General features: G+C 41.0%; 2 protein-coding genes across 29 annotated transcripts; one reads left to right on the top strand and one right to left on the bottom strand.

Annotated features, from left to right (window-relative positions):
* The first annotated feature begins 113,011 nt into the window (after window positions 1-113,011).
* Snap91 (synaptosome associated protein 91) lies at window positions 113,012-219,453 on the top strand. Of its 28 annotated transcripts, none has more exons than XM_035443844.1 (28): window positions 113,012-113,141; window positions 149,313-149,455; window positions 150,105-150,180; window positions 151,314-151,416; window positions 152,902-152,995; window positions 154,471-154,582; window positions 164,794-164,900; window positions 167,322-167,363; window positions 172,635-172,705; window positions 174,625-174,630; window positions 177,142-177,169; window positions 180,785-180,894; window positions 182,778-182,893; window positions 188,929-188,943; window positions 189,147-189,308; window positions 195,276-195,383; window positions 196,025-196,294; window positions 196,522-196,599; window positions 196,763-196,834; window positions 197,224-197,307; window positions 198,580-198,663; window positions 205,260-205,394; window positions 206,997-207,131; window positions 211,818-211,848; window positions 213,128-213,227; window positions 214,586-214,669; window positions 215,268-215,372; window positions 219,361-219,453. In XM_035443844.1, exons 1-28 carry the CDS (start codon window positions 113,012-113,014, stop codon window positions 219,451-219,453), a joined length of 2,694 nt encoding a protein of 897 aa, XP_035299735.1. The 28 variants fall into 28 exon arrangements, with proteins under 28 accessions (XP_035299735.1, XP_035299730.1, XP_035299731.1 ...); XM_035443839.1 differs by having other exon boundaries at window positions 206,982-207,131; XM_035443840.1 differs by lacking the exon at window positions 174,625-174,630 and having other exon boundaries at window positions 196,046-196,294; window positions 206,982-207,131.
* Window positions 219,454-229,883: 10,430 nt separating this feature from the next.
* Window positions 229,884-234,857, bottom strand: Prss35 (serine protease 35). Its single transcript, XM_035443835.1, has 2 exons — window positions 234,733-234,857; window positions 229,884-233,050 (listed from the first exon to the last, which is right to left on the bottom strand). Exons 1-2 carry the CDS (start codon window positions 234,736-234,738, stop codon window positions 231,791-231,793), a joined length of 1,266 nt encoding a protein of 421 aa, XP_035299726.1. The 5' UTR covers window positions 234,739-234,857; the 3' UTR covers window positions 229,884-231,790.
* Window positions 234,858-242,654: the final 7,797 nt, after the last annotated feature.

Raw genomic sequence — 242,654 nt, 5'->3', positions numbered from 1 at the left:
ACACACACACACACACACACACACACACACACACACACACACACACCAAGTGTCTCTGTGTGGAAATATGGATCAATAATAATTGTACTTAAAAAAAAAAACTGTATTAGTAAGTTCTGACCAAAATCGGCCTGTTATTTGAAGGGGACGGAAACTCTTCAGCTACAAGAGATGAATTGTGAAAACCTGATTGTTACAGCCAAGAGGGGCAGTCAGTTGTCATGTAGTCTCAGTGCCTTCCCACATCCTCATGACTTTCTCCAAACTCCTGTCATCTGTCCTTCTCCAGCAAGCCTTGAGTGTATCATCTCTACACCTCTGCCATCACTGGGTACTTTGTCAGTAGATAGTTAGACAATCCTTTTGTAGTTCGGGGAAGATGTAGATGATAACGGATAGTGTAAGGTTAGGATATGAGACAAATTACTTACTCTTCCTGTGCTAGTTCTTGGGAGTTACCCCTCCTTTATCTGTAGAAATTCATTAATCCTAACTAAAAAAAATGTTCTGTTTCAAAGTAAATACGATGTGCAAATGTTACTACTTCTTTTCAAAGCATTTTAAATAATGGAATCAAATTTCCTCAAGCACTGCTAATTAAAAACCTCGATGTGAGCTATAGTACCACTTCCATTGACTTGGTTACTTCCTAAGAAAAGAATCAGTTAAATTATTACTTAGAGGCTGCAATGATGTAACTGCCAGGAGGATGAGATATGGTTTTCTTCAGGTAATGAGATCTATCTATCAGTGAAGATAGATGTCTACTCCTTGACTCAATGGCTTGGAGCAACAATGCTTATTAAATGCTTGCTGTGTCTGGCACACAGTAAGGCCTCCCTTGACAGAGGATAAGAACAATTAAAAAATATTATGGCCTGCTGGCAAGATAACTCATCAGGTTAAGATGCTTGCTGCCAGGTCTGATAACCAGAGTTAGACCCCCAGACCCTCCATAGTAGAAGGAAAAAACTGATTCCCACAAATTATCCTCTGACCCCACACAGAAATGGCATGAGAATCCACTACTTCCACAGCCAAACACACACACACACACACACACACACACAGAGAGAGAGAGAGATACATATATACATATATATGTATGTACACACACATAAACACATAGACATACATACTACATAAATGAGTATAATACAAATATAATAGCTTTACATATGTGACCTATTTGATAAAGGGCCCTATTCCAGTTGAATAAATATCTTTGATTCATCTGAGATGTGTTAAATATGGTATTTTGTTTTTTACATGACTTAAATGTTCTCTCCTTACTCAGGAAGATTGTAATCTATGGTCATTACAGTGGCTGCAAAAACAGTGCTTTAAAAAAAGAAACATAGTTAATTGCTAAAGAACATTTTACATTTAGAAATGAAGGTGAAGGGAACTTAGTGTTGTATCTTTTAGGTACAATTAGGAAAGCCTGCTTAGAGCAAATGAAACCTAAGTGGGGATTTCTAGAAGGATCAGTTTAAGCATATTGTTGTCTGTGTGTGGAGTAACTGGGTAATAGGAGAAGGGATGAGGTATTACTGACCCAGAGGTGTGGCTTAAGAGACAGGGCAGTCTTGGGCTGTTGAGAATCTTACAGGCTGTGCTCAGACATTCTGACTTTGATCTGTAAGTCCTGGTGGAGGACTATAAGCAGGAGAGTGTAATGGTGGTGGTGCTGGTTCAGGCAAAGATCACTGCAGACTCAGAGCAGAAGAGATACTTCTATGTTTCCATTTTTTAAAATGGCCCAGAGAGGGGGGAAAAGATAACAAATTTGATACTGGTTCTTCAATCTTCAATCAGTCAGGATAGACTGGTCATATGGTAGTGAGAAATAATTCCAAAATTTCACAAGCTTCATGTAGCAGGGGTGAATTTCTCAGTCATCCTGTATTCGCCCTGTTTTGTCTAGTGGAAGACTGGCTTTTAAACTTCTTGGCTCTTGGAGGCAAGCTGAGGAAGCTTAATATCTCTGGACTGTTGCCAGTTATTTTAACAAGAAAAATTGCGTGCCTAAAGTGACACATATCCCCCCCCCCCCCCCCCGCACCAACACTTCAGTCTCTTAAACTAGTGAGATGACACACTGATTTCAAAGGAGAAGGGAAATACATTTCCACCATGCTCCCTCAAAGAAGAGAAACAAACAAACAAACAAACAAACAAACAAAACAGCATATAGAGAACATCTCTCCCTGCTGCTGCTGAATGGACAGTTCACTGTCCTTCCTGTGTACAAAACACAGTCACACTAGGGACAAGAATGAAGACAGATCTGGTGGCTTCTGAGAAGTCCTGATTAGTATAGATGAAGAGAGCAACCAGAGATATGAGTGCTGGGGTGCAACAGAGAACTTAAGGCTAAAGACTTAAATGTGGGGACATCAACAAAAGGTGATCAACAATAGAAACTGATTGGTTTCCTAAGGAAATGTTGTAGCTTGTGAGAGCAAACCAAGGCCGGAGCTCTGGAGGGTGACATTCCTTAGACGAGCCAGCATTAACAAAATCACTGAAGAGGAATAGTGGCAATAAAAAGTGAGTCAAGGTTCAGGTGACATTGGAAGAGAGGTAAAGAATTCCCAACAAGGAAGAAGAAAGCCAAACAAAATAATGGCGGATATTCATTAGATTTGGCGACCAAAGGATTCTATATGACTTTAGAAAACATTGCTTGAATGCATAGGGACAGAAGCTTTTCCCTGCACGTTGGTTTATAGATTCAGGCTAAAGAAATGAAGAATGTTGAGGGCACCCTCTTGAGAAAAAAATAAAGAAAGGGAACGCAGATTAGGAGAGGAGGGTTCTCAAGACAGGAGAGACTGAGTGATGGGTGTGGTCCCCAGAGGAAGGAAGAAATGAGGGCAGTAACTCTGGAAGAAGACCCTCATGAGGTTGGAAATTAGTGTTGGTAGCAATCAAATAGCTGAGAAGTAGACAGTCAAGGTGAATAGACCTAGCATGGAGAAGCAGGGAGAGTGTGGTAATGAGATACATAAACCCGAGAACACTGCATCCCCGGAGGGAAAAGAGAGAGCCAGTTAAAAAGAATATAGCAAAAATAGTTCTTGGCCAAGTCAATGTTCAACCAAGAAGTAAAAATATAGATTAATAGAACTACAAAAGTCCCAAACCGCCAACTTCTACACTGATTTCATTGAATCATCTGTATGTATGGCACCAGGGACAAAATACTATTTTCCTTTTTATTTCTTTTTTTCTTTTTTTCTGCACAGCTTACTGTTTTCATCAAAGATAGGCTAGCATAGATAAATCATGAAGGGAACGTTAATTTTAAGCTGTTCCAGAAGGCAAGAGTACTTGTATACTTTTCTGGAACATCATATTTACTATCTTAGAATGGATGCACGTACTTCCTGAGCTTGATTCAGCATGGGAATATAAAATCTTATAAAATACCTAGACAGAGGGCTGCTGAGATACACAGGGAAAGGCTGAATTCAGAGACTTCAATCCCTGAGACCCACATGGTGGAAGTAGAGAATCCACTTCTGCGAGCCAGTTTTCCTCTGGCTTCCGCAATGTGTACGTACATGCACGCATGTACAAGCGCACACGCATACGCGATTAGTTCAAATGTAATAAATTTTCAAATGTATGATAAAATGCAGGTTGATAATATAGTCTGTAGTCTAACGTATACATGTTATAGGTTAGATTTTAGAATTTCCTGTTGAGCACCACTAGCGTATTTGCAGTACATGCATTCCATAATTTTATGTTAAACATGCTCTTCTAAACACACCCATGAGCTAGAGATCGGCCTCCATAATCTATTAGGACTGAGCATTAAAAACTTGATTTAGTCAAGCATTTATTGAACACACACTATGTGGGTATTACTTAACTTCCTTACCTGTACAGTCCTCACAAAACCATGAAGAAGAGATGAGCAGAGACTGCCCTCTGATTACTAGCGAAGCCAGCATTTTCTGGGGGCACACGGTGACAACAGCCACAGTGAGTCATGGCAATGCTCCATTCCTTCACACATCTGTTGCAGCTCCATCTCTTTCATTTTGTTTTTATTCTTTGTGTCTTTCCCATGATGCCTCCTGATCCCATGGGTCTCCCTCACCCCAAATAAAACAAATATGAGAATAAAAGAAGGGAAAAACAGGAAGAAGGGGGATATCTCATCATAGAAACTGCGGTGTGCACAGTGAGTCATACAGCAAACCCCTTTATCCCTGGTCTCTGCTGTACCTTTGATGCTGGGCCCTAAGTAGGACTCTTCCTTACCATCCCATTGGTGCCCTATGTCGTGGAGATCCTGCAGCACTGGGTTGGCAGGACCCCTCCCTCCCCAGCACCCTCACCATGCTCCAGCAGATCACAGATGGGGTGGATGTTGGGGTGGGCCAACACACAACCCTGGTTCTGGCCTGGGTAGTTGCAGGGTTGGTGAGCCCACCAGATCTCCTGTGCCTTTGCCACCAGGGTGAGTTCTCCAGCATTGCTCTGGTTAGTTCAGCAAGGGGCAGCGGTTCTTGGGCTTTCATATCCTCAAGGCTGGTTCTTTTATACCACACATCCACCTACAGGATCAGCTTTACTGTGCTGCCCAGCCTAGGTGCAGGGCCTATACTCCAGAGTGTTACAGCTGGTGGGGGACAGGGACAGCTCTACGGTTCTTAGGAACTCAGGGCAAGCTCTCCAACCTGCCTCAGGATATTGATAGGGCGTGGGGGGGGCATCTCTCCTCTGCCTATGCCATCACCAGAAAGATGAGTGTGTAAGGGACAACTCTTACACACTCACAACCTCTGGTTGCAGCCTCATTTGTAATTGGGGAATAAGTCATACCCTATGAGGTCCTCTTGTCCCTCAGGAAGTGTGCCATAGCAGTCCATATTCAAAGCGGCTGGTTAGTTCAAATTCCTGCAATTTAGGGCCCAGTCATCAACAAAAAAGTCAGGACTGCCATACTTCAGGAAGCTACATTTTCACAAACATCCAAGCCACTAAGCTTTATGTTCTGCTAGAGAAAAATTACACATTTACTTTACATATGTGTGCTTAACATGTTGTCTTGTTTGTTTATTCATTATTGCGAGGCTAATTTGAGAAAAAAGGGAGTTTATCCCAGAGGCAAAGAGCTAGGTGATGGTCCCCAAGAAGGAAGCCAGGAAGAAAGCAAAACCACATTTTAATTAAACTGAGCAGCAAAATAGTGTCTGGAAAACACAAACAAAAAGATGAAGTCAGAATTTGAACTATGTGGCCTGCTGTGGCACACTTCCCAAAGGACAGGATGACCTCGCAGGGTATGACTTATTCCCCACTTACGAATGGAGCTGCAAGCAGATGTGTGAAGGAATGGGGTATCGCCATGCCTCACTGCTGCTGTTGCCACCGTGTGCCCCCAGATAACGCTGGCTTCACTAGCAATGAGAGTGCAGTTCGTATCCATCTCTTCTTCATGGTTTTATGAAGATTGTACAGGGAAGGAAGACTGTACACCTGTGCAAGAAAGTAGATTTTTTGTTTAAACGTTGCACTTATACAATGTGTGCCCTGCCAGAAAACTTATCCATTCCTATCTCAATACCAATTGAGTAAAATGTATTAATATTTTTGGTATTTTGGTTAATTATATAATTATATTTTCCTAGAAAACTTATGAAAAATTTAATACAAAGCCTGAAACCAATGTGTATGGAGGGTCTTTGGGGGATAATTGAGATGCTGTAAAATTTAACTGTGGTGAGGGGTGCACAGTTCTGTGAATTAATTCAATGTCGTTAACTTATATGGCTATATAATTTAGTTGTATGCAAAACAATGAATGGACATTAAAAAATGGACTCTTCCTTGGCTACTCTCAGCTTAGTCCTGATAAGCTAAACAATCAAGCCTGTTTTAAATGTTGCAGATTTGAAAGTTGTTTTTTTTTTTTTTTAAACATGTGTCTGGGGAGCTGGAAAGATGGTTCAGTGGTCAGAGCACTTGCTATTCTTCCAGAGAACTGGAGTTCCAGTTCCCAACACTCACAATCACTTAGAACTCCAACTCCAGGGAACCTGATGCCCTATCCAAACATCTGAGTGTACACACAAATATATACATTTTAAAAATAACCCATTTTTAAAAGATCAGGATATGCACATATATTATTGATAGAGAACATGGCTGTGATACCTATGATGATATTAAGTACCTGTTTTAAAGTATAGCCTATGCTTGTGCTGGTCTCCAGGCAGGCCTAGGTGCCTTTACTGCACATGAATTGCCTGATTCATTATGGTAATCAGAGCAAGTCCTTCAGGTCTGAGAGTATTGGGTCTGCAGTAAAGACCTTGATGTCTGACCCGAGCAGCTCATTATTCCCTGCCAAGTCTTTTCATTCAGGTCTCCATTAGTGCTGACTTGCCCTCTCAGGACCTCACACCAAGGCTACCCTCATGAAAGAAGCATTTATATCAATCTGGATGTTTCATCAAAGAGCAAGCAATAAGCCTAAGTGATGTGAATTTCTTATTAGATTGCAAGAGAGTTGAACACATGAACATGTTTGAAACTCACTTGTCCAACCAACTCCCTTTTTTCCACCTTTTGCAAATGAGATGAAACGTCTGTGATCAGCATTTTATAGCAGCAACATTCATTTGAGATAATTAATTTGATGAAGATTTTTTTTTTCATTTGGAGGACTATATTCTTTATCTAAGGTGGCATTTACAAGCTTGGGGCACTGGAGAATGTCCCTAAGTCTCAAATGAAGATAACAGCTGTGACAAAAACTGACTTAGAACTGAGCAGAGCTGGTGTGTGTTGTTTTAAAGCAAGAAGGTGTTCACAGATGGCTCAGAGAGAGACTTAGCAAGTCTGTGCTAATCACACTCACGCATGGGAATGCCTCCACTGAAAACAGCCATGTTTCCCTGGGCCCTTCCTGTGTGTGTGTGGGGGGGTGCCATACTCAGTTAATAACTACAAGAATAAGTAATATTTGAAGGCATAGAATAGCTAATGCTTCATACTATAGTTACAGCTGAGTGTATATTATTCAAACCATGAAGACAAAGAGACTGTTCATAAGTGGTTCCAGAAGCTCAGTTTTGAACAGATAACTCTGGGTTCTCGAAGGCTCTACTTCTAAATATTTTCAACCTCTCTGTTGTCTCAAACAGGTTAATCTTTCATACATGATAAATTACTTAGAATAAAATACAGTGCAAGAAAGAATCTACCCACAGACCTAAAAAGAAACTAGCCTTTCTCACTATAAAACTATATTTTATTTTTGCAAATCTGACATTTTCCATTAAATTTCTACTAATGAACCAAATTTAAAACCCAATACCACTTAGTATCATTAGCCAAAATAGCATAGATAGCAGGAAATCTTTATTTTAAAGTTTGCTTTCGGTATACAACATAACATGTTTCAATGAGAGATCATTCAGAAAAGTAGATTCAACTACCAAATACTCACTGATCAGGCATGGTTGAGTGGTAAGTGTGGAATTTAGAGCACAGAAAAAATCTATATGCCTTCCAGTACTTACACCCCTCTAGTGAGAAGCTGGAAAGAACACAAATGCACCCAGGCAATAACAGACTGGCAAGAATTCTATAGACAGAATTAGACTGATTTGGTGGGAACTAACCAGAAGAGGCCTCTTCCATATAGGGTAGTCAGGGAAGGTCCCCTAAAGGATTTTAAGTTGAGACCTGAAGGAAACTGACCAAGGACCATTTTCCTAAATGGTCTATACATTATTGCAACTATAGCAAAAGCCATTATAGAAAATACATTTCTTTTCTGATTGGCTCATATTAGCAGATGAGACAGATGGAATGTGGGTTGTTTCAGAAAAAAAACCCAAGGCTGTATTGGATAATATATTTCTGTATTTGTTTCTGGCTCTTATTAATGACCTAATCTAGAGACTATTTTGGGTTCTAGAATAAAATTATATTCTAGAATAAAATATATATATATATATATATATATATATATATCCCTCAAATGAATAAATGACTCCTGGTTTTTAAGTGAAAGCATTAGTTTTAAAGATGGAATGTGTTTATTTTTATTATTTTTTCATTTGTTTATTTATCTTACTTTTATTATTTCTTTTTTAGTTTACTTGCTGGGGACACTACAGGGGTAAGGGGTGGGTATGGAGGGCCTGGGAAATAAGTGGCATTGGGTGCATGATGTGAAATTCCCAGAGAGTCAATAAAAAGTTATGTTAATAAAAAAGATGGTTAAAAAAAGATGGGATGTGTCAGCAGTGACAAGTACATGATGATCGAAGAAAGTAAACAGAAGTGTGGTAGCATGAGGCTGAATGGAACCATGTTTCATTGTTGAATAATATATGTCAGGAGTGAATGGTCTATGAGCATTTAAGAAAACATGACTGCCAACTGTAACGCTCTGAGGCAATGCTTTGACATCTCAGTGTCTACTGAGCCACAGGCAGCTTCGATCTTGGTAACACTTAGGATTTTACCCAATGTTTTATGGTAGTGCTAGCCACTGCAATGAGGCATCTCATTTGTGGCAACAGTAGAATAAGATCTTATTGGTCAGCTATCCAATCACCATTCCCCCCACCCTCATTCTTGTTAAATGAATCCCAATTTTGTTCAGATGTCAAGGAATCAAATACCTTTGGGAAGGCTGCTTCTTCAGCTAAAGATAAGGAAATACAATTGGGCTATTTTTGACACTAGAAGTGGGGCTCAGGAGAGGCCAGCTTTCCTGAGCCAGCACGCTGAAACAAATAGATGGGGAGGATGAAAAAGTCTTGAGACTGGGTTTACACTGTTGAGTCTATGGAATTGCCGTCTGTAAATATCTGGCCCCGTGCTCCCCAGTAGACGAGAATATGAATTTGTTTATTTTAATGTTGTGTCTTAATGAACTTTCTATTTGCTGCTTTGTATATCCAAATCAGTAACTAGTTTTTACCAAATGTTATTCAGAAGAATATCTGAACATACTTTTTTATAAGTGAGAAATGCAATTGATTTGGTGTTTCAAAGGATAGTTAAACCATCTTCCTGCCAAGGGGATATGTCCTCACAATGATCCTGTATTAATAATACAATTTTTATTTTTTTTCTTACTGATCTTTATAATCTCCACAAACAATGTTATTTAATACATTTTATAAATTACATATTATATTATACACATTATATAATATATATTTGTTACGTATTACAAAAATATTTTTCAAAGCTAATTTTGCTTGCAAATCTCTTTAATTTTAGGCCTAAGAAGATACCTGGTTTCCCATGTCTTCTTTGTATTCAGGGTCTTATACTATGTTTTCTTGCTTGGCAGACAGGAGAAAAATCTGTTCTCAAATGAGCTTGTCTGAGAAAGAAAGTTTTTTGTGGCCTCCTTGTGTTCTGGAGAATCCTCAAGAGTACTGCCTTCTTCTTCCACAGATCTAAGATAACACATCAGACTACTCAGACTATGTCAATGAGACTTTGAAAGGTCAAGGTGACTTGATCCATCATCAGATACTCACAATCAAATGTCTGCTGTCACCCCAAGAAAAATTCCTTTCCTTGGAATACAGCTGGCTAATTCTATTAATCAATAAATCTGTTAGCTTTAAAAGTAAGGGAGAGCAAGTTCAGGAGAAGACTAAAGGGAAATCATGAGGTCAATGTCATTACAAAGTACTGCATCTGGAGGACAGAGGAGCTCTCCATGTTCTGGCGTCTTCACCCTGTGTATGAAGCCGAGTTTTACTTCCTGGCCTCTTGGGTTAAGCATGTAGCTGTCTAATTTCATCTAATAAAATATAAGCATATGATATGTCTCACTACTGGTTGGAAGTGCTCAGAACCAATGGGCATGGAGAGAGAGAGAGAGAGAGAGAGAGAGAGAGAGAGAGAGAGAGAAAGAGAGAGAGAGAGAGACAGAGACACACACAGAGAGAGAGAGAGAGAGAGAGAGAGAGAGAGAGAGAGAGAGACAGAGACAGAGAGAGAGAGAGAGAGACTGGGTGAGAGTGCTTGCTGGACTGGCATGAGGAGCATTTTTCTTGAGGTGATAAAGGATTGGACCTAATGTTTCAGTGAGCACTGAGAAACCTGTCTCAAAAATATAAGGTGGAGAGTGTTTGAGGAAGACACCTGACCTGAATCATCAGCACCTATGTAAAACGTGCAAGCATGGCTATTCGTGCCTGTAACACCAGGATTAGGAAGTGAAGGCAGCTGGATCCCAGGAACTCACTGTTCAGTCAGCCTAGCCAAGATACTGAGTTTTTGATTCAATTAAAGATCCCAAGTGTGCATGTGGGCATGTGTACAATTAGACTCCAATTAATGCAGTACTCGCGCGCGCGCGCGCGCGCACACACACACACACACACACACACACACACACACACACACGAGAGACACACAGAGAGAGAGAGATAGAGACAGAGACAGAGACAGAGACAGACACACAGAGACAGAGAGAACAATGAGAACAACAGTGGGCAATATGCCATGCTCCCTTCCCTGTCTGGATGAAGGAGATGGCATCAGCTTCAATAAAGATGATGTAAACCAGATGCCCCTACTAAATTGAAATAAACCTTAGGGGTGGGGTGTGCTATATGCTGTGTGCGCTCTCTCTCTCTCTCCCCCTCACTCCTTCCCTCCCCTCCCTCCCCGCCGTGTGTGTGTCAATGCCAGGTCAGGTGTCTTCTTTAGTCAATATTCACTTTATTTTCTGAGACAGGATCTTTCAGTGAATCTGGAGTTTACCAGTTTATCTAGGTGTCTATCCAGAGAGCTCCAGAGATTGTCCTAACTCTACCCTTCAGTGCCGGGTAGGCATGAGTCACCACATACCCACCTTTTCACGTGGTGCTGGGAAGTGAACTCAGGTCATCGTGCTTATACAGCAAGCCATATCCCTTGCCACAAATCTTTGTTTCTACAAGCCGGTAGGACTTGGGGATTTTACATCTGGGCCTAACTCAGCCTGTCCTGTTGAGTCATGTTACTTCATTATATTTTAATTAAGAATACTATCAAAATAAAAGTATAATAGGAAAGTTTATAATTTAATCAAACTGAAGACCAGGATAATACTGTAATTATTTTAAATCAAATATCTATTTTTATGTCAAATATTACATTTACTGTTATATTTTTAGCAAAGGATAATGAACACAACTTTAGGATGAATTTTCATAGCTATTAGAGGTAACAATCTGAAGTTGTTTTTACAAAAAGAATCCTCATTAGTTCCAAATATGTTCCTCAACTGGAATTCTGTGAACACAATGAGCCTCAGGAGGACACACTGATGGCAGACACCATTGAGGAGTGGGCTGGCTCCTGAGTGTCATAGAGATTATAAGGCTTAGGTCAGGCCTGGTTTCTTTAAATATTATTTGTTTGGTGATAAATTGTGTAACGGAAACTTACAATGACTTAAGAAAAATAGTTTCTTTTTCTTTCATATAAATTAATCATCATACAGTTGCTAGAAACTGGACTCAGGAAGACAAAAATGTAGAACCTAGATTTAAATTACATAAATGTATACATAAATCTATGCACATGTGTGTGCAAGTGTGTGTGTGTGTGTGTGTGTGTGTGTGTGATAAAATCAGAAAGGGGCACTGGGTGTTGGTGGCGTCAGCTTTTAATCCCAGCACTCGGGAGGCAGAGGCAGGTGGATCTCTGTTAGTTTGAGGCCAGCCTGGTCTCCAGAGTGAGTGCCAGGATAGGCTCCAAAGCTAAACAGAGAAACCCTGTCTCAAAAAACCAAAAAAAAAAAAAAAAAAAAAAAAAAAAAAAAATCAGAAAGGGGCTCAAGAGAGGGAAGGAAGAGATGTTAAGTAATGAGGAGAGAAGAGCATGAGGGGACAATATCGGGGAAGGACAGGGGCCAGATAGAGCAGGGAGGGGGCATAAGAGGGGCAGGGAGATGAATTAGAACAAAATATGACATATGTGCATGAAAATGCCACAATGAAGTATATATTTAACTGGGTTCATTCATTCTTAAGCATTCCTGATACCTAGATGGATCCTATCTTACTGTTCATTTACCCCCTCAGCTACTTGAGAGTAAGTTACCGAGTCTATATTCCTTTCCTCCTAAATACTCCATTGTCTATGTGACAGCTAATCTTGGTTGCCAACTTGTCTGCATCTGGAAACAACTGAAACTCGAGCTGCTGGCACTTCTGTGAGGGATTTTCTTGGTCACATTACTCAAATGGGAAGTCCCACCCCGAATGTGGATGGCACCTCTGGCGGCAGCCCAGGTGAAAGGATGTGAAAGAAGGAAGTGATGTTTGCCTGCTTGCCCTCGCTCTCACTGCCAAGTCTATGTATCCTGTTGCTGTGACATTCCGTCACTGACACGGAAGCTAACTTCTTGGGTATTCCATGCACACTGAAGACCAGCAGCTCTCCAGGCCCTCAATGCCAGATTGGGACTGCTGAGACATCCAGCCTTGCACACTGAGCAACAACTGGATTCTCAGCTTCTCCAGTGTGAGACAGACATAGTTGGACTACAAAAACCACATCCTGTAAACCAATTCACTGTCTGTCTGTCTGTCTGTCTCTGTCTGTCTGTCTGTCTGTCTGTCTGTCTCTCTCTCTCTCTCTCTCTCTCTCTCTCTCTCTCTCTCTCTCTCTCTCTCTCTCTCTCTCTCTCTCTCTCTCTCTCACACACACACACACACACACACACACACACACACACACATTCATTGATTCCCTGAGTTCTGTTCCTTTAGAGAATTCTGACTAATAAAGTCTGTATTCTAAAATCAAGGACAATCTGTTTCATACAAAATAATAACTTATCTAATTCCCAGCCAATATTCAAATATTTGCCAGTGGTCCCCATGCTGTCCTTCACATCTCTTCTCCTCCTGCTCTGGGTTCAGTGTGAGACCATGAATTGGATTTAGTTTGCATATAATCTTATTCCTTTTTGATCTTGGACAATTCTTCAGTCTTTCTTTGTCTTTCATGACCCCAACATCTTTGAGCATACCAATGAATTATTTTGGAGGTTTTAAATATTTAAATTCATGACACGTAGCCTGATGATTAATCCAGGTTATGCAAATTTGGAGGAGCTCAGCAGTGGCATTTACCCTGGAGGTCTCCTGATGAGGATTTGTCTCTTTCTTGTTATATTAAGTTCAGTCACTTCCTTTGTCTGGTGCCTGTCCAGTTGTTTTCCATTAGTGGTCAATAGGGCATTATGTTGAGATGCCCTGAAACTATGTAAATATCCTGTTTCCCCAAAAGTTATTACCTCTGGTTTTGACATGTCCACATTTACTTCTATGAATATGGTTTCAGAATGAGTCTTTCTAGATCCGTTGCTCCTCCTAAGACATTAGTAGACACTGTGGGCCTCTGGTTTTTAATTTCAAAAACAATCTAGTGAACCTACACTGAATCATGGTTTTCTGAGTCATAGAATTCTGTTTGAAATGGGAAATTCCCCCTGCAGACTCACGTGCTTGAACACCTAGTGCCCTTGATGGTGTTATTTGGAAGTCTAGGACCATGGCCTGCCTAGCAGAAGTAAGTTGTTGGGACTGGGCCTTGAAGGTGGTTAAACTCTGGTTCCAGCTGAGCTCTCTGGTTTCTGTCTGCCATGATGTGATGGGCCATGCCACACTCCTCTTGCCCCGATGGAACCTCTCCAGCACACCTCCCCTTCCATAAGGGACTGTTTTCCTGAGACCATGAGCCAAGATAAATCTTTTCTCCTGTAAGATTCTTTTTTGGCAGATACTTTGCTCATGACAATGAGAGAAGTAACTAACTTGGTGGGTGTGAATCAAAATAAAGCTACCTTTGATATTTGAGAACAAATCCCTTGAAATTCTACCTGAGAGTCTGTCAATAGAGTTCCCTAGAGGAACAGGATTTATGTGTATGTGTTCAATTATAATATATATGTGTAAAATACACATATATAATATATAGCTCTTGTTTTATAAAGTCAATTGAATAAACCCTGTTTATCATATATATTATATAACATGTTGTATAAATATATTTAATATATAACACATATAATATTATATATAATTTATACATAAAGGCAATCTAATAAATCCCCCTTTATAACATATATGCTATATAAACATGTTATAATGTCTGATATATAACATAATATATATAATATGTGCTATATATTATATACAATAAAGGGGGATTTACTAGATAAATATTATAATGTTATATATAATATAAAGGGAGACTTAATAGATTCCTTTATGTAACAATGGCTAGGTCCTCTAACAATGGCCATCTGCATGCTGCAGAGTCAGTAACCTCTGTGACTGCTCAGCCCATGAAGCTAGATGCCTCAGCAGTCTGCATGCTATGCAAAAATCCTTATTCCTTCGAGTCAATGATATTCATTCCATTTAGGTACTAAAGATTCTGAAATATATACGGCAACTCACTGTCCACAGTGCTGCTGAATGTGAGTGCATGATGCTTGCTTGTGATGAGTTAATTAGTGACCCTATCATTTCAGGACAGTACCTCAGCTGTGACTGCTGTGCTCTGATCCAGAGAGCTGTCAGACCTGCCCTTCCCAGTCTGCTGCTGTGGCGGAAAGTGGGGGATTTTCCTGGTTTGTGGGGAAAGGGCTCTAACTGTGGCAAATACACTTTCATCTCCCTCTGTTTTAATGTCTACCCCAAATTCTCATTCTGCCAGGAACCCCACAGCTCACTTCTTGAGTCTTGCCAGAGCTCTGCAGTGTGAGTCGTGAGTCAGCTTGTTTCTGTCTCCCATGCTGGCTCAGGTGTCAGCTTTCCTCACACTGATGAGTCAGTCATGGCCGCCTTCTCCTCCTCTCCCCTTTGTCTCTGTGCACACGGCCTATTTTGGTTTCCTTACCACCCTTTGAGCAGCACTTATTAGGGAACTGAGAAAAGCATGTCTGCTCAATCCACATTTCTAGATGCTCTTTTATTATATCATTAAACTTAAGTCATAGTAAAGCAGAACCAAGGAAATCTCTAGATCAGTACAATATCAGAAGTGGATATTCTTTCTAATCCGATTATACTGACAGATTGTCAAAGAAGAAATTACAGGAATTTTTTTTCTCATTGATAATGTTAATTCTAGCAAGATGGCACAAGAGCTAGTTCCTATATACAAGTCTACTTACAAACACGTCACAACAAACTTACTGTATGCAGGCACACGTCATACACAGTGCCTACTGGGGTTGAGTACAGTGGGCTCTTACACAGATTGGTAAGGATCATGTGTTGGGCTGAAACTGATTTCTTTCAAGAGGGTGAGGACCTCACTCTCCCAGCCCTACTTCTAACCCTCTTTCTATATTGTCACCAATTGTCCCAACAAAGTGCAGATATGGCTTACCAGAAGGGGAATTTCCTAAAGGGGTAAACTACAGGTGGCTGAAAAGAATTAAAGGCCGAGAATGAAAAGACTAAGAAGACTTGAAAAGCTGATGCAAGGGTAACAATACACTCAGAAAGGTCAGAGCTCTGCTGCTGAGGGTATTGCTATGCTAGCCCGGTTGTCAGACAGCTTCTTGCTATAGTCTCAAGACTCAAGACCTGCTGTTGGCCTACACCTGAATTCAGCCTCTCCAAGGGGATATTACCAAGTTGTACTCTAGGGTAGTATGATAGCTAGTGCTTACTATCATCTTGGCAAGATCTGGAATTCCTTGGGAGATGGGTGTCTGGACATGTTGAAGGGACCAGCCCCCCATTTCGGCAGCCATGACAGTAACATGTGCTTGCTATGACCTTACCTTGGCCACTAGAGGTTAGCTGCCTGCCTCGTGGCAAGGAACCAATCAGAAGTTAGCTGGTGGCGCTATGCTTTATGGCTCTGGGTGTGCTTTACGGACAAGTGCACAGCAATGACTCGCAGAGCATAGCAACCACCCTGGGAGGGCCTATGGGCCATAACAACCAATTGGCCAATCAACACAGGGCAAGCCCTCCAAGCCTGGAGGCACACCAATCCTGAGCCTGTGCGTACCCCTAGACACTCCCCTTATGCTGCCCTACAAGATCGCTCAGCAGCCGGTTTGAGGGGTCTTTGCTAGCCATCCGCCATGGCGGGTGGGTGAAAGACCCAAGCTAACATGGGGTTAGCTCGTTAAACAACAATAAAGCCTCATGCAGTTTGCATCAAGCTCTCGAATCTGCCTGGTGATTGGGGTGACTGCGTTCGTGGCCTGGGACCCCAGATACCTGAGTTTTTCCGGGGGGGGGGTGTCTAACAATGTCTGCTGGAATTATCTTAATTAATTGTGTTGGAAGACAGCTATGGGCAGGACCACCCCTAAACTGTATAAAATGGAGGAAGCTCCTTTAGCATTATTCTTCATGATTCTTGCTTCCTAGCTATGGATGTAGCCAGGCTCCCCTTCTGCTATTGTGACTTCACTGTGATGTACCGCTGTTAGGAATACAGCACAAGATGAGCATTGCATGAGGTGGGACCATGGCGGCCCGTGGCAGGTGAGGGACAGAGACCTGTAGACATGACTTACACAGAAAGTTTACTGGTGAAAGGTTTATCGGAGAAAGTGGGAGAGACAGATATACAGAGACAGAGAGTGACAGAGAGAGAGAGAGGGAGAGACAAAAGAGAGAGAGCTGCCTCCTCAAAGGGAACAGGCAGAAAAACAGAGAGGACAGTGGGTGGAGTTTTCCTCTTAAAGGACCAGGGTATGTAGCCTGCCATGAGCAGAGGGGTGGCATGCTATGCCAAATTCCCAAGGGGTGGGACCAGGTTTGCCTGGATTTCAACACTGCAAACTGTGAGACAAAATACACCTTTCCTTCCTTAGGTTGCTTTCTTCAGAGCATTTTATCACAGCAACTGAAAAGACAAGTAATACACATGGAAACTGGATTTAATCCGGTCATGTTTATACCTTTTGAGGTGTATGCACCTTGCCTCTGAGACTTATCCACTTGCCGGTAAAGTGAGATGACGTCAGACAAGGGGCATGCCTGCTTCTGGGAAACGGGAGAGCAGAAGCTAGGAATTCTGACCCCCAAGAATTCTCCATGAAGAACTCAGGTTGCTGTCGGGAAGGAGGCTGTGTATTTATTCACCACCTGCAGGGCCCTGACTCACAAGCACCCAGCCTCAGCTCTGCCTTCAGCTTTGGCTTTGGCATCTGGATATTAGTCATGACAAGTTAAGCTATGCTACTTTCACAGATAAATCCCCAAGCTTGGTAACTTGATATGATCTGAGTTGGTTTGATTTGGGCAAAGTCAAATGCAGAGCCAGAGCAAAATCAGGCACAAACAACATTTCACGTTCCAGGCCTGGAAGTGGCTGTCAGTACTTCAATCTGTGGCCTTTTGGTAATGTCAGTCACAGTGTCCCACAGAGATCTCTGGGGCTGGAAGCTCCTGTATCTACAGAAGGGACACAGATAGCTTGGCAAGCCCAAGGGTATGTATGTTGTGTGGAGGGAGGATTTTGTTTGGTAGTCATGGAGCCATCACAGAATAGGACTCCACTTCCCAGACCACTCTGCTGGAACCTAGATCAGTTTCCCGGCCTCTGGGGTCCTCTCTGGTATTGCCCTTGTTTAGCTCCTTCTTTCCATAGTTTTCCTTCACTCCACAACCTCTTTATCCCTCTGCATGCACCCTCCCAACAGACTTCAGCGGCTCATTAAGTCTGGAGCACAGATCAAAGCTGCAGGAATGGTCAGGTCCCTCTCTTCAAGGGCACAGAGAACTCAGTCTTTGAAAACTCCCAGACAGTAAGGAAATAATTCCACTTCAACCCTCTCAACCAGCAAAGAAAGAGGAAAGGAAGAATAAAACATATTTCATAGTCAAAATTACCAAACATCTACATTCTGCTGGGAATCTAACGTCATTCTTCTTAATCCCCATTATCTTTCACCAGACAAAGACCTCTGCCATCTCTCATTCGGACAGTCCCAAATCTATTCTTTCACTCTTCAGGGGTAATCTGCTAAAATCTAAGTATCAATCATTTAGAAACAAATAATCCAGGAGTCCTAACCAGCATGGTACCCATGGTTACCAAGAATGGTATCCAAATCAAAATCCTCCAAAGCCCATGACTGTGTTTACACACATGGTCCAATGGGCTGTGCAGATGTGGTGAAAAGTGTTCAGCTGGAAGATTACCCGGGTTAGTGGGAAGATTAATAATTATAGATTCTTGGAAGAGGTAAACAGGAAGTTCAAAGTCAGCAATAGCAGATGTATTAATATAAATAAGTGGTGCGGTAAGTGAGGAGGGGATTGTTAGCTAAAGGAAAAGAGCCTCCTTTAAAAATACCTTACATTTGGACAATGTAATGCAGATATATATTAATTTTGTTCTTCTTGTTTTTCTAGGAATATCTATTACTAAAATCAGAAGGGGAAATTTTTTTGTCATACAGATGTAAAATCTAATCAAAGTCTACACAAAGTTAATCATAATCTTATTCTTGTGTTAGAGATTCCTAAAATTTTCTGTAGTTGGTGCTATAGTTTGGCTCTTAAATGTCACTTTGCTATGTGACACTACTGGGGATATTTGAACAAATGTCTACTGATCCCAGACAGGCAAGTGACAACGGACCAAAGCATAGATACGACCAAAGTCCAACGTGAACCAATGATTTTTAATGAGCTTATTTACAGGAATAGGTGTGAGGGGTTGGTTACAGGATCAGAAATGACTCAAAAGGCACCTGCCGCTCCAAAGCCCACTTTGGAAAGGTGTGGGTGATAGATCATGAATGCTGGAAACCCCAAGCTTACTGCAGACTCTACAGGACAGCTTAATGGGTAAGGGAGTGTGTCCTTTCAAGGTGGCTCAGTTGGCCTGAGCCTCTTCTAGGGAGCTCAGCTGGTCTCTGCTTTCTCTAATCAGTTTGGCTGATCTGTTTGTTCCAGGCAGCATAGGTGATGAGAACTGCTTCTACACAGCTTGACTCCTTACTGCTTATGTAGGGAGAGACCTAGTGAATCTGGTCAGTTTCAGGAATTTCCTGAAGCCTTTGAGTTGTTCACTTCCTGCCTTAATGAGCTTCCCTGCAGGATGGGATATTTCACCTCCTCTCAGAACATTCTGTTGTTCTACCTCCCTCTTAACATCCTGTATCTTAATAAGCTTCCCTCCAAGATGGAAGGTTTTACCTTTGAGGAAACTGTTATACAACCCTCCTATCCAAAGTCCTGTAAATTAAAGGCTTTTTCCTAGAGTGATGATATCAGGAAACAGTGGAAATTTTAAGACTTCTAAGAGTGTAGCCTAGATGGAGGCTTGTTCTTCAAAGGTTTGGATGGCAACCTTTTCCCAGTCCCAACACACCCTGCTTCTCAGCCATCACAAAGTTACCCTGCCATGCATTCCTAGCAGCCCAATGTAAGCTTTCATCTTCACCAATCAGATATTTGTGACAGTGACAGAAAGGTAGCTGACAGGGATATGAATGGTCCTGTGTGTGTGTGTGTGTGTGTGTGTGTGTGTGTGTGTGTGTGTGTGTGTGTGTGTGTGTGTGTGTGCGTACATGTATATGCATGATCATGTGTATGTAGATATACAGGTGTGTAGGTTGCCCATACACCTGAGTGCACATGTGTGGAGGTCAGTGGTTAACTTTAGATGTTGTTCCTTATGTGCAGTCCAGTTTTTGTTTTAAAATAGGGATACTCACCAGCCTGGGTTCACTGGTTAAGTTATGCTGGCTATCTAGTAAGCTCCTGAGATACCTTTGTCTCCACTTTTATAGCACAGGGATTACAAGCATGCATCATTATGCCCAGCTTCTTAAATGTGATGCAGGGGATCAAACTCAGGTCCTAATGCCAACATGGCAAGCAATTTACTGACTGCACTATCTCTGCTCTGCATCCCTGTCCCTTTCTTTTAAATGCTCAAAACACTTCTATGACCATTATTTAATGTTTGTGACCTTTGCATAGGTGTAAAGGGGGTAAATTTTAATGCTAAGATAATGTTTCCTAGCCTTACATTCATCTCCTTGGTAACATGGGAAGTTTGACCATTTCAGAATCAAAATCTGCTGGTGCTTTGCTGTGACCCTCTGGCCTCCTCTAGCTCAGGAATTGTTAACTTGTCAGGGATTTCCACAACTGCCGTTGCTAACTTCAAATTCAACATAGGGGGAATGTTTATACTATGAAAATTGTGAGTTCTAAAAATTGGGGAACGGAGAGATAGTTCAGTGATTAAGAGAAGTTGCTGCTTACTGAATTCAAGTCTCAGCTCCCACGTGGTAGCTCATAGTCCTCTGTAACTCCAGTACCAGGGAATTTGATGCCCTCCTCTGACTTCTTACACACAGCCTATATGTGGTGCACATACACACATGCAGACAAAACATTCATACGAATAAAAATAAAACAGAGAAATCTTTTTTTAAACAACTAAAAATCATCTCCCACTCGGCTCCCTCCTTGTCTCCTTCTCCCACTACCCCTCCCTCTCTTGAACGAAGTTCAAAATTCCACATTGTAGAATTCCACATTAAGGCAGGAAGTACTCTACTCCACTGTACCCCTAGTCCCAGCATCAGACCTCCAGGCTTATTTACATGGAGGAGGCATGCCATAGAATTGAGTCTGAAGTTTGCTGTTTCTTTTATTCTTCCAGTTTTTCAACTTAAATTTTTTATTTTAAATGTTTTTCACATAAAATGTTTCAATCATGTTATTTCTTTCCCCCAGTTCTTCCCAGAATGTCTGCACCAACATGTTTGTTCTCTCTCTTGCTCTCTTCCCTCCAGGTTACTGCTTAGAGAGAGATTTTAGACTATTTTAAGTTACTTGAGACTTGATAGAAAAGCATGATGTCTATTCACAGGAATATAGTAATTACACACACATCTGTGCACTGTCTTATGATTGGATATATGATGTATATTGGCAAATGCATATTTCAAATTAGAATTTTTGTGGGTTTTCTTCAAACTGTCATTTGTTTTTAAAGTACCAGTATGCAGAACTGACCACCAAAATGTCTAGGGGCTTTGGTTTTACCTGAAAGCCTTCCGCCTTCACCATCAGCTTCATACCTGGAGGTGCCTGTCCCCCCCGGTGAGTAAATGTTATAGTGTAGTGCTCATTCCCATAAGGAACTAGTGAATGAAGGGATATATGCATACATCTTTCTCCCCTGAGGCAGGGCAGACTGGTGTATTCAGAATAGGAGAGGCACAGGGCTAGCTTGGCATCTTCTGTCTCCTCTAGTCTCTCCAGGATTTTTGGCACGGAGCTATTTCCTGGAAGCAGAAGCCAAGAGCCTACTTGCTATGATGAATTTTAGAGTTCTTATACTAGAAACAGTGGCAGCCTTGCCCTATGTGTGACCAGCAGTCTGTTTAATAACTCCACAAACTCAGCAGAGGACAGGTTGCAGGATGGAGCCTCAGCTCTCTCTTCCTCTGGCTCTACAACAACACTGCTTATGTTTCTTGGCTCAAGAGTGTGAAGGGATGAAAGACATCACTTCTCTGTCTCTCTCTCTCTCTGTCTCTCTGTTTCTCTCTCTCTTGTCCTCTCCTCTCCTCTCTTTTCCTCTCCTTTACTCTCCTCTCCTTAGTCCCACTAACACATACCTTTGTGCACACACAGCTTTTCCAGGATCTGTGGCATCATGGCAGTCTCGAGGGTGGGACGTATTACAGTAGCCCTTACCCTTGGCTCTTATTATTATTAGTAACTACCCTTGGCTAGTTTTTCTTACTAGCCTATGCACTCAGGGTGAAATTCAGAAGCTCTTCCCTTCAGAAAAAGAGCAAATTGAAAATTTATATCTGCATTTTACATTGAGTTAGATTCACAGAAATAGATCAAAGTCATATGCATGACAAGCATAAGGTCTATGGATAAGAATGGGCACAATAAATAGTTAAACCACATCCCACAGAAGTTTCAGAACAGAGCACTTTTTAAATAAGTGAGGATTACCAGTGAGATGACAAATGAATAAAGAACGTACTCTTTTAGTTTGTTCCTTTGTTTGTGACTGTCTCATGAAACCCAAGTTGCCGTTTAAAGTTTTTACATAAGCCAACTTAAACATCTCCCTGCCTCCACTCTCCAAGCTCTGGAATTACAGGCATGCACCACTACAGCCAGTGAGTCTATGATATACTTACAAATGAAGAAACAACTCTATGGTGTACTTACTTAGAAGTGAAAAGAGCAAACTAAAGGAACATTGGAGTTTCCCTTTTTTTTCTTTTTGCATGTATCATTGGAAACTGTTTTTAATGGCAAAAGTCAGACTGAACAGGTACAGGATGCAATAGAATGTGACATGAGAGTCTACACAGGTGTCAATGGCGTGCTCATTCAGAACAGTCAGGGCAGAATTCACTGTGAACCTTTGAGAGTTAAACTTTTATATCTTATTCGCCCTTTCTCATTCCAGTACCATATGAAGGCGGTAATCAAAGACATATGCCAAAATTTATGCATTAAAATAGTCATTATTCATAAAAACAAGAAAACTGTACTCATCTAATGATCCTGAGTTATTTAAAGCCTGTGTTTCTTTACTGAGACGGTTCAGTAAAGAAAGTGTCTGCAGTGAAAGCATTGAAAATCTGAGTTCAGATCCCAAACATGCCTGTAAAAGTCAGGCTTGACAGTGCTCACCTGTAACCCCGCACTGGGGAGGCAGGGATGTGATGATCCCTGGAGCTTATTGGCTACCTGATCCAGCGAAATTGGTTTAAGCAAGTGATCCTATCTCAAAAAATAAGATGAAATGTGATACAGGAAGATACCCAGAGTTGGCCTCTAGTCTCCCACATGGATACACTCAGTAAACATAACTCTATCCAAGCACACACATATTCATATTATACAAACACAACCAAAATAGGATGCACCAAACAGAAAATACACAAAATATAAGGTCATATGTTCAAAGAATATTGCATGAAAGACTAAAATTTCATTTTATAATATATAATAAAAATAGAAAGAAGAAATATATATGTTATGAATTCAGTCCTGGAAGTAAATCAGTATCTAGGTATTATACATATGCATTTATACAATCATAGACAGGTGACTAGAAAAAAAGGCTAAAATATTTTTTTAATGTAGCTAGGGTTGCAATTGCCAATGTTTCTTTTTATTTTTTAAAAATTTCTATTTTAACAATGTTCATGTTTTCTCTCAAGAGCAAAAACAGTAATGGAGTTAAAATAAAATATAAAATGCTGGAGAAGATCCTGAGGATGCAGGTCTGTGGAAAGTCCTGCATTGGTGAGTAAGAACCTGGAGTTAATCTCCATCACCAAAAACATGAAAAGTAAAATGTTCACCATCTAATGTCAGACAGGTAAGCTCTTGGCACATTTGGACAATGTGCTTCTCTTAGTAAACTATGCTGTAGGGGAAAAAAGATGCAAAAAAAATCCAGTCATATTCACTTCTAACTTCATCCATGCAATTGTGTGGGATACCCTGCCTGTCCTTTTGAACTTGGATTTATATGGATTTACATAGACACACACACACAAAACAAACAAACAAATAAAACCTCCAATATCCACCAGTTAAGGTGGGTCACCTGAGGGCACCTTCCACATCCTAGAAAGTCTTAAGTAAAAAAAAAATCTTGTTCTGAAATGTTGTGCCCTGTGAGTCAGATCCATGTCAGACAAAGCCCTGCTCAGGATTTAGTGGTAACTCTGCAGATCTCATCTTATCTCACCCTGCTCTCCAGGAAACAAATGCTAAGGATACAGTCAGGACATCAGCAAATGCTCCCCAGTTGTCTCCACTAGTGCCTGTCCTTGTACAAATGTGACTTTTGCTGTGGGACTTTTTTTTTTAAATAAGAGGAAAGGAGATTCTTGAAGCAAATGTTTTTTAAAAATACAGTCTCCAGAAAAAAAAAAAGAAAATGACAACAACAAGAGCAAACCATTTTCTTTGAAATATATTTCTTAAAAATCACTCTATACTAAAGTCAGGTCACCTCATAGTCACCATGTCTATAGAAAATTCTCACCATTTTTTCTTTCTTTGGGACTTCAAGATCACCAGAGAAAAGTAATGGAACTGAGCCTGAGGGGTTTCTGCTCCTGATTGCTCTATACATAGCAAAACACATTTAAGAGCATAACAGAAAGCAGAGACAAGCTAGGTTTGGTAAACATCTGTACTTTGCACTTCCATTAAAGTAAACAGAAAGTCCTGGTGTGACTGGGGTTTTGCCTCTATGTGCTAATGAAAATATCCACAAGGTCCTGGGCAATGTGACAGACCAGTGTTACTCACACAGTCCCCAAGAAAATACAGAGTTGCTGTGGAGAACAGGCAGCAAGCAATGAGCCAGTAAACTGGTTTCTCTTCAAAGTTTGCTTTAAAGTTATCTGAATCTTATCCTTTGGTTTTCCTGTCTAATTCCAGTGAGCATTGATTCTCTTTACCCTCTTTACCCTCTTTACGATGTTCTCCTATCCATCACTTTAATTCTAGCTCATAAAACATAAAAGAGTGTTCAGTGTTGGGGATAAAAGAGACTTGAAACTGAAAACATCCTCACACTTTAGCCAGTCCCCATGTAACTTCAGGCATCTTTTTATGGAAAATTCTCCAGAATTTTCAAAGGCACATTGTGAGAACCCTTCTGTGCCTTGCTGAATTCCCCAGCCATGATCAATGGGAGAATAATCTCAAGTATGTGTGAAGTCTTAGCAGTTACTGATGACTGTGATATGACCATGGTGTGCCACTGCATACTATCTACATACATAATGCAGGTGACATGCGTGTGTGCTCAGGTATCCTTCTCATGGGATACTGGACCAGCCTATGGATAGAAAAGCCCTGGTTCTCGGGCATGTGTTCTCTGCTCCCCTGTTTTATCTAAATGGTCTTTGAACCTAACTAGAAGCTCTTTGAAACTACTTGAATTCTGTTCTTGTTGAGTTATTTATGACTAACTTCATCTTTTATATTCTGATCACTGCATGCTAGCTAATCAAATACAAAGGCAGTTTTCTGAAAGATATTAGATCTTGGTACAATTAGGACAAGCCACTTCTTTTCAAACATAAAGACAGAAGTTTCTGGTAACCCACAGAGCCTCCCACGGAAGCTGAATGTTTCAGGCCACCTATTTAAGCACGATGCAGACAGTGGCCAGTGCATGGCTTCTGAGGCAAGCCCCTGCCTGATGGGTAAAACACTTCCCACAGCCATTCACCAGTATAGTTACATTACTGCCCCTTGAGGTTTGTCTTTATCCGAGACGTTCAAATACTTCAGTCCCCCACTCTCTCGATTCCCAGGTTAAGCTCCTCTATCTCCTGAGTGTGAACCTAATTCTCGGAGGGCCCCTAACACTTGACTTGGTCTTACTTACAAAGCCTCTGCTCAGTTATCTGTAAGATTCTCACCAAGTCTATGTAAGAATTAAATGAAAAAGATCTTTAAAATCATATCTCAAGACTATACAATTGACTAGCAAACATGAAAAGATGTTTGATGCCCCATGTCATCAAAGAAATGAAAATTAAAATGATAATTAGACATCATTTCACATCACCTACAATGGCTAGCATTTCCATGAAAAATGTAAAACAGCAAGTTTGGGGAGGATGTGGGTATATTAAAGCCTTCATACATTAGTGGTGATAAAGTAAATGGGAACTGTAAGCTTGGTGGTTCAGTTAAGTTAAATAATTATATCCGGCCCAGCAATTTTAGTTGTGAGTGTATAGCTCAAAACACTGAAAACAGGTACTCATGTGAAAAGTGCTGCATGAATGTTCAGAGAATTCACAAGATCGAAGTAACAGAACCCATCCTAATGCCCACAAATGATGACCAGATAAACAAATGGGAATGAATCAATATTATTTATCCATTTATCAATATTATCACAATAAGGTGAAATATTATTCATCTGTAAAAATAAACGAAGTACTGATAAATGCTACAATCTTTTTTTTTTTTTTTTTTTGGTTTTCTGAGACAGGGTTTCTCTGTGTAGCTTTGGAGCCTATCCTGGCACTCGCTCTGGAGACCAGGCTGGCCTCCAACTCACAGAGATCTGCCCGCCTCTGCCTCCTGAGTGCTGGGACTAAAGGTGTACGCCACCAACGCCCGGCTAAATGCTACAATGCTTCAAATACTATTCCAAGCAAAAGAAGTGAAGGCTAGAAAAATGCATCATGTGATTCAGCTTCTATATAGACAGAAAGTAGCTCTCTGGTACTAAAGTGAAGGGAAGAATGGGGACTGTAATGGGGTTTTCTATGGATTTGATGAAAAGATTCTGCAATAGTGATAATTGTTACATGACAAATATGCTCAATGATGCTAATGGCCTGTTGTATAGGATCTGTATTTTACCACAATGAGACACTCTTGTCACATCATAAGTGTTCAGCAAGTATCAGGTATTATTAATAAATGACTTGTGGCCTTTTTATGTGCTCTCAGGACATCATTAAGCATTGCTTTGTATTGTCATTATCTGATTGGTGTATCTGTTTCCCACCTAAACCACTCACACCATCAGATCCTTACACAGGACCTTACCTCTTGCCAGGCCACCCCTCTCCATGGGAAGTGACTTAACAGGTGCCAGATACCTGGTCTGTCTCTGGTCTTTCTTTACTCAATGAGCCTACTTTTTGCCTGACATTATTTAAAAGATTCCTTTGTACCAGGCACAGAGTCTCCACAGGAACTCTTTTTGAACCGCAGGCTTGTGCTGTTAATACAGTGTGCCTGACAGAGCCATTTGATTTAATTTAGTAACATGATACACACACTCTCTTTGTGTCTCTGTCCCTTCTTTCTGTCTCTCTGTCTCTCATTCTTTCTCGGGGGATAGGGCTTTGCACAGCAGATTTTTGATGAGAGATAGTTGAAGTAACAGCTTAGGGTATATCTGTGGACTTGAATGAGTGGACCTAATCCACAAGAGAGGTGGGAGGAAAATAAACTGGACAAGACAGCTGAAAGGGAAGTGAGGAAACCTCCGAGGTTAGTTTCCCCTGCTGGAGAATTCTACAATTGTTCAAAGCAGTTGTGTCCATCTAAGGTAACAGGCACTTGGTGTGACAATCAGTGAAGAAATGGATGGGGTGATGATGCCCTAAGTAGGTTCAGCAAACCTACCCCCCATCCCCCTATTTGCTGCCACAACAAGAACCAAAATAATGTAAATACCTCCACAGGCTCAGTATTTCCTATTATTATTGTGTTCAATGTGCCTGTGCCCACCAGCCTATCAGATGCTTTCTGTTATTACCCACAATTTCAGAAGAAGAAGAAGAAGAAGAAGAAGAAGAAGAAGAAGGAGGAGGAGGAGGAGGAGGAGGAGGAGGAGGAGAAGAAGAAGAAGAAGAAGAAGAAGAAGAAGAAGAAGAAGAAGAAGAAGAAGAAGAAGAAGAAGAAGAAGAAGAGAAAATGGAAGGATGAGACAATGATGAAATCAAAGATGAAACAATGTGGCAGCTGCCGGCTTAGTGAAGCAGATTCCAGCCATGCAAAGCTACCGCATCACCATTGCAGCCTGTTTTTTCCAATGCCCTCCCTCCTTCTCAGTGAGCAGAAGTCTAGTCAGATGGGACCAAGTGAGTCAGAGCCAAGAGCAGCACAGTGCAAGCTGAGCTCCATGTTGTGTTAGGACCGTTGGCCAGTCTCCTTTCTGCCTCTCTGCCACTGGACTTCCGGCCCCAGCTCAGTGTCACACAAGACCACTGGAGTCTCTGTGAGGAACTATACCAAATGCTCACTTTAGTGTGGGTTCATATTTTTCCTAATGGAAAATAACCAAAGTGGTACATTGAAACAAGAACAAGCAAAATGTGCAGCTGGTCCGGCTCTTGCAGGGGTTGACTGGTTCTCATGGAAAGTGTTATAATTAATTAGCATTGTAGACCGGCTATCATCTTTCTTCCCTTTTCTTCCTTTTAATACATAATAAAGGCTGTTCACAAGCCACAGGAACTGTCTGGTCTGTTATCTGTATCCTCCAGTGATTTCTATGGACAGCTTGATAAATAGTAACTAGATAATCAAGACTCTAGGTTTACTATTTCCTAGATACAGCATCAAATAGTGTATAAAGTGAACCCTTTCTCCTAACAGCTTTATTTCTTAATCATATTTATGCTCTTGCCTCACAATTTAAAGGAAGATAAAAAGTTGGTTGAAAATACCTGTATGTAGAATGTCTTCGAACCAAATCATTTGAGAAGTCTGGATAAAGTTTAACCTTTGACCTAAGTCGTTGAGAAGTACGAACAAGGTAACCTGCATATGGTAATTTTAGAATACATACATAGATTGAGACTATCTCACGTTCCTTTTTTTACATATGTTTTTCTTCAATGGCTCAAAAACTTGGGTCTTTCATTCAAAATCACCATTATTTCTTTGACCTGTAGAGTTTACTTTCACAGCTGACAAATCGTCAGTCTCTAACTTTCCATATAATTCATTACAAACATCTATTGCTTCCACACTGTGATACCCTCCAGAGACACTGAGCAGGGCATGGATCCGAGTTTAAATCCCAGAGCACTAGCTGGCTGTCCTGTGCTGCTTCATCAGAAGGACAGAGAGAATGGCTACAAGTTAAAACCTGACCGTGCACATGTGGTAACGTGTTACCCCAGACACCCAGCAGCCTCTGTCGCCCCTCACCCCTCACGCACACACACCCACACCCACATGCTGGCAAATGGCAGAAATAATGAAACCAGATGGGTGAGTGGCCTGAGAGTAGCTTGGACCATATGATGCAACTGGAGATTTTACTTGATGGAGATGTTAATTATTTTGTGTTGAGAAAAGTACTATGTGTGGGGAGGAGAACTGTGATTTGCAGTTAACTCGTGTTTAGAAGAAGCATGGGCTGTCAGGAGGCTGCTCTGGTTGGCAACTTTAGAAACTACACATTCATCAAGGATTCCTGAATAGATAATTAAAGGGCTCTCCCTTTAGCTGAGTATAGAATGTTTGTATCAGGCAGATCATCATAAAAAACAAATACACTTCTCAAAATTTGTATCCAACCTTCTGTGGGAATCTAATCAAAACATCTTAAATTTGCATCTTTCCACGTCACAGTGTACTGGTGAGCTTTCTTACCTACAAAACTGTAGCTTGTTTTGACTCTGAAATGGACCTGCGATAATGATTCAGATGAAGTTAAATAGCAAATGCCCAGCCAGGTGCTAAGGATACAAACATTAACTGAGTCCTCACTGAGTGGCCCCTGCCCTTTAGACTACCATGTGCTTTGATATATTCAGATGTAGTTTTTTCCTTTCAAGGAAGTCATAGTTGAGAGAAAAGTGTAGGAGGGCAGACACTACGTGAGATGCCTACTTAAGTCTTTCCTTGTCATTGAAGAGATGGCCCAGTGTGCAAAAGCACTTTCTGTGTGAGCATGAGGGCCTGAGTTTGGAACCCCAGAACCCAAGTAAATGCCAGATGCCAAGAAACCTGAAAGAAGAGAACATTTCAGAAGTTCATGGAAGAGACAAAGGGGTTAGAGAATGTTTATTTTCCTAAAAACAGAAGCTCCAAAGAAACATATTGCCCAACAATAAAATCTCTGAACTTCTGACGTTAGATCCTGATTTAAAATTTAATATATATTCCAAACTATACTCACTGCTTTTCAAATCTCTGATTTTATATCCCCTCTGCTACTCCATTGTAACTTTCCTTTGGAGGAGGAAAGTGAATTTGTTTCCACCCCAGGACTATAGTGTTCAATATGGTAGCCATGGTAACTGCATGTGGATGTTTTAAGTTTCCTAGGATGAGTCAAAGTTTAAAGACCTGTTTCTCTCTTCCACTGCCTACATTCCAATGACTATATGAGGCCAGAGCCTACTGTTTGTGATGGTCAAAGCAGATGGAAAGCTCATGGGTAGTTTTGGACTCTGCAGATTTTAGGGTATTTCACAGAATAAGAACAGTGGCTACAGTCTTCTGCATATTATAGTGACTCTTTGTAACACCTGAATAATTTCACACCTTTATTCTTTTGCTCCTGTTCAAATTTTCACCTCAGTGAGTTATTGCTAGAAATAGCTATGGTAATTCACCACTATTCCCAGATGTTTCTGACAATTATAAATGTCTATAAATTTCCTATTATCTTTTCATAATATTTTATTCATATTTAAGGATCTAGATCCCTCAAATCCCAAGCTCCTGCTTATGACATGAAAAGAAGCTGTGACTATTTCTTTGGAAACCAAGGATTTTGCTTTGTTTGTCTGACTTGAGCATTTAGGTCTATTATGCAGACAGCATGTCGCATAGATATGAACAAAGTCTCCAGCCTAAATACATGCCTACAAGGCAGTGTTTGCACTAGACAATAATCAGAGACATGTGCTAGAGAACAAATTTCAAAGAACATTAAATAAATAAATGGAATCCTTTTCAACCAAGCAAAAGTAAATAAGCCCAACACTTGTGGGATGCTCTGGCAATCCTAAGTCAGTGATCACTGACATCAGCACTCCATTCATGTAAAACACAGTAGTATACATGTGCTGTGTTCCAGGAAAGTTTGTATGGGAAAGCATGTTATCTAGGAATGGATGGTTTAGCAAACCACCCTGTTCCCCATACCGTTTCTGTTCATATACTTCATACCTCTGTGTTTTTTCTCTCCAGAGATATAAAAGAGAAATAAGCCAGCGTCTAGTTACAACTCTCTGCACGCTGGCTTGGCAGTCCTTTCCTCTCACACACATGTACACACACCCACACAGATGCACACACCTGAAGGTGAGGCCCAATGAGAGCATAGCAGCATCCTTGCAACTTCTTGGCACATAGTCAGCATGTCTGCCCTCCTAAAGGCTTCTTGAGGACCATGGGGAAGACATTTTCCATTCTCCCCTTAGGATCCTGTCTTTCAAGATGCTTAGAAGATAGGCACCATTCTTAGTGTTTATTTTTAAAAATACCCAGTGTTTCCTGTGAGTAATGTGATCTTTTCTTCTGGCTGCGTGAACCCAGAGATCTAGTTTTGGGCTAAGAACAAATTTCAAAGTGCATAAATATAAATCAACCCCTTCTTTCAAGAAATCTCACCAGCATCCAATAAGAGGATTTAAAAAAATCACACTGATTTGAGCAAATGATTTCCTAACTTTAGTCTTTTTTTTTCTTCTTTTTTGGAGGAGGACAATAGTAGAATTTATGGCATTACTTTCTTGAATGCTTTTGTCCCAACATGGGGAGAATATTCACTGTTAGAAACTGAAAGTTAACAATGAGTTGAGGATATTTCAGGACAAAGAATAGGTATGTTCTTTATGTGGATGGTGTGGCATAAGTATGTGTTTGTGCATATGTATATGGAGAGGGTCTCATGTTTACATGCATACATAGATGCATATGGAGCCCAAGGATTGACAATGGGTATCTTCCTTTATTGTTCCCAACTTTCTTTTTGACTTTTAATTGTTAATTTATTATTACTGCATGTACATGGTGCGTGGGAGGGTTCACATGTTCCGATGTCATAGGACAACGTTTGGCAGTCTGTTCTCTCTTTTCACCATGGGTTCTTGAATCAAACTTAGGTAGTATATTAGTTACTTTTCTATCACTGTGATAAAACACCATGACCAAGACACTTATAAAAGCAAGTGTTTCATTTGGCTTACAATTTGAGAGGGTTAGAGTCCACATGGCAGAGGGAAGACCTGACAGCAGTTTACTGAGGGGTTCTAATCACCACATACCTTGCTATTCCACTTTCTTTGTTTCCGAGAGTGTGTCTGGATGGGACATTTATGGAAATACTGATGATGTTGCTTAGCTTGAAAGGCAGCATGGAGGAAGCCCTGCCCCCCTGGCTTGCTATCCAATGTGCTTGGACTTCTGGTAATAGTGCCTGTTCCTTCCCTTGCTGTTGAGCTCTTCTGCCTGCAGGATGACAGGCATGGCAAGTGGCGGACTTGTTATATCTCACAGAGCAGCCACTGAAGGGCTAACCTTAGAGGAGTGAACGATAAATGTACCAGTGGCCCCTCCCTTCTAGCCTGTCTGGTTTGGGGATAGTGGCTCCACAGCAACCCTCTCAGATGTCCTTCTCTCCTGTCTCTTTCTCCCTTTCTTCTCCTCGTGATCTTCTCCAAATGTATCTGCCCTTGAATAATCATCATCTCAGGGTTGTCTCCTGTGGGTGGTCCCATAATTTAGGACTTTATTAGAAATTTGCCTTAAATATATATGTTTCATTTGAGAGGCAATTTTTTTAAATGTGGTTCATGCCAGATACTCTCAATCACTTCAAACATGGAAATCTTAAAAATCCTTTCCAAATGCTCTGAGGTGAGGGGGCTAATTAAAATTTGTCTGTTTTAGTTCTCTTCAGGAGCAGAAAATCAGCACTTCTAGTATTTTCTTTTATCTTCAACAGTTCATTAAAATTAACAAACAAAAATAACTTCGAATACATACTAAGATTTTCAAGTTACCTGTAAAACTCTATGAAGTCTGAGATAACTTGGGAGATCAAGTGATGAATATTTGAGTCTGTTAATATTTTACACAGACCTTCAGCTATAGTTGTGTTGTAACCCCTTAACTATATCCAAAGTGGGGGTGGGGAAGTGGCTCAGTGGTAAAATGCTTGCTATGGAAGTATGAGGACTTGAGTTAAGATCCCTAGCACCCACATAATATCTGGGGGACACAGAGAAGTGGATTCTGGGGGCTCATTGGCCAGCCAGCCAGTTTAATCAAAGCAGCCAGTTCTAGATTCAGTGAACCAGTTCTAGATCCTGTAAAAAAAAAAAATAGGGTTGAGGAGCTGAAAAAGACCTCCAAACCACTGGCCTCCACAAGACCAGCAGGGGTGAGCACAGTCAAACATCACACACACACACACACACACACACACACACACACACACACACACACACACACACTGAAGCAATTATGTGACAGCTGCACCCACTTCCTCTGAACCTTCAGTTTAATGGACATTTAACAGTAAATGAGTTCACAGTACACTGCTTAGATAACTAAACAAACTAAAATGTGCAACAATACACTACAAATATATTATGCAACAAGGATGAACATTTCTGCATCAAGGCAGGAAATCTGAAAGCAGACCGCCTGGCTTCAGACCCTGGTTTTTACCTTTTCAGGTTGTTTAAACCTTGGACAAATTATTAACTTCCATGTGCCTTGGTTCCTTCATGTGCAAAGCTGGTGATCCTCATAGCTGTTGCTCATTCGTGGGGCTTGGAGTGTGAAGAAACTCTATGATCTGGACACCAATTACACTGGTGTCCAGAGCTGGATCAGTCATGGATCAGGAGGCTCTGTTACGGCTGAGCTAATTTCCTATGAGGTTTCAGGACTTCTCAACTCTTCATCCCGTTGTCCTACCCCTCTCCACCATGGATCATAAACTTTACCAACCACACTGAAGCACACTGAAACAAGAGCACTCCTTGAAGGGTAAATACCCGACCCCCTTCCCAGCGCTAGGTTGCTAATGATGAGGCCTAATTTAGTCATCCTTCCCTTCATCTTCTTGGCTGGTAGCTCTGTGGGGACATGGCAACTGGGTAATTATCTGCTGTCCTCCCTTCTCCTCCTCCCCTCCTCCTCTTGCTTTTTCAATTTTCCTCCCCCTCCCCCACTTCTTCTCTTTCTCCTTCCTTCTTTCTCTACCTTCATCCCCTTCTCCTTTTATCCTCCTCTTCCCTCTCTTCCTCCCTGCCTTTTCTTCCTCCTCCCCCCTTCCTCTTCCCTCTGCTCCCCTCCATCTCCCCTCCCCTCCTCCTCCTCTATCCCCAGCTATGCTGTGGTTTCAGATTGCATTACTCTTTATATAATGTGTTGTTTCCTTGTTCTGAGTCATCAACTGAACCGAATTAATCATGTTTTTAGTTTTACAATTCTTTGGAAGGCAGAGGGTAGCATTTGACAGATTTTTCTCATCTCATGAAGGACCACCCCATTGTGTACTGAGCCAATGCCATTAAGATTCTTAGTGGTTACTTCTCCATGTGTTAAGATTTCATGAAAGTTTAGTAAATATTAAGCTTGCAAAGTCAAATTAGGCAAACAAATACAAAACAAATCTATAGAGAACAGACTATAGAACCACACTAATATTTTAAAAAATATTATTGAATTATTATTTTTTTCTCTTTTTCTTTTTTGCTTTGAATAAAACTACTTATAAGGCACCGATTTACAGGTCATTCATTATGTGACTATCTCTGCTTGGGAATTTATAGGAAAATGAAGAGGAAGGGGCAGAGGAAGAGATATAAGCTTACAGTCTTCTGAGAAAAAACATAATTCCATGCCAGTAGATAACTAGGTTTTACATGTAGTTTGACTCAAATGGAGGTGCATTTAAGAAGAGCAACTGTGAGGTGTGTATTGATTGACTTGGAGGTTGCAGAGGAGGGGGCCTAAGGTTGCCTATGCAGAGGACTCAGCTAGGACCGGTGCTGAGAGAGACCCTGACACTCACAGGGCAGAATGGGTAGAAGGTAAATAGGACTACAGGGATGACAGAAGAGTGAGCATGTGAGCCTGAACTGGGATAAAGGATCAAATCTGGTTGGGATGTAGTTCAAGTTGCTGGACTCACATTGAAACAACAAGGTCCTTATTGCAATAGAGTGAAAAGTCAGAATAGAAGGAGCAGACATAGTAACAAAATCCAAAGAGGCAATCAGAGTATGAGGAAGGAAGGAAGGAAGGAAGGAAGGAAGGAAAGAAGGAAGGAAGGAAGAGTGACTAGAAATCAGAAGCAAAGGTGAATTTTAGGTGACACTCATGGATTAAGCTGTAGGGACCCTGGCATCTATGGATCTGTGCAAATCCCTGGGAGGAACTCTAGCCCTGTGCTCAATGTTTAATTAACCATGCCTTAGGAAAACATCCTAACTGTAGCTGGCTAGAGGACCATTCTCTTTCCACTTTAACATCACCCTGGTAGTGTGAGATGCAATTACTGGGAAGATGAATTGGAGACATCTGTCCTGGAAATTATGCAGTACAAACTATGGATATAATGCCTGCTGACTAAATTCTAAAATAACATCTAGCAGTAATATCCCATACTCACTCTGCCAAACATCATGGCATGAGAATAGCAAGTAAAAATTGGTCAACTGTTGCCAATTTAATGGGTGTTTAGGATATTTTAAGTTTCTCACTTAAAGTAAAATGTCCCTAAAATTTGTAATTATTAAGGAAACACAATTTTAAATTTTTCTAAAATTGGAAAACTGTTATCAAATTCAACAGTACCAAGAATGGAATTATAACCCTAGAAATAAAAGTTTTTCTCAGATATAATATAACCAATGTTTCATGAACTATGCTAGGAGAAATTATAAATTATTTTTCTTTTCTTGGTATGAAAACATGCTATTAAATTGTTGACAGATTGTGTGATCCAAAAGTCTAATATTTCTTCTATATTTTTAATTAGTTAAAAATCTTTAACACAATTTATGTTTTCCCTCTAAATAAACAGTTCTTTTTTGTATGACTCCATTTATTCTTCCTACAACAGAATGCCACAAGTCTTTTTCCACCATTTTTTATTTAAATTAGAAACAAGATTGTTTGATATGTCAATCCCAGTTCCCTCTCCCTTCCCTCCTCCCCTGCCCCCCCCCCCCCCAACAAACACCCTACCTATCCCATACCCTTTCTGCTCCCCAGGGAGTGTGAGGCCTTCCATAGGGGGTCTTAACCTTTGGGATAGGGCCTAGGCCCTTCCTCATGTATCTAGACTGAGGGAGTATCCCTCTATGTGAAATGGGCTCCCAAAGTCCATTCTTATGCTAGGGATAAGTACTGATCTACTACAAGAGGCCCCATAGATTTCCGAGGCCTCCACATTCATGGAGTCTGGATCAGTTCCATGCTGGTTTCGCAGTGATCAGTCTGGGGGCCAAGAGCTCCCCCTTGTTCAGGTCAGATGTTTCTGCGGGTTTCACCATCCTGGTCTTGACCCCTTTGCTCATCACTCCCCCTTCTCTACAGCTGGGTTCCAGTTCAGTTCATTGTTTAGCTGTACCACAAGTTTTTAAATATTTTTTATATTTATATACAATAAAGGTTTGTTTGGCTGACAGTTTGGAAGATGGGATCCCAACAGCATGATATTTGTATCTAGTAAGGAACTTCCTCCTACCTTGTGACATGGTGGAGGGCATGGGGTGTTAAACATGAGCATTAAGAAAACTCTTGTGTAGAACAAAGCCACTTTCTTGATACTTGCTAATCCATGAACCGATTAACCCATGAATAAGGGAAGAGCCTCAGGGCTATCACACCCTGAAGGTCTCTCCTCTCAATCTACTGCATTAGGGTCCATGTTTCTAACAAACAAGATTTATGGATGCAATTAAACCTTAACATTCTAAAAGCTGGCAGCATTCTTAAGCAGTACATGGTCCCCCAAAGTAGGACACACTCTCACAAGTCCAGGTTTTCTTGTTACGGTTCATGAAGGTGGAAGAGGAATTTGAAAGGAAATGGTGGCTATTAAACGCCCCTTAAATGTGACGAGTTTATCTTGATTTTTATCCTCATTATACTAATTATATTATAATAATGGAATTGATGGTTGCTTCCCAAGTTCACCCAGATGGTAAAAAGAAGAAGTGGGTCCGAAGAAACTTGTCAGATTTCAGAGCCTGGATCCTTTCTGTCACCCCACATGTGCAGCTGCAAATGGGTTTCTGATAAGAACAAGATGGGAGCTGTAGGTACCGACTCCTTCAATTAAATGTCACTCTGGGAGGGAGGGATTATTTGCAGAAAAATACGTTTTCTTCTCTTGCTAATTTTGTTTACCTATTATTCTCATGCAAATGCATAGGTTTCTCAATATATATCAAAGAGTGACAGAATATACCTATAATCCTAAAATAATGAGTATTTCTATTCACAAGCCATATTGCAGTTTATTTTATATAACAAATACAGCACTGTACTTATGAAAGCAAGTGTATGAATTACCAATAAGAAATCTCAAAGATGTGGGCAATTAAATGTGTTCATAAAGTCTTAAGACCTATGACAAAATTGGAAACTTGGTTGGATATTTTTCATTAAGGCAAATGTTCCATCATTAGTCACTATGAAGTGTGCCAGTTTTGACTTCTGGCTTGTTTCCAGTTTTACTCTGCAGACATCTGTCAATTCTCTGTGTCAAGATATCCATTGGCTGATGCCCATGTCCTTATGTAACAGGAAGAAAACAACTCAAGCAAATGCACGCTCCTTTGCGATGGGAACTTCTGCCATGAATAAGAACATTCTCCCCCAAGGTCTTCCTTATTGTAAATGCTTCCACTGCCATAGAAACACCTCATATACTTGACAGCAAAGTACTTCATGAATGTGGATGCAATTTTATCCTTCTTGAGCTGTTTAGAAAAGACAAGTTAAATGTCTGTGATTATATTTCATTGTTTGAACAAGGTCCAGTGTCAGTGAGGATATTTCACTGTAATATAGCATGATTTTATTTATAGCATCTGAATATATTGCAATGACAGGGAATAACCTGTAGTAGACAAGAACCCTATCAGACACAATACTATTGGACTTAGAACAACTCTTTCCTGAAACAGACTGCATAAGAATTTCTGAGTACCTGAATTCTCTTATAGTATTTTATATTTCCTTTATGAGTCTACATATTATCCATTTTTAGAAGGAGTGTGCCAAGTTAGGCTATTTTTGAAAGATTATCAAGATTATTCATTTCCACCAATATTTTTAGAAGACAGATAATAACTGAAGAACTCTGAGGAATGATAACTAAATATAGTGTCTCTTTGAAGTTAATTAAATACAGAAACTTGTTCTGAGTGTCTGTAAGGGAAATTCTTCAATTATGCTTGGCTTATTCCTTCATAGAGTACCACAGCTTAGCTTATTAAAGCTTCTGGAGTGGGTTGACATTGTATATTACTATGGCTTGAACATTCTCTCCAAACTCATGTTAAGATTTAACTACTATCATAATAATATTAAGAGAAAAAAAAAGTTTGAACCAAGGTATCTGCATTCATTACTTTTCCATTGCTGTGATAAAACACCATGGCCAAGGCAACTTACAGAAAGGAGCACTTACTTGGGACTACGGTCCCTAAAGGACAAGAGCCCTTTGTCATCCATCAGGGAAGTGTGGCAGTAAGCAAGCATGGTGGCAGGAGCTGCTGAAAAATTACATCTGGAACCACAAGTACTAAGAAGACAGCAAACTGGGAATGGTGTGGGTCTTTGAATTTCTCAATGCACACCCCCAGTGACATACTTCTTCCACCAAGGCCATGCTTCCCCAAACAACACCAACAGGGGACCAACTATTCCAATGCCAGAGACTGTAGGTAGCGGCATTCATCATTCAAGCCACCACAGCATCCTATGCTCCTCTCAGAAGCTATGGTTTCTAAAATGAAAATCACAGTATCAGGTGTGGGATACTTCCCTAGAGTATGTTAGCCATAGAGTTAGCCATAGAAGATGTCAGAGGCCCCCAAAACAAAACAGGGTATTGCTATTGCCCTTGGTTTCCCCCAGAACTAGATGGCAAGACCTTGTTGCTGATGACGTTACTCACCTTGAATACAAGACACAGAAAAGTTAAGCTGGAACTAAGGTAGAAGTGCTCCCAGCTGATTCACTGTAGCAAAGCACTAAGAATGATGCTAGGGGAGAGAAACCATCAACAGTAATCCCCAACTGTGGACCTCCCTTGTTAGATATGCCCACTAGTGCAACAGTCACATGGCTCTTTTGGAGCTAGCCAACCACATTTCTATTGAATTCCAGGCCTGCTCCATGAGAGAAAATGCACACATGAAACTGCTAACCTACTCAAAAACTTATGGATGGGAGGGCACAGGCTCTAAGGGGGAAGCCACTGTTAGGGTTTTGCTAGATGAGCATGTAGTCAAACTACTCTGTTAGTATTGACGTTTGTTTGGATAGACTAATATTACCCTCAGCCTTACTTAGAGAAGCTTGCTGGGTTGAGCAATGGTTAATGCAGAGACCCATAATTGGTCAAAGTGATGATAAGAAGGGACTATTGGGCAACCTGCTGTCGCATGAATAATAAAAACCCAGAGACAGATATTGGGGCTAAAGCTGAAGATCAGAGAAGCAAAGCAGCCAGCCACTAGAGAGTTCTCACCTCTACCAATGCTCAGACCTAAGGGGTGATCCACTGAACCTCAGACTGCTCCTGACTGCATTGCTCCTCAGACTGCACTAAGCTGTCTCCTCCCATCTTATATTCCTGTCTGGTGCTGGGATTAAAGGCATGGGATCCCAAGTGCCGAGATCACCTTTGGGTGAGCTCTGCTTGTCTTTTGGAGGGGATCAGTTTCGTGTATCTCAGGGTGGCCTTGAACTAACAGAGATCTGTCTGCTTCTGTCTCCCTAGTGCTGAAATGAAAGGTGTGTACCACCACTGCCTGGCCTCTATGGCTAACTTTTCACTCTTATTTTCGGGCAAGCTTTATTTGTTATATCATAAACAAAATATCACTATACTCTTGTCCTAGACAGAACAGATTTTATCCTTCTGAGGCTGGGAGAACAACTTAGAACCAAGACTGGAAAGATTCCAAGAGCTGGAGAATGGGGAAGAATATCATGCTGTTCTATCTCTTGGATGTGATGTGACAATTGCAATCATAAGCAGACAAAGCAGGCGTGATGTCTGCATAAGATCTGTCTGGATAAAAGGACATGATAGGAAGTGGAGAGTTAACTGTGAAAAAGAGTCATCAGAGGGGGGAGGGGATAAGAAAACAAATATGATTGAAATACATTGTATACCTATCTGAAATTATCAAAAATTGTAAAGGGGGATAGAAACTAGACTTTTAGTAGGTGATTGGTTATTGAGGGATCTATCCTAATGAGTGGATGAATGCCACTGTCAAAGGAGTTGGGTTTGTACTGGGGAGAGCAGGTTGCTATAAGAGCGAGTACGGCTGCTCATGTTTTCTCTGCTTGTGTGTCACACCATCTGCCATGGTATGACGGCGAGAGAGCCCTCGTCAAATGCAGCCCTTGATCTTCACCTTGGCTTCCAGTATGATGAGACAAATAAGCCTTTACTGTTTTATTCCATTTGTGGTTTCCCATTACAACAGCAGCGAATTGTCTAAGTCACATTCTCTTTAATTTTTAAATTAATTTGTGCATTGATTCAGGCTGTGACACATGCCACGGCATGCATGTGGAGGTCAAAAGACAATTCAATTTGCAAGAGACATTACTCTCTTTCCACCATGTGGGTCCCTGGGCTCAAACCCAGGCCATCAGGATTGACAGCAGGCACCTTCACACTCTGAGCCATCTCACCAGCCCTGAGATGTATCTCTTGACTTTAATCAATTTCAACAGCATCAGAGATAAGTACTTTTTATCAATTGAGGTGAATAATAATTGAATACTAGAGTGACTTAATAGTTCACTTTCTTCATATATCTGAGAAAACAATACAAATTACAATGTACTCTAACAATATATATGGTTTGGTGTGAGTCTAAATACAGTTTTAATAGTGTTTTATACATCATTCCTTAACCGGTTTTGTTCTCAAATTGAATTTTACTTAAATTTGATCTCATGCTTTCAGACACTATATTAACTTAATCAGCTGTTTAATTTAATATCAAGCCACTAACCAGAATTCATTTTGTAAAATTAAGACATTAATTTAAAAAATAGGTAAGTTTAGGTCTTATGTTGGAAGTATTTCTGGTATTGTACAAAGAAGCATATGACGAAAGTGAATGTTACCCGGCAAGGCAATCTTTTTACAAAGAGGGAGCTCCACACAGAATTAGCCAGAAGTAGCATACCTGGCCAAGATGGTCCCTTTCTTTTATCCCGAAGGCAAGGGGAAGCTTGGATGCTCCTCAATTGGCTAAGGTTCATCCTCACCATCTATTCCCAACTATGTGGCAAGAAAAGGAGATAAGGAAGACTTCAGAATTAGCTACTTCTAGATGTTTAAGCATTTCAGGAATTCCAGGTAGCTGATTACACCCGGTCAAACAAGCTCATCTGACAAAAGACTAATAGGGACAACTTGCAATGGGGTAGGGAGAGCATGAGGAGAAGCAGGTACACAGCCACTTAAACCTGTTTGTAGCAAATGACTAAATCTTTCACTTTTAAAATACTTTAAATAATCACCAAATTTGAGCCCTGGCATTTGCACACTACCCAGTGCCCACCAGATGCTAATAACTATAATTAAACCAAGCTCTTGAAGCTACACCCACTTGATGACCATGGGCAGCTAGAAGGGAAATAGAGAACTAATGGAGACACATTCGTGGGATGGGAGTTTCCTTATAGCATAAATTATGTACCATATGTCATTTAATTTTTCATCCTTCAATAATGCCTTTGAACATTGTACCCTAGAGAGGAGAGTGGAGTCTGCAGACTCAGTTAGACACAGGGATGCAGGACTGAGGAACCTACAAGGATGGACACCTTCAAGGTAGATAAGCATTCTCCTACTGACCCAGATGTAGTCCAGAAGCTTAGTGGTGAGCAGAGAATGGGCTTAATCTTTCCTCAAGGAAACTTCCATGTGATTAACTCTTACCTTGACTTTGCCTCATGTAGCAAAAAATATTTCTTGTATGAGTTTTAAGAATGGAATGGAAATGATTGCTCAGAGTCTGTATATGGATCTATACAAAAACCTTGGTCACTTATAAAATGCTTGTTATACTATATATATTTAATACTAATAATGAAGAAAAGGCCATGAGCAGTGATTTCTCATGCTCATTTCAAGAACATAGTAAGAACTCTATCAGCTTCCCACGGCCACTACATTCCCATGATTCAAGACAGTGGAAATACAGAAATGTTCAAAGAATATTATTCAGTCATCCTTATTTGCTTGAGTTACGTTAATAAATATCTAGTGTTAATAGGATTAAAATGACAAGATACAGATGAGACTTTAATGCATTAGGATATGCTAAATTTTTGTGGAATTTCCGGGATTTTGATGAATAGTTTTTGTACTTATGAACAATGCAGACTCACAGATAGCATCAAGTAAGGGAACAAATAATGAAGAAATGTTTGGCTGCCCTCTAATTTTATAAGCGAAAGGGAGGAGGATGAGACAGTTTGTTGGCTTGCTCTCCCAGTTTCTCAACAACATAAGCTAGAAACTCAGACCCCTTAAATTATCTTCCTGACCAGATGTGCAGCACTCTACACCCCATGGTGGATGACTCTGGTCCCGGAGAATTAACAAAAGAGTATGACTGTTTCTTACAATGCTGTGGTATTGTCCCATATCTAAGAGCTCTAGATCGATGTAAAAAAAAAAAATACAGTGACAGGGCTGAGGAGATGGCTCAGTGGGATGGGTTGGTAGAGGAAGTACTTGTTTTGCAAGCATGAGGCCCTGAGTTCAGAGCTATAGAATACACATAAAGCCAAACATGGCAGTGAATTACTGTATTCCCAGTGGTGCTAGGAATGGAGACAGGCCCATTCCTGAAGCCCACTGGCCAGACAGTCTAGTGAAACAGTAAACCTCTTCCCTCCACACATGTGTATATACACACAAAGGGTTATATGAAATAGTAACTATAACATATGTACTAACCCAGGAAAATGATAACATCAAGTACAATTAAAAATGCATAAGCCACACTTGATAAATATTTGATGATAATGATGTCTGAAATCTATTTGAAATCCAAGCAAACACGAACATGGTTGTGCTACAGAATTCTTTCTTTCCTCCCTAAAGTATTTATTAAAGGCAACAAAAGGAGCCAACTGTCTCCTCTATAAATGTGTGCTGTTTTACTCAACAAAGATTCTCCAGTTTTTATGGTATAGTATATTTTACCCAATTCCTGTTTCTGTAAGCTGTGCCCCATCCTCCTAAAAATGGTAGGAAAGAGTTGGGACCAAGACTATTTGTAATTCAAGTAGACCCCACTAGAGTGCACCATGTAACCCCCAAAGCCAATATAACAGGTTAAAAAAAAAAAAAAAAACTTGAGAGGAAACCATTAGTCATAACCCTGGTGGTTAGGGAGCAATTTCTGAACATTAAGTAAACTTGTGCATGGCAAATAGTGACATGGAATCTTCTTAAGAACAAGGTTACATGATTTATATTTGCTAAATATATAACATTCTGCACCAGTAACTTGGCTCTAAGGAACACTATTCCTTAGAAAGGAAAAAATTATTCAAACAAGTCTGTCACATAATAAAGAAGTATGGACTGCTTGGTGGACAGGGACATACTGCAGATTTATACCTAAGGCTTGTGGGACATCAAATGACATAATGCTGAGGAAAAGAAAGGGTGTGTATGGAATCAGAGAGAAAATGAAACCCAGTACCAGAAACTCTGAGCCAACATTGAGACAGAAGTCAAGGTCAGCTGAAGGAATATGGAGCTCAAGCTTGGTTCATTCTAGTTACATATTACCTTAAACTAGAGAATGCTCCTAGACCCCATGGGAAAAGGTGAGGAAAACGAGAAGCCTGACTGATCCAATAAGACAGAGCTGGAAAATATGCCAGGACTAAGGAAGATCATAGGCAACCCAGACACACAGTGTCACCCTCTGAACTCTTGGAAAGCTGGAGTTCTAAATACTAGCAAGGTGAAGGAGGGGAGAAAAAGACAAGGAAGCAGGGAGGAAGGGGGGAGAAGGAGAAGGAGGGAGGGCTAGAAGAAGAAGACGAGGAGGAAAAGGAAAGTTGATATTGAAGAGCATAACAGAGCAGGGAGGAGATGGTTAAGCTTTTAAAAGAAGAAAACAAAGAGAAGTGGTTCTGATAAACCCCTGTCAGAGAGGTTTTGGTCCTACTTGTCCCTGCTCCCAGTGACCCAAACCCTTGCCAGGAGACCCTTCATGTTCCTGAGCACTGCTGGTCAGGAGGAGAGAGAGTGTGGCTGAGGCTCAGCAGAAGACTGAGAGATGTCAGTACAGATGGTTTGTTGGTCACAGAACTCTGTAAAGAATCATCAATGATCATAAAAAATAAAACGCTTCGGCAGCCGCATGGCTCCAACAGCTGAGCGCACCATATGTGTGAAAAAACACCGAAGATTTGCAAAGAGAACCAAACAGCATAAAAACACAGACTATTCAAGAAGACAGACGTGGCCGCACACCTGTACATCCTCCAGCGAGTTTAAAATTAGCTCTTATCCTTGAGTGGCTGAGTCATGGTACTCACATGCCCAGAAGTAGTAGCAAATTATTAAATGTTTGTGTTTATTTTTATTATACGGGACCTAGACTTAGCCATGTATACTACAGAAAATGAATGACCTTGCTTAAGTTGTTGAACAGGATGAATCAGACCGAAGGTTCTGAAGCTATTGACACCAAGTTTGTATTTTGTAAGGAAAATGTTTATTATCTGATAGTTCAAGTCTGTCTCTCTAGATGATAATAGAGACAGGTACTGTTACGATAAATCTTTCTGCCAAAAGCCGCCGAGCCCTACCGCTACATGGGTGGTCTCCGCCAGCTGCCCAAGTTCTGCCTGCTGCGTGGATGGACAAAATAATACAGAGACATATTAGGTACAAAGCTTGGACAATGACTAGGATTCCTCATCTGTTAGCTCAGTCTTAATTATCATAAATCTATATATTTTATAAGACTTATTGGACGCCTTATTGGCGACCCTCCTTGTTGGTGGATCACATTGTGCCACTGGAGGAGCAAGAGGGCCCTTCCTGTTTCTCCTTTGCTTAAATATGAGTCTCCTTGCTATGTCACTTCCTGTCTGGATCACCACTTCTCTACTACATTTCCCAGAATCCTCTTTGACTCCTAGTCCCATCTAACTTGCTGTCTCATTGGCCAAACAGTATTTTATTTAACAATCAATAAGATTAACATACACAGTACATTCCCCATCAAGGTACTTACAGTTCTGGAAAAGTCTGGAGGTTGTCAATAAATTTGTCTGAGCTTTGTGGTCTACCGGGAAAAACAGTATTTCCTAGGGAAGGTCTGAGGTCCCATGGTGGGATCAATGGTTTAGGGCACAGATAAGAAACAACTGAGGAGCTATTTTTGTGTGTGTGTGTGTGGGGGGTGGGACTGATATGAGATGCCCTTCTGTATGCTGCAAATATGTATTGCTTTTATTGGTTGATGAATAAAGCTGTTTTGACCAATGGCCAGGCAAAATATAGCTATACTGGAAATTCAAACAGTTATGGAGAGAAAGAAGGTGGAGTCAGAGAGTTGTCATATAGCCACCAAAGGAGTAACACATCAGAGCATCGCTGGTAAGCCACAGTGTCCTGGTAATACATAGATTAATAGAAATGGGTTAATTTATAAGAGAGAGCTAACCAGTAAAAAGCCTGAGCCATTGGCCAACAATTATATTTAACATTAAGTCTCAGTGTGTTATTTCATAAGCAGCGTTGTGGACATGAAGCAGGAAAGAAACTGGTCCAGTAGGACCAGACAAAACAGAGGAAAACATCCAACTCTAGGGGACACATGCAAGAACCCTCACAGAATGGGACAGATTACATTCTATAGGACTTGCTGCCATAAGAAGCCCACGGCATGTGGAATTGCAGACTCATTTCAGAAATCACACTGAATTCTGTTACTTGGACCAATGCTATACACCCTAGGAAAACAATTACAATAGCAGTCTACTTTGATTTGTGTGCACATTCACATATGTGGGGGCACATGTGTGTATGTGCACATATGTTCTCTCAGAAGCCAAAGACTGACAGGAGTCTCCGCACTGACTCTGGGATGGGTGATGGGTGATCTATCATGCTCACCCAGATTCTATGTGTGTGTTGGGGATTCAAACTCCAGTCCTCATGTTTGCATAGCAGGTGTTTTATCTACTGAGCTGTCTCATCAGACAAAACAATGCCAATTCATAATAATTTAAGTGGATGGCACAAAAGCTCTAAGACAAATTAGGAATGGTTGGTTGTATTCAAGAAACAGGGCAGGAGTTATAGAGATGACCCAGTGGTTGAGAGTACTTTTTATCCTTTCAGAAGACCCAGGTTTGGTTTGTAGCACCCACATAGTGGCTCACAACCAACTGTAACCATAGTTCTGGAGGATCTGAAGCCCTTTTTATGATCTCCATGGATACCAGGTATGTACATGATGCATATACATGTCTACAGGCAAAACACCCACACACATAAAATAGAAAAATGGCTCTAAAAGTTAAGGGAAAGCTTCAAAATATATCATCTCTTTTAAGTCAGCACTTGCTCAATTTCTTTTGCTGTCCTGCTAGTTTTTCCAGCGACTTCATTGACTATTGCATTCAGTTTGAAATCTATAGCAGTGTGTGTGTGTGTGTGTGTGTGTGTGTGTGTTAACTTAGTCTCAGAGGGCTTGACTTTCTTGCAAGGCCCTGGTTTGTTCTACAGCGAAACTCTGTTGCATGAATCAAAATGGGAAAAAGTACAAAATTAAAGAGATGTCAGATAAATCTATGAAGAGAAAACAGAAAAAGAAAAGACCTCCTTGAAAGTGAATGCATCTTTATCTATGATATAATACAACAGGAAAAGAGGCCACCAACTGACAGCACATGCAATAGGTCTATATATTTTAATAGATATGGGTAAATAAGTAGATAGCTGTGGCGCTCATGCCATGACTAAGAGTGAGTATCAGGCGAAAGCCTGGAGATTTATTTAAAAGCAGAGACGTCCGGCCGCTTGTGCTATGGGCATCTTTCCATCTTTATTTGTCTCCTGTTTTCCAAGGAGAGAACAGCCTTATATATACTTGCAACACAGGTGGAAGAGCTCGTGGAAGAAGAGCTCAGTTTTCCCAGGTGTAGTGGGGCGAGGCCAGGGCTGTGAGCCAGGAGTAGAACACAGGATATACCTGTGGTTATTGGCTGACAAGCAACTCACAGAGACCCCGTTGGGGCTGGGACCCAACAGATAGCTATAGATAGGTAGGTATGTTGATCTTGTGAATAGTGCATACAATAAACAGACACACCAAAATTAGTTCAGGTTAACTATACTTATAAGGAAGTGGCAAATACACAAATTACCTTATTTCTTCCTTTTACTTATTTCCAGCTTCCTAACTTTCTACAATTATTTTGTATTAAATTAAATAAGAATGTCCATGCCCCCAGTATAGTTTAGGATGTCAGAATGAATGATTAAAAAGGATTCGCCTGCTGCCCTTTTGGAATTGGTGGTTTTTGTTTTGAGTTTTGTTTTGTGTGCGCCTTCGTGCATGCATACATGCATGTATGTGAGTCATGGCTGTTTTACTCGGTGTGAAATGGAGCAGAAGGCAAAATGCAGGCATTTTGCAGCCAAGTGCATCACTTGAGGCTCCTTCCTCACACTGCTCAGTCCTACAAGGACTCTCAACCTGTTCCCAGGAGCCTGTGGGTAGGAGTGTCCCCCCAGCATGAGTGGTTCGGTACACCCAGGGCTCACTCTATCACTACTCCATTTGTCTTGACTCCTGTTTTGTCTAATTTTTTTCCTTTGTTCATTCTTCCCTTTAACCTTGAGACATCCACAGTTCCTAAAGGTCAAAGCTTGTATGCTTCTGATGAATTGCTTGTGTTCCAGCTGTATGCTACACCCACAGTCTGAAGATTTCTTGAGGGGTCTTACATGAGGGTTGGAGACAAGGATTACAGCTTTGTGCCTGGCATCCTGTTTGAAAAGCTGCGTTCATGGCTCAAGCATAGTGAGCCTTGAGTGGAGACACTCCAGCTTTTAGGAATTCCCCCAGCAGGCTGATAGAGGTGATACAGATGGAAAGTGAAAGTGAATGTAATACAGAAAGCTAGGCAGGGTAAGAGTGACCTGGGCAGTGGTAGCAGGAGGTGGGATGTCTGTCTATGAGACCAAGTCGCTAGCTTAGTGCCAGACACCCAGTGTCTTCCTCTGGCCTCTGTGTGAACAGGCACAGATGCACACACACACACACACACACACACACACACACACACACACACACACACACACATGCACATCCACACATAATATATCTGCCTCACACACATTTGAAAAAATACTGCTTTGAAGCAAGATGTCTTAGTGCTCACGACACAGAACCAGTAAATGAAACAGATTCAACAAATGGGACCCGAGACTGGCAGGAGCTCTTTATCAAAAATTAAGACTACAAAAAAAAAACCCAGCTAAGAACCTCAGGTCTCTGCCTCCCGAGTGCTGGGACTAAAGGCGTGCACCACCACCGCCCCGAGGATTCTTGATTTTAATATTTAGCCTCTTAATAAAAAGTACATTGTACGAGTAAATAACATTGCAGAATTTTCCATTATAAATTTTAATATTAACATCATACATGACAGTTCATCACTAAAAGATTTCTCTGTGTGTAATTTAGAGAGATTTAAGTTTTCCTTGTTGATTTCTTAGTTCCCATGAAGAAGACATCGTTTATCATAGCTAAATGCAGTAAATATTAATAGCCACAGGGCCAGTGAAGAGTTTTGAATGCAGAATATTATGAGATGTAGAAAGGACATTCAACTCTAAGAAGCACTGAGGACAGTTATAGATGTGCTGATCATGACTATTCAAGACTAGCTCAGAACTTGGTGAAGAAAAGAGGTCTCCCTGTTGTCCTTATTTTGAAATGTAAGTATAGGAATTACAAATTTGATATTTCCCACATGTTCAAATCATCCAAGTTTTATAAGCACAAACGTGAACATTGGCTAATCACTCAACAGTAGACACCCTTATGCCTCAAGTCTCCCTTCTAGATACCAGTCTTGTTCTCCAAGTTTTGTACAAATCATATTTGTGTTCTTCTGTTTAATATATACCACATTCCTCTAACCAGAGTCCATGGATCTCTTTAAAATGAAATATAACTAGGAGCATCACAGACCCTTAGAAAGTCATTGAGATTAAAAATGAGGAAAAACCTAATACAAACCCTTGAACATATTGTAGGGCTATGTGGGTGGGGTTTCACCTGTGGCAGTTTTCAACTGCTACTGACTCTAAACCGCCTTGAAGGTCAGTTATTCAGATTGAGCTCATCTGGGGCACTATGCTGATTTGTTTAGGCCTGACTCATCTCCTGGGACTCCAGATGTCATGTGAGTCACCTGGAGGCTGGGTGACTCTTAGATATGGCACCTGGGTCCCTCTCTCTATACTTCTTATCATTCTCCATGAGGCTAGCCTAGTCTCTCAGCTTATACACTGGTAACTTGTACCACTTTCAGTTGACGAAAGCAAGTCACAAGTCAGTTCACATTTAACCACCCGAAGGGAGGAGGCTTGGGGGAGTTTGGGGTGTTTTTAAGTTCACTGTAGTCTTCAACCCATTTCCATTACTGCTTACATTTTACCAAGGTATCTTCACTGTTAAAACGTACTTTGAAATGTTTTCCCCTTTATTCACTTTGAAATCACACATAACACTCCAGGATCCACTCTTGTTTTCTTTCCCTCCATATCTCCTTTCTTCCGGAGGTTACATTTACACAGTACTTTGTCAATTATGGGGTACTTTTATCAAATAGACTGCTTAATTTAATTCTCATAATCACACACAATGCAAGACTTTTTGTTTCCATTGCATGCTAAGGCAGGTGACTCAAAATTGTTTAACTGGGCACCCTTGTCCATACAAACTGCTTTGAGAACCAGCTGTTCCATTTTTAGACATTGCTTGAGCTAGCTGTTAAATACAACCTTAAGAATTGCAAGTTTTATACATCTCTTAGTAAGTAAACTAGAATAATAGCAAAAGTGGTACTTAAAACTCGCCACATCCTCCTCATTTTACATTTTGCTGTGATTGAGGCTATTTCCATTTATCTTACCTCTGTGAGATGCCATATAATGGTGCGCTCCCCACTGTCAATTGAAGACTGGTGTCTGATTGCTTTCTTTCCTTCCTTCACATCTCATCTTAGAGGTTCACTTTATTCTAAGATGCTCAAGCACTGGGGCAGGCCAAGTGCGTTAACAAGAAAGGATTCTCTATCACCGATTTTACGAGAAAAGCATGTCCCAGCTGATTCTTCACAGTGCATTCCACAACTAGGCAGACAAATCAATAGTCAGGCTGTGCTTCCTACCACTTAGCTGCAATTATGCCACTCAAGCCTTTCTTAACCTTTAAGACAAGAAGAGTAAAGACTAATGCCCAGAATGTTGTTTAGTTTAAATATAGTTTTGTATGTATGTATATATGTATGCATGTATATAAACATGTTTGACATACTCTAAGCATGTCAAGAATCATTAACACACCTTTGCTACATTTTAGGGAGCCTTAGAAGGAATAGAAACATGTGGCAGATACCTTACTTATTTTTCCCAGTCACATCCGTGACAGTCTCCTGGCATTGTTATGGAAATTCTGTTATTGTCATGGTCCGTTATCCAACTGAATAGAACATTTGGTTCAAGAGATGAAATTCATTTTCAGCTGGTGGGAATGGAACAAGGAAAGGATGGAGGACCTAGGATAAGAGAGAGACCCTGAGGAGAATAAGAGCCAAAGGTGGTGTGGCTGGTGGGTGCATCTCAGCCATTGTAACTGTCTCGGGTACTAATTAATATTAGTCCTCGAGTGTTATAATTAATAAACAGCAAAAGAAACCTCATCCTGGCATCTTCCAGCGATTGGTGTGGAGATGGTAGTGTAACCCAGTGGAGGTCCATGAAGTAGAAACAGGTGACTTTTGCCATTCTCACTCTTGGTGTAAGAGGTGGAGCAGCTGCTCGACAGTGATCCTGAAGCTGAAAGCTGGCACACCAAAGATGGCATCATGGGGAGGAAGGAAGCAGCTCATATCCTTGAAGACATAATCAAGTTGCCAACTGTCCTGTACTGCGAATTTCTGGACTTATACATGTGCAAGACCTGTTTGCTACCTATGCGTCCGTCGGTGCATATGTTCTATGGTTTTCACAAAAAGTATTCTTGTAAAATATCCCAGACTTAGAGATGAGCGGGATGCTCAGGGAGGAGGAATGTAAAGAGGATGGAAGGTGGCTGAGACTGAGTTAGTAAAATCTGTGAAGGTGTTTAACTCAACAATAAGTAACTTCTTTGTGTGTGCACATCTAGAAGCCGGAGGTCAATGTAAGCAAGCCCCGGGAATCCTTCTGCCTCTGTCCTCCCAGGTCTGGGGTTATAGCCACACTTGACTTCGATTCACACGCTAGATGTCTGAATTCTGGTCATCAAGCTTGCATGGCACATTTCTGATCACAGAGCCACATCCGCAGTCCCAACAATAAATACAACATATAAATATTTCCTTACCAATTGTTGATTACAAGCCTGATATGCTTATAAATGATGGCAGCACCAAATAAAAGGTTCTATAAATGGAGACATTTCCTGTGGAGAAAAAAATCAATTTTATGCCTAGCCATGAACATGCTCAAAGATGACAGACAATACAACAGGAAATTTAATCTGAAGAACAGTGACCTAAGAATAGAATGATCCACATAACTGTCAGAAGAAAAATTTTTTAAAAAAAAATATAATACATGCTGCACATGCAAAGGGATCTATACATCTTAGCAGAATTTTGCTGGCATTCTAATGGGGTTCTTCTATTGGACCATTGCCTGCAGACAGGAAATGTGGGCTAATTCCTTGCTAACATACTTTATACAAAGCAAATGGGCAGTTATGACTTCCCCTAGAACACTCATCTTCTGCCTACTGTAACAATTTTTTCCCTTGTGGGACTTCATGTTTGGAGACTATGAAAGGCTTGGTCCTTCCCTGAGACAGCACTGTCTGGGGTGTTCGCACTACCATGATAGCAAACCAAAGACTTATTTTTTTTTTGCAGATTTTTTTATTTGAATTAGAAACAAGATTGTTTTACAGGACAATCCCAGTTCCCTTGTCCCTCGTGTCCTCCCCTATCACCCTCCCAACTAAAACCCTACCTATCACATATCCTTTCTGCTTCCCCTGGATGGTGAGGCCTTCCATAGGGTGTCATCAAAGTCTATCATATCCTTTGGGATAGGGCCTAGGCCCACCCCTGTGTGTCTTGGCTCAGGGAGTATTCCTCTATGCAGAATGGGCTCCCAAAGTCCACACCTGTGCTATGGATAAGTACTGAACAACTACCGGAGGTCCTGTAGATCTCCTCACTGAAACTCATGTTCCTGGGGTCTGGATCAGTCCCATGCTAGTATCCCAGCTATCAGTCTGGGGAGCAAGAGTTCCCCGATGTTCAGGTCAGCTGTTTCTGTGGGTTTCACCAGCCTGGTCTGGACCCCTTTGCTCTTCACTCGTCCTTCTCTGCATCTGGATTCCAGTTCAGTTCAGTGATTAGTTGTGGGTGTCTGCTTCTACTTCCACCAGCTGCTGGATGAAGGCTATAAGATAGCATATAGGCCAGTCATCAATCTCATTATCAGGGGAGGGCATTTAAGGTAGCCTCTCTTCTGTTTCTTAGATTGTTAGCTGGTGTCATCTTTGTAGATCTCTAGACATTTCCCTAGTGCCTGATTTCTCTGTAAACCTAAAATGTCTCCCTCTATTATGGTATCTCCATTCTTGTTATCTTCTATTCGTCCCCTGACTCAACCTTTCTGCTCCCTCATGTCCTCTGCATCCCTCCTCTTCCCCCTTCTCATTCTCCTAGCTCCTTCCCACCTCTTCCCATGCTCCCAATTTGCTCAGGGGATCTTGTCCCTTTCCCCTTCTCCAGGGGACCATGTATGTCTCTCTTGGGGTCCCCGTTGTTTCCTAGCTTCTCTGGCAGTGTGGACTGTAGGCTGGTAATCCTTTATGTCTACAGTCCGAATATGAGTGAGTACATATCATCAAACCGCAGACTTATAAACAATGGAAATTTACTTCTCCTACTTCTGGACACTGGGAAGTCTACTACCATCAAGGCATCTAAGGAGAGCCCACGTTCTTGTTGATGGACAACATCTCATGGCTGTGTCCTCAGATGGTGGAAGTGCATAGGGGTCTGTGTGGAGCCTCTCTTAAAGGTCCTAACCATGCCCATAAGGGCTCTCCATTTCCTACAGTCATCACCTTCTCACTACACAGAATTGACAAAATACGACATTTGGAACTATTATAATAAGCATCTTAACTCACAGAACTTTAAATTAAATTCTGTATTTTTTCAAAACATCTCTCATTTTCCCACAGAATGAAGTTAAAGCATTTGGAAGGTATGCCAAATGGGAAAGGGTTTGGAGAGTGCAGTTCAGATGTCTGGTGTGCTTTCAAAGGTACATGGTCCTCAGCAGCCCAGAAACCTGGAAATGCTCAAAATATGAGGAGACACCTTAGCTCTGTAAATTCTGCTTTGATTTGCAGCCCAACTTACCTTGTCTTCAGTGGCCTGGGCCTGGCTCACAAATCCTTTAACTCTACATCTGCCCTCTCTGTTCTCTCTTTTATTGGATGTCTGTCTGAATTTCCATTCTTGTTCTTTTCTGTAGCGCCTGCACTACAACACTTCCACAGTATAGGGCGAGGGGGCTTGAGGAGTTAAATAAAGACAAGACAGCAGGTCTTTCTTGCAGGGAGAGAATGCCCTTTATTCCAACAAGAGTGGGGGCTTATATACCAGTCAGCAGGGATGGTGGGAAACTACCCAGATAACAAGTTCAGGTTCCCAGGCCCATCAGGCAATCCTGAATGAGTGAACAACAGGATAACAGGAACTTGCGCTCAGGCCTTCAAGGAAGGAAGAAAACAGGATGTACCTGCTAGTTAAGCTCCTAGTCACAAGCTGGTCAGCAGACCCCTATGGGGGAAGGGCCCAACACTTTTCCAGGAGTGTAAGTGGGTCATTCTTTCATTTATTTATTTATTTATTTATTTATTTATTTATTTATTTATTTCTGTTTTCTTTCTTTCATCTTGACAATCAGAAAAGCTCCTACCTCTTCCAGCCAATATTCTGCCTGGCTGCAGCTTAGGCGGTGAAATTTCCATAATGCTCACTATCACCTACTTAATCATTTATGTGAGCATTAGCTGGACCTCAGCTCATTGATTTGCACAGCCAAGATCCACTCTTCAAATTTTGGCTGTTTCAGAATCATAGTTTTTTTTTTTTTCTTCTGCCATCTGAGCTCTTTCCCATGAGCTTAAATGTTAACAAACACCGGCCCTGTAACCAAGAACCCTGGACAAAATTTCTAAGAACCTGGAATCCTCAAAACATTGAAGAAGCTGCTTGTTTTCAATGATTGCCTCACACACATTGTGTATGTATGCAGGTGGGACAGTGCCCTTTATACAGCATTTTCTTTATGAGTCCCAGGTTAAATAGTGTGTGTGTGTGTGTGTGTGTGTGTGTGTGTGTGTGTGTGTGTGTGTAACCGAAGAAATACAAAAGGCAGTTGAGTTCTCTGCCATCTGTTAATACTGAACCATCTGCCCTAGGCCTCGCCATATCACTTTTGTGCTGTTCTTGCTTTGAACTTAGCTTGAGAAAAAGATCACTCAAAATCTCTGGGAAATGTTCAGCATTTCAACAGGAGTTAGCATGTCTGACACTCGAGTCTTCCTGATGCTATTCCTTTCGACGTGTGGCTCTTATATGTATTGATTCTTGACATTTTAGATTCCTTTTTATGTATGTGTGTCCCCGTAAAGATCTGTCAGTCAAAAGGAGCAGTGGATGATCTGAAACTGGGGAGCCTCCTGCTTCCTTCTCCCAAGGGCTGAGATTAGAGGTGAGCACTACTATGCCTGCAATTACAGCACCTCCATTCTTCCTTATCCTTCCTCTTTCCTTCTTCCTCTTCCTTTCCTGTATCAAATGTTTATTGAGTGCTTAATGCATGCTAAACATATAAGGCATAACCATAAATAAGAGTTTATATTCTCTGGGGTTTGTAGATTTGCATATTGAATGGAACTTCAGTGGTACTTAATGTCTGTTTACACAACTTAACATGATTGGTTGAATTCCTGGCAAACCCATAGAATCAGGTCTGGTGGTAAAATAATCAGAGTGAAATGTACAGCGAAGTATTGGGGTAAAAAAAGAAAATGGGTTGTGAGACAGGTGGAGGATGTAAATCCCTGGGCCAGTAGTACCTCAATGCTAGTCTTAGGTGAGTTACCTGCCATCCTCTCTTTATAAAATGGTGATTGTCACCTTGTAGAATGATCATGGAACCAGTGTGTGTGTGTGTGTGTGTGTGTGTGTGTGTGTGTGTGTGAGAGAGAGAGAGAGAGAGAGAGAGAGAGAGAGAGAGAGAGAGAGAGAGAGAAAATCTGGAAAAGGATTTTGGATACAGTATCCATAGAATAAGACTAAAACATATTCTCTATTTTATATAAAAACTCACTAGTTTCCCCAAATTAAAAAAAATCTGTCTTAAGTCAGTATTCTGCTCAAAATGATATGCTTGATTTATTTCTAACAAATGGATCCATGTTTCTCAATCCAATACTCCATAGGAGACACCAGCTTTACAGTTTAACTTTATACTATTGACTATTGGCATATTATTTTTTTCTAAGATGAATGTACATAAAGATTTGGTTTTGGGGAGGAGCATGTATTTAATAATGTTTTACTCTTATCTGATTTTACTTCATGGGCAAGAGTCCTGTAGGTAAAAATGCAGTCACTTGATATCCAGTTCTTAAGTTTGTTCCCACAAAGAAAGACTCAGCCTTGTCTGGGACACCTGCATGCCAGTCACTCCTAGGCTCCCACTTGCTATCCAGTCATACTAGTTTTTGGGCCAATGGAGCACGAAGAACAGACTGACATTGTTGGCTTTTCTCCAGCACTTGACATACTTGAAATGAGCCCACTGCCCTCCAGCCTTCTCTCCCTACTCCATGGCCCATTCCACACCAATGGTCAATGCCTACTTTGTGCAACAGCTACCCCAATCAGCCTCAAGCCTACAATGTGCCTTTGGGAGCTCTGGCTTACCCACATCCTTTTGGATGGCCCTACTGCTACAAACAGCAGTCCACTCTTCTCTGCACAATCACCTCTGTGGACTTCCATCCAAAGCCAATCTGAATCATGTGGCTAGTTTTGAGCATCAGTTATTGTTGGTCCAATCAACTGGATCAGCCCTAATATTACACCATTTAGAACCCAAACATACAACCTGAGGTATTTCTTGAAACCCCTCTCCTCTTTTCCTTCCCACCCTGAGAGATTTCCTCTTCACCCCACTTTAGCTTACTACTCAGTCACAGAGTATAACAAGCCAAACTTGTGTGTTATGACACATGCTGATACTAAGATAATCATTTCATCCATCATCTAAACCAGGAAGATTTTAAAGTAAAATGTGGTTCTATTAGTAACTCTACCAGAGCAACAGCTACTAACATGAACAAGTAAGGTAACTCTAGCCATATCACAAATGAGAAATACTCCACATTTGACAAGTATAGAGCACTAACTTTTTTTTTAGAAACAATCTTATTTTACATATCAATCCTCCGTTTTCTCTCCATCCCATCTTCCCATGCCCCCCCGCAGCAGGCCCTCACCCCACCCGCACCCGCCCCCAGGATAGTGAGGCCTTCCATGGGGGGGATCATCAAAGTCTGTCACATCGTTTGGGGGAGGGTCTAGGCCCTCCTCAGTGTATCTGGGCTGAAATAGAATCCCTCCATAGGCAATGGACTCCCAAAGTGCATTTGTGCACTTGGGATAAATACTGGTTCCACTGTCAGGGGTCCCATAGACTGCCCAGGCCTCTTAACTGGCACCCACATTCAGTGGGCTTTGGTTCAGTCCAATGCTGGTTCCCCAGCTTTACAACTAAGGTCCCTGTGCTCTTACTAGGTAGGTCATCTGTTTATGTGGGTTTCTTCAGCACAGTATTGACCTCTTTGCTCATCCCTCCTCCCTCTCTACAACTGGATTCCAGGAGTATGACTCAGTGCTTAGCTGTGGGTGCCTGCTTCTGCTTCCATCAGCTACTGGATGAAGGCTATAGGATGGCAATTAAGGTAGTCATCAATCTCATTATTAGGGAAGGGCATCAAAGGCGGCCTCTCCACTACTGCCTAGATTCTTAGTTGGAGTCATCTTTGTGGATCTCTGAACATTTCCCTAGTGCCAGATTTCTCTTTAAACCTATACTGAATCCCTCTATTAAGGTATCTTTTTCTTGATCCCCTCTATTCCTCCCCGACTAAATCTTCCTGATCCCTCTTGTTCTTCTCCCCTTCTCTTTTTCCTACCTCTCAGGAGTTCTTGTCCCTTTCCCCTTCTTTGGGGGACCATGTATTCCTCTTTTAGGGTCCTCCTTGTTTGCTAGTTTCTCTGGTGGTGTGGATTGGAGGCTGATAGTCCATTGCTCTATGTCTAATATCCATATATGAGTGAGTACATACCATGCTTGCCTTTCTGTGACTGGGTTACCTAACTCAGGATGGTTTCTTCCAGTTCCATCCATTTGCCTTCAAATTTCAAAATTTCAGTGTTTTTTTCTGCTGAATAATACTTCATTGTGTAAATGTACCACATTTTCTCCATCCATTCTTCAGTTGAAGGGCATCTAGGTTACTTCCAGGTTCTGGCTATTACAAACAATGATGCTAGGAACATAGTTGAACATATGTCCTTATTGTATGAGTGTGCATCCTTTGGGTATATACCCAAGAGTGGAATTGCTGGATCTTGAGGTAGACTGAGTCCCATTTTCCTGAGAAACCACCATACTGAGTTCCCAAAGTGGCTGCACAATTTTGCACTCCCACCAGCAATGGAGGAGTGTTCCCCTTTCTCCACATCCTCTCCAGCATAGATTGTCATTGGTGTTTTTTATTTTAGCCATTCTGGCTGGTGTAAGATGGTATCTCAGAGTTGTTTTGAGTTGCATTTCCCTGGCAGCCAAGGATGTTGAGCACCTTCTTAAGTGTCTTTCAGCCATTTTATATTCCTCTATTGAGAATTCTCTATTTAGTTCTGTACCCCACTTTTTAATTGGATTGTTTGGTGTTTTGGTGACTAGTTTCTTGAGTTCTTTGGATATTTTGGAAATCAGCCCTCTGTCAGACGTGGGGTTGGTAAATATCTTTTCCCAGTCTGTGGCCTGCCGTTTTGTATGGTTGACTGTGTCCTTTGCCTTACAGAAGCTTCTCAGTTTCAGGAGGTCCCATTTATTAATTGTCTATCTCAGTATCTGTGCTATTGGAGTTATGTTCACGAAGTGATCTTCTGTGCCAATTTGTTCAAGGGTATCTCCCACTTTCTCTTCTAAGAGGTTCAGTGTGGCTGGATTTATGTTGAGGTCTTTGATCCATTTGGATTTAAGTTTTGCAGTACTAACTTTTACAAAAATGTACATTTAATTATCTTCCTCAAATTTCAATAGCAAGAGGTCTTGAACCAGTAAAATGGGCCGGTGGGTAGTGTTTGGTGTGTAAGCCTGATGAACTGAGTTCAATCCTCAGAATTCATGTAAAGGCAGCAGAAGGAGGGAACCAGCCCCACAAAGTTGTCCACTGACCTCCACATGTACCATGGCATGTAGGTACCCCACCCCAATAAATAAATAAACCAAACCAGATCTTCAAGCCCTCAAAAATCTGTCTATACCAGGCCTTTTCTTTTGGACCACCACCCAGCTCCTAAATCATGACACAGAGACTTACTACAAATGCTCAGCCTAGCTTAAGCTCATTTCTGGCTAGCTCTTTTAACTTAAATTAACCTGTTTCTCATCTACCTTTTGCCTCAGGGTTTTTACTTTTCTTTCTTTCTGTACGGCTTACTTTCACTGCTTCTGGCTGGCTTGTGGCTGCCTGGCCTCTTGCTCCAGGCATGTCCCCTTCTTCCTCCTCATTCTCTTCTCCTTCTTTCTCATTCTTTTAAGCCTAGAGCCCTCCTCCTATTTATTCTCTCTGCCTGCCAGCCCTGCCTATCATTTTTATTAGACCAATCAGGTGCCTTACGCAGGGAAGGTGAAGCAGATGTAACACATCTTTACATAATTAAACACACATCCTTACATCATTAAACAAATGTAGCATAAACAAATGCAACACACCTTTACACAGTTAAAGTAATAGTCCACAGCATAAGCAAGTGTATCACATCTTTACATAGTTAAATAGCCCACAATACCTGTTAGCTAATTAACTGGATTACACTTCTTCAGTGTCCTATGGGCTGTGTTCTTTGGAGCAAATTTAAAGAGAGACCATTCTCCCCAGATGGTTTAGAAACAGACGTGTGCCATTTGCAATCAAGCAGCATTGCCCACAACTTTGTGTCATTATTTCTTAAGTAGCTATTTCATTTGAAAACTCCTCCATTTTACCCTGTGATAATACCCTGGTCTTTTCCAGATGTGACTAAATGAAATCCATTCATATGCTATGTGCTATATTCTTATATACATGACTGAAGTTCTACTCTCCTCTCAAAGAGATGTAGGGTTCACCTTTCTGAACCTTTTACCATTATTATTGCCTTAGTGCAGAAAAGAAACTGATGGAATCTAGGCTGAGATTTTCACTCATCTATCTTAAGTGGTTGACAACTGTCACCCCACTTTATTGTCAAAACAAACTATGGAGTAGATATAATTAGCCTCTCTGTTATAGGGAAAAAATGGAGACAGAAAACAGAAAGTATTTCTGCTCAAGATTCTCCAGCTACTAAGTGATAGATCTGGGCAATTTACCTGACTCCCAAGTCTATATTCCCATTCATTAGACTGAATGGACATGTGCTATAAAAATAAGTGGCATTAAATATCTTGCTAAAGAGCTCACAGTCTAAAAGGTACACAGGCTACATGAAGGCCAAGTGGACAAGTCACTGTAATACAATCTCACAACTGCTGCATCACAACTATGCAATGCTTGCTAGGGTAACACAGGTAAGGCCAGTGGGATATTCACTCTTCTTAGCAAAGCCTACCATCTGTGAGCTATTGAAGGTAACATCTGGACTGTTCATAACAACGAATGACTCTGTCTAGTCGAGAAAAGAGGAAAGGCAGCCAATACTGTCCCTTCAGTGAGCTGTCATGGGCTGGAGAGAAGGTGGAGTAGAGTTGAGATTGGGAGGCCTCCTGCACATCTTGGATTTTATTCTCTGGATGATGAGATGTTCTTGAAGATCTGAAGTTAAAAAGTGATAGGAGAAGATCTCTTTGTTTGACAGATAATTGTGGCAGCATAAAGCACTTATTAGAAGAGAATGGGAGAAACTAGAAGGCCAATTTGAATAGCCTTTATTAATTTAAGCCACATAAGACCATCACAATGGGACTAAGAACCAGGGGAGAAGGAGGAAGATGGGAAAAGACTTGCCAATCCATAGCTACAAAGAAAAAGGCAAAAGCCCAAGGAGAGTGAATCAAGCAAAGAGACCTAAGGACTAAGCACAGGGTCTTAGGACATACTGGTCTGTAAACAAATTTGATGGAAGGCATAGAACTGGTTAATTCCAAATTGACTATCAGAGGATGGGCAAGGAAATACCATGTGTTTTATTGAAATAACTTTACTCGGGTGTTTAGCATGCTTCTAAGATCTGTGAAAAAATAGTTTAGTATTCCAGGCTTTGAAAAGTATTCTCCCTGCTAGAGTCAAGTGTAAGAGTATTATTTTCCAAGGAAACAAGTAAGTGTGTAAAAGCTGCAGCACAGCTGTCAAGCAAGTGCTCTGCTCTAATGTTCCGGCACTCATCTCATAAGAAGCTGGACTGAGGGTGTGGTCTGCCTTTTCCAGGATGTGTGGAAGATATGCCTCATCCTGGCTCTGTATTGTATTTTACTGGGGATATAAACCTCTCTTTTTCTCTTTTGCTTTTTTTTTTTTTTTTTTTTTTTTTTTTTTTTTGGTTTTTCGAGACAGGGTTTCTCTGTGTAGCTTTGGAGCCTATCATGGCAATTGCTCTGGAGACCAGGTACTCCAGGCACTTTTTTTTTTAATTTTTGGGACAATATTCTCAATATTCTGTCCTGTTGTTGACATGCTATGTCAAGTCCATGCATAAGCTGACCTGGGAATTCTTGGGATGTCCTGACATGCTGTGAAGTTAATGAGATGTGTGGGTATACCACACCATGAGTTGTGGTAAAGAAGCTAAAAATACATTGAAAGCCAAAACATTCATTATATATTACCATAGATAGGGATGGTGTGGGATGTCCTGTATGCTGTGGATATGTGTTGCTTTAATTGGTTGATAAATAAAGCTGATTTGGCCAATGGCCAAGCAGAACATAGCTAGGCAGGAAATCCAAACAGAGAAAGAGAAAGAAAGAAGGCAGAGTCAGGGAGATGCCATGTAACCACAGAAGGGGTAAGATGCCAGAACATTACCAGTAAGCCACAGCCACATGGTGATATGCAAATTATTAAAAATAGGTTAATTTATAAGAGAAAGCTAGCTAGTAATAAGCCTGAACCATTGGCCAAACAATTATATTTAATGTTAGCCTCTGAGTGATTATTTCATAAGTGGCTTCGGAGACCCATGAGCAGGACAGAAACCTGTCCAGGGGGACCAGCAGGACAGAGAAAAACATTCAACTACATAGGAACTTTGTTGGAGACCTCAGTTAAGCACGCAACCTCTTAAAAGTTCCAAACTTAAACCTTAACAGGATATGAATTCAAGGCCAGCCTGGTTACACTGAAAGTTACAGGCCAGCCAGAGTTACATAGTTAGGCGGTTTCCAAAGACAGCATGTCAAGGACATGCCTGTCTTAAGTCTACTCACAGAAAGCAGGCATATTCCTCCTGCTCATAAAATTAATCTGTCAATTTTTAGATAAGGCCAAGATACACAGCAGAGGACTGAGAACCTCCATAGCTTCATGAAAATTCTGTCATTTTCAGAAGGAAATAAGATGCTTGGTGGTGAACTCATCAGGGATTACATACAAAGCCATGTATACTGGGCCTGGAAAAAGACTGCCTGTAGTTAGATCATGACTGGGCCACTGAGCAGACACATGGTCATGAACAAGTAAGTTACTGAACACTGTTGGCATCAGAGGATTCCAGTCTGTAAAAGAATGATGTATCCCCCATTCCACCCCGACAAGATTATCAAGTGAAATAGCATCTGCAAAGTGCTTTATAGGAGTGTCTGGACCACTGCTTAATGAATATTAGACATTATTGCTATCAAACAGAACCAAGAAAGTGGCATGTGTACTGACATCTCATCCCAAGAGCACGCTCTTCTACCGACTTTAGAGACAGTCCCTAAGGAATCCTAAACCTAGTGCCAAACCAGCTAACGCCGTTGACTCTGGTGACACAGTGTGAGAAACGGACATAGCAAGAGGGCAACCTTGAAAGCATTCTCTAACAATGCCTTAAAGAAACAGCTTCTGCAGGCGTTTCTGGTGGTTTCTGTGTGGGAGGTGAGTCGCCTGACAGAAACAAGCTCTGTTTTGGAAGACTGTGACATGTGAAACTCCCCTTTCACTGGGAGCTTCCCGCATATGTGTTTAAACTTTGACAGACATCTTGTGAAACACCTCCTTTGAACAGGGCTGCTGTTGACACTCCACAGAGCTTTGTCTGTCAAAGGGTCCCTTGCACCTTAACCCACACATCTCACTCTCTTATCCAGAACCTATTTTAAGTCAGATGTGGAAAGAGACACTCAGAGGGATTTGTGCATAGGGTCTTAAACAAGACGGGCCTCGTGGGAATTAAAGGCAGCGAGCCTCACATAACATTTTGGATTCACCCATTGGTTCAATGTCTTCTTCATTGGCCGAAATGCCTTAGGGTCTGTAGCAGGCTGGGCCTGGGTGATAGAGGAGAGTGTGGCTTTTGTTTTTTAGGAACAGCATAGGTTTTTGTTGTTGTTGTTTGGTCTTTATTTGTTTGTTTTGTTTTGTTTTTCAAAACAGGGTTTCTTTGTGTAGCTTTGGAGCCTATCTTGGCACTGGCTCTGTAGACCAGGCTGGCCTTGAACTCACAGAGATCTGCCTGCCTCTACCTCCCGAGTGCTGGGATTAAGGGTGTGCACCACCAAAGCCCAGCCATAGGAACAGCATAGTTTTAATTGGTGTGAAAGAGCTGTAGGCAAATAATTATAATGTAACATGGTAGGCTTGGTGATGGTCCTGTTTTCAAAGGGGTTCAGAGAAGAGAATAGCAATAAGCTGTGCCAGTCCACTGTGCTTGCCTCTGAAGAGTAATTTAATGCCTTGAGTTTGCTCCCTTAGCTTCGTATTGTGCAAGGACAAATTCCTCTCATTGAAATTACCTCACTTTCCATAGCACAACCATGCCTTTCTGGTTAGCTTTGCTGGGTTGTGAGATTCTACCCCTGACTGAGGTGTAACTGCCCAGCTGAGGATATCCATCCCCACAGCCATCATTAATGACAGGAAACTGCTACACATGCAGGAGCCTGTGGAAGAAACAGTCCTGTTAGGAATGGCCAATCAATATATACAATTTCTGCCATTTAATAGTTTTGCAAAGTTATTTGCATGCCTCATATAAACCCTTTACATTTATGTAAAGAATATTTTACATAAGATGTAAAAGTAACAAGAAAACATACTGCCAAAAGGGAAGTGTACCTCAGTACTGAATTTTTAAGATGTAATGTTTCACTATGAAAATGCCAATATTAACTTTAATAGAAGCAAGGGATGCATAGAGTGGGGGAAAAAAATCAATGCAGTTCTTTCTTAAGCTAGCTGTTAGCAAAAATGTCCTGTCTTTGAGGAGTTGGGGGGAGTAAAATCAGGATGGCTTTTGGGGTAGTCGAAAGAAGTGTCACTCAGGAAGTTCAGAATGCTTTAATGAAATTCAAAGTAGGGGACCTTCAGCCTTGTTGTGAATAGAAATCACAAAAGGTCATAACAAAGTCAGGCGGTGGTGGTGCACGCCTTTAATTCCAGCAGAGACAGGCAGATCTCGAGGTCAGCCTGGTCTACAGAGTGAGTTCCAGGACAGGCTCCAAAAACTTACAGAGAAACCCTGTCTTGAAAAGCCAAGAAGAAGAAGAAGAAGAAGGAGGAGGAGGAGGAGGAGGAGGAGGAGGAGGAGAGGAGGAGGAGGAAGAGGAAGAGAAGAAGAAAGAAGAAGAAGAAGAAGAAGAAGAAGAAGAAGAAGAAGAAGAAGAAGAAGAAGAAGAAGAAGAAGAAGAAGAAAGTTCTTCAGTCCTGAATAAGGACACAAAGCAGTGCCGGGGCTGTGCATGCCTGTAATCCCAGCATGGCGCCATTGGGCCAAGGCCATCTTGAACTACAGGGCAAAACAAAACTGAAACACCAATAACAAAAAGGGTTAAATCAACAGACTGAGTGAAGTGGAAGAAATAAGATACCATCTCACTTTGACTTGAATGAGCAGTTTTCTCAGGGAAGGGACACCTTGGCTGGTTCACACAAGGATAGTCATTTATTGCCGGTCTGACTCTGATAAAGACATATTCTATCCCTGAAAACTGATTCATGCACTAATAAAAATGAATGGTGCAGGCCTGTAATCCCAGATACTTGGGAGGCTGAGGCAGGAAGATCATAAGTTTGAATCCTACATGAGCCATTTAGTGAAATCTGCCTCAAAAAGGAAAGCAAAAACAGGGCTGGAGATGCTGCTCAATGCAGGTGTGAGGCCCTAGGATCAGTCTTCAGTACACAAACCAAATATGCTTCTTACAGCTTTGCTTTCCTCCTCTTCTCTCTGCATTGAGAATACTGGTGTGGTGTAGATTGCCCACAAAATGGAACGTGATGCTTCAAGAATGGCTGTCACTCAAGACAGATACTGCCTTCTGTTGAGGCTTGGGAGGAACCACAAACCAACACTGTGAAATATTAAGCACATTTACTCTCTCATCTCATCAGGAATAGAGTATTGGAATGTACTTGGAGGGTAAAGTTGATGTGTTTTCTTCAGTAACACCCCTGCTCTCTAAATAGCACTGGTTTCTATTTAAAGGAGAGACCAAACTGAAGTCATATCCTGCAATAAATTCCTTGTCTCTTTGCGTTCTGTTACTGTGCATTGCTCTTGCAAGCAGGCTGTAGCAGATCCAAGCTGTGCTGAGATGCCAGGGAGGGGAAATGTTAACTCTTCCTGGACAAGTTAAGACTTTATATTGCTCAGAAATTGAAGAGCATAAGTCTTCAAATGTTCTCATGTCCCCCTTTGAGACCAATGCATTATATTTAGTGAACTCAGAACTCTTAATTTATGGAGTCGTCAGTTCTGTTTGGCTATGACGTCTTGATTGGGTTACTCAATGAGCTGTCACTCAGTTTTCTAATCTATAAACTATGTTTTATGAAATGTTTTCTAATTTTTTCATATTTCTAAAAGTTTCACCCAATAATCAACTTCTTGAACACACTTTCTCTTCTGTGACCATGTAAGCAATAATCAAATATTGGTAAATTAGTGATATTTATATTTCTGTATGATGTATAAACTACTTAAGTAAATCATGATTTAAAACCAGGTCTGCCAAATGATGTGACAGACTTTGATCTCCCATGGGAGGTCTCACCTTCTCTGAGGAGTGGATGAGGGGTGGGATGGGGAGGTGGGGGGGGGTGGGAGAACTGGAGGGAGAGAGAATTGGGATTGGTATGCAAAATAATATTGCTAATAATTTAAATTAAAAATTAATTTTAAAAAGGACCAGGTCTGGATTAAGACTCTTTACAGGGGCTGGAGAGATGGCTCAGCAGTTAAGAGTATTTGTTGCTGTTACAGAGGACCTAGGTTCGATACCCAGAATTCACATGATGGTACACAACTGTCTATAACTCCAGTTCCAGGGATCCAATGCCATCTTCTGGCCTCCATGGGCACCAGGCACAAATGTAGTACACAGACATACATGCAGGCCAAATACCCATATAAATGAAATAAAATAATTTAACAAAAATTTAAAGACTACTTAGAGGTCTGTAAGTGCCAGGAGAAATTAATTTTGACTAGATTCAAACCCTTCCATGATGCTAAACATGACGCCATGATTCTGTTTGTTGAATAATTGAATTCTACCTGACCCACAGAGGCTTGCTAGCCAAGTCTCCAAAGTACAGCAGTTTCTTGTTTATTTAAATCATCAGGGTTGGCATGCATATTGTACAATTGCCTCTTGGTGCTTTTTCTCTTAGTTTGTATTATTATTGTTGCTGCTTTTGACCCAAAGAAGGAGTACAGAGCAGCATAAAGGGTTAGAAATCAGAACCTTGATAATGAAGCAAAAAATAGCAAGCTGGTGCAGCTTCCTCCTGAATCTGTTCTAATGTAATTTATTGGAGCAATGTAGCACTTCCCATGGTCCTTGAATACAAATCTCTAATCAGCCTTGAAGTCAGTAAACTTTTAGAGCCATTTTTTGGCTTGTAGGAAAACTTAGTGACAAAATACAAGAACGTTGCCACCTACTTCCTCACAGGAGGAAAGCATACACATCTTCCATTGGTGACAGTACCACCAGAGTGTACATGTGATACCACGAGTCTACCAGGACACATTATACCCAGAGCCCATAGTTTACATAGGGGTTCACTCTTTGTATTAGAGTTTGTGTGAATGTATGTAATGAATACATGTAATGAATATGAAAAGTATCCATGTAGAAAATCTGGAAGAATAGCCAAAAATACTCACAAATCAAAATAATGGAATTAATTAAACAAGCATTCAAAATATAAAGTTAATACATAGCAGTCAATTGTGGGGGCTGAGGAGATGGCTTGACAGTTAAGAGAACTGACTGCACTTCCAAAGGACCCAGGCTCAATTCCCAACATCCGTATGGTGACTTACAACTGCCTGTAATTCCAGTTCCAGGGCATCTGATGCCTCCTTCTGGCCCCCATGGGGAGTAGACACACAGATGTACAGAAATACATGCAGGTAAAAACACTTATATACATAAAATAATAATTGTGATATTTTCAAACTCAATCCTTGCACTGTATGCACAGACAGGGCCCTGCGCTCAATCCTCACTACCCAAACCAAAACCAAAACAAAGCAAAGGCCAAGTGGTCTTCTAGATGCCAGCAATAAACAAGCAGGGTGTAAAACCCAGAACCTACTACCACTTAGTGTAGCTCCTTCCTTCCCCCAAATAAAATCTAACACACATTAGGATGAAGAAATGTGTCAAAGAATAGCTAAGCAAATGAGAGTCCTTGCAACTCCACGGAAAACAAGACAGTATTGTCAAAATGTCTGTTCTTTCTGCATTGGTTGATAGCTTCAGTGGAATCTCAATAACATTGCCAGTGAAGCTATTTCATGGGTGTCTGACAAACTGATACTAAAATTTTCCTGGAGAGACAAGAGGCAAAGAATGGCCAACTTAAGAGAGAACATTGAAGTAAGAGGTCTGGTACTAGCAACCCTGTTTAAGACTTAGGTTAAAATGATACCAATGAAGACAGTGTGTTATTTATGAAAGAATGGGTATTTGGAACAGGATGGGATCCCAGAAGAATACTCATGTTTGTGTAGCCAGCTGATCTTCATATAGGAGCAAAGGCACTTTAGTGAAGCAAATAAATGGTCTCTGCTTGTTTTCCTTCTCACATATATAATTTGGATAACACATTAAATATTATGTATATTAAAATTATTAATTTTTTACAATCATTAGCTGTGCTGTCAACTTTGGAAAAAGCTAACCCTGTTTGCTGTATGGAGTTGGCATTGTACGGAAATCAACAGCCATCTTGGACTAGAAACTTTAATCCTATTTTTTCAATTTATATGAGGGCAACACGCTGTGTTAAATATAGAAGGTCTTATCTTCATAGATTTGATTATAGATTATTAGTATAAAATATTTCCTAAATAATGAAAAAATGAAATTGTCTCAAAAAACTGGATATCCATATGTAAAACAGTGAAGCCAGATGCAAACCTTATGCCCCTCACAGAATTTGGAGAAAAAAAATGAATCATAGATCAATATGTAAAAATACAAAACTATACAGTTCCTAGGAAGCAGTGTGTGAGAGATCTTACATGCTCTTGGGTGTGGCTATAACTGAAGCTAGGTTTCATTAAAGTTGAAAATTTCTGCATTGTAAAAAAACAATATTAAAAGAAAGATGAGATCTGCTACTAACTGAGGGAAAATATTTGTAAAAACAATTTAGTAAACATCTTTTATTCAGAATATACAAAGATCTCTTAGACCTCAAAAATAACAAAATATATAACTCAATTAAAGGAAAGACTCGAATAGATTCAACAAAGAAGGCACAGAGACACATATGAAAAGCAGGTGGATAATGTCCTTGGGGAATTTCCAATTAAAGTGAGGTAGCCTGACCTGACAATCCAAAAGGTCAGATCCATAGCACTGACAAGTCATGGTAGGGGTGTGGAACCCTGGGAATGTTCATATATTGCTGATAGAAATGCAAGACAACAACCTGGCAGTTTCTTACAAGACGAAATATGCCCTTATTATAAGATTTAGTGAAAGTCCTTGGTATTTGCCTAAATGAATTGAAAACATAAAAAAGTGTGTGTGTGAAAAAAAAAATGGCACACGCCTTTAATCCCAGCACTTGGGAGACAGAGGCATGAGGATCTCTGTGAGTTCAAGGCCAGCCTGGTCTACAGAGCTACACAGAGAAACCCTGTCTCAAAAAACCAAAAAAAAAAAAAAAAAAAAAAAAAAAAAGGGTGTGTGTGGTGTGTGTGTGTGTTGTGTGTGTGTGTGTGTGTGTGTGTGAATGTGTATGGACAGAGCTACTTTTAAACACACACACTCACACACACACACACACACACACACACACACACACACACACACACGACGAATGAAATTTGGAAGCAATAAAGATGTATGTTAATAGAAGAATAGGTGTGAGTAAATGTGCAACACCCAGACTTACAATAATGGGTGATTGTTTCCACACTATAAAGAAATGAGCTATCGAGTGTGAAAAGGCATGGAGGGGCCTGTGGGGTGGCTCATCAGGTAAGCGTTTGCTGTACAAACCTGACCACATGCATTTGATTCCTTCACCCATGGTGGGAGGAGAGAACCAACTCCCAGGGATTCCCTTTGATTTCCACATAGATGCTATAGCACATGCATGATGGCATTTGCATGTACAGCAACTCTCCTCTGCCCCGCACACGCACATCTTTTAAAAACTGCTTTAAAAAGAAAGGGCATAGACGACGACGACTCAGTGTATATCATTTAGTGCAAAACACCATCTGAAAATACTACACATTCTGTGATTCCAACAATAGCGCATCTTGAGAAAAGCAAGATTAAGGAGAAAATCAAAAGATCAGTGGTTTCCAGGCTTTATGTTGGGGAGAGAGATGAAATGTTTGGGTACAGAGATTGTTACATGGTAAGACTTTTATCTTTCCATGCAAAGAAAGATTTTTCTCTTTCCCAATATGTATACCTTTCATTCCATGACTGATTGATCGCTTTGCTAGGACTTGCAATATAAAACTGCAAAGCAATGTTAAAAGGGGGTATTTTGTCCTTTTCCTAATCTTAGCAAGAAAAAAATAGCTCAAGTTTCTATTCATTACCTACATTGTTAGCTATAGGATGTTGGTAGCTATTCTTTACTGAAACAATATTTTCCCATCTATTATGAATATTGTGAGTGCTAGATTGTGTTAAGTCTTTTTAAATATCTTTGAATGTTTTGACATTTTCCTTCTTTAGCCTGTTAATATGCTGGGTTGCCATAATTAATTTTCAGATATTTAATTAACTTTTTAATGTTTGGATAAAACATGTTTTAGCTTTCATCTTTTCTTAGATGTTTTTGCTTGTGTTTTTGTTTGTTTGGGCAGTATGGATTGAACTTGAGGCTTTGCACATGTCAAATACATGCTCTGACCCACTTGGGGCTCTGCACATATCCGATACATGCTCTGCCATACCTCCATTCCTACGACTGGCTTGGTAGCAAGAGCTTTATGTTCTCTCGCTTTCTCTCTTTCTCTCTCTTTCCCTCTCTCTCTCTCTCTCTCTCTCTCTCTCTCTCTCTCTCATGCACACACACACACACACACACACACACACACACAAACACACACCTGCCTGTGTACACACAGAGTTATAAGATATATTGGTATGCAGTTTTCCGTTCTTAAAGCATAATTTCCCATTTTGTTCCTGGGGCAGTGTTGAGTTCATGCTCCCATGTAAAGGAAACTACCACTTTCCCAGTAAAAGAAACTTCTAAAAGTATGTGGAATTCCCCGAAATAATGCAACAGATTTTCTACTATATACCCATCATTTTAGATACCAGCTTTTAAACTTCTGCTTTTTATAATGAATGAATCCAAGAACTGAATAGGAATCTTCCTTTTATTTAACAAAAGAATAACATGTGCTGGAAATTTTGGTCATTTCCAAAATGTTTTTAAGGACCTTGTTTCTTCTTTTCAGAAAAGTATTCCCATGACTTATCTAGCCAGTGGGAGTGGCATCTAACACCTTGCCATAGACTTCCAAGTATTTATTATAAGTGTATTCAAGTATTATCATGCTTCTAACTATAAGCCAGTGTTCCCTTTTGTCAGTACTTTTGAGTCTCACCTAAGTATATTAAGTCATGGTTACCAAGGACTATCTGAAAATACTGAGAATCCTTACAAAATGTCTTTTTCAAGAAATTGCTTTTTGTTAGATCTAGAAAATAGTAAGGAGACTTCTATCTCTTGGCATTATAGATGCTAAGCAAGCGTTCTACAATTAGGCCCAGTCAAGCCTATAATTAGCAAGTTTCTAAAGCCAAAAATGTTTTTGCATTTATTTTCTTGTTCTTGAAATTTGGCTTTTATGATCTCTATCTGGAGTTCAGTGATATACTTATCACTTCCTTAATTATATTTTCCATGTTGGTACCAGGTATTTACAATGTTTCCTCTGACTTCTGTTCTGTCTGCAAAGTTTGCAATGACAAAGCAATGGAGTGGTGGCCAGAATGAGACCTTAGGAGGACAAGGGACTTTCTCAAAGGCCAGCGTTAGTAGGGAGGAGAGAGGTTTTCTTCATCCTTTCCAGAATAAAGAACAAACTAAAGCAAACAGAAGTCCCGTGGAGAGTGGTGGTTCAAGGGACGTCTTAACTATTCTTTTCCTTTCTTTCCCTATATTACTCTCCCCACCTTTAGTGTTTCAATGCAGAGTCTTTCCCTTAGAAGGAAGAGAAATTTATCTAGATTCATTGACATAAAGTAAGTAATTTCTCAAAAGACCAAAAATGGTCAACATTGCTAATGTAGGAAATGTACATTAAAACCAGCATAAAATTACCTTATACCTGATAGAGTGGTTATTATTATTATTTAGGTTATAAACAATAAAAATTTATTTCTCACCATCCTGGAGCCTAGATGTCTAAGGTCAGGATACTAACAATGCCAGTGTCTAATGAGGGCTCACACATGAGTCTATTATTTTTAAATGCCACAAAGACAATAGGGGTTGGTAAAGATGTGAAGAAGCAAACCCTTGCACACTATTGGTGGGGGTGTAAATGAATACAACCTCCACTGTGGAGCACAATACCAATGTCCATCAAAAATTAAGAATGGAGCTGTCACAGGACCCAGCAGTTCCACTACTGGCCTGTATCCAGAGGAAATTAAGTTTATTGCCATGGTATCTGTGCTCCCATAGTCATACGACACAATTCACAATTGCTCAGACACAGACCCAATGTAAGTGTCCATCAGTGGACAAGTGCCTAAAAAAAATGTGGTCCCTATATACAATGAAATACCAGTTATCCATAAAAGAAATAAGTACTGTCATTTGCCAAGACATGAAGAATCTGGACAATATGATATCATATGGATTAAGCTAGGCACGGGCAGTACAAAATGGCAAAGCTACAAATCCTGCTTGCCAGGTCAAAACACTGATGTGAGGTTCCACGTGGAATCCTTACAGCCAGCCAAACTGGTCTCCCTCAGAAGCTTTGTTGATAGCCTCCATCTTGGCTGCTATGTCAAGTCAACATCTAGTACCAAGAACAACTACTAAGAGCACCTGAAGGTTCACTTAGCTTCTGCCTCTGGCACCCAGAAGACTGGAAAGCTCCCCTGAAGACACGATGCCCACAGAGGCTTTCCCATGGCCCTCCTTCCAATGCTGTTCAGCCAGCTCCAACAGAATTCATAAACTTTACACTCCACCTAATGCAGGTATGTCATAGCTACATGAATTTGGGACAGTACCTTCTTTTCAGCATAGGTTGACAAGTGCAAAAGCATTTCATGGCAATCTCACGGGCCTTCCCCTTCCTAATTTGCTGGTACTTTCAGATTCTGGTAAACCAGAGCCATTTCCCTCATCTCCCTAGTTAAGGAGCAGGTGGAATCCCTTCCTTTTAAGCCACAAACTTATCCTCATCTCCAACATCCATTTAGTTATTTCAATCCACATGAACTGTTAATTTGCTTATAAAAGTATCCCAAATATATATCCCAACGCAGCCAGGTTGAAAATACTTCTTCCTGATCAAAATCTTTCCCTAAAAGTCCCTAAATTTGCCTCTGATTTCTCTGATGACTTTCCCCCCCGCTATGTTCTGAGTCTTTTTAGTCCCCAGAGAGTCCATACTTCAATGCTTTCTTTGGGGCTACATTCTCTACACCACAGGAAACATAGTCACAGCCCCTCCTCAGAACTTCAGTTGTCAAAGTGGCTACTCATTTTCTTTTGTCAAGAGGTATAAGGTTATTTTGCACTCTTGTGTTGAGAGGACAGATGAAAGTCAGGGAGGTCCCAGGAACTAAAGAAAGGATAGAAAGTTAAAGTCCATCCCCATTGTGTGTGCTTATGTGTTTGTGTGTGTGTGTGTGTGTGTGTGTGTGTGTGTGTGTGTGTGTGTGTGTGTGCATGTGTGTGTGAGAGAGAGCAACAGAGACAGAGAGAGTCTCTGTAAAAAAAAAAAATCCAACCTGCTACAGTAGTTGAGCTCTTTCAGTCTCTGCATTGGTGAGTTTGTGGAGGGAGTCACTTTTCTCTTCCTTCTGTAGAAGCTGGTGTTGATCTTTGTTACAAACATACACAGCCAACCTGATTATTCTGTTTCCTTGAAAAAGGAATTCATCTGTCTGAAACAAAACCCTCACAGGTCAGCAGAGCCACACTGTTTTCATTTGTTTAATTACAATGCTTATTTTTACCAACACCCAGGGGCCTATCAGGGAAAATGAATTTGTAGAAATCTAACAAATAAGCAAATCTGTCCTTGGCTCACAGGCATAGAACTCCTATTTTGTTTGTATAAAAAGAACAGGGTATTTATCACACCTGCACACATTTCCATTTCATCCATTTAAATGCTTTTTGTGGATAAATAACCTGATTCCTGTCATGTGATATTATAACTAGAATTTTATGTGGCGGAATTAATGTATGTATAAGGGGCAAGTCCTTCTGTGTATGTTTATCTTATTGATTGCTAAATAAAGCACTGTTGGCCCATAAGGGAGCAAGATAGGTGGGACTAGAAATGGAGGAGGATTCTGGGAAATGTAGTAAAGAGAAGTCTTGTGATCCAGGCAGGAAATAACATAGCAGGCAGACTTAGAATATAAGCAGGGACAAGCAGGAAATCGCTCTCTTCCTCTTCCTCCTCCTCTCTTCTCTGGGAGCCACTATGTGAGCCCAACAAGAGAGGACACATGCCGCCAATCGAGATACATGTCTCGATCAGATAAGTCTTTATAAAATATATAGATTAATAATTATGGTTGATACTTAAGAAGGAGATAGCAGATAAGAAATCCTAGTCATTGGCCAGCAGCATTGTACCTAATATTAATCTCTCTGTGTTATTTCGGGCACCCACATGGTGGCAGAGCTCGGGCAGATGGCATAAAGATTTATCATTACATATGTACACTCCAAAAGTCTTCCATAATGATATTTAATTTCATATTGATTCTTGAAAATGGCTTTAAAATAGAAAAAAAGTTTTTTGAAAAGAGAGAGGTAGGCAGGAGAGCCTCAACACCCACCAGGTTACAAAATGACTAGAAAGCAAGTGTGGTAACCCAGTAGGATTCTGATGCAGGAAACCACTCAGATGGCTTTACTAGTAAAGTCTTCCAAATGTCTGATGGAAGAGTAGATATCAATTTTACCTCATTCCTTCCTTCCTTCTTCCCTCTCTCCTTCCTTTATATCTCTCTTCCCATAAAAACTTTCTTAGATTATTTGTACCATGTTTAATGACAGGAGAGTATTCACAAAATGTGGGAAATCAAACACATTTCTCTCAGCTTATTTACACATCCACACTTTACATTTGTTAAACCAATATTCTGATATATATATTATATATATATATATAATATATATATATATTTCATGTTCCAAATTATGATGATTTTGACTTTCTGTTCATTAAAAGAAAAATAAAAGAAGTACTCTAAAATTCCTGGAGGAGAATTCCTTCTTTCTCAGGTGAGAAGCACAGGACCGGTTCATTAAATAATACTTGCTATGCTCATTCAGTGTCTTAATCCTACATGTGCTAATATTTTCAGTTTGGAATTCCGCACATGGAATTAGTTAAGAATAACAAAATTCAAATAATTGCCAAGGTAAACAGGGACAGTACTATTGAGTAGTTTCTACAGCTCAATGAAGAGAAGTGGGTAGATTTGAATAGGGTTGTTATGGGAAGGATTGGAATATTTACAGCTGAAGTTCACATGTGTGGGCACTGATAACTTTAAGCACAAGGGAAGAAAGAAGGATTAATGGTAAGAACCACTGGAAATGATCAGTTAGATTTCAGCAAGATACATTGGAGAGAACCCTCTGAATTTTTTAATCCTTTCTAATTTTCAAACTCTTTGTGTTTCTGAATTTTCTCTTCTACTCCCCATCTCCCTCTCCTCACCGTATCTCTCTTGCCTCACTGCCAGTTACCTACCACCTCCTTCTTTCCATGACTCTCCCCTTCTTCCCCTTTCCAGTTTCCTTCTGTCTCTTCCCTCTCCCTCTCCCCATTCATGCCCCACCCTTTCCATGGAATCACTGCCTATAGAGAATATTCTGTGGCTTGGAGATGTATTTCCATTGTTTGTCTACATCCTGGTCTGTTTTCTGTTGCCAATAGGAGGGCTGGCTCTTAGCATTTAGCTTTAATCTTATGTTTTAATGCTATCCAGTGACATTTTGGTTTTACTCACTATTTTCTCATGCTCCCCACAGTGGCTGGTAAATTGGAGCTGACAGTAAACCTTCTTCTGCCCGAATCTCATCCTAATGCACAGTCCTGTCTGCCTCCGTGCTCTGTCAATCATTGGAGCTAAAGTCCTCCCAGCCTGCTGGGAACTGAATGGCCAGCTGCAAATCTCTGTTCTGTCACCGGTGATCTCCTGTATCTCTGGCTGTTGAAATCAGTCTGTGTAAGGGCAGGCAGACACAAGATGGGCACACATGCATCACACCACCACAGGGCTGGGAGGCAAACCCAGAAGTGCTGACAGCAGGCTATGAAGGCTCTTCTGAGAGGCGGAGGAAAGAACATCAATGAGTCCCTGAGGCCAATGGATAGACAGCCACGAATGAGCCCTTATCCTCCAAACAGAATTCCAGACATTACTGGAAATCGCAAAGATGCTGTTCAGATGTTATCTGAATTTGTGGTCCAGAACGTGGGCCAAACCTTTGCCATTTGCTTTGAAAAACATCCCAAATCTCACTAACCTAAATACTTAGTATTCGGTGCCATAACTAAAGCAGTTTTTTAAAATGTAATTTTGAAAGAAATTAGTTTGGTTGGCAAGAAATGTTACATATGAGAAAAAGCTTTGAGAGAAAATGATGCACCTTCAATACAAATCTAAAAATTATTAAGTATTATTAGGGACACAATGATTAAGAAAGCCATCAGCATCACCTAGAAAGGTGTGTGTGTGTGTGTGTGTGTGTGTGTGTGTGTGTGTGTGTGTAGTGCTTCTAAGGCCAGGAGAGGGTGTCAGACCCATGGGACTAGTTACAAATGGTTGTGAGCTATCATTGGTCCCAGGAATTGAACCCAGGTCCTCTGGAAGAGCATTCAGTATTCTTAACCACTAAGCCATCTCTCCAGTCCCCATTGTTTTGTTTTGTGTGTATGTGGTGTTGTGGCTATTTGCATGTCTGTGTGTGGATATACTCGCCCATGTGTGTGCATGTGGAGGCCAAAGGTCAGTGTCCAGTGTCTTCCTCTATCATTCTCCCCTGTTTCGGCTAGTTTAGCTGATCAGGAAAGCCCTAGGATTGGTCTGTCTCCATCCTGCCCCAGAGCTGAGTTACTGATGCTTCTTACCACACTCAGAGTTTTAGTGTATGATGGAAACCTGAACCCTAGTTCTTGGCAGCCAGCACTGTACTTACTGAGATAACTATACAGCCCAGATTTATTTCTTGAAATAAAAACGAGAAATTGTCTAGTATTATAAGATGTTCTTCATCCAAATATATTCCCCGAGCTTGTTGAAAATAGAAAAAAAAAGAAATATCAACTGTGTTAGTTTTTATTACCATGTCAAAATTCTTAAGACAGTCAACATAAAAGGGGGAAAGGTATATGTTTAACTCACAGTCTTTACCTGTTGCCTGGGCTTGCTGCATGGAGCCTGTGGTGAGGCAGTGCATCATAGGAAGTGCTTGTGAAAGACCCCCGAAGAGGCACTTTCGTAGAGGGAAACCCCACACCCAGGAATCAGCGAGGCCACGAACTGGATGCAAAAAACAAGAGGCTTTATTGGAGACGCGGGTACCCGGGGCGACTTAGCCTTTGTGTGGCTAAGCGCCCCGAGCCAAGGGAAAGGGGTCCTTATATAGGGAAAAAGGCGCAAGCTAGGAGCAGGGATTCTATTGGATAATTCTAATGAGGCATTGTACAGAGCTATTCCCATTGGTCAATGTATATGAGGCGCTATACAGGGTTATTCAAATGAGGCAAAGTACAGAGTTATTCAAATGAGGTGAAACACAGAGTCTTTCAAATGAGGCGAAATACAGAATCATTTCTATTGGATGGTTCAAATGAGACACAGAGCCATTCCAGATCAGCATATTCTCAAGGTCTGGTGTCTGGTACAACAGACTCAATTCCCCCTCCCTCCGCGTCCAGATGGCTGACCTTGGGGGCGGAGACCTTGGGACGGAGTGTTTCTCATTGGGCGGGGCTCAGGGGCAGGGCTCCAGGCCGGCTCCCTTGGTGTTCGTTCTCATGCCGGCCCACCTGGTGCTCGCCCTCGTGCCGGCCCACCTGGTGCTCGTTGCTCGGCCCCAGCCTACCTGGTGCTCGTTCTCGGGCCTGCCCATCTGGTGCTCGTTGCTCGGCCCCAGCCCCGAGGCGCGGTGCCAGGCGGGGTGGGCCGGGGGCGCGAGCCCTGCCGGGGTGAAGGCTTGGGAGGCCCCGGCAGCTTCGGGGCAGGGGGCTCAGGGGCATTTCGAGCGGGTCTTTCATTCCCCCATTTCTCTTGTAACTGAATGGAATCTTCCATTCAGAGGTCTCTGGTTAGGTCTTTCTCTAAGCTTGGCCATGCTGCCTCTAACTATTCCTGTATGGTCTGTATAGGACTACCTCAGAGAGTGATGTTAAGGATTTCTCGAGTGCATTGACTGACTCTTTTAGGACCTGGATATCTGTGTGCATGGCTTGCTGTAGAAGTTTGAAATGATTAATTCCCTATGCCGGCTGCTATGCCCCCCACTGTTATCCCTCCTAATAATAGGGCCACGGTAAAGGATATTGGCTCCCTCTTATATCGGGTTGATTTCCCTAATACGATGTAAAGGAAATAAGGAGAGGCATAGAGGTGATACCGGTGGAGCCCTTTTGCCATCCTCTGGTTACCTGAATCTTGTCCCATGAGGATGAAGGCTTCTAGTGAGCATCCCCTCTCGTTTCGCATCCCCATGCAAGGGAGTTCCTTTTGACTTAGCATTCCAACCAGGGAAAATGGACGGCGAAATTTCTTTCCAAACTGCTTCCTGCTGACTTTGGGACGAAGTTAGGGACCCCAGAAGGTTGAAATGCTAGTCAAAAGCAAAAAGGAATTTTAGGCAATGGGGAATCCATCAGGGGCTTCTGGTTAGCAGACACTGTTGTAGAGATAGGGGGTGTCCACATCAGCAGACTGGTTCACATCCATAGCAAGTCCAGGGCTCGCCGTCTACTTGGAACAGCTAGTAGTCCGCAACTGATATTCAGATGTCTGTCAGAAGCAGAAACCTGTTTAAGACATATTTAAACTAGGAACAGAGGTTAAAACTTATTTATAGAAGCCCACAGTGCAGAAAAAGCAGATATCTGGATATCTGTTCAAACAGCAAGAACATATTTATAACTTTGAGTCCTAGCAAAAACTACAGATTTGGGCTATAAGCATGTACATTTTTCTTCTGTCCAGAGAGCTAGGTATGGATTGGACAGAGGTGCCTTTGGCCTGATGAAAAGCCCTTTAAGTTTGTACTTAGATGACAACCAAAATAAACTTAAAAACCTTGAGCTTGTGCCTGAACAGTAGATAGTCATTATTTTATCAGCTAACATACTGACTAGTCTATAGTGGATCTGACTGTCTGATGCTGTCAAGCTGACAACCAGTAATATTTCAGAGATCTGAGAAGGGTATATTTTATCCGAATCTACTAAAAAAATGACAGAAGCCAGTTAGAAGCAAGTCCATATACAGTTAGCCAAACCCAAGTTTCTCCATTATCATTGGAGGCAGGTGTCTCAAAGAACAGCAATCTTCGCCAGGCCTATATTGTGAGAGGTTTTATTTTCTTTCTGTGGAAGAGGGACATGGAAAAGACTGACCTTGTTTTGTCTAGGCAAAGGGGTACAATCAATTTTCCAGTGTCCAGCAGCTTTGTCCACAGTCTCGCAGTCTCGGCCAGGTTCTGGCAGGCAGCAGGTTTCATATCTGAGCATCTCGCTCACTGGTCCAGGTGCGGGAACCGAGGTGCCTCGTAATCTTTTGGAGATTTTGGGTCATTGTCAGGATCTGGCAGTCTGTCTGACATTAAAAACTTTAAAGATAACAATTTAAATGCCATATTCTGAAGATCTCTGAAGCATTAGAGGTCTGTTTGTCTGTTTTAATTACTTGCCTTAAGCATACATTAAGTATCTACAGGTGGCTAGATAAGGTCTTATTTCTGTAAATAATTAGCACCTGCTCTAGAGAGGTACAGGTGATGCAAGGCCAGGGCAGGCACATCTAAGTGCCAGGATTCCTTAAACAGTAGCTTAACTTCTTTCTTAGGCAGGGTTTTTCTGTGACTTGTAACAACCTTTTCTCTGACCTTTGACAACTTTCCTCTGACCTTCTATAACTTTTCTCTGACCTTTTACAACTTTCCTCTGACCTTCTATAACTTGCTTTAACCCTCTGTAACTTTTATCGCTTGCTTTAACTCTTTATCCTACCTTTTAGTTTATTTCTCTGACTCTTAGACATTCTTAGACAAGTTTCCTTTTTCCTTTCCCTCTTTATTATTTAAGTCTCCTACATTTTTTTTTTCATTTCTCAGTTAACATCAAAATTTTATCAAAGTCCTTTTTACAGTTCTTAATAACTTTAAGGCCGTTTAGATGTCCGGATCAGGCCAGATAAGTTTATACGCTCGAGCTGAGGAACAAAGAGTAATTCATTTGCGTTTATGCACATCAATTACAAAACAAAGGCCAAACAACACAGAACACAGAACAGGTTTTCGCAGCGCGGTTTCGACAGAGAGTCGAAAGGAAGAATTGAGAGGGGGTCGGTCGAAGAAGGGGGCCCTCCTTCTTTGTCCCCAGTAAAGATTGCAAATCCCTCAAGCCGAGGGCCTTCTCCAAAGAGACTGGGAAAATGTCCAGTCATAGATCTAAGTTCAAAGTACAAATCCCTCACCCCGAGGGCTTCCCAAGTTCAAAATACAAATCCCTCACCCCGAGGGCTTCAAACGCTACCAGGACGTCTCCTGGAGCCGCGGTCGGGAGTCCGAGCTCGTCAGCTCCTCTCGGATCCGCCAAATACAAATGTACACAGCTGTATACTACAAACGCAAGCGCAGTTCACAAGACGGACTCAGACAGACAGACGAGACGAGACGAGACAAGACAAGACAAGACAGCAGATCCGCACAACGCTTACCTCCCAAACGTGGGTCGGTGGTCCCTGGGAGGGGGTCTCTATCCCGGACGAGCCCCCAAATGAAAGACCCCCGAAGAGGCACTTTCGTAGAGGGAAACCCCACACCCAGGAATCAGCGAGGCCACGAACTGGATGCAAAAAACAAGAGGCTTTATTGGAGACGCGGGTACCCGGGGCGACTTAGCCTTTGTGTGGCTAAGCGCCCCGAGCCAAGGGAAAAGGGTCCTTATATAGGGAAAAAGGCGCAAGCTAGGAGCAGGGATTCTATTGGATAATTCTAATGAGGCATTGTACAGAGCTATTCCCATTGGTCAATGTATATGAGGCGCTATACAGGGTTATTCAAATGAGGCAAAGTACAGAGTTATTCAAATGAGGTGAAACACAGAGTCTTTCAAATGAGGCGAAATACAGAATCATTTCTATTGGATGGTTCAAATGAGACACAGAGCCATTCCAGATCAGCATATTCTCAAGGTCTGGTGTCTGGTACAACAGACTCAATTCCCCCTCCCTCCGCGTCCAGATGGCTGACCTTGGGGGCGGAGACCTTGGGACGGAGTGTTTCTCATCGGGCGGGGCTCAGGGGCAGGGCTCCAGGCCGCTCCCTTGGTGTTCGTTCTCGTGCCGGCCCACCTGGTGCTCGCCCTCGTGCCGGCCCACCTGGTGCTCGTTGCTCGGCCCCAGCCTACCTGGTGCTCGTTCTCGGGCCTGCCCATCTGGTGCTCGTTGCTCGGCCCCAGCCCCGAGGCGCGGTGCCAGGCGGGGTGGGCCGGGGGACCGAGCCCTGCCGGGATGAAGGCTTGGGAGGCCCCGGCAGCTTCGGGGCAGGGGGCTCAGGGGCATTTCGAGCGGGTCTTTCACTTGCAGGGTATGCAGGCCCTTTATAACCATAACTAGTCACTTCATATAGTAGTTGGGAAGTACAGTGAAGGAGAGGAGTACCTGGTGTTCCATATCCTCAATGACGCAGCCAAAGGTTCCACCATGCAATAGTGCCAGAGGCTGAGGACCAACCCTTTGACACCTGGACCTCTGGAGGACCTTTAGGATCCAGACTGTAGTATTTACCCTATTGTTAATTGTCACATTTCATTCCAGACAGGAAGGGAGGACTCTAGGTGTCTACGTGTTGCTCTGAAAATTAATGCTGTTACTTAGCATTAAACATATTGTTAGGACTCTTCCTATTATCCAATTAACTTGATTAGAATAAGTCAGATAATATATTTCTTTTTATTAAATTCATATTACTGGGCAAAATATCTTCAATGGTAACATTTTGTCCTTGGTCAGTAAGAATCACATCACCCAAATTTTCTTCAGTCTTTTTCATATTTCTCTCTCTCTCTCTCTCTCTCTCTCTCTCTCTCTCTCACACACACACACACACACACACACACACACACACACCTATTCAACCAAGTACAAGCTGCTTGAGGTTACAAAGAATATATTTATCACCTTGTTTTTAGTAACTTTAGTGCCTGGCACAGGTCCATTGCATAAAATAGTCCCTAGGAGCTGGACAGTTCAACAGAATTCTTCAGTCTGGAGGAATTGAAGCTGTGCCACATATTAGCCTTAGGGCCTATTTAATTAGTTCCAGTTAGGTGGTTAGAAAGGATGTGGTGTCAATAAAATAGAATGCACGAGCTGACCTGGGAAAGTCAGCCTGTGGTTCCCTTTCCTCCTCCCTCCACAGTCATTGTCCCAAGTCTCTTCCATATTGATGGTCACAGTGGCAGACAGCATGCCTCACTGCTGCTTTCCAACCAAAGGATTCAAGGTGATAAAAAAAAATGTTGGTGGAGAGACAATGAAGTGACCTTTTGAAAATAGCTAGCCCTTAGTGGAAACCATCAAGGCAGGGAATCATGAATGTTTGAAGATGTGGGAGGCCTTGGAATTCTCTAGAATCTGGGTACCAAAAATAAATGTATTCTTGGGTCCCAGTTGGTGCTGAATGACCCAGAGCCTGCAGATAAACAAGATGCCCAAATCACCTTACACACAGTGAACTTTGTAATCACTGCCACACAGACAGTGATACCCAAACAGAACCTGTCAGTGGCTCAATTTCACTATCAAAAAATGGTAACATCTAAGTTCACAGTGACATTACTAAAAGCAATATTCTTGGCATTAGTACGATATTGACCAGTAACCAATGAGAAATCCGGTTATTTTACAATATGTGGAAGTATAACTAGCCCCATAAGTTTGTGGATTCTTCTAAGCAACACCATAGATACTGCTCAGTAAATACCTTCATGAAACAGAATGAAAATACTACTTTTGTTCATGTGTTTGGTACTTTGTGTTAATTTTTGCCTGAGTCAAGTCATGTAACCTCTCAAGACATTCAAAGATGGTTATCACTTGGCAAGTTTTCTAAAATCATCCTTTCCTTCATCCTTAGTTTCTGGTTGATTAGAATAGATCTTTTGGCCACATTTTTATTCTAATTTTTCATTAATGAAAGACAGAACAGGTGCTATATAGAGAAAACAAGAAATATTTCAAAGAATAAAAATTAGACCTCTACCCCCAATGAAATCATACCTGGCATGTTTACTTCCTTCTAATGTCTATGTAATTGAAATGATCCTGTGTCTATAGTTCATCATGCTCTTTTGTTTTAAACCATGACAAAACATTGTGTCATGTTATTTCCTGGAATATAATCATAATTTCATGCAATCACACTTGATAATCATTATGTAATTAGGCCCTTTACAGCCATAGCATTGGTGATGGTCCAATATTTCACTGGAGACTATGAAACACTTAACCACCCCTGCATCATTAGACAACTAGTAAATCTAACTATGCAAGTAAAGTGAAGAAATGTTCATATTTTGTTTAAAAGAAAAGCATTATGGGGCTGGAGAGATGGCTCAGCTGTTAAAGGTTAGGCTCACAACCAAAAATGTAAGAAAAACATTATGGATACTAGATAGAGCCTGAGTCTCAGCTTGGTAGGACCAATGGTGTTAACACAGACGCACAGATCCATAGTATACTTACTAATTTGAGCAAAGAAAACAAAATCACATGGCCTGCACAGGAAATTCAAAATAATCAACTTTTAAAAGTGCTCACATAATTCCTGGTATTCATGAACTTTACAAATGGATTCAGGCTATAGATATTGTCTGTGTTTGAATCTATGTTAAAGCATTTTTTAAGCTGGAGGGTAATTTTTAAATTATTATCCTCTCCAATTTTTTCTTTACTTTTTTCCAAGTTGACAAAATTATGTGCCTTGTGGACAGGAGAAAGTTTGGGAGAGTTGCCACTCATCATGGGATCCACACTTGGTGAGTAGTGATAGATCCTTGGTGACACTACCAATCACCAAAAAGAGAGGCACATTTAAAATATAAATATTTACTCTGAAATTTATCAAAAGCATTTATAAAATATAATCATTTTTAACTATTTCTTGAAGTAACAAATAATACAGACTTACAGGCAATATATTCATTTTTAGGTACCCATATATACCTACAAATGTTTATGTTTTCATAAAATTTAAGATAAATCAAAGTTTCAAGTGTAACAAAATTCTTGATGCTAATAAAAACCCATACCAAAAACAAACATCAGAAAATCCCACGAGGCAGAAAAGTCATAGCCAGACTGTCTTGAAATTGGATGTGTAATTATCTCCTTGGAAGCCACAAAAATCAATTTGCCACAAGATGAAACCTCTTCAATGAAGCATTTTTAATTAAACTAGATATTATAGCACCCCATTACCCTATGCAAAGAACTAGACACAGTATTTATAGATACTTAAGAACTTGAAAAATAGATGCCAGTAGTCATTAAGTTCCACACTCAAACAAAACTCCTGAGATACAATACATTAGAGGAAGTTATTGTAAGAAGGGACTTCTGACATGTTAGTCATTTTTCAGTGGTTATACTGAGTGACCATTCAAGCATCATGAGAAGACAAACCAAAGACATTTGTAGGATTCTTTGCCAGAATTAGGTTTCCATTGTCTGCCATAAATCATTCAATTAAAACCAGAACTTCAGAGTGATTACAACAGTCATCTGAGGCTTTGGCTCTGTTTATACTGTTACTCAAAGCACATTTCATGGCTCTGTGACAGCCACCAGATCAGGAAGCAATAGAGATACGTCATTATCTTGAAATTTTGGAAGGATAGGTCTTTCATGGTCACAGAAAATGCCTAGTTCAGAAATTACCTTTCTACAAATAAAAAGATTCTACTTTAAAATATATATCAAGTGCATCTCTCCATCCCCAAAGGCTGTGAACTTCATGAGCCCATTGCTGTTTCTCCAGGTTTTACAATGTGCCTTCAAGGATCCTTTCTGAGGATTCAAGTGTGGTTAACTTTTACTGGAATTAACTTTATTAAATAAAATATCCCTCATTACAAAGTTTCGACAACTGGAGTAGTTGCTACAATGTAAGTTGTTAGTCAACCATCTGTTTGTTACTAAAGAATCTCTGATGTTATCAACTTCTATCTACATTGTCCTTCCATTCTTACAATTATGTATCAGCTTTTTATTTTCAGCTGCCATTCTGCTGTTTTACCCTACCTACCCTATGTCACTGTTAATCCTAACAAAAGAGAAGTAACACATAGCATTGAGCTGTCTTGGGGAGGCATACCAAATAGGGATTTTGGGGGAGAATAACCTGTCGTTGACTTTCAGATTGGTGTAGATGTCTAGCTACAGTATTCCAAACTTTTAACCCCTCTGCAGTATCCCCAATGGGTTGTCAATCTCATCTAGATAAACAGGTCCAACTCTAAAGACTTCATGATCTTCCATGACAGAACATAATATTAAAGTATATTATATATGACCTCAGCTCTATAATCCTATCCCTTCCCTTTGTATAACATCCAGAGAGTAGGACAGCTGGATTTATACAACTATATTAGGTCTTCTACAAGACCATTAAAAGTCTTTGAAGATAATTATGACATTTCTGTCTGAGGTTGTCTTTCTCTTTCCCAGCTAAAATCAGTCTTTAACTTGATTCCATCACCCTTTTCTGAATGCATTCCAATTTGCCTATATCTCTTTTAAAATGTGGCTCCTCGAACAAAATGTTTGGGGGTCTGGTCACTTATAACTGAGATAGGTCTCCCATCTCTCTGCTGTAAGGCTTATTCTTGTGCTATTGTTATTCAGTATGGACTTTTCTCTTTTGGTAGCGATGTCAAATTGTTTCATCCTAAAGTTCACAGCTGACCAAACCTTAGCTTTTTAAGCTAATATTGTTGTCAAGCTAGTTTCTTCAATCTTAGTCTTTTGGGACCTATATCAAAGTTTTTCTTTGCTCTTTTGGTACTATTATTGAAAATAGAATCATAAAAAATGTTAAATTCCTCAAACTGAAGCATGTCAAGACAACTGTCCAAATTTTTGCCTCAAGTCTTTTCTCCATGTTTGTGATCAGAATATAGACACCAGATTGAGGAACTTAACTTCACATTTTTGTCTTCGATGTCTTTCCATATTTCCACATGGATTCTAAAATTTTAACCCATTGAAAATCTGCAAAACTTCATATAAAGTTGATGTACTAGATATACTAATACTTAGTACATTTTGGCTTTTACAATGAATACTTATTTTTTAAATAAATTCTCAGGAATATAGGCATAAATGCTTTCATTTAGAAATCTATAGTACTATTGTCAATGTGCCTTCAGAATGATAGGAAACTGAGTAGCAGCTAAATTTTGCCTAACTCTTCAAGAACAATGGTGAGCCAACAGGCTATACTCTCAGCATTTAAGGACATTCACCTTCCTCAGATCAAGGAATTGGCATTACAAGTGTAGGACACAATTCTTTTTTTTTTTTTTGTTTTTTGGTTTTTTTTTTTTGTTTTTTTGTTTTTTGTTTTTTGTGGTTTTTTGAGACAGGGTTTCTATGTGGCTTTGGAGGCTGTCCTGGAACTAGCTCTTGCAGACCACACTGGTCTCGAACTCACAGAGATCTGCCTGCCTCTGCCTCTGCCTCCCCAGTGCTGGGATTAAAGGCATGCACCACCACCACCCAGCTAGGACTTAATTCTTAATGCTAAAAGGTGAAGAGCAGCTATGTTCTTTCTCTGTTTTGTGCCACATATCTGTTACTGTCATGCACACATCTGATATAATTTGCCTTAAATTACCATTCCTGGGTAATTTCCTCAAATTCCTTCTTCCAGACAGAGTAAATAACTTCTGTGTTCTAATTGTCTTGTACATGAGCATGTGCAGGAAAGCACAAAGAAGATGACCCACTTATCACTTTGCTTCATGATCTTTGTCTTCATGTTTTTCTCTCACCTAGACTACGAGGTTTTCAGTGAAGTATGGGGGAATCTTCGTTTTCCTATCTTTGGTACCTACAAGTGTGCCTAACATAAAGAGATGAGGAGGTTGGAAGACATTGATTCATGTCTATAATGGTACTGCAATTGCAACGGCACCTTGTTCCTATTTGAGTTTTATTCCATCAATTTGATTTTACAGCCAACTTCACAGTGAGATTATAACCCCTTGTTATTTGCAGACAACTGGTTTTAGGGTTCCTCACAAATTCCTTTGCCTAACTACATAGTACAGGAAAAGGCATAAGATAAAAAACACTTATGGAAACAGTGGTGGAGAAGGATTGGGAGGGTCTATGCTATGAAAGGAATTCTAATACATTTTTTGTATTACGAAAGAAAAAGATATCCCTGGGGATTTCTGTCATATGACATACTTTTTATCTATTTAGACATTCCAAAGATGACTTGGCTATCCCATAGACATTGATCTTTATTCCACCCAAGTAGTTCTGTAGTATTCAGTGGTAAGGCTACCCCACTCTCAAGTTCAATAGTTTCTCAACATTGCTCAGAGTTGGCAAATTTTCTCAGGAGAACTATAAATAGTTCAGAAAGTAGAATTGACTGTTACTTTACTTGATTCATTGGATGTTGCCAGTCACTGTATTCTGAATGAAAATAGCTTTCTGGTAAGTGTTGTCAGGAGATAGAATTTTTATAGTCATGAAGGTATATTTGAAATTATCTTGAGAATACAGTAGGATTTTTTCATAATAAATAGTAAAGCTGTCTATTTCAGTTGTTTATATGGATTTCTTTCCATTTATCCTAGAGTATGCCTGCCTTCATAAAACTTCTGCTAATTCTCTCCACCTCAGTAATCCTTATAATCTTCATCGACCTGTTTAAAATCAATTTCAGGTAAAGCTGGAAATGCAACATCTCAGGTACATTCAACTAAGAACCCAACAAATCCCATCAACTCACAGAAGTCAACTTCTGCCTCAGACATTATTGTGCGGTAACAGAATAAAATTGCCAGTGCTTCAGATTCAAAAGAGTTTCATGATCTTAAAACTTAGAATTAAAAATGTGAAATGACTACATGTGAAAAATAATCCCATCCTATCCAGGGTGAACCCTAGCCACAGGGAAGCGAGGAGAACAAAAACCCTTTCGCCTCCCTTTTGGAATTCCTGATATTTTCCTAGTGTTGTGGGCATTTCTTAGCTGTGTCCACATGACTTGAAATCAGCAAGCTGTCAGGGTATTTTCCTCTAGTGTTCCATAGCCAGTTAGTCTAACTCCCCCAACAGTCAGAAAAATATCTAATGTATAGTTCCATTTTTCAGTTCTGTGCTTTTAGAGCAAAGCTTGCCTTACTGATCCAGTAATCTCTTGCTTCTGGAATCAAAACAAAAACAAAAACAAAAACAAAAAAAAGAAAAGCATTTTGTAACTAGAAAATTGAATGACACTCTAACCCTAATTACACGAAACCATGAGAAAGCTAGTGTTGTGTCTGGTTCCTTAACACAGTACCTTTTTTCCACAATTCATTGGCAGCACAAAGTTGACAACTCCCCCACACACAACCCACCCCCATCCCAGTGTGAATGCTATACTTCCACTTTAATGTGTCAGCAAATAACATGTGCAAAGCTTATGTTCTGGGTTAATTATCAACTTCTATTTTGTTCATACCATGTATGGAATTTGGGTTACTTTTGTTTGAAGTCTAATCATAAAAATAAGCTTGCAAAATATATAGCTAGTTCTGCAATCGAACAGTAATGCTCAAAAATGAGGAATTAACACCTGCATTCATTTAGTGAAAGAGCCAGCTTCATTGTGATACTAACCACCTACATTACATGGTAATTCATTTCAATATAAGCATCAAACAAAACACTGAATCAACAGAATGAATAATGTATATGGGGACATTTTAGAAATGACTTATGAGAGAGAGAGAGAGAGAGAGAGAGAGAGAGAGAGAGAGAGAGAGAGAAGAGAGAGAGAGAGAATATGACACTGTGAAAGAGTGTTTGTCTAGCAAGCACAAATTCCTGGATTTTATTTTCAGCACTGAATAAAATTAAACATATAACCAAGAAGTGAAAATAATGGAAAATGTTGTAAGCCCTATATTATAGCAATGAGGAAATTTTGCTCTATGACAATGCCCTTGGCTGCACACTGACAGAAGTCTCACATGCTTTTTATACTGTAGTCAGTGACATTTCACAGTCTTCAGGATCCTACAGGCTAGAAAGAATGACACAAAGCAGCATTATCTAATGTGCCAGCAATGTTAATGCACTTGTGATAAAATGACTGCTTTTAGCACAGCACGCATGGAATGAGGTCGACCACTGCTCAGCAGCAGGTGCTGGGGATAAATATACATCCAGAACTGTACAATTGGCCTCTCCCTTTTGGCTTCCCCTTCTCTGTTACTTTTCTGTTTCAAGTCACTGACTTTATTGCTAACTCAAGGACAAGTTACCTTAGGATCGTCCTGTTCTTCAGATTAGAGTAACTAATGTACTTGGTTATTTGGTGCTCCTATGAAATCTATCCACAACACTTATTTTAAGAGGAGGATATCCACTCTTAGATGACATTGCTTTTATAGAAAAGAGCCCCATTCGTTTGGTTATTTTGCATATAGACTTCTTCACCTAGAATATCATCTTCTGGTTAAATTGTGACTAATGGCACATCGTGTATACTCTATGCTTTTGACAAGTTACTTATTCACTCCTGGGATCTGTCATCCACTTCTAAACAGGCTAAGTGCTTGCTTTTGTGTCTTCTAGTCCATTTGCAAAAGACACTCTTATTTTTCAAGATTAGAAAAATGATATACGCCAGATAACAAAATGGACATGTTCCCATTTGATTCATTTCAAAGAATCAGATTCTCACTTTACAAGCTGTACCAACAAAGGACGAAGCTAACGATTGATCTGCCCCACCCCGGTGATTTAACACTGCACCAGAATTCCAGGTAACTTCTGGTTAGCAAGCTGGGAGTGTCTGCAGGATCAGATTGGATTTGCTAGTTCCATAGCATCTAGGACTGAGGCTGGGGATAGCAGGATATCAAGAGTGATTTGAGGTTTGTGGCTCTCGGTACTGAATGGTCTGATTGGCTGGACCACTCTGTAGTAGAGTCCCTATGGGGACTCTTGAGAATCATCACTGATCTATAAAAGGCAGAATTCAAGAGTTTGACCTCAAGCCATTAGAGACAACCCTTTGCCTTTTATAGTCATGGAAAGGTCTTAATAGTGACATGCTAAATCAAATTGGGTTGTAACAGCACTTTCGGTTCTGATAAAACTATTCTAATCATCCTATTCACACAAACGTGACATATTTCTAACCCCAGAGACTAAAAAGGTCATCACACTATTTGTTCATCAAAATAATATTTATAAATCTGTTCTTAATGAGATAGGAAAATACTTTTAGTTCAAACAGTGTGGGGTGATTAATACAGCTTTATTTTTACTTCTTTTTTTAATTCTTTAATTACCACTCATATTTACATATCCATCCCCCCATTCCCTCGCCTTCCCATTCTGCCATGTTCCCTACCAACCCCACCCCCCAGCCATAACCCACCCCCAACTCCTCCCTGGGGATAGTGAGGCCCTCCACCAGGGACCTTCAAAGTCTGTCATATCGTTTTGGGGAGGGCCTAGGCCCTCCTTGCTGTATCTGGGCTACAATAGTATCCCCTCCATAGGGAATGGGCTCCCAAAGTCCATTGTGCTCTAGGATTAAAGACTGGCTTCACTGTTAGAGGTCCCATAGACTGTCTTGGCCTCTTAGAGGGCACTCACATTCAGAGGGCTTGGTTTGGTCCAATGATGTTTCCCCAGCTTTATGACTAGGGTCTCCATGCTATCAGTAGGTCAGGTCTACTGTTCTGCAGTTCTCTCCAGCCCCTCTTGGCTCCTTTGTTCATTCCTCCTCCCTCTCCACAACTGAATTTCAATAGTGTGGTTCAGTGCTGTGGGTGAATGTTTCTGCTTCAAACAGCAACAGGATGAAGGCTCTCCTTCCTCTCCCTGCCCCTGGGGCTCCCACTTTGGTCAGGGGTTCTTGTCTCCATCCCCTTCATCGAGGGACTATGCAATCTTCTCTTGGGGTCCTCCTTGTTTCCTAACTTCTCTGGCAGTGTGGATTGTAGACTAGTGATCCTTTGCTCTATGTCTAAAATCAAAAATGAGTGAGTACATACCATGTTTATCTTTTTGTGATTGGGTTACCTCACTCAGGATGGTTTCTTCTAGTTCCATCCATTTAATTCCATTGTTATTTTTCCCCTGCTGAGTAGTAGTCCATTGTGTAAATATACCACATTTTCTCTATCCATTCTTCAGTTGAGGGTCATCTAGGTTGCTTCCAGGTTCTGGCTATTACAAATAATGCTGCTATGAACATAGTTGACCATATGTCCTTATTATATGAGATCCTTTCATTCCTTTCTTGTTTTGATGCCTGTAGCTGAACCCAAGTTTTTACAAATGCTGGACTTAATATACTTTACCATGAGCTACACCTTCCTCCAGAAACAATTACTTTACAATATACACCTGGTTCGACTTTCTTGCAACTCTAAAATTTAAAAACAATAAACAGTTACAATTTTGTGATTTAAAACCTTTTATGTTTAAAGTGTTGTAAAAATTACTGTTAATTTTTTAGTTATTTCCAGGTAACTCATCAAATCACTTCTTTCGGCCTAAGATCTGTATTTTTTTTTTTACCAGTGACTAGAAAATAATAATTCTATTTGTGTGAATGTGTGCTCCTTAATGCAAAGCTGAACATAGGAGAGCTCTGTACTAAAACTTGTATACACACCTCATGGGCACACGCACGCACGCATGTGTACACACACACACACACACACACACACACACACACAAACATACACACACACACACACACACACACACACACACACACACACACACGAGATGCTTAAACATATGGATATTAACCATTGATTTGTGTGATTCCTTCATGGGGGAAAAAAATCTCAAAACTGGGTTTTATTATTATTTTTTAGAAAAGTAACAATCCAGCTGAGGCTGCTGAACATTTTGGTTTCTGAAGTTAGAAATGGTGACTAGATTTCAAACAGGTTCCCTTTGCTTGGGAAATTCCTCAGGATGGAAATTGGTTTTTGTGGTTCTGTTTAGTTTTGAAATAGCATCTCACCATATCACCCCTGACTGCCCTGGAATTTGCTATGTAGACAAAGCTGGTCTAGAACTCATGCAATCCTCCAGCCTCTGTCTCAGCCTTTGCTTCCTAAGTGCGGGTAGATTAAAGGTGCAGACCAGAATGGAAGTTTTAATGGCATAAAAGTTGCCACCATTGTTCCTGGAGAAAACTGGAGCTCCACAAATCCTCATAGCTACAGAGAAAGCCTTCTCTGATGCAGAAGCTACAGTTTTAGGGAAGACTGTACATTTGCAGAGTTCAAAGCTGCACATGTTCTCTGCATGTATGTCTGTATGAGGATGTCAGATCTTGGAGTTAGACAGTTGTGAGCTGTCATGTGGGTGCTGGGATTTGAACCTGGGTCCTCTAGGAACAGCAGTCAGTGCTCTTAACTACTGAGCCATCTCTCCAGCCCCCAGCCTGCCCATGTTTTCAGAACACGGGAAATACCAAATGTCAGGGCTTCCCCATATTAACAATGAGAATCCACAAACATAGGAAATGCATTTTCAGTTGTTGAGATTGAATTACCTGTCCTGATTTGTGATCCAGGCCCTGCTTTTATTATATGCATTGTCCCCATCAATATGGCTGCAGTGAGACTTGGTAGGCCTTGTCCTTGGGGAAGGAGAGAAGGTAATGAGACATGGGGCTGAAGAAGTGGGGGCATTTAGTGGAAGGTGAAGGATGTTTTTTTCTTTAGCTGCAGTAGTGAGTGTCCTGACTTCCATAAACACAGGAACCCGTAGGGAGCTGGGATGGGACCCTGTGATGGTTTGAATGAGAACATCCCCATTGGCTCTGATATTTGAAGGCCTTCTCCCCAGTTGATGATGCTATTTGTGAAAGTTTACGAGTAGCTTTGCTGGAGGAAGTATGCCACTGGGGGTGGGTCTTGAGAGTAAAAAGCCTCCTTTACCTCCAGTTTGCTCATCTACTTTGTTCGGGTGGTTGTGGGTGTGAGCACTCAGCTTTCTATTCCTACTGGCAGGCTTCTTGCCATGATGGACTCTGTATACAGCTGGAGCCATAAGCCAAAACAAACTCTTCTATAGCTTTGTTGTAGGCATAGTGTTTGACCATAGCATCAGAAAAGCAAGTGATACAACCCCTCAGAGGTAAACCATGGAGGTGACAGAACTTTTCATCTCCCAACCATCCAAAAAGCATTATCATCCTTCACTGTGCTGAGATGTGGCAGGGCTAAGAGGGAAGTTGTGTCCTTGCTTAGAACAAACCAGGCCAGTGTGAACAGTGTTATGTTCCACTAGAAATGACAAAGGAGATTTGGAGAATCCTGGAATGAGTTGGCCACTATGATGAATTATAAGGGTATGAAAACATTCCCCAGTGACTCCCAGGGATATTTATAAGAGGCAATCTAAAGTTAAAGCAATTAGGAGTCACCAATCATAAAGATGGCTAGGGTTAGCCCATTCTCTCTGCCTTCTCTTCAAAGGAGGCAGCTGGGAGTTCTAAAACTGCTGCCATTATTTTATACTTGGGAAGAAGGTGGCATGCCAGGAAATTACTTCCCCCCAGGACTTCATGAATGAGGCGGGAGTCCCGTGTCTAGTTTGTACTTTCCTTCTTTCTCCAGAGACCAAGGCTTCCCTCAAGACAAGAAGATGTCTAGTTCCTCCACTTAAGGCCGAAGACTGTGCTGCAAATGAAGTGCAATTACCCATATAAATCCACAGCCATGCAAGGGACACAGAGGTAGTGACCTCTTACCAGCTAGACTCCAAGCCATTGGTTCTCAGCCTGTGGGTTGCAATCATCGGAAAACATATCTCTTGGGAACTGAGACACCACTCAGTAGCAAAATTACAGTTATGAAGAAGTAACAACAAAAGCAATTTTCTGGCTGAGGGTCACCACAACATGAACTATAGTAAAGGGTTGCAGCATTAGGAAGGTTGAGAACAACTGCTCTAAGCTGAGAGGATGGAAGTGGAGAACCTTGCTGAGCAGGGTGGGCAGCAAGAAGGGAGAAGCAGGTAAAGGGCAGAGAACACTGAGGGGTGAAATAGCTTAGCCGGGCAGAATGTAGTGGGCACAAGCACAGCTCTGCCCTCATCTGTTAGGTCATTTCATCAGCAACTTTTGCAACAGTTTGACTACCAGTGACATTAACTGTTCTGATAGGTGGTAGTTCTTAGTATGTGAGTCCATGGGGCCCCTCTCCCATGCATTAAGACTGAGCATGGCATCCCACGGGCTCCAACAAGCTCGCTCATGTACTGGGATTATATTGTGGTCCTTCTGCCACTGAGCATGGGAACTGACTCTCACCCTAAGGAACATCTTAATACCTGTCAAAAAATGACTAAGCTCAAAAACACAAGTGACAGCTCATGCTGGTGAGGATATGGAGCACGGGGAACAGTCCTCCACTGCTGGTGTGAGTGTAAACTTGTACAGCCACTTTGGAAATCAATCTGGCAGTTTCTCAGAAAATTGGGAATAGATCTACCTCAAGACTCACGTATACCACTCTTGGAAAAACACCCAAAGCCTGCTTCATCCTATCATAAGGACACTTGTCCAACTAAGTTCATAGCAGATTTATTCATAATAGCCAGAAATTGGAAACAACCTCAATGTCCCTTAACCAACATGCGGTACATTTACAGAATGTAATATTACTCAGCTTTTAAAAATAATGACATGGCAGGGTGTTGGTGGCGCACGCCTTTAATCCCAGCACTCGGGAGGCAGAGGCAGGTGGATCTCTGTGAGTTCGAGGCCAGCCTGGTCTCCAGAGCGAGTGCCAGGATAGGCTCCAAAGCTACACAGAGAAACCCTGTCTCAAAAAAAAAATGATGATGATGATGATGATGATGATGATGATGATAATAATAATAATAATGACGAAATTTGTAGGCAAATGGATGGAACCAGAAAAAATGTTATCCCCAGTGAGGTAACCCTGACCCAGAAAGACAAACATGGTATGTACTCACTTAGAAGTGGATATTAGCTATAAAGAAAAAGATAGTCATTCTACTGCCCACAGACCCAGAGAGGCTCAGTAACAAGAATTTCCCTGCTAAGGGTAAATAGAACAGCTTTCACCAGTGGACTGGAGGAGGAAGCTTGGTATTCTTTTGGGATTCCTAACACTAGGAGTGGGGGCTATCTCTGACCTTTTTGCCTGCTTGTGGAACCCTTTTCCTCTAATGGATTGCCTTATCTAGCCTTGACATGATGGTGTGTGCTTGGTCTTGTTGTCGTTTCCTAGGCCATGTTTGGTTGATGTCCCTGGGAGGCCTGCTCTTTTCTGAAGGGAGGAAAAGGCAAGGTGGATCTGGGGGAAAGGGGAGGTAGGGGAGGAGAGACTTGGGAGAGGGAGGAGACACTTTGGTCAGGATCTAATGCATGAGAAAAGAATAAAAATAAAAGGGAAAAGTGTGCTAGATAAGATGGAGATGGCTCAGCAGTTAAGAGCACTTGACGCTCTTTCAGAAGACCCAGGTTTAGTTCCCAGCACCCCACTTGGTATTTTACAACCACCTGTAACTAAAGTTCCAGGGGGATCTAACACCCTCTTCTGGCTTTCATGGGGATTGCATACACATGGTGCACATGCATACTATGAGACCAAAACAGGAAAAACATACCTTACAGGTTAGGAGCTCTGCTTGCTTACAACTAATAGTCAGTTCCTGTTTGTCCCATGTTCATTTGACCCATCTGCACCAGATGTGTTTGATCACATGTGGACAGGAGGTATGTGGGCAGGAAATATGTCAAGATAATATGCTTGGACCTGATGGGAAATACAGTGTCCTTGTGGAGTTGCCTTTTTAAAAACCTCTGCAAAGTGTGACTTGTGTCTATTTTCTGGGAACTCAGAGATGGACCTGGCCAGAGAGTCCATTAACCTGCCCAGTATTTAACTAAAGCTTGCTTCAAAATTGCCTTTAAATTGTGGCAGTGGTCTTATTTCCCAACCAGTGGGACCAACAATACAAGCAACACTCAAATGTAAATTTAAAAAAATAGTTAAAAAGAAATAAATACATATTAAAGTAATACAAACCAAATAGGACTTGAATGTGTGGATATATTGAACTAATAGTTTACCTTAAATTTTTATGTTGCTCAAAATCAATAAAAATAAATCTTATAAGGAAGACAATATATAATATGGTCAAAAGCAGTCTAAAGAAATGGGATTCATTACTCATGTATGTTCTTAAACATAACATATATGGCGGGGTGTTGGTGGTGCACACCTTTAATTCCAGCACTTGGGAGGCAGAGGCAGTTGAAGGTGAGTTGAAGGCCAGGCTGCTCTACAGAGCAAGTGCCAGGATAGGCTTCAAAGCTACACAGTGAAACCCTGCCTTCAAAAACCAAAACCAAAACAAACAACAACAAAAAACCCCAACATAACAGATATGATTTCAAGATGGGAAAATGTTTAATGCAAATAAAACACACAGATATTTTATATTGTTAAGGATAAGGAGGGCAGGAAAAGATGCATTTGAGAGCAGAAACACATACCTAGCAGTTTCCATAGCAACTATGGTGTCCTGACTCTTACTCGGTCAGCTGTGAGTTAAAAAGGACTTTCAGGGTCCAGCAGTTGCCATCATGGCCTGGTGTGTTATGCTGTCATAGAGCTGATGAGGGGCTGCAGTGGCATACTGTGAAAACCACTAGCATCCATACAGGAGTAACACTTGGGGCTGTGGAGGACTGCTGGGCATGGAGCTTGTAAAGGCAGGAGGCCAGGACTAAGAGTCTGAACTGCTCCTGTGAGTTCATTCTATTGAGGATTTGCATTTAATCTTTTAGTTAAAGAAAGCCCCTGGGGGTTTTGAATAGGTGTGTGAGCAGAGTTCTCTCAGAGAGTTCACTCTAGTAGCTGTGTGGTTTGTGGTAGGATCTGTGTGCAGGTGGGAACAGGAGTGTCCTTATAAGGCTGTAGAGGAGAGCACTTGGAAAAGCCTGGGAATAGGAGGTAAGACAGTAGCAGATGAAATATCCTGAAGGCTTTGGGGAGGATGAGATTGCTATGGGGAAGAGGAAAGGACAGATCCAGGGCAGTGGATAGCTCTACTCTAGACAGCAGCAGGTTTCTTTAGGTCAGTGGCCATTGGAGTCAAAGCTTTTGGAGGGGAGCTGATGTTGAAGTCAAATTTTCATTTCATTGGGTGACATGTCATTCACAAGAAGTTAGGGCTTCCTTTAATCCCAACACTTGGGAGGCAGAGGCAGGCAGATCTCTGTGAGTTTGAGACCAGCCTGGTCTGCAAGAGCTAGTTCCAGGACAGCCTCCAAAGCCAGAGAGAAACCCTGTCTCAAACACTTTCCCCTCCCCCAAAAAAGCTAGGTCTTGGAGAGTGTCTCTGAAAGACTCCCGGTGGCTCAGGCCCCCAGGATTTTGGCCCAGGACTGCGGTGACCCCAATCACCAGGCAGAGGTGAAAGCTTGATACAAACAGCAAGAGGCTTTATTTGCAGTTGTTTAACGAGCTAACCCCATTAGCTCGGGCCTTTCGCCATCCACCATGGCAGATGGTTGGGGAAAGACCCCGAGAAATCACGGGGCAGAGATCTTATAGGGCAGTGTAAGGGGAGTGTCTAGGGGCACACACAGGCTCAGGATTGGTGTGCCTCCAGGCTTGGAGGACTTGCCCTGTGTTGATTGGTCAACTGAGTGTTATGGCCCATAGGTCCTCCCAGAGTGGTTGCTATGTTCTGTACGTCTTTGCTGTGCATTGTCCGTAAAGCACACCCAGGGCCATAAAGCATAGCACCACCAGCTAACTTCTGATTGGTTCCTTGCCATGAGGTAGGCATCTGACCTCCTAGTGACCAAGGCAAGGTCAGACAAGCATGTGTTAGGCTGTTGTGGCTGCCAAAACAGGGAGCTGGTCCCTTCATCTCCACTTACCAACCCATTAACAGATCAGCTGTCTCTCAAAGCAGGAAGCACATGCAGACACCAGAGAAAGAGGTGCTAATTGTCTATTGTTGTTCTTAAAAAGTCTTCCCCAAAGTGCACACCCTGTTTCCATTCACAGATCACAATCACCAGGCCACATCTTGAAGGGACCAGCTCCCCTTTCGGCAGCCATAACGGCCGAACACGTGCTTGTCTGACCTTGTCCTAGACACTAGAAAGTCAGATGCCTGCCTCATGACAAGGAACCAATCAGAAGTTAGCTGGTGGCACTATGCCTTATGACCCTGGGTGTACTTTACGGACATTGCACACAGCAATGACACACAGAGCATAGCAACCACCCTGGGAGGGCCTATGGGCCATAACAACCAGTTGACCAATCAACACAGGGCAAGCCCTCCAAGCCTGGAGGCACACCAATTGTGAGCCTGTGCATACCCCTAGACACTCCCCTTACGCTGCCCTACAAGATCTCTCGGGAGCCCCTAGGAGTTGTCTTTGCTAGCCATCCACCATGGTGGGTGGGTGAAAGACCCAAGCTAACATGGGGTTAGCTCGTTAAAAAAAAAAAAAAAAAAAAAAATAAAGCCTCATGCAGTTTGCAGCAAGCTCTCGAATCTGCCTGGTAATTGGGGTGACCGAGGTCGTGGCCTGGGACCCCAGATACCTGAGTTTTCCGGGGGGTCTAACAATCTGACTTCAAAGACTGACATTCCCACCACATGCCTGGAAGGGAAGAAAACCAGAGGGAAGAACCCTCATAGTGGCATCTCTATTATCATGGAGCATAAAGTCTATCAGGAAAAAATAAAAATTAAATAAATCATTTGCAGGTCATTAGTTACTTTTCATTGAAGAAAAAAAAAGGAGTGGATGACAACTAGGTTGTACAATGATCAGCTAGCTGAGAAATTGGTGTGAAAAGAGTAGAAAATGAAGGCACAGAAAGACTCTCAACATACCAAAACAAACAAACAAACAACAACAAAAGGGAAACAAACTACCAATATTCATGGAATTGAACTGAGTCCAGTGTGGCTGAAGCAGAGCAATTAAGAGGAAGGGGTACGGGCCTGGAGACATGGCCCTTGAGGGTGAGATCACTCACCCACCACAGAACAAACTAAGGTGTTCATAAGCCACAGAAGTGGAGAATTTTAATGAGGGCAATGACATCATCACGTAGGCATGTGTGGACTGTTCTAAAAGAATTCTACAATGATAATCATCAATGTCTTGTATACAGGCTTAACCTTTCTCCTGCTATAAGCCCTCTCAAATCATACTGTGGCCCACTCTCAGTCTTCCAAATCATCCATAGACCCTTCCTCTTCTGTCACAGCCTTTGTCACTATCTTACATCTTAGGTAATTAGGAGTTTATTGTCACTCTTGTTAGACTATACAGAGCAGGGGATAATTTTTTTCCTAAAAAGCTGGTGTCAGGAGGATGCTCAACAAATTATCAGTTGAGCTAAAGAGTCACATCTTTATTTCAAGCTTCATTGTAAGATAGTTTATCAATCAGTGATTATGATTTAATATACTCAGTTCAAAATAACTGCTTCATGCCTGGGGCAGTGGTGGCACACACCTTTAATCCCAGTACTAGGAGGCAGAGACAAACAGATCTATGTAAGTTCAAGACCAGCCTGGTCTACAAGAGCTAGTTTCAGGACAGCCTCCAAAGCCACAGAGAAACCTTGTCTTGAAAAAACAAAAAATCAAACAAACAAACAAAACCTGCTTCACAGCCATGTGGTCCCTCAACAAAGTATGTAACATGCTTCAATACCTAAACATGAAAACTGCTCTTGAGCAGAAACTCATCATTAGCTTATTCAAACCTTATGAGAAAATGTTTTAATCAATGAACTATCAAAACTTTAAACAAACTTTAGGAAGGAAAGATTATGAAATTTGGTTAGGAATCGAGAGACACAAAACAGCTTAGCTATTTAACAGTATTGCTATAAATACCCATTAGAATGCCCTGCTGTGTTAGAATTGCAGTGTTTGCACAACACAGCAGCCATTATCCTTTCAAACCTGCCTAGAGACAATTTTTGTAGCCTTGAAGGTATTTCAAGAACTAACATGTAATTGGCGAGTCTCAACTTGTGACAATGTCTAGAATTCCTTTGAGAAAAACGATTTGATTGGGTAAAAAGTATTGGACATTTCCCCTTTTATTTTTCTGTTCCTATGACCTCAATCAACAGTTGCTGACTTATTTCAGAAATTAAATTTTCTAGAAAAAGAAATTCCTATTGCCAAAATTATCACCAATGATTCCCAATAAAATTCATTCATCAGGTATTGATTATATTTTCAGTATATGCTCATATTGACCCATTTATCATTTTGATCATTTGTCAAACACTTTTTCATCTACTGAGGAGAGGCAGTACAGTAACAGGGAAAATTGGACAGATGCATGGTCAAGAAATTATTTGCAAACTATTAAAAAGGCTTAAGGAAAGAATTTGAATGATTACATAAAGAAACATCCAGTTGATGCCAGTGCTAAAATTTGGTTTTGCTATAAGGTTAAAAGCAAGATGAATCAGTGACAGTAAACCCTCTGTGTATTAAACATATATGGATACATTATGTCAAATATAAGTACCCAAAACAAATTTTACTGCTTTGATTATATGCTTAGTTCTATAAAGAAGTATGTGTCTGTATCTGTAAATAGTGTTTCTGGAATGCCCAAAGACAGCTTACACATGAAACTACAGTGCAAGATAATGAGATTAAAATAGGGCCAAGTTCTTTCTGACCATGATTTCTTTCCTCTGTCTCCCTTCTTAGAAAAATGGGACTGTATTCACATTTGCATAACACTCTTCTACTGTACATCAGTACGAGGCCTGGACTAAACAGGTAATATTTAATTGAGAATGACTTTTAATCCTGGCTCTAGATTTTCTCTTACCAGCACTCCTACCGACACTGGACTCCTAACCTCCACCCCCTCCTCTGCTGACTCGGCTCTGCTTCCCCTGGGCAGACTTGCCTGGCCCTGTGGTGCCCCTGTGAGTCTCTGCTTGCCACAACAGTGAGCACCAAGCATTTTCCGGCTCACTGAATGTTATCTTCGTATGTGCAATTCAGGCTTGGGTGCCTGCACCTTGAAACCCAGGGGCACCACCCCCGCCCCCTGTCCCCACACTTCTTTCCCCATCTTTCTAAAGATGAACCTGAGTGTCAGAGTATATGACTTTAGAAATTGGTAAAGCCGTCTATTCTACATGACCTTGTTTATCATAAAAACACAGATGTGGTAGACTATTCTCCCACAAGTGCAAGAAATCACACAAGCCCAAGAGATCTCTAGTATAAAGGGAACTCGGATCATTGAAGTTCCCAAATGATTCTGCTGATCACTGTCTTCTGAAAGATTCCACATAGGATGAAATCTGTTGCAAGGAGCACATCTCCAGTGACCTGACTTCAGAGAGACCTGTCTGGAAGTCCTACCCACAATCAGGACTTTTGTATACTTCATAGGGCTAAAGGCATAGTGCTGTGTGCTTGTAGATACTGTAGTTTACTGTGTCAAAGGACCTCACAGAAACTGGCAAAGTCTTGATGCAATGAGGTATCAGGCTCCAGAGAGCTGTGCCCAACTTTCCAGGTGTTGGTGACACTTGGAGCTCACAGGTGTCACTCACTTCCTGCCTTTCAGAATCTCCGGCCATCAGTTCCTTAACCGGCCAATCTCTGTGCATTAAAATGATTGCCCATAAACACAGCTGTGGGATGCAGCCGCTAAGCTGCAGCAGCTGAGGATAGCCACGTGGAAACCTCCATGGTGGCCAGTCGAAATTCAGACCACTACAACAGGAGAGAAACACATGAAACAGTGTCGGGAGTAAGTGGCAAGGCTCTGGAGAGATTGCAGCCCCTGAAAGATGTTGTACTTGTGTAGGTGTGATCATCATTAAAGCTCACAGGCAGCAGACTGTGCATCTGAGGCAGGTCTCAAACAGAATGGACCACATACACCAATTACAGTTGGAAATCAGCCAAAGAATATTTATATACACAGTTCAGAACAGGCTATACCGCCTTTACCAGGATTGGTGTGGTGATGACTATCAATAATGAATCCAAGTGCAAAGGACAGAGAGTAGCAATAAATCAAGCTGCTACCAAGTAATATTTCTCACCAGCAACCATCTGGCTAAGGACTTAGGCTCTCCCCAAAATGTCAGAAGTACCGACAGCAGTCTTTTAGCTGCAGTACATAAATATATTCAAAACTTGGTGAACTAGTCGTAAGAGATCCTTTGACATCTTTAGGAAATGTCTTGCCTTAACACTATATTTATCAAGGCTGGAAAGATGGCTCGGTGGTTAATCACACTGACTGAACTTGCTAGAGGACCAGGGTTCTGTGTTTAGCATCCACATGGTGGCTCAGAACTGCCTATAACTCCAATTCCAAGAGGTCTAATGCCCTCTTTTGGCTCCTATGTGCACTGCATGGACACAGTGCATGTACATACCCTCAGGCACACACAATCACAGAAAATAGAAAGTAAAATAAGTGTTAAAAAAAAAAAAACTTACTTGTTTCAGCAATACTTTATTACTTTAGCCCATGGATTGGAAACTAGGGTTTTCTTGTAATGTCATGTTCAGTCTGTCTTCTCAGCTGAACCTGAGTGAACAACCTGACAGGGGCTGGAGGATAAATTCAGTTACAATGGAAATAAATTGGCTGTCTCTTTGCATATGCCAGATGTAAGAGATGATCCATTAAGAGTACAGAGTCCTTACATTCAATGCAAATCTCTAACAAGAACAATCTAACTGAAAGCATCTAAAACAAAGACACCAGCGATCATGCCAGGGAAAATCTTAAGTTATATTAATTTTGAGTCATTCACCACGAAAATAGAATCAATGAAGTTTTAGATTCTGAAGACAGACATTCACTAATCAAGTCAACAAACAGCTGTAAATTTTGGAAACTTCAACAACCAAATTGCTATTTTGTTTCTCCAGGGGAGATCACTGGCACTATTATTTTAATCTATTTTCCTTCTTAAAAATTACAATGTGATCCTTAGCTGAAAGAGTAGCTTTCCACACCAACATTTTAAAAGCAAGAAAATTCATATTCTATTTCATTGTGCCTTGGGAGGGGTTAACTTGGAGAGTTTCTAATATGTGGCTAGAATAAGCATTTGAATAAATCATACACACAGAGTCTGCTGATTTTCTGAAGCTCCTACAACAATGCTCTGCCCCTAACACGACTCCTGAATGTCTGAAGCTTAAGTTTTTGGACAAAAGAAAATACCCAAGGCAAATAAAAGATAAATTCAATATTGTTAAATGCATTATACTCTGGAAAGAGTTAGGGCCATTCTTGTTCCAGGCAAAATTAGTTTAAGCAGCAACACTGTATTTCATGTTCATTTCCTTGTACAGAACATCAAACAACTTAAACTTTCCATTTCTCCTTAATTTTCTTTTCACGAGACAAAAGGAAATAGTTTGTTGTAAAAACATGAGAGGGAAAGGCACAGAGATTGACAGAGAGAGGGAACAGGACCATTTTTCCAGCAAAACTGATACCATCTTTCTCATGTCAGCTGTACCCACTTGCAACCTATCATAGCTGGGCTTGTTGACTGTTGAACATAACTTATGAAAAGAGGAGGAAGGAGGGTCACAAGACCCTCACTTGAGTATCGAGACACTCTTCTCAACCAGTTGTGTGTATTCTACCCAGTTTCATGTGACCTCAGGGAGCAGCTAGCACACAGAGGTGGGAAAGGACCTGAGGGAGCTTGATCTATGATGCCATGGTAGAATCATCATCCATGCTGGGTGGAGATCTTCTAGTGTGGTTGCTTTAAGGTCATCCATGCTCCAGTTCATAATGCCTCACATCCACTAGTAAACCCAATAAATTCATTGGCTCCCCAGAGTGAACTTTGATGGAATCATACCTTGGTCTTGAGGACCATAGGAGGAGGGATAGACTTTGTTCACATCTTCCCCAGGGAGGGATTTTAGCAAAGGTGTACATAAGAAGAAATACACATGTGAATTTATACACACACACACAGGGAGGGAGGGAGGGAGGGAGGGAGGAGGGAGGGAGGGAGGGAGGGAGGGAGGGAGGGAGCGAGAGAGAGACAGAGACAGAGACAGAGACAGAGAGAGACACAGAGAGAGAGAGAGACAGAGAGAGACAGACAGAGACAGACAGAGACAGACAGAGACAGAGACAGAAAGATTTTTTCTTGCAGGAGAACTTGATCTGACATGTGTTCTAGTGACACAATTTGAGGTGAGCTCTTCTCACACCCCCTCCATTGTGTTCTGGAGCTGTGTGAGGATAAATGCACATGCCTTCTCTAACAATAGCTATTCAGAGAGCTCAAGATTATTCCTCTAAAACAGCTCAGACTGTAAATCACACTATAGCCATATAAACAGCAGACAAAAGGACATCCTCATGAGACACCCAGCTGAATATAAGGCACCTGCCTGAGCTCTCACATGCTCTTGCCTGGAAATCTTCTACTGGCAGATTTTCCTGATTGATCATAGGGTCTTAAGTCAGAAAAGCATCCTCACTGAAAACATGTCCTTCCAGACATCTCTTCAAATGTGAAAAGGAAAGTAAACTTGCTGTTCACAACAGCATTGCTGTGCATGGGTACTTCCATAAACTATGTGTTTTCTTCTAGGTTCCTGAGAATATTGGGAACTCGGTCCTCTTCACAGTAATACTGAGGTAAGCCTCATTTCACAGCTCAAGTACTATGGAAAGTTTATATCTCACTTTAGAAATGATCCTAGCAGAACATTATATCAACCAGAGAACTGTAAAAATTCACAGGTGAAAATAAGTAAAATAAAATCATGTACCAAGACAATAAAACAAATTAACTCATCAATAGTTACTGACAGTGAACTACTAATCACAGAGCTCTGTAGGCATTTTCTTCTTAAAATGTTTTATTTATTATTTATTTATTATATAATGGGTGTTTACTTGCATGTATCCGTGCAGCATGTGTGTGCCTGGTGCTCATAGATGCCAGAGGAGGGTGTAAGGTGCCCTGGGACTAGAATTATAGACTGTTGCATGATGTCATGTGGATGAACCCTGGGTCCTATGGAAGAGCAGCCAGTAGTCTTAACCACTGAGCCATCACTCCAGCCCCTGTAGACATCTTCTAATTTGGCAATAACTATGGTCCTTTGAGATAAATGTTATTGCCATGCCCCATTCTACAGAAGAGGCTGCAGAACTTGCCTGAAGTTGCCCAGCACCTAAGGTCCAATGCCAGGGATATGGAGTGGTGATCTCACAGCCTAAGAGATCAGACACACTCACTATAACTTTAAAAATAGTTTTCATCTATGCTTCTTGAGACCTTCAATCTGGGGATCTGTTGGAAGCCAGCTACTATGTAAGACGTATGACCACCATCTTAGACTACTCTCCTGTGACTAGCCATCTCATTGACATGCCCTGTGTAGGTGTCCCCAGCTGAGCTCTCAGCCATCAGCCTTCCAGCTGTCAGACATGGGGATTAGTGATCCATCCAGGATAGCCCAATAGAGAATTCTGAGGAATGTAGCTCCACTGCCTCCTGATATCAACGGCATAAAAGAGTTCAAAAAGAATCAACAGAATATTGTTAACTCTCAGATCTGTGAGACGGAATTAAAATGCTGTTGTTTTAACCCTCAAAGCTTGTTACAGCACACACATGGCAATCACACTAGACTTAAGACAGGGAAGCAAAATGAAAATAATATACTTAAATTGTTTTCATGCTATGTGCCTATAAAATGCATACAGTACTTTGAATATGCTACTTCCCAGAGGGAGTCCATTTCTTGCCTGAATTTTGAGCAATGAATTTGAATGTGAATCAGCAATGAATTTATTGGACAATAAACATGTTTGTCCTGGCTCAGAGCATAAGCATTTCATTATCTTTCATTCTTTACTAACTTGAATGGTTTCATGGATGAAGGGTTACACTTCCATAGAGCAATTTAGTTGTTCAAATCCTCAACCTTACTGATAGTCTATGCAACGTATGGTGTTCCTTGCCACACTACAATGCTCATGTTTTATGGTCACTTTTATTTGTCGTCTTATAAGAGAGAAGCAACGATTTCCTCTGTGCACAAGTGAATGGGGATACCAGAATGTATGTTTGTTGTTGATTTCTTCAGAGTTTAGGTAGAAATGTCTTCTTTGTGTGGGGGAGTGGATACATACCAATATGGTTACTTTTCATCCCATGCTGTAATCTACTTTAATAGGAAAGCATCTCTAAGGGATGAAATCACCCATAGTGTCGCTCTAAGAATGACATACTTCTTGTGGAAAGATATGAATGTTCCAGCTTCAACACAGGTTGTGTCTGAGCTGATCAGACTGACTACAACTTCATTGCTCTTTATTTCCTGCATAACTGTTGTATCATAAAAATAGGCAACGGTCTTAAGGACTTTCCCTTGTGTGTCAACACAGACTGTGATCCCAAGTGCTGGGATTACAGGACTGTAGCAACCTGCCCTGTTTTATACAGGGCTGTGAATTGAACTCAGATCTTAATGCACACTAGGCAAGCATTCTGCCAACTGAGTCACATACCCATCTTTCACTCACCATTATTATTACTTTAGTTTCCATATTTTTAATCTGCTACCCCTAAAGAGAAGTTATATTAAATCAGAGAAACAAATCTGTATAGTTGTATACATGTATTAATATATTTCCTCAACAAAAATTCATGCATAGACATTAAAATTAGGGTGTCAGTTGTATTTACCCTCTTTTATAACTACCAAGAAAGAGCCAAGGATTTTTAATTTGTAAACATTCCAAATATATTCTCCTTATTGCTTAAGATTTATTGAATATTTCACTGTGTGCCTTCAGAAAAACATGTTGACAAGGAATCATTTTTTTTCTTCATTTCTTTGTTTTAGTTAATTTTCCTTATTCTTTAATATAGAACATATTCATGGCTGGGCTTCTCAATGTAAGATTCTGACATTTCTTAATACTTATTACTAGAAATATTGAAGGGACTCTAGCCAGCCCAAGTATGGCAAACATAGCTCTGGCAGGCCTTGCCCTTCTCCCCTATTTTGTCTCCCTTGCTAAAAACCATTAGATAACATTCCTAAAGCTAGCCACCAAGGTCTATTCTCTTATTTGGTCACTTCCTCCTCCCAAGGCTGCCCACCAAGGTCCGTCTATCAAAGTATTAAAATACAGCAATCAAAAGCCTCCTTTGGCTGCACTAATAAACATGCCCATTCAAAATTAAACACCTCATCCTAACATGGGGTTTCCCCTTTTTCCTTTATAAACTGCAATTTGCCTATGGGCCATGTCTATCTCCTCTCTATCCAGAGATAGTCCTTTGTCCCTCTGGGAAAAATATCCCTTCCCTATCTCTTTGTTCCCTTTCCCCTCTCCCATGTCCCCTTCCCCTTATCCCTTGTCCTCTACCTCCTTTCTTTGTCTCTTATTCCCTTCCCTTTGTCCCTCTGGGGGAAATAAATCTCCTTTGTGCTGAGAACTTGGTCTTGGGGTGTTGTGTGCTGAATACTAGTCCCTTCGAATATGTTACCATTCTCAAAGCTTTGTGAGACTACCCCAAAGAACCTGTATTTCACATGCTTATCCTACCTTTTGCACAATTTATTAATATGTATAAGATACTTCTGTAGCTGATGGATTTTCAGACATTTTCTGTTGACACCTATGACAGGATACTGATTTGTGAACTGCCAGACCCTGCTTTGCACCCGAAGACACACATACTTCTTTGTGCACTGTACATACCTTCATACTGGTATAAGGTTGACCCTGAAACCACACCAATGTATTCTTGAAAAGTAAATCATTCATATAGTACCTTATTTCAGTCATTATTGAAAACATATTACATGCTCAAAACCCCTGGAGGACATGTGTGAGTCTATACCACCTTTGGAGGGTTTGAGAAACAGTATTTTACATTAGTTCCCAAACTACTATTAACATAATACCCCTTGTAGCATCCTATTATCCACAGCAGCTATCCTCCTTCCATTCCTATTGTGTGACATTTCCCAGACAGACTTGAATAAACAGACTTGTATTCATACCAGATAAGGCACTAATGAGAAAGCAAAGTCTGAAGTCACTGAAGTCCTGGACCAGTGGGTTCATTGGGATTACCTAGAGGAGTGTTGCTGATGGCTACTTTTAGGAGTAATTCAAGGCAGTTGCATCAATGAAAAGCCCATCCCAGCATGAGCCACCACTCACAGAAGATGCATCACTAACACTCCCTGCACCACTTGTTCCGAGCCTTGCCAGCAATTGTTCCTGTTTAGATAACCTTGGGGAAGGGACCTCCGGCATCTTGCAAGTTTCAGATATGTCCTGAGCCTTGCAAGAAGTGTTTACTTCTAGAAAGTTAGAACTTTTTTTTTTTTTTTTTATTTCCCAAGTCTTACATAGCCTCGCACTTCCTCTAGGAGGGAAAGCTTCAATTCAATTCGGAGACAAGATCTACAATTCCTAACAGTAGAAGCTAGCTCGTCCCTCCCCTCTTCTTTTTCTCTCTTCTCCCAGCATTGATTTGTTTTTCAAAGACACAGCTAATTTTGTTTTTTTAACCTATTATTTGCTTCTTCCTGCTATGTTGAACTGCAGTTTAATATCCATCCTGCCGGGAAGTGCCTTAAGCTGGGAGGTAAACAACAACAACAACAACAAAATAGCATCAAAAACTCCCTGAAACTGACCAGATTCACTAGGTCCTGCCCTGCTAGACTCTTAGAGTCCCTCCTCTCGGAGGAAGTAAAGCTAAGCTGCAAAGAAGACTCTGAGACCAGACCCATTGCCTGGAAGAAACATATACCAGCCAGATCAACTGAGACACCTGGAAAGGACACTCTCCAACCTGTGGACTGCCTGCAGACTGTGCAGTGTGCTCCAGGTTTCCCAGCTCTCGTGAATTGTCACCATGTTAGGGTGAGCCTTCGTGGTGCAGTTTTATTTGAGTCATTTCTGCTCCTGTAAGTAACTGCTCACCCATATTCCTGTAAGTAACTATTTCAGCCACTGTTCTATTGCTGTGAAGAGACACCATGACGAAGGCAACTATTTGAAAGCATTTAATTGGGGGCTTGCTTACAGTTTCAGAGGTTAGCACATTATCATCATAGAAGGAAACAAGGTGGCATGCATTCAGGTCTGGAGCAGTAACTGAGAACTACAACCTGGTGATAGAAGAGAGATAGAGACAGAGAGACATTGGACATGGGCTTTTGGAACCTGGAAGCCCACGCCCATTGACACACACACACACACACACACACACACACACACACACACACACACACACACACACACACACTTCCTCCAACAAGGCCACATCACCTAGTCATTTTCAAATAGTGCCACTCCCTGATAACTACGCATTCAAGCCTATGGCAGCCATTCTTATTCAAACTACCACAGTAACCCCAATAAAACTCATTGGTTCACCAAGTTGGACTTTGGTGATATCTGTACTTTGGGATGTCATGGGTTTTATATCTGCGGTGAATAGACAAGTGTGTTTTTCCCCAGGAAAAGTTTCATCGCACAACATGAATTCAATTTTTTCTTTTTCTTAAGATTGATGCTTAATAGTTCATTCTTTTCCCCTCTTTCTTGTTACTTATTTTGCTTGCTTATTTTAGACAGAATCTTGCTACATAGGTTTGGCTGGCCTGATATTTACAATGTAGCCTAGGCTGGCAGTAAAGGATTGTTGCAGTCCTCCAGACTCAATCTGGGGATTACAGGTATAGGCCACCATTTGTAAGTGTTGCAGCTCTGAGGGGAAGGGTAACCTGGCAGTTGGGAGCCAAGAAATATCACAAAGTCACACTCCACAGCAAACCTCACACAAGAAATTTACTGGGAGAGAAGCAGCAGGGAACTGAGCAGGAGACAGGGGTAAGGGGGTGCACGAGGGAGACTGATAGAATTTCAAGTCCTGAGCCTGGAGTAAGCCCAGGAATTGGTGGGATTTCAAGCTCAGGGATTGGTGGGTTTGGGTGGGTCTTCAAACCAGGAAGTGAGCTGGGACCTTTCACTCTACATCATGTCCAGCTTCATTCCTAATATAAGCATTTTAATACTATAAATTTTCTTGTAGTCAGTGCCTTTTCTACAGACCTTGATATATTGTATTTATTTTATTTTATTACCATTTAGTTCAAAATAATTTTAAATGTTTGACCTTCAGGTACTTTGAAGGTATGTTTAATTTAGTGATTTTTCTTTCAGATTTTTGTTAATGACTTTGACTCCACTGTGGTTAAAACACAATTCACAGTTTGGATGACTAATTTTTCGAATGTATTCAACCTAACTTTATAGTAGAATATTATCTATTCTGGAGAGTATTCTATGTGCATTTGAAAGAACATATTCCACTGTTGCTGGGTAAAGTGTTTTATATTATACAATAGTTGGAGTAAGTTGAGGCTATTTTGAGTCATGCATACCCTCAATAGTTTGCTGTCTACTTACCCTAGCAATTGTAAATTACGAGAACATGCTGAGCTTTGCTGTTAATTGTGGATTTACCATTGCTTCTTTTAGCAGTACTCATTTTGCACCATCCCATTTGGAGTTCTGTTCCTAGGTGACTAAACATGTGGAATTGACTGTTGATGAGTTTTATTGTTCTGCAATGTTCTTTCTTTCTTCCTCCTATTAACATCACTCCTATAAAGTCTACTGTAGATGATACCAATATGGCTATTCCAGCTCTTTATCAGATACACTGGGTTTTCATTTATATGCAACGAAATTCACCAAAGTGTTCAAATGCACACAATTGGTTAATGACCACTGCAGTCATGATATAAAACTTCTCTATTACTCCAAAACAGTTTCTTTCTGGCCGTTGAAGTCAGTCCCCTCTCCTGCCCCTTGGCACCTGGTGTATTTTCTGTCTTGCAATTATATCTTTCTTAGTCTGTTACATAAGTGGATCAAAACAGTAAGTAATATTTTTGTTGATCTGGCCACATTCATGAAGCATAGTATTATTGAAATTCATCCATGCTGCTCATTCCTGTCTTGTTATTACTAAGTGGTATTTTTTTAAAGCCAATAGACTAGTTTCCTTCAGGTTGAGGTCATTATATAAGGCTGCTACAGATTTCAAGTAAAAGTTTACAGATAAAAATGTGTTTTGTTTTTTTTTTCCCCTTGGGTAAATTTCTAGTTCAGGCCCGTGGGTTCATATGGTAATATTGGTATAGGTAACTTCATGGCAGTGGTCTTGGGCTTTCTTTAGTCACAAGGCACTGTTGGAATCAGCCCAGAGGGCAGGACTTCATGGCTGCATTTTGAACACTCAACCAAGGGAAAAAGTACTACAAGGCTGAACCCTGAAGTGTGTAAGTGCACACATATGGCCTTGTGGGCTGAACAGAGGTCACCTGCCAGGAAACGTGTCAGGGAAATTCCTAAGGGAAATTTTGACCTTAAATCTGGGAATTTTAAAGAATAGGCTAAGATAATGACCTCTGCAAATGTCAACTCATGAAATTATTAAACGAGTTCAATCCCATGCAAATAACACTTGACATTCAAAAGACATAAGATGGTCCCACATATTTAAATGGCAGAGACTACATTCCAGTCGAGTGTAATCTGGGATTCTGCTAATGGCTTTGCCACTTAACTTGCCTCTACAGCATACCTCAGTATTGCTTTAATACTAAAGCTGCTAGAATTACCTGCCCGCTCTGCTCCCTGTTGTAACTGAGACAAGTTGAGCAGCCTCATGGAGCTGACTGCGCACAGGTTAACAGTCGCGTGGCCACAGAATCTGACATTTCAGATCGCCCTGCCCATCTGGGCCTGGGCTGCCATTGACAGGCCAGCTGGTCTCAGACGTGCTTGGAGGGAGAAGGGGCTGGGCTCTGTTGGCAGCACACGCCGCTGCCCTTGCCTCGGCCTTCACAGCCCTCTCTCCCCGGGCCCACACCCGCGGCGATACCGGCGCATCCCGCAGCTGCCCCGCAGGTGTGCGCGGCGCGCGTGCATCGGGTCCGCACGGGGACGCGCGGGGGGTGTGGGGGCGCGCGCGAGGGGGCGAGCTGCGGAGCGGCGGCACCCCTGCCGTCCCACCCTCCCCTCCACGTCGCGGGCCGGGGACGCTCGCGTGAGGCACCCCCCCCCACACACACACACACACTCGCGTTTAAAGCCGCGGCTCCGAGGGGGCGGCGAGCAGGAGCAGCGGGGAGGGGGCCGCCGGAGCTCTGCAGAGGGCTGGCCCGGGTTCGTCGGCCGCCGTCACCTGACTCGTCGCAGGCGCTCCAGCTGAGGTGGGGGCGGGGATGGGGACGCAGCGCCGAGCGCTAGAGAGACGCGGCGGCGGCGCTGGCGGAGGCGGCAGCGGGCGGGTACGGGCGCGGGGACCGCGGAGCTGAGCCAGGGACCGGGCCGGGGCTGCGACCATCGCGGCCCGGGGACTCCGGGGCGGGCGCGCGGCTACAACCAGCCACCCCGCGCGGCGTCCGGGCTGCGGTGCTCTCGGGGCGGGGTGAGTACGCCTGGCTAAACAGGTCCCCTCCCCTGCGCTGCGGCCGGGGGATCCGAGGGATAATCCCCGGGCGCGGAGAAGGGCAGAGGCAGCCGGGTGACAGCTCGGTGGCGCGCTAGGGACCTGGCGGGGCCTGGGCTGTCGGCGCTCTGAGCTCCCTGCCGAGAAGGGTGAGGCGCTTCTCGGCTCTGGGCGGCCCTGCTACGGGGATGGGGAGCGAGGGAGGGAGGACAAGCCGCTGCCACCGCCGCAGCCCCAGGACGGAAGGGAGGTGGCCGCGGCCCTGCGGGCTGCGGTGGGGAACACGCTGCGGGCCGCGACAGCGAGAGGTGCGCGCTCCTGGGCGCGGCGTCCGGAGTAACCCAGACGCGCACCGGTCCCGCACCACGGGATAGGGTTGCGCGGACAGCGCTGATTGACAGAGGGCGAGGCCGGGATGTGGTGGCCGCTTCAGGGTGTGGGGATGCGGGACAGTGGCACGATGCAAGGACTACCTTGCCGGTGGCTGACAGCCCTGGACCGCGATGGACCAGCAGGGCTTGGCGCGTCGCTGGTCCCAAGAGGCGGTGCCAGGGCGGGGTCGGCGGAGGAGAGAGCCGCCGTGCGGCGGGAGCAGGCAAGGCCGGGGCTCTCCAGCTTAGGCAGTGCGGGTGAAAGCGGGACCGTCTCCTCTTAATTTCCTGCAGAAGAGGAGGCGATAGACGAGGCCGGTGAAGATGTCGGGTCAAACGCTCACGGATCGGATCGCCGCTGCTCAGTACAGCGTGACTGGCTCTGCTGTAGCCAGAGCCGTCTGCAAAGCAACCACTCATGAGGTGATGGGCCCCAAGAAGAAGCACCTGGACTGTAAGCATCCTTTTATATAAGTGGATCATGCACATGGCATAGGGGCCTCAAAGGCCGGCAGCGTGGCCTTGGCTGGCCCTCTGTCATACTGTCTGAAGCCTTGGAAACTGGCTGCCCAGCGGGTCGCTCCTGAGCTTGCCTCTGGCCTTGGAGGTGTCCCCTAGGGTAGGCCCTGAAACCATGTCTATCGAGCCATTTTTTCCTTCCGATGACCTCCAAGGTTCTAGAGGAGGAAACACACACACACACACACACAGACACACACACAGACACACACACACACACACACCACATGCCTGCATAAAAATGTACATTTGGACTATGCCCTTTTAATCATCTTTTGTTTTTCTCCACCCTCTGTTAGGTTAAGGGAAATGAGGGGTTGCACGGTAAGAATGGAGAGGAAAAAAAAGATGGATTCATGGATGGCCACCCTTGTCACTATAATTTCTTAAGTGCATTTTGGATAATTGTAAAATCCTGTCTTTTCCTATGCTGCTGCTAAGGATTTGTGTGTGAGTGTGGGGGAGCGTGTGTGTCATAGTCACTACACTGAACTGAACTGAATAAATCCAGGCTATTGAATGAGCAGCTCCCACTTCACAGATAATGGCGATTCCATTCTAAACATCTTGACATATGCCTTTGTCCTGCTCTCAGAAAATTCTGGGTGAGATAAGTGTTTAGGTCACAAAATGGATGTACTCTCCGTATTAGAGGTGGTACAATTTTAGATGGAATCCGCTTACTGCATAAGATTTTTCACATGGTCATTGGATGGTCATTGGCTGGAGAAAGCTTTCTTCTGGCTTGGGACCTATATATTTCTGAAAATTTTCCTGCAGTTAGTATAGTAAATCTTTTGCTGCTGCTGGGTGAATAGTGACATTTAGAAAGACTCTCACCTGCTTTGGGCAGCGAGGTATCCCCAAAGCTACCCCAGATGGTCTTCTGCCGTTTCTATCTGTTAGTCTGACCTGCTTAGAGTCTTCTGCCCTTTCCTGATGCTCATTGCTAAAGGTCAGTGTTGGCACAAGAAGCATGTTTGCCTATGCTTATGGCTTCTTTTTTTGTTTGTTTGTTGTTTGGGGGTTTTATGTTTGTATTTTACATTTTATTTTTCTTGCTTCATCCTTCTGCCTCTTGTGTTGCTGAGAATATAGCCATGCCACCACTACCATCAGTTCCAACCCTGTCCTTTGCATGAACAAAGTTCGAGGAAGCTTGCAAATGGCCATTGTCAGAGCTGTCACATGGCATTAAAGAATTTTCTGTCTAGAAGTTTGTCTGGGGGGAAGACATTATTACTTTTTTTCTGAGGAAATGCTTAACAAAATCTATTGATCACAGTATCATGTGTTATACATTGAGTATTGGGTAAGAGAGGCAACCAGGGCCAGGACACCTAACAGGGCTAGAAATTATAAATTCATGACCAGCTCATTTTGCTGCAGCATGCTGAATCATTTAGCCATTTTTCCATCAGTTTCCCCAACTCTGGAAGGCTGACTCACATCTTAGTGGCCAGGTCAACCTAGAAAATGCTCACGATGAAAACTGTGTAGGTTATGGATTCACTGCCTTTGTGGCAGATCAGTGTATTGATGTATGTCAGAGAGGATTTTCAGGTTGGATCGTTTCAGGAAGACATCAGTCAGATAAAGACTGAATTTCCCAAATCTCACTAGTTATCTTTATTGAATAGATCTGGAAAAATCTCTTAAGGGGCTTGAAAGTAGGGTATTTCCAATACCCCAGCATATGTTAATAATAGAGTGTTTCAGAAGATATGGATCATGGTAGAAGATTCCATGTTAAAAGAAACAACTGAACCAGAAACTTACTTTGTATTATTAGAAGAATGTTATACTTTCTTGTGCTAGCTACCGAGCTTTTCAGTTAGGATAACAAATCTTGATTGCCAGTACTGCATTTAACTGCCATCTGTGGTTAGTAGTGTGCTCTGTTATGAAGGGGGAAGAATGCTTAGCCGAACTGGTCTCATCTCCAAAACACCTACCTTTCGTTAGTGGTTGTGTGTAAATTTCACAACTCACATACACGCTGTAGTCTCTCTACATGAAAAAATTCTTAATTCTGTCCAGTTAAAAACAGAATCAAGCTCTGATGAGTATGTTTGGTGGCTTTTCTTTTTATTGTTTTATCTTTCCTTTAAAACAAAAATCATCTTCCCCTTAATCTGAAACTTTGGGTGGACTTTGGAAAGACAGGTATCACACTTCTGCTAAAAAGACTGTCTGGAAATTGTCTACTTAAATTGTGTTACTGCTCAGAATTCTTCATGAAGTTCCTTTACGAAGCAGTGGGCTTTCTTGGTAGTTAGGAGACTGAGGGAAAGTAACACACCAGTTGTAAAAGTGCATTATTCTTGTTATTAAGACATGTGAATACATTACCTAAGTTTGTCCATAGATACTGAACTATCAGAGTAAGTAGTTTAATTTTGAAAGCATTATATATTGATTAGGAGGAAGAGAACAATGCAACTTGGTAGTCTGAAGCAAAAAGGAAGAACATATTAATTTGATTTGCACATTTTTAGTTTGGAGTTTCAGTTGGAAAATGAGTAGAGTTAAAGATTATGTGATTTCCTAAAATGTTGAATTAATTGTTCTCAGAATCTTCATGAAATTAATATTTGATATTAGAGCTAGCTTAATGACTAGTATTTTTAGATTAAGAGATCAAAAACTTATTATTGCTAATTATGGTGATTTATACAATGTTGCTTATTAGTATATTATTTGCATGTTTGAAGAGATGATTTAACATTTGGGGGCAGAATCTCATGAGGAAAATATGGTGGGAGATACTATTTCTCAGGGTTGGTTTCATTTCTTGGTTTTTGTTTTTGTTGTTCTCCACATGTGCTAGTTCTTGATCCCAGAGCATTGTGTATGCTGGGCAGGAATTTTATCACCAATTTGCATCCTAGCCCAGATTTTCTTTTTTCCAGTAATAGTATCTTTCTTGAAAGAACAGATTCACATAGTCAGTAGATAATGAATTAAATGCTAAGAATATGGTAAGTTTTAGTAATCTAAATAAGAATTACAATTTATATTCAGTTTATGTAAACACTTAATTCTCTACAACCATCTAGTAATAATGTTCCATTTGCACATTTAGATTAAAGACTTTACCGATAAGAGTTTTCTGGGTTACAGGTGAAGCCTTGCCTTACTTCCTTTGTAACTTCTTGTGTGTATTTGGTAACATATAAAATGCCTCGGACTTAACAGGCATCCATCTTACCAATGTGTTACATGGCAGTGAGTTTTCCTCCTCTGTTTTGTGGTTAACCTAAATGCTAGCCCAAGTCAAATAATCAAGTACTTAACCAAGTACTACACCTGGTTTTAACAAAAACACAGAGTTGGTGCCAAGAAACATCCGCAGGGTGGGGGGGGAATTCAGAATGCATTGCAACCCTGGTGTAAGAGTCATTTGGATGATTAATGCTGACGGATGATTTCTGTATGTGCCTTTCAAAGTACCTGAATTAAAATAATCACAGTTCAAATGCATGATCATCAATAACATTAAGCCTAAGCTAATGGAAAGCCCATTGGCCTACCAGCAATCTTATTTTTCTCTCATTATTATTCTTGAAGATTTTTAATAATGAGCTCATCCCACAGAAAAGTGATTCAAGTCCTGAATCTTTGGGAGATACTGGAATTTTATTAATAATTTTTTCCTCCAAATGCCCCAAACTAGTCTTTATTACCTATGTTAGTGTGTATTTACTGCTTAGTATATCAGACATGTATTTTGACTTATAGGAGTGCAGTTTGAGCCAGGCATGGTGGTGGATGTTTATATTTTCAGCATTTAGGAGTAGAAACGGAAGGAATAGGAGTTCAAGGTCATTCTGGCCTACATAGCAAGGCCAGACCAGTCTACATCAGACCCCTTCTCAAAAGACTAAAAATCAAAAGAAGAGAAATTTAATGTGTACTAGTACAGTGGCTACTATATTTGTACCAATTGTATTCCTTTTACATATTGAAAGATGTGAAGATTAGTGAAAAATTAGGATCATATATGAAAGATACTAAGTATGTTGTGTGATTTTCAATACTAATTGGCTATGTAGAACATTTACCATTGACTATTTGTTTGACTTAACTACTGACCACTGTCTGGACACACTCTATTATCCTATACCTGGGTGTACTGTGTGTCTTCTAGATTATATCAGAAGATCTAGCCCATTTGTGCAGATGTTTTAAAACAGACTTATCAGTATTTGGACAGTCAAGAAGAGATGGTGGAAACACTTCTGAAAAGCATTTAAGCTGGGTGTTGGTGGCACACGCTTTTAATCCCAGCACTTGGGAGGCAGAGGCAGGCGGATCTCTGTGAGTTCGAGACCAGCATGGTCTACAAGAGCTAGTTCCAGGGCAGCCTCCAAAAGCCACAGAGAAACCCTGTCTCAAAAAAACAAAAAAAGAAAAGAAAAGCATTTAATCTAACTACAGTTTGTGTCGAAAGTCCTACAGGAGACTGTGCTGTTCTTAGCATTCCAGGAGGGGAGGAAAGAGACCAAGTGAGGTTGAGAGGCTGCTAGGAGAAAGCAGAGGACTTGCAGAGAGTCTTAGCTCTGGTTTACTGAGTTGCTGTGACTTCAGGTCTAATTAATTTCAGTGTGATACTTTGATTTCCAAGTTTCTAAAATAAAGTTAATTATAAAAATTAAGGAATCTTGGGTAATGGGGAGGAGTGTGCTGTGCATCACCAAGTGGAATAGTAAGGCTTTTTTTATGAATTTAAAAATTCTTATTGTTGGTGCTAGAGGTTGGACCCAGAGTCTCATACATGTTCAGCCCATGTTGGACTACAAAGCTATATTCCCAGGCTTTAAAAAAATGACTCATATATGCTTTCCAGTGACTTGAATGGAAGAACATATATTAAGTAGGTAAGTTTATATCTTAGTTGCAGTATCAACATGCAACACTTTATAGTAAAATCTGGAATTTTGGTACATTGCCACTTAAACATTCACTTGATGGCTGCTAAATACCTCTTTGTGATTTAGCCTATATATTAGGTTATTTTATCTTTCTTTTAGCTCTACACAAAGATCCTTTAAAATTTTACTTCCTCCTTCTAAGTAGACCCCAGATAGGTGATGGTGTTCTTCAGGGCTTATCTTGGTTTCTGTAACTTGGCAAGGAAGGTCAGAAGTGACTTGATCCTGTTCCTTGAAGGCCACCATTGTGTTCACTACAGAGCTGTATTTTAGTGACTCAGTTCCTGAGCCAGCAGGTTCCCAACAGTCTTCCAGGTGCCTTTAAGTCATTGGGAAAACCACACTTTTTGTCATTAAAATATTTATGTTTGTTTTCTTTTCTCTTGTGAATTCCTTTTTCTTTGCCTAGAAACCTGTTTACTTGTGTTTTCTTGGAGGAATTTACATAACTTGGATGGTCACATGGAAACTGCTCTACCCTGCTGTCAATTATAACCTGGCCTGTAAGAAATGGACTCTTGACTTGGGGCAGTAGGGTGAAAGTGCACCCTGAAGCCCAGGCTTTGTTTAGCTGCTTTCTTACTATCTTCTCCTTTGTCCCATGTGCCTGAGGACACCGCCTCCTTGTGTAATGAGATTTCTCTGTTACACATGGTGAAGGTGGATCTGTGTTGTAAAAGGTTGTGCAATGTGCTGTCCCAGCAGTCCAGGAGAGCCAGAGGCTAAGGCTTCACCTGCCCTGTGATGTTTTGCCTTTTGGTCTGATCATTTGACTGTTGTCCTTCGGTAAGCACTTTTCTTTTCAGTTATACCAGCCCCCATTTATATGTGAGTTATTCTTCCTGTCATCAGAACCATTCACCTCACATTCTATCTGTTTTGTACCCATTTTTAAATATCTTGATTTGAGCAAACGGAAACCACCTAGGCAGTGTCCTTGGACTTCATGGAGTCTTCCAGCAGCCAGCCTGTCAACCATGCTTTATTTTCTGCAGCCAACTTTCTTGAAATAGTGACTGCAAAGATTTGTACTCCTCTTGGGATATCCCTTGGCTGCCTCTTTCATTCAGGCTTAAACTATTGGCCTTGCAGTTGCCTGCCCATCATCATCCACTCAGCTGACCAAGCTGATAACCCGAGAGCTATCTCTGACACACCAATAGTGTGTCATAGTAAGGTCCTAGTACCATCAGTGCTGAGGTCTTGGTGGCTGTGGCTTCATCTGTTTGAAGCCTGGGGACACCTGGGGAGCATGTGTTTGCTTATCTGCCACTACTGCTGCTTGACATTAGCACAAGTATCATGACTGTCACTCCCACCACTATTTAGTTCTTAACCCATTTCTGTGCTTGTTTTCTATCAAGTTCTAACTTTGAATTATATCAGTTCTAACTTTCCCCTTTTTACAGTTTGGAAGCTATATGTACTATTTTTTTAATCTTTCATGAATTACCCTTGATTTAATAGTTATACTTTAAAGTAGATTGGTAATATTTGGTCATTTTTTATAATAAAAGAACTTCAGGAATTTTTAAGACTTCTGAGTTGTATGCCATTATTGTCCAAGTTTTACTGCTACTGTAGTTTTAGCCTCATTAGCTATGTGATGGAGATGGTGTATGGGTAGTCATCAACACTTTGTATTGTATTTCATTGCTCACAATTCCTTTTTGTAGTGTTTCCTAGAACTGTGATCCTCTGAGGCTTCTTCAGTAAGGCTGTTTACTGGAGAATTATATTTTGTCTAAAAAGCTTTTATTTACTTCATGGTTTTGAAAGATGGTCTGAACAACTCTAGAATGACAGTCTCCATGTGCAAATAATAGTTCACTCATTTGGCTTCCATTGTTGACTCTTAAGAATTCATGGATCCACTTCCTTTTTAATGATCATGTTTTGTGGCTGCTTTAAAAATCTTAAACTGTCTTGGCCTTCTATAGCAAGAGGGTGTAGATATGGCTTCCCTATTGTCTGTCCTGTTGAACTGTATTGGGTTTCCTGGACTGAGAGCATTTCTCATCAATTCTAGAAAATTCTTAGCCTTCCCATTATCACTGATTACTGCCTATACCCACTCTCTTTCTATCTCTGACCTTCCAATGTGACTATATATAGTAGTTTATTATATCCTTTCATCATTATAAATATACCTTTCTTAGTTTTCAGTGCTTTTCTTTTCAGCATGCTTTGTTTTTCAGATTCTATTTATTGGCTCTTTAGCTGTGTCATAAAGCTTTTATTCACTCTCAGTTATAACTTATTAATTTATTTTATTTTAAGTTTTGAAGTTTTTCAAATATGCTCTTTTGGGGATGGCATATGTTCCTTGCTCATCGTTTTGGATCTCTTTTCTTTATTTCTTTCCCATTTTTAGCCAAACTAATTGTATCTTCTATTTTACATGGATCTGTTACATGAGGCCCTGCTTCTGTCTAGTTTAGCCTGAGCTTGACCCTCACTCATGGCATTTTCTCAAATGTTTCATAATTTTAGCTTCTGAGGTCGTGTTGGCTAGGTCTCCATTGGTGAGAATCCCAGAGAACCTAATTTCACCTAGATGGACTTTGTGCTTGCTTCTTGAAAGACCCACGGGTGTCTAACCTGGATTGATTTCTGCTTTCCCAGCCGATGCAGGTCCATGCTCATGATTTTCACCCACATCTAAAAATCCAAAAATCTCAGAAAACTAAAATTGCTTTTGTAAATCTTTGGTGGCAAAAGCTGATCTAATAGTCTTGATACCACCTATCCTGAAGTGTGTGTGTTCAACTACAGAAATGTTGTTATTATAATGCTGTTTTCCAGATTATACCAGGGTGTTAGTGTGTGGCCTTTGCTGAACCTGAAAAATTGTGAAATCAGAGATACATGGCCTCAAGGGCCTGAGATACTGGGGTATTAGTTTGTAGTATAAATTTTAATCACAACCTGGAGAAATGGAAAGCTGTGGTTACAAATGCCCCAGAGATTTTCTTCTCATCCACCTTGAGAATAGCCTTAATGTGACACATTTTATTGTTTCCCTTTGCTAAAGGAATTTTTGTGCATGTTAATTTTACCAAGGGTGCATTTCTGGAACCTGGGCACCTTACATGTGGGTTTTGTTCCTTAGTCCCAGGGGACTGGTCACATGCTGCCCACGAGGCTGTAAAATGATGGCACCTGGAGGTCATTCAGTTCAGCACATGCTTTCCCTTACTTCAGTGTTGCTCTGTCTTATGGTTTTCTAAGATCTCTTTGTGACTTGGTCCTGGGGATTCCTTCATTACCTTATGAGGAAGCCAGATGTGAGTGGAAGGATGCCTTTTCCTGGTAGCCCACCTATACACTGGGAATGAGCCCCACCTGTCTTCCTCTTGTTCTCACTCAGTTCCCCTCCCTCCAGTTCACTCTTGAACTGTGTTTTGATTCACTGAAACCACCAGACATTGCATTACTTTTAGCCTTATGCATATGCTGTTTCTGTATTTTTTAAACCATTTCTAATGCCCAGCTGGGAGTGCCTGCTCAGTGCTAAGATGGCTCCCTGTGCATCTCAGAATGCAGTGGGCTTCTGTGTGGGTTTCTTCCCCTGGTTGGAGTTTCCTCCAAGCTCCTCTGACACCAGACACAGAGTGGGAACTAGTTTGGGGATTTAAATACTAACGGGATGATTTCATTCTTCCCCAACTTTCTTCTGTAAAAGATCTTGCTTTTACTTAATAATTCTCAGAACAAGGAGCTAAACTTTATTCGTTAAAAGACCATAACATCAGTTTAAAATGGGACATTTCAGAAAAATCAACTCTAAAAACCCATTATATTGCTTTCTGTAAATAGTTAATGCATATCCTTGTTAGCCTCTTTCCAGTAACATTCTTGGGATATGATTAAAAATTATATTTTGGCAGATGGCTATGGTGTGTGCCTTTAATCCAAGTGTTCTGGAGACCGGGTCAGGGAGATAATGAGTTCGAGTAGGTCACACTGAACTACATAGAGAGACACTGTCTCAAGGAACCATAAACCAAAGGGTTGGGTGAAATCATAACTTTGGCAAGAAACCTATAATTAATGGTCAAGAGTTGTAAATTGGAAAAACATTAAATTTGAATATGTCTATAATCTTTTGACTGTGTATTTGAAGTGTATGTGTACTTCCTTTGGTATATTTCTTTCATGATTAATAATTAGGAATTACTAGTATAGAAAAATTTTCAGCGTTCTCTGTGTGTAATGTTCGCTTTTACTTTCTTTGTGTCAGTCAGTCATGGTTGGGCATTGCTCCTCAATGACTGTTTTATAATTTAGGAATATATACTTTGTACATGGGAAAGTCCAAAGAAATAAAAAACACAACTTCAAAGTAGCCACAAACTCTCAATTTACTTAGAAATTATATTATTTAATTTTTAATAATACTCTTTAGAATGGGAGATTTTACTCTTTTGGCTTTTTTGAGGGGCTCGCCATCCAGCTCCCAAATAAATCATACACTGAGGCTTATTCTTAGTTATGAGTGCCCAGCCTTAGCTTGGCTTGTTTCTAGCCAGATTTTCTTATCTTCAATTAATCCATCTACCTTTTCCCTGTGGGCTTTTATCTTTCTTACTTATGTATATCTCACTTTCCTTCTTATTCAGTGGAAATGATATCCCTATCATCTTCCTCTCCTTGTTCTCTTCCTCTTCTCTTCCTCTCTATACTCTCTGCCAGCCAGCCAGCCCCGCCTATCCTTGCTCCTGCCTTCCTATTGGCAGTTCAGCTCTTTATTAAACCATCAGGTGTTTTAGACAAGCAAAGAATCACAGCTTCACAGAGTTAAGTGCAGCATAAACAAAAGCCACACAATATTCTACCACAACTCTTCACTAACACAATGATGATTCCCATTCATGATTTGGAAGATGGGGATGGAGATGAAATTCGGTGGCTGGTATGCATAGTGCTGGGTTTGACCACTAGTAATGCAAAAGGAAAATAAAGGAAGGAAGGAAAGAAGTGAGTAACTTGAAGGATTTAGAAAAGCAACGAGGAATAGGAGATAAATTTAACTTAAAATAGTATTCTTTTGAGCTGGGCATAGGTGGCAAACACCTTTAATCCCAGCACTTGGGAGGCAGAGGCAGGTGGATTTCTGTGAGTTCGAGGCCAGCCTGGTTTCCAGAGCAAGTGCCAGGATAGGCTCCAAAGCGAGAAACCCTGTCTCGAAAAAACAAACAAACAAACAAATAAATAAATAAATAAATAAATAAATAAGTGTTCTTTTACCTTCCGAAAGAGAACAATAAATGTCAGAGTATTTATTGGTTTTCAACTACCTAGTTGGAGAAATTAGAAGTTACTTTCAGTCCTAAGGCTTTGAGTATTTATTTAGCATAATAACATTATGTATTCATTTAATAAATATTTACCAAATGTCAGGAATTGTTCCTGCAGGCAGGGATACCATGGAGAATAAGATGCAGCCTGTGGCATCAAGCGAGTTAGCAGCTTAGTAGAGGAGACAGAAAGCGAAAGACCTAATTACCAGTGATTCCAGAAGCATTAAGGCTTAGCAGGGAGAGAAAGACCACAGTGGAGGTGCATTGTAGAAATGGTGTTTAAGGCCAGACTCAGGGATCAAAGGAACTCACGTGGGTGAGGTGGAGACAAAGGCTGCTTGCTGCTCAGCAGAGAGCAACTCCTGCAGAGAAGGCAGGCCTCAGGGACTTAAGCTGACAGCTGCTGGAAGGCTGATAGTCTAAGAGGTCATCATTCCGATAGTGTAAAACATGACCTCTGAACTGATGCACCCCCATCTGCAGGACCAGCAAGGTTAGACAGAACCTTAAGCATCTCCAGACTCCCAGTTTTGACAGTCCCAGAGGCAAAATCACACGATCTCAGGGTGTTGGTACTGGTAATTCTTACTGTCTTGAGCAACTAACTGCTCCAGCTGTCACTGCTTTGTTAGCGTCACTCTGATTGTTAGATCAATGCTGAATACCCTGGGCAGCAACTCATGTTGATCCAGGTTAGAATCAAAGTGTACAGCTTGCAGCTGTTGTAGCTTCTAGCTAGGTAATCCAATAGACTACAGCTTAATGTAATTGTGTTGTGTTCTGATTCTCTTAGCCCATCAAAGCTGCACTTGTTCATGTGTTTAGGACCCCTTCCTTAAGTATTTTGATGTGTAATGTTCTGTTTTCCTCAACTCTTGTATGAGCATGAGTGTGCCTATGGAAGGGTCTGCAGGGAGCTACTTGGAGTCTTCAGTCATGAGAAGGCTGAACCAACTGTTTTGGATCACCCCTCTGCTCTGTTTATATTTATTTGTTCTTTTTAGTAATAGTTCTCACTGTTTCCCAAGTGAGGCTTTTAATTTTTATCTATCTTTTTCATAGTGTTTTGCGATTCTATAGAGTATAGTCTATCTTAGGATATCTGTGCTGCCATGGCATTGTGCCATACCAAGGAGAGATCTGTGTCTCTGTTTCTGTCACACATACACACTTCATTCAACTAGCCATTTGATTTGTAAATTGTACTCATAATTTTATAACCCAATTGTACTCATAATTTTATAACTTAATTGTACTTATCATTTTATATTGTGAATTGAGAGAAGTGTCTCTTCACTTCAGCTCAGCCTTGATCGCTTAGATGGAAAAAAAAAGTAAGAGCCTGAGTGAAGTATAAATTAGTCTACATATTTGGGAGGATGTGCTGTCAGTATCAGTTGAAACCCAAAACTCTTTGACCCAGTAATTTGCCTTTTACAGGTTTTATCTTGGGAAAAACAGAGAAAATGAAACATTGGTGGATGTTTGTTACATTGCTGTATATATTCCTTAGTACTTTATTTAAAACAATGATGTCTTCAAACAGATACCGTGAAACCTCAAAAAATTAAAAGTTAGAAATTAAAACATGAAGACATGGTTCAATTTTTATTTACAAATATGCCAGTGACATGTATTTCTGGAAGGCTATACACCAACTTGTTGTCTGTGGACTGAAGGACTTGTGTTTGCTACTTTGTAACCTTGTCAATGATGGCTACTTTGTTTCCATGTTAGAGGAATATGGACAGAGTGGTTAGGGCAAAAGGAGGACCATTTTGGTCTTCATAACCAGTATGAGCAAAGGGTATGGATGGAGCCTGTCCCTCTGATGCTGATCCAGGTTCTTTTCCCACCTCCGGTTTCTGTTTCTTTTCTATATAAAAATCAGTGATTCAAACTTCATTTTTGCAGAACAACTTTCTCAGCGAGTCTGGAAGTATGGTTTACTACCATCACAGTCTCACTGAGAAATTAGCTTTCTTCCTAAAGCTAGAGTTTGACAAAAATCATAGAGAACAACTGATTACTTTTCTCAGGTTGCTCCATGTCCATGGCATGGCACCATGTGTCTTGTTTACTTTCTTTTGCTGTGATAAATACCTTTTTATAAAACCCAAGACTACCTGGCCAGGAGTGGCACCACCCATAGTGGGCTTGGTCCTCCCCCATCAGTCATCAATCAAGATTTGCCTACAGGCTAGGCTTATGGAGGCATTTCCTCAAGTGAGGTTCCCTCTTCCCTGATATCCTTAGCTTGTATCAAGTTGACAAAAATCTAACCAACAAACCATGATTGTCAAGCTCAACCAGAACTACCTTCTTGGTATCAGTCCCAAGGGCTGGGGACCAGGTGCAAATTTTCCTTCTGACTCCTGTGGCAGTCTTCTTTGGGTAGCACTTTTCAGTCTCTTACCTAGGGCTTTAGAGTCCTCCACCGAAATCTAGCTAATGAGCAAGACAGGAAAGAAAATACCCCAAGAGATGTGAGGAGACCTAGGTACCATTCCTATCTGTTTCATTGGCAAGAACTCAGCCAGTGGCCTCAACAAAAGTAGAGGATGTGAGAAGCTGTGAGTGCAGGAGGAGGAAGTAGCTTTTAAAGACAGGACATTAGCCCTACTATGTCCATGGAAAAGACACTGGACATACTTCTCTTATGCCTGTGGTATCTTGGGAGTTCTCACTACTCTCAGTATGACAGTTAAGCATTACTGAAAACAATTGAAGTTATTTTGAAGAAGAAAAAGGCTGCTTTGAGTTTTGCATCTAAAATGGAAACTTTCTCTGGGGAACAAGCCTGGTAATACTGTATCATCTTAAAATGTAAATAATGCGAGGTGTTTTCTTTGAATCTCTTCTTGGGTACCTACGTGGATATAATTTCCCTCTAAATTTAAAGTTCATCTTGATTCACTTTTTAATGTAAGATATACTGGCACTCTCTCTTTTACCATAAAATGTAGGTGAAGAAAAAAAGTGGGGAAGTGGGCTTGATGTGAGCACAGACGGGGTGTGGCAAATAGAAGCACATCTGAGGTCTTCCTCAGAAAGACCCTGTGAGATCAGGGTCCTTTTCCCAAGCTTACAGAGGAGGTGAAGGGTCCTAGGAAGCTACAGGCTCATCCAATGCTTGCCACTTGCTGTGGAGGAGAGAGGTCGGGATTTCTTTCCATGTTCTATTCCAAGACTTGTGTTTCTTTTCCCACCTTTGCATGACATCTCTTGCTTACCTGTCCCTTGTTGTAAGAAGTAATAATACGAGACAGAAACAGATAAGATCCAATGTGATTGCTTTAAGGCAGTTTAGTAGCTATTTCATTGCAAGGATAAACCCCTATGAAACCTATCTTTGGATAATAGGAGGGGGAAATATGAAGGGTATGGAATCAGATGACTGCCCTGGGCCCATTTACTCCTCTTGTCAGTGTGTCTTCTGTAGGTTTGTATGAAGGCATTTAGTTCAACACACTCCTTAAGGAGCCACATTGGGAGGTGTGAAGTACACAGCTTTAGAAAGATCTCTGATCTGTCAGCAGATGACCCAGGCTAACCCTGACTCTGTTGCCTTCTGGCTCTGAGCTTAGCCAGAAACATTGAAATTTTGCAGTTTTCAGTCTTCTCTTTTCCAAGGCATCCTGGAGTTAAGGTTAACAATGAAAGGAATATGTTTGCTAAAACCAGTGGCAACAGACCAACCCAAGTCACTCTACAAATGATTCTTATTAGAGGAAAAGGCTGAGGCACAGCAAGAAGCTCTGGCCTTTTATGTGTCATCTGCTTGAGAAATGAGGTGTTTTGTTTTGTTTTGTTGTGGGTTTTTGTTTTTGTTTTTGTTTTTTTGTATGAAACGGAGAATAAGGCAATTAAGCCTCCATTGTATTTTCATATGTTTTGGGAAAATGGCATAAGTTAGCACTAATTATTAGGCTATAAATGTAACATGTTCAATCCTAAGATCAAATACAAAAGCCTGGAATATGCATTGTGGCTTGCTTTGTTACTGTAGATTTCTAAGGCTCAGTGGTGTGGTTTTAGACTTGCTCTTTTTTTAGATATTGTTTTAAACTTTTCAAATAGGTTTTTAACAAAAGAGTAATTGGTTATTTAAGAAAGATAGCAGCAATTGACCACTGAAATGCCTAAGACACATGGGAAAGAGAAGAGCAAAACATGAAGTAGCCTTATTATTCTGTGTAAAGTTCCCATTCTACACCATTGCCCAGGTATCAAGACACAAAGACATGGAGGGACATTAAATTACTATTTTGATTAAGCATTGGTACACTGCTATTAAGAAAGACTTAAAAATATTTGGAAAATGAACTGACCTGATAGTGAAAAATAATTTTTAAAGTGATGAATAGTTATAATGAGTGTTAGTGTCTATGTTGTGTGTACTTATAGGGAAATATACTTGAACAACAGTAACAGGTTTGGGCACTGACAGAGGCAGTCAAAACTGAGTAGAAACTAGATAGAAGAGGGGATTAACAATGTAAATGACACTGATGCTTCTTGTTTGGGTGGAAGATGTTCTGGAAACCTGCTAGTCGAACTGTTGAATAGTTTGAAACTTTACATTTAAGAAATTAATTCTTGCAGTCAGTAAGTGTGGTTATGGTTAAAAATTGATGGTATGATACCCTAATTGACCAAGAACAATATAACTTTGGGGAGGTTAAAGTTGTAAGTCTGTCTTAATTGTGGGCTCTTGTTTTTTAAGAATTATTTGGGTTTTCTTAAAAAAAGAGTTTTATTTTAATTATATGTACTTTTGTGCCTTTGTGCGGGTATGTGCATTTGTATGTAGGTGCCCATGCAGGCCAGAAGAAGGCATAGGATCCCATGAGTTATAGACCATTCTGAGCTGCCCAGTATGGAAGCTAGGAAACCAAACCCAATCCTCTGCAAAAGCAGTGAGTGCTTTGCAACACTGAGACATTTTTCCAGCACCCATTTTGGTATTTTTTAAATTTCTGAAAATTGTTACACGTAGTCAGCCTCTATTTAAAAGTGTGAAAAAGGCAACTATTAGTTTAACTAAAAACTTTTAATCTTAAAAGCCCAAGAATTATTAGTAGTAGAATATTAGAGCTGAAATGCATTAACAAATTGAACATTAGCAATCTTTCCATTGTGGTCTGACTCATTTTATTTATGGACACAAACATAGTATCTTGGTTGTCTTACATTAAATGGCATTATGTTATAACACAAATAATTTTTATGTTACATGAAAGTTCTTAGAAATCTAATTTTTTATAATTTACTTCGTGTATTTTTCTAGTCTTTCTGCTTTCCATACATTTTTCATTGTATGTGTGCATGTGTTTGACATTTTTTATTTAATTTTTTTCATTTTACATACCAACTCCAGTTCCCCTCCCTCCCCTTCTCCCATTCCCTGTGTCCCCCCTTCCCACCCCCATCCACTCCTCAGAGAAGGTAAGGCCTTCCTTGAGGAGTCAACAAGGTCTGGCATACCAAGTTGAGGCAGGACCAAGTCCCTCCTCCCTGTATCAAGGCTGAGGAAGGTATCCCACCATAGGGAATAGACTCCAAAAAGCCAGTTCATGTACCTGGGATAGGCCATGGTCCCACTGCCAGGTGCCTTCCCAACAGATCAAGCCATGTAACTGTCACCCACATTCAGAGGGCTTAGTTTAGTTCCTCTAGGGAACCTTAGCAGGTTCCCTAGCTCTCAGTCCATAGTTTATGAGCTCCCCACTAGCTCCGTTCAGCTGTCTCTGTGGTTTCCCCATCATGCTCTTGACGCCCCCCTCCCCTTGTTCATATGATCCCTCCTCCCTCTCTTCTACTGAACTCCAGGAGCTCAGCCCAGTGCTTGACAGTGGGTCACTGAATCCCAGGAATCCACAAGAATGACCCCAGCTAAGACTCCAAGCAGTAGTGGAAAGCGTGCCTGAACGGGCCTTCCCCTTTAATCAGATGGGTGACTACACAAATTGCCATCAAAGAACCTATATCCAGTAACTAATGGAAGCAGATGCAGTGACCCACAGAAATCTAATTTTTATTTTATGTGAAAATTCTTAAATATTTGTCCCCTTCCTAAAATAACTTGATACTTATTTGGGGGCTGCTAGTTATACATGGGAACCACAGTAACTCTCTTTTTCGTTTATATTTTGAAACTTACTCTTATGGAGATGTATGGGGATTTATGTGGGCAGCCTTCTCTTTTCTGAGAGGTATTGTCTGTTTGCAACGACCAAATAGAGCCCTTATTTGATGGATCTATTGCATGAGTAGAATCAGGTACTTCATTATTCATGTGCAACTGAGCCGCATGGTGTTCTCGTAGACCTACAAACCTTGTAACAAGTGCTTCCTAACTAATTTTGAAGTCTGAAACACGCAGATCTAGTCTTTTGAGTTAGACCAGCCCCGGAGTACAAGGCTCTCTGAGTTGTACCGAGGGAGAGGGGCTTCAGCATTCTTCATCCCTCAGAGGAGATTCGTTTGTCACAGCAGCAATCAAGAAGTCCTTGGAAAAATATCTCAGATATTCAAATATTGCTTTCATTGCTATAATCAGTAGTAAAACCGTCAATTTATGATTTTCTCCTTTATCCTCATGTTTCAGGAATGTACTTGAGAGCATTTTTTTATAATTAAAATAATTGCAAAGATGATTTTAATTGAGAGTGGAGACAGGGTAGAAGAGGAAGATCAGTTGAAATCTTTTAAAATATAAAATGAGGATAAAGTAAATGTGGTACTGAAAGGAAAAAAAGAAAATAAGAAGTCAATGATATTAATGGTAGGAAACTAGATAAAACTTTCTACCATCCCCCCAAAATAGATTACTAAATGTGAAATTAGAATAAGACAGAAAAGAAAGGAAGTGATGACCTGGGAAAAGATGTCACATGGACCGATAGAAACCAATGGTGGTGTGAGCATCACATCCCTTGTTGCTTTTTATTCTTGTTTTATTTGGTTTTTGGTTGGTTGGTTTGTTTTTTGTTGTGGTGGTGGTTCTTTTTGTTTTTTGTATAGAGACTGGGTCTCACTGTATAGCTCTGAGTATCCTGGAAGTTGCTTGCTATATAGATCAGGCTGGCCTTGAACCCATAGAGATTGCCCTGCCTCTCCCTCCTAAGTGCTAAAATTAAAGAAATATGCTGCCACACCCAGCCATCTTTAATATTTGAGGAGTGATGTCAAGAATTTCTTAGTGAATTCTCACTGGCTCCATTATTTTCTCCTCTGCCTTCTCTGATATTTGTTGTCAGAGTGGAGAGTGTTGTCTAAGCTACCAAAAATGTTTATCTCTAAATTATTTTGAAGTTTCCATTTTTAGGGCTTGTTTTGTGCTTAATATTTTTTAAAGCACTCTATCATTTGCTGCCATTCTGAATACAAGAAAAATGTCATAAAGATCATCTAGTGTTATATTATTAAACATTCTTATTGGAAGCCAAAGTATATTATACTAGGCTTTGGTTTTCTTAAAACATTTGTGGTTCTATAATTTACTACTATCAGAACATGAAGTCTTTATTCTAAGGCATTTGTTGGCACATGGAGAACTGTACTACGCAGTCTCATGTTTTAGAACTCAATACTCCAATAGAAAGAAAAGTTTGATAGGACCCTGATGGCTTCTGTGCTCAAGGGCCATCACCCAGCTGCTCTATCTTTGGGTGGTCCTAAATGTCCTTGTCTCTTATTGCAGGCAGGGTGGGAGGTAGTGTAAGCTCCACTCTGGTCCTTGATGGGATCGCACTTGAAGTTGAAAGATCTAGGAGCTAGACTCTTCACTGCCTCTGGTCAACACTGAAAGTCCTCAAAGGGCCAGTCAACAGAAGAGCCTCTGAAACAACACTAGAGGAAACATTGCTGGAAAACAAGACCCAGCAGCATCTGCTGAGAAATGCTTATCAACCAATGAGTCGTGGCTTATTCCTCACGAAGCAGTGGAGGTTTAACTGATACATTAGGAGAAGATGGACAGTTTTGTCTGATGGGAGTTATCAGAGGCTTTTCAGTGGCATGTGTGGTTGGGTGTTAAGATGAAGTTTTGATGGACAGGGAAGCACGCCTGGCTCTGGTGTGTTTAATGTATGGTGAAAAGAAAGGAAGCAGCTGAAGTTGTAAGAAAATTGTCACAGAGGCCAGTCCTGTTGTTTTAAAGAACTGTGACAAGCCAGAGCTTTAATCTGAAGAATTCATTGTCAGATTTATAGAATAGCAACAGAGGTTCTATTGCTATAGAACAGAGAGAAGGGGAATTCAACATATAAATAAGCAGGAGAGGCAACCAAGCGATGATGTGTCCCAGCAAGACCAGGAACAGAGTGGAGAAACTGGGTTAGGAAGGGCATTCTGATCCTGGAGCTGGTGGCCATAGGGAAGGTAAAAGGCAGATCAGTACTGCCTAACATTTTCAAGGTCAACTCATGACACAGTCAGATTTACTGGCCTTAGAAACATTTGTCCACATTTCACAATTTAAACATAGAAACCAAAGAACTCTTCATCTTCCCTACCTCAAACCACTAATATTCCATCCCTCTCTATCTATCATCCCTGGCTTAGTAGGTAGCAACCTTAGCCCTTCCTCGTGCGCATGTTGAAGCTCTTTCTGCCATTACATTTTTTTTAAGTCAGGAAAACTAGTTGACTCTGCCTGTCACAGGCCTACCCACCTCTGTCTCTTTAAGTTTTGCTGTAACAGCTGCCTGATTTTGCTTTTGTCTCTCTTCCACACCACCTGTGTGTACTCAGCATAGCAGCTGGGCAGTTATTTCTACCCTTCCTTCCATCAAAACAGTGCAGTCTTATCTTGGCCTTCAGTGAGGAGTAGGGTCTGGTCTTTGCTTCTCCAGAGCATGTGGATTCCAGACACACTGGCCACTTACTGACCTTAACAGTTAGACATGCCTCTGCCTTGACCTCCAGTGAGGCCCTTTCCCCCAAAGATACACATGGGTAAGTAGGGCAGCCTGCTCCTGAGATGAACTTATGATGAAAAGGGAAAAAAAAACTATGTAAAAATATTTTTAAAAAGCAAATTTGCAGGAAAAATTATACTATTAATCAGAGAGGTAAGTGTCTTGAGGTCATGAGTGCACAGTGATGGCAGTGAGTTGTGCAAACTCCTATCTATTGAATGTCAGGTATGCTTTGGGCATATGTGGCTCACGTAGGACATGCTCATTATTCCCTGAAAAATGCGTAATAATTTGCTGCATACCTTTTCTTGAAACAATTTTTTGCATTACACAAGAGCAACTAAACTCACTTGGTGAGGGTATGTTCATTTGAAACGGGTGCTATTTTACCATGATTACCCTAATTACCTCACTCTTCTACATTAACAACAGTCACCAAAAACCAGGACCAGCTCAACAAGCCACGGAGTTCACAGCAAGGGTAAAGGGTGCAGAATGCCTGGCTCACTCAATTTAAGCCCATCATGTTAAGACTTGCGTTGCATCTATCCTTTAAATCCAATTTTTAAAAAAGTGTATCTTAGTAAGGAGTTACAGTTTCATAGGAAAATGCTCCCTACAGGTCAAAGGAAGACAATAAGAATGACTGAGTAGATATTCATGCCTGTCAATAGCAACAACACAGCACTGTTAGTTAGCATAGACATTGCTTAGAATGTGACTATGTGTTATTTACTTTTGAGTAAGCTCTTTAAAAGTTGTCATCCACTTCATTTTTACTTGTGCTTCCATGGGAGAGAACAATAAAGAAATGTTTGGTTGGGGAATTTAGTGTATCTGTTGAACCATTTGGTGACTCTAGACAAACACCACTGGCCTGAGAGACTTTTAAGCTTGGGTGTATTGTGCCTGAGATTACCTGGGTTTCTTTAAATAGCAGCAATATAAAAAGAAAGTGACTGTTTCCCTGAAAAACACAGGGCTCAACATGGACCTTAAATTTGGATAATTTATTCATTAATTAGTCAGCAAAGATTGATCAGCCATAGTTTAAAGCAGGAAACTGTATCAGAGCTTTAAATGGGTCTCTCACTTTTTTCTTTTTTTTTTATTGAATTTATTTTTCTATGTATATGAGTTTTTTTTTTCCCCTTCATGTGTGTCTTTGTACCTCTGTGTACCTGGCACTCATGGAAGCCAGAAGAGGGCATTGGGTCCCCTGGAACTCTAAGTACAGGCAATTGTGGACTGCTGGATGGGTGCTGGGTAATCAAAGCTGTGTCTTCCGGGAAAGTAGTCAGTGCTTTTGCCCACTGAGCCATCTCTCCTGCACCGCCTCTCTTCTTTAATATTGAAAGCAATGGACTTAAGAAAAGCCCAGTGTTGGGTGTAGGATGGAAAGGAGTGTGAGTTACAGGCAACCTGGTGCATTCTTGGTTCACAAGAAACACTCAAGAATATCTGCTCAGAGTGCTTGGATTTTGTCAGTGAATGAAATGTATAAGGAGCATCAGGCTTGCTGTAGGCAGGAGTGGGAGGGCAAGAATGCAATAGTGTAATAAGTAAATTGAGCAATGTGTTAGCAGAAGAAAGAACTAAAGAAAAGATGAGCTGAAAGCAGACACTGAATTCATTAGGGAGATGAAGACGATGGGATTTTCTTTGGAAGTGGTGGAACATTGACATTCTGAGAGACAATTGGCAGAATTGGTTGTAGGCCTCCATCTTGTCACATAGAGAGGACTAAGGGGCAGGCATCCACATGGTGGGACTTCCTCAGCAGTTGGAAGGAAGCACTTGGGGTTGGTAGGCTATGGGAAAATTGGAAAGTATGACTGGAGTTGAAGACATGGAGATGTGGTATCAGTGTGGATGAAAAAGAGAAAGATTATATGCCATCCTAGAGCCTTCATCCAGTGGCTGATGGAAGCAGAGGCAGACACCCACAGCTAAACACTGAGCTGAACCCTGGAACCCAGGTGCAGAGAGGGAGGAGTGATGAGTAAAGCAGTCAAGACCAGGCTGGAGAAACCCACAGAAACAGCTTACTGAACAAGGGGGAACTCATGGACCCCAAACTGATAGTTGGGAAACCAGCATAGGACTGTTCCAGACCCCCTGAACGAGGATGTCAGTTTGGAGGTCTGGTTAATCTATGGGGCCTCTGGTAGTGGACCAGTATTTATCCCTAGTACCTGAATGGACTTTGGGAGCCCATTCCACATAGAGGGATACTCTCTCAGCCTAGACACATGGGGGAGGGTCTAGGCCCTACTCCAAATGATGTGACAGACTTTGAAGATCCCCATGGAAGGCCCCACCCTCAAGGCCTAGTGAGCAGAAAGGGGATGGGATGGGGGTCCGTGGGGGACAGGGGAGGAGGGGAGGGAAAGGGAACTGGGATCGACATGTAAATGAAGTTTGTTTCTAATTTAAATAAAAAAGGAAAAAATAAAATAAAGAAAAGGAGAAAGAACAGACCCCAAAGTTTGGCTCTGCCCCATGGGATAGAGAAGACCTTATACAGTGTGCTGGAATTGGGGATGAATCCTCTTTGAGATGGACCATTGCTTCTTAATAGCAATGGAGTGGATTCCTTCAGACAGGGAAACCCGAAGTGTTTTTGAATCCCTTGATCCTCTCTCCTTGCACAATGTAGCACATAGTAGGCATTGTGCCTAGTACTCCGAACTCTATTTAGAAGCATCATTCCAGTGTGGAAAGGAGCCTGTACCATGTCTAGTGTGGGGCCTCTGTGTTTGGGGGTATCTTGGAAGGGTTTTTCCATGGCCAGCAGTCATGTTCCGAGGGCACAGACAGTCACATGGCTGTTGGCATAAAAGTATGTTCTGGCCAATATGATAACTTGCATTGAAGCCTGGGTGTTGGCCCTGTGACATGCAGCCATAGCTCTTGCCTTGTTTAAACACCAAGGGCAGGTTTTGGTTTCGTGTGTTTTGGTTTTGTCTTTTCGTTGTTGTTGTTTTTATTTTGTTTTGTTTGGTTTTCCCCTGCATAGGGTTTAGAGCAGCAAAGGAGTATGGAACTTTAAAGAGAACGGCAGCTCTCTGCCAACACACTCAGCCTCCCTTGTCACATGCAGGTTATCTTCTGAGAAGGAGGCACAGGAGCTTCAGAATAATTGTCGTGATTTTTCTCTCTCACTGGGTGGGGTAGTGGAGCTCGGCTTTCTCATGACTATAATTAGTGCTAATGTGCAACTAAACTGCTTCTGATTTTTAAAAAATAATGGCTCAAGCACCAAGAGTTGGAATAACTATTTTAGGTACTCCCCCCAAGAAGAAAATGGGGCATTTATTCTGGTTCTGTCAAAAGATGGTGTATTCCATATTCCCTCTTAGGAATATTGCTGCTCAGGAAGAGCTCCCACTCTTTAGTATGAAGGACACAGCTAGGTGAATAAGTGCTGAGCATGGTGAGATAAGAGATGAGGTGATGTGCCCTAGTTCTGTTTCTGTTACTACAATAAAGACTGTGACCAAAGGCAGCTTGGGGAGGAAAGGGTTTATTTCATGTCGTTGCTCTCCAGTCACACGACATCACTGGAGTAAATTAGGGCAGGAACCGATGCAGAGACTGTGGAGGGGAGGAGCGCTGCCTACCTGCTTGCTCAGCCTGCTTTCTTCCAGGACCAAGAACCTAGGGGTGTTACCGCCCACGGTGGGATCTCCAGTTGCACCGGTGCCAAGAAAACTGTTCAAGACTTACTACTTGAGAATTTAAGAAAGTACTTGCAAAGTTGTATGCAACGTATTGTGAGCATAGATAAGTATGGAGACAATGTAGCACAGTGATGCAAATGCTGGACCACCCTGTTGTGAGGAGGTCAGGCTGCTGAACATGGGAGGGGCATACCCTAGTTTAGAGTTAGTATTACTGTGATGAAGCATCATGACCATAAACAACTTGGGAAGGGAAGGGTTTATTTGGCATCCATTTGTTTATTCCACATCATAATCTATCATTGAAGTAAGTCAGGACAGGAACTCAAACAGGGCAGGAGCTGATGCAGAGGCCATGGAGGTGTGCTGTTTATTGGCTTGCTCCCCTTGCTTGCTCTGCCTGCTTTCTTTCTTTTTTTTTAATTCTTTAATTACTACTCATATTTACATACCCATCCCCCCATTCCCTTGCCCTCCCATCCTCCCTACCAACCCCCCACCCTTCCCCAAACTCCTTCCCAGGGATAGTGAGACCCTCCATCAGGGACCTTCAAAGTCTGTCATATCATTTGGGGGAGGGGCTAGTCCCTCCTTGCTGTATCTGGGCTGCAATAGTATCCCTCCATAGGGAATGGGCTCCCAAAGTCCATTTGTGCTCTAGGGTTAAAGAGGCTCCACAGCCGGGCGTTGGTGACGCACGCCTTTAATCCCAGCACTCAGGAGGCAGAAACAGGTGGATCTCTGTGAGTTCAAGGCCAGCCTGGTCTCCAGAGTGAGTGCCAGGATAGCCTCCAAAGCTACACAGAGAAACCCTGTCTCAAAAACCAAAAAAAAAAAAAAAAAAAAAAAGACTGGCTCCACTGTTAGAGGTCCCATAGACTGTCTTAGGGTCCCATAGACCCTCCTAACTGGCACCCACATTCAGAGGGCTTGGTTTGGTCTAATGCTATTTCCACAGCTTTATGAGTAGGGTCTCCATGCTCTCACTAGGTCAGGTCAACTGTTTCTGCGGGTCTCTGCAGCACTGTCTTGGCTTCTTTGCTCCTCCCTTTCCACAACTGGATTCCAGGGGTATGGTTCACTGCTTAGCTGTGGGTGCCTGTTTCTGCTTCGAACAGCTACTGGATGAAGGCTCTAGGAATGGTAACCAAGGTAGACACCAAGCTCATTATAGGGGAAGGGCATCAATGGCATTTTCTCCATCACTGCTTGGATTCTTAGTTGGGGTCATCCCTGTGGATCCCCTAACATTTCCCCTGTGCCAGACCTCTCTCCATACCTGTACTGTCTCCCTCTATCAAAGCATCTCCTTTCTTGCCCTCCTCTATTCCTCCCCTCTCTCAGGCCTCTTGTTCTCCTACTCCCTTCTTCCCTTCTTCCCACCTCCCTCCTCTCTAACCCCACCCCATGATTCCACTTTGTTCAGGGGTTCTTGTTCCCCTCCCTTTGTTCAAGGTACTATGTATTCTTCTCTTGGGGTTCTCCTTGTTTCCTAGCTCCTCTGGCAGTGTAGATTGTAGACTGGTAATCCTTTGCTCTTTGTGTAAAAAATCATATATGAGTGAGTTCATACCATGTTTATCTTTTTGTGACTGGGTTACCTCACTCAGGATGGTTTCTTCTAGTTCCATCCATTTGCCTGCGAGTTTCAAGATTCCATTGTTTGTTTGTTTGTTTGTTTATTCTGCTGAGTAGTACTCCATTGTGTAATGGAGTACATTTTCTCTATCCATTCTTCAGTTGAGGTCTGCCTGCTTTCTTACAGAATCCAGGACTATCAGTCCAGCGGTGGCCCCACCCACAATGGGCTGGGCCCTCTCTTATCAATCACTTGGAGGCATTTTCTCATTTAAGGCTCCCTCTTTTTCAATAACTCTAGCCTTTGTCAAGTAGACACAAAACTAGGCAGCACTTAGCCATGGACTGTGTATACAGGAGTGGGATCACTAGAGTTCTTGGTTCTTGGTGGAACATGTCAATTTTCCCACCTAGTATTTGAGTTAAGGGAAATAAATAGGAAAGTCATCCAACCAGGAAGAAACTTCCAGGCCAAAATTTTGAAACTTTTAAACATTGATTGCTCCTTCTGAACTGTACATTTGAGCTGTCTGTATTATTGCTAATAAGGATAAAGTTGTAGCCACAGTTAATGTGAATTGGGACAGGAAACTGTGGTAAGATTGTTTTTGTCTTAAATGTGTTTAGACTTTACTGTGAAAGATTCAGCTTTCTCTTTGATGTAAATTGACTGTGTTACCCAGAGGTTTTGTAAATATATTTAATTAAATCATTTTTAAATGCTTAAAAGTCGTAAAGACACAGCAAGGGGCTGTCCTTATGAAGAGTTGTTAATGATTGAGTAAATTAAGCATCTTCTATGCTTAATGTGGGAACCATGTGGGAAGCATGATTATATTCTATTTAGTTTAACTTGTTGGGTGTGTGTGTGTGTGTGTGTGTGTGTGTGTGTGTGTGTGTGTGTGAAAAGACAAAAATGATGTATAACTTTGTGTGGCTTTTTAAATTTAGAAATCATTTCCCTCTAGAACAGTATTTTTTCCCCATGGTGAGATTTTACAAAGAATGAGTAGCTTTAGGTAAGCAGTAGAAGCATCCTGAAGCAATTGTCACTGATGATTATCTAATTATTTGGGGACAGGTTGCTACCTGTCAGATAGAAGAACCACTTCAGAAACTGTGGCCCTAAATTACAGTGATCTACTTAAATACCTCTGACTGATGAATATAAAAGAAAATACGTGGGGTCATCTATGTGATTTGAAAAAAGGAAGAAAAGCTCCAGAGGACTTTTCCAGGAGTGTACTGCTTGTCCTTTGGCTCTTAGAATGAGTTAGCTGGCTACTCTGCCTAGCAGTGAGTGACAAAGGAGACATAGTGTCGGCTCATTCTTAGACACTATTTGGCAAGGATATCTATCCTCCAGGGAGTGGTCTGCACCAATTAGAACACATCCCTAAACTGGGAGAAGCCCTGAGAGCTGGTCATCATTAACAGGCAGAAGATGGATGAAGATCTGAGGGTTTTGAAGACCTTGATTTGGGATAAAAGTCTGTCTGGTTCTTCCTTCCCTGTGACAAGGATCATCCTGAGCCACAGGAGGGGCTGGTTGGCACTGCCTTCATTTTCACCACCACATTAGTGTGACTTTGTCTCAGGAGATCTCTGTGACTAAGGGCTTGATACAGACGTGGGCAAAGTGACATAGTTCATTAGTGGCTACCAGTTTGGCAAGTGACATCCTGTTAACAGAAAAAGCACAGTGAGGAAGGAGTCCTTTTGGGTTGCCTTCTAGGAACTGCTCCAGGCTGTCACACTTGAGGGAAGGGCATTTGAAGACCTAGGCCTGTAGACAAGGCCAAGACTTCTCTCTTAGAAAAGCTGATTTTCTAATAAGTGTTTTTGGTTCTCTCCTTTCTGTGCTCTCTCTCTCTCTCTCTCTCTCTCTCTCTCTCTCTCTCTCTCTCTCTCTCTCTCTGTCTCTCTCTCTCTCTGTCATTGCCCCAGATCATTGCTTTGGGCTTTCCTTTACTCTCTGTCCATCCTAACTAACCCTCATTTGTTTCCTTCTTACAATCTTCCCTTTGTAGCCTAGGCATATGAAGTAATGGCAAAGGTAGGCTGTCTAGACAGAAGCAGTAATTTGGGGGCCCTGGTCCCTCTATGATGAAGCTGCAGCATTGTTCTGAATAATATCTATGTTCTCTAGTGTATTAGTTTGCTTCTCTGTTGCTGTGATAAGACATCACCAAAACCAACCCAGAGAGGAAAGGGTTAATCTATCTTATATTTTACAGTCCATCATGAAGAGAAGCCAAGGCAAGACCTGGAGGCAGGAACTGAAGCAGGGACCATGGAGGAACATTGCTTACTTACTGACTAGGACCACCTGCTTAGGAACAATAACTACATTCCTCATAGTAGGCTGAGCCTTCACACATCAATCGTTAATCAAGAAATGCCCCCAACATGTCCATTGGCCAATCTTATACAGGCAGTTTCTCACTTGAAGTTCTTTCTTCTTGAGTGACTTTAGTTTGTGTCAAGTTGACAAAAACTAGCCAGCATATCTAGTTATCTTGCCCTCGTCTGTTAATTATAATTGTACCCAAAGTACGTGGAAGACTTAAGAAACTGATCATTGCTGCAGGGCCTTGAAATTGAGAACTCAGCATTTCACTGGGAATATCAGAAAGGCCCTCCACAATCTCCCACACTGTAGTGGAACTAGGAACTTGATTTGTGTTTCTTTCTGCTGGACAGAAGAGAGTAGAAGTCTGGCTGGTATGTGTTCTCAGAGCTTGGTAAGGGAGCATCCGGGGATGGCTCCTGGTTATCTCTCTGTGGTTGGCATATATGATCTCTGCATTTCTGACCATTGTTTACTCTCCCACATTTGTTCATCTACCAAATGAGCTTAGCTTCTCTAAAGCATTTTCCCATCATCTTTCCAAACTGGGAGTTGAACCTAAGGTCTTGTGTATTTTAGACAGGTTTTATACATGTAAGCTTTTCCCATGGCCCTTTTATTGCTTTCAGTTTTAAGACAAGCAGGCTGGCCTTGAACTTGTGATCCTACTACCTCAGCCTCCTTTGTGGCTGAGACTGGAGGTTTGTGCTGCCATGACCATATAGCTCTATTCAGTGTTTCTCAAAAACTATAAAATCCTTTTCCAGTTCTCCCTTTGTCCATGAAATCCAACGTTCATAGAGGAGATACTAAAATATTTTTGGTCCTTTCGTCTAGATAACCTGATTCTCTCTTTCCTGAAATCCTTCAGTAGACAATAGTGATGTATTAAGAACTATGGTTATATTCTGTGATACTCCGGAAAGTAAATAGAGGATGTGCTTCCCTAGAAGGGAAGAAGCGACTCTGAATGATAGAAACAGTGGGGCTTGAGCAAGACCAGAGGTGAAGTCCTGCAGGGGAGGATTTGAGAGCTTTTGCCTAGCAGAGGAGCAGGAGTGGGGGTGGAGTGTGACATTGGCTCCTGGTGTAAAAAATGGCCAAGTATTCAGGCGCCATCTTGATCTGAGAGGATGGAGAGAGAATCTCGGTAGTTGCTGTTTCTAACTACTGTTTAATTTTAGGAAGCATAAGTTTCACACATGTGGGTGGGAATCCTGACTGGAACTGAGAGCCCATGTCGGGTGTCTGCTGCTGGAGTCCGATGTACATAGCACTGTTTTTCCTTATGGCCCCAAGGGCCCTGCAAGGAAGGACTGAACAGAAAGAGCTGAGGAGTTGGCTCTTCTGTGAGAATGGTGTAGGAAGTGATGGGCTATGACTAGAGAGCATGAGGGACACACAGGCTGCTCAGTGCTAGGATATGGTAAATTTGTCATCGGGACAATTTAGTCTCTGAAAGGAGGTTCCTAAAATATTGTTTGTGTGATAATTTATAGGTAGGAGCCCCTACCCCTTGGATTAAAAAAAAAAGCTTATGTTCCTCTCAAGTTCCCATGACATGCAACTCCCCATGGCTGCCATGTAAAGAGGACTTGTGTTAATTTACCTGGCAAGCTTGAGGACTAGACATTCATAGGTGATCATCTTGTGACAGTAGTGGGAAATCAGAAACTGAAGCTGCAGTATCCTTGAGAATCCCCCTAGCAGCCACGGTAGCGGTGGCCTATCTCTCCAGACCTCTTGCCATCTAGTGTTCTGCTTGTATGGCCATCCCCTTCATCTACAGTACTGACTACTTTTTTTTTTTCTTGTCCTTAAAATTACTCTCCTACCAAGTGCTATCTTAAAACAGAGGTCTTAAAAATTCTATGACAAACAAGAAAACACCCAGCAGAGGGAAAGCTATCAATGAAATGTAACTGGTGGTAGGTGGGACTTTGTAATAATAATTTCCTCCTCACTGATGATGACTTGAGGGTAAAGAGACCCAATGATTTACATTATTAGTGACACAAGTAGCTGTGTTCAAATCCTAAATAGCAGAAAGTTAAACTTCCAAAAAATTTTTATAAAATTTTTCTGGACCCCCAGGGATTGGTGTTATTTGACACCCTCACAACCCAGCCCCAACCCCTGCTGCCATGACTCCCTCTCACTCTAACGTAACCCGGGTGTGTGTGTGTGTGTGTATCCCTGGTTTTTGAGTTACATAACAGTTGGACACTCATGTTGGCCATCTACAGTCTCATGTCTAGGAGGAGCTTCGTGAAGAGGCATCGCAACCAGCATATTCCCTGTTGCTCTTGGTTGGTAATTCATCGTGTTAACTTTGAGAAGCTCCTCATGCCTACCTGGAGCTGGACTATGCTCACTTTAGGGGACATTTATGGCTGGTTCTTCAAATGGGACCACTCTACTGAGGACTTGCCTGTGTGCTCTGTTGGCTGTCAGCGAGTCTTCAGATGCAGCCACTGCACTGAGGATGGCAGTAAGGTCAAAGAGAGGATAGTATAGTTGGTGGAAGTGGGTGGAAGGAGAAACAAAAGCTCCGTACTGGCACCCACTTTGCTTCTCTACTCTTTTCCCCAGAGAGCACACTAGACACAGTTTGTCTTACTACCCGGGCACTGTGACCTTGTCTTTCTCCATTCCTTTGTGGGTCTTGTGCCTCTTCCCCCACCACAGTCAAGTCCACCAGCTGATCTTGACTCATCCTGTGAAATGTCTGCAATCTTGCTTGTGCCTCCTGCTTCTGCCCTGTTCCGCATCGAGGCAAGTTTACCCTCACGTCTCACCTGAACCCTGCCTGTCTCGGTAGATCCATTCCCCTCACTCAGCCTGTGCATTTAGACTTACTGCAGGGACTCTTCAAAATGTAGGCTGGAACATGTCGCTGCCCTGGTCAAAAACCTCTGAACCTTCCCCAAATGCTCAGAATAAAGTGTCAGGTCTTCCCTGTGTTGTCAAGAGTATGGTCAATTCTTCCCTGTGTTGTCAAGAGTATGGTCAGTTCTCATCACCCCTCTTTACCGTTCTCACTGCTCTCTGTCCACAGCGGCTAGCTTGTTTAGTCTTGAGCCTGTCAGCTCATCTGGACTCACAAGGCCTTTGCATCTGCTGTTCCTTTTGCCTGGAACAGATCACCAAGATCACCAAATGGCTGGTTTCTATACTGCATCTGGGTCCTTTTGAATGCCGTTTCATTGGGGAGGCCTTTCTTAATCACCCCCTTTGAACGATACCATCTGTCTAAATCTATCTGTATCCCTAGCCATTCATCCCTTATTTCCCATCGCACTGCTTATGTCTGCCTGTGTTCTCCATTCAAATCGAATCTTTGTGAAGCCAGTGGCCTCCTTTTCACTGTTCTGTGTCTAGCTGTTAATATATCAATGCCTGGCATATAGTATGAATCCAAAAATTTTTGTTAAACAAGTAATTGAATTAGTTTAAAATTAGTTAAAAGTCTGCCAAGTGTGTGTGTGTATACATACATACATATATATATATATATATATATATATATATATATAGAGAGAGAGAGAGAGAGAGAGAGAGAGAGAGAGAGCACTCCAAAGGGTGATTAATTTGTCAGGCTCTGTACTCAACATTTGCCATTCCCATTTAATAAAACAGCTGCAGCATGGTGCTGTGATTAGCCTCATTATTGTAACAAGGAAATTTGGCCTCAGCAATAACTGTGCTCAATGTCACGCAGTTTCTTTTCTTTTAAAGATTTATTTATGATGTATATAGTGTTCTGCCTGCATGAATGCCTGCATACTGGAAGAGGGCACCAGATCTTATTACAGATGGTTGTGAGTTACCATGTGGTTGTTGGGTACTGAACTCAGGACCTCTAGAAGAGCAGCGAGTGCTCTTAACCTCTAAGCCATCTCTCTAGCCCCTGTTACAGTTTCTAATAAACAAAAAGGAGTTAAGCTGCCCAAAATCGCCACGCAAAAGCTATGCATGATAGTCCTCTTTCTCTTTCCTTAGATCCTAAGTGCTATGACAACAGGTGTGCGTAGTGCCTGCCTAAAATTGTTCTGGGTTGGGACAGATAATAAGCTAGGTATAGCCATCTCAGATAACCATCTTTTCTATAGCATGGCCAATGTTAGACTCCAGGGATTCCTAAAGGACTTCCTTCCTTCCTGTTGGACATGGAACTTGATGGAAGCATATGTGAAGTAACAACTGTAATTCTGTGTAATGAGAACCACAGTTGAGGTGTGTTAAGGTGGGGATTATCATAAATCACAGTGTCTGTCCTGTAAAATTGTTAATATTATTGCCATGGCTAGGTGAAAAACAAAATTTACACAAGCATCACATGAGCTTTTCCATCAGTAGCAAAGCCAGGCTGCAAACTAGATCTCTTGCCCCAAGCCCAATGTCCTTTACCTTAAACTGCATGAGACAAGACCAGAGACACTCTTTCTCATAAGGACAAGGTCAGAACCTCAAGGGGGTAGACTATTTGAGATTGATCCCAGATGAACTCTCAGTTCAGTCATGACAGGGACAGTCTAGGGACTAAGAACATCATGAAGCAGTTTCAGAATAATTTTGATGGAATGCAATTTTTGGCATAGAAAAGACTAGTAAGGTAGCCGAGCCTTCTAATGAAAGGCTGTGTTCTCAAGGTAAAGTATAACGTACAAACCTTATACTTACAGTGCAAGCATAAGTAAAGGCCTGGGGTGTAACTATAAGGTAGGAGATTTATCCTTGGAATGTTCGGGCTCATTCAGTGGACATCAGGAGGAGGCTCCAGGGAGGCTCTGGTCAGAAGAGGAGCAATGAGCATTTAATTTCACTCAAGTACATCTCCTCATGCTGGAGGCAATCCAGAGCAGAGATTATAGGACATTCCCAGCAAGGAGTAACAGGGGTCCTGTCATGATCCCTGCATATGGTTCAAGCGGCTGTCAGTGCCACACAGACCTGGGGGGGAAAAAGTAACCATGAATCTGAAAACAGTTCAGGCTTGCTGCTATCTTATTATTTCAGGGAATAATTGTTTAGGGAGTTGTAGTTTCTCACTTATTTCTGTTTCTTTCATGCTCTTATTGATGAATTATCTTAGCTAAAAGTGATTGCCTATGACAAATTTTCAACTGTTGAAAATGACCACAAAAGAGAGGTTTATATTTTGTGGCAAGATAGAGTAATGAAGGGGGTTTGTATTTACTCTACTGCCTGAAGCAATTGTAAAACTTAAAAATAGTAAGTAAAACCACTAGTTATTATGGAAATGCAAACAAAATCCATCATGAGAATAGTTGTTAATAGGGGGAGAAGGGTGTATAAAAAACGACTATCTCAAACCTTGGCAGGGATGTCCCGGGATGGAACACTTAAACAACTCCAGTGGGAATTAATCCCTGATACAATTTCTTTTTGAAGTAATTTCCTAAAGTTAAATATCAGAAAATGACCCAATTTGTCTACTCTCTAGTAATTGCCCAAGGAAAATGAAACTATATGCCCACTTACACATACACACAATTATATAGAGAGTCTCATAGCATCTTCAAGTATAATGCCAAATACAGATAACTGAGAAATAGGTGAATAGATTCAGGTGCTTGTGGTGTGTCTATATAATGAACCACTCAGCAGTGCAGTGGCAGAAACCATTGCTACATATAGCCATATGGATAATCTCAGCATCAGTTGTCAGGCTTGGTAGAAAGTATCTTTACATAGCCCTGAGCCATCTTGCTGGCCCCACTCTCTTATTTTATGATAGCAACTACTACTGAGTAGTGAGTCTGATCATTGTAGTTTGAAGTCTCTTAAATTTCCTTTAAGTTAGTGGTTCAGAAAGGAACACTTCAATCACTCAGTTGCTTTTCCTCAAGGCAACCATTGCTCTGCAAGACCAGTACTTCATGCATACTTCCCATTTGAAGACATAGGTTACCAAATATTTCCTACTAGCCAGAACTACAGGTGTATACCACTTCACACCTGGCTATTATGTTCATCTTCCCATTAACTGGCTATTATGTTCAACTTTCCATAGATTGGCAAAATATAGTTTATTGGGAAAATCTGGCCTGTTCTGTGTTTGTGAACCTTTGTGGGAACACAGCCATCTGTGTGTCATCTGAAGCTGCTTTCATTCTACAATGACAGAAGTGAATGTTTGTAACACTCAACTCAATTCAGTGGTCCTCTTTGGCCCCGTGTAGGAAGCAGAGGCAGGAGAATTCCTTGAGTCAAAAAGTAAGAGGACAGCCTGTGCAACATAGCAGTGACTCCCCCCAAGGTACTACTGATTACTTTCATGTCACTGAAAGAATACATAGCAGAAACAACCTAAGGCCAGATGTATTTTTGCTCATGGTTTCAATCTCTATTATGTGTTTTCTGTATTATCAACTTCATCTCTTTCTTGATCTTTCTACTTGACCTCTGTCTGCTATTTCTTGTTTGTTTTTTTTTTCTTTTAGTAATAAATAGTTTTTTCCTTGGCCCTTCCCTTTACATTTTTCCTCCAGTGAGTCTGACAGCTTCTTGACAAACACAGCAGCTAGTCTGTCAGCTCTATAGTCTACTTGGTGGTTCATCTAAATAGGACTTTGTGTAGCATTCGACTATGATGACCCCTAACTACTCCTGGAACTTTTGAAGATATTAAATAATAGTCTAAGATTTCTTAGATTTGATTCTTATTTACCCATTTAATTTTCCTTTTTTTCATGTTCTGTGAGTTACATCTCCTATTTGTAGTTAAACTCTCATCACCAGTGACTCCCAATGTCTATCTAGGCCAAATGTCCTGTCTAAGCTTAAGTTAGAGTCTGTTCCCAGTCCCCCATCGAACATTTCAACATAGATGTCCAACGGTTCTTTCAAGGTTATTGCTAAAATAGCATATATATATATATATATATATAATATATATATATATATATATATCCCTTCAGAACAGCTTTCCTCCATTTTCAATAAATAACAGTTTATTGGTCCCCAGGGTGCGATCTGAAATTGCCTGGGAAGTCTGTGCTCGTTCCCTCTGGTGTCTATTCCTCTAGCTCGCAAGTCTGTTTTACCTTCTGTTTCTTCCTGCTCCTCATCTCCCCACCAACCTTTCCTGCATTCTCATTAGTCCACCTCATCCTAGTGGGATTTGTAGCTTCCACCGTTTTTCCTCTCAGCCTATCTTTCCATGCCAGGGTGATTCCCCCTTATCCTGTGCCTGTGTGGACCTTGGAGATTGTACTTAGTACAGAATACTGTGTTGTTTGGTAAACACCAAATTGTCTTGGTATTTGCCTGCTAGAAGCCCCCATCCCTTCCTTGTCTCTAAGATGAAATCCAACTCTTCAGTGAAGTTAGATGTGGTTCCTTCTTGGCCTTATCTAAGCAAGGTCCACATCTGTCCTATCTGCTTAACCCCCACAGCACCACAGCCCATCGGAGATGTATAATCCTGAAGGATCCATGCTGCATGTATATTCACAAGGCTCTTCCCAGGGCAGGCGAGGCGATCTGGCTTACCAGTCAAGAGTACATACTACTTTTCCAGAAGACCTAAGTTCAGATCCCAGCATGCATGTCAGGGGGATCACAACCACCCATAACTCAGGCTCCAAGATGATCTGGCACCTTTAGCCTCTGAGGACACCCACACACACATGCATATACCCAGACACAGACACACATGAACACATAATTTAAAATAGTAAAAACATAATAATTTTTAAAGTCCTTCTCAGATTGAAGTGATGGCTCAGTGGTTAAGAGCACATACTACTCTTGCAGAAGATACTAATTGGATTCCTGTCACTTACATTGGTTAGCTCACAACCACCTACTCTAGTTCTCAGGCATCCGACATCTCTGGCCTCCACAGGAACCCACACTCATATGTACTGCACAGGTGTAGACACATAGACAGACAGACAGACAGACAGACAGACAGACAGACAGACAGACAGATGCATGCATACACACACACATACACACACACACACACCCCGCAGTTCTGGGGAAACTCACTGATACAAATGCAGAGAGAGACAAACCCACCCTGATCTTCACTCAGAATCTATACTCTCCCAACAGTAAGCTGAACATTTCTCTATTTCACAAGTAAGATTTTTAAAACAAATCACCCAAAAAAGTCTCATTACCTAAACTTAGAGGTATTAGCAATCGTGGTGCGTTATGAATAGACCAAAGTGTAATTACTTCTTAGTTCACATCCTTTTGACATCCCAGCCATCATTCCTATCCTGGCAACATGTTTCCCCCAATTTTCTCTTATTATTATTCTCATCCTTCAAGAAAGCTTTTCTGGTCCTTTCCAGATGTAGTTCCTAAGACTTCCCTCTCTATTAAAACTGGAGGCCTGCTGTTCTGCGGGGTTGTTCAGATTGGATGTGAATAGTGAAATGTGTTACATAGCTCTTCTATCTTACTGTCTAAGGCCAGATGAGAACCAAACACTATATGGTGTTCTCAGAGAGCTTCATGAAGGTAGCGGATGAATATAGTGGGATCCTTCACTCATTCACTATTTTGCTTCTGTCAGTCATACAACAGTACATTTGTTAGCACGCTTTAAAATTCAGATCCAAGTAAAGTATACTTTTAGATACTATGTTGCAAAAATACTTACCTGTTTTTTCCCCCAGTCTGTTAGATTAGCATCCTCATGTTTGAGACCTAGCACTTGGAGTGACAGGAGGTTTAACTCACCTGGGGTTTGTCATTTAAAAAAAAAAAAAGGCATCTGTAGCAGTAATCGGAAAAAAATCAGTCAGGAAAACTTTCCTAGTTTGATTTGCATTGCTATTATATGACACCATGACTTAAGAACCTTAGGGAGAGAAGGGTTTATTTCAGCTTGCAGGTTACAGTCCATCCTGAAAGGAAGTCAGAGCAGGAACCTAGAGTCAGATGCTGAAGCAGAGGCTATCGAGGAATGGGGCTCACTGGCTAGGTGCTCCCATATCAATCATTAATCAGGAAGTGCTCCCAAAGACTTTCCTCCAGGCCAGTCCTACAGAGACATTTTCTCAGTTGAGTTTTTCTCTACCCAAATGACCCAAGTTTGTGTTAAGTTGACCAAAAACTAATCAGCACAATACAAAAGAGAATTCAATTGAAAAAAAAGCTCAAGAATAAGTGAATATATTGGTTAAAAATATACATTTAATGTTGTTCATATGTAAGAATGCCACAGTATAGTTTTTTTCAGTTAACTCTTATCTAAGTAGTTTTGAAGTCATGGTAGTAATGAGCTTTAAATGTTTAAAATTTGAGGTGAATTTTATATATAATAGTTACTGCATATCTTCTGCTTTCATAGATTTGATCCAGGCTACCAATGAGACCAATGTCAATATTCCTCAGATGGCCGACACCCTCTTTGAGCGGGCAACAAACAGTAGCTGGGTGGTGGTATTTAAAGCTTTAGTGACCACCCACCATCTCATGGTGCATGGAAATGAGGTAACCAAATGTACAACTGCTTCTTGGTAGAGGTGGGGGTAGCAAAATATGATGTTAATTTAAGACCCTTGGGTTTTCACTAATGAGGAGGAGGAGGAGAAATATGTGTTTCATGCTTATTTTGAGAATAATTTCAACCTTGGATTTAGCAATCTTTAAAAATATATTTTGAGTTTGACCTTGTCTCGGTGATACAGAAGCATTTAAGTGTTTATTCTATCTGAATGTATCAGGAGCACATGAAAATGCTAAAACAAAGGATCAGGAGGGCTACTTTCCTAGAGGAAGTATTCCTTTGCGTCTTCCAATGCAGATTGCATTAATGGAATGACTACTTTTGAAAAATAGTGATAAAATTAAGTTACTTCTTCTCTTACATGCAATTCCTAGAGAAGCTTATTGAATTTTCATTGTTTCTGGCATATACAGAAGAAAAAGGTCGCAAAATTTAATTGTGATTCAATGACTGTTTCTCTGGAGTTTTAAAAACAATTTCTCCCTTAGAGAAAGTTAACAGCATAGGATGCTTTGTAACTAAGAGAACACAATAAAAAATTGTAGACATAAATAAATATCACTTAAACATCAAAAAATATTTAAAGGTATCATATGAAAATATGGGTGTTTAATTCTAATTTTTGTTTTTCAGAGATTTATTCAGTATTTGGCCTCTAGAAATACACTATTCAACCTCAGCAACTTTCTGGATAAAAGTGGATCCCACGGTGAGAAAATAAAATCTGGGGGTGATTCCACATAGAGGGATACTCTCTCAGCCTAGACACACGGGGGAGGGCCTAGGCCCTGCTCCAAAGGATAGGACAGACTCTCAAGATCCCCCATAGAAGGCCTCACTCTCCCTGGGGAGCAGAAAGAGTATGGGATAGGGAATTGGTGGGGGGCAGGGGAGGAGGGGAGGGAGAGGGAACTGGGATTAACAGGTAAAACAATATCATTTCTAATTTAAATTTTTTAAAATGGTGAAAAATAAATAAATAAAAATAAAATAAAATCTGGGGGTGGCCATTAATCCAAAGTCATTGTTATGAATAGTTCCATTGGTTACTTAAAAACATACTATGAAAGTAACTATCAAATTCCTTCATTGTTGACAATTGGGCATATATCATATATATTTATTTTATTTAGTCACTTAAGAGTATTCACTTTAAAAAGTGGACCGTGGGTGAATCTGTCTCACAGTTTGCTTGTAAAGGTTCAGGGCATAAAAGAACTAAAGATGTCAGCCAAATGAAAAAGAAAAAAATTCCCCTGTTAAATGTTTTTGTAGGTTAATACAGCTGGAGCTGTTACCTCTGGTTCATTCATCCAGTTTGTTTGCTATACATACATGTAAGGCTAGATAGACCCATACCAGATGGCTGTGTATGTTACAAATGAAACAGGCTATTATTTGTAACAGTGAACACAAGTGCTGCTAACTTTCTCTAGGGGAGGAACTGTTTTTAAAACTCCAGAGAAATAGTCATTGAATCACAATTAAATTTTGTGACCTTTTATTTCTGTATATGCCAGAAACAATGAAAATTCAATAGGCTTCACTAGGAGTTGCATATAAGAGAAGTAATTTCATTTTATCACTATTTTTCAAAAAAAAAAATCAGAAAAGACTTTCTGTACAAGACAGTATAATCACCGTATTGAATGGGAGTGCCCCATATGGTAGACTCTTGGCCTGCAAGCAGGATGGTAAATGAGGCTTATTGTCACATGTTGAGCCCCGTCTCAGAGGCAGTCATGGCAATCCTTGTCTATTTTGAGGAGCTAAAAAATAGTTACTAGTATGCAGAGTACAATTGAAGACATTATTCCATGGCTCTGTCTCCTCTCTCCCCAGGTTATGATATGTCTACGTTCATAAGGCGTTACAGTAGATACCTGAATGAAAAGGCGTTCTCCTACAGACAGATGGCATTTGACTTTGCCAGAGTGAAAAAAGGGTACGGCTCTCTCATTCTCTCCCTCTCTCTCTCTCTCTCTCTCTCTCTCTCTCTCTCTCTCTCTCTCTCTTCTCTTCTTATTTATTTAAGCACAGCAAATCCTCAAGGCATATGTGATTTATTTAACTAAGCTTATATGCCAACTAACATTGATCCTGGAAGGCCCAGTTCACAGTCACCTGAAGAAACAGCTTAGTAAGTTAGTGTGATAGAAGTTACCCTGGAGCTATGTGGTATTGTGTGTTCATGCATAAAAATCAGATTTGCTGCTCAGAAATTATGTGGTACAAATATTTGTTAAAACAGACGTTTTCTTTTTTAAATGTCTTTGATAATTCCTTTTTATATTTAAGTTTTTCTGTGCATTGGTGTTTTGCTTGCATGTATGTCTGTGTAAGGGCGTCAGATCTCCTGAAACCTGAGTTACAGATGGTTGTGAGCTGCCATGTAGGTGCTAAGAATTATACCAGGGTTCTCTGGAAGAGCTGTCTTAACCTCTGAGCCATCTCTCCAGCCCCTCAACATTCTTAATGTAAATATCTTTCAATAACTTAAGGGGAGAATTGACAAGATTCATTTCAATGTGTAGTGGTGTTAGATGAAAAATCATTATTTCTATGAATTAATTTTTTGTTTTTTGTTTTGGATTTTTTGAGATAGGGTTTCTCTGTGTAGCCCTGGCTGTCCTGGAACCTGCTCTGTTGACTAAGCTGGCCTTGAACTCAGAGATTTGCCTGCCTCTGCCTCCTGAGTTAAAGGCACATGCCACTATTGCCTGGCTATTGACATGAATTTTAATTGAGGTAAAAATAAGCTTGTGTATGTGGTGATTTAGATTTGAAAGGTAATACTTTGCTAGGAAATATACATAACATAATTTAGTTATTGGTATTACTTACTAAGAAAGCCTCAACAAAGCAGAAAAATTGAATTAATATCCAGTTGCCATTTATTTGCCTCCAAATAGATGGTTTAATCTGGGCTGTTGTGTTCAGCCAGAAGTTCATGCAGGCCTTTTGTCTGTCCCTAACTAAAAATATTGGTAAAGTGTTGCAGAGGTTTACTGATTTATTTTTAAGGCTCTATAGAGGGGCTAGAGAGATGGCTCGCCATTTAAGTCAGTGGTTCTCAACCTTCCTAATGCTGCAACCCTTTACTATAGTTCCTCATGTTGTGGTGACCCCAGCCATACAGTTGCTACTTCATAACTGTAATTTTGCTACTGTTATGAATCGTAAATATCTGATTGCGGGATTATGATATGGGACCCCTGTAAAAGAGTTATTTGACCTCCCAAAGGGTTATGACCCACAGGATGAGAACCACTGATTTAAGAGCTTAAGCAAATAGTCACAACCTCTTAATGCCTGACAGTGATCTTAGGAGATTCACAAGGAAAACAAGCTGCACAGCTCAGAACAAAGCCACGGCCTGGTATTTGCAGTGTCTACAAAGATGTGTGCTTCTGTTCTTTTTGTGTTACAGGGCTGACGGTGTAATGAGGACAATGGTTCCTGAGAAGCTCCTGAAGAGCATGCCAATCCTGCAGGGGCAGATTGATGCACTGCTGGAGTTTGATGTACGTGTCTCACATGAAATGTTTCCTGCATAATTGGTCTTTGTCTTTCCTTTGAAGAGGCTACAGGTCAGTTAGAGGTTGCCTGGGGTTTGCAACAGAGCGCCTTCATGTGGATGAATTACAGTAATATTTCATTCATACTCGTAGGCCCCCAGATTTTTCCAGAGTTCATAAGTTGTTTCCTGGGGTCATAGAAAAGGGCGAGCAGGGCATTCTTAGAGCCTTCTGTTCAGAGGAGAACATAGTTTGTAGTGTTTATAATAAGGTGAAGTATGCACCAGATGTACCTCAGGCAGTTAAATAGCCACTTTCCTATCAGAAGCCTTCCGACATGGACTATCTAAGACTGTCCACCCAGGAGAGGGATTTTATGTTATCATAGATAACAGGTCTTTTCAGACAAGGTCAATAGGTACTATTGTTTTTTAAAAACATACCTGTTGGGGCTGCAGGAATGACTCAGTGATTAAGAAGCTACTCTTGTAGAGAACCGAGTTTGATTTACTACACCCACATGACAGCTCACAACCGTCTATAACTCCAGTTCCAGGGGATCAGATGCCCTCTTCTGACTTTCATGAGCACCAAGCACACAAGTGTTACATACACATGCACACATACAAAATAGTCATATATATATATACATATAATATATATAATAAAAATAAAAAATAATTTTTAGAAACATAACCTGAATGGCTATGGTGATAGATATATTAAGGTATATGTGTGCTAAAATTGTATAGAACTGAATACAACCAACATGTATGCAAGTGAATCTAGGGAACTCTGAATGCAGTCAGTAGATTGTGTCATTCAGTATCCTGGCTGTAACATGATTGACAATATAGTTCCTTGAGCTCTATACTATGTTTGGGAGAAAGTAGGTCAATACCATATGGGATCCCCCTCTTTTACTTCTTACAACTGTGTGTACATGTATAATTAACTCAAAAATAACAGTTAAGAGGACCTGACTCATGAAAATAAGATATTTTGACATGTAGGAATGTTCTGAGCTCTCATTGTCAGCTCTTCTGTAATTTGATAGGTGTCTAAAATGCTTTCCTCAAATTCTCCTAGCTTAAAGTCTTTGTTAAGATCCCATGACTAAGACTATAGTTGAGCCCTACTCCTAACAGCTAAGTCTTGTGAAATTTTAAGTAGAAATTGCAAACCATCACATTGGTTTTTGACAGATTTTACAGTAAGTTCTTTATAGGACAGCTACTCTTAATGTTTTTCCCATTCTTTTAATTTATCTACTTTTAGCTTTCCTCTTCCTTACTAAGGGTTCTAGCTTAATTGAAGCATATGTGACCAGTCCTTTGGTATTGCTAGGCTTACTAAAAGTTACCCAGCATTTTTAGAATATGAGTGAATTTCTTAGTGGTCATTCGTGGACATTTTATTATGATTTGAGAAAAATACTAACTTGCTGATGTGCAGCTAAAGTTAAATGCTCATTTTTCTAGGTGCATCCAAATGAACTAACAAATGGTGTCATAAATGCTGCATTTATGCTTCTTTTCAAAGATCTTATCAAACTTTTCGCTTGCTACAATGATGGAGTCATTAACTTACTTGGTAAGTGACACTGCTGTGACACCTTGGGACTGATGGGGTTGTAATAAGGCTGACAAACTCTGTGGGGATGAATCTATTGTCTCCCTTCTTGAGCCCTAAATGAGTACCTCAGTATAAGCAGTGTTGTGCGAGATGCCATGATACTGAGTAACTCCTGATGGTGCTGCTGGCAGAGCCATGTGACTGAGAGGATAAATCCATAGCTGGGGTAGACATCTAGTACAAGGTAGGCAAACTGATGATCTCCCCACTAAAAGGACCTGTCCCTCTGAGGACCAGCAGTTATGAGGGGTACACCAGCTAAGGTAGGAATCCTATGCTGCTTGGCATCTTTAGTCTCCATTCTGATGTCATTGCCACTCCTACAGTGTGCCCTCATCCTCACTATTAAAAGCTTGTTGGTAGTGTGTGCTTTTGGATTTGCACATGGGAAAAATTGACTCGTGATAGTTATCTTTTGAAAGGTTGATTCACTTCCTTCATCCAGGTTGATCCTGACCTCCTTGTCATCAATACTTGAGCTTAATTTTACCAAATTCCTATCATCCAACCCCATAGCCAGTTGCTCCCCACAGTTTGGTGATCTTCCCCAAGTCTGGCTACAAGAGAAAGGCAGATAGTGTACTATCAAAGGCTTGGCCTACTGTGAAAGTTCCGTTTTCTTATTCAGATCACCTCTTTGCAGAGATAATATACACTGTATTGCTTCCAACTAGTACCGAAGTGGAATTTTCTTCTTCCTCTGTTAGCTGGTCATGAGGAATTTCCCAAAGGCCACAGATAGGATTTAAAGGATAATTGAGAGAAACAGCCATGCACAAGAGAAACTTGGTGCCCTGGAAATGGGCCTGCTGTTCATACAACACGTCTGCTTAGTCATGGCTTCCTTGACTGATAATATTATGTATCCTAAAGTATCCTTGTGTTTGTCCAACTTTACAGCTTGGTAGACTACACAGTACCCACTCTGTGTCTGAGGACCACTTGATTTGATTTGGTCAAGATCTTGGTCTCTAGAAGTATGTCAACAACAGCTCCCCTTAAGGATATCACTGCTTTGTCAAGAAGGCATGGCTCTTTTGCCATGCGCTATGAGACTATGCTGGAGCATGACAGAGGGATTTCACAACATGTAAATCTGTTGTGTACTACTTGAGTACCTTTAGATTTTTCTGGAACCATGGCTCTGGTGGCTTAAGTTTGGAGTGGTTGGGGGACTTCCTGTGGCCTGAGCTCTCTCTTACCTGGCCCTGTGCAGGGTGTTCTCCCTACAGCAGCACACAATGCTCTATGTGTTTCCTGCAAAATCAAAGCAGCACAGCAGACTTTGGACTGGGTTTTAGTTGCAAGGATCTCCAACTGCAAAATTTTACCTTTGACATAAAGAGTTCTCTAAACTACCTAGACTTCTGGGTGCTCAGAAACCTTATTAAGGTGGCATGTCTTTCTGTCCTATCTGTGAGTAGCGGCTCATTGCTTGATTAAGCTTACGGTGCCCATAGTTAACCTCTAAAACATCTTTTTGCACAAACCAAATATGTGAGTTACCCAGAGTTGAAGTACAATTATTATTCCTGTGTTGTCACAGGGATCAATGACATGTGGCAGCTTTGCTAGTGTCAGGGTATGTCCCTCTTCAGGAGTCAAAGGAAATACCCACAGGTCATTCTATACATTCACTGGATTGAACTCCTGGTCATAAAGCTTCTGTTGAAACTGATGGAACCTCGAGTCCCCCCTGGGGCAGCAGTATGTTAGAGTTAGTGTTCTTTAAAAGTCTGCATGGATAAGCAAGCCAACTCCCACTTTCTAGTCCACATGTAAAGAGCTGTGAAGTCACTATTGTCCTAAGATATGAAGAACTGAGCAGGCTGGAAACTCTTTGGATTCACAAGACAGGTTAGGCACTGGGCAATTGGAAAGGCTGACAGGTATACATGGCTAAATCATGGCTAACCAGGTAGAATCTCAAAAGTGAAAATTGCCATGAGGACTGGGGCAGAGGAAGGAAAGCCTGATGGACACATTGCTGGAGGCAGACCATAGACAAGTGTGAAGGTTGTGACCAGGCTACCCGTTTTTCTTCTAAGAGTTCAAGCTGGTTCTCTGTACCCCCTGATGAAATGGGATAAAGCACAGGTACCCCTCAGTTTAGGATTGGCTTTCATCCTGATAAACTCAAGTTAAATCTGATAAAATTAGGTGGAAAATGTGAACTACTGAAGAACATACTTTACCAAATTCATGTTTGGTACCAAAACACATATTCTAGAAGCTCAGAGACTATCACCTGAATGTCCCCCAAACTAAAGGGCATATAACTTTTGAACACTAGAAACTAAAAAATACAGAAAGAGGAGAATCTTAGAAAAATCAAGGAGGGGAGCAGGGAATCTTCATACCTATAGAGAAACAAAAATAAGAATTATATGCAAGATCTTCTCAGAAGCCAGGCTGAGAAGAAGGGAAGAAGTGAAGTATGTAAAATGTTGAGAGGTTAATCCCACCACCTGCATTCTTGGACATTACCCTTCGTGGGACTGGTGAAATGGCTCAGGCTAAGAGCATCTGCTATTGTAGAGACTGGGGTTTGTTCCCAGCATGTATTATTAGGCAGCTCATAACCATCTGTAACTCCAGCTCCAGGGAATCTAACACCCTCTTCTGGACTATGTGGGCATACACACTGAAAGAGACAACAAAGTCAGCACAGGACCCTAAGACCAAATTCTCAACACAAAGGAGATGTATTTGCCCCAGAGGGACAATGGGCAGGGAATAAGAGACAAAAATAGGAGATAGAGGACAGAGGATGAGGGAGAAGTGGGGAGGGATAATTGCCCTGGAAGGACAAAGGACTGCCTCTGGATAGAGTAGACAGATGTGGCCTATAGGCAAATGACAGTTTATAAAGGGGAAAAAGGAAACCTAACTTTAGGATGAGTTGGTTTGTTTTGATTAGGCATGTTAAGTGGGGTAGCCAAAAAAGGAGCTTTTGATTGCTGGACTTTCAATACTTTGATAGCTGGACAGTGGTGGTCAGCCTCAGGAGAGGAAGTAGCCAAATAAGGGAATGGAACCTGGTGGCTAGCTTTAGGAATCTAATCCAATGGTTTAGCAAGGAAGAAGGAATGGGAGAAGGGCAAGGCCTGCCAGAGATTCTTCACACGCACAAACATAAGTAAAGATAAAAAAAAAAATTATCCCAGATAGAGAACCAATGACAGACCAAAGTATGGATACCACCAAATCCAACTTGGTGAACCAATGTGTTTATTGGGATACTTAACCAGAGAAGAAGTGACCCAAAAACAGCTATATCACCAAAGCTCCCCACCCCCCACACTGTGGCTAACAGGTCATAAAATCTGTAAACCTGGAGCTCACTGTACAGCCTGCAGGTAGTTCAACTGGTTGAAGACTATGTTTTTCTAGTAGCATAATCTCTGCTTTTCCCAGGCAGCGAAGCTTGTTTGTCTCTCATAAGAGTGTCTCTCTTACTGTGTATATACGCTGGGGGTGGGGACCTTGTGAACCTTGTCAGTTTCAGGAACTTCCTGAAGCCTTTTAGTTGCTTACTTCCTGAGCTAATGAGCTTTTCAGTAGAATGGAGTGTTTTTTCCATCCGTTAAAACATTTCTGTCTTATACAGCACGTCCCTCCAAGATGGACAGTTTTGCACTGAAGAAAGTGCTACACAGCACCAAACAACAATTGAGCCAAGGACACCTTACCAGAAAACACATACAACCATGAAATAAGCATATGACAAGGCACCATCTACTGTGACATCAATGATGAAAATCAAAACAAGTCAATCTAAAAAACAATATATCACCTGTGATTACAGTTGTATGTCACTCTAAAAAGTTAAAACTGAGGAAACAGTTCAAACGTCACTGCTGATTAGTGGGGAATGGAATGAAAAAGCACAGCACAGGGGACTTAGGGCAGTGTGCCTTCTGTGTGACACTGAACAGTGAATTTCTGGACATCAGAGTAACCAGTAACACTAACTGTGGACCTTGAAGTCATAGGTTTGTCAACTGTTAACTAATGCAGTATTCACACAGAAGTTGAAGATGGAGCATTTACACCTGGTGGCAAGAGGAATAAGGAAAATCTCTACATTATCCACTCATTTTTGCAAAAATGCTTCAAAAACTAGTTTTATGGTTTTGTTTGTGTTAAGTGCATATATATGTGTTTTAATGTTTAGGTATGCCCTCTTCCCCGCTGGGATTATTCACTCTGTAATGGTCACTGTACTGACTAGGATCCAATATGTTTAGCAGAGAACTTTTGCTCAAGAATGTGTGGAGCCCTCATTAGAACTCAGAGTTCCCACTTTCATAGGTCTGCGATGGGGCCTGAATCTGCAGTCTCAGTAAGTTCTTGAGAGGTACATTCCTGCTGGCTAGGGTCCTTCTCCATAACCTCTGTGTAGAGACACACCTGGATGCTCAGGCTTAAATCCCCAGCCTTTGGTGTATGTTTGCCCAAGTTGATAAATGGCTGATGATGTTGCAAATCTAATTTATTGTTCTTTCTTTCCTGATCAGCAGCTTTAGGAGTCCGTTCCAATATTCCAATTTGTTATCAATTAGGGTTGATGAGTTCATGGCACGGGATGTGGGTCAGGTAACAGGTTAGGTACACAGTTAGATTTATATTTCAGATAAACATACTTCCTAAAGTTTTATTTTTATGGGTATGGGTGTTTTGTTTGCATGTATGCTTGTACACTGTCAGCAGTACCCATGGGGTCAGAAGAGGGTATTGGTTCTCTGGAACTGGAATTGCAGAGAGTTGTGAGCCACTGTATGGGTGCTGGGAATTAAACCCAGGTTCTGTGGAAGAGCAACAGTATCTTAACTACTGAGCCATCTCTCCAGCCCCTAACATGAATACATTTTTAGATTTAGTCAGTTACAAAATGTTTCTAATAAAATGTATTTTTATATGTAGCTATGGCTAAGTGTGTTACCTTGTTTTTTTTTAAATCTGACAGATGTCCAATCCACAAAAATATGTGAGATTTTGACATTCTTTTGTCATGCATATTCTCCCTTCTGATCAGACTCTGTACGTGTCTGTCTCACAGAAAGTTCTAGCCTAGTCCTATCTTCTTTTGCAATCATGGGGTGCCAGAGCTGGAAGTCAGCCCGACTCATCCTGTAAATTGCTTAACTACAGCATAGGTGATGAACTTTTACATACAGCCTCACCATGCTCTATGTGAAGTCATGGCATTTCTGCAGAAAGACAGCTGGGAAGAGGGCTTGGGAGGGTCAAGCAAAATGACCACCCCCCAAGCCAGAATATTTTCTTCCTGTCTGAACAGGCTGGTCCTGCCTTCCTTAGACCTTAGTGTCTTACCCTTTATATACGAGAATTACTGAATTCAAAATCACTTTTGGGTCATGAAGCAGCTGGGAGGGAGAGAGGGAACATGTGTGAGGAAAATCTTACTTTCCCAGGAAGCCTGGGCTGACACGAGACAGTCACGTTTTACTTTGCCTCAAGCCTCATATGAAATCTTGTTTTCCTTCTCTTTTTTAAGTTCCTCAATGGAAGTGCTAGCATCCACTTACTCTGACGTTTTTATTAGCCTTGTTCCCACTGTGGTGGACTTAGCCCGGGGCTTGATAAGCTTCATTCCAGAATATGCCAAGGAAGCTTAAGACAGTCTATGAGGATCCCAGCTTCCTGTGGGCAGAGATGGTCATCACTACACCACCTGCCATTCCAACCAAGTTATAAACCTGATCCCAAACTGGCTGTGTGACAGTTTGAGACTGCTTCTTGGAGTCTCTTCAGGTACCAAATACTGTGTCTTCAAGACAAAACAGAAAAAGAAAACAAACTGCTTTACATTTTCTGTCTAGAAAGGAATTTATATAGGAGGTTGGGCACTTCTATAACTAATGGAAGCCTCCAGAAACTGGCCCTGGGCTCTGTCTCCTGAAGGAACTCCTAGTATTAAGAGCCTGTGTTTACAGGATCTGCTTCTCTGAGGCCGCCTGTTCAGGTTATTTTACAAACAAGAAGCTACTTCTTCAAGGCACCAGGAAGCTGGGAAATGGACACTTGAAGCTGTAATCCAGGATTAAGGATCACATGACTGTAACTTTAATCATTGCTCCTCTAAATCCGGGAAGCTGGGCAGTGGGTAGCAGGATGCTGCAGGCCAGTAATCTCAGCTGCTTGGGCTTCTGCCTGTCAGAAGCAATAGACTGAGCAGCAGCATAAAGGCACCGGAAGACAGTGCATGCCTCAGGGTTATCTTCTAGCTAAGTCAATGTGCAGAGCTAAGTCTGGTGGCTGGGGCCAGTCACTCACATGACATTGCTCTGGGGGAGGGGGGAGGGGGAGATGTTTGCCTTCTTTGGGGACAGGTTTTTGCCCTAAATGTGAAGTTCTAAACCAACTGAATTTTCATTTCGGGTAAGAGATGTTACCATTAAAGCAGATATACAAATTTTCCTATTCGTTTTTTACAGGTCACTCTTAACTCCCAAATGTGAGCTTTTTTCCTAGGGCTTACTTCTGGCCACCATCTCTATTAGATGAGCCACAAATGGATTCTCTCTGCTCTGACCATTCTTAATAAATGTCAGCCTTGCAATTCTTACTGTCTGTAGCTTCATAAATCCAGATCCTGGATTCTTCCCTGACCCTGCACAGTCACTGAAACTGAACTCTTCAACTTGCTGCTCCTAATCTCTTTTCTCGTTAAGCCATCGCTCTTTTCAACCTGCACCCCCAGTTGTCTTTGTTGCTCATCTTCCTGAGCTTTGTAGCCTGCCAGCAATGACATCTTTTGTTTTTTTCTCATCCTTTCTCACTTAGCCTTATTCCTACTTCAGCATCAAAAGCAATGGATTTGGTGCCTGCATTTGGCTTAGCAATCTGACAAGTTCAGCCATGTAATTCTCCCCACTGTTGTCGTGACAGCTGCTTAGCTGCTGTTCTACTTTACAATGTGTTGATTTCATACATAACTGGTATCTAGAAGGCAGTTTTTGTTTAACATAATAGCTTATTTGAACCACTTTAATTTTTAATTTGATAACACTAGCTTACTGTCTAAATTAGGAGGGGGAAAGGTTATAGGACCACTGAACTGTTTTGTATTAAGGACTTTGGGGGAGTGGTCCAAGCATCTCCTTTTTTCTGTTGTGGAGCCTTCATCAGCATGGTCAGAACTGCTCTTGTTAAAGTAACAGTCTAACTAGCAGATAGGCACATGAAATGGGGATCCTGATTGTTTTGAGGCAAGTATGTGTTTTACTTGTAAGAGTGAGCCTTGTGAAAATGTGTGTTGGTTGAAATCAAATACTTCATGACTGTACTTTGTGGATAAATTGGAGACAGTTTGGATGCATTCTTAATTCAGGTTCCCAATACTGTTGATAAACACTATAACCAACAGCAAGTTGGGGAGGAAAAGGTTTATTACACTTACAGCTCATCCTCAAAGGCAGTTAGGGTAGGAACTTAATTAGGACAGGAACCTGGAGACAGGAGCTAAAATCATGGAGGGGTGCTGCTTATTGGCTGGATGCTGGTGGCTTGCTCAACCTGCTTACTTACAGACCCCAGGACCACTCATCCAGAAGTGGCACCACCCATAATGACTGAGCCCTCCCACATCAATGCCCTACAAGCTTGCCTACAGTCCAGTCTTGCACAGTCTGATTTTCTGGAGGCATTTTCTTAATTAAGGTTCCCTCCTCTCTGATGGCTCAGATAACTGTAACTTGTGTCACTGTGGCATACATCTAGCTGATGCTACAAAACTTGAAATTGATTGTCGCAGTGAAACTCAGACATCCGTGAAACTCAGACATCCAAGTGAGATGTCTTGCTTACCAAGAGCCTAGTTATACTCTACTGAAACATTGGTGCTGAAACATTGGATCACAGTTTTGCAGGTGTCAAATTTGATCATTTCAGATCCTAAAAAACTGTCCCAACCTGCAGGACATCAACCTGGGGCAAGAGAGTCAGGGATAGGGAATGGGGACAAGAGACGCAGAAAGAATGACCACAAGACAGGATTCTGATCAAGTGGCAAACTTTATTTTTCTCAGGCTAGCTTATATAGTTAGGAGAGCAGGATATAGGGAGGGGTAGAATGGGTTGTTTGTGCACCAGGTGTTAGTGTAGGCAGGATATTAGGAAGCCACAAAGAGGACGTTTGACAGGGTAAAGAGTTCATGAGTAAGAGGTCCAGGAAGGGTTGCCTAGGTGACTGAGCCTGTGGGTGGAGGACTGGATTAAGTTGTTTCTTTTCTTGAGCTGAGGTTCTAAGGAGCTGCTATGTAAAGGTTAATATACAACTATGTGGCCGGCCAAGCATGGCCTAGGATCTCATGCCAAGCCCTGAGATCTTTGGCTCCCAACAAAAAACAACATGTTATCTTTAGTGGGGAAGAAAAGAGATCCATTTCCACGAAGTAGGACTTTATCTGGACCCTTCCTTTGACTCCAGGGGATGAAGGCGCCTTATAGATTGGCAGTAAAACATTGTGTGTTGCCTTTCTGTGTCATTGCTATTACATGATCAGAGGAACAGCTACAAGATTATAGCCTGGAGAGAGAGTGATTGAAGGCATTTTGTTATTGAATCCCAACTTACCATGAAAAAAAAAAAAAAGAAAACAGAAAAACGCTAGAGACAAAGAAAATTGCTTAACTATGATGTATTAATTCAAAGAGAAAATTGATATTACTCAATTTGATTCCTTATGCAGCTTCTGAAGACCTGATAGGAAGAAACAAGTTAGATGATAGTAAAGAGAAGTAATTTAAGACATTTGAACACAGCAATCTGAAAAGTAAAGGGAAGACAGACAGAAGTATCATTTTCAGACTAAATCCCAGTTTTCCTCTTTTTTTTTTTTTTTTCAGCACAAAAGGTTTTCTCCCATTGTAAGAGCATGATGCTATCAATAGCATTAGAAAACAGGCTAGGGTAAATGAAAAATGATCTTCGATTTGACCTCTGAACACTCTTAGTTTATTCTTTGACAATTTCATAATACATCTAATGTATTTTTATCTTATCCACGCCCATGGATCCCTTCTTCTTTCTATCAAGTCACCCCGCTTTCATGCTTCCTTTTTATAACCCACTGAGTTTGACAAGGCTTTCTTACATGAGCATGGGTGGGGGCTGTTTACAGGAGTGTGGTCAGCTTGCCAGCTGGCCTTTCCAAAACAATAATGATAAACAAAATAGGACTGATCTTAGCATGAAGAAAACAATGTTTGTTTCCTTGAGCCTTTTGCTTGACTTAAATGCCCTACATTCAAAAGTAAAATTACCAAAAGCTATCAACAGAAGGTAATGAGTAGTTACCCCGGGCAATTAGTTCTTTGCCTAATTATATATTTTCAGACTCTTCTTAAGAAAACTAAAAATACTTTCCAGGTAGTAAAATTAAAAGCTGAGTGGCATGAACAATTCTCACTTATGTGAGAGAATAGAGAAGTAGCGTGACTTTAACCATATGCAAATTTAAAGTGATACATTTATAAAGCAGGTACCAGGCTATCTGTGGCTCCATCTCTACTATAGCCAGCTTTTACAGTGTCAGCTGGTAATTACTGACAGAATGAAATGGTGAATGGCTGGCAAAAACTCTGAGACAGTTCTGGTTTTCTTTTAAACATATATATGAAAAGCATATTGGGAGAAGGGGTGGAAGGGAGAACTGTTGTTGGAATGCAAAATGAAATTTTCAAAAAATTATTGCTTTATATGACCAAATAAGAAAATAATAACCCTGGGGCTGGGCTGTCACACAGTATAGAGCTCTTGCTTGGCAAGGCTTCCGTCTCCAGCATCTGAGAGAGAGAGAACGCGGGTAAGGAGGACAGGAGAGAAACAAAAGAATAAGGATGCTATGGAATGAAGCCATGGCTTTGAGTTGAAGTTGTCATTAAAACAAATCCCTACTCATGGGGATCATGAATTTACCTGTCGTGATGGTTCTTCCCACTCAGTTCCTTTGTTGCTGAAAATGCTTCCTGGCAGACCTTATGCCCTTTTTCAGCTACTCTGTTTCCCTCTGTTGGTACTGTTTTTAACACTTTCCTGCCCATGCTTTGACTCAGGCCTTAAGCTTTCAGTGGCATCAGAATGGAAGCTTAGAGTAAAACAGAGTACTCTTTTCAAATTGCTTATCACTTATCTCTTCTAGAAAAGTTTTTTGAGATGAAGAAAGGACAGTGTAAGGACGCGCTAGAAATTTACAAACGATTTCTAACTAGAATGACTCGAGTTTCCGAATTTCTCAAAGTTGCGGAGGTAAGTGGTCCTGGCTTTGTTGCTAAGGTAAATGGAACTAGTATGCAGCATAATGTCTGGTCAGACAAAACATCTAGCACAAGTCCAGGATACATGAGGGTGAGAGGTGAGCTTATAGTGACCTCCCCAACCTGTCAGTCAGAGGCAGTATCCCACATTCCTGCCTCCCAGTCAGATGCACTCAAGTAAAATGTTCATGCGTTATGATATCATTGCTGTTCTACAAGTTGGCCCAGTCCTCCATTCCACCTAATGACCATTTTGTTGTTGTTATTTTATTATAAGAAAGTGCTTTATTTTGAACCCTACATTTGCCTTTAGAAAAAAATCTATCCGTTGTTTAAAAAAAGTATAAATCATGAATCCCTATCTCCCTTACCCTGTCAATGACTTAATCATAATGAAAATGCTAACATATAAATTATTTGATGGAGATTACACATTGTTTCTTAAGGATATTCATTACACTTAATCATAACCACAGAAAAATACAGTTGGCATTCCTGGGATTATCTTTAAATTGGAAGGGTTTTGTTTTGTTTTGGGTGTGTGTGTGTGTTTCTCTTATGAAATCCAGTACTTGACTTGTGCTGATATTGGAAGCCATGACATTAACGTAGCCCTCTGGTGGGGTGGCCAGTGGGTTTTTATCTCACATGTTGACTGCTAGAGCCTGGGGTGCAGTGTGAGAGGCTCCAGACTCAACGGTGAAGCCTATACTGCTGTGGACATGGGACACTCATCACATGCCTGTAGTTCTTATTATTCTATCATTATTATAAAATTGCCTGAGTTTTTCCTGCTACACAGGTTTTGTGTATATTTTGTATGATTTTCCCATTGGTTTAACCACAGTTATCAGTATAATCTAGTAAAAATTGCTCAATTCTTTGTGTGAAAGGATCTGTTATGACCAGGCACTCTGAGCAGAAGATTGCTTCATTGCCCCATTACCTCCTGGGAAAGGTGTGACCCAGATTCCCACTTGATCTAGGAGGCAGACACTGGACAGTGTGTAGTGTGTGCACATAATTCTCAAAATGACACTGGACGGTGTTCAGTGTTGCACATACTTCCCAAAATGGCACTGGACAGTGTGAAGTGTGTACACATACTTCCCAAAATGACATTGGACAGTGTACAGTATGTGTACATCCTTCTCAAAATGACACTGGACAGTGTGAAGTATAACACTTAGAAGGGAGACCAAGTGAAGGTAGCATTAGGTGATGAGGAAGGCCAGAATGCAGGCAGAGGGACACATGAGTCATGAAAGAGGATATAAAGGCAATCATTATTATGGTATATATGGTGGATAAGTGAATAAAAATGTGATTGTCAGTGAAAGTGTAAAACCCTAAGCTTAGCTCCACTGCTTTGGAATGGCCATTCTAACTGAGATGTTTAGTTTGGGACCAGGCAAGGGTGGTTATAGGATGGGTGTCTTCCTATAACCAGCTGTATGATGTTTTGATTTGTGAGTTAATTTGGATAAAATGTTTTCATTTTTAAAAGAAAAGAAAAATTAAGTCTAGGGTATCTCATATGCTTTTAGTGGTGGAAGAAAATGAAATACTTATATTTTAAATTTCCTTGGTTCTATATAAACTCTAGAACAGTGGTTGTCAACCTTCCTAATGCTATGATCCTTTAAATACAGTTCCTCATGCTGTGGTGACCCCCAACTGTAAGATTGTTTCATAGCTACTTCATAACTGCAGTTTTGTTATTGTTAGTAATGTAAATGTCTGGTATGCTAACCCCAAGGGGTCACTACCCACAGGTAGTGCTACCCACTACCCACAGGTAGCACTACCGCTGCTCTAGAAGCCTGTGTAAGAAACTGGCTAAGTCGTCTGTGAAAGAGGACAGAAGAACAAAAGATTAAGATAAAATAATCTGAAATAACCATTCCCCAAGGACTCAGTGGACAGAATTATTTGAATTTTGTTTGAACAGTTGCATAATTCCTTAGCTTCTATTGAGCATAAGGGATACATTTAAATTTCATTCTTTTGAATGTTTTCATTTAGTTTTTGGATTCTAGTAAAATTCTTTATACTTGTTATAACTAACTATATTAATGAAATGATTGCCGTGTTATGTTGAGTGGGAAACTACATAAAGAGCATATGCTTACAGTAGGGTTGGCGCACAGAGTAATAATTGCTTTACACCAAGAATAGGCTGTAGTTTTAAGAAATCCTAGGAGTGATTCTATATTAAATGCCAAAAAAGTCATAAAAAGTATCCACCTACCTCTCATCTACCTCAATCTACATTTAATACCAATACTTCTTATTTACAGTTGCATACTTACATTTTTATGTTTAAATCTCTCTTTGCTGGTCACAGGCAGGCTGCCAAGTTATTTTCCTCTACCAATTAGTAATTTTGTTTGTTTGTTTTTTTAATCCACAGCAAGTTGGTATAGATAAAGGTGACATTCCTGATCTCACACAGGTAAGTGTCTGGAGGCACTATCAGACAAGACATTGATAATTAGTAGGCTACCACAAATGGGCATACTTTGTAAATATTTCATAAATTTTGAGTTTAAGCACACCAGCTTTCTCGGTAATTATTCAACCTTAATTTTTTTCTAGTTAATGATTATTTCTGGAGATAAAAGAAAGATTTCCCTGCCCATAAGCTGTGACATTTTAAAGGCAACAGAATACTCTTGTTGAGCTCATTGCTTCTTAGTGAGCTTGAACCAATGAGAGCTGTGAATATGTCTGTGACAGAGCTTGGGGTCTCAGAAGCAACTTCCGGTCATCAGAGCACATGAGTGTTCCTTCTGCTCTCCTTGTTCTCTGCATGCACCTGGTCAGATAGACAGCACAGAAGGGGGAAACCCTGGTGTCCAGGTTTTGCACTCCTCTTGCTCATGCTATGAAGAAGAGGACTTCCTATATAAATGTTTTAAGTGGTGCTAATAGAGGAGTGGTTTTTCTGGGCCCTGATTTGAAATGACAGCGAGGGTTGTCACATGTACAGCTCCCAAGAAGGAGAACAGATGTCAGGTTATAAATAGTCTTCAGTTTGATTGACAGGAAGCAGTGTGGTTTTAACACCCGGTGATGGTAAATTTTAGCTTCATACAGATCCTTTTACTAGAAGCAGTATTGTAGGGTGTCACAGAGTTGTTCTCTTACACGCTTGTAGTCAGAATTTTTTGGGGGACCACCAGTCCCCAAATAATGAAAGAGACTTACTATTAATTATGAAAGCTTAGCCTTTAGCTTAGGCTTGTTCCCAACTGTCTCTTATAACATAAATTAGCCTGTTTCTGTTAATCCAGATTCTGCCTTGTGGGTTTCTATTTCTCCTCCATCCTGTATGTCTGACTCTCTCCATGTCTCACTGGCATCTCCCTCACACTTAGATTCATCCAAAGTTCCTCTTTCTGCCTGGAAGTCCTGCCAAACCTCTCCTGCCTAGCTATTGGCCATTCAGCTCTTTATTAAACCTATCAGGTGCCTTAGGCAGGCAAGGTCAAACAGTAACACATCTTTACACAGTTTGCTCAATATCCTGCAACATACATTGGTCATGAGTTACATAAATGTTGTATCTTTTTAAATGTAGTTGATATAGTTAGAAAAGAATGAAATCCCCTTCTTCGATTGGTTTAATATTTATGTGCATGTATGTGAGCCTGCATGAGTATATGTGCACCACATGCATGCAGGAGTCTGCAGAGGCCAGAAGAGGGCATTGGATGCCTTAAAATTGGACCTACAGTCAACTGTGAGTCACCATTCGAGTACTGGGAACTGAACCAGGGTCTTCTACAACATCAGCAAGTGCTCTTAATCACTAAGCCATCTCTTAGTCCCATTCCCCACTTTTAAATAATATTATGTTGTATTTTATTAATTTGTCATCTTTATGAGTTCTTGAAATATTTACATATTTAAAATAATATGTAAATACTTTTTACTAAAAATTAGGAATGTTGAAGATGAAAGCTTTCTTTTTATATTACTAAAATATAAATTATAAAATATTCTTACAAATAAAACTCATTGAATAATTCAGAACATGATGGCAGTCAGTATATTCTTTAGTTTAGGGGGAGATAGCCTAATATTAGTTAAATGTTAGTTAAAAATACTCCTCTTAGTGTTATCTACTAAAGTGTATATCTGAATAAGGTGCTGACATTCTTGAGCATGGATAAATATTAAATATGCATTAAATATTGTTTCAAAAATCTCCTTGTTGAGGTAGATTTAACTTTGTAACATCATAAGAAAATGTATGCTTCTGTTTTTTTCATCTATAGCAAAAAACTACATTGCATTTCCCCCTAACTATTCCAGATAAATAATACATATTTTAAAAGATGGGCATTACCTATTTAGCTCAATGAGTAGTTTTTAGAAATAGCAAATTTTCTTTTACACTATGACAACCCTCACTGTGGGATAAATGCAAACTAGCTATTTAGTTCAGGGGAGCCTGGCAGGTAAGAACAGGCCCTCACATGTCTCCCTGTGGGCAGTCTAGACACTATGAGAGAGCCAAGGGACTATATAAATACCTTGTTGGTTTTCAGTTTTGAAAATGAGAGCAGATCATTGAAAGAATGGGCACACACTTGGGTTTCATTTTTAATGATACCATAATATTCATTGCAGCTATGTAATCACCGAAGAAGTCAATAGACATATTTAAAGATGTACAGTATATGTGTCAGGTCTTGGGAAGCCAACTTGACTCCTGTCCTGAGCATAAGCTGGTCTATGATAGAGTCATAAAAGTCTAGAATGTCTGTCCTGTTTTGCTTGTGTGCTAAGAGCATCATAAACATCAGTATTAGTATTTATTTCTAAATTACCACCCTATAAAAACTCCTCTAGCTGAATTCTGTGCACATTTAAATTCAAATATGAGAGTGTGGCAAGCTCCTGGAATTTCTTAATTGGTAGTTTGATTATGCTTTGTTGGTGATTGTGAGTCGCATACACATCCCCATAAATTCTCTTTTAGAGTCCCTTTCTCCAGGCTGAAGGAGATCTCTCACTGAGCTAGGGATTTAGTGTGCCACCCCACCCCACCCTGCCCCCAGTCTCCCAACAGTACAGTCAGGTTTAAGCTGGAACGTGAGAGTTTCTAAAAATCTACAGAGAGTGTTAAATCAGGATAAAACTGCAATACAAGGTTGTATGGATCCATTAACTCCTCTGAAATGAAGGTCTGCTTTCTGCCAGGCTTCTCCATGGTGTCTGTAGTACTCCATGTAGCCACAAAATGAACAAAAATATCTGAATAGGGGCTGAAGTGGTGGCCTGATACTTGCTGCTTATGTAAAGACCAAGGTTGTTTCCTAACAACCTAGAGAAGTGGCTCACAAGGGCCTGTAACTCTAGCCCCAAGGGATCCAACACCACCTTGTGGCCTCTGTGGGTGCTCTGCACACATAAACAAACCCATTCAAACATACACTATTATTTTCTTCTTTTTTAAATTGAAAATAATTTTATACATATTCTGATCATAGTTTCCCCTCTGCTTTCTCCTAGATCTGCTCTTCCTCCCCACCCATCCAAATCCATATCTTCTTTCTCTCTGTCTTTAAAAAACAGGCAAACAAACAAAACTGGAATAAACAAAGAAAAAACACAAGTAACACACTCAAAACATAAAAACACAAAATTGGAAACCAAAATATACAAGCAAAAGACCAGTAAGACAAAAAAAATGCCCAAACAACAGAATATAAGACAAAAACTTCACAAAAATACTACTGAGTTCATTTGATATACTTAATATACCCAGTGAGACTCTATTGGAGAAAAACCAATTTTTCCTTTGCATAATAGATAAATAAATAGGAATAAAGTTAAAGAAAGGATGGTGACCTGAAGGACTTCATATTGATCTTAGAATAAAAGGGAAATCAAATTTCTGAAGAAAAGGAACAAAGGCATTTAACACATGCCTTCCACTTTAGAGTGTGAACAATAAGCACCGTTGTGTATATAACATCAGAACATTTAAATGATTTGTGATGATCAGTGACATTTCCAGAAGACATTTAAAGTTAAGGTAGTGCATTGAGGAAGAAGAGATTATGGTTTCCCAACTGAAATATTTCTCCTTAGCACTTGGAGTGGTTTCTGAGATCTAACCCAAAATCTGAATTACCTTTGTGTATTTTTAAACTTGGTTTTCATGTTTTATGATCTAAAGCATATAAATGGCAGATGGGCGCTTTTTAAATATGCACTGGGCATCACAACAAGCTATGAATTTATTTCAGCAGAATAAGTCTCATAATAGCATTTCCTGTTTGGGGTGTGTGTGTGCGCACCAAATTTTAAACTCCATGTATGAAAATACTCTTAGGTTTTGATGGCCAACCTGAAAACTGCTGGTAAAGAGACGTCTCATTTTAAGTGTTATGTCATTGATGTTACCTATCAGCTGTCACAGGCCAGTTCCTGTTCTGTGGACTAGCATACCCATCTGGTTGACTTGGCCATTTTTCTGAAATGAGAAAATAAAGATGCTACTGATTATATCAGTGTTCCCTTGCGTTTCTTTCACCGCAGCAGAGGCATTCTGAAAGTTTGCCTGCTTTGGGGGTCAGGAAGCCATCCCCTACCCCCACCCCCACCCCAAGGCCGTTTATACACATTGCCTACTATGTCCTGAGTCACTTTAAGACCAACAATGAAGAAGGCATGCATCTCGTGCTCCTGTACATTCTTCTTTTCAAAGAGGAACTTGTTTCTCCTGGATCTTCACATGCCCTTATGAGAAATATAAAGGTTAAAAGGCACTTTAAAATCCTCTAGGATAAAAGGCTGAAACTTAATTATATGTAGAGTGTAGCTCAGTAACTCCCTTGGAGCAAGTCGGTTTTGACATCATCTTGACAAGTTTCCCTTTCAGCTGTTCTGATCTCTACCTCAGCGTCCCCATTTGTAGTACCAGCACTTTAGAGACAATGGTAGATGCATCTCTCTGAGTTCGAGGCCAGCCAGGGCTCCATAGTAAGATCCTATCTCCAAAAAGAGGGGATGAAGAACAGAAATTTCCCAGGAAGAATAAAGTTATAAACTGTCTTCCTGATGTTTTGTTTTAATCTTGGTGCTAACAAGCTAGAGACTGTGGGTCCTATGGAGTCTTTGCTATCTATGTTTTGTTCTGCATTTTGAATTATAGTGTTTGCTTTACTTAAACTTCTTAATTTGCACTTGGCAAAAGAATCATGCCATATTTACATTGCATGTCACATGCAGAGGGCACAGGTCTTATAAATAAAGAGACATTCCTAGCGTTTCAGCCAGACATGCATAAATGAATTTTTACTGTATTTTTAAATTTCTATAAATTTCTGTTTGTCACATATGTTTTGGATTTGGGTGCAAATAAGTGCCTATTCCTTTTCACTGTGGTTCTGTGTGAAGTGGTAGTAAACTTGACCTTAGTCCACCTAAGCAGTAACTTAGTAAACGCCCGTCCAGTATAGTAAACACTCTTCACTGAACCATGTTGTAATGTCATTGGGCATTCAGTGGAGGTAAGTCTATTTAAAATGGGTATATCTGAGATGCCACGGAATTTAAATACCTAAATACCAAAGGACCTGGGATGGAATCATCCCACAAAGACATGAGGATCCTTACATAGGCCTCCACCATATAGGGTTACAGTGGTGTTAAAGTGTGCTTGCTTTGAAAGAGAACAACACAGACTTTTTTTTATTTCTTATTATAGGCTCCCAGCAGTCTTATGGAGACCCTTGAACAGCATCTAAATACCTTAGAAGGAAAGAAACCTGGAAACAAGTACGCATTGCTTGTATACCGTAAATAAGATGAAAAATACCAAGTGGATCTTGATGAGAATGGGATCTCTCAGGGCGTGACCTACTCCAGTGCAGTCTCAGGGTGTGTTTAGCCACCAGTCTCCAGGGTTCCCTCAGACACCCTATCCTTCCTCTTTAGCATGTGGTACCTGACTTCTTATACAGACTGCCTGTCTGTCTGCAGCTAACACCGCAGAGGAATCAGTGGCCCACAGCAGGTTGACTGGATCTGCCCTTAGAAGTCACTCTTTAAAACTTAAAGCTGTTGTGATTGGTTGTGACTAAACCAAGCAGAATTTCACAAGTGCCCTTGAATACCAAGACTTCCCAAATACAGTGTGAGTAAAGAGAAGTCTTCGAGTATGGTTTCCAGGGACATACTTCTCTTGGGTGTTAGACACACATGCTGCTGATGGTTTACTCCTGAGTCGTTCCATAGCAGGAGTAGCAGGCAGGTGGTGATCCATGCAGTTTTGCTGGGTTTGATGAGTTCATTCTTCATTCCTTAGTTTTTGGCTGTTTTCTTCATTGTGTACAAAATAATGTCTGGGTTCCTTTTTTCCCCACCTTTGGAGCAGAAGACATCAGACTTGTCTGTTCACAAGGCCTGCTATCTTCCAGCCTGCATTCCATGTTCCCACAGTATTGTTTCAGACTTGGACCTCCTCCCCTGTCTCCTACTGATGTAAAACCCTGTGCCTCCCGGAAGGACCCTCTGTGCAACCACACCTACTTATGAAGCCTGCTTTTCTTAGTTATGAGCTTCCCTGTATGGCGGCTGTTTGCCCACACATGTAATTCGAAGAGAATTTCTGATTCTAAATGCCAGGAACTACTTTATAGCTTATTATCTGCACACTGAATGCAGGCCCTGCTATACAGTCAGCTTGCAGTCTGTTGTTAGTGGTCCTAACTTCAGGTGGAGTTCACTTAACTCATCAGATAGCTCAAGAACTAATTGTTGCAGGACTACAGGGGACTGTTTGTTTATTTTTATTTTTGCTAATGACAGAGCTGTGAAAATTTAACTCTTTTATGATCCCTCCCTGAACACCCTCTCACAGTCTAGGCTAGTACCTTGATGTTGCATTTTTTGCTAATTATTTCATCAGCTGTGAGTTTTTTTCCCCCAAGTTAGTTTAGTGTAGTTTTATATATAGTATATGGTATAGTTTTAAATTTTCAGTAGGGAAGTTTTTCGGGTATATTTGGCCGCACAGCCTAAGTGATAGATGGTGGGACCTCTCTAGGTTGTTGCAAGACCAGGTGCGGTCCAGTGTGGCTGGGCTCAACCAGATCTTGACGTGAGATCACCACCTAACAATACACTGGGCAACTCTGTTGGAATAGTTAGAAAGCCAGATGAGTTGACTGGGACTTCCGCAAATGGACGAAGAAAGTTGAGAAATGCCCCGCTCCAGTGGCTGAAGGACTTTGTGTATGTACATTCTCACAGTCTGTCTGCCCTGGTTGAGTGCTGTTTGTTTACTGCAAGCCACTTCTCCAAGCCTTTGCTTTCTCAGGCCAGACACCACTAACCTCCCGTGTTCCTTCTTGAAGCTTCCAGTGCAGCCTTCACCAGCCACAGCTCTTTAGCCAACCTTTGACTCTGAACTTGCCCCCTTATGGCCCGTGTGTGCTACTTGAGTAGAAAATTACCAGTAGGCATTTTTAGAAATAGCTTCTAAAACTCCATACATAGTCCATAGCTGAACTCATTCAGCTTAGAATAGCTTTTCTGGGTCCTTTAAGATCACTTTATGCTTGCCAGCTTCCTTTCATTCATTGGCTGAAAACAAATTTTAATCTGTCTTTTCTTATTCTGATTTTAAGAAAAAACAAGCTGTAATAGTTAACTCATTTCTTCTTTGTATATTTGTGCTTACATGGGAACTTAAGTGAAGGGTGAGTACTACACCAAGTGACTTTTTGCATTTGGTAATTACTAAAAATGCAAACAAAAACCACTTGCTGTTCCATATTTGGTATTGGAAATTTGAAAATTGATTAGTATCCATCTCATGCATCTATGTTTCTATTATGTGTTTTTTTCCTCCCAAGGTGACTGGCAAGAATAGTTTTGCTTCCTTTGGGTCTTGTTGAATCATAACTACCAGTATCTCTTGGATGTATAAGTAATCCTCTTAACTTTCGGAAAAGGTGTTTCATTTTAGCCACAGTGCTTGGGAGGCAGGCAAGCAGATCTCTGAGTTCAAGGCTAGCCTGGTCTACAGAGAAAGTTCCAGGACTATGCAGAAGTGCTGTCTTGAAAAACAGACGCAATGCTATAATAGACACAAATACCATTTACTTTTATACTTTATGTCCACTGATAGGCACTAAATATTGTGGAACGCTGTACAGCATTCCTTTGTATATTCTTTCTTTCATGATCCCATGGCACAAAAAAGTGAAATTAATTTTATTTCCATCGCGGTATACAAAGTGTTGAGCTGAGCAAATAGAAACCCAAGATGTCTTTTGTAATTAAGATTGTTTGCAAGACATTGATAGGCTTTTACATCGCTGTATTTTTCTGGATAGCATTCATGTTCAACACTACGCAGGACTTATTGTTGGGGATCAAGTAATTAACAAAAATTCCTCTTTTGAGAGCTCACCGTTTCCATCTTTGAAAGAAACATTGGCATTTTCTATGTTCATAGGAAAAGTCTATAGGCTGAGATCTGGCTGTCTCTTATCCACATAGATCCAAGAGATAGATCAGACTCCGTCATCAGGTTTGGTGGAAAGTGTTTTTAATCCACTAAGCTCTCTTGCCAGGCCAAAGACAATTTCTTAAGACTTTTGGCTCATTGGTGACTATAAATGAGTACATAAATACACTCTTACTTAAATTTTTAATTATGCCCCCCCAAAAAAATGCTAGACACTGTATAAAGTGCTCAGGTAATAAAACAGCAGGATGTGTTAGAACTTAGCCCCCAGTGATGAATGTGATGAGATATAGTTGAAGTGGAATCAGCCATGTCCTGATGACTCTGGAGGGACCATCCATTCTCATTGTGTCTGTTTATTCCATGGACAGCCACAGGCACTAGTAAGAGTGTCCCTGTGGGATTTTGCAAAGGATGATCATACCAATTATGATTTTCTTTCACACAGCTTGAGGTTGAGTCATTTAACAGCAGAGGGCAGCTTTCTGTCAGTTTTTTCACATGTGCTCATTGGCTGGCAAAGGTTTCAGGAGTTCTTGCTTATTATATCCAATGCTTCATCATAGCAGTACCATGAAGAACTGGCTGAGAGAAAAAGTGACATGGTCACTTCCTGAGAATAAGTTTGTGGTTTCCTTGTTTGTTTTTGCCAAGTAAACATTATGTTTATTAAGTTATAATTTCCCCTCTTATTTAATTTTTTCATATGATATTTTCCATACATATGAAGGAAAATGATGTAAGTGGGGCAAAGGTTAGCCAAAAATTGGTGATATTTCAACCCTATGGTGTACTAGATCCTTAGGTTCCTATGTCCATTTTTCTGTCAAGTCTCTTCACTTCAGTAGAGCCTTTGAAATGGGACGTTGTAGGCATGCATAAGGTAGTAGTAGCTGGTATATAGTGTCTGTAACTAGGTGGAATTTGCATAGTATTGAACAAAATCCCAATTACTATCTACTGTGTTTGCTCCTGAACGAAAGTGGTCATTACAGCTGACCCTGGCTGCCGCTGCTTACTGAAGTACACTTTGCCTTCAGTTTTTTCTTATTATTCATTTTATGCCACCCCAGGTTAGGGAAGTGTAAGCTGTTGAGGCAGATGTTTCAGAAGTGTGGCCTTCTGCAGCGTGTGCTAGAATCAGTGTTAACTTTATAGACTGTTTTGTTCCTTAATATTCCCTCAGAAATAATCATCGAAGTCGCTCTTCTCTTTCAAACAACCACTAGTTGTGACAAACATATGGAAATATTTTCCCTGAAGAGTTTTCATCACAGGCATGAAAATAACACATACAAGCTACAGGAGTGTGGTCGTGCATGTTGAGTCTAGCTCACTTGCTCACAGGGATCTTGTCTTTTTTCTCTAGGGTTCCTTCTTTTATGCATAAGAGTTGAAATTAAATGCATTGTAACATATGATTTTCATTTTGAGCTTTCTAACTTTTGAAATAACGTATAGGTATTCCTTTTTTTAAAGTTTATATAATGTGCCTTTTCACAAACCTTGGGGAACTTTTAGAAATTTTTACAGTGGTTTTTGTGAACATAAACAATAGTGACTCGAGAGTGGAAATCTTGGGGAAAGGACTTCATTGAAAGACAAGTGTTGTGAGCTCCTCTGGCTATAAAGAGCTCCTTGAAAATAATCCTGACGCTGGGTGATGAGGCACCAAACTTGATGCTTCTGCAAACACGCTCAGGTGCACTCACTTTCCATTCTCTTGTGTTTCTTTTAGATCTGGTGCTCCCTCTCCATTAAGTAAGGTAAGTTGGTTTGTTTCTCAGGGTGTTTTCCTTTTACATGTTGCTTCATTCAGTGTGAAGTTCGAAGCACCATGTGTATTCATTCTGCAATACAGCAGTCATGTCACACACTCTCGGGACATCTTCCTCAATCTCGGGACTTCTCTCATCAAAAATGAAAGTCTAGACTCATGAAACAGTAACACCCCATGCCTCCTGACCTCAGCCCCTGGAAAGTACCATTCTTTCTACATCTATAAAGAAAGATACCTCATCTGAGTGGATCCAGACAGGCTGGCCTTTCTTAATCCATTTATTTTACTTAATGTGTCTTTAGGACTCAGCCTGGCCTCATAGGCCAAAATTTTCTTTTTAAGGTTGAATAACATTCTTTTTTTTTAATTCTTTTACACACACACACACACACACACACACACACACACACACACACACACACCAGTTTATTTTTCCTTCAATAGGTCTTTGAGTTATTCCAGATTTTAAGTATGACATATGACAGACAATACTGACATAAAGTATAGTGTGAAATGTCTGATCGAGGGGCTGGAGAGATGGCTTAGTGGTTAAGAGCAACTGCTGCTCTTGAAGAAGACCAGAGTCTAGTTTGAAACACCCACACTGAGTGGCTCACACCTCCTGTGATTCCAGTTGCTAGGGAATCTGATGCCCTCTTCTGGCCTTTGCAAGCGCTGCATGCACGTGGTACTTAGACAATCAGGAACACATACATATAAATAAAAAGAAAAAATAATTCTTAAGAAATATGTATAAAAATATGTTTGAGACTCTACCTTAAATTTATTTTGGGTATGCACATAGGATTAAAACAGGTGGATCGCTTGATTTATATCCGAACCCCCCCACCCGCCGAAAAGATTAAGTTATCTTTATATTGATTCAGCTCTCCTAGATTCTGAGTTCTTAAATAGGTAAGTTTTTCTTGTACTTGTGTGACAGCTGAATCCATATGCATCTGTATAATGTCTTGCTAATTAAAAATTCTTTACACGTGTCGTGAATCTATGACATAGATCAGGAGCAGGGTGTTGTGTGTATTTTAGTGATACGGAAAAAAGATTGTTAGTAGGTGTCTTTGCCCCAAGCATGCCTGTTAGAGTAATCACAGCAGTTCCTTCAGCTCTCCCTCATTCAGAGCCGATCAAGGACAATGGTAGGGTTCTCCCTGACAAGAGCATGTACTCTCATGGGCCTGTATTTCACATCTGCCAGTGGGTTTTCCAGGCAGAGGTGTAATAGATGTGCTTTTTCTTCTCCATTATGTAATTGCTGCCATTACAGACATTCAAGGATGCCATTATGACTGTGCCAGACACTCCCAAATAGCATATGCTCTGCCTGTGCCTGGCTGGCTGTTTAAATTCTCACAGGGCCTGGAAAACAATTTTAAGCAGAAAACTTTTCAACTTTTCTGATACAGAAAGAAACCATTAAAATCATGCTGTCTGTGTGAAAATGTCCAGCTTATGGCTCCTTAGTGTGGCTGAATCAGGATTCCTTTAGGACGATCTCTTTTGACATTCTACCTAGATAAAATTTTTTTGATGTTTTGCATAATAATGGTGTTTATTGGCGTTGCATTTTCTGAGCTCTCTCATTGCATCAGGGGTCCTTGTTACACGGTATTTGTTATGAGCTGCCTTTACCCACTTTAATTTCTGCATCCACATTGGTAGTATATGTGGTGTCCTTACCTTCTCTCTGCTACTTTATATACCATCACTTTTTCTAAGTTTTAGTTAAAAATTTAATTTTTATTTTCCCTTTTTCAAAAAGAGCAGTGAGTGTCCAGTGTGAATAATTTGCCTTTAGCTGTGTAGCTAGTGTTTCTCTTTTGTTCCATTGGGAAGCCTTCACCTTTGTGTTACAGAGGGAGAATTTAGTTGTGCTATTCCCAGCAGCAGTAGCCATACTGTTCCAGTGTTTATTTCTCCACAGTACTCAAAAATTGGCATACCTATTAAACTTGGATGTCATGATTATTTTGTGGCATGTGTAAATCCAGTCCATTCTTGAAATGGCAGAATTTCCCATAACTTTCTAATTCATCCTTTGTTTCAAAGTGGTTTTTGTGACTCTTTAAAGTTTCTTTTAGGGCTGGAGAGATGGCTCAGTGGTTAAGAGCACTGGCTGCTCTTCTAGAGGACCCAGATTCAATTCCCAGCATCCACATGACAGCTCACAACTGTCTGTACCTTCAGTTCCAGGGGATCCAATACTCTCACACAGACATTGGTGCAGTGCATATAAAGTAAAAATAAATAATTTTTTGAAAAAGCTTCCTTTAAATTTGTTGTATTTGAAACTGGGTGGCAGAGCCTCAGCTTGATACTGATGTTCATGCATTTTATTTGTGGAAAATCAAATATACTAGAAAAAATAGAATTAGAATAGTGACCACAAAATTCTTAATTTTCTAAAAAATAAAATATTAACATCTCTATAGAATTATAGAAAACAAGGTGTGTGTGTGTGTGTGTGTGTGTGTGTGTGTGTGTGTGTGTGTGTTTTCTGGATTGTGGTGGTGCACGCCTTTAATCCCAGCACTTGGGAGGCAGAGGCAGGCAGATCTCTTCGAGTTTGAGGTCAGCCTGGTCTACAGAGTGAGTTCCAGGACAGCCAGAGCTACACAGCAAAATCTTGTTAAAAAAAAAAAACAATTGTGTGTGTGCTGTATATATATGACCTGTTCGTGTGTGTGTGTGTGTGTGTGTGTGTGTGTGTGTGTGTGTGTGTGTGTGTGTGTGTGTGTAAGCTAGGGGTTGATGTCAGGTTTCTTCTTCATTCTAAGTCTGCTTTACTTTTTTTTTGAGACAGGATCTCTCACTGAACCCAGAGCTCACGGATCTGTCTAAACTGGCTGGTCAGTGGGATCCAGAGCTCCACCTCTCTGCCCCCTGTCCTCTGCTGGGGTTACACACCCATACTACAATATTACAATACCTGGCTTTTTAAATGGATGCTAGGGGACAGAACTCAGGTCCCTGTGTTTGCATAGCAAGCATTTTACAAACAGAGCCATCTTCTCAACCCAGAGGTTTACATTTCATTTCGCCTTAAAACTTTTATTTCACAGTATGATAAGATATAGTCAATATCCTCAGATTGCAAGGGACTTGAATCTTGAATGTGAATTATTCCTTGCTAACTATGAAGTACATGTGTTAACTGCCCGGATGTTGAAGTTGCCTGAAAGGATTTCACATGAAGTATATCAGGATGAGAGAAAAAAAAATACTGGCTTTGTAGCAGTTGTTGTCACCTTTAGTTATTTTGACAGCTAGTTTCCTAATAATTTTAAATTCAATAAATATGTTTAGCTTGATTTTAAATATACAAATAGAAGTCACTCTAATGTTACACCAAATATTTTAACAAAAATTTTTTGTATGTTATATTTAGCTGTTCAAAGTCAAGGTGTATTTGGCCCATAGTGATTATTACAGTTCTTGGTTTCAATATCTCTCAAGCTTTCCCTCCTGTGAGGAACTGCAGAATAAATGCTTAGAATGCCATGGGTCTGCAGGCCAAAGCCCTATTGCTCAGTGAGGTTTAGATGAGTATTTGACAGGCCTGTGTTGTGTTCTTCACTTTCAGTCTTCTCCAGTCACAACTGTTACATCTCCTAATTCTACACCAGCTAAAACTATCGACACATCCCCACCGGTTGACTTATTTGCAACAGCATCTGCAGCTGTCCCAGTCAGGTCAGTTAATGAGTATGTAGCCAACTGATCATTAATACTTTGATTCAGTTTTTGTTGTATTTTTCTGTACTGTACTGATGCCAAACAATTTTGCCAGACAAAATCCAGTCCTGATACTGTGTGACTGGGGGTTACTTTTGTAGTATAAAGTAAGTTCTTTGGGACTCTTACAGTGACTTTAAGCCTGTACCCCTTAGGTCCTTGGGAAGACCAATGCTGTCACTCATAAATTTAGGGGAACATATGGAAGATCCTTCTGAGGTTGCATGCTATGCAGAGTATCTAATAAAAGTCAGTTCTTCCTGTGAGAAACTTAGGTGTTTCAAAGTGCTTCAAAGCCATTATCAGTGTGGCAGAGCATGCCTGCATTCCCAGCACTCAGAAAACAGAGGCAGGGAGATCATGAGTTCAAAGCCAGTCAGGACTACATTAACCAGTTAGGATCCAAACTGCACTATGTAATAAAACCCTGTCTGTGGAGTAAACCTCGAGGGTACAGGCTAATTACTTGGCCCTGGAAGGAACTCAGCTAAGGTGGTAGAAGACACCGGTGGAATGTTCCCAATCAACTGTGATACCCTGGCTGCCCTAGGAAAAAAGGGATGGCTAAGACCTCAGAGCTGCCTGAAACAAGTCACTGACACATAAGGGCTTCCACAGATAACAATTTTGGGTTGCCTCTTTCTTTCACTGTGAGGATTCTAACCTCATTTTAGACTGACTGTGACTCTCTTATGAATGCATTCTAGAGGCTTCGATTTTTTTTTTTGAGAAGCTTTAGCTAGCGTTAAGCAGCAATGAATCTACATAATGCTCCTATGTTTACTGTGTAATACACTTGCTTACTTCTCCTTTATACACTTGGCAAAACCAAGTGCTTTGTGTTGACACACCAAATTAAATTGTTTCTTATGAAAAGTTTAATTAAGTTGTTTCTTATTTATAGTCTTACTTGTGTGGTGCTGGAGTCAAACCCTGAACCCCAAACATGCCCCTGATTAAGCTTTTAATAATAAATACATTTCCCTTTTCTGCTATTTAGCACAATTGTGTTTAAGTCTGTTACTGAAGCAGACTTGGGAATTAAGCAATGCCTTCAGGGTTTAAAATCACCAGGCTCCTCTCTTCAGCAGAATGTTGCTTGGGCATCTACCAAGTAAAAGAGTAAAGACGAAGCCAGAAGCATAACTGGACTCTTGAGGGTTTTTAGCCTCTAGTCAATGCTCCTCAGATCCAATGTAACCAAGAATCATAGGAGAGTCTTGTTAAAATAAAGATTCTAATGAAGTAACAACAACCTAAGCCTGAAAGTTTGCATTTTGAATAAAATTCTAGGACACTCGGAGTTTTGAACCCATGCTTTGACCAGCAAAGCTTAGGCTTCTATTTGGAATTTGCACCGATAAATACATTTTGAAAAGCTTATTCAAAGTAAGGTGAGCCCACTGAGAGGCAAACTTAAAGTATTATCATCTAATTTTGGGAAAAATAAATTAACTGTCACTCGTTTTAATAATATAGATAGTTTATAGATTCTTAAGACAATTTTTTCTACATAAAAAAATAGAAAAAAAGATAACCTCAAAGTTTTGGGGTTTTTTTGTGTGTGCCAGCTTACCACCTGTTTTTACAAATAAAGTTTTATTGAGATGGAGCATGGTGACTGGTTTCTTCTGTATTGTCAGAGTTGAGTGACAAAGACCACCTGGCCCTTAAAGTCCTTTACAAAGTGCTTTGTATTTCCCCTCTTTTGCTTTACAATGGTGATTTTCCAAGCCTTTGTGCACACCACACAAGTCTTTGATATTGTTTGCATAGGTCTTTGTTGTAAGACACTTTATAGTATTTCAGAGTCGGATTGTGAAGGTCTGCTTTCCTTCCAGTGCTGCTAAGCCATCGAGCGATCTCCTTGATCTTCAGCCAGACTTCTCTGGAGCAACTGGGGGCGCAGCCGCGCCTGTACCACCGTCATCGGCTGGGGGAGCCACTGCATGGGGAGGTGAGTGAGTCAAATGGGCCTGGGGATCTTGGGGCATTTCCTGTGGCTGTTTTAATCTGGGTTGTTATCATTATATGTGCATTCTGATTATCAGCAATTGTATTAGAAGTGTGGTGGGAAACGCTCAGAATGGCTTCAGCTTATCAAAGTGTATACTTGAAAGGAATTCTGCACAATGCAGTTTAAAAGTTAAAGTAGCCATATACTATCTAAAGTTGAAACAAAAGAAGTATTTTTTGTGTGTTTCTAAAAACTTGCCCTTAGTAATTATTTTCTAGAAATGGCTACATTAGAAGGTTATAGTGCTTGTGTTGGTGTTGTTATTCACATTGTATCTGACTTCATGGAATTGAAATCTGCAGTACTCTTGATTGTTATCAGAAAACATCTATCCTACACTGATTGACTGAGAGGAAACACAGCTAGGCATTTAGATTCAAGTTGATTCACAGATCTCAGAAAAAAACAGATTTTCATAAGCATTGGATTAAATGGATTTAAGATAAAGCAAAATTAAAATATTTGTAAGTGTTATGCTCTACAACAGCAAGCTATCAATAAAATTTTCAGGGAGTTTAAGATATGACACAAATGTGAAAAAAGCATAGTGAAAAAACTTAGTAATTAAAAGAAAGAAAAACTGATAGATGATAAAGCAGGTTTGGAGTGTTTGAGGAACTGGATATTAATAGGGGTTTGCATAGTGCCTTAGTTTGGGTTCCTGTTGCTATGAAGAGACACCATGACCACAGCATTATAAAGGAAAGCATTTCACTGGGGATGACTTACAGTTTCAGAGGTTTAGTTCATTATCATGTCAGTCAGTACAGTAGTGACATGCAGGCAGACATGGTACTAGAGAAGGAGCTGAGGGTTCTACGTCTCCATAGTCAGGCAGCAGAAAGAGAGACTATGTATGGTACTGGGAGTAGCTTGAGTGTGTAAGACCTCTAAGCCTGTCTCCACAGTGACACACTTCTTCCAACAAGGCCACACCTCCTTATAGTGACACTCCCTATAGGCCAAGCATTCAAACACTTGAGTCTATGGAGGCCATTCCTATTCAAACCACCACACATAAATGTTAGACTAAGTTGCTTAGGTTCCATACAAAGCTTTGTCAGGCAATGATGCACTAAAACTTATGGTGTCTAGGTTACTTTGCCTCCCAGGCAGAAAATATTTTTATTACTATGATACTATGTAATTTAATACAACATTTCAGAATCAGTGTCCTTAATTAACTGTAAGTAACAAAGTCAAATGTTGCCCTAGATAATTAAATGGTTGCTGGGTGGGCCTATTAAAAGCATGTCTGTAACACCGGAAGTACATTCTGGCTGGCAGCGTTCTCTCTAGGAATGTGGAGGCTGTAGCACATTAGCTATGTTATTGCAAAGCCAGTGGCCAGAAACCCTAACCATACTGACTGCAGTGGGGAGGATCCCAGGGGAGGATTCAGCCCCAGTTTGTGGGTGAGGCGAAGAAATCAGAACATCCGGACAGGAAGGGGCCTCCTGGCTCCTTCACTGGTAACTGTTACCCACTTGTTCCTGGGTCTGCCCATCCTTGGGTCTTTGTTATCTCTTTGTCTTATTACCCAGGGTTTGATAACAAAATTAAAGAATAATAAGCAGCTCAGAACTCAAGTCGACAGCTATAAATTCGAACATTTTAAACATTTAAATATTCCCCTATACTGAATAGTCAACTGTTAAGGCTACAGCTATTAAATGTTTAAATTTGCTGCTTAAACTTCATCTAACTTTATTGCCTTTGATTGAGAAAGGAAGCTGTTGCCGAAGCCTAAGGGCTTTCTTCATGAGAACACTCATTTATTCTGAGCTTCAGCTTTTAAATACTTTATTTTGGTTTGCTAATGGTTTCATTTACACAATGTACTGTGTTTTCCTGTTTGATAACTTTTCAGATCCAGACCCTCAAGTTAGATTTTTCTCAGCTATGAAACTCATAAATACTTAATGAAACTCTTATAACTAAAATTTTGGTTTTAGTTACAAATTTGTTGGTTCATATAAAAAAAAGACTTTTGGCTATTAAATGAATTGTCATTTTAATTGTGCCATGCATTTAAGTCAGTGTGTGCTCATACTTCCATTAATTAATTGTTTTTTAACAGTCTCATAGATGTATATAATATATTCTAATTTCTACCCCCAAACCCATTCTTCCCTCCTTCCCATATCTCTTAGTTCACTTTTTATTGCTGTGGTAAAACACCAGGACCCAAAGCAACTTAGGGAGGGATGTTTACTTCAGCTTACAGCCAACATAAAGGGAAGTCAGGCACCAACCTGGAAGCAGGAAGCCATGGAAGAACACTGCTTGCTGGCTTGATCAGCCTGCTTTCTTATACCATCCAAGACGGCTTGCCGGGGGCAGGGGGGGGCACCACCTACAGTGGGTGGGTTGGCCCTCCCACATCAATCATTAACCATAAAAATGGCTGTGTGCTTGCCTATAGGCCAATCCGATGAAGGCATTTTCTCAGCTGATAGCCCTAGTTTGTGTCAAGTTGACAAAAACACTACCTAACACAATAGTCGCACCTGTGACCTCCCCATCCCAACCATCCCTTTCCCCAGATTCATGGCTTTGCCTTTTCTTTGTGACTTACTTATTTTAATCAGCACCAACTGTATGAGTATTAGATTGGAACTATGCATCGGAGTCTGACGGAGGCCACCAGAGGATACACGACTGAAGGCATTGAGTCCTCCTTTCCCAAATCTGTCAGCAGCAAATCGTTTAGCTATTTGAAGAGTAGCTGCAGCACCCCCAGCCCTCGCTCCAGTGCCTCACTGTTGAGGGATTTATTCTTATATAGACCCAATGCAGGCATTCACAGCTGCTGTGAAGTTTGTGAATGCAGTGGCTTAGTATTGCTTGATGATGTCATTTCAAATCTTTCTATTGTCTAGCTTTTGCATTCTTTTCACCGCCTTTCTGAGCCTTAAAGGGGACCCAATAAATGCCTCATTAAGGGGCTAAGCACTCATCTGATACTTATTCTCAATACCTGTATAGCCATGAGTCTGTGCATTGACCACCATTCACTTGGAAGACAGGCTTTTCTCATTAAGGCTGAGAGTAGCATTTGTCTGTGGCATAAACATAAACACTTATAAGGTAATTTGACTCTGTAGCAATTCAACTAAACAACAGTATTCAGTTTCCCCTTAAGGCCCATGTTCTTGTTTTTGATGAGCTTTACAGTACCAGGCATAGATTCCCTTCTGTGGAGTGACCCTTAAGTCTTACTGGAGCACAGTTAGTTGGTTACCTCAAATAGTAGTGCCACTCTTGCACATTTAGGTACACCTTGATGGGCACATTGCCTGGGTAAGTCTTTTGATGGCTTTTCTGCTCCAGCAGCTAATATAGAACCTTCTAGGACTATGAAATCTCTCCAGCAGAGAGGAAACTTACAGCTCAGTTCTGGCTTGATTGTTTTGTATCATACAACCAAGGTATATAGTATCTTCAGCACTGGGTCCCTATTATCTCATACTGGTGGGGAACCAAGATGAAATGCCGGAGGCTGTATTGCATGGAGAGTCTCTGTGGTCTCCTTGATTAATAAGTTGTCAGGAGACTTCTCACCTAGTAGCAGCTTTTCCCATCCGTGCAGGTTATTTCCTTCAAACTCTTTTTTAAAGGTAAATTATATTTTTAAAATTCAGTTAGGAGATAATAGGTTTCAATATGGCTTTCCATACCCCTTATTTTTTAGGTTAACCCTCCACCTAGTCCTCTGATCTCCCCTTCGTACCACCCTCTTCCTACTTAAAGCTTCCTAGCCCCAGGACTGCCCAGTCTATTTCCTCAGACATTACCCTACTCTAAATGGCCTCTTTCTAGTTTCCTGGTGTCTACAGGCTCTCAATATTGTGTTCACGCTTTTAAATGCTAGAACCATTTGGTGACCTTCACCATTGCCCTTGAAGTGATTTCTTTTTTCTAACCTTTCTCACTAGAGGGAGCCCGTCTCATAATCAATGCAAAGACCCTAGTAAACTGGGAGGCCCTGTAGGCCTGCTTGCCTGGATAGACAGCATCTGTGTCTCAAACAGCCAGAACTGCAGCATTCAATAGCAACAGAAGAGCTGAGGGGGAGGTTTATTGATAAGTAATTCTCAATTTCTAAGAAAAATAATAAAACTCATAAAACTTGAGAAACATAAAGTGAAATAGGAAAGTAGTCTTCACTTCCCGGCTTTTCTCCTGTAGATACCTGCTGGTGCTAAGGGTGATGTTTCCTTGCAGATGTATTTGCCTCATTTGACTAAGTAAAGTACAAAATCAATTTTTCCAGTCTTATTTCCCAACATCAAGCCACATCTGCTTTTGAATGTTGTACTATTTAAATTTTATATAACTGGACAGTAAAATACGAACTCTGAAGCTTGTTGGAGCATTTTTATCTGACCTTTACTGAAAGGGTTTCACTATGCAAAGATGAAGAGGACTTCAGAAGTCCATGAATTCTTCGTAGGGTTATAGCTATTGATACATTTCCATTTCAGAAGACACATTTTAATGATAATTTTTTTAATATTAGTATAAGACAACAAAATTTCAGCAAAGTCATATTAAATAAATCTATTTTAAATTTGCATATAAATTTAGTTTTTAACCAGACTAATAACAAGCCCATTGACACGAAAAAAAAAAAAAAAACAGATGTTTTGAAATCCTTACCTTTGCCTTCATAATAGAAAGAATATTTTCTTTTCTTCATAATAAATCTGCGTTTCAGAAGCAAAAGTAAATGAGTGGTTTTGAGTCTGTGTCTAACTAGAAAGGCATTCAGTTTCTTCTCATAAATACGTACAACTGCTTTTTGAGAAGTGTAAAGTTGTGGTGAGGGTTTTAATAAAATTTAATAACCAACATGCATTTGAAAAATAATACTGAGATAATATAACTAATATTTCCCACTAGTATAGTTTGCTGTACTACAAATGGATTCTGTGACCCTCTTCCCACCACATTAAGAGAATCTGGGGTTTGAGTCTGTAGGCAGTCCAACTACACACACCTGACACTGGAAGGTTTATAGGCACTTTGAAGTTCATACTCCTAGCTTTCCTTATGGAACATTTGATGTGTTCCAGGGATGAGTATGCCTTTCAAGTGAATGAGCACATTTAACCTTCAGAGTAACTTGAAACAATCCAGTTGTAGCTCACTAAAGAATGCCAGTTTCTTTGTTGTGAGACTTAACTTCTGTTTGTTACAGTGAACTATTTCTAGCCATTTTTATAATGCAAAGGGGCCTTTGGTTATGTGTCTCTTATAAATGAATTGAATTCTCTTACTTTAATTTGTGTCTATGGTTTAATCCTTTCAAATAGTGGTTTCAAGACTAATCGCTGACACTGTTACTAAGAAAGATTTGCCGATGGTTAGTTCTGTCATCTTGGCACAAACTTCAGTTAAAGTATGGCCTCCATTGGACAGGCCTGTAGGCAAGTCTGTGGGGCACTTTCTTGATTAATGATTGATGTGTCAGGGCCACCCCTCAACAGGTGGTTCTGAGTTTTATAAGAAAGCAGCCTAGGCTACATAGGGAACCCAGTCTCATGGATGGAGAGTGGGCAGAGATGAAAAAGAAAAAAAGAACTGTCAACAAAATTCTGCTAATTGTAGATTAATGACGCCAGTCACAGCAGGTGAAGGGGATACACAGGGGATAATGGGGGTGAAAAGCTCTTTGTGGATATAGATTGGGTTTTTCAAAGTTATTTAAGTAGTCTCTTGACCTCCCTTGCCCTCTGTTTCTCCATCTGTAACTTGGGTAGCTTGGTCTGGAGATTGCCTAGGGTCTCTTCCTGCTTTAAGTTCCATGGTGAGAGTTGGCAATGCGTTTGTCCTCTAATGGCAAATGGTCTGGGGAGGCACAGAAAGTTCATGTGAGCCCGTGCCTTGCCCTGCTTGCACGCTGGCACAGTCAGATGTTTCAGCTGGGACTCTTATTTCTTCATATGCTGCCACCACCTGGACATCGGCAGACCTTCTGGGAGAGGGTGAGTAAAGCCTTGTTTCCTAACTCCTCCTGTGAGAGCCATCCTCAGCTGTCCTCCTGTGGCCTTTAAGATCTCTCTCTCTCTCTCTCTCTCTCTCTCTCTCTCTCTCTCTCTCTCTCTCTCTCTCTCTCTCTCTCCTCTCTCTCTGTCTCCCCCCTCCCATTTCTTCCTCTCCCCTTTGCTCTGTCTCTGGTAAAATACAGATTCCTTGGCAGCACTGTCCTCTGTTCCCTCTGAAGCACCGATCTCAGACCCATTTGCACCAGAGCCTCCCCCTCCTACTGCAACCACTGAAACTGCTTCAGCTTCTGCCTCGACCACCACAACTGTGACGGCTATCACTGCGGAAGTGGATCTCTTTGGAGGTTAGTCAGTCACACCACTACTCCTTCCTTTCCTTTCAAGATGGCTGACGTCCCTGAGACTTAGGACGTTTGAATTGCCTTACACTGTGTTAACAACATGGCAGAGTGAAGTACTTTCCCAGTGTTGGTTCATATAGATTTGACTGTGCTAAAGTCATCGGCTTCTCTCCCTATAGTTTTAGCTCCTTTAGAGCAGAAGCTGCGGCCCTTTGAGCACACTGGATCTTACATCAGCATCTGAGCTGCTGCCAGGCTCTGGCCCACACATGCCCTCCCCACTGGGCCTCTGTGAGTGATCCCAGGCTTCTGACACATTTAGGTGTGACTTTGGAGCCATATTAGAACCAGCCTAGGGACCATTTGAAGACCATGAGAGAGCAGTCCTAGCCTAAATAATTTCTTAACATTTAGACCAAAAACAAAAACAAACAAAAAACAAACAAAAACAAATTGTCTGAATTGTCTGAGAGGAATTAAAATTTGGATGGCTCAACAGAGAGTTGACTGGTATAGCTACTTTTGATTGTTGTGTCCAAGGAAAATGTAAGGCCATCTTGACTCTGGAACTGTGAGAGGCCATCTGAAGCAGCACTTGGCATGCTGATTAAAAACAAGTACAGGTCAGTCTTGGAAAGGATTGTACTGAAATATGCTTTCCATGTGGATGCCAATTCTGACGCAGTGAAATATCCTGCGATATGCCCAAACACAATGGACATCAGAAGCTAGTTCATCTACTGTTTGCATCTGCGGGAGCCATGGTGCAAACTCAGAGAAATGTGTGGACCACATACTCACATCCAGGGAGTGTTAGACTCATTATAGTCTCATGTTTCTTCATTACCATATAGAATATTTCCAGGGCCTTTTGAAAATATTGTAAAGAAATTGAAGGAAGCACGTGATGGTGAAGCCAGGAGAGGTTTGGCGGGTGATGGTGAAATCAGTACATTCCCCTGGAGATGAATACTTACACAGACACTTACCACTCTGCTGTGTGAGCACTTAGACAGACACACACCCCTCTGCTGTGTGAGCATTTTCACAGACACACACCCCTCTGCAGTGTGAGCACTTACACACACACACCTCTCTACTATGTGAGCACTTACACAGATACACCCCTCTGCTATGTGAGCACTTACACAGATACACCCCTCTGCTATGTGAGCATTTACACAGACACACACACACACACACACACCTCTGCTCTGTGAGCACTTACACACACACACATACACACACACACACACACACACACACACCCCTCTGCAGTGTGAACACTTACACAGACACACAGCCCTCTGCTGTGTGAGCACTTAGACAGACACACACCCCTCTGCTGTGTGAGCATTTTCACAGACACACACATCCCTCTGCTGTGTGAGCACTTACACAGACACATCCCTCTGCTGTGTGAGCACTTACACAGACACACCCCTCTGCTATGTGAGCACTTACACAGATACACCCCTCTGCTATGTGAGCATTTACACAGACACACACACACACACACACACACCTCTGCTGTGTGAGCACTTACACACACACACATACACACACACACACACACCCCTCTGCAGTGTGAACACTTACACAGACACACACCCCTCTGCTGTGTGAGCACTTACACAGACACACATCCCTGTGCAGTGTGAGCACTTACACACACACACACACACCCTCTGCTGTGTGAGTACTTACACAGACACACACCCCTCTGCTATGTGAGCATTTACACAGACTCATGTCACTTTTCTCTGTGCAGTATCCTTGATGCTGAAGCAGTCCAAGACAGGTAGTATTAGCTAGACACAGCCTTTCTGTCACAATTTCATCAAAGAAATTGTCTGTCACCTTGCTGCATCTTCATGCTGACAGAGGGACACCTGTTTCTTAAGAAGCAGAAGAGACACAATTGCAGACCCTTGAGAGTTTTACTAACAGGAACCACTCAGAACACAATGCTCTTTGTCAGTGTTACCCTAATCATTTAAGGCTAATTTTTGGTTGTTGTTGATGCTTTAGCTTAAATTTATAAAGTTAACTCCTTCACTCTTCCTCTCTCCAACCCCACTGCTGGCATTAAGTCAGTCAGAGTGGTTTCTCATGCAAGGTCAATGGAAAATATGATCGGGGCAGACTGCAGCATTTCTATACCTGCTGCTATATTGAAATTTACTTTTTAATTCACATGAAAGGAGCTTGGTTACCTCTCAGACACCAGGCAAGTCTGCCCTGCTTTTTTGTATCTTTCCAGAGTAATGAAGTCCAAGATGTTTCTTTAAAATATTGCTTGAGCCATTATGATATTTGGATTGGTATTGGTCAAGTAGAAAAACCCATATATTTGCAAATACTATCATGGTGGCATTATTTTTACCTTTAAATGCAAGTGTCAAGATGAGGTACTACAAGGTCACATTATGAAATACCAAGAACCAGCGGCCATGTGTTTTCATCAGTGTCCCTTCTGCCATCTGGCAGGGACATGAGTAAAGATGAGCCCTTCTGCAAGTCTCATTTTATTTTTCTGCGTAGCTCTGTGAACTGTCTCCTGGCCTCAGACATCTGGAAAAGTTCTGTCTGCCACAGTTCAATATCTGTGTACACCATTGCGTCTTTTATAGTCTTCAGTAATTTTCTCCCCAATTTGTTTCACATTCTTCCTTGGTTTATAACAAATCATTAAGAATCCTAAACTTAAATCTCTGTGGCCATTTTGTTGACCACTTTAAAATACTTGAGATCTCTAAGATGGATAAGAATTTTAACTCAAATGAGGGTACCAGCCACATTTTGTTTAAATGACTTTAAAATATATCCTCATGTCAGATGTGTTAGTCTCACTGGGGAGGCTGTAGGAAGAGAGTAACAAATTTGAGCCCCCCCAGAGCTGTGCAGTAATTTCTGGGCCAGCCTGAGCTACAGAGCAAGACCTCTAGCTCAAAGATATCAAACATACTCTCATGCGTTTCTATGTGATGTCAATAGCAATATAGATTTCTCTAGAAATAAGCATAGTGAGTTTCAATTTGACTAAAGTATGGCTATGAAATTTCATGAATATGAAAGTTTTTAAAACATTAAACATCATAAACATTAAAAATCTATGCCTTTGCCGGGTGTTGGTGGTGCAAGCCTTTAATCCCAGCACTCGGGAGGCAGAGGCAGGCGTATCTCTGTGAGTTCGAGGCCAGCCTGGTCTCCAGAGAGAGTGCCAGGATAGGCTCCAAAGCTACACAGAGAAACCCTGTCTCAAAAAACAAACAAACAAAAAAAATCTATGCCTTTAAGTACACTTGAAATGAGAGTTTGGAAGAAATATTCAGATTTATATCTATATAAGTTTTATTATTCTATGTGAATAGTTCATTTAAGTTTTATATTTACTAAATCTTTTATTTTTAATTAAAATTTTTAAAGAAACAGAGCCTGCTTTCTGTTGTCATACAGAACACAACTATAAGACCTGTAAGACATGTTGTGCTTTAAGTTTTCATACAAGCCACAGATAACTGATAAATGACAGCCTTGCTCTTTTAAAATACCCGAGTTGGGGACTGGTGAGATGGCCCATGGTAAAGGTGCTTGCTGCCAAACCTGATGACCCGAGTCTCATTCCTGGTACCCAGCAGAGGACAGACTGTGGAAGAAAAAAATCTTTTTCCCACATTCATGCCTTTGGGAAAGGTTTTGGTGAGAATCCGATAGAAATTTATAACATGGGTAGCAGCGAGGACTCTTCCCTTTAAGAGAAATTTTGATGGGAGTCAAAAGTTAAGTTGCTGATGTTTATTTAGTCTTAACTAAGAAGAGCAGTTGAAAAGAGATGCATGGCTGACAGGGGAGAAGGAAACCTCTTCTAGAACGTAGCTGTTAATATAGGTTTCACTTGTACATAGGTAGTAACCTGAGGAGCCTGGCCTGCAAGCATCTCCTGGAGCCCTGTTACTAATACATTCATCCTAGAAACAGTGAGCAGTTTAGTGAAGGAGGGTGTGGTTTGTGACTGTTCATTCTAGTGTCCAAACACACAAAGCTCCAGCTGGCAGTAATGGACCAAATGCTGACCTGACTGTTTGCTGCCTGTATGGCCTTGATCAAATTACCCAAGTTACTTTTTCAACTGAGAAATATAAGTTACATAGATTTTCATGTACAGCAAGAGGCTTTAAGGTATGTATGTTATATATTACAGAATGGCTAGATAAGTTGTATATTACTTCACATCATTTTTGTGTGGGTCAAACACATAAAATCTCCAAACTTTGGCTTTCTTCTTACAGAATGGAGATAATAAAAGGCACCATCTGAAATAGTTACAGAAGTTAAATTTAATAATTTGTTCTTGAGGTTTCTGTGATTCTCAGTACCACTGGCCTCAGTTGTGGATATATAGGCATGAAAAGAAAGATCCCCGAACCATGGCAGAATATTGGGAGCGCGTCCACCCTCTTACCCTCTTTCTCCCTGCCCACCTTAGGGTTTAATGCTGCCCACAACCCTCTAGTGTCTGGGAAGTAAACTGTCTCTCCAGGTTATTCACATGGTTCCCACCCCTATCAGCACAACATACATTCCCTCCGAATAGCTGAGAGAAGTGATAAGGTCAAATTACTATGAGCTTTGTTGGTGAACTTTTTTAAAGAAACTTTTAATTCAAATGAGTCTCTTGTAATGCCTTTTTATTCCACAAAACATAAGGACCCAAGATGTTGCTTAAATTTTCCATGCCTAGACAAGTTCCTTACTTGCTGCATTCACCTGAGAGACAAGGACCTTGACCACAGCACTTCCTCAAGCTCAATGCATTGGGTGCATCTCTGAGAAAACAGCTAGACTGTGTGATGTTTCCCAAACATATTTGACCAATTCCTCTTAGGGACTGAGGGTCAGTGTTCTAGGACACGCCAGTAGATACTGTAGGCAATCCTATTTGGGGATCAAAAGTGGTAGGTACAAGTGGGTGGATGCCATTCTCTGAAGGCTTCATCTTTGTTCTTGCTTCTAAAGACTTTCTGCATTAACTCCATAGTGAATACGATTTGCTAGTGGGCACACATGGGGGATGAGTTGCATCTCTCAACCATCAGTGTGTATTTAGGGCTGGGAATGTAGCGTGCAAAGCTCTGGGTCCTACCCCTAGCTTTGTAAAAAAGAAAAAGCATATAAGCCGGGCCTCCCTCTATGTTAATGGGGTTCCTTCTATAAATAATGGACTTGTAGTCTTAAAACATGAAATTATATTTTTATTCTGTTGGAAATGGATCACTTTCCAAATAACTAGAAAATATAATAATATTTGAAAACAATAAATGTAAGTAGAAATAAAGACATTAAGCATCATGCCCTAATTTCATTAGCTGATTGTTTCTTTAAAATGAGTCCCTCTCGTATCTGAAAAGTCTTTCCAAGGTTAGTGACAACTTTTCTGAATCCCTTCTAACCTTTCATGTTAATAGTAGGATTGTTTTTCTCTGCACTACACTAGTTTTAACTTTGGAATATTTGTTTGCATAGCCATTAACTATTTAATAGTATTTGCATACAGAAAAGACATTGAAATTTTCTAGAAGCCACTAGTTAGAGGTATGAAAAAATTCAGCAAAAAGTATTATCGGGACATGAAAGTTTAATGTCTTAAATTACATAGTAAAGTTATTTTGTGTTTTGATTTTTGCATCCATTAATTTCTAATGAAACATAAAACATGCTTTTTAGAGCCCTTATACAATGAGAATCTTGTTGGATCCTGATGGCCTTCAGTGGTATCCACGGACCACCATTCAGGTGTTAGCTCACAGGGAGACATGCAAAGAATAATTGTTTTGTGATTACCGACAGTGCATGAAAACATTCGTGTTGTATAAGGGAGCTTTCCTCACAACTTAACTCAGTTCTTTTACTATATTTTCTTCTCTTTTTATTCCTTTCATTTCTGTTACTTTTAAAACCGCACCCAAGATGCCTTTGCAGCTTCTCCTGGGGAGGCCCCTGCAGCATCCGAAGGTGCCGCCGCACCAGCTACCCCCACCCCAGTTGCTGCAGCTCTTGATGCATGCTCAGGAAATGGTGGGTTCACACATGAGCCGGTCTCTTGTGTCTCTGTCCTAATGTGAAACCTACATAGTTAGATGTGGCCATATGGGTTCTGTTTTGTTTTGTTTTTCTGATTTTATTTTCTTATTAGTGTCAACTGTCACTCATCCCAACTGAGTAAATAATGCCAACACATAAAACATTAAGATGGTGAAGTGCATACTTATCAAAATTGGCAATTCCTCAAGATTGACAATTTTTTTTCCTCCGTGCAAGTATGCTCTCTTAATGTTTCCCCCCCTCTAATGCATTCTTTTATGATATTGAGTTCAAATATATTGGCATGTTTTAATGAACTTTCAGAGCTACCAAATTGACTAGGTAATGACCCCTGGACCAAAACCGTAGGCTAATCTCACAGCACCCTACAAAATATTTCAGATTCAACTTGTGGTACCAACTGTATTTTCTTTTTCCTTTAGAAAAGCATCCCGGTTGCCGAGCTCTGCTAATCAGATAGTAGTTGACCCCATGTAGCCCGAGGCCTAGCTAGTGTGTAAATGTGTGTGAAGTGTCTGTTTTTTTTTTTTTTTTTTTTTTACCTGTAGTTACAAGTCTGTCTCTTGCTCTTTCCTGACTGATGCTGTGTGTGTCTCCACTTTCCTTTCCAAAAGACCCTTTTGCCCCATCTGAAGGTAGTGCAGAGGCTGCGCCCGAGCTGGACCTCTTTGCAATGAAGCCGCCTGAGACCAGCGCTCCTGTAGTTACCCCTACAGCTAGCACAGCCCCTCCAGTTCCCGCAACTGCTCCTTCTCCTGCTCCCACCGCTGTGGCAACCACTGCTGCCACCATCACTGCCACCGCAGCTACCACCACTGCCACCACCTCCGCTGCCACCGCTGCCACCACCGCCGCCGCTCCTCCTGCTCTAGATATCTTTGGTGGTAATTTGTCATTGTTACTGAATTTCTCCTGCCTGGTGGCTTGAACCTGGTCCTGTAATGCACACACGACTCTTATGCATGAAAACTGTGGTTAAATGGTTCTCTGGAAACCATTTACTGCTTAACCCAAGGTTATTCTAAAATGCTCCTTCAGAAAACTGGAGATTGATGCTGTTACAGGCTTGATTTTTCAGACTGAGTGAAGGCCTGTGTGTTCTTGGTCTTAGATTTGTTTGATTCTGCTCCTGAAGTTGCTGCAGCACCTAAGCCAGATGTGGCTCCTAGCATAGACCTGTTTGGTACAGGTAAAGCCAAAGCAACCATTTCCTCAACTCTGTTTCTGTAGCTGTGTCCTTGGTCAAGCCCTTTGTAGTTGCTGTGATAATGCATTTGCTAGATGTGTGATGTTTGGTTTCAGCTTTCTCCTACTTACTTCTGCTTGGTTTTGGTTTCTTTCACTTTGGGAAGATGCTTTCTCCTCTCCACCAAGAGGGGCCTCTCCGGTGCCTGAGAGTTCTCTCACTGCAGACCTCTTATCCGGTGAGTGCTTCGCCAAGGTCAAGCCTTCAGAGCTCTCAGGAGGGTCCTGGGGTGGGGGTGGGGAGCTCATGTTGGGAAAGATGATCCAGTACCCTATAATGTCTTACATGTTTTAAAACTCAGGACTCACTTAAGAGAAGACTCTCATTCTACAGCCCATCGCCAGCTGGTGAGGGTTGATAATTTCAAATGTAAGGTTGGCAAAGAAAAATTCTGTTTTCCACTAAAGCCTCTAATACTGAAGAGTCATTTATCATTTGCTTTCCTAAACTGCTAAGATTTCCCCACCCTCTTCCTGTAACTGTGAAATCCTGAGGCCATTGTGGAGGCTCTGGGTTTCATTTTGCTAAGTAAGGGTGACCTGCATTGTCCCCTGTTCTTCACTGCAGTGGACACATTTGCAGCACCGTCTCCTGCAACCACTGCCTCTCCAGCAAAGGTGGAGTCCTCGGGTGTGCTAGACCTCTTTGGGGGTGCGTATCTCTCTTCCTTCAGCACTCAAGCCAAGTGTTTTTGTTCTGAGTAGATTCTCCCCTTTCATTGTTTCATTTTGCTTCTTTTGACTCTGAAGTTGCTTTTGTCTCTTCCATATAACCCTAAAGCTGCACAGGCCTTTTTCATTTCTTTGCCATCATCACTTTCATCCTCATTGGTTTATCACAACCATCAGTGCATGGCTAACAAAACCAGAGCATTCTTCATGTGAAGTTTCCTGTTTTCAGCCTCTTTGTTCATACTGACTTTTAACCGCTTGGAGTCCCTCTCTACTGTTTTCTCAAAGATGCTGATATGTTGGTTACATAAGCACTCTTTAAGTTCTTGAAAGCAATATAAACATGGCGTGGGTAATTCAGAATTGAAAACAAGCCAGACACCGTGGAGTTAATCTACATTGAGTTTAGTGGTTTTAAGTCTTCCCAGCCAACTTGGTGATGTTTTTCTGGTTCAAATGTATCTTTTCTTCTTTTTGTGTAGTATTTGAAAACAGAAATCTATATTGATTATATTGATTGCTTTGTATGTGCATGACAAATCTGAAGTTCTTTGTTAGCCATAAACTTGCAGGAAGGAGACAGGTCTGAAGTGAATCATGAGTACCCACAAAAGTGAGTGTCTTTGGGCTAAAACGGCATCTTTGCAAGTTGTAACCACAAGGATTATTCTACTGTCACTGAAGCATCCTGGTGTATGTCATGCTGGATATATGAGGGTGTAAAAAAGAGACCCCTGAAGGTGCTCAAACACATAGGAACAAGATCTGCTGCTGAATTGGGCATAGTAAATGTTTGGAAGCTTAAATGGAAAATTATGCTTTACCTTTGTTTAAAAAGTTTAAAAATCTCAACTCTGTTCTTAACAAATGATAAAATTTACTTTGAAACACTCATTTGAAAAGTATCTTAATTTTACAGTGAGGCACTAATTCTTAAACATTCTAGAACTCCTATAAAAGGCTAAACTCTATAGAGCAGAGCATTGTGGCACATACCCGCAATCCCTGCTCTTGGGGAGGTGCCCAAAGCAAACAGAAGCTACATATTAAGACTCTGTCTGAAAATACAAAATAAGGCAAACTGCTTAGATCATGATTCAGTTCATCCAGTCATTCCACGGAGACCCAGGAGGCAGGCTCACCATACAGAATAACATGTCTGTGCATGTCTCTGCATATATCACTCTTGAATTGCTTGGGTACTTACTGTTTGACCCTCTTACTTTCTTGCTGCGTAATGGATAATGGATAGATGCATTTGGAAGTAGTGCTTCTGAAACCCAACCAGCACCACAGGCTGTTTCTAGTTCATCAGCATCGGCAGATCTACTAGCTGGTAATTGATTCAATTAAAATGGCATTTTATAGAAGTTAAGTTTGAATATAGTTTGATAAGTAATAGATACTATATAATTTGCAAGGTCTATTTTTAGATTTTCCTTTCAAGGCATGAAATTGAAGGATATAATAGATGGTTTATTGTGGTGATATCTTGTTTATGCAAATAAAGCATTTCTGAAGATCAGAGGGTAGAGCTTGCCACTGCTAACAGACAGACAGGAAGTGAGAGAGATGACTGAGCAGAAAAAGGAATACAGGCAGGAGGAAACAGGAACCTAGTGTCTTTTCAGCTGGGAGGTTGTCGAGGTTAGATGAGGCTGTGGCATGCTCCTTCATCTCTCTGATCGTTCAGCTTTTGCCTCTGTATCTGATTCCAGGCTTTTATTAAGACCTATTAGTACTCTCATTACAGTTTATTGCTTCCTAGAATTTATTAGATGAGTCTTAAACCCAGTTATCTGTATATAAGCCACCCCTGTTGATTCTCTCAATCTTACTTTCAATTAGCGTGTTTGTTTTTATTTGCCAAAAATATGCTTTGTGTAGCAATTCTGTCATATAATGACTGCTAATATATTTTGGAAGGAATCTGTGGTAAACTATGCTGTAATATTTGACAGTTGATTTTGTAATATGTGAATCACCATAGAAGAAACCATTCTATATTTCTCGTGTTGAAATGTTGTGACATATGTCATGGACTTTTTTTCTGTCTGAAAACACACTGGGTGATGTGTGCTTCTAGGAAATGGATGGGCACACTTTTCAGGGATCACTGCTTATTGATAAGATAGAATAGACTGATTAAAAGAATGGTTCAATGACTGAAATACAGTTAAACCCAAGCATGAGTCTTCCTTGGGGAGCAAGACAAAGTGTGTTTAATGAGCATCAGACTTAGAAGTGGCCAGTTGGAAAACCCAGTCTGTAGGCTTTGACCCAGCTTAGCAGAGGAATTCATAGCATGCTAACATCACTTTTGATTTTGCTTGAGGGGAGCACAGAAGTAGGCTAGCAGAGACCTTTTGACACTCAAGTACAGATTTTAGTATACCTCCAGTTACTGCAAGGGATGCACTTTAGTCCTCAGGGTAACAAGGAGTTAACGAATGTGAGTTGTCTGAACACAAGGAAGTCCCCAATCTAGAATCTCTCAATTTAAATACCCTGGCAGCCATGAGGCCCTTAAATAATGACCAGTTTGACCAAGTGTAGCCATAGTTCACAACCTAGAAGCAATTTAACATAGGATCCCAACACCAGGAGGTTCAGGCAAGGGAACATGCCATCGTTCTCAGTCTTCTGATGATGAATGGAAGAGCCTATTGGACCCTTCCCAGCTATCAGTGCTATAGCAGATTTCCCTTGTGGAGAAAGTAGAGGCACCTTCCGTCTATCAGTAAATATGTTTGCTAGCTTCAGTCCCTCCAGCAGGGGTGGCTCTTTCATTTCTTTCACACTCTTCTGGCTCCTTAATCCAGTATGATACTCCCATTTGCCAAATCTTGTCACGGGGTGACTGCTGTGAAGAACCAGGCCCCCACTTTGGTATCTCTTTGCTGTCTGGAAGCTAAAATGTAACACAAGACTGTATACCTCACACACCCCACCCCTGATGGCTTGAGAGAAGGCTTGCCAGCTTGCCTTGCTTTCCTCTCAACCCAGATGCATTTCACAGCAACTCCAGCTTGGCCAGACACTTTCTACTACTTATTAAACCAATACATTCAATTCAGGTTTTTTTCAAGATCCAGCAGTAAGATTTTAACGGGCCACTGAAATAGCAAAGTTTCAAGGCTCCTTGGTGAAAATGATCCTGCTGCTTTTTAAATGAGATAATGGATTATAAATCATTGGCTCTGAAGTTGTGGTTAGAATCAAGTGTACTGGCTATCAGCAGAAATCTAAGAAGTCTTTCTTGGATATCTGCTAGCCTGCCATAAGACAAATTTGTCACAGGGACTGTTCCAACCCACTAAGCAGGAGGCTGGCCACAAGACCACACTATGTATTCCAGTGTCCTTAATCCATTGGTCCTCACTGAGCCTTCCAGGACCAGAACCTGAGATACTGTTTCCAAAAGAGCTTAGAACATTAGGAACTAAAGCCTATGACCTGGAGCAGAGGCCAGGGATCTTGGGAAAAAGAATGAATTGCCACAGGATGCCAAGTCAGGCTGGTGACAGAGCCAGGATGTTTGATCCTAGAATATGCCACAAGATCTAAAGCACTCTGGAGAGGCAAGGATCACAGTGGCAGAGGAATTTGTTCTCAAAAGGCTCACTTTGGGTCATGTTTTATATTCACACATACATACATACATACATACATACATACATACATACATACATACACACACAGCACATACATACATGTACACTCACACGAATATACTCTCACACACACAAAAAAAAACAAATAAGCAAAAACAGCTCAACTTGTTCAGTGGACCTGTCCATTCTAAAACCTTACTTAAGTGAGATAGAAAAGAGGTTACCTTTCTTGACTCCATCTTCTGTTCCTTCCTCTGTCTTTTTTTTTTTTTTTTGAGACTCTTTGATAGGAAAATTGGGCTTCCCACTTACATAAACTGATGTTTAGTGCAGACCTGTTTGTGTGGGTATTACAGTCCGCTGTGCATCAAAGCATTCCCTATATTACTTTGGTGGTAAAAGATCCAATCTTCCGAGCATGCACAGCGCTTTCACCTAATACCTTGATAAAAGAGATTCTAAATTGCATTTTTAGTTTTTCTAAAGTTCAGTTTGAGAGATCAGTTTCTCCCTATTTTACTTAGAGAAAAGCATTTCTTATGATTGCTTAAATATGACAGCACTAGGAAAGCACATGCTTAGTTTTTTTTAAAGTTATGAAATATCAACATAATTGTGTCTTGTGATTGTTCCCAGTCCTTTCCATAAGTCAACATCGTATCTTCAATTCAACTAATGTTGGTATCTGAGGTTTTACATTGCCCAAATATCTTTTTAATGCATATAAAATACAGCATTATGATTATTTGCAGAACTAGCACCTTGCTTTGTCTTGTATATGTTTGTGTAGAGACACAGCTGTCAAGCCCACTGCTATATTTAAAAAAAACTTAAAAATTAAATAAATGGGTATGGTGGATCATCCCAGTGATTTCAGCATTCAGACAGCAGAAACACAGAGGTTCCTAGCTAGTTTGAAGCCAGCCTTGTCTACATAGAGGCCACTCAGGGTTACATAGTTTAGGACAGTCTGACACACAAACAAATAAGCCTGGTAAAAGATACATACCCTCAAACTGTAATCAGGCTAACATTAGGATTTGAGCCACACACAAAACAGTTGCATTTTGTGAGGAATTTTCTAGCCATATATTATTGGTGATAATGAAACTATTTTATAAGGTATTAAAAAGGGGGGAGATGATACATAGATAGTATTACAGGCAGGTTAGACTGTGCAGAAGGAATCTTAGTCCCTAGACTGAGACAGCTCACCTCACACCGACTGAGATTTCTGTTTTGTCTTTGTTTTTATGTGGTCCAGCTTCTTTCTTGATAGCAGGCAAGCACTGTACCATCTTTTTGAAGGAGTAAGTTTGCATGTATACGAAAGGCAATAAATAGATCATAGAGTGAAATGCTGAAGTTATTCTTAAAGATTTTAAGTTAACTGTTAAAAAAAAGTCACTGCATATTTACATGTATTATAAAACTGGGAAACAAAGACGAAACAAAATGGGTAATTTCTTTAAAATGGTTGTATCAAAACCAGTTTTTACATGCAAATTTAGATCCAGACTTGTCAAATAATAATACCAGCACTAAAATATTGGTGACATACATCTTAATTTTTCATCTTCTACCATTTAAGTAAAAATCTTAAATTTTTTGGTTCATCCAGTATAGTAAAACTGGAATCAGAGTATTTATTGGCTCTGACCTCAAGCTTTCTCATCTACTGAACCTCATAGGAGTGTCCTGAGGACCAAATAAATTCACATTTGTATGAATAATGTGCTTAGTACATAACATGGCCCTGGACCACATATGACCAACGACTGCTATAAATATAACCCAGCCCAAAATCTTGGTTATTTTTAAAGCACCATTAGTTTTTTTTTATTTTATTTTCTGGAGGGGAGTTAACTCTGCTGCACCATTCTCTAGTGTAAACTACGTAGATGCCATCATTTTACAATGGCAAAAGGTTTAATAAGCTGTGGAGGGCATTGCTGTTTTTGCAGGGCCTAGGTTATCAAATGCAGCCAATGCAACTCTGAAAAGGGTGCTCAGAGCAATGCCTCACACTCAGGGCTCCTCATCCGGCTGCTGCTGTTCCATTCCACTTTTGTAGAATAGACACTAAGATTTTATATGTGAGCACTACTATTTATAATCCTATGAATGTGGTCTTAACTGTGAGTGAAGCTGATTAGTGCTCGAAAGATAAGCCCCACGTGAACACACACAAACACGTTTTTCTCTTTCTGTGGAGTCTACTGGATTTGTTGACTTTTCAGAGTCACTTCCAACCATGGAATGACAGAGGTGAAATAGATGAACTGTGGTACTTTCAGACCACTATTATTAGGATTCTAGAATGTACTGGTTTTTTTTTTTTTTTTTTTTTTTTTTTACCCTGAGAGAGATTTTAAGAAGCCAAGTTGAGTGCAGTCACCTCCAGTCTTCACCTGTGACTAAGAATGAGGCCAGATGACAGTTGCCTAAACTCCAAGTGGAAGTGCAATTTTTCAAAACTCATCATTAACTTGTCCACCAATGTCCATAAAATAAAAACCATTGCATCCAAAATATAATGATAATCTTAGCTTATATTTGCTTCATAATGTGACTAGTGGAGAATGGAGACTAATGGAGAATACCATTTCTCTGGCAAATAATTTTTCAAAGTTCATTCAGTACCATTTTAAATAATGAAAATCACTCAGCATGAACTTCAGAAAGGCACTACAAACAACTAATCATTTTTGTATATGTATTAGGAAAGTCTTAAATTTATGCCACTTTTGATTTGAATATTAGTGCTTACTGCTAAAAAGATGACCAAAGTTTATTTCCCAAAAGAGAAGCTGGTTTTGTAAATTGCACTGTTAATCTATGTCTATATTTTTGTGATCTATTTGTGAAGAAAAGATGATGTGACTAAACTTGAAAAAAAAACCATACGCAACAAATTTGGTTGTAAGAAATTTCTAGACATCGTGGTGCACGCTTTAATCCCAGCACTCAGAAAGCAGAAGCAGGCAAATCTCTGTGAGTTAGTAAGTCCAGTCTATATAGTGAGGTGCAGGCTTATCCAGGACTATATGGTGAGACTCTGTCTCAAAAAAAGACAGCCAGACTTCTGGAAAAAATAAAGATTTTTATAATAGAAAATCACCTAGTGTCTTACTAAAGAATTACTAAGCACCTCCTTGCAGGTTGCGTATTTTTACACAAAAGCAACAGAGTCACCTTAGGCTCCTGCTTCTGTTGCTGGAGCTAGAGACATGATCTGCTTCCAGATTTCAAAGAATAAATACTTAATTTGAGATCTGATGAATTTACAGCAATTTTATAAGCCCTTATCATTTATCCAGTAACCACTAACTTACTGTTTCAGGAACTGTGCTAAATATTAATAGAAAAAACAGGAGGAAAAGGCACACAGCTCCTGAACCTAGCAAGCTGTCTCTGGAGTTGGAGCTTGGGGAGCACGGGGATGAAGACATAATAGAAGTAGCGTGGAGCATTGCTCCTCATGCTGAGAACAATGATGTACATGGGGGATGGAGTGTAGCCAGCAGCAGTGGGCAGCAGCACATCATGGAAGTCCTTCCAGAGGCCTGTGACATTAGGAGCTGTGAGTTTGCTGACAGTCTGGATTTTTAGGGATGGGGAGCAATCAGAGCCAGAAGGCTTCTCTGTAAAGGATCTAGAAGGGATAGGGCACCAGTGAAGGCTTTCAAAGAAGTCACTGTCAAGATTGTCTACTCAGAGGGACTGCCTGGCTGAGCTGCAAAGAGAAGACCAGAGGGGATGCTAACTACACACGGGTCATGCCCTTGGTGACTGTTATCTGGTGACTGTTATCTGGAAGCAGTGATGAGAGCCTACCTACCCTTTGTGGTGCCATGGGGCTAAAATGTGGAAAATGAGGATTTGATGCCCTTTTTTTTATTTTACAATTCATTACTGGGCTAGTGTGTGCAACTAAACATGTTGTAATTAGCTGTTACTGTCATTGTAAAGTTTCGGTGTGATGACACCTTACCTGAATTCTAACCCTTCTTTGCTTTGTGAATTTCATCATAAGGGATCCCGATACCACGGGTTCTAATATGGTTCATTAATGTGTGTGCATCATACTTATGTGCTTGTATTAAGAGCTACTTAGTGTCTGGTTAAATTGGATCTGTCATTCCTACATGATGGGTCAGCGTACTTTGAAAAGCTCTTTTCAAAACAAGCCTGCTGCTTTCACTAATTGCGAATCGTGCAGTCATTCTTCAATTCCTGTAGCTTTTTCTGACTCTGTTTCTATGGTTTTTCCTCACTTTCAGCTGACATTTTTTCTGGGACCTTTTTTTTTCATCAGGATTTGGGGGTTCTTTCATGGCCCCTTCTACTACACCGGTGACGCCAGCTCAGAATAACCTGCTGCAACCCAATTTCGAGGCAGCTTTTGGGACAACACCTTCAACTTCAAGCAGTAGCTCCTTTGATCCATCAGGTGAGTCATTGCTTGTTCAAACACTCTTCCTTATTTCTGCTAATAATATAGCATCTACCTCCCAAGGTTAGTGTGACTGTAGGGAACTTACAAGTGGATGTTGTTAGCCTGTTGGTGGCTCTCAAGCTATAACTCAAGTTAAAATTTCCAGGACGTGTTTGGTGGCTCTAAGAATAACTTCCTGTCCTTTCTGTTTCTGTTTTTGAATTTTAGCAGCAATCTTACCATACCCACCATCTATTTTGCATGAATTCACATGCACATGATTTAGCTGGTGGTAAAGGGATGACAAATACTCTGTAGTGAATCTTTGAACAGTATCTGAGTGTGTGGACACCCCCCGACACACACCCCGCTCCTGCTGTTGCTTACACCCTCTGAAGCTTGCATGGCCCTCCGTTTTATGAAGTTGAGACACGAATAGTACCTTTGCTTCTAACCTTTCATCACTGCTGTCATTTTGTTTGTATTCTCTTCCATTCTACTCTTCTCATGCTGGGTCCTCACTACAAATTTTCAATTGGTGAGTTTTTGGCAATTAAATGTGTTTCAGAAACACCCTAAATATATCCTCTGCCTGACAATCTGGATGTTTCTATTGCCAGTGCTGACTTGAATGCTGTCTTTCCCACCTTAGAATGACTGTGTAGTGGTGTTTATGGTAGATATACATGGTTTCTTATAAGAAACGCTTTTATGTAGATAAGATATTGCTAATATCTTATGGATGTTCCAAGCCTTATTTTGAATAGTCTTTCTGTATTCTAGGAACTGAACAAGTGGTACTTGTCATCTGGGGATGAGGGAACACCAGTGGTGGCTCCTGACTTTTATCCTTAAAATCCTGTTTATTTTAAATGTTACCTTAAAGTATAACCCAAACATTGCCACAAAAGAAGGGGATAATCAAAAATAACTATCTCTAAAATATGACCAAGTGTCTTTCTGATATATATTGCTAGATGCTGACAGAGCACCATTTATTTTATGCTAGTTTCAATGAACACTAGGGAATTATCTATTTTTTTCAATTACAAATTGCTTTAAGAGTAAGCATTTTAGGTTAGTTGGGTAAATCATTTATAGTTCACTACACATCACTACCATTTACAATAACAAGTGCCTAGTGGTTGTTTTAATTAGACTAACAATGGCTACCACTTATTGAGTACCTATACAGAGGCAGCATTGTAATCAACGTGTGAAAAAATATTCCCTCGCTGGTCCTTACAACAAAGGTGTATGTTAGTGGTACTGTCCCCATTTACAGATGAGAAAGTGGAAGTGTCATTTCCTGATGCTCAGAGCTGAAAGGGTATGGCTGAGTTATAGCCTGGCTCTGCTCTCTCTAGTACATTATACTACACAGCCTTCCTCCCTGTCTTTCTCCATGCTCATTAACGTTTCCATGTATTTTTGAGTAGATGTGTTCTTTTTGGTATTCATAAGTTATATGAATTCTGTTGTTCCTTTTATAATAATGTATTTATATGTGTTTCCATGGTTTCATTAAAGACCGTCTTTTGCATAATATCTCCCTTGTCTCTTTCTTTCAATTTTTCTGAACCTGGTCTGTTTGATTTCCAGTGTTTGATGGTTTAGGTGATCTTCTGATGCCGACCATGGCACCATCTGGGCAGCCTGCACCTGTCTCAGTGGTCCCACCCAGTCCTGCAATGGCAGCCAGCAAAGGCCTTGGAAGTGACCTTGACTCGTCTCTGGCCAGCTTAGTAGGCAGTGAGTAGTCTAGTTTTGTTTACTTGAAGCATGAATGAATTGGATTCTTTTTTTCCTTTGCATCTTTTCACTCTGGTTTTGCTTTTGTGTAAGTTTTTTTTAAGGAGTGGATCAAAACAGTTAGCATTTCACACAGAGCCTTTCTTTAGAAGGTGAGCACTTGCTATTCCATTGTCTTGCAAGAATAACCACATCACTTTTAATCTAAATTACCAAAAATAAACAAGCACACCAACTAAAAAGCACACAGTGTCATGCGCAGGTTCTACACAAAGACATTGTATATAAATGCATAACCATCTGAAAATAGAATTATATTAAGTGCAGTATATTTATAGTGTCTGGGTTTCATTTTTCAACAAGTATTTATTCATCAGGAGGTATTATTTCAGGCATTAGAGATGATTCAGTGAACAAAACAGATAAAATTTCTATTCTTCTGGTCCTCACAAGGGGCAGAGTCAGAATAGTGAAACATTTAAAATAAATAAATTCTGCTTTATGTTACATCATGAGTACCAAGTAGAAGCAAGCCTCCCCAATGTAAGGAGTGAAGTAGGTAGCTGTCAGAAGAATGTTTTTGGACAATGGAAACATTAAGAGCAAAGACTGGGGTACAGATTGTATAGCCAGGGCTGGAGAGATGGCCAAATTGAAAGGACATAGGGAAGTTGGAGCTGGATCTGAGGGGATGGAGAGTCCTAGGAGGCGTGGACAGTTGCTATGGACACTGGCTTTGCTTTAATTCTGAATTTTACTTTTCACCAAAGCATATGGGCTTAGCTTTGTGGATATCAGGCAGTATTAAGCAATATCAAAAGCTTAGTAGGCTATTATGCTTGATCTGAGCATGCATAAAAATGCTTTCATGACATCCTTCAGACCTTCTTTAATTATTTCCTTCTTCTCAAACACCATCCCACTGAGAGATGGCTTTCTGTGGGTGTGTGATATTCTACCTCACTCCCATGTCCCAAGGTTGCCTCCAGCACACATTTGTCATTTTGTCAACCACCTGTGGCAGTTTTTTCAGCTAGGGCAAAAGCTCAACACTGGAGCTGAGCAATCTTGAAAAATATTAATGAATCTGAGGACTAATTGGTTGCCAAAACTTCTCCAAAGCTACAGAAACTGATAAGAAAAAATGATGCTGACACAACCATGAACTGTGCTATAGACCAACAGAATAGAAGCGAGATTTGGGAAATAAGTTTTCACATCTGTTGTCAAGTTAGTGTAGATGATGGCCCCAACGAGGGAAAAGACAGTCTTCAAACCTTGTTCTGGAGTGGAGAGCTGCTTCAGTGGTTAAGTGTGCTTCCTGATCTTGTAGAAGTCCTGACTTCTGTACCCAGTACCTACAACAAGTGTCTCACAACTGCTGTAACTCCAGCTCCAAGGGATCTAGTGCGCTCTTCAAAACCTTTTTCTGGAACAATGTGAGAGACTCAGAAAAAGGAACGAAGTTGGACTTCTTTATACCATCAAAAAATCAACTCAAAATGAGTAAATACTAAATAAAAACTATCAAACTCACAGAAAATAACTTGTTAGTAAGTCTTTGTGATCATGGATTAGGCAATGTCCTTTACATAGAGTTCCTGAAATACAAGCAAAGAGGGCCCTAGAGAGATGGCTTAGCAGTTTAGAGCACTTGTTGCTCTTGCAGTGGAACAGGTTTGAGTTCCCATCGCTCACATAGTACAACCATCCAAACCTCCAGTTTCAGGAGATCCAGCATCTTCTTTTGACCCCAGTGGTCATCAGGCATGCACATAGTGTATGTACATACATGCAGGAAAATATTCATACACATAAAATGAATCTATCTTTTTAAAAATATAAGCAACAAATAATAAAATTAAACTTTTAAAGTTCATCAAAATGTTTTAAAATTCACAAATGATTAAAGTGAAAGAGGCTAGAGAGATGGCTCAGTGACTAAGAGCTCTTGTTGCTTTTGCAGAGAACTGAACCTGGGGTCAGTTCCCAGCATGCACAGGGCAACCCATAACCACCCATAGCTCCAGTTCCAGTGGATCTGATGCTCTCTTAGGACCTCTGCAAGTACCAGGCCCACATGTGATGCACAAACAAACATGCAAACAGAACACTAATATACATAAAATTTAAATGTCTAAGATAATTTTTTAAGTGAAAGAGCAGCTCCAGAATGAAAGAACTTCTAGTCACAAATCTTAACAAATGACTTCTGTAATGTACAAATAGCTTCTGCAAATAAACATTAAAAATGGGAATAATATGGCTTAAAAACTGACAAAGGACTTGAAGAGAGATTATCAGGGCAGAGATACATAAATGACTATTACGTATATGGAAAGGTCTTCAACATCATCAGACATCAAGTTAGTGTAACTCAGAGCCACAATGGCCACGTCACATCCAGAAGGGATACCAATGAAGAAAGCAGATTGGAACACATGCTGGCATTCTGTGAAAACTTCAGACATTACTGCCAGTATGGTAACACAGTATGGCCACTTTGGAAAGAAGCATGGCAGGTCCCCCTCATGATAACAGAGTGGACCATACCTCTCAGCAGTTCTATTGCTAGTAAATGAAAATGCTTGTTCACACAAAAGCATGTAAGATGCCCTTAGAATTATAAATTAGAATTATAAATTATAAATTAGAATTATAAAAGCCTCATGGTGAAAACAGTCATATAGTCCATTAGTTCAAGAAAAGTGGTATGTGTGTATACATGTCTTATATAATGTTGTTTGGACTGAAAATGAGTGATATACAGATACATGCTGTAACATCAATTATTTGCCATAAATATTTTAGACTGAGTGACAGGTTTAGTCACAAAGACCACATATGATACAAGTCTGTTCATAAACAATGTACAGACTAGGCAAATTTGAAGAGACAGCAAGTAGTTAAGAGGCTGTATATCTGAGGTTATAAAAAAGAAAGAAAGAAAAGGAGGGAAGAGGAATAGCTGCTAATAGGTACCAGATTCCATGTGTGGCAACAAAAGTGTGCTACAAGTGATGACTCTACCTCTGTTAATAAACTAAAGCCACACTGTAAGGGTGGATTTTATGATACATGAATTGCATCTCACAAAAGGTGTTTTAAAAATACTTCCAGTGTTAGCAGAAGCTTCCACTGAGACCACACTGCAGACTTGCCCACTCGTTGTCCTTCTCTTTGTCCATAGCGAGCCTCCTGCATGCTGCTCACTCACAGTCTTCTTGCCAAGAGGCCTGGCCTGCAGCGAGGCCCACACCTCTATATAGCATTCCCATCTGCCACAAAGGGCAGGATTCGTACATGCGTCTGTATGGAGCATCTGCCTGGTTTTGCCTCTTCAGATGATCAGCATAAATATTTGGTTGGCTTTGTAACTGCACTGTAGAGATTAAATTGTATGATCTAACTGAAAATAAAATTTTTAGAAGTGACACTTCTTTGTCTTCTAAAAACAAAGATGTTACTAGCCGGGAGTGATGGCACATACCTATCTATAGACTTAGCTATTTGGAAGGCTGAAGCAAGAGGATATCTTGAACCTACAACTTAAGAGGCTAGCCTGGGCAACACATTGAGATAAAGTCTTTCCTGGAAAAATGATCAGAATTATGTGTAAAGATTTCTGTGTTTGTTTTAGTTAATGTGTATAGTTTATTTTGCAATGCAAAGAAACAAAGTACAAGAGCTAAATACTAAAACCATCAGCTAACAAAGCGGCTCCACACTTACTTGGCGCTTTGTGCTGGCTGCTCCCTCAGCCTAGGGATCTCAGCTTTGGGGAAGCCCCACCTTCTCCTGGAGGCCTTCCATTGTCTGGCTCCTCACCTTCACTCTCCTCTTTGAGCTGCAGTATTGTTTACTTTTCTCATACCATCATTCCCCATCTGTGTCACACCATTAGAGTGCAGGTTCCGGTTGGGGGGGGCGGGGGTCTTTAGTACTTCTCCTTAATGATATATCCCAAACATAGGATAATGTCTGATATAGCTAAAGCCCAACACATCTTTGCCAAGTTGACAAATGAAGGCTAGATGATTAAGCCAGGTATTCCCAGGATCACTCCTACAGTCACAGTCCACTAGCAGGGCTCCTAGAACCCAGCAGGACATGGTTCACCTCACATCTGGGCATCATCACAGCAGCCAGAGACGGGTGCACAGCTGCATATGGCGTTTCAGCCTGAGGAAGCCCCTTAGGGTGTGAGCAGCAGCCAGAAATTTGGTTGACTGCTAATATGTGGGCACACACCGCCTGGCACCTAACCAAGTTCCCGACTTGCAGAAGGAAGGCAGGTGTTGAGCATAGTCTACACTGCTCATAAACAGTCTAGGCCCAGTGAGCCAGTTAGTCATTTAGTCATTAATAGCTATCTTTAGAGACAGTTTTGTATCTTGGAAATAACTGTTCACTGGTCACACTCATAGACACCCCAGCCTAACAAGACTTTTTCAGATAGCAATCTCAGGCCTTCTGGGCAAGTCCACACTAAATGTGATCCTTAAAAATGGCATAAAGTAAAAGAAAATTTAAAATTCTACCCTTGTTTACTAGTATAGTTTCCTTTTAATCCAACTGGATACAGTCATTGCTAGGCAAGGCTCCTATGAGTCCTGGATTTCTCAAATACTGTAATACACAACCTGAATATAAGATTCAAATTCTTTTTCTTTTATCCATTTGTAGATCTTGGAATTTCTGGTACCACAACAAAAAAGTAAGTGTTTTTCAATTATCTGTTTTCCTTTTAACAATGTGTTGGTATGTGTTTATTCAAGACTATCAAACATTTCCCTCACTGGAGTATGTTATTTCCCATTCTTAAAGTTGGGTAATTTAAGTTGTTTTTCATTTCAGTTTATATTCTTGTTGTTAGTCTATTGAAATCTCCAAATTATTGTTCCACTTTGAAAATGAATAATCTTTTTCAGTCCAGGATCACCACTGTTACATCTGGAAATATTTTGGGGGTGGAGTTTTAAGGTTTTGTATGTTTGTTTTTTCGAGACTGGGTTTCTGTGTAGTTTTGAGTATTTTGATAGCCTTATGATTGATATTTAGCCAGTATTTCTGGATGATGTTGCTTTTAAAGTCTTTCCTGGGACATAAGAGTGGTAAACAGTATCTCCTTTCCTCAATGTATGCTTTGCCATCAAAACTGGGATGTGTGTTAGAGCTGTACAGTGACTATCAATCAGACTACAGGCATGATACAGCTGTGTGGAAAACCCTCTCTTGAACTCTTTAAGAACCAGAAATAGCCACCATCAATGAAATTCAAGAGGTTGCAGGGTTGGAAAGATGGCTCAGCAGTCAAGAGCACAGATTGCTCTAACAGAAGACCTGAGTTCTATTTCCAGCATGAATGTCAAATGGTTTGCCACTCCCTGTAACCCCAGCTCCAGAGAATATAACATCTCTGAGCTCCAAGGCACCTGCACTCATATGTACCTGCCCCCATACAGAATATACACATACACATAAGTAAAATGATAAAACTAAATTCAACAAGATATGTGTCCAGATTGATTGTATATATTTGGAGTTTTATTGTGAATAAAGAATTCAGTTAAAATTTCTGGCATATTTTTCTGTTGTGACATGAAACTCCTGTTCACTGAATGCAAAACACACACTTGTTTTATTTTGAATGCTTTTGTGCTGTCTTAAATACAATATGGCAAGACTCCTCTTAGTTTTTATCTATGCTCTTTTTGTTTTGTTTTTTGAGACAGGGTTTCTCTGTGTAACAGCCCTGGCTGTCCTGGAATTGGCTTTGTAGACCAGGCTGGCCTCAAACTCACAGAGATCCACCTGCCTCTGCCTCCCGAGTGCTGGAATTAAAGGCATACACTACCACCACCCTTTTAATCTATGCTTTGTATCACCACCAGGTTCAAATAGACTACTTCTAAACCCAAGTAAAGAATCCAGGAGGCCACATTCCATTTCTTCCCTCTGATGTGTTTTGTTTGTTTTTCACACTTGCCCTTTAGGGGAGATCTCCAGTGGAATGCTGGGGAGAAAAAGTTGACTGGTGGAGCCAACTGGCAACCGAAAGTCACTCCAGCCACATGGTCAGCAGGTGTTCCACCGGTACGTAACAGTGAGGCCAGGGTGGTATGGGCAGTTTACCAATTTTCAAGTCTGCAGAGCAAGTATTTTCTGCTTAACTTGACTATTAACATTTTACAACCCTGTTCATGTTAAAGTGATACAAGCAAGATGCAAAATTCACTGAAATGCAAATCTGTGGACTTTGCATGCAATAATAATTACAGTCTACACTTAAATACCTTTTGTTTGCAATAGTCTTAATAGTATATTTATGTTTCTGATTTATTTGTAAAATCAAAGAAATGATTTTCTAGCACATTCCCTATCATGGATTTAATACCATGGGATAGGGATTGAAATATCATATTTCCTGCCAAAATCTCCTGATAGTCTAAATAAGAAGTGAAAAAGGGTTTTTTTCCGTAACAGAAAGGATGAATTATACTGACTAGTTTTATGTCAACTTGACACGAGCTAGAGTTTTTTTTAAAAAAAGAAAGAATCTCAATTGACAAAATGCCCTTGCCAGACTGGCCTGTGGTGCATTTTTTTGATGGATGGCTTATATGGGATGGGCCCAGCTTACTATGAGCAGTGCCACTTCTGGGCTGGTAGTCCTGAATGGTGTAAGTAAACAGGCTGAACAAGCCATGAGGAGCAAGCCAGTAAGTACTCCTCCATGGCTTCTACCTCAGTTGCTGCCTCCAGGCTCCTACCCTGACTTAACTTCAGGAGAGACTCTAAGCTGTGGGCTGAAATAAACCCTTTTCTCCCCAGGTTGCTTTTTGTCGTGGTGTTTATCACAGCAATAGAAACTTGACTAAGGATGCTTTCTATTGTGTGATATTTTAACATCATATTTTTTCAGCTTACTAATTTTAAGCTTGAAACTAGACCATCATCCTTTCCATAAGGTTTAAAAGATATTCATTTCTATATTTCAAATTACTGTGTCTTCCATATTTTAGCAAAACTAGGAAAGCCACTTGTCCCAAGCCCACTTATAGTTTTCTTCCCTTGGGCGCACCCCTGACTTTCTACGTCTATCTGTCACTCCAGTGTCTAACCCTCTGACACATGTCAGAGGATAGAATGGTGGGAGGAGACGGCTCACTGAAGTCCAGTTCTTTCACAGCAAGAGTGGGCTGGGCAGTGGGAGGTTTGAGAAGCTGCAAGCCCGTGAGTCCAAACAGCACCACAAAAGCAAACCTCAAACCATTGCTATGGTGCTACTCATCTATTAAAATTTAGAAATGAAGTTTGAGAATGCTTTGTGTATCCACATACCCAAACTTGAAATGCACATATTTTAAAATTATAGCCTATCATTTTAAAACCATGTTATGTTGTTTCTTTCTTAATTTGTTCTGTGTGGTTCTGTGGGAATGCGTGTGCAGCAGGGCACTGTTCCTCCAGCCAGCTCAGTTCCTCCGGGTGCCGGGGCCCCATCTGTTGGGCAACCTGGAGCAGGATTTGGAATGGTGAGTGATGACCTGCGCCAAAACCTGTAGTTGACGTTCCTGACATCTTTACCAATGTTCAAATGAACAGATACTCCTGCAGGAAGTACAGTAAAAGAAACTACAGCTTAAGTCATCTGCTTTGAACCTGAACCAGCTTAGTCAGGAAGTGGGGAAGCAGTTACAATGTGTACAAGTATATTACAGTACATTGTTGTATCATTTTAGAGATGATATTTATCACATATTTTAGCTCAGTCATCAAAAGCAACCCTTTCTATACTGGGGCTTTTTGTAAACTCTGCATGTCTATTGTCAGCACATTTTAGGACCATCCTGCATAAGGAAATTAGCTTTTGTCTCAAGAATTACTCTAACAGGAGATGAACACACAGCTCCTGACTAGAATGAGGATGCCACACGGCCAGCCAGACTGGCATAACAGCTCAGGGACATTCCCCCCCCCCCCATCTGACAGCCTCAACACCTGGAGTTCAAAGTTACATAGTTGCTACCTGTGTGGTTTTCTCAGCAGTTGTTCAAAGTATGTAAAAGGTGTGCGTGTCTGGTTTTGCACTCATGGGTCCCAGACCTGCTCTGAGTGTAGCTCCCTTTGCAGCCTCCTGCGGGGACAGGCATGACCATGATGTCTCAGCAGCCAGTCATGTTTGCACAACCCATGATGAGACCACCCTTTGGAGCCGCAGCTGTGCCGGGCACACAGGTCAGTTTCCTAAAGTTCACAAAACCATACATTTACTCCTAAACCTCAAACTGTCTTGCTGTTAGTGATGTGAGGAACAGAGGCAAGAGGACAGCTCCACTCTTCACCCGCAGCAGCCTTCGGAGTTCTCCTGGTCTTTAAGGATTCAGGCCAGAATGGGCTGCCTGGCTTGAAAATAATATTTCAGGACTAGCCAGTGTGAGGCAGAACTAGTGGTTAATAAAGACTGAACAGGAAAGTTAAAACTGCTCAGAAAGAAAGACACAGCTCCAGAGTGTGTTTATAGACTTCTCTAAGAGGGTGTCACATTTTGTTGTCAGGTATACAGTTTGGGTGGGTTTGAAGCCATTCTCATTGAAGAGTGCTAAGGGCCTTAAGAGATCCCTGGGCAGTTTTGGGGCAGCATGTGACAGGTTTACAGTTGATAAGTCAGAGTTGAGATCACAGGGATGCCAGAAGGTTGGGTGTCTGAACTGTAAACAGTGTTAACAGTTTTGTTTGAGAGTCCCCAGGGTACTTCTTGGAAGACCCTACCCAAGGTTTAGGCCTTAAGCATGTCCATTGTTATTTTAACATAAAATATCTCTATATAGAAGGAATATCATTTCCATGTTAGCCTTCACAGAAAATGTTTGTTGGGCTGAAATTCTTGCTTCCATCAGACTCCGGGGTGAAGGGCTCCTTTCCTGCCTCATGGTCCTGTCATTTTCCCTGTCTCTCTATCCTGCCTCCCTCAGTGTGGCTGTTTAAAAACTGTTGCTTCAGGAGTAAAGGGACATGGAAGCAGTGTAGGGTATGGAGATAGTGACAAAGAACTAACCATCCTGAGGTCCTTCTCTTTTTCTTTAATTCAGAATGCACATTTAGGGTACTTGATACATATGTCCCAATGATGAGTTTAGATTTGGTGTTGTGTTTTTTTCTTTTTCTTTTGTTCTTTTTTTTTTTTTAAAGATGGTTTCATGCAGCCCAGGATGATCTCAAGTTCATTAGGTAGCCAAGACTGGCCTTACTGTCTGTCTCCATCCACTTTCCACCAGATGTTTACCAGAGTCACAGTTGCCCAGGCTGCAGGGTCTACCCTGCACTCTGACAGCAACAGCACTGAGTCCCCAAACATCAGAGTCACCATAAAAGTCACTTCTCTTTCAACACCAGCTACAAGTTGGGAATCCTCAGGGCCGGCCTCACTTCAGACAAGCTGTATACAAAAGTGAGGTTCTCTATGACCTCCCTCTGCTTAGATTTACCATACTGGCTCACAGAACTCAGGGAAGTAGAAACTGTATAGTGATAGTTTTATTGCTGTGAAAGGATACAAATTAGATACAGCTAGAGGAAGAGATGATAGGAACATCTGGGAGAGGTTCAAGCATGTAGCTGCTTCTAGCATCAATGTGTGGCAGTATTGGCAACTGCAGAAGATAACTCCGGCGTCAGAATGACATTAGCAAGGCTTCGTTGCCCAGTAATAATTGATTGAACCTATGAGTTGCACTCAGTCTCTAATCCCTCCCCACCCTGGAAGCCATGCTTGCTATTATGTGGCTTAAAGACTCAACGACATAATAACTAATTGGCTTTTCTGGTATGGCCAGCCTCCATCTACTCTGTGTCATCCCAGCATACGTTATGGAAGGGTGCCTATGAGTCACCTTGTTAGCATAAGGGGTTGTTCTAGTTTGCTATGAGAAACGCCATGACTAAAAGCAGCTTGTGGGGAAAGGGTTTATTTCAGCCTACAGTTAATGGTCCATCGTGAAGGGTTAGGGCAAGAGTTCAAGGCAGGAGCCTGGAGTCAGGACAAAGACCATGGTGGGATGTTGCTTCTTCATGGCTTATACCAGCCAGGGCCACCTATCTAGGGATGGTAGCACCCACAGTAGTCCAGGCACTCCCACATCAATCATTATCAAGAAAGTGTCTCACAAGCTTATCCACCAATCTGATTGTGACATTTTCTCAGTTGAAGTTCCCTCTTTCCAGATGACTCCAACTTGTGTCAAATAACTAACCTAAGGGGGTTTCCAGGAGCAACCCTGAATAACCAAGTCATGTCTGTCACTTAGGACATTACTAGGGTTTAGAGTTTATCTAGCAGGATCTGCAATGAAGGGAAACCTGTTTTCGGTGAGGCCAGATTCCCTACTCTCCCATCCACTTCCAGAAACACAAAAAGCATCTTGTGGTTTAAGTGCTTTGCTGCTAATATTGGCCATGCTAGAAGCTGTCCTCTCTTGATTCTTCTTTTAAATTGTCTGTAAAATAAAGAGATATGTGTGGAACCAATGGACTTTTTTGCCCTGAGCAACTGGCCTGGACAGAGCGAGAACCCAAAATTATAACTTAAGTAGCAACTTGCTGAGCAAAGTAAACCAAATGTTTCCAATTGAATTTAATGACGTCAGAAAATGGCTTCACTCCTGTGGCGTTTTAAATGTACCAAATGGATGTTTACATTGTCTTATCTATAGGATACTTACAACTTTTAAACATTATTATTTTCAGTAGTGGAAGCCTTAGAAATGAGTTAATATAATTTCATCCATAAGTTATTACTTGATTTGAAGAATAAAAATAAAAAAAAATGATAGCATGAAATGTATTTTCATAATTGATGTTATAGTAAGTCATGGAAGAGTTCACAATATCTATATAATATTCATTTATTTAAGCATTTCTTTTTAATCAAGTTCTCACTATTTGGCCTTGACTGGCCCAGAAGTTAGCTATATAGATCAGGCTGTCCTACAGAGGTCCATCTGTCTCTGCCTCCCAAGTGCTAGGATTAAAGGTATGGACCACCATACCTGGCCTACTATTTAGATTATATTTCCTCTATCGAAGAGAAAGCATAAGTGGCCAGTAGAATAAACAAACCTATATATATAGCTTTCCTATAGAAAGCTGTTTTTATTACCAATGTCTGAGCCATCTATTATTTTAGTTGGTTGTCACAATATTGTCATCTCACGTGTTGTGGATAAAGTCTTCAAGTTCTGCCAAGCAGTTTTAAGCTTTAGCATTGATTTTCCCTGACATTCTTTGAAACGTTACCTCAGTTTTACAGATGAGATTGGTGGATACTACAGTCAGTAGGTTGGACGTAGGAACAGATTCAGCCTCCTGGCTTCTGGAGCTGTCCTTCCCAAACCATACACACAGATACCACATCTCACAGTTCCAGATTTCAGGAACTGCTGTCACCTTGAGGTGAATTGGCTTCAAAATAGAGATGTCAATCATTGCTCCAAATAGGCTACTGCAAACATATTAAGGCTTTTCCCTGCCAGTCCTGAAAAGTATGGCCCCCAGAAGTTTCTTCGGCAGTTGATAATTACAGTATTGGAAAAACACACTAGATAAGATCTGTGGACTTGTTCATCTGAGACACACACTGTCCCAAAGCTGTGTTTCATTTGAAATAATTTATGTAAAGCACTGGCATAGTTAGTTAATAATTTCAAGTAATTTCTTACCATGCTGTCTGCAAACTTCTGTTCTGTCTCATTCCCCCCTGCAACTCACTCTTACTGTAAGAAAGGCTGTGTAATTCTTTTCTTAATAGTTTGATGTTACTAAGGATTCAAGGTAAGAATGCCTTTTGCATAGAAAAAATACTGTTCTTTCCTGTGTGTGTGTGTGTGTGTGTGTGTGTGTGTGTGTGTGTGTGTGTGTGTGTGTGTGTGATTTACCGTATATTCTCATTATCTTCCTAATTCCAACTCTTCTCCCAGAGTCCCCATATTTCACCTTGGCAGAATCTGATGTCAAAGAATTTCAAGAAATCCAAACACCATTCCCAGCACATTTTTCCACTCCAAAGCTAAGCACAACCCAGATGAAGTAGAACGAAGCAGCTGTATTAACTTTTAGCCGTCTGTTCTTCTTTATGTTTGTTTTCTCTGGTATATGTTCTGCCTAATGCTTACCTGTCTCTCTTGTGCTTTCTATTTCTGTTCTTTGGGGCTGGCCTCTTCCCCATTAGCTTTCTCCAAGCCCTACACCTGCCACTCAGAGTCCCAAGAAACCTCCAGCCAAGGACCCATTAGCGGATCTTAACATCAAGGATTTCTTGTAAACAATTTAAGGTATCTGATATTGAGCTTTTCCTGTGAGTTTGTAATAGTGAACTTGTGCAGGGCTTGAATGTTCTAGGCATGAGGTTTGTTATTTCTGTGTCATAGGTAGATGATGGATGGATGGATGGATGGATGGAAAGATGGATGGAAGGGAGATAGATAGATAGATAGATAGATAGATAGATAGATAGATTTCAATGTTTAAAGCTTTAAATTTGACATCAAAATCTGTCCTTACCAGTGAATTTTTAAAATCACAATTTGTTAAACTATGGGGGAGAAAAAACTGTCATTTGTTCTTATTTTGAAAAGCACAAAAATTATACTGATGAGGCAGAAGTCTCCCAGGCACCTCCGTTAACTGGGAGAGGCCACTGTATCTATCCCATGATGACTAGACTTCCTAGGACACCAGCATTTATAATACTGGATTTAGAAGTCATGTAAAACTACATTTGGCTACATAACCACACCTTTCCTCTATCCTTATTTCTCATATTAAATAAAACTTAGATTCTTACCCTTTGCATTTATTTAAGCTGAATTTTAAATTCCTGGCAATCTGGTCTTCTATTTCATAATGATAATTTACCAAATGGATCACAGTGAACGTGAGGGAGGAAATGAATGGAAGGGAATGCTTACTTTCAGCCCCAACACCTAACACAGTCAGTAGCTGCTTACAGATGTGTTCAGAATTACTTTATATGTTTACTCAGTATTTTCCACGTCAGATTTTTGCTGCTTTGCAGCTGAAAGAACTGATCCTTGAGCTTGAAATGATTTTTCAAGGCCTAACCAGAAGAACACCAAGAATGTTGGAGCCTTGAACCGTGGTGCAGTGTGATTTCTATCACATATCCACTGCCTACATTTATTAACTCCTGACTTTTTTTTTTGTATATGTGGATTAATGGTAGCCAGGCATGGTGACCAAAGCCTTTAACTCCAGCACACTGGAGGCTGAGGCAGGAGGATTGAGAATTCAAGGGCCAGCCAGGCCACATAATAATAATAATAATAATAATAATAATAATAATAATAATCTGTTTTAAATGAAACTGTCGATAACACCATTCTAATATCTTGACATCAGCCAGATTTTTTTTCCCTTGTGGCATTCTGGCTGTTCCTCTTGCATCAAGACAAGGTAGACACCTAAGATATCACTTATCTCCGAAGCTTGTTTCAGGAATGACAGGAGATGGCGTAGAAGCCTCTCGTTTAGATGCTCTTGCTGTCATTGCACACTAAAAGCCTTGATAAGTGACAGACACAAAGGGAGTCTTGAGACATTCTCTGTCCCTAGGATTGACATCCCAGGCAGACAAACATTTTAGGAAGAGATGTCTTTCAAACCTAGAGAGAGTATTTCCCAAGAGAAGCAGCAGCTGGATGAAGCAGACAGAGGTGGATGAGAAGGCCCAGGCCCAGGCTTGCCCTTGCTTTCCAGTCCACACTTGTCCAACTGTTAAGTGGCTCATTGATGGGCATAAAAGATACCGGAAGTCAATGCCATTCCACCTTCTCTGTCGCCACCCATATTTGCAGATTAGCTCTTAGTTGAGACTGAAAGTCTCATGACTAAGAATCCTAGTGTTAAAGTTTTAAGGTTATTGATAAAAATTTTTCCCTAAAGTGAACTGAACATAGAATTATTTCTTACGTTTCCTGAGTGAATTTTTAAGCTTATCTTGAGGAGTTTGGAAAAGTGTAGGTGTGAGCTGGTTAATCTTGAACCCTTTCGTGTACAGGTATTTTGCACTGTGAAGGAAAATCAGAAGGGAGGTAAAATGTTGGTGGAGGGGTGTGTACATTATGTTTTCTAATTCAAGTATCTTTTTTTCTTCACAGCTGCAATTTTTGTGACTGAATAGGAAGAAAATAACATGAGTTTTCAAACTTCAAATAAGATTGATGCTCAGAGTTTCAAAAGTGAGCCACCAGTACCAAACCCAGTGCTGACTGTAACTTCTCTTCCAGACACACAGCGCAGCTGTGACCGTGAACATTAGGAATGTGTACTACCTTAGCTGTTATCCCTACTCTCGAACTCGTAGCGTATTTGGATTATTTGTGTGTTGTGCGATGTAAACAATGAATGGATGTTTCCAATGCCTTTAGTGCTTTTCTGGACAGATGATGCAGCTGCTGTGTGGTGAGCCATTTGGAAAGATGTGTCTGTTTTTTGAAGGTTTCAGTGTATATATCTATAACTTTTGGACGAACCTTCCAGTCCTCCCATGAACTCTCCTCTCTTCTGTACCTCTGTTGCAAACGTAATACTTTCAGCTAGTGAGGAAAACACTCTTAAATATATGAAAACTTTTTCGGTGTGGAGTACATTTTTCCAATCACAGAAACTTCAACTGTTGTGAGAAATGTTTATTTTTGTGCACTGTATATGTTAAGAAATTTTATTTTAAAAGAATATGAAGTTTAATGTCCATAATAAAACTTCTCCTTGATGAAGCTACCTTATCGAGAATGAGAAAAAAATCATATGAGAAGTCCATATTTATCACTGCTATATTAAGATATATATTTTAATTATATTTGCAGGTTTTGCATCTAAATTGACCTATTTATTCATTCTTGATCAAAGGCCCTGACAAGTGGAGTCTTTCTTTTGTGTCTGTGAATATGCGATTAGCAATGTGCTCTTTATGTGACTATGAACGTGGCCCAAGAGACATCTGTAACTTAAAGATAACTGCAAATATCTTTCCTTCACTGTGGGTTTACGGACATCTGTTCAGTTAGTGTTTCTTTGTGTGTCCTATAGACTAGTATTTCTCCATCCTTTGATTGAGCTCAAAGTGACTTCTGTTGTACTTTTGTGATAGGATTGAAACCAATTCAGCGAATTGTATCTTTTAATGTACATACTGTATTCTCTGATTTTTTAGTTTGTTGTCATACTGTCTGTGCTGATGGCTTGGCTGAAGATTTTGATGCGTGCACAAGGTCACTGTTGATCAGTGTTGTTTAGTGGCTTGGCAGCTCTTTGTAAAAGCATATTGGGTTGGAAAGGCATTTGCCTATTTTTCAAATTACTTAATAGATGTATGGTACCCTTTAAAGTGGTTGTATCTGAATTTACTGTGGGGATAACATACACTGTAATGGGGGAAAATTACCTAAAACCAATTTCAAAATGGCTTTTCTTTGTATTTTGGTTTAAAAACCCAATGCATGTCTGCCCTCTGAGATGCAATAAACACCTTGAACAAAGAAAATGCAAACATAATCTTTCCATCTTTGGTTACTTTTTAAGGAAAAGATTGCGTCACATGAAATGTAGCACCCACAAAATAGTGAGATGGCAAGAGAAATGGCTCAGAGGTTAAGAGTGGATGCTGCTCTTGGAGAGGACCTGAGTTTTGTTCCCACACTCGGAATGGCTCACACCCACCTGTAACTCCAGCTCCAGGGAGATCCAATGTCTCTGGCTTTAGTGTGCACATTCACTCATGAGTACATATACCTACCCCAGCACACACACACACAATTCAAAATAAAATAAAAATATTTTAATGTTTTATTAATTTAAATGTTCAAGGTAAGAAATTTTATTCATGGCAACATAATTTCATTTTACAGTAAAATTAAGCAAATCAATTTTGAATTAACTGACACTAAACTGGGGACTCCATCATATGTAGCAAATAACTTAGGTTCTAGATTACAAAATATGTGTTTACTTTGAGGTGAACCTTCTTTTAAAACATACAATTTTTTTAAGTGTGAGAATACCATGGAACTTGAAGAATGAAATAACAGAGTCCCAGTTTGCACCTACATATTTGAACATTGCATACAGTTATGACATAAAACCTACCCTGGTCTGTTGTAATTAAACTGGGTGACTGTGTTACAGCATCCCCAGTGCAGTCATGTATTGTGACTGTAGTATAGCTTAATAGTAAAGCACTCGATATGGCCAAGGTCCTGGGTTTGAATCTCAGCATCACACACACAAAAAAACAGTCAATCTCAGGGCAGAGACTATTGTAAAACTAGTTTTATTTGGTTACCTCAGATTTACATATAGCTTAAGAACTTAACTCTCATGTCAGTGTTTTTTTAAATACATGTTATTTAATGTGTGGATATGAATATATATATCATGTGCATGCCTGGTTTCAGTGGAAGCAAGAAAAAGGCATCATATCTCTTGGAACCAGAGTCCTAGATGTTTGTGAGCCATGATGTGAGTCCTGGGAACTGAACCTGGGTCTTCTGCAAGAGCAGCAAGTACTCTTTAACTGCAGAGCCATCTTTCCAGCTCCCTCAGGTGATTTTAATAGACTACATTTTAAACATATATTACTTAGTTGTCATAATAAAATTACCTTTTAGATTACAAAATATTTTAAGATTAATCTTTTGTGTGCTCCCCTCCTCCCCACCCCCGACTGTTGCATGTGGTCTAAGTTTTTAATAGGCAGACTGTAAGAGTGTCATAGATCTTGGCTGCACTCCTGATGTCCTTGTGGGTGAATGGTCTTAGAGGTGAGATCCTGCATGAGTTCTTCTGGGTACTGAAGACTCAAATCATTTGAGATACTTTACAGGACATCTGTAATTTACCCACGGTGTTGGGTTGAAGATGGAATGGAGCCACTTCTATGGGTCCCGACATTGAAGACTCACATTGGTCTATATTTTTGAAACAACATGTTTTGTGGCACTTCGTTGTTAATTAATTGCCTTGAGCTTTAAAGAAATGCCTGCTTATGGGGGTGGAGAGATGGCTTAGTGATTAAGGGCACTCACTGCTCTTTCCAAAGACTTGGTTTGGTTCCCAGCACACACATGGCAGCTCACAACCTTTTATTCCAATTGCAAATCCAATTCCAGGGGATCCAGTGTCCTCTTCTGGCCTTGGGGGTACCTGAATGCACATGGTGCACATAAATTGATAGAAGCACACTTGTATGCAGTGTGTGTGTGTGTGTGTGTGTGTGTGTGTGTGTGTGTGTGTGTATGTGTTATGGTGTTTGGGTTTTAGTGACAAAGTAGGTATACCTCAACTCTCAATCTTCTAGAACTTGATCTTCCAAATTCATTTCCACATCTGACAGACAAGCTTAATTTTCTACTATAAAATACGGCATAATCAGTTTTCAGAACAGGGGCCTTCAAATTCTTTAATCTCAGAACCCTTTGGACCCGGAAAACTTACTGCAGATCTTTAAAAGCTTTTGTTTATGAGAACTGTCCCTGTCGGTGTTTACTGTATAGAGAATAAAACTGAGAGATTTTAATTTTTCCACTGAATTCATTTTACAGCAGAAGGGTTAAAACATTCCAGTTTAATCATGTTTTGTGGAAAATTAAAATCTCTGCAAAGAAATCTAGAAGAATGGTGGTGTTTTGCCATTTTCACACCTCTTTATTTTTTCATATTTAAATTTATTTTTTGAGATTACATCATTTCCTCTTCCCTTTCCTCCCTCCAAACTTTCCCATATGCTGGCTCTTTCTCTCTTGTAAATTCATCGGCTCTTTTTTTTCATTGATTGTTATTATATGCATATACATGATATGTATGTACATGCATGAAGATTCCTAAATATAACTTGCTTGGACTCTATAATGTTACTTGTATGTAAGTTTTCAGGGCTGACAGTTTGGTGTTGGGTAAGCAGTTGCAGTACTCTTCCCTAGGCAAGGCTCTCAGCACTCCTTCGTTGCCTGTAGTTCTTTGTCACATACCTCTTTAAAGTAGACTTAGCAAAAAGCCACAGCTGCATTCCATCCGTTTCAATACGTGTGCCAAGCAGTTGGCTGGAAAAGCCCACTGTGTGATATTGGGAGAAGACGTGTGTAGTATAAGAAAAGACACACTGTAGTATTACAGAAATGGTTTTTTGATCTGACAGCCCTCTGAAAGAGTCTTGGGGATCCTTAGGAAGCCACCTACCATGGTTAGAGAACCATTGCTTTAATTCTAAAAGACTTGCTAAATATACCAGTCAGTAGATTAGCATGTTTGGGGGTGGGGGGATGGTAATTTCATTTCCACCATTAGTTGTGACTTTTCAGAAGCTCACTCAGCACCGCCACATTACTCTTTTAATGATGCCTGTGCGGGAATGTGAATGACTGAATGGAAGGGAATTCCCAGCTCAACCACCCACTCTCGCCTCAGGCAAAGTGCTGATCTTGTGTAAGCTTTCATTTTCTCTTCTGTGGAATGAGGTGCCTTCTACTTGTGTACGAATCATGTAAGATAATGAATGGGAGGCATTTGGCACAGTGTAACACTCAGTAAATACTGCTGTTGTTACTTCTAAAAATTTCAGTGTGGGCTGAAAAGATGGCTCTGCAGTTAAAAACAGAGGACCGGGGTTTCATTCCCAGCACCCACGTAGCAGCTCACAACTGTTTGTAAGTCCAGTCCCAGGGATTCCAACACCTGCTTCTGGCCTCCTCCGAAGGCATCAGGCACACTGCCACACACAAACATACATGTAGACAAAACACCTATACGCATTAACTAAGTTTTAAATCTTTTAATTGCTGTAATTATTTTTGCTATAGATTTGGTGATTTTCATTGTAAGAATGGTAAAACGATAAAGAATAAAAGGTATTTAAATGGTGGAGGTAGTAAGATTCTGTAATACAGCACAGATTCAGTAATGTAGGTGCCTGTCCCGGATGTTAACACAACTACATGTAACCTGTCCTTGTAAACCATCGGGGAAGCAGTGTCCAGCCAGACATTGCAGCATCCAGTGCAAAATTTAAACTCCTAGACTAGAGACCCCTTCTTAGGGGATGTACCCAGGCTTGCAGAATGCACCCCTGGATAGGGCCAGGGCCAGGAAGTGACCTCTTGAGGGGAGAATTTTCTGTCAATGATCATATGCTTTCCTGCTAAAACAACTTTTAAAACCAGAATCCTTTCCAGGTGCAATAGTCCTGTGGCTTGCTCCTCCCTGCTCCCTTCCCTCTCTCCCTCCCTCCCTCCTTTTCTCCCTCCCTCCCTTCCCCCCTCTCCTTTCCTTCTTGAGACAGTCTTAGTATTTAGCCTTCTCTGGCCTGGTATTCACTGTGCAGATAAAACTGGTCTTACATTCAGAGACCCTCCTGCCTCTGCCTCTCAAAGGGACTGGAACTAAAGGCATGCCCACCACACCCTGATAGGCTAAGTGGTACATTTCTGTCAGTATAAGAAACATTTTGGGTGGTAAATTAACTCATTTTATTATTGGGGGTGGGAAGTGGGAGGTTTGGGGTCTTTTGCTTGATCTTTTTTCATAATTATATATCTTAAAACCTTAAGAAGTTAGATTATATAGTCTGAAACACTACTATAAACATGCCCCCAAGGAAAGCTGTAGTTAATTTTTAAGTCATCTGTACTTTCTTTTGTTTTTTTTTCAGACAGAGTTTCTCTGTGTAGGTTTGGGGCCTGTCCTAGAACTCAGACCAGGCTGGCCTTAAACTCACAGAGATCCCATTTGCCTCCTGAGTGTTGGGATTAAAGAAGTATGCCACCACTGCCTGGCAGTCATCTGTACTTTGAAGCATGAAATTTTGACAGTATTAGAAAATGGGATATTGAGTTGTGACCATATATATAGTATTTCAAATGTAAATTTGAAGTTAAATAATTTTTTGCAATTCCTGACATTCTCTCAATGGAAAAAAAAGTTTTCCAAGCTAAGTTAAAAGGAGCATTCTATTTCACAGCAGAAAAACAAAGGTGTAGTCATTGCTTGTCAGAGCAAAATACAGCAGTGACTTTCTGCCTGTGTTATTGAGTCAATCACTGTGGAAAGCTGTCATTGTTTTCCTTTCACTTTCTTGGTATGGCTTTCTTTTGGGTTGAGCATCTTCTGTTTTTACAGTAAATACAGAACAGTTTATTGGTTTATTGGTTTATCTACTTATTTATTTGGCATACATGTCTGTGAGGGAGCTTCTCTTTTTCCTCCAAGCTAGTTCTTTCTTCATTGTCTCCCAAGCCCAGCACCCACAATTCTAAACTCCTTTATTCAGTGACCAACAGGTGTCCTGAACATTTTCTATCTTCCTTCCTTCCTCCCTACCTTCCTTCCTCTCTTCCTCCCTCTTTCCTTCCCTCCCTCTCTCTTACTCCCCCGCTTCTTGAGACACTTTCACTATGTAGCCAGCCTTCCCTGGCCTGAGTACCCCACAGTTGCCCTCTCCTGTTAGTCTTCAGTGAAGGAAGTGAAGTGAGTCTTTGGTGTACTCTACCCAAACTCACCCTCTGCAGCCCAGAAGGTGCTGCTGGAGGGCTTCCTTCTCTCTCTCTCTGTTCCCCTTCAATACTGTTCCTCTGACTTGAAGACCTGCATCAGTTCTTGGTGATGAGTTATAAGCACTATAAGGACTCCACTTGAGGCCTTTCTATTTTAGCCTCACCAGGAAGCCTTGTTTTCTTGGTGTTGCTCTCCACTTGGAAGCTCTGACTGCAGTCTGAAAGTCTGCCTTAAATCCTGGAGGGACCCTCTCCCTGCCTCCTGAAACTGTTTGCTCCAGGCTGCCGGGTCACCTTCAGCTCCGCATTCATAAGCTAGCTAGCTAGTCTAAGTGTTGCTTCATCCCTTTAGCCTGCTTGACCACTCTAGCAGAACCCACTTCTCAGAGTGCTGTTTCAGTGTCACACTTCCTGCCTTCTGGTGTGTGTGCAATCCTCACTAAACTGTGCATTCTTGGAGGGAAGATAGAATCTAAAACGTAACCCCACATCCTAAGAACCTAAGGTTTAACTCAACTAAAGTTCCTTGAGTTGTATTGATCTCACCAAAATAACAAGATGAATTCTGGAAAAGAAAAGAAAAAAATAGCATCTGATTTCTGGGAAATAAATAAAACTGATTTTTTTTCTTTTATTGTAAACTGATCATATATACTTAGGAATTTTGCAAACTTGACTTGTTTCTTATCATAGGAAAATGGTGTTATAGCCATTCTATTTCTAAAATGTTTATTTGGTAAAAACATTAAAAAGAGCATCATCTATGTATTTGATCATTTACACTACCACTCTCCTCACCAAAGTATTTTAAATTATAAGAAAGGTATAAGTCGACAGGTGGTGGTGGTGCACGACTTTAATCCCGGCACTCTAGAGGCAGAGGCAGGCAGATCTCTGTGAGTTTGAGACCAGCCTGGTCTACAAGAGCTAGTTCTAGGACAGCCTCCAAAGCCACAGAGAAACCCTGTCTCAAGAAAAAAAGAAAGGAAGGAAGGAAGGAAGGAAGGAAGGAAGGAAGGAAGGAAGGAAGGAAGAAAAGAAAGGTATAAGTCAGGGAACCCTGAGAAAACATTTAACCCAGAAGGAAGACTAAGTATCCTGAGCTTGGTTGGGAACTGCAAGAGGCAGGGGAGCCTTTCTTTTGTGAGAGAGACTGTAACCATGATTGGAAGCCAATCCAGAGCTTAGTTGGATCTGCAATGCTGGGCTCTCTTAGGGATCCAGGCTAGGTCTCTGTGGAGCCCTGGCATCTGGGTGGCTAAGGTGGTTCACTGGTCCTTCTTATTGTTAACCAAATTTGGAAACCTCCACATTGAGGGAAACAGACCATGTCTGGGGCTCACCTGTCTGAGCCTCCAGCTGACTTTGATAGATGAGTCTAGCAAAGGAGAGTTTCTAAATGCTGTAGAATAGGAAAGCCAGAGAGCCCTTGTTTCCTCCAGCCTAAGAATGGAGAACTTTAGTTACTAGTCCTGGAAAGGTGATTCATGTCGCATGATGGCCTACACTTTAATTTAGGAGCAGGGATGCTGTGATCTGTGGGTGGGTGACTGCTCAAGACATCCATTTAAGGAGCCACATCAGTCACATCCTGGACTACACCGAGTGACACAACTGGCTATTTGGTGGGTACAACGGTGTCACTTATTTCCCCAAGCCACAAAGCCTTCTGGTGTAAATTGTCCCCAAGTGCAGTGGTGGCAGAATACTAAATTCAGCTCTGTCTTAAAAACACCAACTTTTATTTTCAGCCCTTTGCTGGATAAAGGGTTCCTTCTGTTTTGTGATAGAATCTTGGCTCTAAGTGTATCCTGACCTTGAAAGCTGGAAGTTTAGGGATAGCATAAGCAGTGGGCAGGGAGGAATGCCACCTTCAGACAGACTGTCACAGTGGGCAAGGGAGGAGGTCTACCTTCAGACAGAGACTGCCGCACACTGGCCTCTCTGGCTCATAAATCAGTCCACACACATGCAGATTTCTCTACATCTGTGTAGCTCTTCCGGAAAACATGGCTGCTAGTCTGCTGAGAACATTTAAGTCTATTTTTATGAATAGGAGATGAAACAGCATAGTTGGTTTAATATTTGCAGCTATGATGATAATTTCTAGAATCATGTATTAATTATGCTGACACTCCTAGAAAAGCTATGAAGGTAAGAAAACCAGACAACAAACGAAGCCATTCTTAAATTGCTTTTGTAGGGTATTTTATCACACTGACAGGAAAAGTAACTAATACAGAGATGGTACATATTATCCCACCCTAAAGAAAATGGATTTATTTTCAGTGTGTGTTCCTCTTGGTACTGGAAGCAATGATAGACTATCAGTGAGATGAGCATTAAAGACAATACTTTCTAGCTAAGTGATAGTTAATTGAATATTTTCTAAAACCTTTTAACTAAAATATATATATATATATAAACACAGTCATCAACTTTATTTTTTAATTTTATTAAACTATTTTTAACAACTCACATTATAAAAGAATGGCAGATATTTTAAGCACCATTTACAACGTCATTATGCTAACCCAAATGAAGATACCCTTTTGCCTACTAATCAAGAATATAACAGAAAACAAAAACAGGGAATAATAATTTCTTATTTTGTAGTCTTTATTGGGACACCTCTAAAAGAAAAAAGATTTTACTCCAGCAGTGAATTGTGTCATGAGAGAAGAATATGTGACCTTTGAAATTGCCAGAAAGAATAGAGCAAAGATTGGGCTCCTGAATTACTAAATTTTAGAGTGTGCTTGAGTATATCATCGAAACTGCTTAAGCATAATGCCCTGCCCTAACCCTGTTTGTAGCCATTTACACCATACTTGTTTGTTCAGGGTGAGTGCCCTAAGTGCTTACTCTGCATTTTGCTCTAGCAGGTCACTAACATCTTAATGCTACTTGGGAGCCAGAGTGACGATGCCACCTGGGTCCCTAATGAGAACCATCAGAACCATCTTTGCTATCTGAGGGTTTGGAGCAAGTGGGTTCACTTTTTAAAAAGACTTCAAAAATCCCTTGCTCTAAAAACATAGCACCTTACAGAGTAGACAGTACAGCATGGCAAGGAGTGGAGTTCAAAGCAGGATCCTGGCTTGTGAAGAGGAGTCTTTGCACTCCTTGAAAACTTCCTATCTTGAGAATTAGTTAAATAAAAACTGGAGATTTTAAAGTGTCTCAGCTTTCAAGCTGGGCAGTGCTGGCACACACCTTTGATGCCAGCACTCAGGAGGCAGAGGCAGGTGGATCTCTGTGAGTTAGAGGCCTGCCTGGTCGACAGAGCGAGTTCCAGGGCAGCTAAGGCTACACAGAGAAACCCTGCCTTGAAAAAACAAAAAACAAAACAAACAAACAAAAATGCCTCTGCTTTCAATATTTTTAAAGTTGGTGCCTCTGCTTTCAGTATCTTTAAAGTTGGTTCGTTGCACAGAACAAAGTGTTTCTCCAATTTTTGACAGACAGGTTGATGCTGGTTTGTTGTTTCTTTTCTTAAAGCCACAGTTAATAGTTTTGTTTATAAAGTTCACTACTTCTTTTGATTTGTAATTTTTATATGTTTTGATCTGTAGTTCCTAAAATAAGTTTCTCGGTACCAAGAGAAAACACATATAAACACCCAGGGCAGGAACAGAGCTGAATGGCTCTGTCTCATAACTCTACCAATGAAACCTCCTTGTCTCTCCTGATTCTAATTGTGTTACTATGAATCTTGGTATTATTCCATTCAAGTTGGTTCTTCTTAGAGTAGGGCTCTAAGAGCAAGCCTGTTGAGAAGTCATATTACAGTTCTGGTTTGACCTTTTAAAAGAGTGTCTAGTTTCAAAGAAGGCCCAAGTAAACAGTGGTTTCCCTCAACGAAACTTACCACCACATAGAGTATATTTTTGACGCTGAAGTGCCATCTAGTTTCATTATCTGTACCTAAACATTCTAACTGTGAGAAAGTTACCTAATTTTGATAAAGGAAGTCTGTAAAAAACGATGGCACACCACCGACAGGTCCGAGTACAAGCACAGCCCGTGAGGGGTCTCAAAGTGAGAGCTGGCTTTCTCTGGCATTCAGGATGTGCATGAACTCGCCTCAGTTTTTCCTCAGCCATAAGCACAGTTGGCTGCATTTCCATGGATCCAGAGGCAAATCTGGGCATACTTGAGCGGTGTGATGCGCACAGCCACGTTATAGTCCTTCTGAACCCCGTGTACATCCACCCACTGGTGGCCTGAGTAGACGGCGATGATCTTGCGTTTCCAGTTTTTTTTGCCTGGCTCTTTGAGCCTCAGGTAGATGCCAGAGCCGGTGGAGCCTGCTTCAGCATCGCAGTACTGATACAGGAGGTCATTGGATTCCTCTGAAACGCTGCAAAACCGATACACCAACTGATCATCCCTATCGTTGTCAAACCCGGAGAAGTGGATCCGGCCTCCGGGCAGCTTGGCGATGGTGGGGCTGACTCCCAGCTCCATATGCTGCTGTTTGTGAGCTCGCTTCAGCTCCAGGAGCGCATAGTCGTAGTCTAAGGCCGGGTCCCCACTCTCTCCCCTCGCCCAGCCTTTGGGAATGTGGGTGCTCTTGACACGAGTCCACTGGAAGGAGGGCCTCCCTTGGGTGACCCCCGGACCCCTCCTGGATCCTTTTCCCCGTCTTTGTGTGGTGCTCTCCTGAGGTTGCTCTTGACCACTGTGACTTCGGCCAGCACCCTCGGCTTCTCTCCGGTTCCTCTTGGAACCTTTGCGTTTCTTGCGGCCTCCTTTATTTCTCATCTTCAGCACTCCCACCCTTAATTTCTTACTGCCTTTGATATAGTCCTTCCCATCGTGGACACAGTGGGCAGCTGTGAGCACGTGGTTGGGGGAGACGAGGGCGCCGCTGCAGCCGGTGGACAGCTTCACCGCTGTGTTAAAAGGGAAATTGGTCAAGAACCTTTTGTCCAAGATGCTGAACCTGCTGTCTGTACCGTACACCTGCCGCCTCCTCCTAGGGTGTGGTCCTTTTATGCTGTTGTTTCCAGCGGGCTCTGGGACCAGGTCTTGAACTTTCACCCTGGTTAAGGTTCGGGTGCCATTCTCAAAGACCGTCTCATAGGAAAGGGAGTCTTCGAGCTGGGAAAGGCTGGGAGCCGGGAGCTCTGCCTGACACTCGATGCCACACACTCTGGCCATCACTACCCCAGCATCTGCCTGGAACGTGGGGCTGGCAAGACGGACAGTCCTCTCACTCACAACCCGGGGTATTCTGCTCAAATGCCATGTAAAATCTGGTGCTGTTTCAGACGCATCAGAGAGGGGCCATCCAGAGATGAAAATTATCAGCCAAAATAACATATTTTCCATCTTGTTTTTTTCTATTTTGCCCTTTAAAAAAAAGAAAGACAAAAGCAAAGAATGGTTTGGGGGCTTCTTTTCTTTTAAACAAAACTTACCTCTTTGTTTACATATTAGGTCCTCAGTGGTCCTCCACCTTGAATATCCCATTTTCACCCAACTTAGACTTCTGGAGAGTAGATCCATACTCCGCTGAATGGACCCATAACAGACATATGAAATCACCGAGTTCTTTCTCAGCCAGCTCTATGGATCCCTCTTTCCCTCCCCACCTACTTCCCCACACAGCCCAGGCTGGGACAAAGTGGAGAGGTCTCAGCCCACAACCTCTCCCAGATGCTTATTTCTTCATTGCTTATAGAGGCAGAAGCAGCAGCCTGCAGCTCCTTCTGGTACTTAGCTCTATGAAAGCAGGATCAGAAACTCCTCACATCTAAAAGGTAAATGACTATCAGAGTTTGAAACACTCACTGATCTGGGGGTGCAGAAGGAGCTGATTTGGGGTTTGCATCAGAAGACAATGCTGTGGAGCAGCGCCAAGTTAGAAACAGATGAGTTCATCAGCTAGGCACCTGCTGGTTTCATATATGCATAGGTACACACCACAGGCACGCATGCACACCACTCACACACACCACACAACACACACACATACGACACACACACAACATACACACAATACATATAGACACACACAACAGTTCATCACCTGCTGGTTTCATATATGCATAGGTACACACCACAAGCACACATGCACACCACTCACACACACCACACAACACACACACATACGACACACACACAACATACATACACACAACACACACAGACCCACAGACACAACATACAACAATACACATACATGGTTTCATATATGCATAGGTACACACCACTCACACACACCACACAACACACACAACATACACACAACACACACAGACCCACAGACACAACATACAACAATACACATACAGAAACACACAAACACATACAGACCCCACACACACAGACACACACACATACAGACCCTCACACACAGCATACAACACATACACGTACTGACACACAGACACACACAACACACACATACACAACACAAACACACAACACAGACATGCATATGCACGTAAGCAAATACAGACACAACACACACACAACACACACACACACACACACACACACACACACATAAAGAAAGAGGAAGGGGAGCACACGCCTTTAATCCCAGCACTCGGGAGGCAGAGGCAGGCGGATCTCTGTGAGTTCGAGACCAACCTGGTCTACAAGAGCTAGTTCCATACAGCCTCCAAAGCCACAGAGAAACCATGTCTCAAAAAACAAGAAGAAAAAACAGGAAAATGGGGTCAGGAAGCAGGACAGGGCTGGAGGTGCACCTAGGGCTTCATGCATCTATTGTTTGGGGAGCTTTTACTTTTTATTTTAAGACAGTCTCAGCTGCACAAGTTGACTTGCTTGAACTTGCTCTGTTGCCCAGGCTGGCTGTGATCTTTGATCCTTCTAGCTCAGCCTCCTGAGTAGCTGGGACTTTAGTTAGGCCTTTGTCACCAGGCCTGGGCCCCTCCTTTGATTTTTTTTTCTTTAGAATATCTATTATTTCTTCATTGACAATTTCATACAAACATACCATGTATCTTAACCTTACCTACTACTGAAGCGTCCTCCCCTGCACAGTCCCAAACCTCCCTTCGCACCTTCATGTTGTCACTTTTTATTTTTGTAACTTGGAGTGCAAGCAGTGCTATCTGCTGGAGTGGTGGCTGATCATGCTGCCTGCTCTTTGGCAGTCCTGGTAACCATAGCTGCAGTGGGATCCCTTCGGCCTTTACTCCTTTGCCATAAAAGAAAATACACAGTAAAGACCACCTTATGCTGAAGTAAGAAATATGTCCTATACATTTTGAAATAAAATTTTGCATGGAGCCACCATTTATATAAAGGTGCATCCATGACTGAATGACATATGAAAATTGTTTAAGAATTTGTGGAGCATAGAACGTGGTTCTTCATTTATGATCTCTTTCCATCATGGGTATCATCATCTAAGAGCTTTCGTAATATTAAATATATTTAAAGTTGCCAACATGTGATGGTATGTTGCCTCTCTATTGTTTGCACAGTTTCCTCTTCTCCACGTGCAGAGGCATGCAAGCATGTAAATATACGCACTAAGTAGGGCTGAGGTTCACATGCTACAGCTTACAGCATTCCTTGAAGCAGTTTTGAACCTCTCTGTTATTTGTGACCTATTGTCCAGGGAATTTCTAATTAATAGTTTAAAAACAAGGCTTACAAAATGATTTTTACAGTGTTCAAATCAGAGGACCTCCTGAAGCTGGAGTTACAGGTACTTTTGACCCCCTCTCCCAAGGTAGCTACTCCTGGGGAGGACCTTGTTCTTAGCAAAATTTCAGTCAAGAAAGATGTTGTTTATTTGTTTGTTTTGAGTTTACTTTTGTTTTGTTTTGTTTGTTTTTGAGACAAGGTATGTAGCTGTGTCTTGGAACTTGCTATGTAGATCAGGCTGGCCTCAAACTCACAGAGTTCTGCCTCCGTAGTACTACGTACGATTAAAGGTGTGTGCTACCATGTTCAGCACAAGAGTTTTATGATCTGAGATACAATTTTTTTCCCATTCTGATGGTGCTTGAAATTCAACTCAGATCTTGGCATATGCTAGGCAAATACCCTACCACTGAGCCCATTTAAAATTATATACAAGATAAGGTTTCACTTTGTAGCCCAGGATTACTTTGGAAGTCCTAATCTTTCTGCCTCAGCCAAGTAAAAGACTGGGATTACAGATGCGCCAACAGATTCTGACTGCAATTTTCTATAAAGATGCTTCTTAAAGTAAGCCCCTTATGACAACTGTTCATCATGCACTTAATATCAAAGACTGATAGTCTCCAGCTAGCCACACCAACATACATAAAATCTTTGCATATTTTTACACATGATTACCCATGTAGTAATAATCAAGTAACAATCATTCTTGGGCAAAATCCAAGCTAACTCTCCATCCATCTTATGGAATTGTTCCCAGATAGGTCTTTTTTATTTTCTAGTGCTTTTAGTCTACAAACTGTTAAGCTAATTGGGGATGAGAGAGATGGAATGTAAATATTAGTTGCTAACTGACAAGACAGTTTCACCATGCCAGTCACTGAACTGAAACATCAAGTTTCATGTCCCTTTTGTCTCCCAAACACGTTGTGAAGAGAGGCTTCTGAAAGCTCACTTGTGTTCAAGTATAACTTGTTGGCTTCTTCCTCATACAGACTTTTAACTCTTTTATCTGAATCAAGCATCACAGCCAATACTTTTGAAGACTTCAAACCTATCTGTCACTTCTACATCATCCTTGGTAACAGACACCAGGAGCACATAGGCATGTATTTCCCAGTGAGTGGATTCCTAGGTAAACATCCTCCCTACAGTCAATAACAGTTCTCGCTCACAAAGAGGATGCATTACATCTGACAGAATTCACAGGGCCGGTGCAATGACACCTGGGAACTTGTTAACGATGTGAATTCTTAAACACCCAACTTCCTTAGTTGGGGGAGAGCATTGATCTAGAAGTAACTCTGATGCTATCTTTAGCTAATAAGGAGATTCTCTTCAAGATTTTCAACAAGGGGGACTAAGGGGACAGCTCAGCCATTAGAGGACCCAAGTTCAGTTCCCAGCACTTCTATCAGGCAGCTCACAACCACCTGCAACCCCAGCTCCAGAGGAATCTGACACCAATGGCCTCCATAGGTACTGAACTCAACATGCACATACCCCATCCCATATACACATAATTAAAAATAAAGTTTTGAAAAAATGTTTTCAACAAGAGACATGGCTAAACAGGTGGGGAAAAAAATGAGAAAACAAGCTTTTGTTGGTGATCATCTAAGATAATCCAAAAAAGAAAGAAAGCTAAGTGATGTTTCCCCCTCTGCTCTCTTTATGGTGATGCTGGGCATGCCCAGAAGAGTTCTTGTCTGCCATTTTAACCTTTCAGACATGTGCTCCATGACCTAAAGCTAAGCACATCCCCAAATACGCCTTCCATCTCTCCTTGAACTGTTATCTTGGACTGCACATTAGCGTGTTTGCCCTTGGAGTGCTTTCTGTTAGGAATATTTACAGGATCCACAAATAGAATAACCACTCTGCTTTTGTTTGAGGAGGGCATAGTTTGGGGATCAAATCCCGTGTTCTTGCTCAGTATAGCTAGTACATCTTTCTCCACCTCTTACAAAGAACAGACAAAAAATAAAAACCACACAAACGAATTATCAAAGCCTACCTCACCTACTGTTACAATGTCACCCAGGCGTATACAGAGATGGTTCAATAGTTAGAGCAAGTGTTGCTCTTGCAGAGGACCCAGGCTGAGTTCCCAGCACCCACATGACAGATCCCAGCAATCAATAGTTACAGTTCCAGGGGATCTGATGACCTCTTCTGACTTCCTCAGTTACCGGGCAGGCACGTGTTACACATACAGGCAAAATACTCACACGAATAAGATAAAACAAATAGATCTGAAAAGAATTACAAGCTACCTTGGAAGGTTTCTCAAGATAGCTATGTTTTAGCCAGACTTCCGGATGCTTTTGAGATTCAGTAAAGTCCTAATGACCCTGAAGCAGCCATGGAACATCAAAGGCTGTCTTCCCAAGGATGGTGGCTTAACTACTTCTACTTTGTGTAAAAATAAACTTAATTCTTTTACTGTGTTAGCAACCGCTAATATCAAATGGTGTAGATTTAATAAAGAAGAAACACAACTTCTTCGTGCTTATACAATGTAAGTAGTTATATGTCTGAAACGTCCAATTCTGTAGGTTTGTGTGAATGCCTCCTGCATCCGAGACCATGAATCATATGATGGCATCCTTTTTCCATCCCTGTTGGGAACATCTCTGCAGTGCACCCCCTGGGATAAAAGCCATACCAATGTCTATCCTTGGCCATGAACAAGGGCAGAGCCTTGCAATATGACCTCCAAATCACAGTAATAAAAGGGCCTTTGCTTTAGTTAGCCCATCTAATTTGGTCTGTAATTTAAAATTGGACAGATGTCTAAGAACACTTCCTTTTGGAAAATCTAAGTTTCCTTATGGTAAAATGTCAAGGGAAATGATAGCTCTGATTGATGAAGCAACCCACAGTCCAGTGGACAGGGCTACACACAGCCATCATCCAGAAAACCTAACTCAGTAACCTAGGAGACATGGTCCCAGTTGGAAAGGCAGCTCTTTTCCATGCCTGTGCCCACACCTTCCTTTTCCCGATCTCCTGTTATAATAGTGATATAATGTTGTCAGTCTCCAGGTGGCTGACTTGGACTGGAGATTCAGATCCCAGTTTTGGAAAATAAAAGTGAGATTGGATTCTAGAGACAGGTGCAGCAGAAAAGAATTAGGTAAGAATCTAACACCTGTAGATGTATCTGGTTGTCTAATAGAGATAACCATACATCATTACAAAAGATGACTTACTATGACCACCATTTATTGTCTGTTGTTCTTAGAAGTGGGGGGGGTTGATTAGTTTAGAATAGTGTGTATCTGTACCAGCATAATGGGCATAAGTTCAGATCAGGAATTATCCATCTTTTCTCTTATTAGGCATATGAACTTAGGTAGTTTATTAACTCTCCAGGTTTCATTTTCCTCTTGTACACAGTGGGGACCTAGTGAGTTCTGTTTTATAATGCTATTATAAAACTAAATGAGGCAATATGTACAAAGAGTTACCACTCCCCTCAGAGCATGGTATAAGCAAGTAATACATGCATTATTTAAAAATTATTATTCTACTCTAAAATTAATATTATCCAAAGCTAAAGAATATGTAATTTTGTTTCTTTTGACATAGAGTCCCATGTAGCCCAGGCTGGCCTCAAAACTGAGAGAGGGTAACCTTGAACTTTTGATCCTCCCCCCACCCACACTTCTGAGTGGTAGGATCATAGATCTGTGTCACCATACTGAGTGCCAAGGATCAAAACCGGGCTTCACGTGTGCTAGATTAGTATTCTACCAACTGCTCCTCAGCTCCCAAAGCACATTGTTCCAAAAGAGTACATTTTAGAAATCCTTTTATTTCTTAGTAGTTTCCAGTTCAATTGCAAACTCTCTTCGTTTTGTTACATTTCTTCAAGGATGGCCAAATGAATGTTTTTCCTGGTTGCTCATTCCATGAATATCTGTTGCTTTACAGTATATCTTTTCTCATCACTATTAAACTTAAGTATGATTAGATATTACCTACTTAATATAGGGTAAGTTGGCCTCAGTCATGAACATAGCACGGGACATCCTTGTGCTTCAGGCTACCACTAGATGGCAAAGCAAGCCCGCCAAGATCAAATCTGGGGGTTGCATTTACTCTTACATCATTCAGCTGTGAATCAGACTTGGCTTTTAAGCTTGGAAGATGGGAGGAGGCATCACTGGTTCGCAATATACTAAAATAGTTGTCACATATGGAATTTATCACACTTAGAAAACCCACCTCCAGGCTCCAGAGCCCATCCTGATGAACTGAGTTCTGATCACACTGTCCACAGCCAGACAAATTTCTGGCAGGTGTTTTTCCAAAAACAGCTTATAGTGCCAGCACACTCCCACCATGGCCTACAGCACTGCTGAACCATCCATTTAATGTGCTGTGATTCATTTCAACACGAAAGAAAGTCGTGAACCTGCCAAATATTTCCATATGTTTATCAAATACTTTATAACCCATTACTAAGGTTAAGCTGTCCACCAAGTCTACACTGAGGAGAAAAAAACAGTTAGAGGGTTCATTGACCATGTGCCAATTGCTATTCAAAATACCACATACCATAGCTCTATTTTCAAGTTCAGCTTCGGGAATGGAGACAGAGTAATGTCTGCTTTAAAAGTTTGGCAGTCCTTGAGGGAAAGGAAGATGGTAAAGTTACACAGTTGATTATTTTACAGTAACCCGCAACTTCTGTTTCTCATCACAATAAAAACCAAAACCTCCCTCTTTTTTTCTTTTTTCTTTTTTTCTCCTGCTATTTTTCCAGGGTACGTACATCTCAATTTATAAAATGGATTGCTGTGTGTAAATCAAATTTGGTATGAATGGTACTAAGGGAGCCCCAAGGGAGCGGCTCTCTACTAGCTCTTTCACTTGCTGCTGCAAAGGTGCAATGGACATGGCTCTTGATGTCTCTCTATTATATAAGTCGGACTTTCAGCAAAGAATGGCTAATGAATGCATTATATTTGATAGTCATGGAGTATTTTGCTAAACACACATTGGTTTTACCTGTAGGACATTTTAATTTTTTTGAATTTTAAAATCATAAAATAATGAGTTGTGAACTGCTGACTTGGTTAGCAGTTCTAACCAAGTTCTAACTTTAGTTAGCAGATTTGGTCTTCCTTGATGTCCCCACCTCAGATTCCCCATCTGTAACATCTAGGTGAAGCAGGCTCTGACTTCCTGCATCTGGTCTCACTATTACAAAACATATTTGTTGAATATTGGGGTGTTGGGCCCAGAAAGAAAAGCAGTCTATTCAATAGAGAAAGTTAATCCACACTGGCGACTTTACATGGAATGAGCCAAGCACATACTGAGCAGTCTCACATTTTAAAATATGTGCAAGAAAAGAAGGGGAGGAAAGCTACATGGAGCCCTCTCACAATGAAGAATCATCTCGAAAATGAAATTCCACGCGTGGTTTGATTGGCACTTTCTAGCCTAGCTCTTTTACTTGGCTGAGGTTTTAACATTCTCTTTTCTAAATCATAAACCAGATCTTAAACACAAGTCTCCAGTCAGCAAGTTATGACTTTTATAATCCTCTGTAGACACAAATGGACTTGGGCAAAGGGGGGGGGCATATTTCAGAAGCCAGAAAAGTTACTAAGGCAAGGAGGAAGGGACTTGCTACGCCAGGCAACATCTTTCTGTGTGTGCACTTGGTTCATGTGAGTGAGTGGAAGCACACCCTGTGGAGGTCAGAGGACAGCCTTGAATTGGCCATATGCCAGGCTAGCCCACTAGACGTGTTCATGGGATCTCCTGTCTTCTCCTCCCATCTCCTATAGGGCCCTGGAATCACAGATGTATACTGCCTCCTCTGGTTTTATGTGGGTTCTGGGGATCCGAACTCAGGGTCCCATGCTTGTAAGGCAGGCCCTTTATATATTGAACCATCTCTCCAGCCCCAAGCTACCACTTTCAAATTTAAGACAGTGTGAGAGAGTCAGATCAACCAGTCTGGGGAGGTGCTGCAATTTTCCCAGAACTCTATTATTATAGAAAGTCTCAAGATCTCTCTCTCTCTCTCTCTCTCTCTCTCTCTCTCTCTCTCTCTTCTCTCTCCTCTCTCTCTCACACACACACACACACACACACACACACACACACACACACACACACACACGGCCGTTTTTTTTTAGATCCATTCACCCCGGACAGGAGGGGCTGGAACTTTAACGCAAACCCTGGATTTCCACTTCATCTCACCTCCTTGTTCCAAGGGTCTTCCACTGTCCATTTTGCTACCCAGGCAAAGGGGAGGGGAGAGAGGGAGATAGAGTAAGAATGAGGCAGAGAGAAGCACTGGCTTTGACATAACTTTGCAGAGAGACAAACTTCTTTCCAGGAAAGGTTTTTACACCTTTTGCAATGACATCTGTTAATAATCACAAAAATAAAGAGGGTCCCCTCTGGTACTGCTTAAGCAGAGAGCATTCCATTTGTCTTCCAATGCAAACATCGCTCCTCTGATATTATTCTTGCGGTGGCCAGCACTCACTCAGAAAAGAAGGCTGGTGGATCCCTGAAGACAGTCTAAGTATGGTCCCTTCAGTGCTTTTCTATGTTCCTCCTGGGGGTCCCGCCTTGTTCCGGAGCAGTACAGGCTCTAGAGTGTTCTCCTGTCCCAGGAGTTCATCCTTACCTGTGATGCTTACTGTATTCTCCGGTCTCAGAGCGCTGCCCAGCAAGGATTTGGGTGGATGCAGGCGCGCTGGTTAGGGAATGTGCCAGGAGCCTAGTGGGCGGCAGAGTGCAGGGTCCGCTCAGCTCAGCAGAGCTCTCACGAGGCCAGAACCAGGCAAGAGTGGTGCTGCTGTGCTGGATGGCTGGAGATGGGAGGGGAAGGGGCGATGACGCTGGCTTGGAGGGGAGGAGTGGGCGGATCCTGCATACTCACCCCTGCATCCCTGCTGCACACTGATGGTTAAACACTAGAAAAGGCTCCAAGTGGGTTCACAAAAGATGTAGGCACCCGGGGCATATTTTAACTAATGTTTAAAAAAACAAAGCAACAAAAACCCGAGCAGGCTGAGTTGCCAGCGTGGTCCTGCAGGCCTGTAATCCTAGCATCCTAGCACATGGGAGGTGGAGACTGTAGGATCAGCAGTTCAAGGCTACCCTTAGCTTCACAAAAGAGTTTGAGGCCAGCCTGGGTACACAAGACCTTATCCCCCCAAAACAAATTGCCATCATATGAAGACGACACTAACGTGGAAGAAAGGTGCAAACTTTCTTTGTCTTCCAATTTGTACCGAGCAATCCACAAGAAGTAGTTCTTGTCTATCCCTAGCCAATCCCTACCTGGACT

This window comes from Cricetulus griseus, chromosome 4 (genome assembly GCF_003668045.3).
Source record: "Cricetulus griseus strain 17A/GY chromosome 4, alternate assembly CriGri-PICRH-1.0, whole genome shotgun sequence".
In the NCBI taxonomy this organism is placed as follows: domain Eukaryota; kingdom Metazoa; phylum Chordata; class Mammalia; order Rodentia; family Cricetidae; genus Cricetulus; species Cricetulus griseus.
This window is presented reverse-complemented; position numbering and strand designations above follow the sequence as displayed.

Excerpts from the sequence above, each read along its gene's own strand:
- Snap91 (XM_035443839.1), top strand. The coding sequence starts at position 113,012 with ATGTCGGGTCAAACGCTCACGGATCGGATCGCCGCTGCTCAGTACAGC. Across the intron at positions 152,996-154,470 it reads ATGCACTGCTGGAGTTTGAT|GTGCATCCAAATGAACTAAC; the intron begins GTACGTGTCTCA and ends TCATTTTTCTAG. Across the intron at positions 196,295-196,521 it reads TGCTCTAGATATCTTTGGTG|ATTTGTTTGATTCTGCTCCT; the intron begins GTAATTTGTCAT and ends TCTTGGTCTTAG.